Below are 245,614 nucleotides of genomic sequence, written 5' to 3'. Positions count from 1 at the left end.
CTGTAGCATTCCTCCCACAAACATGAGCCCAGTAGTGATAATATTCCATGTTAAAAACCACACATAAAATAATCTTTTAAATTAGTGTCTCTGAAAGATATTTTTTTTTCCTGTGTCTTTTCTCCTAACCTTCAGGCTCTCCCTTTCCCAGCTCATTACAGGAAGTAAATCCGCAGATGAAAACACATGAAATAGAACCAGATACTGCCAGAGCATCAAACATGAAATACGCCAGGACCGCTGCACAGACAGCATAATCAATGCCCTTCCTCCCACAGCAAAACCACCAAAATTCTTTGTTCCTGCATGTACTTGTCCCACATCTCTACAGTTCATCGCTTCATCCTGCACGTGAAATAGCCCCACAGAAACAGTGTAAATGAGCCTAAAATAATTGCTGTCTTAGAAAGTGCCTACTGCCAGCCAGTAAAGGACAGAAAACCGTACTCATCATTAGAGTACCTTTTGTGAGAAAGCAGCAAGTTGAGCCCCTCCATCCTTATCCCAAAGGAGACCTACAAAATGTTCCCAAAAGATAAAGCTTGGCATTAAAACTTATAACCCCTAGACACTAAAGCTCGTGGGTCTAAGGGAGATGTTGCCTTCCTAGCCTGTTACAGTCTGCCTGCTGACCTCTCCCTTTGTCACCAGCACAAACAACCCTTTTCTGCCAGTGGTTCAGCAGAGCAGCAGCAGCCTGTCAGTCACTTCTGCTCACACCCTTTTCCACTTCATAGGTGCTCCTTTTTTTCCTCAAGTGGTTGCATTGATTAATATAATTAGATTAAACTACGAGCAATTGCATCTAACCTGTAGTTAGCTGGAATATTGCTGCCTTCTGTCAGATCTGATAAAGAGACCCTGAGCCCAAAAGCTTGTTTGCTTTTTCCAGCTCTATCAGTTGATCTAATAAAGGATATTACCTTTTGCCACAAATCTTGCTTCCCTAGGATCTTTAGACCATCCGCAGCTACACCACCACTTTCAGCATCTCACCTGCTTTAACCAATTCTTCCAGATTCTCTTATCTGTGAAATAGAGTATGATAAAATGGATTCCCTTCTGTATCAATTCTTACACTGTTTTCATGAACGTAATATCCAAGTACCTTGTAGGACTGCATTAGCTCATCTGACTAACATCTGTCACATGGAGGGCTTTTCTTTTTCTTGTTCTCTTCTTAGGAAGAAGACGCATGGAGCAAAATGGTTTGGTTTGATGAGTGGGTTGTTTTTTTTTTCCCTCTCCACTGTTCATGTTGCTTTGTGTTTATACCAGTGATAATGAGGATGGTGGCAGTTTCCGTGGTAGCTCTTATTTCCCAGAAAAGTTAATTGCAGAGTGTTGAGCCACCCATAGAAAGAAGTCTCATGTACAAAGCAGCATTTTTGTATGTCATTCCTCACCAAAGAAAAGCTAATCCATATTCTCGACATTTGGGACAGAAACTTCTTAAGGAAAGAACAGCGTTTCCTTTTCTCCAGAAAAAGAGTTTCAACCCGTGATCCTCAGTATGTAACATTCAAACAGATTGTTGCAGATTATTAACATACAGGCCAGTGCTCTATACAGTTAGTTATAAATAGGAAAAATCTGGAAACCAAAAAGAGTAGCATGCCTTTTAATTGCACTGAGGCAGATTATCATAGGACAGCTTGGAGGGAAAATGGTGGAGACAGACTATTTCACGCTAAAAAAATAGAGATAATTTACTTATGTGTAAGGAATCACACTGCTGTTCCTCAAAGAGGAACCCTGAATGATCCTACGTGTCTAAAAAGGCAGTAGGTACAACATATGAGCTACTGAAAGATAGAAACTGAGGTGAAGAGAGGAATCATCTGTGCTCAAGCACTGCAAGCAGAAATACCAGAAGACCTCAGGGAGACAGTAGACAGCAGATTTAATATGTTTTTGCAATGTGATATGGCAGCAAAAATCATGCAGTTAATTTAATTTGGGGTTGTAAAGGCAGAGACCTCTTCTCAGAGATATAGGCAATAGTCCCATTTTTTAATATAGCGGTGAGACCGCAGTTTGAAGACATGTTTAGTTCTGGACAACTCAGTGCTAGCTAGATGTCAACAACTTGGAGGGAAATAAAAAGAAAAGCAACATAAAATGATAAAAAAGCTGGAAGGGATTGCAGTGTGTGTAGTTTGCCCAAATAACGACTGTGAAGAGCATCATGGGAATTGCGTACAAGAACTTCAGGGGTGCAGAAGCACCAGGGAATGAGAAAGACTGTTTAGGGTTGTCTGAGGGAGTATAAATGGTTTACATGTAAATTAAATTAAGCAAAGGAAACATTAATATACAAGCCTGGAAGATGGCACCCCAGAGGAGCTTCCTATCACCTGGTTCACACAAGACTGTTTGGAGCAAGGCACATAAGAAACCTGACTGCAGGAAGGGATTAGATGAGGACAATATGCCTTGGAACTGTTTAACTGCCTGCTGACTGGAGTATCTGCAGAGCAATAGGTCTCAGCCCAGTACACAGTGGAAACTTTCCTTTCTCTACACCATTGCTGGAGACACTTGTAAACTGAAATACCCATGCTTAGTTCCAGCAGGTGTCCATGGAATGAGTGCTGTATTCAGAGTGGCTGGAGGGGTGTATTGTCAGAATTTTTCCCTTTTACCACTGGGATTTTCTTGTGAGATCACTGGTTTATCATCTGGTAAGAACAGTTGTGGTGGCACTCCTGTGTTTTAATATTGGCATCATAATGTTCCCTGGATTACACAGACCTTTGGGTAGATGTCCAGAATGGCGCTTACCTCTCCCGAGAAGTCTGTGGCATACAGCTAATTGGAAAGAAAAAAATCAGAGCCCTTATTATTCCTTAGTTAGAGGAGTGATATCAAGATAAGTCCTTTTTCTAACATAGGAAAGGTGACTTAAACTTATACCCGTAACACCTTTATATCACTCTGTACCATCATATGTTCTGGCCTGCCTGTTACACAGAAAAGCAGGACCTGACAGTATAATATGTTCCTCCCAAGCAAGGGCTGGTACAGCATGTTGCTGCTTATCCTGGATGTGCTACACACACACTGGGGGGGGGGAGTCATATGCAGTGATAATTACCTGTCCAAGCACACAAAGGTATAGCCCCCTGTAACTGTTGACCTTAAATGGCCTTTCTGTGCATAGAAATGTCACCCATCTTCATGAAGGAAATCTTTCTGCTTACTTGTTTAAATGAAAAACACAGCCTAACACAGATGAGCATACAGCAAAGTGTACTAACGGTTGGGTTTAAGATAGTCTTGTAATGAATTGCTGAAGCATATGCTAAAATTAATTCATCACACCCCCCTAGTTTATGATGAACCTCTGACTGTTTTATTTGCACTCTGCCTAATGGCCCATCTTTCTCAGGACAACATACATTAAAAGCCTCCCTGTAATTCCATGTTTTTATCTTCCAGGCTATGCTCAAAGAAAAAAAAAAAAGGAAGTGTTTTCTCCTTTCTTTTAAATGTAGCTCTTGTCTAAGTGCTAGGACAGGCACTGTCAGCTCTGAAAATTCAAGATTAATCAAACAATTAACAATTGATGTCAAGTGACTTGCCATGACTGGAAATGAGAGATGCTGCATTCATTTTAGCTCTGCAAGAACCAAAAATAGCTAACCTGATTTTTATGGACAGCAAGATTATTTTAAACCTTTTGGAGAGGAGAAAAGGAAGAGTTACAACTCCTATTAAACTGATTTCTTCAAATCTCCAATTGCATGTTGCATATTCTTTAGCAAAGGGCCAATCTGTAGAGAGGGCCATGCTAGAAGAGCTGCTGTGCTTCAGGTTCACACCCTGCCTTGACCTGAATGAGACTGAAAGTATACAGAAATCCTGAGAGGGCAAAAGCGGAGCTGAAGTTTTACTTTCTCTTCCCCATGTGCCAGCATAGCACTGCACTGCACAGCTTGAATAAACAACCGAACTGGGAATTACATCACCTCAAAACCGTAGTTTCCTTTAAACATTAAAAAGAATGGCAAGTATTTCCATTCACGTAATTATCAGCATTATCACCTCTCTTCACACCTCCTTCTATAGCATCTAACTGTTGGGATGGTAGGGACTTCTCTGCTTCTTCTCATGAGCAGAGAATGCCTTTGAGACTCAGCTGCAGCCATTTGCTCTTCTGTGTCTGAAGCCTCTTGACAAGCTCAGGAACTTCTTCAGCAATCAGGAAGACTTTATGGGGTGGATGAGGAGCAACTCAGCGCATTCACTCCATAAACATTTATTTGGAGAATTACAGCATACATATTTGGGCTTTCCATGGTATTTTATTGCCAAAATGGTGGATACCTCTGTAAAAGAGAGTAGTAACTTCTCCTGCAGCTCTGCTACCTCAGCCAGGCAGACGTAAGCCTGACTGATACTTGCATGGGAAATCAAAAATGAAAAACAAAGCCCTGCAGAAACTGGGGCTGGTGACTCAGGCAGAAACTTTTTTGGTTTTCCTAAACTGTACGGAGTTCAGCAGCTCCCTACTTACCCACCTACTGGCTCTCACCTGGACAACCTGGTACAACTGAGAACATAGGAACCTGAATTCTGTTCCCAACTTCACCTCTGACACCCTACAATTTTGGAAAAGTAGTTAAACCTCCTGAGACTGCATTAACCTCCTGAGTCTCTTTTTTTTTTTTTTTTTCCTATTTATGAAGCTGAAACGTCACACTGAGCCTTGCAAGGACTACTGGAATCTTTGGTTTTAACAGCGTGTGTCAGTGCCAAAAGCAGTGTTAGCGGTATTACAGGGCTAATTTCTTCACAAGGGAGGGAAACTCACTGTGGTACAAGTATTTTGGGTACAATTATTGCCCCTGGAAGTACTCAGATATTATTGCATAAAATTGTAAGCAGACAGATCTTTCAGATGGGATAGAAACCAGAGGCCCTGACTGGTTATTAAAAGACATAACATTTTGAAGAAATCCATATGTTAGCTTTTCCATGTTCAACCTGTTCCAATTTGGGTAATTACATTCTGACTCCTTAAAGCAGGGTGGCTGACCTGCCTGGCCCTACCAGCTGTATATCCAAATCTTCATGTGGCCCAGAGCAATATGACACAACCCACATAATTCAAAGGGCTAAAAGAAAAGAAGATCTCCAGGAGAGTTCATTGAAAGACTCCCTCCCCTGAATGAGAGCAGATCCACAGCTCATAACACAGTTTGGCAGCTTAAAGGCCTGGTTATAAATAGTGAAGTACCTAGTAACATACTAGTTACTAATAGTAACCTGCATTTCTATTTTATCATTAACAAAGAAAACCATTATACCCCTGACAGTATGTGGAGACTGGGCTTGCCCTAGAATCAAGCAAGAGAAGATGCTGAAGCTCACATTCTCCACTTTTCCCTTGGAGATCACCGGTGCTCTCTGACCATCTCCTTTTTTCATTTGTAAACTCAATGATACTTCACTGTGCATAGCAAATCTTGGTGACCACAGAATCCCAAACCACAGAAAGAGCGGTATCTGAGACTTCTTCAGCTTCCTGACACAGCAAAGAAGAGGAGAAGCATATGCTGCAAATGATTTTTTCATCGTGGACACAGAAAATTTTCCCAAACCCAAGATAAGGTGCCATTTCCAGATGGAAAGAAAAGTGAAGGCAGCTCCAAGCAGCCCTGAACATCTGGCCTATTTTGCATTTTAGATGCCAGTCTGACTCATTGATGGTGTCAGCAGCCACTCTCCTGGCCCTCACATGGGCAGCCCTGTGCCAAGACACTGGTATCTGATGAAGCTAATTCTCCAGACTTCATGGATGCAGAGGGGAACCTGTCCTGTTCCCATCTCTTCAGAGGTGCTGGTGGCATCTGGGCCATGATGCAGAGCTGTGAGGGGTGCCAGAGGCACCAACCCCAGGGGTAGAAGACAGTCATGGCTGGGGATGTTCTGCATGGCTGAAGGTGCCCACCCCTGAGACTCTCTGGTCTGGGGACTACTGGGGAGAGCTGGCAGGGGGATGTGGGCAGGCAGGGGACAGGAAAAGGAGCAGAGAGGACCTAGGGCACCATCTGGTGGCTTCACTCACTGCCTACCCCAAATCCCTGTCTCACAGGGTCACAGTATTGCATTAGTCAAGGGCTGAAGGAGCACCAGGTCTTTCCAAGAGGCAGCTCTGCGGGAGGACATCCCTACCCTTATGCAGACTTATGCACCTTTATGGCACTGCTGGATGAGACAGTGGTGCAAACCAGAGCCGTGGTAACCATTTCACTTGGATGCTGTTCAGTCAAGCCCTTGATTAAGAGCCAGCCCTAGCCAGGAATTTAGAGGTGATTTCCACTAGTGACACCTCTGAGAAGGAAAAAGGAGTAGAAGTTGGAATCGGTGAAGAACACCTTTGGCTACACCTTGGACATACATTTCATTGTCATTATCCACCACAGCAAGGTCTTTCTTATTTACAGATAAAGGCAAAATACAGTTGGCATGTTGCATGCATCAGGACAGTACCCATGCAATTCCTTTGTCCTCTGCAGAAAAGGATGAAACCAACAAACCAAAGAACCACTCATGTGCACCCCAGGTTTTGCCTTCTCAAATTAGGATTTGTGGTAAAGCATTGTGAGGGAGTTGTTTGAAAGGGACTAGGTGACCTCAGTATTACCAAGGCCCTTTGCAGCAATACCAGCTAAGACAACAACTGAGGATGATCACGGTGAGATACTGCATTTCTCAAGACCTGGTGGAGATGGCAAAGGACCTTGGTGCTAGCATGGCACCTCCTTTAGAAGGTGTCAGGGCAGCTCATTTCCACCTTGCACCACTGCTTACTTCACTAGCGGGTCTCCACTTCCATGAAATCCTGTCAATACAAAAGGATAATTCAACACTTGGAAATCAAGGTTTATACCACTGTAACCTGCAAGCATGCTCTGTGCACAACAGCACTATGCTGGGGGAAGCAAGTGAAGCTGAGCACATTAGGGGCACAATTTTTAAGAGGAAACTCAATATTTACTTTAAAGGAAAACATGTAGAGTGAACACAACAAGCTAGTCATCACCTCTCACCTTTGGGGAGCTGCGGGAGCCCATCCTTTTTTTTTCTTGTTTAATTGCTCAACACTTAAAAATTAACTCCTTTCCTCCTGTTAGTAATACTCATTTTCTGTGTCTGTTCTCATGGACCATAGAGCCAGGTAAGACAAAGAGACCAAACGGCTGCCTTTTTCCTGAACAAATCTCTGCTACAAAGTAGCTATACCAATATTATATGAATTATATTTCCTAATCTCTCCTGCCTGTGCCTGAAGGCATTTCCTCATACCTCCTTGGAAAACTTCATACTTAAACGCATCCCTCTTTATACTTTTCTCTGTCACACATTCCAATGCAACTGTGGCTGCCAGTGGCACACAGTGCTAAAGAAATGATATTAGCTTGTGGCTACATAGCTTCAGAACTTCCTTTTTCTTGTGCAACAGCCTTTTAACCTCACAGGACCAATCCAGAGCCCATTTGAAATCAACACACCAACTCCCCCCGACCTTGGCAAGCTTTGGAGCACAGCCCAAATCCTCAGTGTCTCTTGGAGATTTTTACTTTTCCACTTAATTGATCAGAACCTGGTGTGATTCTTCCAGTACTTTAGCTCTGACTCTTCCAGAATAGTCTTTTCTGTTCCAAATACCCTTCTTCCTCTCATGTTTCATTTTAAACAGCTTCAGCTACTTAATATATAGAATTTTTCAGGCATAAGTGTAAGAAACACGCTATTTAAAAACAGAAAGACAAGACAAATCAATTCATTGCAAAGTGAGATCCTTGCCAGGAAATTTCCAGTACCACCCAGTATTTTTAGCATTTGTAAAACTGAAAAAGCAAAACACAAAAACCAAGCAGGATTGTTTTGAAAGTTTTCACTTTTTATCTATTTTCCACCAGCTTCTGCTGAATATTTTATTGCCATGCTGCAACATATTTATAATTCATCTCATCATTTCTTCAAATTTGTTAAGGAAAGGAATTGTAATACCTGTACAATCCTCTTGAAGTTCTTCTGTGAATATGGATGTTTTCTGGTCGTATTAGGAAACACTAAAATTCCTTACTTCAAAAATATTTATTTGTAATTGTCATGATCACTTAACAAATGGAAAATGGGTCTAATAAGCCACACTGTCTGTTCATTGCTCTTTCTGAAATGAATTCCTCAACACTGGGAAGAGAAAAAGTGTTTTCCTGTGCTTAAAAAAAGTCCAAATTGCATGTTTGAAATCTCTTCTAATAAAAAGAGCAAAGCAATAAGCGGATTATCTCTTTAAACATAGTATAGGAAGGCTGGAGGCCCCGGAGACATTTTCCATAGCCTCTATCTCTGATGCATAGCAACATTATCTTCAACTAGAGAGGGTCCTATGACCCTGGAGCTCAATTTTAATTTGATCTTCTTTAAAGAGGTTTCTGTGATTCCTCTCAAGTTATGCTGCATATTCTTATTTTGGGTTGGCTTTGTTTGGTTGTTTTTCTGTTGTTGTTTTTTTTTAATCTGAGATGAAACAGCCTCAGCTTTTGATCCACTGGTTTGATCGTGTTATATGGATATTTCATGTAACCTCTTCCCTATCAGAACTAGAATATGCATAAGCACAAATTGTAGGCAAGTTCCAGCTGACCCGAAAGAGAAAAGCTTGGATAGAAGATTCCCCTCTAGGGCCTCCCTCCAGTTGCTCTAAGTTTCAGAACAGGTCTGCCTGTGCAAATAACCTATGGGGTCAGGGTAAAGGAGATTTATACCCTTGGGAAATACTGGCCAGCTGAAACAAGGACAAACCTATTGCCTTTGGTGGGGCAGAGGTACCATGCCTGTTCCCAGAGAGGCTCAAAATCCCAAGTGATAACAACACCCATTGCCAAAAAGAAGGAAACTGGGGAGCTTGACTTGAATATCTCTGGGCTGAAACCTGGCCCCAGACCCGCTTGGCTTATGCAGTGCCAGCAAGGGAGTTTCTGCAGATTCCCACCTCCTTGTTTCTCTTCCTTGTTCTGGAAAGGGCATTGCCACTGAGACAGGGGTATTTTCTGCCAGGCAGGGTTATTTTCTCTATTTTCCCATTCTCCGTCTTTATCTCTGTCTGTGCATCCAGTCCTCATCGTATACTGCTGTTATTGCTGAGGCAAAAGCATTTACTCGGAGGCACTGATTTGAGTCGGCTGAGTATGGTCACAGCAGGCATCTGTGACTACTTCATGGGATTAGCAGATTATGAGAAAGCATGTTTCACTGTGGGGTTCCTGAGAAAGGAAAAATGGGCAGGTGGATGCTTGGATCTTGGTTAAACTATGCATGAAGCCCTGATGACCGTGTCAGGAAAGTCGTAGACACAGGATCAGATGGACTGCTACAGGTCAGGATTGGAAGATCAAGACAGCAAGCAGGGAGGTCTCTGGATTGTCCCATCATTTACAGAGGATCGAGATTTAAGTATTTCAGCAATTCCAGGTGAGAGAAATCTGCACAGATCCCATCTGCACCATTTCTAAGATACATGTTGTGAGTGCTTGACAAAAGCAGCTTTGCTTTTGCATCAAACGGCTTTGCTGCAAAATAGCTCTGCTGCATCAGTGCAGACTGAGCCCAGTGGGATTTGAACAGATGCATTCTCTTGTTAATGAAGGGCAGTTTAGAAGGAGCCAGGGGGTCACAAGTCCCTCACGGTTGTGCCCTGAAGCCATTGTGGATCTCTGCAGAGAACTGGGGATGTAAGAGAGTAGTTCTGCAGTACAGAAAGATGTCTGGTCCACACAGGGTGAGATTTATTCCTGTTAGATATTCTCATATAGTGTATCACAGGATTCTTCTAGAGTTGCTTGCTTCTTAGGTGTCTGCAGAATGATGAAAAGGAGAATAAAGAAATGGAGGAAAATTATTCAAAAGGTGATGAATTAATTTTTAATAAGCAGACCCTGACATTTGTTCTGTTAGAAATGGCTCCAAGTGGTCTGCTGAAATGGAAGCTACTACAGTGAGAAATGTTGCTCTGCCATAGACAAATGTGACTAATCCAGCCCAGGGGATAAAGATGCCTCCTTTACTTGTCACTCTTCCCCCCAAAAGCTGTCAGACAGGAAGGGGAGGGAAAATTGGACTTGGTAAAAAAATAAATCACTTTGGATTCTGTGAAGGAGGAATTCCCTGACCTCCTCAATCCTGTTTCTTCAACAGTTGAGTCTATTCCTCACGACCGTTCCTTGTGTAGACAAGGCGCTGACAGACTGATATTTTAAGCGCTGTGTGGCACAGGCCTGCTGTAAGCAAGGTTACACAGCAAGTAGCTGAAATGCCACCGGGTGAAGGAAGCCCTACCTACACTAGCATTTTCCCTGTTGCCACCTCCAAAAGGAAATGTTTTACAAAATGCTGACTCCAGGCACCTGCAAAGCATGTGGGATTAACCCTCGCTACCCAAACTGGCTGACAGTCCAGCACGACAGCATGCAAATGCTTTTGTTTCAGAGGCTCTCTGCCCTGCTTCCCTTCACAGCTCCCTCTCCACAGACAGCATCCCGCAGCAAGGCCTGGCCTGGACTCTCTGCAGCAGGGTTGGCCACCATTCAGCAATCCCAGCTTCTGTTCACAGGCCAAACACACTGGCCCAGAAGTCTCACTCTTAAGGAAAACACCCTGTTATATTTTGGCACAGCCAGGTGGAGGAGGAGTGTCCCAGGTGGTCACAGCCCAGGATGACTGAGAGGGAAGCTGATGAAGGTGCTTGCACCAGCAGTGGAAAGCACCTACAAATTCTCCTGTGCAGCAATCACAGGGCACTGCCACTCACATTTCCTTCCGATCAGTACACGAATTCAGGACACTTGGTGGTGTCTGCTCTTGGTGTGAGACCTCATTTCATCCCCTCTCTTTGCTTTCTTCTTCGTTTCTCCTATTTCTGCTTCGACCTTTACCCCACCCTGGCTGAGACTATCAGCACCAGACCGACTCACACACAGATGCTTTTTTTATCTTGCTTTGCTCACGCTCTGTTTTACACACCCGCTACTCTCCAAAGCAGCAGTTGAGTGGTGTGGGCCACACACAGATTCAGCACAGCCCAGACAGCTCCACACTAGGGAGAAAAACCCACGCATACTGCATCTCATCATCCAGACTGAATCATTCCAAAGGGGGCAGCTGAGAAAGGTATACAGAAGAATAAATAGGACAGGGAGAATGGATCAGGATCTACTGCTCTCTCTATCCAGCTAGTTCAAAATGCAGCAGGAGCACAAAGCCAGGGACACTGTCTTTTCCAGCATGTATGATGCACTGGGGCATAAGACAGCCTATATAAAACAGACCATCCTTCCCCTCAGTGATCAGATACCTGCCACTGTCTGCTACCGCCAACCACTGTTGTGCCACACCAGTAACTGCAGGAGGCTAGAGCCCTTGGGACCAGACCACATGGCAAGTAGCTCTGACACAGAGGAGGCTGCTGGATTTTAGACCACTGTTTCCTAAAAGGTGGGAGTTGTGAAAATGCCTCACATACCGAAAAATACTGTTTTTCAAGAAACAGAGGGACGATGTCAACTGAAGCTGGCACCATTCTCCACACTGCTTAGGCAACCTGGGGAACTCTCCCCAACAGGACATCAGTGGGAGGAAGCAGGAGGCATTTTCAGGAACACTTTCCAATATTAGAATAATGGAGGTATTTTTTAACAGATAAGAGGTCTGGAGGGAAAAAGAACAACAAAGTTCTGAGGACAGGAAGGAAATGTTCCCTGGGGTGCCCAGTGCAAGTTTTGCCCCTGTGAAACAGCTGATGCCTGCCAAAGGCATGGTAGAGGGCTGTGTGGGCTTCTAATCTGCTTCATGTGGCCCACATAACTGATCTGCACCTGCATATTCCTAGTTGCCGCTATTTTCACTATGCGTGCTTTTAGTTCCTTGTCTCTAACTCGTTACTCCCAGCCCAGCAAGAAGATCCGAGCTCAAAACATGCCCACACTGCCTTTTCCTTAGCCCCAGAGCTGACAGAGACTGTATCAGCCCAGCCTTAGTTCAGACCATCTTATATTCTGCTACCATGAAATGGCGCTCAGGTATTTAACGCCAGTGACAGCAAAGCTGTGTCCAGAGTCTGCCGCCAGTGCACAGATTCCTCTACCCCAGAGGACTTCTCAGCTGCCTAGATAACCAGGAAAGGACAATAGTGGAGACCAGCATCTGGCCAACCCTCTGTGCACATCCATCCTGTTCAGAGCAATGCCAAACCCCTCAATGCCTTTCAGCATACGTCATACAGCAAAGCATCTGCACAAAGCCAGGACTGCCAGAACTGGTAGAGCTGCAGGAGCGAGGGTTCTGCTGGAAGAAGGAAGATGGGCTACATGTGCAGCCCAGCTGGTCAGTGGATGCCATGTCTCATTTTCTCCTTTCAGTGTGCCTGCTAGTGCCATGGTCACTCTGTGGGGTTTCTTTCCCCACGTGCCCAGGGAATAAGGGAGCTCTCCAAGAGCAGGGCCCCAGCCCTTACCTTCCCTGGAGGACTCTTTCTGGGTGACAGGTTGTTTGCATTGTCCTTGAGGATAGAATAGACATCAACTTGCTGCAAATCCAGGCACTGCAGAAGAAGAGAGAAGAGATTAAGGGTCAAATAAATTACTTAGGTTTAAGACAATTAATAGTCTACTGGGTTGTTCCCCATCTCATGCCTGACATTTTTTAGGAACTGCCATCTCCAAAATGTTGACATTCCTGACCTGAACTTGGGCAAACAGAAAATCCTTTTCCCCTGAAAGCTCTACAGTGCAACTGCATCATCTTCCTTTTTCAGGCTCACAGGGGCAGGCTTTGATGTTACCTACCCTGTGTAAGGCAGTGGAGAACAATGCCAATGCTACCACTTTCTTCCACTTCAAATTGTCCCAGAATGCAGGATAAAGACCCCTCTGCCTCATGGAAGGATATTGTGCACCATGTGGACCACAGGTAATGGGCAGTGCTCTGCACCCAGAACTGTTTAGGCACCTGACACCCACAAGCTCTTGCTCATGGTTATTCTGGGCATACAAAGGTGAGAAGAGGGGCAAGGCTGAAGGTCCTGAAGCACAGGGGCTGACAAAAATGGGAAACCCTACCTCAGGCGAGATTCCTGTTTATTACCTGTTTTGGTTTTTTTTCCCAAGCTGAATCTCCCTTTTCTTCTTAGAGTGAGCAAAGAACAATAATAATAAAAATCAATACACTCCCAGGCCCTCAAACATACCCGTGGTCCCACACAGCTACACAAACATACACATGCCCTGCATGAATATGCACCCACTGGTCCCCCAGGTAATCATGTCACAGGAGATGCGTGTCAGTTTGAGTGATGTTCCAGATCTGCCTGAAGGATCAAACATAACAATCAGGAGGACTTCTCCGTGTGTGTTTCAAGGATGACAGCAGGTTGCCAAGGTGGCTGTTTCTCTGGCAACAGGAAGATGGGAGGAGCTCCGGCCGCAAGAGGGGCAGATGGTATTAGTGGAGAGACTGCAAAGGGAGCGAGGCGCCCTGCAACGCAGCAGAGGAAGAGCAAAATATGGAGGCCCGTTTCTGGGGCTGCCCAGTCACCTGAAGCCTCATCATTTTGTCCAGAGCTACAAACACTCAGTATCTTTCGGGATCATGGCCAGCAGGATGGTGGTTTGAACAGGACCAGATGATAGAGGAGCAGCATTTGCAAGTGGAGCTTGGAACAAACAAGCACTCGGACAGGAGGGGAGTGCAGAGAATGGAGCACCACATGGCACTCCCATTCCCACCCCTCCTCTGGGAACAGTCAAATTATTTCACCTGGCTTCTCCCCATTCCCAACAACCCGCTTGCCTACACAGACATTCCCAACTATTCACATGTGCACTCGCGCACATGGAGAATCCCATTTCCCCATTCTCATTTTCAATTCTCTTTGTGATGCTCACAGTGAGGACCCCATCCCACATGCTGCGCTCCCAGCAGCCTGGCACTGTGCCCCCTTGGCAGGACAACAGGCAGCCTCTTTCACTGCTCTAGTCTGACTCCACTCGCAAGCAAGAAGGATCCTTTTGGTGTTTAACCTCCAAAAATCATTCCCTCCCTCCTCAAGCCCTCTTCCCATGGAGGCGATTGACAGTGCTGGTCCTTTGCTGGCTCCTTGGAAAGCTGGTTTCTCCAGTCACCATTTGCAAATTAATTACTTTTCCTTGGTCGCTGACCACCTGCTACTGTCACAGTGGAGGCACACAGGCCTCTCTCCTCCCTGCTGGCAGATGCCTGCCCATCCCCGAGCAAGCAGCCTCCTTGTCTCCCTCGCACCATGAAAAGCTCCTGTGCTCTGGAACCCGCCTGCACTGCAGGGGTTCTGTTTGCTGCTCTAAAAAGCTTATTTGAAGTGTAAAGTGGATGAAGCGAGTCCCTTGGATTGTTATTTCCAAGGCTCATTAACAAGGCAGCTGAGCTGGAAGACAAGAGGGAAATACAGGTTTGGGTCCGGGCAATGCAGTGAGGTAGAGCTGCTCTAGTGATGTAGGAGGGACAAAGAGGTCAAGAAACAACTGGCAATGTAATGGGAACAAAGAGGGTGCCCAGCAGCCCTCTTATTATCAGGGCTTTTTGCTACTTGCTGTTTTTCACTGCATAAACCTACCCCCAGGACCACGAGGTGAACAGTGACACCTGGAAGAGCCAGCGGGGAAGGCATTTGTTCTTAGAGATACTCAGCAGGATGGCTTTGCAGAAGGTGTGCTAGGACCCTTCCCACACCAGGGGTGAGCCTTGCTGCTGTGTAGGATAACATGTCATGAGCTGCACCAGCCTGTTCCAAGCCTTTGCTTTGATGTCCAGTGCTGCCTCCTGTCGCTCCTGCTCTCAGTTCCAGGCCTACAAGGACACTGCGGTTCCTTGATGTGACTTGTTTCCAGAGTCTGACCTCTTGCTTTTCCCCACAGATAGCCCATCTGGCATGTGCTGGCCTCCTGTCCCATTCCCTAATCACCGACCTCCTTCTTTATCTCATCACTTGGAGTTACGTCTCACGTGTCCTTTCCATTTCCTTGCCTTAGCTTACCGCAGCACTGAGGACAGATTTCTACCCTCCCCATGGACTAAGCTCTGCGTTCAACACCCGATTTAACAGCAGCAGGTTTTCACAACACACCTAGTTTCAAGCACAGTGTGCAGAGCTGGGTTTACACCATGCAGAGTCCCAACACAATTTGGCAGCGGATCACCAGTCATCTTTCAAAGGAAATAGGTTTTGTCGACTTCCCACTCCCTTCACGTGTCCTGAGGGCCCATCCAACACAGGATCCCCGCCCCAGGGCTCTGGCCCTCTTTCCTCCATGCTCCCTCCTGCTCTCATCATGTGCCATGCGTGCGGCTGGAGCTGCTGCTTCATGCCTGAACGAGTCACCCCGCAGCAGCTGCTCCACGATAAAGGACCCTCCATTGGGTGGGCTTGTGCCCCCCAGCACGCACAGGCAGGAGGTGGTCCAGGCTGCTTACAGCTCTGCCGAAGAGGGCTGAGTGCCTGCTCTGCACACCATGCTGGCTGCGAGCCCTGCACAGCTGGTGTGTGGTTAACGGGCCTCAGGGAAGGCTGCCTGGGCCAGGTCCATAGGGCTGCGGCAAGCACAGAGGCTCAGCCAGCTCCAGGCACTGCCTGTGCCTAAAGCTGCCTCTGCTGGCTTGCTGGATTAGCCTTCGCGGGGCCTCCTGAACAGAACAACATGATGAAACATGTAATTAAGATGGAGCTAAGGATGCATGACGAGGCCGACTGAGCGAGAAATGGATTTGATTTTTTTTTGTCTCCTTGCAGAAATCATCCACTTCAGCAGGAAACTACCCATTTGGATTTTTATAAGCCTGAATTAAAAATAAATTACTTGATACAAATGAAAAGGTTTATAACCTGCAACCTCCTTTACCCAAAGCATTGCTTTTTGCCCAGAATAAACATATCACGTACAATACATAGTGGTTTCTTTGAAACCTCTGCTCCAAAAATTCAAGGGCCACAAAATGGTGCACCCCCTCCTCCGCCTGTGAAGTGAGAATGAGAACAGGGCAGGCCCATCCTCTTGTTCATATCTGCCCCTGATCAGGTCTCCTACCTCCTTGGCAGAGCTTTGCTCCTCTCTGTAGTACATTCTCCAGGGCTTCGCTTTGTTTAGTTTAAATGATTAATGCAGCAGAGCTCACAGGTTTTCCTTGGAGAGACATTTCCAGCCCTTACAGACCCTGCAGTTAGAATGGTTTCCTAATATTCAGGAAATATCCTTCTCTACTCACTTTCATTTTATGCCTCCTTGTTTGTCCCACAGATCACGGGGGTGGGGAAAAAACAACCCTTCCCTTCGTCATGGAGCAGCCCTCCCATGGGAGTAAAAGGAGAAAAAGGAATCCATTTTAAATGGATCTGGATGGGTTCTAAATGGGATTAGGGGTCGTGGTTACTTGAGGTAGCTGAGGTCTGGGTCTGACATTTCAGGAGAGATACTCCAATCTTATTACCTATGATGCTGAGCCTACTGGCCTTGAGGTGTGGGAGCAGTTGGTGTTCCCCAGTTTGGGGAATGGAAAAGGAAATCCTGCACAATGAAAGTGGGAGATGCTCCAAGAAAGAGACTCCTTTCACTTTCTTCCTGCCCTTTTCTCCCTGAGAGAGAGAACTGCAGGGTCTGTGACACTGACACCAGTTAAGGTGTCACAGCAGGAGCTCTAATCAGCTCAGGTTGTTTTGGGGGAGCACATCTCTCTGCCCCTTTCCCAAGCTGTCATTCTCCAGCTGGGAATGTCATGCCCATGAGACACTCTACAGTACAAAGTGGGGCTAAGATCCTGTCTTTCTTCCTGCCTCCTGGAAGACCTTCCTCTTCTAACACCAGGAACCCCCTCTGGCCCAAAGCTCTGTGCTGCTACACTGCTGACAGGGGAAAGGGTGCTGCCCCACAGGGCACAGTGCAAGGCTTTGGCACTGGGGAGGCCATGAGTGGGACCAGGATGGAGACACACAACATGCATAGTCCTGAGAGGAGCTAAGCAGAGCAGAGCACAGGGTCATCAGTACCAAGCTGGTGCATGGGTATTGCTTATGTTTCGTATAATGATACTGGTGCTGTCTGCACCATGGCAGAGCAGGAAAAGGAAGGGTTGTACCATGATGCGAAGAGAAAGGAGGGAGGGTGATTCTGATACTCACATCATAGACAGGAGATGGTGGTAGTGGGACGGCTGAAGGGGGTTGGGTTTCCACCTTCCATCTCAGGATATTTAGCTGGTTCCTTTTAGGGCACAACACCTGGTCAGGACAAGACACCAAATGATACATTTGGAGCAAACACCATCTTCCCAAAGTGAAATGAACACCAATGTAATGTTGAAGCCAGCTGCTCACGTACTCCCTCCCTGCTTTCACAGGAAAGAGTGCTGGCACTCTGCAACATGTGGCCTAGTCCCTTTCCTCACCACACGGTTAAATGGTCTGGTGACTTACCCTGGAGCGGTGGAAAGGAGAACTGGGCTCTGTGCATTCATAGAAATCACTTCCACCACTGAAACTTAGGTGGATGGAGAGTTCAAGTATTTAACAGCACACAACAATGCTGTAGGCCAGAGAGTAAAGCAGGGCCCTGTTCAAAGTGTGCAGGGGGATTTCAAAGAAACAAGATGACTTCTGTGAGGATTTGGCCAGGAAGCTTTTGCTAATACACAGTCTAAAGAGCACAGATGACCATTAATGATGACATATAGTCAGTGATATGCTAATGTACAAGTCCAGCATGTGGTTGAAGGAAGGTCTCTTCCTCTGAAACGTTTCGTGTATCAGATGAGTTCTCCTTGAGCACATTTCATCCATGCACAGATAAGGGTTAGCCCTGCTCAGCAAGCAAAAGAAGAGGCAGAAAAGGCAGAAGGCTTTGCTGAGTTTCTCTGTTCTAATTCAGAAAGAAGTGGGATGATTATATTCACATCACATGAAAACGATGAACTGCTTTCCAGTCCATTAGTAACTAAGGAGGATGCTAAATAGCTTCTCTTAAAGATAAACATTTTTAAACCAGCAGGTCTGAGCAAGCTGTGGTGAGAAATATGGGCTGTGTTCTGCAGGAGGGCAAACGGAATGTCTGCAAGATCTCTTTGGGCCCCAAGGAGAGCCTGCAGGTCTGAGACTTGCTGGCCCACCTCAAAACCTAGAGATGCCAATTGGCAAGTCGTGACAGTGCCTCCCTCGTCATCCCCATGGAGATGCTGTCTAGGCAAACAGAGATGGGGGCCCATCTCCAGCCTAGTCACTCTACTGCTCACACCCCTTCCCCCTCCATCAGACTGCCTGCAAAGGAAGTCTCACGAGATTAGCAGGTCTGCCAACTGCTGCCATTCTGTTTTCAACCTCCTGATGTCTGACTGTGTGTGCTGAAGCCTGATGCTCCTTGGAGTCATACTGTACCACTAGCACAGCCTCCACATAAAAATGCATGCAGAGTCTGCTGTTGTGTTGGCAGAGGGCAGTTTGAAAAAGTAAATATGGGGCATACTCTATCTAGAAAAAAACAATCCCCAAATTCCATTCTAAAAGACACCAGGGGGTTTTAAGCCAGCCTGGAGATCTCTAGAAGAATGCAGAGGATGTTATTCAAACACCTGAGGGTGGCAGTACTAGGAGCAATAGGTTTCCCCCACACAGGTATTCCAGTATCATAATTCCAGATTTTTTTCCATAGGGCCCCTGTCTCATCCAGATCTTCAGCCCTACTTTTGGCTTTTCTTCTCTTGCTCTCTGCATCATTTCTTCCCCACTCCTGCTTTCCTTTTTGCCCTCAGCTACTCATCCCAGATTCTACTTCCTTACCCAGCTGATCCCAACCTGTGCTACTAGTCTGCTCATCTGAAGGGCCCTGTCAGTTCAGTCCTAACACCCTCCTCCAAGCTCCAGTGCTTCCTCACTCCAGATTCCAGTCCCAGTTTCCCTTCTGAGGCTCCTTCCAGCCTCACAGAATCACTGCTGTTGGAAGGTGCCTCTGGAGATAGCCTTGTTCTATCCCCATCTGCTCAAAACAATGCCAACTAAAGCAAGTTGCTCTTCAGGTCCTTGTTTCCCTTTTTTTTCCAAGTTAATTGGGACTTCCACACAGGCTTCCTTGGCGTCCTTGTCCAGACCTTCCCTCTCACTCTGCCTCTTAATGTTTTCTCTGTCAAACAAAAGCTGGGCTTTGGTCTGGTCTGGCTCTGGTCCCCATCCCCTCCATGCTGCAAATCGCTTTTTTCTATGGTGCCTGAGCCATGGCTCAAGAACGCAGTTGTACAGCCTTCTTGCAATCAGGTTGCGCCCTTGAACCAGAGTAGTTCCCATCATGAAAGAGGATTAGAAATGGGGAAAGTCCTGCCCTCCGCCTGCCACCAGGGCTGCCACAGACTCGCTTGAGTGCACAGGACATTACCTGTCTAAGTGGCACCATGTGGAAAAGCAGCCTCACAGGGGCTCCTTTAGACAACTGAGCAGGCACAAACTGCAATTTTCCAAAAACCCATCACAAGACTACATCTTCTTGAATATTCTCAGGGCCAGCACAACTGCTAGTGTGACTTCTTGCCTTGTGCCAGATCCTTGCTTTAAAGCAGAGTATGCTGGAGTCCAAATGATTACCAGAATTTCTTTAATGGACAAATCAATGACCCATTTTGTCTCTCCTATGATCTTTTTTTTCTCAGAAAGACTCAAAAAAAAAAAAAAAAGGAATCAAACCTAAAGAAGCAGACACCCAACATGGAAAATTTCAGCACAGGGACTTCCAATTCAGCCAAGTTAGAAGCAAATGAAATAAATTCCTAGAATGGGTCGTGTCAGATATTGCTTTTTATTCAGTTATAACTTGCCTTTCTTTTCCACAGAAGCAGGGCTGTTGCAGCTATGCTCAATGCAGCAAGAAGAACTGTAAAGGTAATGAGGACTTCCCACCCATAAGAGGTCTCTACATACCCTGTACCTGTAAGAAAGAAGGCAAAAGATTCACAGTGTGAGTGGAAGTTACAATCCTGCTGTATCTTTAACCCTGGAGAAAGTCTTGAGAGAACTAAAAGAGAGAAACAGTGCGGAATATGGTACTGCAGGTGCTCACACCCTGCAAAACCTTCAGTCTGACTGAACAGAGAGCAGGGTGCAGCCAAGGAATCACACAAAATAGACAGGATATAAGCAGCTGCACTTCATATTGGTTAGAGGGAGGGGACATATGAGAGCCAAGAAGGTGGTAGGTAGAGGCTGGCTACTAGGGTCTTTAGTGGTAGGGGCAGAAAGACAGATGGTGGAAAGCACACAGGCCACACAAACTAGCAGGGTGGGTACTGTAGGCATCCTCTGACCAGAGCAGCAAAGCTATTTCATCACAGCTCTTTGCATTTACACTTTCTAAGAAGTTTTCCATATCTAGCATTGCATTCAGTAGTGCAAATCCAGCCAGTCAGCAGCATGCATGTCTGTGCATTAATGGAACAACTGACCCCTTGTACCACATGGGAAAGGGGGAGGGATTACAGTGAGCCTCTGACGTGTTTGTGAGCCCCCAACAGTGAGTGCCTAGCCTGTAGGTCTGATTATGGCAAGAATCCTAACCATTGACCTTGCAGTCAACCATCTCTGTCATGCTGCTAAAGGCCAAAGCACACTGTCTCCTGAACAATAACACCTAAAAGCACACCCTGACTCCATGCCCAGGCTCCCCATTTAGACCGTGGCTTTATGCCTGCTGTTCCCAGGAGGCTGGAGCAGGGCAGATAAAAATCACTGCAACTTCATGTCCCATCTGCACACTGGGAACAGTAGCACAGGTCACCTGTGCAAAGTGCATTTAACTCTGATGGCATTAAGTATTTGGCATAAAGTATTATTCCCACCTGACTTCATAGCATGTTTGGGCAGAGAAAAAGAAGAGAAAAGATCATCTTTTCATAGCCAGATCCAGCTGATTTATAACCACCTACCCTTTCTTTCTGGTTGTTTGCTTACCTCTAGCAAGGACAAACACTCCCTTTCCCATCTTGTGAATGTTATTCCATTTGACGTCACAGTAGTATGTGCCAGTAGAAGACATGTTTTCAAGGGGCCTGATTATGTGTTTGTAAGATACAGTAGCAGTCTTATTCTCTTCTCCAGGAGGGATGGTTACACTTTCCAACTTACTGTAAATGGATGTTTTCTGGCCCAGTGAATTAACCCAGTAATAGAAGATTGAAAATGTGGTGTATTTCGGCATATAAGGGAAGATGACTGTACAGGGGATGGATATTCCTTCCTCAAGCAGTGCAACTTGGATTGGAGGCTTCTGCTGTACATTGACGCTTGCCCCTGTAAGGGTAATAATGGTTAGTAGTCACCTAACATCACTTTAAGTCAGGAGCAGCCTGCTGCCCCAAAGACAGGGTCACACTGAAAGCAACTGTATGTCAGGAAGTGCAGCCGTAGCACGCAGTGTTGGCCCTTGTCAGAGATGGAGTGATTCAGAGCACGTGCCCTGTGTGATCTGCCACATCTCTTAGGTAATTGCTGTATGATTTGCGATAGCCTATTGCATTCACAGGCTTCCCCTTTTCCCTTGTGAGCTCCTCTGTACAACACCAGTGTGCAGAAAGACAGGAAATGAAGCAGGAAGTGAACTGATTTTGCAGTGGTGTGAGACTGTATTTACAGCAGATGAATAGAAAGCAATTTTCCAAGACAAATGCTAGCTGGGCATCTCTTGAAACTCCCAAGTTACAAACCTCTGTTTGGGCATCTCCATGTGGCCATGCGATGGCTGTGGCAGTGAAGGTGCTGTAGGCAAAGCAGGTGTTGTAAGTGGACTGTGTGTTTCTGAAGCATGAGTGAGGAAGGAAATTACATATTCTGTACAGGGGCCAGCACCAGGGCCATGAGAAATAAGACACCGCTTAATCACTCCAGACTTTTACTGCTGTGAATGAGCAGCAAAGCACAAGACTCAATGCTAGATATGGGAACTATCTGCAGAAGACTGCAGATCTTAAGTATCTGTATGTGACAGTATCTTAGGCAGAGAGATGGGATATCATGCCCTTCATGGCTTCCTCCTTACACAGACAGGGCTGTTGAAAGTGATCTATCACTTCAATTCTTTAGACAATGATGTTGGGAGTTACAAGAGAGGATGAATAAGCACAGATGGAAAATCACACCATAGTTAACTCCCTGTTTTGTTTAATAAAAAATAAAATGCTAAGAGTGAGCCATGGGCTAGTAAGGAGCCCAGGGTGCAGGACCTCTTTTGCTTCTCAGCTGAATCCAGGTTTAACATCAGGCAGTCTCAGAATCTGTTTGTTTAACAGCTGACATGACACCACATATAAAGCAACTTAAGAAAAGGTCCCTGGAAACTACCGTTGTCTTTAAAAAAGGAACTGGAAACTTACACACAAGACTTCTTACAAAATGAAGGATTCTTTCAGAGACATGAAAATAAAAGGCGGGGGGGGGGGGGGGAGGGGGTAGAGAGAGAAAGAAGGGGATAGGCATGCTTTTCCATTCATGCTTTTGATGGGATTCCCTGGAGTTCTGCATTTATAAGCAGGCTCATAACAAGGCATTAAACCTGTCCCTGAGAACAGCCAGGCTTGCTTTCCTGTCATCATGCACTAATGCTGCATCACAACAGCAGCATCACCTCTGCACAGTGGGACTCGTGTTGGACAAGGCAACTCAGCCATAGGACAGCTGAATGCTAAGCACTGAGGAAGGGTCATGGGGGGCAGTAATGGAGGAAGAGTGTGGCCACTGTCCAGAAAGGACTGTTAGGAAGTAACGTCCATAAAGGAAAATCCTCTACAGATGATATATAGCCAGGGACAATGGCTGGAGAGTAAGGAAGAGCTTAGTTTACATCACTAGAAAAAGGTTCTTAGCTGTAAAAGCAACTGAGATACAGTACAGTCCTAAGGGATGTGCTTAATTCATTGTGAGCATGCAGTCCTGTGGACACTAGCTACAGTATTGTGGAAAGACAGTGACAGAAAATCCTGCAGACACTGTAGGAGTGATAACCCGAGTGGTTTCTTCTGGGCCTTATTTTCCAAAATCATTCATCACCCTTCTCCTGATCTCTACCCAGCAGAACACACATGAATATAGTTTCTACACAAGACATGGCTAAGCACTGCTGTAACAAAACAGAAGAGCGATCCATCTTCTTACAGTATCCCAGGGGCCATTAGCTTGAGAAGAACATACTAGGGAAAAAGCCGAACCATTTTATTTAGGTTATCTAACCCTTCTCCCATGTTCCTTCTTTCCTGAGGATTCTCTCTCTCTCTGCTTTGAAATGCTTAAAAGACAGAAATAGCAGCAGCGTGCCAATTCCTAGAGGGAATCTCTGGAAATTAGCAAAAGATAGCAGCTGGAAACACTCTAATATGAACAAACGTGAGAGTAAACAAAAGGAATAAAAACTCACGAGTTTACCTCCACACTGAAGCAACCAAAGAAACAGGAAGGTGACTTTTAGAGTAGAGGCCATGATGAGGGGGTCAAAGGCTGGAAGAGAGCAACCAGACACATAGATCCAAAAGGTGAAAGAGATGGAGGTTGTCAGGTATTTCCAAGCGTGGGCAGCTGGTTGATCCTCTCCTGTTTGTGAATGGATGTCAGGATGTACACACACTGCTTTTGCCAAGTTGTTCCTGGCAGCTGCAGCTCTTCTGCTTTTCAGTAAGACTCCTCCCCACACCAGGTTTCATATCTCTGTACTGTTACAGTGGTGTTACACCTACCAGTGGGTGCCCAAAGATTAGACTACAAACTCTTCAATGCATTGAGCTTTGTCTCCCGATGACTATAAAATATCCTACTCATTCCAAGCAAACTTTGTCACCTTTCACAATGACCGAAGCCCGATGTTGGACTAGGGAAAAAAAATGTGCTTTGACTGATGCTGACTGAGGCCATTTGAGGTGAATGTGGTCAAATTCAGGGAAGGATTCAACTGATTCTGGAGCAATGGGCAAGCTTAAAAGTGGCACAGTGGGGTTTTTAACCATAATTCTGCAAGGATTTGTTTACACAGTTGTTTCGGAACAGCTATTCCTGAATATCTCACTGCATGGACCATCCAGGTTTTGGAATAAGGGCACATTACTTCTACTTATCTTAATCAAGTGCTTTCTTCACATGAGGAAGCTACTGAGCAGTGCCACGGGGTGTGGATTCAGGGCAGAGTAGCAACATTAAACTCCTCTTTTATGTGAACACTCAAGTGTGGGATCCCCTGTTTTGCCTTCAACACAGGAAACAAGTACTAACATCAGCAGTCAGTACAGAGGAACAGCTCCGCTGTATTCTGGACTGTACAAAACTTCCCTCCACAGCCAACTCCTCTACTAGGTCACTTTGGAGAAAGGCACTCTTATTCCAGAAGTGAGAACAACGGGACAGCAAATTCATTCCTAATGGCTGGGATGTTTCAGATCCACACAGCTGGCTCTGAATCAGCTTCGCTATACAGGAAAGCCTTAAGAAATCTATTGTAGGAGAATCTAAGGAGAGCCCTTTGAAGAAGAAAACCCTCTTTTTGTGGGAGGATCCTGCCGCCTATACTCAAGAAGAGTCTTTGATTTTGATGAAAGCCTGTTTTTAGCTAAGAAATCTGCAATGCAACAGCTGAGCAGTGTCTGACTCAAAAAAAACCTAATGCCTGAAAGGTCTTAACTTCTCTCTTGGCAGCTTCCTCCTTTCGTACTTTTTTTGTGAGACATTTGTTCTGTCCACAAGAAAGCACTATGCTGCAATTTCAAGGGTGCCTGCACACATGGGGTGCTTTGCTGTGGAGATTGGTAGGAGACAGCTGTGCAGGAAATACTGAAGAAGGTAGATGAGCCTGTCATCAAAATTGCTCTCTATGAGTTATCCCTCCAGACTTTGTAGGAGCAAGGTTTGCTCCAAAACCACCTTTGGTTTACAGCATTTTTCCTCCTGCTCAGCCTGGACAGGTCCTCCGGAGGAAGGCATCTTGACACAGGGGGTGGCTTGCAGCTGCAGCCTCTACCGCCCCCAGAGACCAGGGATGACTCCAGTACCTTCCTGAGAGAGAGCCCTGACAGATGGAGAGAGGAGCAAGTGGCTTCGTATGGCTCTTGAAGGCTGGTGCAGCAGCTGCACTCCTCCAGGGAAGGTTTAGCCCAGATTAGCCAAAACCAACTCCTCTCCCCAAGACATGCTGACGTGAGCTGCACGAAGCTGGTCTCAGCTGGAAATTACTCCTCGCAGGTCTTAATGCTGAACAGCAAGGACAATCAAGAGCGGTAACAAGACACTTGGGGCTCACTTGGTGTTTCAGATATGTAGGCACAGATCAGGCAGCTGTGGCTCTGAGGGGCTGTTGGAACACAACAGTGCTCAGCAGTGTTTCTCAGGCCTGAACAACACCTCAAGGTACTTGGAGGAAGGAGGGAGAAGGGGGCAGGGTCTTACTACCCTCCTGTGGAAGAGCTCTGCTGAACAGTGAGGGCCTCCTCTGCTCTTCTATCATGCTCATCCCCATGGTAGCACACAGCTTTGCAATTTCCAACACTGATGTATTTCTAGAGGACAGAGCATGCTGCTCCTGTCAGTAATGTGTTTTAACTGTTATCAGCATTTATCTGCTTCAGGAATTCAGAGCGATAAGTGGATTAAGTGCGGTAGCTTTGTGAGGCTGCTGGGTCAACATCATCCTTCCGTCTTTTCCCTTCTCTTCCTAAAAACAACCCTGTTGCCACTCTAAATGCCAACTCCTGGAAATATCACCCTCTGGAATTAAAAAAAAATATATATATAGATCTAGTATTTCAAAAGAGATCACACATAAAACCCAGCTGTGGGATTAGAGGCACCGCACGGCCACAAATACTTTCACTGCTGAGATTTGCTATGGTAGAGCTCGCTGAAAAGAAATGGCTTTGAAATGACTACCCAGCAGCTATTAACTGCAAGACAGGATGACATTCTGTTCCTCAGAGCCTAAAGGGAGCCTGGATCTTTGAATGTTAAATTCTAATTCAATTTGGTCTGGAGATTCTGGACTGGGTTTTAACTCTGGAGACATAAATGGCGGAAGATGAAGATGAGGAAGATTGGGAATTTTGTGTTTCTATTGCCAGCCTGTAGCAGGGCTGAACTGATCCTCCCTAAAACTTAGGTTTTGGAGCCAACCAGAATACCTGTGCCAAAGGAAATAAATTATAAAGCTCCAAAGGAATAGGTAGTTGTATGACCTTCACTCATGCATTATACAGTACACTGCTATATGTGAGCTGCTCCCTGCAGCATGATGAGGAGGGAACTAACTGCCTGTCCAGCTGTAGCCCTGCAACAGCACAGACCGCTCAGGATCTGTATGGCTTGGTTCTTCCTTTGATGCAGGGAATGCTGATCACTTCCTGAGACTAAATACATGATTGGGCTAGGTGCTAGCAACAGTTTCTGCTCCTAGCTGGAAAGTGTCCATTAATTTCACTCAAGCCCTGTTAAAAGCCCGCGACAGTGGCCAGCATTCCCAACTGTGAGGAAAAGCACATTGCTCTGGCGCGCACAGAGGACGGGTTTGGGCAAGCGCTGAACCTACCAGAATTGCCTGTTCACAGCTGTGTCCAATGTACACCCACAAGTAAAGGCACATACACACACGTGCCCACACATGCCCCCCCCAGCCAACTCCAGGCAAAGCATTTATTCAAACAAAAAGGCTGCTGCTAGCCAAGGCAAAAGCACTGCTGCAGAGACCACAACAAAGCCTCTTTATTGCTGAAGCGTTTAACACCACAACCATCCAAAAGAGAAACACCGCTTGGCGCAGAGAAAAGCTGCAGCAACTCAGCGAGCCTGATTGCAGAGAGCGCTTCAGAGCATTCCCCAGCACGGCAGCTCCGGATTTGCTGCCTTGTCAGAGACCAGCTCAATCCCCCATCGCTGGAAAGCCAGCCAGCGGCAACTCACGCACCTCTGAGGATTCACAGTCTCTTTGACTCCTCTAACTCCAGACTCCGAGGCGTACAGTTTCCCTCCGTCTGGCGGCAGGAGCGATAGGAGAGCCAGCGCGAGCGGGGCTGTACCTCTGCCAGCAATTTTACCACTGTTGTGTGTCGAGTGCCTCTCCAGCAGGGCTGGATGATGCCGAGGTAAAAGCTGCCAATGCCCTCGCTATGTTTCTACCCGTTGAACTGCTCTAGGGAAGAGAACAATCAGCAACTCGAGGGGAAACCAGAAAAAAGAAAGGTGTTGACACTACCGTGGGGAAGGGAGGGGGCACTTCTGAGATTCCCTTTCACCAGCAGAACCAGCCTGCCTCAGAAATCACCCCGCTCCTGCTCTTTTTCTGTTCATCTACTGGAAAGATTCCCAGAGACTAAATTACCATCACACGCCTGCTGCGCTCGCAGGGGCTGATGCTGCGTGGCTGAGCCTCAGCGCCGCCGTGTTCCCTGCGGCTCCTCTTCACGGGCTCCTCGTACAGCCCGTGTGGCATGCCGGGCCGAGCCGGACTTATCCTGGAATGACTTTTTGCCTTCTCGGGCTGACACCTTCCCGCAGAACACCTGCCTGGCCGGGCCTGCGGCTGAAGCGGGGCCAGGCAGAGCTGCTCTGCTAACGGCACAGCGGGGCACGCTTCGTCCAGTCGTGCAAGGGAATAAAGCTCCCCCCTCCCCCGAGGCGGCTCACCCGCACCGGGAAGAACAGCAGAGCCGCCTCGGCCGAGGGTGACCCGCCCGCCGTCATCGAGCCCCCGAGTCCCGGCCTGGCTCTGAGGGGCGGCGGCCGTTACCCGCCAAACCCACGCCCTTGCCCACAAGATGGCGCCGTCGCCCCGGCGCGCACCGGCTCCGTCCCTGCTCCCGCCGGCCGGCGGGGCCCCCCTCCGGCCCTGACCCGCGGGCAGCCGGCGGTCAGCAGCGGTAACTGCGGTTGTGCCACCGGCGTTTCGGCTCAGGCCAGCTGCACACGCGGGGCCTGGCTCGGACAGGTCCCGCGTGAAAAGCCGGTGTTGTACCAGGCCCGGCCTCCTGCCCGCACCCACCTACCAAGTCACTGCGGGAGCTGCTGTGTTTCACACCCGGTACTGCTCGGTGGAGAAAACGAGCAAAACCAGCATCTATTTAAGGCAAAATTAATGCTAATTAACCGTAATGGACAACTCGAAGGACAACATTTACTCAGCAAGCTGCAGATACTGCAGCAGCAGGCAGAAGATGGGGTGAGAGAAAGGAAAATAAGCCTTAGGGTAGGCTCTGCCAGATGCACAGCCCCACTGCAATGGGGTTAATCTGTTCCCCTTGTCTGCCGCCCTTCTCAGCCCTCTGCTGCCAGAGGTCCCTGCCCCTGCAGCAGCCCCGACCTGTCGCCCTGCACACATCTGCCCCAGCAGTTCAGAAGCCATCCATCCTATACCAAGGGTGCTGTGTAAACTCCTGACAGCAGTGGTGAGGAGCGCAGTTCTAGTATGAATGGTACTTCTCAGCTTGCAGAGGCCTCCTCACACTATGCGTGGGTGCTTCCCACAGCCAGCAAAGCCCAGGCACCTATTTCACACTGCTAACCAGCGATGCTGCTCTAGTCAAGGCTCCAACGATGATGTTCAGCTTCCCATGGTTGCTTCACCAGGGGCAGCTCAAATCAGTGCCTCCACAAACAGCGGCAGCATCCCAAGGACATGTGTGTGGCTGCTGTGGGGGCCCTCGTGGGAGCAGAGAGCAGGAGTCACAGGCACACAGCCCCCCACCACCATGGGATGTGTCACCACCCCCGGTGTGCCATCACCAAGCCAGCCTGGGCTTTCTCACATTAGCAGCAAAAATGCTGCTGGTGGGATGCTGGGCAGGAGCAGGGCATGATGCTGAAAGCTCCCAGCCATGCTCTCTTCACACAGGAGCCTCTGGCCCCTCTCCTCGCCAGCTGCATGCCTTGAGGTGTGCACATCATGCTCTGAAATCCTCCCGAGTGAAGGGCTGAGCTGCCCTCTCTGTAAGGGGCACAGTGTGGTGCACGCAGGGGCTGGGTCTGCACAGGGCAGGCACAGAGAGGGTCATGTTGGACAAGGTAGCAGTAGCTGGGAGGGAGGTGCAGGACCGGTCCCTGCCAGCAACAGCCTCGCCAGATGGCCCGTATGGCCTCGTCTGCACAGGAAAGCTGCTCTGGCCTCAGCAAGCCTTGCTTTGAGCCAGCCAGCCGTGCCAGCCTCACTCCCTACACCCTGGCAGGGAGCAGCTTCTAACCACCTCCAGGGGCACAGGCCTGCCCCACAGCTGCCTCCAAATCCAAATTTCTTCTCCCTGTGCTCCCCTGCACTCAGACCATGTAATTCCCTCCCCTGTTCTTCCCCTCACCTTTTTATGTGGGTTTGGGGTTTTCTTTTCTTTGCCCTGCAGCATCTTTCCAGCTCAGGGTGTTGGGAGGCACAACCCACAGCACAATGACAGCAACCTTGGGAACCAACATGGACCCCACAACAGACGCATGCAGTCACACCCCACTGTAGATTGGCACAGCTTTTCTTGCACACCAAGCCTCTGCCAGCTCCTGGGATGAAGGCTGGGAAGAGATTAAGTAGCTAAGAATCAAGCTGGCAAATGAGTATGGCTCTTTTCTTTGTCTATCAATTCCTTAACTTTGCTTTTACCATGAAATGTGGAGAATACGCAGACTGATACAGCTGTTTTAGCACGCTCTCCTAGGGTAGGAAAATGTCTTTTTGCCACCAGGGCCTATTCTGGCTATGCAAGCTAAATAAAGAATCCTGGCAAAAGCATTTGCTGGAAGAACCACCTCTCTGCTAGGATTTTTGCCAGTATAGAAATGTATTTCATTCTGTCTTCCCTCCCCACCCCCTATTTCCCACTGCTGTCTACATCCTTGGCTGGCAGGACTACAGGACAAGGATCTGTAGCTCTGGCCTCATGCAGGAAGATTGGATTTTGTTTTTCACACCCTTGCAGACCACTCCTGAGTGCACTGGGAGCAGCCAAGGCTGCCATGGGGCAGTGGGAGACCTTGGAGGGGTTTTCTGAACCCTTCTGTGGGCTTGGAGGTTGGGAACTGAGCCTGAATCCACTCCATTTCTTCCAGTGAAAGGCGTCACTCCTGCCTGGAAAACCACGTGGTGGTAGATGTGCATTCCACAGGGATGGGAAGTGGGAAATGCAAAAGCCCTGGAGTGCAAGAGGAAGTGTGTCCTGTCTGCACAGAGACATAACCTCAGTGAGAACAAGTGCATGGAGGTGGGACTAGGTGGATACCAGAGCAGGCTTCAGACCCCTTCTCCTGTGGCTAAGTATATCTCCACTTCCTCTTCTCATATATATATATATATGTATGTACATATACATTCAGATGTATGCGTATATATGTATGCATGTATATACACATACACACCCGTTTTATACCTAGCCACTAACACTTGTTGAGCTTTCCCTAAGGCTCCCCCCTGCATCCTTCACAGCCCAAGTAGCCATGCTGAGACCCTCTACCACAGCCAGGCCCATGGCTTCTCCCACAGACTGCCCTCTCCCTGCTCTGCACACGCTGGGGACATCCTTCCCCACCCCTATACTGCTTTCTTTAATATCTCTGCCCAGCTGTGGTTTATAAATTGTTTAAATCTTTTCTAGGAACAGATAAAGATCACAGTTACCCAGAATCCAAAAATGCAGACAGCTTGAAATGTGGTTAGGCTCTGCCCTACTTTCATTGAGCTGAGAGCAAGGCTCTGCCAAGGTGCTCAGGGGAGAGGACAAGAGGAGAGAAGGAGAAAAGAGAAAGACCTATCTCAGCACACCACCCCTTCCTCCTGCCCCAAGAAGCAAACCCAACCTGTCCCCCCAACTTTGAACTACACCACTTCTCCTCCTGGTTTGCCCAGGATGTGCAGGTGAGCAGGGCATGGAGATGGGAAGCCTGGGAGAGATGCTCTCCTGCCTTGTAACACTTGACACAGGCACAGGCAACTCTCCAAGCTGAGAGAGGTGTGAGGGTTTTGCTGACTCAGGGCCATGAGGATGGCAATGCAGGGAGTGTTGCAGATTAAGAATGAGATGCGTGGCTAGAGTTTTTATTGTCCACACGCTCACTGACTGCTTTTCCCTATACTAAGTTGCTCCAAGATACAGAAGTGGAAGAGCTGCACAGGACTCCCCTCCCGTGAGAAATCCCCTGCCTGGGAAGCCGGTGCTGGGTTGCAGAGCTGCTGTGAGGCTGTGCCTGCATGGTGAGCACGGCTCCCTTGAACCATCAGGCCCCTCCAACAGCAATACTTACAGGAATATGCACTGACCTGGAAAGGGATACTGCTGAAAAAATCACCAGGAGCCCTTTTTCCTTCTCTCAGTGGGGCCAGCCCACACGACCAACCTGCAGACAAGGAAAGTGTTCCCCACACCTGTTTTACCTGGGGTCTGATTCCCATAACCCTGGGCTTTTCTCACAAGCACCAATCGTGTGCAGAGGAGATGGGACTCAGGTGGGGGAGAACAACTTGCAGATACGTACCTCTGGCTCTGTGACTTTCCCCAAAGTAGAGAATATTTGCTAAGCAATTCCACCTGTATTCTTCCAGATTTGGAACAGTTATATAGACAGACAAGCCACTTGCTGCCACTGATATTTTAAGGGCATTCATCAACTCTGCTTGGAAGGGTATGTATCAAAGCAAGGATCAGAGCAGCTGTGGGGTATTTTTGCTGGTGCTTTCACTAGTGGTAGCAACAGTGAGGCATTTCGGGAGACTGGTTTGATGTAGTCAGGACCATTGAGAGATGCTAAAGAAGGTATCGTCTGGAAGATGATATAGTCCAAGATCATTACAGTATTTATTAACACCACTTACAAGGACTGACTTGAACAGCCTTGGAAGGAAGAATGAAAAAGTGCCAGCAAACACATTACGCTTTCCTGCAAGAGGTTTTTTCACCCTATCGAAAAGCTTTGTTAGAAAGAATGATGAGAATGGTAATAATAAGGCACTATAATACCTGATCCTTCTATAATCTCTCTCTCTGCAGAGTTCGGGAGCACTTTACTGCTATTACTGGATTTGAACAGTCCCATCTGGATAACATATGACTGATTTGTTTGCATGGCTTATTTTAGGTATCTTGCCATGTACATTAGAGTTGCCTTTGTGTCTGACCAATTCCCTGCACAGTCCATAAGAGAGGGAAAAGACCTTCAGCTCCTGCTCTCCACCACCCCGTTCTCTCATCTCAATGACTTAGAGGGTTCTTCACAGAAGTCCAAGGATGAAAGGTGCCATCAGTCCCTCCCAACCCAGTACCACAGACTGAGGTTTACAACAAGGAGGCTGGATAATACCTAGAACATCTGGATTTGCACCTGTATTATTTTAGGCTTGAGATTCAATGAATCCCAACAAGCCCAGGTGCACCTAAAAGTCTAGTGGCAAAGGCCTGGCGCATATCTTGTTCTAATGTACATGCTCTATGGTCAGAATAGTTGCTACCGTTTAGGCTGAAGCCTTTAAACAAGGGTGTCTGCTATGTGCACACATTCCAGGCATGCACAGAACCAGGGAAGGCATGACGGATGCTCGCGTCTTTCTGGACTCAGCATTCCTTGCAATGCCATCTCAGTTACAGTGATGCTGGCAAGCTCCCACCACAGCTCTCCTTCCCTGTGGTGGCTAAATGAGTGAGCAACTCCAGCAACATCAAGAACTTTGCTGGCCTCTTGCAGGAGTTCTTGGGTGTGTGAAAGGGGGCACTATTTCACTCTGTGAAGGCCAGAAGAAGAGAGACATAACTGAAAAGAATTCAACTCATGCTTAAGAATGTTATTATAAAAAAATAGATTTAAAAAATGAATATAAGCAGGACACAAAAACTATGGCTTACATTACCTGTTTTCAGCCTGAAATTCACACAATTGTCCCTAGCTTACTGTGCAGGGAGTAAAACTGAACTTTCAGGCTGAATTCCCATAAAACTTAACAAACACAAGTTGCTCAATTATTTTGTCATTCCCACTGCTTTTTAAGGACCTTCTTTTCCTCTTGCATCCTTTCTATATCCCATCTGGCCTCATCAGCACACAGGTGGGGTTTCCAGTGCCTACCCATTCCCAAGGGTGTCAGCACATTTTGTTGAGGAGTTTAAAAGGACACATTAGTCCTGCCTTAAGTTTTCCTCCAACTTTGTTTATGGAGTACCACATCCAGTCTCCTCACTTTCATTCTCTTAGATTCTTTAGAGCCAGTCTTTGTCAATTTGTTTACTTCTGGTTTATTTTTGAAAGACAAACCCCCAATGGACATAAGCTCTCAAGTCCCTTTTGAAAATGCTGTCTTGTCTGTAAGTGCTTTGTTTGTGATCCTCTCCAATCCTTTAGGCTATTGTTTGTGAGCTGGAAGGCATCTGTGCTTGGGCTAATCACGTCAAATGCCAGCAATTCCCCCAGCATGATTTGTTGCACAAGCCAGTGGGAGCAGGGTTTGTTTTGATTACATTTAGTGTGGAAAACCCACATTTGCTCACATTGGCCTGACAAAAAAAGAGGGAGTGGAGGGGCTAATCCAAAATCATACAAAGGAAACAACAATCGGGTTATTGACTTCAATAGCATCTGGGACCAGCCCAAAAACTGACAGCTCTGATGGCAAGGGTGGTGTCTTGGGAAAGTAGGTAGCCGCGGGAACTAAAAAACTCTTGCTTTAAAAGTGTGTGCACATCATTTACTCTGGGTTGGATGAATCAGACACAGATATAGGAGGCTGCCACTGCTGTATGGTGTTTTGCACAGCTTCTTTTCAAAGCTGTGCAGCTCCTTTCTAAGATGAGGTTAGTCAGGCTGGGACCACCTAGCCCTGTCCCCTGCTAGCATGGCTGAGCAGACCAGTCCCAGCCATCACCCGAGGCCCTCAGCTGACAAATCAGACTCTCATTCATTCTGGATGATGGCAACGTTTTTCTCCCCAGCCAGTACCGGTTCTTGCCTCCAGGCATCAGATGGGTGTCCCAATTTCTCTGCTTCTGGAAGCCAGGAGGAAGCATCCAAGGGCTGCTCCCACTGGGGCTGCTGTCAAACTGCTGTGAGGGCACACAGCTGCAGACTGTGAGGTGGGGGTACAGGTCTGCCATGTGCAGACACCCCTTCTGCCTCGAGAGGCCCCAGCATGGGTACCAGGAGCTCCACACACCCCAGGGCTCAGATATCCCCTGCTGAGCCACTGCCCTTGCTGGCCTCAGCTGCATCCCTGCAGTTGAGCCTAAGTCTGAGCTTAGGCTGGCTTGTTCCCACACTCCTCCTGTAGCAGAGAGGTGCCCAATAAGGCACAGAGCTGAAAGCTGCACCTGGATCCCAGCTCTCCCCTACTTCCTAACCGAGCTTTTCCTCCTCCATCGGCGCTCCATTAGTCACCATTAATCCCTTTTTGTATTCACAAACAGGTTAACCTTGCCAGTGGTCTGTGGCAGGGATTTCCATAGCTTAAACTGTATGTTACATGAAGAAATGTCTCCTGCTTCCTCTGAGTCTTGCACTTGAGTATTTCGTCAGATGCCTCTTTGTTTAACAGAACACACTTACGTGGTCACCCATTCCATGGCACTTAGCTTTACAGATCTCTGAAGCAGACCTCAGCCAGCTCTTTTCCAGCTGAATACATCTGGTTTGTCAAGCCAGCCCTTACACAGGAATCATTTGGAAGTACTCTGCTTTGCCTGACTCAAAACCTCAGCTCCACCAGCTCTAGCTGAGATCACAAGGCAGCAGGAGCACACAGAGACCAGGCGGCTCTGCAGGGAGGCATCGGGAGTCACAGAGCAGCTCTGCCACATCTCCCTCTCCCTTTGACACCTGCTTTCCCTTTGAACACTGCCCTCAGTAGCCCTGCGCTCGCCGCAGGGCAGGCAGAAAGCTCCAGCACATGCAGTTACTGATGCCAAACATCTAAGGAGCTGGTGCAAAATGAGCTCAGTGAGACAGAGCCATCATACTCCCCTAACCAACGTATCCTTGTAAATTAAGGGGTTTAGCACATTTAAAGACTAATTATGCAACTACATATTTTTGGAGGGACATCAGGGTAAGGGTCCAAAACCGAGACCCAGCTATGTGCACACAGAAGGTTTTATTTTGAAGCTTAACTGTCTAGGAGGTGCTCATTTCCAAACACAGAGGATGCCCAAATATTAATAAATTTTTTGGAAAGGCTTTTGCACAAACTTGTGCTCTTAAAGTGAATCCTGAACCATCGAGGCAGATCCCTAATGGCATACAGACCCTGATGTCAGAGGTAATCAAGTACTATTACAAGAGCTGCTGGCTGTGGGGCCCCTCCTGCACACACACATGGGTACATATGGAAGTTATTAACAAGTTTTAGTGAGGGATTTTGGGAAATTAACCCCTGAGGCCCCGGAGCACTGCTAACAGACAGCTAGTTGAGAGCAGATGAAGAGCAGTTTCCAGCTGGATGCCTGCAGCGTGTTGGGACTGAAATCGAGGCCCTTCAGAACCGGCTGGTAGAGGAAGCCCCTCTCTCAAGGACTAAACTCTGCAACTTCTGCTGTTAGGAAGAACGGTTGAAAAAAAACATCTGCGAGGCTGTATAAGTTTCCTCAACAAACTGAAATGAGTCAGCTGGAGAAATGATATAACATAACATATAAAAGTGCAAACAATTTCATTCTATTCCCCAAATGGCGTTCAAGAGCTTGTGAGGAAGTTTGTAATTTCTTTGCGAGTCCCTTTAGGAGCCACCAAAAGAAACATTTGGACATGGGCCACCAGGAGCTGCTCCTACAAGGCAGAGGGACTGGTTTAGAGGCAGGGTGATTAAAGTGAACACCTCCCACTCAGGTACCCCTAGGATGTACATTCTTACGGCTTTGCTTCGTACATCTTCTCAAGAGTTGAAAGAAAAAGGCTTTTCTTCCAACATCCAAGCAGAAAATGAAGGAGGGCTCTGTAACGCCTGCCCACAGCCCATGCACTTTTCATGTTCCTGTTCTTCCCAGATTGGTTTCCTTTCTTGCACCAATCCTGATCTGCAAAGTGACCTCTCCTTGGGAATAATGAAGATACTCACCCATAATGTGCTTTAAATTTCCGTAATATAACAATGCTTGGCAGTTATTCACTGCTTTTCATCCACAAATCCCAAATCAATTCGCTGCAGCCCTGCATGGAAGTGACTGACTTGTGAGATGGAGATGAGCACTTGCTGTGCAATTAAAAAAAAAATAAATAAAAAAAAAGAACAAAATAAAGTAAATTTCATTAAAATCCAAACCATTTCCTCCCCCCCTTGGAGAGATTTTCCTAAAGCACAATACTGGCTGCAAATGGGGCTCTTCTGCAACCCCCAGCCATACAACCCAAGATGCTCGTTTTCAGCCAAATGAGAACAGTTCACAGCCAGGTCAGAGCAATACAGTCAGAAAGCTCTTCCCTCAGTGAGGTACAAGCACGGCCATAAACCAGACGCATTCCTGTGCTCAGTTATAAACATGGAAGAAATGAGCCCGCTCCTTCTCCCCTCCCCAGTTTCCAAAAGGAAGGTGGTAAGGCAGACAAGGCAGCTTGTTATTCACACCGCCAAGGAAGAAAAGGATCAAGGGGACAGGCAGGGTGCCTGGGGTGGCAGACCCAGTCCCATTCCTCCCACAGCAGACAGAGAGGGAGGGCAGCTGTGTTGCTTACCCCACCAAGGCAGGGCCTTCACCCAAAAGCCAGGGAACAGTCTCAAAACGCAAGTGTCCAGAGCCACCTGAAATGCCCACAGGGGATGGCAGGGCAGGCATAGGAGCTATAGGAGACTTGTGTTCTGCTGGAGCTCTACACGCAAAGCACTGAGGGTGAGCAAAGGGATAGTGTCCAAGACCAGGGCAAATCCATGGCAGCCAGCAGCAGCTGGAGCACGTGTGTGGCCCAGGAATGCTCCCAGCAGCACGGGCAGTTTCCCTCCACCAGCACGCCATGCCGCCATCCCGGTCTGCACACCAGCAGCACACTCCCTGTGTAGCATCCACCCTTCCCTCCACAGGGGGCTTTGCAACCACAGCCCCTGCAGTGACAGCACCGCCACCACTCTGCCCCATCACCTCCGCCACGGCCCATCCCACCTCTCTGCCCTATGCAAACACAGGACTGCAGAGCTGTTCAGGGGAAGGGACCCCTGAGAGTCCCCTCCAGCCCAACCTGAGGCTCACACCAGGGCCAGTTCTGAGGTCACGAGAGGTTGCTCCAGGCTTGACCTGTTGGGCTCTGAAACCTTCCAAGTGTGGAGACCACACAAAATCTCCAGGCAACCCACTTCCCATCTGGACTACCTTCATAGAAAAAGGGCTTCCTTGTAGCCAGCCTGGGCTTGTTCTCCCACTGCACACCACTGTGGTGAGCCTGGCTCCTTGCTGACCTCCTAGTAGGTGCAGGCAAGCTGCTGTTAGGTCCCTCTGAAGCCATGTCCTCTCTGGGCTGAACAAGCCCAGCTCCCTCAGCCGCTATTTGCAGGGCAAATGCTCCAGCCCCCTGAGGTTCTTGAGGTCACCCTCCCTCCTAACTTCACTCCAACTTACTACATTTTTTGTTGCACCAGGGAGTCCAAAACTGGATGCAATATTCTGACTGGGGTCTAAGGAACGAAGACTGCTGGGAGGTGATCACTCCCCTCATCTGCTGGTGGTGCTCCTGTTAATGCAGCCCAGGATGCTGCTGGCCTTTGCTGCCAGGCAACCTGCATGAGGATCCAGCTTTGCTGTCTGCCAGCACGTCCTGGTCCTTGCATATGTTAACAGTATCTGGACAGTGCTGCTTCAGGAGCTGCAGATACCAGTAACCCTGAGTGACAGGATGTGTGTTTGAGCAGGGAATGCACAGGACTATTCTCTCACAGCAGGTTGAAACCCAGCCCTATGTGACACTGGTTGGGGTAATGCAGGGCACACAACCCTCATCCAGGGCATCACAGCCTGTCTGAGGGCTCCAGTTCACCACATCTAATGAACCCAGTGACAACGAGTGATAAATTATGTGCTTAGCTTTCTGCCCTGGCCCTGCACCAGACTACAGCTCTGGAAGAGGCAACACCATAGCCACACACCAGCCATCACTCTGCACATGGACCCTGTGATAGTGAACAATCCCAGCTTATGCTTTTGCACTGGCCCAAGAGCCACAGCAGCCATAGAGCCACTGAGCTGCTCCTAGCCTCCCTGGGACCAAGAGGAGACAGTGGCAAGAAGACGGCCACTCCTCTGGCACTTATTTAACTACCTTGGTTCATAAGCCAATGCCCCGAGGTAAGAGGGCAGGCACCTTGCTGTCAGCAAAGCAACACAGCTCTCCAGAGAATGATTCAATGTCTAAGTTAGGCTCCTGTGATGAATCACACCCGTCTCTCTGTGTCTCTGCTGACTCCATGCTTTGGTTCCTCAGACAAGATACCTGAAGCCAAAAGAGCAAATTCAGAATAATCTCCCCCTCATGTTTGGCTTTCCCCCCTGTACAGGTCTGAAGGGGAAAGTCAGCGTGAGCTCAGCAGGCTGCCTGCCTGGCTATGGATGCCTCGGGATGTGCTGAATGATTCGGCTCTGATTTTACAGTACCTCAATTTCTCCTTTCACATAGCTGCTTTTAGTCACTTATTTCAATGACCTCATACATGCCTGCAACCCTGAAATGAACCATAACCTTATTTAAGCTGACCCTCTCATTTGTACTCGAGCTCACCAGTTTGAGTTCACTGATGCTGTGCCCTGTTCTAGGATCTTGAATTCTCATGCTTCTTTCAAACACCGTACAAGTTTTAAGGTACTAAAAATACTTCTGGAAATCTCAACCCTGTATTAATAGGAAGTATCTTCCGTTTAGAAAATTCTTTACTTGAATACAGTATGAGTTAAGCTTATTGTTCCCAACTAGGACTGTTCACTTACGTTCTGTTTTTGGTCTTTAAAAGAAATTCACTTGTTTGGTTTCAGTTTGATTGCCATGTCTTGGCACTAAGCTGAGTTTCCAACACGGCAATGGAATGAAAATATCACCATGTATTCATTGACTTTTTAAAATTAGTGTAAAAACATGTTTATTAAAATTTTGTAAAGCCTTATATAAAAAATTCTTTTGCCTTTTTGGAGGCAAAACCAAAATGTCCTTTTATGCTCCCTAGGTGGCAGCAGCATACCATCAGATGAGCATAAGAAAAGGTGCTGGATCCCATCTCTGCACATCCTCCCAGGGCAGACCTGGCTCTTCAAACCAGGATTACCTATGCAGAAATACCATGCCCTTAGTATAAGGTAACTCATCTGCACTCCCCAAAATCTGTTCAAATAAAGCAATGCAAAAGCCAGTGAAGCTGCATGTATTGTACATGGCTGCAATGGTTTCTCTTTAGTGCAAACGTCGGCCTCTGAAGTGGCAGGCACCACATTCATGCTGCAAGGAACGAAATGGGTCTCACTCCACCATGGCTACATGAGTCTGCAGATGCCTGAGCTGCACTGCTGTGGCACTGGACTCAGCCACACCACTTCACAAGGGCAGATTTGTAACAAGCTTAGGCACTTGGGGACGGACGGAAATGCAGGGCTGGCCTGGGAGGACAGGCAACTCACCTTCTTCTCAAGCTTATAAGTTATAAATGGAGCAAAGAGCAGAACTTGGAGGGGATGGGAGGGGGAAGTCGCTGCTCTTCAGGTTTGGTTTTACCCCAGGCATCTCTGGGGAAGGCCACACATGCTGTGCATGTACAAGGACACAGCTGTCACAGCCAGTGGTTTCAAGCCCTGCTCCCCCTGCTCTCCCAGCAGCCAGTCCAACCCCATCGGTGTGGTGTGTGTCCCACCAGCACAGCCACCTAACAGGCATCTCCCTTTGTCTCCCATGTGCACAGCATCATCTCCCAGCCCAGGGCAGAGAGGGGCTAGGGACGATGCTCCTGTCTGACCCTCCCCTTCCACCCTGGGGTGAGACAACCTCCTCCCTCGGACGCATCCCCGAGGAGCCCCCCAGCCCTGCTCCATCCCCTGTTGCAGCACTAGCAGGCAGGCTCTGGCAGCACAGTTCTCGCAGCATAGGCACTGCCTGGCGGCTCCGGCACAGGGGCTCAGAGAAGACGAGGGGTGTTCCCCCCATCTCATCAAAGTGCAAGGGGTTGTTCCGGGTCCCCGCGACCACCAGCTCCAGCAGCCGGACCACGCAGTCTGAAAACCAGTTCTTCAGGCGAAAATAGCCCTCCTGGAAAGAGATTCGGAGGCTGACGGGCCCTGTTGGCATCCGCACGCTCAGGCTGAACAAGCAGTTCCCCTGCGAGCTGTCACGCACCAAGTAGGTGCCGACAGGCTCCTGCTGGAGCTTGGCGTGAGCTTCTCCCACAGACAAGGGGCCCCAGTAGAAGTCGCTGGCCTGGAGGATACTGAGGGATCGCTCCAGGATTTCCCATTCGCAGCTGCGAAACATCCGGAACCGATCAGGCAAGCCAGGTGGCACGGGGCTGGGGAGAACACTCCGATGCTGCCTTTGCGGATGAGAAGCAGTGTTGTGCGTGTTGTGCAGATCATCTGGCCTCCCTCTGATCATCTCTCAAAGAGCCCATGGATCCTGGAAAGATGCTGCCTTTATCATGCTTTCTCCTTCGCATGCAGCCTGTGGGACAGAAGAAGAATGAGGCAAACCAGATACCGTCTTCTAACTTGGCAAGTGAATGCACTTCACAAGGAAGAAAGACCAGCAAGAGTACCAAAGAGGTTACTAAGGAGTTACTGTATGTTACTACCCCCCATCTGTAGGAATAACCAGGGATATACATGCAGGAAAAATCACAGAATGGAGTCATAGAATGGTTTGGGTTGGAAGGGACCTTCAAAGGTCATCTATTTCAAACACTTTGCAATGAGCAAGGACATCTTCTACTACATCAGATTGCCCAGAACCACATATAGCCTGGCCTTAAATGTCTCCAGGGATGGCACATCCACCCCCTCTCTGGGCAACCTGTGCCAGTATTTTACCACCCTCATCGTAAAAGATCTATTTAAAACCATCACCCCTCGTCCTGTCACAACAGGCTCTGCTAAAAAGTCTCTCTCCGTCTTTCTTATAGGCCCCTTTTAAGTACTGAAGGGCTCCAGCTGGGTCCCCACCAGGGCATGGTGGCACCTTATAGAGCTCTGCATCCACTGGGTCTCAGAGATTCACAGCTAGGGCTCCCCAGCACACCCTTCAGCAGGCTGGTTTGAACCAAGCAGATCGTGGTTATTTGAGCATTTCCCTCTGTTGGATGCTTAGGAGCTTTTGAGAGTGGCCTTGAAACTGAGAAGGGGAAATGACACCGCAAATCAGAAGGGAACAATTCACCAGAGCAAGAAAGTCTCGCTTACGTTGTAATTCAGTGAAGGGTGGAAAGGTTTCCTCACACCTCTCCAACCCCTTCTCTGACAAAAGGAGAGAGAACAAGACTCAAAAAGAAGATGGGAATGAGCCTTTCCCACCAAGCCTTATGAGCCACTCCCCCATCCCAGGAGATTCCTGTTTCACTGTGTCAGGAGAAAGCAAAGCTCTCTGTTCAAGACCCCTTTGAGAAATGTTCATCATCAACTTCAAGGCTGAGGCTGTCCACTTAATGCTGGTACCAGACACTGCTGATGTCCAAGGAACAGTTCTGCACCTGCCCTTCCAGCCCCTTAACTGCTGTTTCTGCTGGAAAGACATCTTCCCCTGCCAGCAGACAGTGCTGCCCTCCTCCTCTGCTTGTGTACTGCGTTCAAAGGGCTGTGCCTCACTGTCCCTGCCCTGCTCATCTCCTGCCCCTTGTGTCATCACCAGGATGTCTGTTTTCAGAAATGCAAATTCCTGAATGCAGTGATGCCATCAGCCAAGTCATTTCAATTATATGAAAAAATACATATTTGGCATGTGTGTGTACATATATATGCATAAACATAAAAACCACAGCCCCAAGCCAGAGAGGCTCATTCTGTGTGAGAGGCTGAGCTGTTACATACCACTTCCCAAGGCCTGACAAGTCAGTAGCTCACCGCCATGGCCTGCTCTTGGTCCCTTGACATACTCCATTAACCCAGTCACACTCGCTGACAGTGCAGCCGTGCTTGGAGCAGAACAGCCTGCCGACATGCAGCCTGCAGTGGAGGAAGACACACGCTCCTCCATCTCTGTGGGCAGTCCTCCCACTGCAGACTCACAGGAACATCAGGGCTCATGGCGGGCAGGCAGGCAGGGACCTGCGGAGGGCTTGCTCTGGAGGGAGAGCTTCAGGTCAGGCTTAGCTCCTTGCAGGGTTCCCCTTATCTAGCCCCCTTTGCCAGCTATTCAAAAGCCTAGTGCTCCTTTTGGTGCTCATGACAGCTGGTTGGCCACATGGACCCCACTCTACACCTGGGAAGAGGACATGGAGTGGCAGGGCCAGGTGTCTTTCCCTCACATGGGCACAGTAGTTTTGGAAAGGAGACATCTGTCCCCCCCAGCATCTCTCTCAAAACTTAACAGTAATGCCAATAATGTAGTTGTCAGGCAGGTCTCCATACCTAAAGCTATAAACACCCTTTCCAAGAGCAGCCTGAGAAGCTTCTCCAGTTTCTAGCCTTGTGATTTGAAGTCCCTGGTACTGCTCTGAATGCTGACAATCCTGCCTTTTAGATCCTGCCTTTTCGCTGCATGTCACAGCAGGAGAGAAATTCCACACTTAAGGAAAGTTAGGAGGGGTAGGAAGGAGTTAATCAAGCCAGGGTTTTCTTTTCCTTTAAAAAGATAAAACAAAGCAGGAGTTGAAAGCTGCTCGGATGGTTCAGCAAGTCAGAATAAATCTTAGGGGAAGCTGATTTAGTGAACAGAGCACACGTAAACACAGTCACCACGTGCAGTGACTAGGGCCATCTATCACCACTGAAAACTCAACACTGTAGGTACCACAAGAAGTTGCAGCATCTCTGTCCCTTTCCATCTCCTCTCTACTGGGCAAGGAAGGTATAGAGCCCTCTTACATTGGCTACTATGGAAAAAGAAGGTCGTACTCCTGACAGATGCCTTCAGGGCTGCAGCTATAGCCTCGAGGGGAGTGAGAAGGAGCCCTGCTCCCACCAACAGCCATTCTTCCCAAACAGCAACTTCTCTTGGGTTCAAACAGAAATTTTGCCAGTCTCGTGGGTCTAGGCTGGAAAATGAATTGGAGCAGGAAAAGCAAAGCAGGCAACTGTCTTCATTTCCAGGCTACTTTTAAAAATAGTAACATAGGTAATATGTTTAGGGCTGCTTGTCTGTCCTAGTTTTCAACCTTGAGTCATTCACTCAAGTCCTTTAAGAAAAATCCACTGCTACTAGAAGTCCGCCTGACTAAGAACTGAGACTGTCATCATTCTGAATTCAAAGTAAATGCAGAAATAGCACCCTCACAATTTGTTCACTCAGTTTGAAATCTACGTATGGGTCACAGCCTCGGAAAGTGTGAATTTGTTTAGCTTCAGTGACCCATTTCCAACAGATGACTGCCTGGCCTGCAGCACAGCATTAGTTAATTATTAATATTAGCCCTGGAAGTGCTCTTGATATTACATTTAAGGTTCACTTTTAATGAATCAACAGGTCCTGTGTGTACATGGCCTCCCATGTCAAGGAGAATAGGCAGGCTCTCAGGATTAGGAACAAACCAACCCAGGGTTGTAATGGAATACACATGTATAATTAGTCATATGTAATTAGTTCTGTTTCTGATTTGCCACACCACGATTTGCTCCCCCCACCCACACACACACAAAAAAGCCCCAAAACCCCAACACTCAAACATGTTTCTACCTCCCTACTGCAAGACAAAACAGAGCTTGCAGCCAAAGCAACATACCCTAAAAAGCAGCATCCTGCTAATTAAAAGACTGGGTAAGTTTCCCCAGACCTTCTGATTTACTGCAAGTTCAAGAGCTTTTCAAAATAAGTGCTCTTGACACAGGGCATTCTGCTTTCCTCCTCGCTCACTACTCAGGCAAAGCAGTGTATTTCATACAAGGAGACAATTCTACTAAAGGAGGGGACTGCACACAGCCTCTGGTGTCAGCCACAGCTTGACAAATCTGGCATGTTCAACAGAAGCGTCAAGTACTCAACTATCATGTGTTCTTGCACTCTTCCTCCAGGATACTTGAAAGAGCTTACCTCTTGATATTTACCACCCATAGGGATGAGTTTCTGGATGTCGGGCTTGGAAGTGGTCCAAATTCAAGAGCTCTGACGCAGTACTTCCCAGTTTTTGCAAAGCTTCACTTAAAAGCACATCCATCCTTTGAAAAGAGACATATAGGTGACTAAGCCCATTAGTTTGCCATAATGTGGATCTAACATACAACAAATCCAGGGACAGGTTGTCTGTCTAAACTTCTTTGACCTGTATTACTGTAGAAGGATGCATATAGCACTTCAGTTAACAACAGAGATGACAGATTATTGTTGTTGTTATTATTATTGCGACTTACAAAGCTGCAAGTTGATTAGGTCCAGACAACTCGCAGATGGCCTAAGGACAAATGCAAAGACCATAAAGTGGCCATCATCTTCTGGAAGTGGAAGCCATAAACCCCATATGTTACGAGATGACAGCAATAGGAATAAGCTTAAGGATTTGCAACAGCAAACTCAAACTTGTGCTCATTGCAACAACATTTAGAATACCTTATCTGAAACTGTGTAGATAGCCATTCACTGCTGAGTTATCCAAATAGCAATCCAGTCCATTCTGGCCTGCTCCCCCAGCTCTCAAGGCTCTCCTTTCTCACGGATGGAAAACTAAACCCACTGACCTGGTGGAGCAGCAGGCCACCACATGTGCAATTGTGCATCTGTCAGTGGATCCATCAGGACGCTGAAAAAGCAAACCCAGCCTTCATCATGCCTTTCAGAGGCAATCCCTGTAAGGCTTCCATTACTATGGTAACAGAAGTACCATTACTATGGTACTTCCATCCCTATGCTCCATTACTTAACATCACTTCTTTTAATCCACACCCCCCCCCCCCCCAAAGCCCAGACTGGGCACACACACCACAAGCTATGTTGCCTTGCACATAGCAGAACTGTGGGTCTATCCCACTCACTACCCACTCCATTCAGCTTCATCGTGCCCCAGTTATCAATCCCAACATTCTCAGGGCAGTTAGATGGAGGCTGGGATAATTTGGAAAAGCTCTCCCTGAGATACCCTGCAAGCCCTTGCAGCAGCGTCTTCATTCCAAGCAGCAGAGCCTGAGCAGACATTTCTTGCTTGCACGTCTGCATGCCGCAGAAATGCACTGCCTACTTATTTGTGGCTGGAGAGGATGTTCCAAAGCAAAGCTCCAGAAAACGGCTGGAAGAAACCTCCCTGGTAAGAGCCAAGCACGCAGCACTGTGTTTTAATGGTGGGCCAGCCTGGTTCCCACAGCCACCATCTGCCACACAGTGGCAACCGTTTAAACCATGCTGCCACCGCCGTGGTGCGTGACCACACCAATACCCCTTGTAGCAAGCACCCTACCACAACCAAGGTGACCAGGGCAGATCCAGAAAGGGTTTTGTGGAGTGGGAAGGGAAAGGCAGGAGACACACAGACAGCCATGCGCCAAAGAGCACAGAGGGAGCTGTGGTTAGGTGAGGAATGTGGTGCAGCTCAGCTAAGAGGACCAATGTTAATAACAGCCGATTTCTCCAGCACAAAGCTGGCCTAGGAGACATTGCAGTTCCCTCTATCTCTTATGCCATGGCTATAAATAGAGATTGATGTGAGGCTGCCATTACGTGTGATACATGAGGGAATATGTGGAAAAAAGAAAAAAACCCGCACCCCACACACACCACCCCAAACCAAACCTGTGTTTGTTTCCCTATGAAACCGGCATTCCAGGATGCAACATTTAATAAAATAAAACAAGCTGAGGCAGCACACGCACGGTGACAGTTCCTGCTTCTATGCAAGTAGAGTCATAGAGCAGGAGGATTCTGCATGCAGGCTCTGGGAACTAGCCACTGGACACCTTGCAAGGACTGGGTCTTATCAAAGCCCTCCCAAAGTTTTGGGGTTGGAGAACATACTTCAAAACCCACAAAAAACTTCCTGATATTTAGGCTTTATACTTCTCATCGTAGGAAAACATGACATGTGTTTTCTGCATTCATGTGACACTTTGCTGATACAAGCTGAAAGGTTTTTACCCCAAGAAAACCCACAAGACAGTGTGAAGTGCACCAAATATTCTTCAAGGCAGGGAAACCTTCAAGCAGGTTTGGTTTCAGCATTACATGCTTCAAAGTGGAAAAACATAAAGGAAGGTGGCAATTTACAGGGAAAGCTAATTGCTTTTGCTGGACTAACTGGAAGAGCTGGAAGAAAGACCCTGTTTTCAGGGTCCCCTCCTCACACCCTGGAAATACTGTGCACATTCAGAACAACTACTTACAAATGAAACAGCGATTCCTCCTAGAAACAGCCCAGTGTGAAACTGTAATCCTGCCGTTTCAGGGTAACAGACAAGCCGCATCACTTCCCTGAACTTGAAGGCTGCTGTGCAGTAGCCACAAGCAACTAGAGCATGTTCCACAGTAAGTAAAGCTATCAAAGCTATCAACTGACTTCAGGCAAAGACAGCGTCTATTAGAGACTGAATTATCCCCCGTCCTCTGTAACGGGGCAAAAAAGAATGAAAAATTAAAAGACAGAAAATCAGTAGGGGTTACTGCTAAGTTTCAAAGCTGCAGCTGTGCCTACCCTGCCATGATTTAAGGAAAGAGAGTTGTTGTTGCTTACCTCTGGCCAACACAACAGCATTTTTGGTAAGTGAGGGAAGCCTAGTGGCATCACTCCTGGCCTTTCCAGTTTCACAGCAAGCAACCATCCCTGCAAATGCCAGTGCAGTAAAGCTACATGAAGCCTCAGCTCTGTGCTCAGCTGGAGAACACAGCTCCTGCAGGGCTGCCTTTCCCTTCCTCTACCTCACTGCCCGATGGCTGGGGAAGCAGCCCACCAGGAAGGTAACTGGGGTTCTCCCCAGGTTGGGTGCAGAAAGAAGGAGATGGGAGAAGGCACGATGAGGAAGAAGAAAGAGGCTAAGATAACACCAGTCCTTTATGGCTCCCTACTGGAAATGCTCTGTCTCATCTTCCCACCAATCAGTGCAAAGGGGGTAGTGATGCCCAGAGCTGGATCCTCACCCTCCACTGGAGCAAAGCTCTGCATCCCCCAGTCATGGCTACTCAGCCTCACCAGCTCCCCTCATCTCCAGCACAGCAGCACACGTGTGTTTCCTCCGTTCCAGCCTCTTGCAGCTAAATTGACTTTTCCCAGCTGCTCCAGGAGCCTGTTTGAGGAAACAAGCAAATCTTGAGAAGCAAAGGCCAGCAGTGGTCCCTGCAATGGCCATGACCTCTTATCAAAACCATCACATTTAGCAGGAAAGGAATTCAAAGCAGCAGCTAACTTGAAGAAATGAGTAGCGTCTGCAGCTCAAACTGGTTCAGTATCATGATCAGAACTAGGATTTTAGAGAAGTCCCAACTACTTAACCAACGTGAGCCAAAGCACAGAGGCACAGGGGAGAGGTATCCTCCCTTCGCTCTTCAGGAGGAGCAGCTTCAGGAGGTGTGAGAGGCCATGAAGCAATACCAGTTACCGTGCCTTCAGAGGAAGGGGTGAGGGTCAGAAAGCACAAAGTGCACCACAATACTAAGTTTTATAACGGGGATTTCCAACACACAGAATAAAGAAACTCATCCCGAGAGTCAAAAGTCAAAAGAAAAAAAGTTAAGTCATGAGAGGTTATTTAGGAAATCTTAAAGTGACAGAGCGCGCAGAGCTCCCACAGACAACAGAGCAGCGATGCTGCCTGGCTCAGAGGACAGGTTCAGAGGACAACCCAGGTCACATCACAGGTATCAGCTGTAGGTACGACAGCTTGCAAGGGCTCTGACACGGATCAGAGGCACCAAACACACACACTACAAAACCGCTGTCCCTGCCCAAGTCTCTCAACAACCTCAGTTGTTGAGAAGCTGAAAAGTTGAAAAGACAAAAAGCTAACCCTGGTGGAGCTGACAGAAAGAAATATAAATCACTGACAGCAGGGAGCAAATTTACATGAGGATGTCTGCCACGAAACTGGGACAGTAGGTGGCCAACATGAAACGACAAACAGAAAGCAAATGTCATTTTTAGTTTATCAAAACCAGAAAACCTCTGGGGGAATCTTTTAGTTGGCAGGGAGAGTGCAGTGGGGATGAGGACACCGCTGAAAACTCACAAGCAAGCAGATAACTGTTCTTGCACAGGATGCTGAGGAGAGTCTTCAGTATTCAATGTTGTTTAGTCGAAAGTGGGGGAAGGAGGTCTTCTATCAGAAGAGATGGGGAAAAGTGGCATTAGAGCAGAAAGCCAGGTGGACACAGTGGACTATACCCAGGAATTCTGACGGAATTTGGAACTGGCTTGTTGAGATGCAGAGAGGTGCTTTCTCAATCAAACCAGCTGCCACTTCCAATCACCAGAGGCCTGCAAGTGTTGTGAAGAACATTTTTTGACATGTTATGCTAAAGCAGGAGCAGCACACGGCTACCTGACTGTTGGGAAAGGTAATTCTGAGACAGAGCTCCCCATCAGGAATATGGTATATGAAGAAGCAACAGCTGCTGGGACGTGCCTTGCATTTCCCCAAGGCACCCATGCCAGAAGCAAGTCAAACATGAGACACGGTGCACGAGGTAAAGAGCCAGCAGCAACCGGGTACCCATAAAGCAGATGGACAGAGACAAAGAGCAGTCACACCCCAGGGTGATGGGAGGTGGAAAAGGGGCATCCTGATGAAACCAAGGCATCTCAGCCCTTGTACAACTGATCACCTCTCTGCCACCCTCCCAGCTGCTGCATCTTCCCCCTGGATTGACTCAGCCCACTTTGCAGAGCATCCCTCTTGGCTGCTTGACAGGTTGGTAGGTATAAGTGGTCCAAAGCCTCCCCCAGCTCAGGCACAAGCAGCTCTCCTCCCCCTGCCCATGCAAACACATCAGCTGACCTAGGTCCCTTTCCAGAAATCATCTCCCCCTATCTTCAAGCTGCCATTGCCCACAACATCTCATACACTGGAGGTCTAACCCTGTCCCCCAGCAGGCAGCTTCCACCCTCATGCTACTGAAATCTTGGCAGCCAGCTGGAAAAGCAGCAAGGCCCGGGCAAACAGTGGCAAAATCACTTTACCCTGCAGGCCAAAGAAGTAAGAGGTTGCTCAGAATTCAGCAGGCTGGCAAGCACCAGGAGGTCAGGTAAGACTCTGTCCTGGCAAGTGCATACAGACCTTAGAGAAACAAATGGGGCCTATATTTTTAAGAGCGATAAATTAAGCATCCCAGCTGACCAATGAGCAAAGTAACTGTGCTGAGGGTTCATTAAGGGAAGCTCTAGCTCCAAATGCAAAAGCAATCATTAAAAAACCAAGAGGCAAACACAAGTGCGAGGTTGCAAAATGGATGGGTGGGAACGTAACAGTAACATCACCACCTGAGAGAATACGTTGAGTTCCAGTCACCTTAAATAAAAACAAATAAAGCTGAAACAACTGGGATGGGCCTAAAGATGAGTGATAAGAAGTCAGATGTAAGTGTCCAGACTGGAGAAACTTCATGCTCAGTTTAGACAGCAGACAAATACAAGGGGATGCAAGAGAAAGACACAGTACAATCGAGCCGTTCCTTTTATGCTCTTTCATAAAACTAGAAGAGAGGAAGTTCAAAGGTGACTGAGATTGAAAAGCAACTAATTTAAAAACTCATAAAAGGAAAAACTCCAATCACATAGACTTTAAAATGATGCTGCTGGGGAAAGGGGGAGAGCTGATCTGAGGAGTCTCTTTCTCTCTGCTTTGTTTCTGTGAAGCACCCACCACACTATGCTTTAGCGACCCTAGGCAGAGAAATCCAGCAGCAAAATGCTGTTTTTTTTAGTGTCACCTTTTAAAGCTACCTCTTAACATTTAGACTTTACATCAGACTAAGGAGAGCTCCGCACAAGGCATAAACGTCCTTTAGTCATGCAAAACTGAAGTACTAAACAAGGGTATATAAAGTCACTGTGAGGAATCAACTGTGGACTTGCTACAGAGTAGTTAAAGAAGCTTAGCTCGTTTTTCCCTTACTTCTTTAAGGACTAAAAAGAACTGCACCTCTCACTTGGATGTGCTGACTTCAATGCTGGTGCACATCCTACACACATGGGAGATTTCAGCTGATTACTGCTAAAGCAGCTCAGAATCAGAAATGGCCGTGGTAAGGAAGTTAGACACTCCCTCTGTCCCAGATTCCCCTTCAGTGGGGCTCTTGGTCCACTGTGTCACTTAGTTGGGCCTCGGAGGACAAACATAACTTCTAGCAGGCCAGATTGAAGATGCTTCTGCAGCCCTGGCTTCCCTCCACACCCCCAAAACCTCACCAGAAGACAAGGAAGAACTCAAATGTGGATGAAGAACAATGTTGCTGGTCTGTTGAAAAGCATGTTCAAATCATTCCTAAGGGCATCTGCACATCATCACTAGCATGCCAACTTAGGCAAACCTATGCTGGACCCTCCTTAGCTTTAGCAAGGCACCTTCAGTAAGCTGTGGAGAAGCCCAGAAGCCCAGCTATGAAGTTCAGATGGGAAGAACACTAATGGAGATCTTTGACATTTTCCAACTGCTAATAGTCACACTTATTTTCTTCCCTGACAGCCTTAGCCTAAGTTTCCAAATAAACTTTGCTACTGAGGAAGTACGAAAGTGCATCCAAAAACTGTTTCTGAACTGCAGGATCACACACACATATACACACACACAAAAAACCCTGTTGCACAAGTCACAGTCTGAAGTTAAAACTTGTATTCAGCATTTGCAGGGAGCAAGGGGGAGGACAAAAACTCTCTGCAATAAAGCATACTGAGCGCTGCCAGCTTAACCCAGTTTTGCCAGCCACAACGTAAAGCTGAAGCAACCTATTTGCAAATTTAATATTAGCACCCTTTGATTCTTTGCATGTGTTTGTGGACAAGAAGGACAGAAAGCGCATGGGGTGCAGGAAGGGAGAAGGCAGAGAATGTGCATTATCAAAATACCTTGCGAGCAGTTCTTGGAACTGTGCAGCCTGCAAGCCTGTATCAGACACTCACTTCCTGTGAAGTGCACACAGGCCTTTTCATTTCTCCACTGAAGAGGACAAAAATAAGGGGGCAGCTCTATGGTCTCCAAAGGCAACACAAACACAGCATTTAGCGATTTTACTAAAACTGAATTAACATTTTTATATTATTAAACACCTATCGAACACAAGCAGATTCCCAGAAGCTTAAAAAGTAGGACTTTCTATACCTCTTGCTTCTAAATCTTAACTTGCAATCTTGCACTTGGTTGGGGGGGGGGGGGGGGTGGGATGAATTTTGCTCAAGTCATTTTGACCACTCACTAACACAAACCACCAAATCCTGCTATATCAAACACCACTGCACTTTTTAGGGTTTTCTTTAAGGGTCTGAAACTGATTTCAGCAAACGGATGAGATAATAAATACCTCACTGAGGCAGAAGGCTACAGGATATGCACAAATGCAAACCAGAAGAGCAGGAGAGCAGGCAGTAGTGTAGACTGACAGTACAGAAGGGAGTAAGTTGATATCACTCCTGCCTTCTGCCTCTACTTACATGTAATCAAGGATCTAATTCATGCAGCATTTAGCTGCATTATTTTAAATAAATATATGATGTATGATGCCTCCTAATGACACACACACTTAATACCTTTATTTTGTATAAAGATATCACCCCTGTATGACACACTCAGCTTTTGTCTGGAGCATCCACATTTTCATTTACAGAAAGAGATGCAACTCTCCTGGCTTGGGAGCTTCTGGCAAGCATCAATAGCCGAGGTCTGCAGCAACCTGGAATAACGGCTCATGAACATCCCACCTCCCCACAGCTTTATTAATCTAACCACAGTGTCAACCCGACCCAAATCGTGTCATATTTAAGTATTAGCATTATCTGTTTATTGCTGACCAAACTAAGGTAGGAGAAACCACGGGAGAGAAGCCTGTGGGTGGTAGGGGAAGATGGGGGTGGGTGGTGAGGAGTTATAGGGGAAGACTCAGAGGAAAGAACAAAACATCCCCAGCGGGGATGGAGAGAAAGAGAAGCAAGGGAAGAAACACAGCTCCAAAGGCACATTTTCTCCTTTGTTTCTCAGCAATGCAACCACAGCATTAGTGGCAGCAACTAAGAATTTACACCACCCAACTCCAGCTCTATCCTTGCGCAAACCGACCACCAACTTCACAGAAATCCCAGTTGGACTGAGGGTAAGAAGCACTGGCTGCATGTCTGAAGCTGTCATCTGGAAATTGAATTTGGCCTTCTCTGAGCAGGTGGGGCAGGGACAGGGACACCCACCTGGAAGGATGTGCAGAAGCTCAGCCTTTCCCTGGTGCTCCTCTATGCCTGCTTTTCAGCACCCCGCACAGTTTACTTGTGCCTTCCAACGTGTCGCCTCTCAACCCCACTACACTTAAGTAAGTGATAAGCCAGGTTATTCAAGGACATGTAACATACCGAACCGTACCAAGGAGCACAGAAAAAGTAAAGGCCCAGATTTCCATCTAGCTCAGGAAAAGATGGGAACCTGTGTGGGAAGTTGGCATCCCAATAATCCCATGGGTTTGTGCCCAAGAGCCTTCCACTCTGGAGGGGACAAGAATCCCTACTTCAACAACTACATTTTAAATCACATACCCAGCAGAATCGCTCATGAACACAGAAACAAAGCTTGGCTTCATCTGCAGCAACTGGCCACATCTCGTTGTAATTTGATTCAATCAAGACCAACGTTATGTGATAATAGAGCCTCAGTCCCACAAACTTCTGTGGATGTGCATAATTTTTAAGCACATGACCGTAGCCCTGCTGTGACTGAATGAGTTATTTGATGTTCACACAGCATCTGAACTGCAGTCCCAACTGTTTGGAGAAACAAGATATGCCTGCATACCCTCTTAAGGGTACAGTCAGCAGAGAATGAAGCATCAGAAAACTAGTTATTTCTGATTCCACCCCATTTTACAGAGCTGAGCATGGTCAACATGTGACTGGGGTTTTCATTTAAGTTCTCTGAGAGCTGCAAGGACTAGGTCTAGCAAACAGCACTGTCTGGACCACACAGTCCTAAATAGCAGTTTGCTAACAATACTCTTTGCCCTCAACTTTACAGAACAATGGTCAAGCCACATCCCCCTCCTTCACCCATGCAGGCAAGTAAAAAGCCAGGGACATAAATTTAACATTCTTGAGTTCCTTTCAGTTACCTCCAGGGTTCATACAGAACCTGTTGCCAAGCTTCTACCGAACAGGAAGGAATACACAAACTAAAAAAAGCAGGGGGGAAGATCACAAGAGTAGCACAAGTTGAGGTTTTAGGTGGTAACTATTCCAAAATTCTCAGTAAGAGCATGTGTGTTTGTGGGAAGAAGTGAGTAGCGGATCCTACATGGCTGCGAGCACCATGACTCAGATTGCATCAAGGAGGTTTCAAGTGATAACCTTTGCCTGCAAGGCTCTTCATGGGCGCAGCAGTGATCTTCTGAGAAAAGGCAGGTGTGAGGCTGCGTTTTGACTGTGCCACGTCTGGAGGCTGGCAAGTTCCTCTGCCTTTCAAGGGCAACCCCAACGGGCACGTACGCTCCGGGTTCACAGTTACCCCGTTTCCCTGTAACGCCTTTGGTTCTGGCAGACAGCTCGCTTTTCCAGCTAAGACTAAGTTTAACACCCTGCACACCACTTCTCCAGTGGTTTACGTGAAGAGTAGAAAGTGGCATGGAGACCAGGTTCCCCCCTCCCTGGTCTTGTGCGGCTGCTTCCCTACAGACCCACCCGAGACATTACATAATTAAGCGGGTTTCACTATAAAACAAGCATCTCTCTTGCTCTGATGCTGTGGAGAACACCTTGACGGCAGCACAAGCCCCAAGCCCGTCGGAGCCTCCCAGGCTGCTCCCAGCACCCCACAGCCACCCCAGCAAGCCACATGGCTCCCTTCAGGGCCGGCAGTGAATTGCCAGCACCACGAATCCTCTCCTGACACCCCCCACCACCGGGGAAAGCACCCCAAACCCCAGCACGCTCCGTCTTCCCCCGCCAGCAACAGCCCCAACACCCCCGGTGCCAAATAGCAGCTCCCGCCGCTCTAAGACGCCAAGGGGGGTCCGGAGAAGAGAGGCAGACAGGCAGACGACACCTCTACACCCCCCGCTCCAAAAGGCCGTTTTCGGTTAACGCCGCACAACTTACTCTCGGCACCTCCGGGACTGCCGGTGCGAGCGAGCGCTCAGCGCCGGGGCGACAGCGGCGCTGCCCGGCCCTGCCCCCGCCGCTGCTCTCCCACCCCGAAGCGAAACCGAGGCGGCCCCGATCCCCGCCGCCCGGCGCCGCCGCGGTCCGCATCCCCCCCCGGCCCCTCAACTCACAAAGGGGCCGGTGCGCGGCTTACCGGGAGGAGGGGTGGCGGCGCGGCTGCCCCCGGGCCCTCCTCAGCAGCGGGGCGGGCGGGCGCCGCGGTGGCGGCGGCTTGCGGCTCCGGGGAGCGGAGCGGAGCGGAGGGGAGGGGAGCAGAGAGAAGAGGAGGGGAGGAAACCCCCCAAGTGTGTCTTTTCCGAGGAAGGAGCCACGGGGGAGGGGAAGGGGAGGGGTTTCTCCCTCCTCCACCACCACCACCCCGGCTTTCCACAGAGTGGCTCTCGCGCGGGGGGGAAGTAAAGAAGAAAAAAGTTTTCTTTTTTTTTTCCTTTTTAAAGAAAAGTTGGATTGATTTAGGGAAAGAAAAAAAAAATAAATAATTAAAACAAAGAGGCTGCGAAAGCCTCCTCGCTGCAGACGGGCAGAGGAGCTCCACCGGGACGGTATCACAGCATCCTGCGGGACCCGCCGGGAAGGCGGCAGAGGGCCCCGACGGCGGCAGCGGGAACCCGGGCTCGACCCCTCCTCCCAGTGCCCCTCTGCCGCCCTCCGACACTGCACCGGAGGTGGGAAGCGGAGGGGAGGGGGTGCAGTGCCCAGGGCTCGGAAGCACCGTGTGTGGGAGGGGTGCTCTGCGCAGGGCCGGGGGCAGTGCACGGCCCGGGGCAGCAAAGCCGAAGAACGAGGGCCCTTCACAGCAGCGGAAAACGGGGAGGCTGTCCCGGCCTTCACTGCTGCTGTTCTCCCAGCTCCTCTCGGACACTGCAGGAGTCCCCAGAAGGGCAGCGGGTACCCTCGCAGCACAGGGTGTGCAGCAGTGTAAGGCACGCTTGGTGGATCGAATGAAAATGCTGGAAATCGCAGGAAAAAAAAAGGAAAACACACAAAAATGTTATGATGTGAAATACAAATAGTGCACCACACGGTGCATACAGAGTGAGCAGATGTAATAGGAGAAAATATAAACTTTGTAATTCAGAGCAAAATGCACAGTTGTTAAAGACCAAGCCTGCATTTAGGCTTGTTTGCACCATTGGAGCTCTCATTCACCTACGTACTTTCTCCAGACCTCGCTGAGGCTGCTGCATGCTTTCCCTGGTGCGTGCATGCCAGGTGAATTGCCCTATTGGAAAGCTGTATGTAAACCCCAAACACAGATATGCTCTGCCTGCTGTGTACCAGCCTAGTGATGCAAAGCAGCTGTAACTCCGGGTAGAGCAGCTGACTAAAAGAGCTTTACAGCTGCTTTGCATTGCTAGGGAGCACGAAGCAGTCAGAAACACACCACTGAATCTGATCTGCAGCCTTGCCAGAAGTTCCACTGAGTATTGAGACGTTCAACCAAGCATGAGGATGCTGCTGACCACAGAAGAATTTCTGAACTTCCATAAGAGTCTGGGCAAAGCACTTTGTGTTTGGGATTTTTTTTTTTTCAGGGAGGCTTCAGTGGGAGGACCTGCTGCTGGAGCCCTAAATCACAGCAGAGATGAAGTGCTTATCTGTTCCATTTTTGGCTTTTAAGTAGGCTTGTCACACTTTTCTTTGTAATTTTGGATGGCAGCTTCAAAAATATCCTGTGGTTTGCTTTACAGTTGCCTAGTAGGGAGCCCATTTTCCTCTGTGGGTATTTATAGCATTTATTGGGTGACTTCATAGACTCTACCAGCCACCTTGCCTTAACATTATTAAATGGATTAGTTTCATTCTGTCTTTTAATCTTCATCTTTGCCTACAAAAAAGTAATAGCCAGCCTTATTGCTTGGAGATTGTGGGTCTTATTCCTCTCTCTTTTAATCATAGAATCATAGAATGGTTTGGGTTGGAAAGGACCTTAAGAACATCCAGTTTCAGCCCCCTGCCATGGGCAGGGACACCTTCCACTAGACCATGTTGCCCAAGGCTCTGGCCAGCCTGGCCTTAAACACTGCCAGGGATGGAGCATTTACCACATCTTTGGGCAACCTGTTCCAGTGCCTCACCACCCTCACAGTAAAGAACTTCTTCCTTATATCTAAATTGAACTTCCCCTGTTTAAGTTTAAACCCAGTCCCTTTTGTTCTATTGCTACAGTCCCTGACGAAGAGTCCCTCTCCAGCATCCCTGTAGGTCCCCCTCAGATATTGGAAGGCTGCTATTCACTTGAGACCGTGACCTCGCAGCACTTAGAGCTGAAGTGCATTGCACCAATCCCCTTCAGCAATAAAAGCTGGTCAGACAAATCACGATGGCACCATTGACCACAGTTTCCCAAAGCTCAGACTTGACTCACAGGGCCCAAAATGTGTTCAGGATCAAGGTACATCTGAGGTGGCTTCCTTATAGGTTTAAAACACAAGGATGCTGAAGTAGCTTTGTGGCTTGTGACACAAAGCAGGAGATGGCAACTAAACCATGCTCAGCTGCCTTTCTTCCCTGCTAGCCTGAAACCAAGCCTGGATGTGTTCTAGGTGAAAAACAAACCCTGCCTTTAAGTGAGTTCTCTTAAGAAAAAAAGAATGCAAGTAAATTCCCTAGAACCAAAAGACTCCCCACACTCTCCCCATTGGACAGATGTTGTTTTTTCTCCCAACTGTTTTCAGCATACAGATACCCACCTGGAAGGCTCTGTGTAATGACAGTGGGGTTGCAGGCAGGCTAATGGCCCTGGCATGAGCAACTCGCTTTGAACACTGCACACTGGTACATCTCTGGAGAAAGCTGGATCCCTCTTAAAGACAGGGTTTCTTTGATGCCCAGGATGCTGCAGACAGCGTGGAGAGGAGTAGCTTCCAGGAAGAGGCCAGGATTTGTCCTTACAAGTTTTATCCTACCCCTGATTTTTAACTCTGCTTAAGGATACATAGACCCTCACTATCCCTGATACTAAAACTTTGAAAAACATTAAATATGAAAGCATGAATTGATAGAGCTGTTGATGGAATGAACCATTTCCAAATAGGTTTGTCTGAATTCCAGCTGCTGAGGGCAGTAGGTCTGATGTTATCCTACCTTTGTATCATAGTTCTGCTGTATGGAATTTCTCTGCTTGTTCTTCAGCCAACCCCAAGTCTTTGGTAAGTTCAAAGATGTGGATATCCAACAGTCCAAGAGGCAGTAACACCCAAACAGCTTTTTTCCTTCTCAGCATGTGAATTCCTTATGGTCTGTGCAAGGTAGAAAGAGCCATGAGCTGCCTATCTGCTCCTGTCAGTTTGGGAGGTGTGGGAAGAAGAAGGGTATTTGGGGGCAGGTCATTGCAAACTGCTAAATAAAGATGATTTTCTGGGAAAGCAAAAGGTATGCATTGACCCAGAGGAGGGGAGAAGGTAATGCAGTGAGGGAAAGAATTGAGGTGGAGAGAATGAAGCACTGAAAATCTGCAAAAGAAAGGAAGAGAGGTACAGAAAAGCAAAGGAGATCATAGAGGGCATGGTGGAGAGAAGATGGGTGATCACCTTAGCTGTGTCAGTACTGCTTTGCCCTTCAGCCAGCAAGCCTGTGAGTGGAAGTTCATCTGTGGCTGGAGCATCACCTGCAGATGATGAATGACTCCAGGTGATTATTAGGGGCTCAGTGCCTTATTGACCCCCCAGCCAGACCCAAACATGTTGTCACCCACTGGCGCGCACACTGGCTTTGGAATGGGATTTGAGTGGGAGATCAAACTGCCCTGGACATGGAGTGATCAGAGTGGCTCAGACATAAGTTGAGGGATTCCCAACAGGTGAACAAATGGGAAGGAAAGGGAGAAAAAAAAGCATGGGGCAGGCCTGGGTACCTGGCGTGAGAGGTGATGCAGGCAGTGCAGGAGATCTGGTACAGAGAGAAGGCTGGAAGGATGCTTGGGGGGTGGGTAAGGAATGACTGCCATGATCTTCTTGTGTGCTACGAGTCCAGCCTGCAAACAGTACAAAATGTACAATCTTTGACTGCATACAGTCTTAGGTGGTTTTTCCCTTTTGACCCTTCCTCCCCTTTCTGGATGGTTCCTCTCATAACTTCTTAGAAGTCTCTTTTTAGGAGATGCTAACAGCAAAATGTTAAGAATTAAAAAAAAAACACAAAAACAAACCAACAACCAAATCACCAACAACACAAAAGGAGAAAGCCAGGAGGGCAAAACCAACACATAAAAATCCCCCAGCCCCCTTCCTTTGCTCCCCCCCATGAAAAACAGCCCAAAACAACAAACAAAACCACCTTTCAGTGGTTTAGAGAGAGCAGAGGTTGTATTAGATCAACTCTCCTGAGAAAAGTTAGCACAAGTAGTGGCCCCACTGTGTGATGTGGTGGCCAGGCCCCTCCTTCCCCTCCAAGAGCAGGGCTTTTCTCAGTATCGAAGAAAAACTGCTTTCCAGGAAATTGAAGGTACAGGGGCTGCCCGGAGCAGAGTGACTTAGTGCGGCTGTGGGAGCTGTGCACCGCTGCTTGCAGGTTGCCAACCTCTGCCACAGAGCTGCTGCACCCCTGTACTGAGCGATGCTGCATGTGGTGGAGGGTGGGGAGCCACAGCCATGACTGTGCCATGGGCCGTGGGCACCCCACACACGGCTGCCGATGCATCTTCATTCCAGTCTGCAACAACCCTCTGCTGTTGCAGCTTCCCTCTGCAACTGTGGTGGACACCACCGTGCTCATGTGCTTCAGCCTGTGCCACCAGCCCAGCACCAGGCTCCTGCATCCTCCTTGGCTGGGCCTGAGCTTCATGGAGCAGTGAGGAACATTGGCCCATTCTCCTGGTGCCAATGGGCAATGTGCAACCCGATGTGCCTGCAGGCAGCAGGGCTGGAGGCGAAGCTGAGAAGCTGGCACACTGCTGAGTGTGGCACACTGCTGAGCCTGGGCACAGCAGTTGCCATCAGGAGGTTGGGCTTCACAGAGTGCAGTGGCCCAGAGCTGAGCTGCAGTGAGCAGCAGTTGCAGTGCTGCGCAGAGACGGCCCAGTGGGATAGTGGGATGCTTTGCTGGTGGCTGTTCAGGCTGCTGTTTCAAGAATGGAGCTTTCCTGTGCCAAGCAGGGCAGGTGGGCACAACCGTCTCCTTTCCCTACAATCACATACATGGGCCCCAAAAGCCCAATTTCTGCTTCAGGTTTTTATAACATGCACAGTTACTTCTGTGAGAACACAAGTCCAGCAATTCCTTGTATGTTTATTATTGTCAAACTCCAAAAAACAGAGGAGGGGAAAAAAGGGAGGGCAGTTCTCACTTGTCAGTGCCATTAGGGCTCTGTACATCCCCCTGGTTCATTAGAGGGAGGAAGACCCAGCAGTCAGTGACCTTCTAGGTTTTCAAAGAAAGCACCAGGCTGGGCTGCATAGCCTGGAAGGTATTTAGGTCAGATGTAAGCAGCTGCAGAGAAAACAAACAGCCTTTTATAACTCTATTGCAAACTGTTTCCTCGCCTCTGAATCTGGCCTATATGTCAAACATCCCAGAACAGTAACAGAGGAAATGAGGGAGGCACCAACCCTCTGCAGCAGTGGACTCAGGTGTGAGCTCCCTGGGGCTCTGTGGCCCCATAAATCATAGAATAGTTAGGGTTGGAAAGGACCTTAAGATCATCAAGTTCCAACCCCCCTGCCATGGGCAGGGACACCTCACGATAAACCATATCACCCAAGGCCTCGTCCAACCTGGTCTTGAACACTGCCACGGACGGGAGCATTCACAACCTCCCTGGGCAACCTATTTCAGTGCCTCACCACCCTAACAGGAAAGAATTTCCTCCTTAGATCCAATCTAAATTTCCCCTGTTTAAGTTTTAACCCGTTACCCCTTGTCCTGTCACTACAGTCCCTAATGAAGAGTCCCTGCCCAGCATCCCTAGAGGCCCCCTTCAGATACTGGAAGGCTGCTATGAGGTCTCCACGCAGCCTTCTCTTCTCCAGGCTGAACAGCCCCAACTCTCTCAGCCTGTCTTCATACGGGAGGTGCTCCAGTCCCCTGATCATCCTCATGGCCCTTCTCTGGACTTGTTCCAACAGTTCCATGTCCTTTTTATGTTGAGGACACCAGAACTGCACACAATACTCCAGGTGAGGTCTCACGAGAGCAGAGCAGAGGGGCAGGATCACTTCCTTCGACCTGCTGGTCACACTCCTTTTGATGCAGCCCAGGATACGGTTGGATTTCTGGGCTTCAAGCGCACACTGCCTGCTCATGTTCGTTTTCTCATCGACCAACACCCCCAAGTCCTTCTCCACAGGGCTGCTCTGAATCTCTTCTCTGCCCAACCTGTAGCTGTGCCTGGGATTGCTCCGACCCAGGTGTAGGCCCTTGCACTTGGCATGGTTAAACTTCATAAGGTTGGCATCAGCCCACCTCACAAGCGTGTCGAGGTCCCTCTGGATGGCATTCCTTCCCTCCAGCGTATCAACTGAACCACACAGCTTGGTGTCATCGGCAAACTTGCTGAGGGCGCACTCAATCCCACTGTCCATGTCAGCGACGAAGACGTTAAACAAGACCGGTCCCAACACCGATCCCTGAGGGACGCCACTCGTTACTGGTCTCCAGCCGGACATTGAGACATTGACCTCAGATAACTCCTCCCAACGTTGCTGCCCACCAAACACAGAGGGAGGTACTCAGTTAAGATTTCATTGTGAGCCAGAAGCCTACTGTTTCCCCCTGTTATTCCACATTTTCAGGACAAGTTCCTGGAGTGCTGTCCAAAAGTTATGGACCTTACCTAGAGCCCTCTGCTCAGAATCCTTTGCCTGGAACATGCAGCCTCAGCCCTGCCCATGCTTTCCTGCATTTGTTGCCCCACACTGAGATGGGAAGTGATGGTGAACCTCAGTTACAGGACACAGGCACTGAATTCTGACCTGTGCCCACCTGCTTCAGGGTTAATAAACAAAAACAGCACAGAGGAGTGCAGGGAGTGATCCAAGACACTGACCCCGTAGCAGAAAGGTCCTGAGTCACTGCTGGACCTAGCAGCAGGAGCTACCTCAGCTGAGGAAGCTGAGCCTCTAAATGAAGAAAAGCAACATAGAAGGCAGGAAGGGAGTATAAATATGGGCTGTAATTTTCAGAGCAGTTGTAGCAGAAGTACTGCAGGCTGGTACCATCTGACAGCAGTGTCTGTTGCAGCAGACTAATTTCCAGACCGGCCTGCTTTCCAGATGATCACAGGACAAAGGACTCTGTCACATTAATCACTGTTGTTTTGTTAAAGGTCCCATCTTAATTCAAAAACTGCCAATGGCTGGGAAGCTGCCACCACCCTAAGTAAACTGCTCAAGTGTTTAACTACTTCTTCCATTATAAAAGGTATAACTCATCTCTAGACTGTTTTTTCCTTCTACCATTGTTAGGCAGCACAGCAATTAGAGGAGCAAAACTTTAATCCTCCATAGGCATACTTAGGCTTTGATTGTATCAGTCCTAAGCGCTCCTCCCCCGTAAGATGTCTTCCAATCCCCCATCAGGCCTGGGAGCTCTTGCAGGAAGCCTCTCCAACTTGTTAACTTCCTCCTCGAATCACAGATGGCAAAACTGGGAATTCTTTTACACCAGTAATCACATCCATGGAATTAGCAGACACAATATAATCTCCTGCAATGTAATCTCATTACACCTGCTCTGTATTCCCTGCTTATACATCTGAGGATGGAATTAGCCTTTCTGACTGCGGTGTTGCACTGGGAGCTCACATTCAGCTGCTCCTGCACCACGAATCAAGCCTTTGCCAGAGTCACTTCTTCCACAGACAGAGCTGCCAGACATGAAGAGTGGCCCGCCCTGAGTAACTCAACCATTGGGCTGTTTTAAAAACACACATCATGTGCTTTTACCAACTTTAACATTTTGACACTTGCTAACTAGTCAATTTTCAGTCCAATTACCACAAAATGTGTTAATTTGGTATAATTCCAGTTACTTAAAAATCAAAACACAGTGTAAGACTGTATCAATTTCCTTGCTGGAGCCCTATTATATCAACAGCTTTTACATTTATCAGCCAAATCCATAAACCAAACCTATAACTTACATCTCTAAAAGTTCCCAAGCAGCTTTCTGGATTATTTTGCATAAGATCATGAGATTTAACATTAACTAGAACTCTTCCCTTGTTTTTAAATGATCCTTGCATGTTCTATTTTCTTATTCCGAGGTCAATAGAGAGCTCATAGGCCTGTAATTACAAATATCAGATTACTCCTGTTTTTTTGCTATTATTTTCTCCCACCCTCTGGGGAATCTGCCAGATTTTCCAAATGAAGGAAGGTTAAGTCTAGAAAAAAAAACTGGAGAGAAACTCCTCTTTCCATGCTGCTTCACACATTAAAATTGGTGTTACTCTCAAGGTGTGTGGGGGTTTTGTAGAGACCTGGAGAGTAGCTCGCCTCACTAGTTAACCAAAACAGGCCCAGGGGATGGGGACCAGCAGAGACTCCTCAATCTCTCCCAAATATAAAAGACTTTCTGATGAAGAAGGAAATGGAAAGCTAAGACAGGAAAGAGTTTATTTGTATGATGGGTGCTCATATATAATTTATATGCAATAAATGTTTCTAGCTATTTCATTAGTTGCAAATAAAGTGATACAAATGTGCACCACTTGGAGCTGATGCATGGTGTGTGCCTGGGGCTGCTTCCAGCTGAACAGTGGTGGTTCACGTGGGGATGATTTAACACCCCAGCAGCCCTCTGCCAGCTATGTTACAGCTGAAACCAGGACACCCTACTACCCAGATTCTGCTGCATGTTAATCACTGGAGCAGATGCACGCCACTTTTTCAACCACTCACAGCTTGGCTTATTAACTTAAACAAAGATTTCCATTTAAACTATCACATTGGCCCCAGCATCTATTTGTCTCTCACAGATTCTGCAGGGCTGGAGAGCTCTGGGGCAAGGAGCACAATAGGCACGTACCTGGAGCAAGGGGAGAGAAACCAACTTAAGCCATCACAGCAATTTTTTATCTTAGTATGTCAGCTCCTTTTTCAGTCACCAGAAACTCATTCACATCAATGAAATTCAACACAAAATTAGGGAAAACCCAAGGAAAAGCACACCACACAAGGTACCTTAATGGGTCTGCCTCTGTCAAGCAGAGCCCAGTGGTGGCAGGACTTTCGTGTCCTACCTCAACTCTTCCCACATGGGCAGCTCATTTAAACCCTGGGATCATCTCCAAAGCAAGCAAAGTTTGTGGAGAGCTCAAGGGAGGGGGATCCCCACTGGGAAATGTCCAGTGGTGCAGATCTGTGGTTCAGCCCCTCATTGAGGCCTCTCATTTCCTAAGTTCTGTTCTCCTTTCAGAACAAGTCACATTAGCAGATAAGGTCTTCTCCTCCACAACCTTGTGCAGCTTTCCTCAGACAGGGGCACATCAAGCAGTGTACATGACAAAGTGCAGAAGACTCATTAGGGAACCATGCACTGGGGAGGTAGGGGCTTACCTGTAGTCATTAAGTGTTTCTCTGTTCCCCCTGACCCTGCTGTGTGCCCAAGCAGTGCATGCACCCAACACCAACAGCTTTGCACTTACTAGATTTTGCCCCTCTCCTCGCAGGGATCCTTGCCCTGCTCTGGGCTGCTGAAGCAGAGAAGCATCTGGTCCTTGTCGCAGAGGAAAAACTGCTATGTGGGCCCTGGCAGCACCCCAGTCTTGCTTGCTGCCCACAAACCCACAGCCTGGGAGCCAGCATGCCGGGGCCGGTTACACAATAAATGTTGTCCTGTGATCACTTTTATGTTCCTGTCCACTATGACTGCAGCATATGCTCACAATGTGGGCCTTTATACAGAGGTATATCCCCTATATGTCCTCTGAAAGAAAGCAGTTAAGCTAGCTATAGCATGCTTTTTTACTTGTATAACTACAGAAGAGAGTTTGGGATACAGGGGTATTACTAATAAATCACCATATGATCAATATGTCAGTACTTCAGTGCTTGAATCCAACCAGCTATGGGGAATTTGTCCCTTGGTAGCAATCAATCTGCTGTACTTAAAGTTTCCTCACCAGATCTGCAGCTAGCACAAACTGATCAATGCTGTTCCAAGTCAGCGGAGCGTAACAGCTCTGCATGTCCCAGTGTTCACCCTTACAGGTCTCTTTCTCCTTGGCAAGGACAAAGAGGTTAAATTATCCTTTGCTAAGCACACAGGATATCTCAGACTAACTCCCGCCCAGTTCTTTGTGCATACCAGCCTTTCTTACCACCAGCCCAGCCAACACCCCAGCACCCTTCCAGGTGGAGTCTACTTTGGTCCTCCACAGGCAGCAACTCCACTGCAGTAGCCTGTGACACTTCTCAAAAGCAGATGCAGCAGAATGAATTCTGTGAGACATCCAAGTTTCGCCATGCATCATGCAGAGGGCTCTCCCCCTGAGGGGTAGTTTGCCAAGCAGTACCAGGGGAGATATGCAGTCTTGTGAGATGCTGGGCTGCTGTTTCAGAGGATTAAGTAACATTGCACTGGAGAAAAAAGGAAGGACCTGGAGAAGATCTCAACAATCCGGCTTTGGCTAATAAGATGGCAATCCTGCTGCTGAGGGAGGGGCCAGGGCTACATCTTAGTGCAACAGTCCCCACTTGCCGCTCTATCCCATGTCACCAATGGCTAGGATTTCTGTGAGGAATTTTTCCTTTCCCATGAGGTGCCTGCTGATGCAGCCTCCTACCAGAAGTGACTTGGGATGCAGCTCACAGAAGTCCAGATTTCCTAAAGAATGTACCATTCCCACATCAGCCCCAGAGGTCATCTCTGTGACTCAAAGCAGAGAACTCAGATACTACTGACTGCTGGAGTGGGGCAGAGGGCCCAAGATGGTGCAGGAGAGAGTCCAAGACCTGTGAGTGGTGATGCGCATACCAGCATTTACAGCAGGATCCCAGGATTACCTCAAACAGGCTTGTGCCCAAAACCTGGTACTGAGTAGAGTTTGGGGCTGCCAGATAAACAACTCTGGTGACCAGCACCAACCTACAAGCTCTGTTGAGAGCTCTCAGCTGTTAATGAGCTTTCTGAGACTACCTGTCAGCGTGTAAACTCAGAGGATGTTGCCTGTGGGTACAAATTCTCTGAGGTGAAGTTCCCTGTGCCACAGGGACATGGAGCAGCCAAAGCCTGGGACTGTGAAGGGGATACCCTGTGCTGTGATGTGCTTGCATGGCTGGCTGGACAATGCCACCACCTTTGATAGGCTCATTCCACTGATCCCCAGAAGTGGGTCTGGCTCAGGAGGATGGGCTGTGAGTCATGTGTCGGGTCTGCACATTGACTCTCTCTCCTTTTCAGATTGCAGTTAAGTGGCAATGGATTTTCCAGGCCATTGCCTGTTGTCTCACCAACGACAGAGGTTTCCTCAAAGGGTCCACATCCCCCCTGCTCCTGACATAGGGTCCTCTTCCTCAAGAGCTATGTCACAGACAGAAGAATCACAAGCCTAGCAGCCACTGCTAACAATTACACTGCTTTCTGGTGACTTGTGAAAAAATCCCAGCAATTCACAGGAAGGCCCTGGCCTACATTAGCAGCAGTGATTGATTATTGAGTGCATTTTACAAATCTGTTCTGCCAAGCTGTCCCTTGCTTTTCACCTTTTGTAATCAGACACACATCTCTGACAGCTCTAGGAAAGATGCTTAGGCAGCACTGAGGCCTCTCTCCCTCTGCATGCCTTCCCACCACTTACGGTCTGCTTTCCTGTTCCTCCTCCAAGGAGGCTAAGAAAAAGCAATCCACTGGATTTTCCAAGCCTATAAGATTCTGATTTCCGTCTAATGGCTCACTTGTAGGGTAGGCTGAGCTCCAGAGCTCTCATTGATTCTCGGTGATGGGTCCTCAAGGTTACCTTTCAACTTCTGGGGTGCAGAGCTATTTTGCCAGGGTAAGATTGAGGCAGGCAGGAGAGGCAGGGCTGTAAGCTTCTACACTGGTTTCTTTCAAGCTTTGCAAGCTGTTCTGAAAATGTATGGTGTAATTTAGAAGACTGATGTGCTGAACTGAGCAGAGAGTTTTCAATTACCAATATAAAAATGACTCCCTAAGAACAGACATTCATTTTGTCTCTCCAACTGCTCCAGCAAGATATCCCACTACTCACAGCATGGTTTGACTTTGCTTCATTTGACAGCAGAGTCCTTGACTGAAGGGGAACAGTTGTGGTCTGTGTTAGGCCTTGCTGACTGACTGCTGGAGGGACTGCATGGCACCAGCAAGCAGTATTCCCAGCCATACTCAGGTATTGACTTTCTTGAACCCTGGTCTAATGAAGAAAATTGTGGAAACCTCCTCAGCTGAGAGGGGTCTGTTTGTGAAGAAGAGGAATACAGCAGCTAAGGAAGGCAGTGCTGTCTGCTGTGTATCTGCCGCAGCTTGGCCCCGCAGTAGTCAGTTCACTGTGATGGGTCACAGCACGGGAGAGTGACTCTTATCCCTGGAGCAACACGATTCCAGCAGGCATTAAGAGTTCAGAAGAGTTTCTCTATCAGAGAGCAATGGAAGTTCAGCACAGGTGTCAAGCACTGAGCCTGTTTGATGTTGCTACAATGCTCCTGGGTCACAGTTAAAACATCTCACACTGCGTTGCTGCAGTACAGGCAGTTTCCATAGTCAGTAACACATCTGCTGGAGGTAGCCAAGGATGCAGCCATACTGCCATGACTGCGACTTCTCATAGGTCCCTGTCGTGCTCAGTAAGTAGGTTGATGGCAACTGCAGACCCCACAGGCATCATTAACTCCTTGTTGTGCTTACTAAGCCTCAACCAAACACAGGGCTTTGGCTACCTCTCACAGCATCTCCCTGCCCTGGGCACCCAAGAGGAGAGCTGGCAGCAGCTGGGTCAGGCCAGAGGCTCCAGGACCAGCTGGAGACTGCCCTGCGTTCACCTGTTCAGTCAGGTAAGAGGTTTCTGGGCCTGGAGGAGGGGGCAGGCTGGGTTGCTGTGACTGGAGCAATAGCTGGGTCAGGAGGAAAACAGCGAGTGATGCTGTGGAGGGTTGAGGGTGTGCCAGGATGTCCCCATGCTGCAGGGCCAAGGGTGGCGAGCGGTGGGGAACCGGGAACCGCTCCCCGCGCAGGGGAGACCGCGCTGTTAGGCCCTCACCCACTGCCCCGTTTCCTCGCAAGACCCCCGGAGCCAGGAGGCTGACGGGGGACAAAGATATCCGCACTCCCACCCGCCTGCCTCCCTCCCTCGGCCCGCGGCGGCCCCGGGCCGGCAGAGCGGCAGGAGGCGGAGGCCTGGGGCGGCCCGGGGAGGCGGGGAGCAGGGCGGTGCAGCCGGGCTGCCCGCCCTGCCGCCGGGCTGTCTCCTCCAGCCACGGCCTTGCTCTGCCGTCCCTGCCGGACAGAGCGGTAGGAGGGGGCCGGGGAGCAGCGTGCGGGTGCGGGGAGCGGGGCCGGGGCGGCCGCCAGCAGCCGCAGCGCTCCGGGGGCTGCTCCGCCCCGAGGCCGGGGCCAGGACCAGGACCAGGACCAGGATCAGGACCAGCTGCCCCAGGGCGCCCTGAGGCGAAGGAGCGGGTGTAGCGGCTCTTCCTGCCCGCCGGAGGGACCCTAGGGCCGCAGCCCCGCTGGGGTCAGGCAGGGCGGGCCTGGGGAGGGCAGTCGGGCTCTGGCAGGAGCCCAGGTTCTCAGGCACGTCTGTGAGGAAGGGGCAGGTCCATGGTCACACCAGGAAGTCAGCCCATGGTTGTCAGGATCAGGCCGGCCAAGGGTGAGACAGCCCCGTGATCGGCAGGCGGGGCCGTGGTCCTGGGAGCTGCACCTTTGCCCCTGGAGACCAGTGCTACTGGGCTGCTCCTGGGCTGAGCTTGAACAGGCTCATGGGCACGAGGGAAGGATGTGGGGGAGTCCCCATGTGTAGCTGACTGAGGCCGTTGGGGACTGTAAGTGGTCTCAGAGTCCTGACAGCAGCTTTATCTCTCAGCCCATCCCCTTTGTCTTCACTGTACAGAGATACGGGCTCAGGAGGGCCTTGCAGTAGAGTGATTTAATTGCTGTCAGGTCTCAGAGGCTATTTAAGGGAATAGAGACCCGAGACAAGTCACTGGGAAGGCAGTATGGCATGAGAGACCTAGGGGTAAGGAGAGTCAGGCTGCTTATGAGGCACCCTGAGGTCAGATGGGCTTGGGGGTGAAGGGGAGATACTCAGACCACCCCTGGCAGATCCCCAGAGGCTGGGTAGTACTGAGGGGTTCACTTAGGAGCCTGGGGTTGGGTAAAGGTCAGATGTTAGCGCTGTAATTGCCAGGCAGATCGGGAGGGATGAGACAAGTTTGAGGTCGAGCAGGTGTCTAGCAGGTTGTGGATTTGTAATCCCATGCCGGGGTGCAGGAGTGTGGCAGCAGTGACCACGGCAGCGCTCTCGGAGGTGCCGACTGGTGGTATGAAAGAGGAGAAGCACAAGGTAAAAGAGGAGTGTAGTACTGGAAGCAGAATCCTTATTCCTGAAATTGTCTTTTTAGTCCAGGACAGGTGCCTGGCTGACTGCAGCTAGCTGGGGGAATTGTGCGTGGTTCCCTCTTGCCAGATCTCCTGTGTCTTCTGTTCAGCTTGCAGCTGCTGCAGAGACAGAGAGGAGGCTTTTTTCCTCCTGTGTAGGGAAAGCTTGTTTCTTCCTAGGAGCATCACTAGTACGTGCTGGGGAGAGGATTCCCCAAACAGACAGGCAGGGATGGCATCTTGGGATGTTGAATGGAGAGCTATAAATCAGCAAGCTGCTAATTAAGACCACAGGAGGCTGGTGAGTTACTAAAGACCTGTATTACTCTTTTCAGAGCTCTGGGCCATTAACAAGATCCCTGGCACCTACTCGGAGCAAGTGGCTCTCTCCAGGGACATACCTTGTGAGCACTCTATTTTGGGCATGTTTTCAGAGGTGAAGTTCCCTGTGCCCTGGGGCCATGTGGCAGCCAAGGCCTGGGGATCTGCAGAGGGACACCCTGTGCTGTGCTTGCATGGCTGGCTGGACAATGCCAACACCTTTGACAAGCTCATTCCACTGCTCCCCAGAGGTAGGTCTGGCTCAGCAGGATGGTTTTTATTGTGTTGCAGGGCTGCATATCTGATACATTCTCCCTTTCAGATTGCTATTATGTGGCAATGGACTTTTCTGGCCACGGCTTGTCATCCCACCGACCTGCAGGCTGTCCCTACCATTTTCTGGATTACGTGAGTGATGTGCGCCGGGTGGCAGCAGGTGGGCAGCTGAAGGGCTCCTTGAGAGGCTGTTTGTGCAGAGGGTGCTACATTGCTCCTTAAGTCAAGCAAGCAGCATTTGCTGCCAGGAGAGGGGTTGGTTGGTTCCCTCTGCTTCTCCCCAGCCTCATATAAGCCTGTGCTTTGTGACCACAGGCTGAATAAGCAGTCCCTTTCTCACTATTTTGTGAGAGGAAGAAACAGTAAGAAGCAAGTGTTTCTATACTAAAAAGCAGTAATAGCAAAGTGGTGAATGCAACTAAATAGTTTTGCCAGACTTGCTTTTTGTAATCAGTCAGTGACCTCTAACCAGTGTTAGGTGTAAGCTGGAGACTCTTCTGGTTCTCCCTGACGGCAGCTGGCTGCTTGCTTTAGTATCATACAAAGAAATCTGTCAGCCAAAGTGTACTGGGCTCCTAATAACTCCTGATTTAACTGTCCACCTCTATGCTGATCTTGTGGGAGGTTGTGGCATGTGCAGTTTTGCATCCCTCTTTCAGTATACAAAGAGCCTCTGGAAATTCTTCAATGATGCCAGAGGGTAAGATATCTTTCACTGAGGTGCATTTCAGATGATGCAGCACTGATGAAGCAGTATTTTCCCATAAGCCCCTTGGGGTTCTCTAAAAATGGACTGGAGCCTGGTGTGCTAAATGATGCAGAGAGCTTTCACTTGGGATAATCATACTTCCCTCAAGACAGCAGATCTGGCTCTGTGTCCTCATGGCTTTTGTGGAATGCCCTGCAGCAGGATGCTCTGTCAAGGTCTCTTTGGCAGATGCTGCCAGTTAGATTCCTTTCCTTCCTGCCAGTCCTGTGTCTGGCAATGAATCGGAATTTGCTGTAGTCTGTTTGCCATATAGAGAGAGATTGAGACCTGCGTGACTTAACTACTAAGGAAATGAGGTGGTGGAAACTCTCTTTCTTTAAAACTGGCCTACTTATCCACCTCATTTCTGGATTAGGAAGCAAATTAAGCAGTGAAAAAGCCCTCCTGTGAGAAGGGGCCTATGTTGGTGGAGAAGCTTCAAGATGCTGCTGCTTTAGTTTCTAATGCAGCTCTGTCTGTTTTTGTCTGTTGCCACTTAGCCTTGCAGTGGAGACGGTTCACCCTGATGGGTCACAGTATGGGTAAGTGGCTCTTGTCCTTGTAAGCTGTGAGATTCGTGGAAATAGGAGTAGGTAATTAACTTACAAGACATACTGCTAGGAGCTGGGTTGGAATATTTATTGTGTCAAATACCAGGTTGCTGCTTGAGGATTCAGAAATCTGTGTCCTTGTTTGAAATGCCTCTGCTTTCAGGACCCTGTAGTACAAACAGTGGTCAGTCTTGCTGTGGGCTTATCTCCTGCCCCAGGAGGGAACAGCAGTGTGCAAAGAGGGGTGATCCGTAGCAGGAGAATTCACAGCAGGCCTTCCTGCCTGGTTCCCCCAAGGCCACAAAGCCTGAGGAGAGCAGGGCCCTTCTTGGTGGTTCATGGAGCTTGCTGAAGGGAACCAGACTCCAGGCTCTACCCCTTTATGCTTGGGTTTTGCCACAATTTGGGTTTTGCTCCACAGGGCTGTGCTGGCTGCAGCTCACAGAGCTTGCACACCATAGTGTGTAACTAGTAACTGCTTCTTGGCCTTTGCTGCCTGAGAGGAAGATGGGTATGGCACAGGACAAGAGTCCAGTTGGCCAATAGCCCTGCTCTTTGCCTGCTACTCTAGCTGGGGCTTTGTTCATTGGTACTACATGCATTCTGCTTCTAAGGCAGCTTCTGCTGTGCGTGAAGGGAGTTTCTGTTACCAGGGGTCGGGTGTGTGTGTGTGTGTCCTGGGTGTAACAGAGGACTTTTCTCTCCTTTGCAGGTGGAGCTGTGGCAGGAATGGTGAGTAAAGCATCCTTTCTTCATGGGATTTGTGATTTCTGCAGCTGGAACAACAAATAGGAGGGAATTGAAGGGACGAACTATGTGGGACTTGGATTACAGGGGAGGAGAGGCCCTTCCCTGACTCTCTCTCCAGTGTAGCAGGAAGAAGACGTCCCTCAACACTCAGCTTTTCCCTCATATTGTTTCATGTCTCCTCAGTTCTGTTTCCTTTATCCTGAGATGGTGGACAAGCTGATCCTGCTGGAAAACCTTGGCTTTCTGCTAGCACCAGAGGTTAGATTTCACATGTACTTCCCCTCACTTTTTAAAATAAAAAATAGATGTTTGGATTTTTTTTTCTTTCTTTCATTTGCTCAGAGAAAGCACTGATGTGACCAGTTCCTGACAGATCACACAAGTCTTGGTGCTCTTCCTTTTGGCAGGCACAGATCTGCTTCTTGTTGCATAGACTGAGGTCCCTGTGGAGGGTGGCCCTTGGGGGACACTTGGTAGTGCTCCACATCCTACAGTCCCTTAGCACTGAAATTCATTTGTCTGTGCCATACCCTTGTACAAAGGGAGCTGGAACCTCTGTCCAAGCAACTGCCAGCTGGCCTTTTGCCAACAGCTTGTTGGTGATCTGGGTAGATCTCTTTTACTGTTCCTGGCAGGATGTAAAGCTACATTCCCAACCTGACCTCATCGCTACCAGATGCTGGGCTTTGGTTGGCAGAAGTGGGACAGAGGCCCAGGATCAAAGAGACAAAAGATAACAGATTTCCCTTGTTCTTTTAGACAGTTGTCCTCAGCTCGAAAGTGAGGCAGGAAGGGGTAGAAAAGATTGCAAGGGTAAAAAGTTAGTTCTTCACAGCAGTGCTTAGCTTTCTGTTCCTGCCTTGCCTTTTAAGTATTGCTGTTCCCTTTCCCCCAGAAACGGACATTTTTAATGTCCGTAACTGGTAGGAATTCTGAGGGATGTTGAAGGGTGAAATTCCCGTTTCTACCCTTTGATAAGGGGTAAAATGATTCAGAAATGGGGGGTTATTTCTGTGCCCTATGTCTCTTTGTTTCAGGACACTGAGGCGTGGCTAGAATCAAAGCGATTGGTGATTGACAGATTACTGAGTCTAGAGGCAAAGCAGCAAACTCCCAGAGCACGGAGCCCTGAAGCAGCATTGCAGAGGTCGGTTCCCATTTGTCCTCTTCATTTGCTGCCTGCCCTCACCTTGGACAGAGTTACAGCTGCGTGAATGTGAAAGGGAAACTGCTTCTGCACTTCCTCTTTCAAGTCCTCCTGGAATCTCACCAAGACCTTTTGCTTCTGCCGCTTCTTCTGCTCTTTTCTGAAGCAGCCTGAGAGCTCGCTGTCACCTTGTCATGCCATTTTCGCTTCGCTTCCTCCCTTTCCCAGCAGCACATGTCTCTCCCTCAGGCTCTTAGAAGCGAACAGACATCTGACAGCAGAGGGTGGGGCAATCCTACTGCAGCGAGGAGCAACTGAGACACCCGCTGGTAAGGGGCTGCGTGGAGGCAGGGCTCATCCCAGTGCTGGGCCAGACCTGGGTGTGGGATGGGAGCAGTGCCAACAGCCATTGTCTTCCACAGGGTACAGGGTGCCCTAACTACAATTCCATGCAGCCTGAATGGGAGCAATTAAGTCTGGAGGCAGAGCTCTCCATTCCCAGCAGCTGGGTTTGGTGCTTGAGTCCTGGAACACCAAAAGAAAAGAAATTAAGAAAGGAGAAATCTGAATTAATCCTCTTGTCTCAAAGAATCTTGGGCAGACCCCAAAGGGGAGGAGAAACAGAGCAGCTCCTGCTCCTGTGAGACATGAAAACCTTCTGTTGTTTTTTCATTCCAGGGCTGGTTTTTAACAGAGACATGAGAGTCCGTACGGTGAGCATTGCTCTTCTGATGTGCCCCCTGCTGCTTCTGAGTTCTGAGCTTATAGAAAACTCAGCTGTAGTGGAGGTCCACTCCCTGCTTCCACTCAGCTGGTGACTTTCTGCATCTCTAATTCCTGCCTCTCTTTTAAATGCTGCTGTTAAAAGAGCCTCAAACATTGACTCAGCTTACAGAGTCACTGGAAAATGTTACTGACTTTTTTTTTCCTAGCAGTTCCTCTGCCCCAGGGCCTCATGGCCACATTTTCCTGCCGTTATAACTCTTCAGGCAGCAGCTGGATGGATGCTTTCTGTCAGCTTGTCAGGTCACCCATGGAAGAGGGGAGAGTGTGGAGCAAAGTCGGCATGTTTGATGTTTTGATAGCTTTGTGCCGCTTTTGAGCAAGCAGGGCCTCCTCTACCTGTGCCATTGCCAGGGTATGAAAGCCAGAGTAGTGTACTGTCTCCTTTTTAGTAAAGGGATTTTTAAAGCTTTTCTCTGGTATGAGATCATTCCCATATGTGCTGCATCCCAGCAGGCAGTGTTGCTGGCAGCCCTGAAATGCAGCTGGACAGAAGGAACCTTTGCAGAGCCAGCTACTCTTGTGCACGGCCTAGCTGCCTGTCATGTCCCAGCATGGAAGCTTTGGGGCCATAGCCACTTCTGCCTTGAGGGCCACTAGTGCAGCAGGGGTCAGGCACACTCCCTGTTCCCAGCTGCTGTCCCTGACCTTTGCTGCTCTCCCTGTGTTTGCACCTGCAGCAGAGTCGAGAGTCCTTCACAGTGGAGCAGTGTGTAAAGCTCCTGCAGAAGATCCAGGACCGTGTGCTCATCATTGTGTGAGTGAGGCACAAGCCAAACCAACCCTTGCTGCCTCCCTGCAGCCCTGGGTGGAGGGAGTAAAGGTTAGAAAGGAGCCCTCAGGTAACCCCTCCTCTGCAGCAGCCACCCAGACCTTTGGGCCAGTTGGCACAACAGCACAGCCTCACATGTGAAGCATTTCAGAGTTCCTTACCACTGCCCCAGGCTGGGCAGGCTCCTGGAGCAGGCAGAGAGCAGCTAGAACATCTTCCTTCTGGCCTAGGCTGTGCTTTCAGGCTGGGTCTCCCTGGTGCAAGGCTGACTGAGGAAATGCCACTCCTGTCATGTCCTCCTGCCTTCACGCTCCCAATCCCATAACTTTCCATCCCTTGGCCCTACAGGAAGGGGCTATCCTGGCAAACCTGTGACACTCCACACTGTTCCTACTTGCTTTCCTCCTGGCCCACCCAGCTCTTCCCCAGGTCACAGCACCCCAGCCTGCCCCCTTCTCCAGACCCAGAAACCTCTTGCCCAAGCAAACAGGTAAAATCAGTCAGCTTCTACCTCCTCCAGCTGGTCCTAGAGCCCCTGGCCAGACCCAGCTCCTGCAAGCTTTCCTCTTGGGTGTCCAGGGCTGGGAGAAAAGCTGTAGGAAGGTAGCCACTGGTTTGCACAGAACCCCACAGCCTTGGTCTGTGTTGTGCCATTAAAAGACTCTTCTCTAGGAAATAAGAGGGAGTGCTAGAAGTTGGGAAATGAAGAGCAGTTTTGGCATCCCTGGTCTGCTGAAATCATAAACTCTTAAGGATATTCCAGCTTATCCAGAAATACAACATCATAGTGAGGACAAGTCCTCTAGGCCATAAAGAGTACATGCCTTTGTGCCTGGGATGTCATCTTGTCCCATCACCTCCAGTGGAGGAGGAGATAGTATGATCGTAACTCTGCAGGAGGTCTAATGCTGGCTTTTCCAGGAGGACTGCCCTGGTACTTCCCTCTCCAAGTGGGGCACACCCAGTTTAAAACAGTAGTGTGGAGGTGAGAAAGGGACAGAGGTGAGATGTAGAGGCTGTATGGAGGGGAAAAGGCAGAAGACATGGTGGGGGTAAGGAATGACGTATTACGAGACAGCACTTGGAGGGGAGCAATATCTAACCAGTCTCCACTCTGATACCACCAGGCAATCACCTAAGGTTTTGAACAGATAGTTTGACAGAAAATAGCTGCCCCTCCGACTGCCATGTATGACCCTCTATCCCTATTTTTTAAAAGCAGCTTAGAAAGAGCAGTTGTCTCTGTCACCTCCCTGTCCTGGGGACAAAAGCTTCTGCCCAAGACAGTAGCAAAGACAAATGGAGACACACTATGTGCTGTACTGAGCCTTGCTGTGGCTTTTCAGAGCACAAGATGGACTCTTGGTACCGTACAAGCTGGACACCAGAAATCACTTTGTGAAAGACCTACGGAAGGCATTTGAGTCTACCCTGAAAGAGGTGGGAGCAAACTTCATCCTTGCATCTCTACTGTATAGGTCCCCAACCTGGGAGCAGCAGCTCACCTTGATGGCCAGCCCCAGTGGGCACCCCCCACTAGGTAATTTGTCCCAAATAGCACAGCCCTCACACTGTGGGGAAGCCAACTTGACCTTTGCTGCCGGAGTCCCAAGTTATTACTGCACTCTAGACCCAGCTTTTCCCTAGTCCAGTCATCCCAGCCCTGTTCTGCCTTCCTCCTGCCCCACAGCTTGTATGAGGGAATGCTTTTCTGGTTCACATCTTGCATCCTTTCTTTCCAGCACATTCAGCTAATAGAGGTACCTGGGAGTCATTTTGTGCACCTGAACAAGCCTGAGGTGGTGTCTGGGATCATCAGCAACTTCCTGACAGCGCAGAACACCAGAGCCAGGCTCTAGGAAGCCCTCACTGCTGCAGCAGGCAAGGAGAACGTGGAGCTAAAAAGCAGGCTCTGGAGGAATTGTCACCATTCTTACCTCACATCCAGCATCAGTTTCATGATACTCTTTCCTAACCTTGGCTCACTGCAGAGTGGAAGCAGGTCTGCCAGGGGCTCCCTGAAGGAAAGCTGAGCAAAGTACCTCAGTTTATCAAAGGCAAAATGAATCCTTCCAGCTCTGAAAGTACAGGAACAGAGGCTCAGAGTGGCCTTTCCCTTGCTTCCTCCCAGCTTGCACCCTGAAATAAAACAAGAATACAGGCAGAGGCATCTTCTGTAGGAGCAGCAGCACCAGCTGTAGCTCAGCAGGAGATGGGTGCCTCATCTTACTTCCTCCCTTAGGATGGTACAACCAGTCTTATCCTAGAATTAGAGCTACTGGGAAAACAGGAAAGTATTCTGCTTTTCTGCTTACTTCTGTGGATGCCTTAGCTCAAAGGACCTTCATGTCTCCCTTTTACTGTGAGACTTGTCAATTTTAAAAAACAGCTTAAATAAGAGCTCACCTGAGCACAGAAGGCCATTTTAATGAACTCCTAGGGAATGAGTCACTAATCCTTTATCTGAAGCAGCAGGGAGAATTACCAATAATGGAAAAGTTGGCAGAGATTATTTCTGTCCTTCTAAATAAAGATTAATTTCCTAATGTTAACCCTGTCTTCTTGACTCTAGAGGAGAATCCTTTCTTCTGGGATGTTTGCCCAAGCAGCTAAAACACTGATCTCGGAAGCAGTGATTTTTACATGCAGTCTGCTTTAGTTGAGGCACAATTGGGATCCATCTGCCTTCTAGTTAAATTGATGCAAAAAGCCAACTGAAGCAAGCAGGCCTGGCAGTCTCCCCATGTAATGGAAACTGCATTGGCAGTGGGTTTTCCAGGGGAGGGTAAATGCATTTTAACCCACCTCAGTGGAAATTCCCAGTATTTCCACCTTACATTCATGGCTACACCCATATGGAGGCTGCAGGGCAATAACGGGCCCTTTCTGATCAAAGTGCACAGGGGTAGGCCATCATTTAAGTCCAAAGCTGCACAAAGGCTCTGCGGGCAGTGCAAAAGCACTGCCCCACGGCTAGATGTGCCTGTTGACATCCTTACCTCCCTCCTGTTGGCTGATGACAGGTTAAGAGAAAACAGGCCATGAAGAGTCTGATTGCCCCCTCCAAAGGCAGGCTGCCAGCTCACCTTGTTCTAGTGACAGTGCTGAACACCAGGAGCTCCCAGAGCCCAGGCTAGACAGGGCTGTAGGGGTCCACTCACAGCCATAAGACTGAGCACCTCAGCACCTGGCTGCAAGGAAAACACTGAGGGAAGGGGGAGGACTCTGTACCAAACCACCTTCCTTGTGACGACAGGTCTGGGAACTTCCCAGATGGGCTTTTCCAAAGGTCACTTCCCTTCATTTCTAACTCGCCCCCAGATAAAATGTGCAAAGGAGCATACAAGCCATGACTTTTATTGCCACCCCAGCATACCAGAAGCTCCAGGTCTCCCCACGCAGACCAAAGGGGAGAGAGGCATCCCCACATTCTGAGAACATAGCAGCAGTTTATTTACAGTTCTTCAGCCATTCTTGCCCCTAAAGAGGCTGTGCTGGGTCAATCCCACCTCTCACCAAGCTAGAAGAGGGCCTTGGGCAGCAGGGAAATACAAGTTGTCACAGGAAAGGCCTCAGCCCCTTGGCCTGAGCACCCTGGGAAGTGATGCCACAGGGCCAAATGATGGCCAGGAGAGCAGAATTCCATTGCAAGAAACTTCTCCTTCAGTGACAGTTGCTGGGATCTCCCATTTCAGATCTAAGGGCAGGGACAATCTGAAGATGCCTCAGTTCCTTGAAATCCTTTGGGATACGGAGTCCATAGGAACCTCTCCAGCCTGGGCACCCAAGGAATAGCTCAGCACAGCTTAGTATGGCCGAAACTTGCGCTGGGCTCGCATCAACGCGATCCTCTGCTTGTCCTCCTCAAATTTCTTCCTCAACTGGGCAATGTCTAAATGAGACAGAAAAAGAACAGGTCACATGGGAGCAGCAGATCTCCCTCCCCAGGGAGCTTCACTTCCACACGCCAGGCAGGGCTCAGTCCTGACACACACTTCCCAGAGCAGGTACTTCTGCGCCTAGGCCAAGTGCCAAGCTGGAAATCCGGAGCTCCTCTCTGGCAGTGCTGTAGCTCCCTCTTGGGGAAGAAAATGCCTAGTGCTCCCTCTGAATTGCTGCTTTTGTGCAGGCTGAAGAGACATCTATTGGAAAGCCAGGATCTGTGCACTCTCCCACGAAATATTGCAGCAGCCCTTTCTAGAAGGGATGGTGGCAAGAGGCCCCAAGAGCTGGCGAGGCTATCTGCACAACCACCCAGCACTGTTCACCTGCAGCTGGATACAAGTGACGGACTCTCCACTGACAGACAAATGACCATGATGCAAGGGACAAGAGCCACAGGGAGGGGGCAGAGGAGGCTCGGACACTCACGTTCTCTCTTGGTCTCACGATGCTGCCAGGCATAGAAGTTGAGCAGCTCTTTGCGGGCCCTTTTCTGTTTCTCCCTCTCCAGCAGGCGCAGGTTGGCCGCCTCTGTCCGGGGCAGACCAGGCTTCCGGCCCCGCCGTGTTACCTTCACCCAGCCCTCCTCATCCGGAACACCCTCCTCCTTGGCTGCTTTGGCTTCTTCCTGTAAAGACAGGAGGGTGGGACAGCTTAGTGCAGATGTACTGACAGCCAGCCTGACGCATGGCTCCCCAACAAAGCTACAGCTCCTGCTTCTGCACAAGATTTGAATGCAGGCATGGAACCAAGAGCAGGCATTCAACTATCAGTCAGAACACTGTACACAAGCCAGGACCCAGTTTATTTGTGGATATGTATTGTAAGACCTGGATGGAAAGGTCAGGTGTTGTGGACCAAACCAGGACCTAACTGCCCACCAGCAACTGGGAGTAAAAAAACCCTGCCGACCAGCATGTTTCCCACCACCCTTTTCACTGAGACCAGGCCACTGAGAGATCTTTCCTCTTCCTTTCCTCTCCCCAAATAAACTGCTTAGCTGGGTCTCCTCCCCAGCCTGGCCTCACCTCTTCTATCTTTTTGTCATAGTCTTGCATGTAGGCATCCACCTCAGCCTTCAGCTCCTCCTGATCCACAATTGAAGCTGCATAGCTGGCGATCCACTCTGAGGAAGAGGGCAGAAGTCAGCTATAGCCTCTGCTAGAATCAAGCCCTGGTCTGATGCCTTTGGGCAGCTCTAGAGAGAATTGCTGTGGAGAAGGAGACGCTCTTCCCATTCTGTTCAGCCTCCCCACACCACAGCTCAACCAACTTGTGGCCCAGGCCACAACCAGAAAGTGATAGGAAGAGCTTGCAACCTTCCTGAGCAGGAGCAGGCTAGCATTAAGTCCAAGAGGTGCAACACTGAGGGCTGCATTCCTGTCAAGTGATCACACCTGAACTGCTGTCACCCTGACACACATCAGGGTGTCAGCACTCAATAACAGGTGCCCATTATTGAGTCAGATTCTGTTTTGAGTGTAAGACACGGAGAGTTTGTATGGATTTATGCAGTATTGAAAAGATGTTGGAAAAAACTGCCCTTCCGTTATACCAAGCAACTCCCTTCTGGTCACAGGACCAGGCTACAACATCCTATACGAGACTGTGAATAATAAAAGCAGGGCAGTGAATCACTCGACACCTTCCAGTTCACTACAAAATGGTGAGAATTAATCTGGGACATGCAGGGTAGGATTCAGGAAGGAATAAGCATAGTTCTTCCCCAGCACTAGCTAGCAGGAAGATAGCCAGGGCTGACTTACTCCTAATGCCGGTTTTCACAGGGTGACTCTCTGCTGAGATCAGCAAGGGACCTTCCTTCGACAGAGCCTTGGCTGCCTGGACGCCAGCTGGTTTCTTGAACACCACATACGCCACTCGAAATCCCTGAAAGCAGAAGATATCTATGCCAGTCAAGATACACCACAGAAACTGGTGACGCTGCAAAGAGCTGCACTACAAACATAATAAAAATCAAACCTCGAGTTGCAGCGGGACAGCAAAAAGAGATAACGCAAACTTCAATAAGTAATCACATCACCCAGCGCCCCCAAATGGTTTCCCGTCTCACGTTTCAAATCGTACCCTCCAGTGCTTGTGATCTTTCCCCATTCTAACCATCAGGATTCCCCTCCCCACCGAGCTTTACCGTTACAGTTTTGCAGTTGAAGAACCTGGAGTTCAGTTTCTCTTTTTTCTCCCCGGGCCCTGGCTTGTCACACATGTCCACAGACTGGACATGCCCGCAGCGGTTGAACAGCCTGGACAGAGAGCCCTTGATAAGGAGAACGAGAGAAAAGAAGCGCTACAGAAAAGCAGAGGCAATTTCTCTCCCCACTCCCTCAAGGCTGCTCGGCATGGCCCGAGCCCCTCAGCCCACCGCCACCCCGACGCACCCCGGGCTCATGAGGCGATGCCCGCAGCCTTCAGTCCCCCCCCACCGGTAAGGCGCCCCCCGCCCCTCCCGAGGCCAGCCCCACTCACCGGGGTGCAGTACGGGGGCACGTTGAGGACGAAGAGGGTGCGATGAGGGGGGTGCGTGGTGCCGGCGCCTTCCCGCAGCTGGTGCTCCTTCACCAACAAATAGTGGGGAGAGCGCTGCCGCTCCCCGAACTTCACCGCCAGAGCTGCGAGCCACGCACCGGTTAAAGACCCCGCTGCCGCCCGGACCCCGCTCCCGCTCCCTCCCTGCTACCCCGGGCCCTCTCACCCGTGTAGCCTGCCGGCGCCTCTCCCACCACACGTTCCACGGCGGCCGCCATCTTAGCTCGGCGGGAAGCGGCGTGGCGCGGGGGCCGCCGGGAGTTGTAGTTCCCCGCGCCGGCGCGGGGCTGCTAATGGCTGCGGAGGGACCCGACCTCGGCGCCGAGGTGGAGTTCAACCAGCAAGTTTCCCCATCCAGAGCATCACCCTCTGCAAGAAAAGCTTGTTACACCCAGCATTTACTGTAACGGTTCTGAAAACGAGGACCTGAACTGCATAAAACAGGCACTGCGCTTAATCATACAGAGGCAAATAAAGGAAACTTAAACACACATAAAAACATTCAAAGATAATTGTAAAAACAACTGTTTTTAAAGACTTGTTAATCAGAAAAAAAGATTAAAAAATTACATTTACAGAGAAACTTGTATTTATGACTGAATGGAAGACAAGACCACTCCAAAAATAAAGATACTGAAGGAAGACAATGTACAATAAAGCAAGCAATTATTCGGACAGTTGGCTCAACCAAATAGCTAAGTTAATGAGAATTATCAGTAAAAACAGTACATGCAAAACCCATGAAAATATACCAAACTTGCAAATTGTGGCATCACTTCACAAGTCATCATGTTTTTGAAAAGGAAAACAGAAAGAAATTCTATTGTCAATTACCTACCACACGTCCTGGCCAAGCATACCAAATTAGTGCCAGCAATCAGTGTTTCGTCTATGAGCTTGTAATCTCCAAGAGGCCAGAAAGGAAGTGAACAAAAATATATCAAGGGGAGATTTAGATTAGACATTAAGAAAAAATTATTTACCATGAGGGTGCTGAGCCGCTGGCACAGGTTGCCCAGAGAAGCTGTGGCTGCCCCATCCCTGGCAGTGCTCAAGGCCAGGCTGGACAGGGCTTGGAGCAACCTGCTCTAGTGGAAGGTGTCCCTGCCCATGGCAGGAGGTTGGAACTGGATGAGCTTTGAGGTCCCTTCCAACCCATACTGTTGGGTTTGATTCTATAATAACCATGCTGCATGAGGGCAAATGTGCCCAGAGGCGAGGTCAGAAGGTGGTAGGTGAGCTCAGTGGAATGCAGCCAGCCAGGAGAAACTGCGGAGCTGCGAGGTCAGCTCCTTGAAGTAGGAATGGCTGGCTACTCTTTATTTCAATGCCTAGCAAAAGAAGGCACACCATGAAGAATTAGAAAACTAAGATAACTTTAGAGAGGACTCGGAACAGAACAGCAATGCACACCAAGACATTGCTGCAAGACAAATTGTGGAGTACTGTTTAAACAATCACTTTGTTCACCAATTATAAAATAAAAACACTCCCATAAGTCACAGAGTTAGAGAACAGAGCAGTTCTTCAAAAGGAGTATGTTAATGTAATAATTTCTGACAGATAATCCAACACAATGCATCATTTTAACAGCAAGTTAGAGAGGAGATCTTGCTATTTGACTTTTGAAATTGATTATGAATCTATTAATAAAGAAAAAAAACAACCTTGAATGCCTCTTTCAGAACAGACAAGGTATAGAATCATAGAAAGGTTTGGGTTGGAAGGGACCTCAAAGACCATCTAGTTCCAACCCCTTGCCATGGGCAGGGACAACTTCTACTACACCAGGTTGCTTAAAGCCCCATCCAACCTGACCTTTTTCTTCTAATCAAGTGGCCCTTTGCACTGAGGAAGTCAGTTAATCCCTCCCTTGAGGTGAGGTCTGCAGTCACAATATGTATCTCCACACCTTTTTATCCAGCCAATAAGGAAAGTACCCTATTTCATTTAGAACAGGTACCCTGGATTTCACAGCTGTATTGTTTTTTACTAAAATAATTTTCTAAATTACTAGGCTGTCAATAACAAAGGCCATTTTCTTTTCTGTGATAACAGAATTTAAACTAGGTGGGGACACAAATTTCTCCCACTTAGCAAGAATCAGGAACTAATTTCAATAATCCAGATTAAAAAGCATATAAGGATCAATTCTCTCATCCATATACTCCTCTTGCTCTTCATTACATTATCAGTTTTAAAGTTTCTATATTGATATAAAAGCACACTTGATTGGAACTCCACCTATTTTCAGTTGCTTCACAGCATCTAAAAAGGCTTAGAATCCACTCTCTGTATAACAAACGTTTATTCAGAAACAGGTAACACATTATTTTCTCCAACCCCTAATGTTTCCTCCCCCTCCCCCCATTTTATTTGAATTTTCTTAATTAAAACACAAGTGTTTGATGGGCAACCTAAAAAAAGGAGAACCATGGCTGTCTGAGGTCCCCTCCCCTACAAACATCTGTTGTTCACATGAAGCACCACAGCAATAATGGTGTTGGTGGCTTCCAAACCAAAGAGAGTACTCTTTGGGGAAAAAAAAAGACAAGTTCTGCCAAGTCCTCAGTTATTTCAATGGTTAAAAGCGATACAGTGAGATAGAGGAATCATTTGCATGAGCTAGATAAGGGCAAAGAGTTAATACAGAACTAGAAAGCAAAAGAAACATATGATTGATTGCAAGAAATTAAATCCGGACCTACAATGGTTACAGAGGTCACTGAAATTCAGCAGAGCTGAACAGAATGGATTAGATTAATCTCCCAGCTAGAAGGATCAAGTTCAAACCCCAACTACATTCTGGAAGTGGCTCTCAGCATTCCTCTCTTACAATACAATTTGAACAAATACAAACGAATGGAGCTACTGGGACTTCAAACATCCACGGCAATTACTCTGTAATAACAAAGGGAAGTGTTGGAAGTGCCACCTAGTGGCCTGCGGCTCCCCACAGATGACACTGGCCCAGGGTACACCCTTGCTGCTCTGCATGGGACTTGCTTAAGGCTCCTCTCCCTTGTGTTTCTTAAGAGTGCTACCTGCTTTTCTCTTCAAAAACGCTCTCTGAAGTCAGGAAGTGCTGCAAACATCCTCCAAATTCAGGCATGTGAGCCCACATAGCTGCCAAACATTGCTCAAATGACATCTCCCAAAGCGAGTTCTCGGGTGCAAGAAAAGACTGCTTCCTACATTTTAGCATCTGAAAATGGCCCCAGCTCCTTTTTTATAGGAGATTGGGTAAGTTAGAAAGCAAGGGAAGGGGGGGAAAAAAAAAAAAAAAAAAGAAAAATCACATCCCTGCATCAGCAGGAAGATGTAATAGAGTCTAATGGGAATGAAACACTTGGATTTCTTCTAGCTCTGAACACAGGATTGATTCTTCTTTTTCAGTCCGGAAAAGAGTAACTGACCCTGACCCTACAGGACTAATATGTTCATTGTACAAATGCCAGAGCCTTTCCCCACTCCTCCACCTTGCTGTAGAGTTAAGCCCCGCCTCCAGTAGGGGCAACAGGTAGAGAGCACTTGTGCATATATCCTTTCTGCCTTATGCCTCTGTTGGCTGCTATACACAGCAGGAGGCTCAGTTTTTCACACTTCGCAGTTACAGCTGCTGAGCAGAAAAATGTCCAACAGTCAGAATGAAGTAGTATGTCACCAAATGCAAGTCAAAGATGCAAAACAGTGCTTCCTGTAGAGCCACACCTGACTTTGTACCCAGTGCAGCAATTTCAGACATAATGTGGTACTCTTGCTTGTTGATAACCGAGGGGAAGCACCTTCTAGTTAAAGGTCAGTCAGAAGAAAAGAGAAGGAGATCACCACTCCTTCCCTTAAAGTCTGTGTGCACTTTTAATGGCCACTAGGGGCTTTGGAGTAAAGGATGGAGTTACATGGTATATGCTTGGTAATACATTATTGGCAGAAAGGGGAGGTTATTTTTTGGGGAAAAAAAAAAAATCATGGAAGAAAACTCCAACTATGAAAACAGAAAGCACACACACAAGAGGGAACACTATTGTACAGTAAGGTAGTGATCATAGAAAACAAAAAATTTCAAGGCAGGCAAATGCAAGTAACATCTGCACTCCTGCACTTTTCTTTCCCCAACTTAAATGGGTTTCCAGTCCACTTCTTGCTCCCCCTTCTCAGAGTTTGATTTTGAATTCTGTGGGCTGCACAGAGGCAGAGACCCCTGAAGATTTGAAGAGTGCCTTCAAGATCGTGTCAGGGTCCACTTCAGCTGGGGGATTTGAGGAGGCGCTTGCACTTGACCGGCGTGGTTCCCCTTCCTTCTTTACTGAAGGGGTATCACTCAATCGGCTGGAGGATAAAAACAAAAAAACAATAATTAAAAAACCCCAAAACAATATCCAATATCAGAGATAAAGGTTTTAAAGGGCTGGGAACACTATGGAGTCAAGCTGTATTTCCCTTAGCTCTAACACAGAGTAGCACAGAGAGGAGAAGGAAAATATTAATGCGACGATAACTTGCCAATGGTTTTCCTCCCCTCAGGTTCCTCTTAAAACAGAGCCTGTAAATGCATTTGGTTCTTCCCCCACCCACAGGACACTTACAGAAGTATAGGCTGGTCTGAGGTGATCACATTCCCATTCATATGAAGATTGCATTTCATTGGTTGACCTAAACAAAAAATATAATCAAAACCAGTCATTTTATCAGAATTGTGGTAAGGCAATATCACACAATATCACAGTCAGAAATATCACACAACAGGGAAAGCAAGAGTTTCACATGCTGGGAAAATGTGAGAAAGAAAAGCTAATACATCTCTAATTGCAAAATCACAGTAACAGAAAAGCCACCGAAATATTCACTACAATGTGAACAATCACACTAATTAAGAAGTCACGTATAGGTACAAACCCCTTAGTACAAGGGTTTTGTACCTAATATGTGGGAGACATAAAAGGATTTCCCATTCTCAGCTGCCTAGTCCTCATCTGATGATCACAACATATCACTCGTCTAGAGAAAGAAGCAGCACCTATTTCCAGCTAAAAATTAAAAGCTAATTTCAGTCTATATTTAGATTGGAGGTGAATCCAGATTAAAAATCCCATTGTTCAAAGTTTATGGAGAAGCCAGTACTAATTGTTTTACAATCAAATTCAATATGGTTCTGGTGACACCTTGAGACTTCTGAAAATACTAGTTTTACTTGTACTTTGCAAACAGCTATCTGTAAGCAGGTAAAGCCTTTGTAAGGACTATCTAACTCTAGGAAGTGAATTAGAAGCAAAAGGAATTTCATTTGGAAATTAGACTAGGGGACTCCAGGAACCTGCCTCTACCTTTGAGCATTCTCTTTCTAGGAAAATCTTTTTGTTTCACTTAAACTGTGCATATATTTAGCTGGTTGCACAAGTGTATTACATTATTTACCTCAAACTGATTTACTGGCATTTCCTCTCTCTTGATAGCATCTGAGATGCTTTTAAACTCTCCGCTGAGGTGGCAAAAGTTGTTGATTTATCTATCTTAAATACAACACTAGCCTTGAACTTACCGTCTAAGCACCTGTTGTTGTATTTCTTATATGCTGTGATAGCATCTTCTTTCTTCACAAATACTACCTCAGCCACTCCAGGGTGTACCAGACGGGCTCGTTTCAGGGCACCACACACACAGAATAACTCCTGAGGGCAGAGAGTTAGTCACGACCACAGGTCACATCAAAGGTACCACTCTGACCAAAGACACCGAATAAGAAAGGCTTAGTTTCCCAATTGCACCACCCATCATGCTTAGTAAACACATGGCAGAATCTTGATGCTTGTCTGTGTTTGCTATAGTATGAGTACTTCACATTAGTAATACAGGTTGCACAAGCAGAAAAGTTCAAGGCCAGTACTCTATACTGTTTATCACACATGAAGATCAGGCTTATTCTCAGCCTGCTGAGAATGGAAGATAGATAATTTGGATGAGGGCAAGGAGAACACCAAGCATCATCTGGGGGAATTCTTCTAGCGATATCAGAATTTTGTCCCATCTTAAGCACTGACTTAAGAACAAAACCCAAACTGATCAGGTCCCTTCAAAGTTTTTGCAAGGAAAGCAAACCCACATCATACCCCTCTTCACTACATTCACCACAGACCAACCAACTTATCAAAAGAAGTAGGATAAGGGAAGAAGCGTCGCTCATCCACAGTTTGGCAGTAAGCAACACTCACAACAATGTCTTCCTCTGTGACTCGAGGATGCAGATTGTTAACTGTCATCTTGGTACCTTCCAAAGGACTGAAGGCCAGCTGTCAACACAAACAAATGCATCCCATAAAAAGGGCAGCAGGCAGGACAGCAGAGAAAGCATTACCAAAAAAGTCACTAAAGGGATGTCCGTGAAAGTTTGTACACACACAAAGGGGAGAGGTACAGCTAGTAATGGGAAGTACCAATGGTCACAAAAGCCCAGCTCACCTGATGGCAATAGAGAAGCCCCGTTTCCATGTTAATTTCTCTCTGAAGTAACTTTTCTCTTTCATTCCCAAGTATAACACTTAACTTAATCCACATACACATGCCCACACTTTTAAGCCCATGTCTGTTTCACTCTGCATCAGCCAGCAATCCCCCAAATACAGTACGCTGAACTCAAGATGCCTGGGAACACCTGGTGGGTTACCTGTACCCAATATCTGGCAGTTTTGCAAAGCAGTTCCAGCCAAGTTGTCTACAAATTGCCTGAGAAGTCTCATGAGTACAGAAAGAAGCTGTATTTGAAAGAATTCTCTTTCTTCTTGCTAACAGGAGTGGACAGAAGACAATATACCTAGCAGTGTTAAAACACTACTCCTAGGGACATGGAAGCCACCAAGGAGTGTCCAAACAACTGGCCCCTCCCTGTAACATGGTTTCCTCCAGGACCATGAGCTCTCTCATGCTAGAGAGAAAAGCTGAGAGAAACAAGATGTGCTGAGAATTCCCAGTTTCCCAATAAACTTTGAAAAAAAGAATAGTTAGATAAATTTCAAATTCTTGGGACACGGGTTGCAGTTATCAAAATAAGCTTGATGGAGTCCTAGGAATACTAGTGGAAGGCAGGCAGAAATAAGCTGCTCACATGATGAATAAACAGCAAGTGTCATATCACAGAATCATAGATTCATATGTTTCAAAGACTTCTCTAAAGAGCATCTCACACTTCCCTAAGCTCACCTCAATGGGTGCTGGCTCTTTTGGAGGCTCTTCTTTTGTCACCAAGGTCCGGGACATGTTTGCCAAGGCCTTCGTTCGCATAGGAGAAGGAGGTGCAGGCGGAGCTGTATATGTATCATTCTGGACCACTTTAGTCAGGGGAACAGTCTTGGACAGAGAGAATTTATTGCCACTCAGCCCAGTCTGAGGAAGAAAGAAAGTATCTCTGAGAGCTGCAGGCTACAAAAGTTATCCCTCTCTTTGAAGCACCAACAGCAGGAGAATATTATTAGCATGCACTAAGAACTGCGAGTCCTTTCCAGTGTCAAAACCACTACAGCGCTTGGGAGTTTCAGCTTTGAAACAGAAATCAACTCAAGTTTCTGGACACGAGCATATAAAAGTATGTTTATTCCCAAAAAGCACTTCCCTCACTTGACAAGCACTTTTTACTTTCATATTCTTTTTAAATGAACTTTACCACTGCGATCTGAATTTGAAAAGCTCCTTTTATGCAAAGATTTTCAACTACTTTACAAAGTAGTCACAAAAATTGCTCATTAAGACTGAGCTATACGAAGACCTAGTACAAACAGCAATATTTCAGAAGCATGGAGTGTAACCTTTCTAGTTGAAACTACCAGAGTTTAAAAAGCCAGACTAAAAGTTGTGTTTGGCAGCTGCTACAAACACTGAAGAGAACACATTTACTCCCGCAAAACCATAAAAAAGCAGACAACCCATAAGGCTGTTTTTTAAGGATTGCAAATGCCAGGAGGTGTATTCTGAGTACCCACATGAGAAAAAAGAAAATGACATGATCACTTCACTAGATTGCCTGTGTGATGGTAAAGCCACATGAATTTACTTTTTTTCAGAACCACAGAGTAATTTAGGGTAAACTTATGTCCAATCCTCATGTTTGAAGCAGGGCTAACTTCAAAGACATCAGGTTAGCTCAGTACACCCTACTTTGTCCAGTTAAACGCTGAATATCTGGGAATGGCAATTTCACAATCTCTTTGGGTCCCGTGCCAGATGCTGATCAATATTCTGAGAATTGCACGACTTTCTGTCTCCCCTCTCCACCTTATTTTTCCTGCTGCAACACATTTGTTGCTTTGTCTTCTCCCTGTTCACTCCTGAAAAGGACCCGGCTTTTGTCCGTTCTATGACATATTACGCATCAAGAGTGGACAGATCTCACTACAGCCTTCTCTTCTCAGTCTTAAGAGACACTGCTCTCACCCTCTCACACATTACATACTGCAGCCCTCTGATGATTCTGTCATACTGTTTTCAGTTTGCCAGTGTCTGTTTTGTATCACAGAGCCCCAGAATAGACACAGAACTCCAGGTGCATTCCCAAAACACCAAACACATGGGAACAATTATCTTCCTTGACTTGCTGGCTATGATCATACTAACATACAATCTACAGCTAGCCTTTGATGCTGGAAGGATGCACTGCTAACCCGTTCTTCATATACCACTCAGCAGGACCCCCAGGCTCTTTCCTACAAAAGCTGCTTTCTAGCCAGTCAGTTCTCAGCTTAAGCTGCAGAGCATTATGCCATCTCAAGAGCAGGACCTTGCATTTATCTGTGTTGAAATTCCACCTTCTCCAGAGCATTGGTACTCCCCAGCAAACTGCCAACTAAGATTTTGCATGGCAATAGATTTCCTGCCTTGATGTCCAGTCTCTAGAAGCAGCAGAAAGCTTTCCTTTCTTGCTTGCTTAAACAATAACAAGATAGGCTCAAAACACTTCAACAGGAAGAAAGTCAAGAACTAACATGCAGCAACCTGCCAGCAAGTAAGAAAGCACATTCTGGCTGCAAAAGGCCTATAAAACCACAGTTAGCCTAAAAGGAATCGGTCCTAAAAAAAACAGCACTTAGAAGCATTGGCACAAAGAGAAGGGTGGGGCAAAGAGCAAATATTTCAGGAGAAAGCATCATTTACGTACTTTAAAAGAACATAAGCCCTGTAAAGCTGCAGCATGTGTGTCTACCCAATGTAAGCACGGCACGGTGGGGACTGTTCAGATAATCTCTTACCGTGTTGTGCAGGAAACTGTTTGTTGTGGTGATTTTCATCTGTTTGCTAGCAAGGGGAGAGACAGTTTCATCATCTTCTTCCATGTCATAGAGACCCTGAAAAGAAGCAAGGTAATAATTTATGAGCAGGTAGATTTATAAGCAAGTTTATAAGCAGTTTGCTCCTGTCTTCAGCCTTCATCAGGTAATGAACATGACTACACTGGACTTCTGCCCTTGCAGGCCAGGGGCACAAAAGCTGAAGGTATTCAAGCCCATTTCAAAACATCAGTGTAAAAACTATCCAACTTCTTTTCCAAAAATGCCGTAGTAAAGCTGTACTGAAACATGTATGTTTTTTTCAAATCGCTAGACCTCATTAGGACTGGTGAAGACACATTCATGGAATAAAACCTGTGTCTCACTTTCTAGCACCCTGCTACCTTTAAAGCTGAAGCCTGTACATCTGATTGGTTTTTTGTTTGTTTGTTTTTAAATTAAGCAGATGCCTTCCAAATACATCTGAACCAAATGTTCCTTTTGAGTAGTCTGCTTTCCACAACACAGCACATATGCATTTGGCACTAGAAAACACCACACTAGGAGCTTTACTGAATGAATAATGAATTTCCCAGTTCAACTTAATGCTCACAGCCCTGCCTTATAATCTTGACATAAGCTCCTACACAAATATTTTTTTCATGGACTTTAAGTAATGCTAAGAAAAAAATTACAAACACATGGCACTGCCCAGAAAAGAAGAAGTCACAATTCAAAACAGCTTCCCACTAATACAGTAGAAAGGTAAAGAAAAATGAAGAGATTAGCAATGAAAGCTTGCAAAATACGTGGGTTTTCATAGTCAGCAAGATTCTGGTTTACAATCGGGAAAGTTGTTCCAGTCACGGAAATGCTATGAAGGAAAAAAACCCCAAAAGTGATGGCAGAACAGAGGAGAATTGCACAGAAAACACCTGAAAAATACTAGCTGTCAGGACAACAGACTTGAGTTTGAAACGGATTCAAAGCTTATAGTGATAAGGTCAGAATTATGAAGGCACTTCCTTAAGTGACAGCACCTGGGACAGGTGAGGGAAGCAGGTCAGAGGTAACATACACAAACAGCTGAAGTTATCATAAATGAGGCAAAAAAAACCCAACCCAGGACACAATGTTGGAATACTGACATTCACAGTATTTCATGTAATACTTCATGTATGCACGCACACAAAACAAGTAATAAAACTCTGTATTTCCTCCCTGAAAGCACCCAAGGTGGTCAGGTGGTTGAACAGCTGGGGGCTGTGACAAAGACCTTTACAATTGATCCCAGAAGAGACAACACAAATTCTAGGGTCTTCCTCAGAGTCTGCTTGGCAAGGGATATGGCAACTTCGAAATTTCATCAGAATACCAGTTAACATCATTCACTGTCAGGTTCCCAGCAGGGACCCGCAGTGGGGATTGCAGAAAGGTTATACCCTCTCCCACCTCACTGTAGAACATTTGACCATGTACAATCATATCCATTCTCTGAAGAGACTGGCAGGATGCTGAATCAAAACAACCAACAACTGGATCTGAAGTAGTGTCACTGCGAAATTTACAGAAAGACATCAGAGATAAAGGTCACACTCTCTAGAGAAAAACATTAGCACAGAGATAAAAACTGGGAATACCTACTTCATATTCATATAACATAGAAGGATTCAAGATTAATTAGACTAAATGAAAAAATCAATTACCATAGCAGTGTCTTAAACATGCAAGAATAGGGAGCTAAGCTGTTTGAGATCTTCCACTTTTCTATTTAAAGTTTTCTTTGCATGTTCCAATGTTCATGAACACCTTCCTCCCCCCTCAGAAGGTAATGAAGAGCACTGAGCAAGGGCACACACCTGTTTGTGTGTATGGCTGTTCACCACATTGATCCTCATTCCTGCTGGATGAGAGTGTCCAGGAACTGGAGCCTTCTGCTACAGTTAGAGAGAAAGAACCAAAGCATTAAACACTAGAGTCCACCAGATCCTCATTTCAGATCAAAGCTGTTAGCCGATACCCTGAGACCACTTAAATGAAACTCGCTCTCCTGCTCTTGAAACATATTAACCACAAAATGCTATAATATCTGTTTGCTGTAGTGTGTTAGATATGAGACAGCTTTGCTTAATTGAAGAAATTAAGACCTAAGGCCACACAGAGAAACTGATTCAAATTACTTGAGTTTTAGTCCAAGATTAGTGGGAAAGGGCCAGTACCCTGCCAGCACTGACTAGATTTACGTTTCTGCCAACATGAAAACAGGAATGGGGCAAATCTTTCATGCTAGAAGGAACCAGATACCTATTTCCATCAAACTCAACAAGCTGGGACACAACACAATTTAGTTAGCTCTATCGCAAGGGAGTAGTATATATTGCCTCTTCACACTAGAGCTGGAATAAGCTCTATTGCTTGTAGTGGAATAAAGTGATGCACAGGGTAGTGTAGCTGACCTTTCTGTGGCCTGCTGTCCCAAGAAACAGAGAAACCACAACAGAAGTAGTCAGGGAATGTAGCTGTACTATTCAACAACTGTAATTAAGCAACACCTCTCCCCAGAAAAGCCCTTTTAATTTTTGAAACAGCTGGAAGCTTTCCATTACAGACAATAATGGATCTTCTTCCAAAAACACTCCATACAGGCAGTAAAATCTTCAGATCTGCATTTTCTCTAGACTGTAACTTACACCACAGCACCCTCATGTTTCAATTTGCTAATCAATTCAGAAACAAGGGTACCTGTCCTACAAAACCAGAAGCAGAGTTATGGAAATTCTTTAGCTTTCTAAGGCTTTTTTCCTTCCTTTACAAGAAACAAGACCACAATACCATCAGAGCTGTGTGCTGCATGTCAGATGAAAATACTTTTGTTTGATTCTGCTCCAACATTCGGGAAGAGAGAAAGGCCATGAGAAATTCGGAATTTTAGTATAGATCCTAAAACCAAAAATAGTTAATTTCTCATGTGCATGGTTTTGTCTACAGTCTTAATCACCATTATATTCTGCAATATTTTTTCTTGCATGATGTTGTCTAACAAACAGAAAGTACCACAGGTCAAATCAAATAATATATAAAAAAAAAAAACAAAAAAAACAAGCAGGTTAGAGGAAATTGCTACTGTACCAAGTCTCTGGAAACTATTTTAACTCCCAGAAACTTTGTAGAAAATGTTCAGCTCCTAATGGCTGATGGTGGTGATTTGGCTTAGAAGGACAACACGCACATTAATTACCCTCCTAATTAAAATACTACTGAACAGACTGCTCTATTGCTCTATGATTAGCCCTTCTTATTGCCACAAGAGTCCTTTCTCTTTCTTAGGTCATCCTGGCAGTAATTTTAGCCTGAAATTCCACCTACAAATTTCCTAGGCTAATTTACAGAAGAAATATGTTTGATACTTTTGAGCAAAACTCACAGCTGAACAGAAGGTGGACTCATCTAGGCTTCAAATCAATGAGAATAGGAGATTTTCTAGGTATGTGTAAGCAGACTGTTGATCTTTGGGAACAGGAACATGAAATAGGTAGGCTAGGAACCTCAGTTACATGCTTGTAGAGGTGAGGAACAAAACCACTCCTCAAACCACAATCCTGACAGTCTGGAAACTTCTCTTTTGACTCTACCCACAGTACTTAATACACACACATAGCTCAACAGCAACTGTTTCTCAGAGACATTTGCCAAGAATCCTGCACACACAGCAAACTGAAATTAGAAAACTGTCAAAGGAAATCAGCAGGTTAGGGTGAGCAAGTGATTATACTGCAATTGAAATAAAACTGGAGCCTCAGCAGGAACGCATCATGTAATCAGGCAAGTCTCTGGAAGCAAGTGCCTTCCTGAAAACCAGACAAGTAGAAACAAGAGATATTGTGGAAGGACTCATTGAATTTTACATCTTCTTAGATACAAACACAGCTCTGTATTCTAAATTGTTATCCCACCGCTAGGATAAGCTAGTTATCTGGACAGGACAATCTACCACATCAAACTTGCAAAAAGGGGTGGTGTACAAATGACCAAAAAATGCATGCATTCTCTTTGATTTTAGGTGGGAAAGAGACTATTCAACCATTCAGGACAGCTACTTTAATGCTTCAGTGTTCAGGAGTGTTGCTTTAATCTTTACTGGGCCCAAAATTCACATTAAATCTTAAATGAAAGCTGGGATCCTACAAAAAACTCCAAGCAACAGCAAGGAGACCCAGAAGGCTCTGAAAACTGCCCTACAGGCTGGACTGAACTGTATCACCATCGCTTCTATTGTAAACATGTGAACACATTCATGCATTATCATTTCTACTGGACAGCTGTAGAATAACTGAGGGGCTCAGAGGTGACGTGCTTGACCTACTTGGATAGTTTTGGTGATTTTCACGGCTGGATTCGCTGTTCCCATAGTTGGGCTGATAGCAGCTGGAGTGCTCCGTTTTAAGGTGATCTTCTCTCTGGCATCCACCACTTTGGTCACCTTTTCAGTAGCAACATTTTGCTGTTTTCGGGAATTCAACATCTCTCGAGCATCCTGCACCTTCCCTTTGATTTTAAACCGAGCATCCTTTTGAACCAGTTTTTCACGGGCATCTTTAACCCCCAGTTTGTGTCGAGCATCTGTGAGGCCTATCTTCTGTCGGGCATCAAATGTCCGCTGGAAGCTGACAGCTGGGGATGATCTGTTTAAAAGGTTTTGTTGGATCCCAATGCGAGATCTTACACCTCCATAGACTGGCCTTGTGTTAAGCCTGAAGAGGGAAAGAGTTTCAGACATTGTAAGATGTGATACAGTATCAATAAAAGTATTTGTGTTACTGCAAACAAAAGGTCATTATTACTGCACAGAAATCCACTCAGGTTAGATGTCCAAATACAACAGTAGAGCTCCTAAGATGGTTTATGCTGGATTTTACATTCTACATAAACAGCTAAGGAACTGATTTTCAAAATCCATGCTTAAGCTCACATTTACAATCTTCAGTAAAGGGTCTGATTTCAGCTGTGCTAACTACATACTATATTTAAACAAAATTCATCAGCAGCTTAGGCACTTTAGGGAAACCTTTGAAGACAAAGGAGAACAGAAACACATTTTCTAGCTTCAGGACTGAGCAGGTCTAATAAAGCATCTTTTGTAATACATTACTACATCCTGATACAAAGAAAACATGGAACTACATGTGATTTCAAGAATTCTTGGCAGCAAATTCAGATATGTGGGAGCATAGAAGTTTGGATTTTAAGATGTACAAGTACCAGTACCAATCTCAGTTCAAAGCCACCAGTTTCAAAGTTGATTAACTACCAGCAAAAATACTTATCAGTCAAATCACTTTTAAACATCAGTGCCTTTTCTTTAATCTACTAACAAAACTACCGCACTCAATGGACTTTACTTTTAAGTACATCATCATCACAATGCAGAGGATAGAAAGGTAACAGGCCACAGAAAGGACAGCAGTTGTACATATGTATTACTAAGCAGCAACCCATTGCGTAGTGAAAGCTGAAACTAGCTTCCTGTTACAGGTTTGATTTGCTTTTTTCAAAATCTCCCCTTAAAAGGAAACAGCTCGCCTAATGTTTTAACACAGCTCCTCCTTTAAGTATTTTTTAATGTTTTCTTTTTTCCATTGGGTTTCTTTATGAGAAAACAGGGTGAAAAAATCACAAAATAGTAAGAGAAATTTTAAAGATAAGGTACTGAAAGAATATTCTTGCTGTTATTTTTTTAAAATTCAGATGAGCTACAGAGGGCTACAGTGTTCATCAGCCTATTTAAACACACTACCCAGTATCATGAAGTCTAAAAGTAGCTATCTAGAATTTATCGAAACACTCAAAAGGCTAACACCAAAAATTCAAATGATGCAATCTGAATTCGTTATACACCTTTGTATCAGTATTTATTTCCAGATCTAACCCTACAATCTTAACGTTATGTACGGATATGTATTTTCAGTGGAGGGATCTGTAAAAAAAAAACAACAATCAAACAAACGAGATGAAAGACTAAACCTTTCCATCCATCACTTTCATTCTTGTGTCCAGAGAACTGGAGAGCTAGGACTGGAATCCCATTTTGTTACATAGCTAAGAATCCTATGGCTGCACTCCCCTACAGCCAGAGCAAACTAGCTAGAAGAAACAGGAGTGTTACTGAGACCATTTATTAAAATATATCCAGAAAAATACAGAAGACTAACAATACCTACAAAGTAATAGCCACAGAGAACAAGACTTCCCTTGCAAGTCTAGCTATGCCTTCAGAGTGGTGCAGAAGGGCTGGATGAGCGGGTCTTTTTAATAAGCCTAAAAGAGGTCAAAGTAAACCAGAAATATATGTATCAGGAGTTAAGCCAGAATTAACTAAAACCGTTACAGACACAAACTAATGAATTTGGTTAGGAAACTAATACTGCCTTTGATGACTACTGCTCATACACATAAACAGCCCTCTTCTGTAAAGAACTGCTTACCCTATAACAGCATTAACTGCTTAGGCATTTTGTGCCACAGCACCTGAAATAAAAGGAAATCTCAAACGTTTAATTTTCCAGAACTCCACATTCTGTCTTGAATATTTTGTGAATTAGCACATTTTACAGGCAAAGATTCTTCTGCTATTTCATCCAGACTACTGAGCAGCAGGTCGAAGGAGGTGATCCTGCCCCTCTACTCTGCTCTTGTGAGACCTCACCTGGAGTACTGTGTGCAGTTCTGGTGTCCTCAACATAAAAAGGACATGGAACTGTTGGAACAAGTCCAGAAGAGGGCCACAAAGATGATCAGGGGACTGGAGCACCTCCCGTATGAAGACAGGCTGAGGAAGTTGGGGCTGTTCAGCCTGGAGAAGAGAAGGCTGCGTGGAGACCTCATAGCAGCCTTCCAGTATCTGAAGGGGGCCTATAGGGATGCTGGAGAGGGACTCTTCATTAGTGACTGTAGTGACAGGACAAGGGGTAACGGGTTAAAACTTAAACAGGGGAAGTTTAGGTTGGATCTAAGGAGGAAATTATTTCCTGTTAGGGTGGTGAGGCTGTGAATGCTCCATCCCTGGCAGTGTTCAAGGCCAGGTTGGACGAGGCCTTGAGTGACATGATTTAGCGTAAGGTGTCCCTGCCCATGGCAGGGGGGTTGGAACTAGATGATCTTAAGGTCCTTTCCAACCCTAACGATTCTATGATTCTATAATATGGTGATTTTAGTTTATTCAGTTTATCCAACCTTCACAAAGTCAAGTTAGCTACCTCAGAAATGCTTTAAAGTGTTGTTGTGGGTTTAAACGCAGCTGTTAACTCAGCGCCACAAAGACACTCACTCACCTCTTCCTTCCCTCCCCTCCAGGTGGGAGGGGGAAGAGAACTGGGGAAGAATGAGTTCAGCTGAAATAAGAACAGTCCAATAACTACAGTATAATATAAAACTACTACTACTACTACTACTAATAATAATAATGATAAAGGGAATAACAATGGGAGAGAATATAAAAAGTGAAAGGGAAAGAAAAACAGTAAGTACAAGTGCTGCACAATACAATTCCTAACCACCCACTGATCAACACCCAGTCTGACCCGACCGGTGATTTGGGCCTTCTAGGTCACTCCTCCCAGTTTTTATACTGGGCATGACATGCTGCAATATGGAATACCCCCTCTGGCTAGTTTGGGTGAGGTGTCCTATCTCTGCTCCTTCCCAGCTTCTTGTGCCCCTTTTCACTAGCAGAGCATGGGAAACTGCGAAGTCCTTGGTCAGGGCAAGTGCTACTGGGCAACAGTAAAACACTTAACATAAACCAGTAAAACACTGGTGTGTTATCAGCATTGTTCTCAGACTGAAGCCAAAACAGCAGTGGATCAGTTACTAGGAAGGAGAAAAATAACAGTTACAGCTGAACCTAGGACAAGTGAACTGAATATGACAAACAGCACAGAAATTATTACAGTGCTGCAGAGGGACTATTGTTCAGCAAATAAAAGCAAGAAGAATTCCTGGAAGAAATGAGAATTAAGGAGGGATTTGAGAAAGGATCTAGTGGGTGCCTCGCATATTAAGCAACATAAGACTGTTCCAAATATGCAGGATAACATGAATGAAAGTGCAAAGCCAAGGCCTTGTGTAGACTAGGATTTAAAAGTGTTTGAACATTTTGCTAGCATATGTCAGCAAATAACTTTTAAAAGACGTGTTAAGTGGAGACATTCAGAGTTAAAAATCTAGTATTTCCCAATGACCCCTAAATAAAACAAATTTTAACACCCCACTCCTCCAACAACAAACTAAGAAAAAAAGGAGCATGCCATGCTAACACAGGTAGAAATCCACGGACAAGATCTTCAGAACCATCAAGAGACTACAGCAAAATGGAAGATGAAAAGGTATTGAAGGAGAAGCCAGATAAGAACTGCCACCAGCTGCACTAGAATAAATGGCCCAGCCTACACCGGAGACATCTGCTGTACAAGTGAAGAATGCAATCTCGTAGCTAACATGTAACACACTCGACATCTACCCAAGCATTTGAAACAATCGGCGAGAGCACCATTAACTCTGCTACAAAGACTAGTTTCCAAGGGCCAGGCAGCAATCCTCACGGAGCCCCTGCAGCCGGAAGCCTCGCCTATGAGGACCTGGATCAGCTTTGCTACAGTTACGGCTCCCCGTGGCACAACTCCACCTCCCACGGCCATCCCACAATGCACCGTGCCGCTGCTCAACGAGCCGCGCAGGGAGCTGCGAGGGGATCGGGCACCCCCAAGGCACTGCATGGCGGAGAGTTCCCGCTGCAGATATAGGGCGGCTCGACGCCGAGAGGGATGGGGGACTGCTGATCCCGTCTTGGGGGACACCACTGGGGGAGAAGCAGGAGGCAGCTGGGAAGGTGCAGGTCTGAGGTACCAGTGAAGCAATGGGCTGTGCCAGAAATCTAAAGCGCAACCAGAAGAACCCGAGAAGGGAGCGGAGAGGCGGCGGCTGGGCCTGCCCTGCCGGGGCCGAAGCCCACGGGGCAGAGCCAAGCACAGGGGGTAAGGTGTGGGCATAGACCCCAGCCCCAGCGCTGAGCGACGGCGGCCACCGCCAATCTGCACCGGAGGCACGGTCCCGCAGAACAACGCCTAAGCCAATGGGAAGGGGAGAGCGGGGAATATGGCTGGGCCGCGCTGAGGCAGGCTGAGACCCATAGCCTCTAGAACGGAATAACAGAAGGAAAAGCAAAGGAACCACCGGAAGCCTCCGGTCCCGGGTCGCTGCCTTCCCAGCCACTTACCTCCCTTTCACGGTTACACCGCGCTTCCGTATGAGCTCGTCCAGAGACAAGTCCGCCATCTTGTCGCGGGACCCAACGATAAGACGCAGCGATCCAGACCCGGAGGTGACATCACACCGCTTCCGCTCCTCGCCCCGCCTCCAGACGTAAGGCGGATCCTGTCCAAGCGGGGCGTGTGTCCCAGAACACCCCGCGGCGCCCGGGCCGTTCATTTGCATACGGTGCGGTATGTCCTGACCCGGTTCTCACCGCGGCAGCGGCTATGCGACTTAACAGGGAAACAGAACCGGGGAGAATAGTCGAGATAACAGAAACTCAGCATGTACACGGTAGAATGTTGTGCAGACTTCCTCGCCCTGACCACCAGAGATAACACGTAGAGTTCTGCTGTCGGGGCGGGGACCGAGCTTTTATGCCTTAAACTTATGAGTAAGGAAAATAACGACTCGGGGTGACGCCCGGGTCCTCACTACCAATGTGAGAGGAATTTTTGCGCGGGTACAGGTCGCCCCCGGGTGCCCCGCTTACTTCGCGGGATGCCCGGGTGCCGTGATCTGCCCGTTCCTTTTTTGAAACCTGCGTTACAATGACAGACCCCCGCGACGGCTGCGGCCTGACATCGACGCGCCCTTCTCTGTTCGAGTCCAGACTCTGACGGGTGGCCCAGGGTGGGGTGTGTGCTGCAACGCCCTCCTGCCGCGCTTCACGCCTCCGCGGGAGGGGATGCGTTTTGTACGGGGCGTACGTGGGAGCACCGGCGCTCGTTAACGCCAGGCTGATCAAAACCAAACTGCAGCGGGAAGGAGGAGCCGCCTTCTCGCGCAGGCGTGGCCGGGGCCGAGCCTCTCCACGCATTGCAGCGTCACCTCCCGCCCCCTCCTGCCCTGGCTCCCCGGGCGCGGCCGCTGCGCCTGTGGGATGGTGCCTCTGGGTTTCATCTGGGCTCCCGGTGCTTTTGGGCCTCCCTCTGTGCGCCCTTTGCAGCACAGCATATCCAGGGGGTCTGCCGCGCTGGCTTTCTTCCCTTCGGTAGAAAACGTGATGAGATACTAAGAAGTTCTTCCCTGTGAGGGTGCTGAGGCACTGGCACAGGTTGCCCAGAGAAGCTGTGGCTGCCCCATCCCTGGCAGTGTTCAAGGCCAGGTTGGATGGGGCTTGGAGCAACCTGGTCTTGTGGAAGGTGTCCCTGCCTATGGCAGGAGGTTGGAACTGGATGAGCTTTGAGGTCCCTTCCAACACAAGCCGTTCTGGGATTCTGTGATGATTGGAAGTCACATTGCCAAAGGTTTGCTTCTGCCCACTGTGATAAACACATAAATGTATTGGCTTTCGCAAATCATAGGTGTTGCTATGTGGATATAACTGTATGAGTTTGCAAAGCTCGCTAAAGACACAAGATTAGACAATAAGTTGAAAATGGCCAGAACTCTTGAGCAAAATGGAGTCACACAGCAAAAGAATTCGTAAAGGTAAAGGAAAAAGGGGGGGGGGGCTTGATATAACAAAAGCTAGTGCCTGGAAAACATAGGGTTAGGTACTTTTAGCCTAACTTAGATCGAAGATTAAAGAATAATGTTTGTGTTGTAAGTCTGTGGAATTTAGTGGCCCCACTAAACATGAATAAATTACTTCACACCATCCTTCTACTTATCAGTTAGTTTAGAGACAGTGCCTCCCAAGCATCTGCTAGCTTTGGGTACTCCTTGTCTGCCCACCCTGCAATAAATTTTGCAGGAAGGTCACACTCTTCTAAATCTTTGCCAGCTATCAGAATAATTACAGATATGGCTGGTTTAAGGTAGTTGTGTGATTACTGGGGCATCCAACTGTGCCAAAGGTGAAAAGTGCACCGAGAGGAAGACTGCTTACTTCATCTTGAAGACCCCTACTCACATGAGGAAGACTGCTTACTTCATCCTCAGGACCCCTGCCGACAATCACCGGAGAGCAGTGTGCAGATGCCAAGAGGAGGAGACTTATGATGATAAGTTCCTGGAGCTAGTTATAATATTCCCCGCCTATACGCGGAAATTATGAATATGTATGTGACTAATGCAATAGTGAAAGTATATAAACCTGTAACAAATACTAATAGGTGTAACCTCTGGCTATGGTCACACACCCAGCGCTGTTGCTTTTGCATTATTGACTGTCCCTCAATAAAACCCTGTTATCTCTATTAGAGGAGTGAGCTCGTATTTCACACCACAGCTCCCTCTCTCCCCCAGCAGCTCTCAGGAGAATCACTTGTATGGTTCCCCTTCCGTGCACTCACCATTGGCTTCCTGCTGTCTTCCTGCCACAAAGCCCTGAGCTGCAGTGACCCCAAGGAATCACAGCATCCACAGCAGCATCCACTGCATCTCTGTGGAGCTGTTGGTCCACACAGATTCCGTGTGAGAGCCACAGGGAAGATCCTGGAAGGAAGCTTTTGGACTCCAGCAGAGTGGAAACTGCCAGCCAGGGCTGGGGACAAATGCAGAGGAGATGGGTGCAGCTTATATGGTGGCTTGCAGCCACACTCTGTCCAGTTCCCACCCTGACCATCCTCCATTCTCTGTCCAGTTCCTGCCTCTGCAGGGAGGGCCAAAGCACAGATTTTCTCTCAGGAATATTTCAAGCCTTTGTGGGCCTGCAGTAGTGATGCCAGGTCACTGCCTACTTGTCTCCCTGGGACTTGATCCAGATGAAAGTTGGCATATGACTGCATTGTTGTCAAATTAGGATACACTGTAATAAGTTTGCGTCCCTTCTGCAGCTGTCAAGATACTTGATCAAACTGAAGTGGTGGGGATAGGTGATGTGTGACAATTGTAAAGCCTGCTTGGTGCAAAACTAACAGGCAACATTTCTTTCGGGAAATTTTTATGACTATAAGAGCATCCCAAGTGGTTCCAGACTAGAGGGCCATCTACTCACTATCCCATTTCAACCTGCAAGGACCCCCAATGGAGGTCTCTTCCAGACACCCATCCAGATACACATTGACCTTGGGGATATTTGTGCAGCCACAACACCCTTTGGCAAGCACCTTCACTCTGCTGTGTGGTGAACTACCTCCTTCTGTTCATTTTGCTTCCATCACCCTAGTTCCTGCAGTTGAAGAGGAAGAGCACATGTGTGGCTCCTACCCACCCTCTCGTCCTCCTATGATCACCTAAGTCAGCTTCTCTCCAGGTGAAGAATCCAGGCCCGCCCACCCATTCCTTCAGGGAAGCTCCCTTCCCAGGGCAGGCACCTTCCTTCCCACACTGAAGTCTCACTGGAAAGCTGGTTAGAGGCCATCATCCAAGCATGCTGTTGTGGGAAGGAAGGGTTTAAACCTCAGGATCTCTGTTTTTACAACTGTTGGAGTCTTTCTGTGAGAAACCAGAAGCTGCAGCTCAGTTTTCATGGGTGTCTCCCTGGTTCTTTCTGAAAGCTGTGAATGAGAAGTCAAATATTTGCTGAGGGATGGGCCCAGACCTCTGCTTCCCTTCCTGTGGCTGTGAGATGGTGGAAGGTGCAAGCAGCAGCAAAGAGACCTCCCTCAGTTCAGGAGTCCCCACAAAGGGGTCCTTCTCCAAATGTGATGGGAAACTTTTAGGCCTGCCCTTGCTTTTCCAGTGGTGAATTCCTTGAGTGTGTCTCCTTTGTTGGCTGAGACCCAGGGCATGGAAGTCATAACAGAGGAGAATCCTGTCTCACACCAATTTCCTTTTTAAAACATTAATTAGGAGGTTACGCAAAGGACATCATATTAACCTTGGGGTAGTACATGGCTCAGCGTCCGACTTTAAGTGTTGCCTTTTCTGATTCCTATAGAGGCACACAAAGCAGCTAAAAGCAGAGTGACATGGCCAGAGAAAGCATCAGATAAGTTGCCATGGAACAAGGTCACATCATTGCCCAGTCCAGATAAAGTCCATCCATCACAATGACTGACCGCAGTTTTAGATGTGTATCCTTGCTCTTCAAAAGACAGAAACCAGTGTGCCCAGTGTGTCAGAAGCCAAATAACTTTTCTAGCTGACTTCAGTTAGGAAAGTTCCTAACCATCTAAGCCATTAGAAACCTTCTTAACTCTTTTCTATTAATTATAACAAAACTATTAAAAATGTAATATGTTGGCAGAACACACTCCCCTTTGGTTGCATTAATACCATCACCATAATCATTACTTTGACACAGAAACATTTTGTATGAAAATGGTTAAACGATTTTGCAATTAAAAACTCAAGAGGGAATTAGCTGCCATAAAGGTAATTTTTCTATGTCAGGTTTTGTATGCTGAAGTAGAATACTAATAATTACAATAACAATCTCCTGACTTATATATTCAGACTGAAGACACAAACATCAATATTTTTGAAGGTTATACTAGAAATGTTGGTTAATGTAAGTTCTGTTTGAGTTCTAGTTCTTGTTTATGCCTATAATCTGAGATTTTTGTTTCCTAGCAGGGACAAATTTCATGAAAAAAATATAAAAAGGACCAAGTTTGGGATTTAGCTTGGACTAAAACATTTTCAGAAATAACAAGATATTGTGGTAAAAGTTTAAACCATTAGCAAATATGCAGGACTGGCCATCTCCTCTTCTTCTAATTTCTTTGCTGGAGAAGTTCAGTTGTTTTCATTGCACATAACCTAAAACAGACAGGATTTGTGCAGCTGCTGCTTTTTGTCTGGGTTAGACATGGGTGTTTCAGCAGGTAAGGCAAATTCTTGGAGCCTGGGTGTTGGCTGCTGGGGCATTTGCTTGTCCTGCCCATGTGCCAGAGGAGGCATGTGCTTGCTTCTTCCTTAGCCTTTCTTATCATAGGAGTGATATTTTTAAATTCCACTGGGAACAGGGTCTTTTCCCCTCCAGACAGTAGGAATGTTGTAGGCATATAGTTAAAAAATAAGGACTTATGTTATGTAGAATATAGTTAAAAATTGGATCTTGTGTTACTATGGAAAACCCTAAACCAGGGCCTCCTAAAAGGTCAGGATGACCTAGGAACAACACTGACTTATGAAGAGAATTAATAGCTGGGAAGAAGGTTTTGGCCTTGTGTAGGTGGATTAAGAAACAGGGCTAATGAATCTCTAATCAGGAAAAATTAACCTTGAAGACTGGTACATCCTGAAAACACAAGGACGTCATCAAGATGTGACTTCAACATGTCAGCACAACATGATTAGGGTATCCTTTAGGTGAACTATCCTCATTATACCTTCATCATAATATTAAAAGGTGGTATAATACTAACAATTATGCCTACAGGTTGAAAGACTCCTGCCCAGGTTAAAAGGCCCTTCCCTGAACATGTGTAATGAGGAATCAATGAAGTAGTTTTATGTAAGTTTCTTGACCAATTGTTAAGTGTTGGGAGAGTTATGGTGAGAAAGTATCCTGAACTGAATTGTATAATATGTGCATTTTGTATGGGGTGTGTGCTAGCTTTGTGGGATACCACCTAGCACCCCTTTTTGCCCAAACTTGGAATAAACAAATACCTTGGTTCTGTGTGGGAGAATTGGCTGTTGCCCACTTGGTCAACAGGGAGAGCAGAAGCTGGGTCTTTGGTGAGAACAGACAGAAAGTCTGGTGAGAACAGACCTGGGCTGGGTCTTTGGTGAGAACAGACAGAAAGATCTCCCACAAAAGTCTGAAGGACTGAGGTAGCAACTAGTTGCATCCTACAGACCTGAAGAAAAGCCATTGTGCCTCAGCTCCAGGTATAATCCTGCATCACTGGTAGGATGATAATAAATCACAGAGAAATCCTTTCCAGATGCCAGGAGGAGGATCTAACCCACTTGGCTATCTGAATTTATTTGTACACAGCTCTTATCTTGCCATAGATGTTTTCTCTGTCTGGGATGAGCAAACTTAGACTCCCAAAATTTTCTGTCCATCTGTGAGATATGGGTAGACTTGCCCCCCTTCTTCTGGATGAAGAATCTATGAGCAGGGAAAACGTCTGAGGATCTACACTGAGATTTGGAGAAAATCTAGGTCAGAACTGTCTTAGCTTGGCTTAGATAGCAAATGAGACTGAGTGAGGGGGAGTTTCTTGCATAGTTGTGTTGACTGATGAAAAGGGAGAGGAGGAGGGAGAGGAGGTGATGGGAAATGCAATACACTTCTCAAGCTCTGGAAGAGTTGCCTTGTCCGCAAGAGACAGAGGGTGGAAGAAGTTGTGGGAGAACATTTCAGGACTATCAGCAGCATTTCTCCAAGAAGTCTCTCAATGATGGTATAGAGCCAAAGAACAAAGGGAAGACAGCTCTGGATTATTTCATGATTGTATCCTGTACAACATGGAGGAAGGCAGGGTGTATGTATGTGACTCCACCTGTTCTTCAGGGACATTCTTGTTTGGAGGTTTCAGGCTATCTCAGGACAACCAGCAGCAGCAGCCACAACCGTTATGCTTGCACGCAGTGACCTGTCTAAAGCAACAGTGTTTTGTTGATTGCTCCAAAGTGCTAACAAAATTTCTAAGCAGGTAACAAATAGAGCATGGCAGCTTGCATAGACGTACTATTAAACCTATATAATCACATGGCATTTGGCTCAGGGTCATGCTGAAGCTCCTACTTGCTGGTACTGGACAACTTCCCTGTCATTTACCTGGCAAGATGAAGTGTCCAGCTTAGTCTGCCCACTTAGTCTGCAACACCTTAGTCTGCAACACCTTACAAGGTATGAAAAACTAACTGTTGTGGTTCTTTCTTTTTGAGGAAGTTGTAGGAAATACGGGGCATATGTAATTTTAATTCATTTGCTCTATTCCCTAATAAATATTTCCAGTAAAGGTCTTCTGCAGCCAGTTTCTCAGAATACTCTGGTTTTGTAAAAGCCAATTTATTTGCACATAGCTGGATCCCAGCTGGCGCTTCCTTCTTTGGAGACATTCAAAACCCACCTGGACACATTCCTGTGTAACCTGCTCTGGGTGGCCCTGCCTTGGCAGGGGGGTTGGACTGGATGATCTCCAGAGGTCCCTTCCAGCCTTAACAGGTCTGTGATTCTGTTGTCAGTGACCTGAAACACACTCACAGAACAGTGGATTCCTGAGAGAAGCAAAGCAATTTGCTTGCAGAGAGCTGCACAGCAATTTGCCTTTCTTTCTAGGGTCCCTTGAGAAAATGCCAGGAGGGTTGTGTAGCCAAGGAAACTGATGGACTAGAAAGCAGAACTGCAGGAAAGGACTCATCAGGCACAGAGCAGGATTTCCAGTCTATTATATTTGGCAGATCTCAAGTTTCTCACTGAATATTTTGTTACATGAGCACGTAAGCATACTTTTGCCCCATTGCAACCCCCTTATGCTGTGAAATAAACCTTTCAGAGCACTTTGATCAAGAGCTGTGGCAGGTATGAGCTGAAGGGTAAATTGTACGGACATGGGAAAGCAGCTGAGTACTAACAGGCAGGAGGCATTTGTGTTAAGACAAGTGGCCTTTTGGCATGTTAATAGTGGGCCTCAGTGTCTGTGCCTGGGTACACATACCTATGCACACCTGCCTTCTGAAAGCCCATTGTAGCCTTTGTGAACCTTGTCTTTTAGTGCCTTCATCTATTTTCTCAGGTAAGGACATTTTTACTCAAGAAGGATGCCTGCTTCCCAACAGGCCATCTTCAGCCTCGCTGCTGAAGCGGAAAACATGAGCCTACAGTTTGTGCACCTGCTATAGGAAGCAGGGGAGGGCAGAGATAGCACTGCTGTTAGGGGTCCCGCAAAGTGTTGGTCCTACTACTGGCTGTTGGTAAGGAGGCAAGTGAGGTGGCTGAGATCCAACCTGTTACCTGACAGTGTCATAAGCATTTGTGAAGAGCAGGTAGGGTAGGCTAGAAATACAGATTCTCTTTCCACACAAATGCTGCTTAAGAGGCAGCAAAAAAGAAATGTTACATGAAATACATGTATGCTACTGAGGCAAGCATTTTCAATTTGAAATAAGTTTGCAAATAATGATTTATCCTAGGAGCCCCAAGCCCTGAGCGTCTAACTTACTAACTCTGAAAAGCAGGCAGTTCATGGGAGAAAGAAAAGCAGCATATTGTGCAGCAGCTGTTTCATCTTGTGGTCATGTAAATGAGTAGCTTGACTGAAGTCATGCTACTTTTAATCCCAGACTACACCTTTCACAACGACTTCTTCCCCAAGTTTCATTATGGGCCACAGTAACGCTGGGTTTCTCCAGTTTTTTGCTTCTTTCCAGTTGATGTGCTCTAAATGTTTTATTGTGCTTCCCTGTGTTTTCCACTCAGCTTTAACTGGTGGGCTCTGAAGAAACAGCAAACAATAAACTTGGCAGCACTTCAGTGTGAACACCCTTTCAGTTTCGGTTCTTGGGGCAATGCCAGCTTGCTGAAAAATCAAGTGAGAACAGTTTACAAAGCTTTGTAATGTTATGTTGATGTAATGTTACATTGCCTCCCTGTTCTTGTGTGTAGCTGCTCCCCATAAACTTAGCACTGAAGAACTTGCTTTGTCAAAGATGATGGTACCATTTGAGTGGACAAGCAGAGGTCCAAGGGTTACTTAAAAGACTGTTCTGGCATCCAGCAACTGTCTCTGTTTCCTCAGAGAGAGATCTGCAAAGAGCTAAACTGGCAGAGAGGGTACTGTGAAAAGGAGCTATGAAAAGTCTCATCTCCAACCACAGATGCTCCACCACTTGTCCCAGGAGCTGATTTAAACTCAGTGGTAGCTGGGTGTTTGCCCAAGCTGTGGTGTTAGGATGCTTGTGCCCAGCTTGGCTGACACTGACCCCGACCCCGACCCCACAGACTGACTTCCCAGCTTGGACTTGACCTCTATGGTCACTGTGGGTTTGCCCAGTCGTCACTGGGCTGTGGCTGATCCTGATCACCACCACCGGTCCTGCTCTTTGCACCTTGCTTGGGTTCAGCAGGACTGTGCCATGTTGGTAAGGGTGCTGTCCTGCCTGTCCTGCTGTTCCCCACTGCTTCCAGTGTAGCTCTGTATCTTCCGTACAAGGTTACATGTATGCATGGCTCTGAAAATATTTTGGAAGTACATGGGCTGGAAGACCCTCATCAAGTTGTTTACAAATGGTAAACAACCTCAAGCAGAAGGGACACCTCCATTGTCTTTTTTTTTTTTAAATACCAAGCTGCAGAGACATCCCATAAAATTTAACCACTGCCATTATTCCCGGTCTGTACCTTTACTCACCATGACAATTTTGCTGTAAAACTCTAGTTGCTTTTTGTAGTGGGAATGCCTGAGGGTATTTCTTGTATCATGCATCACCCCCTACAAAGCAAGCACAGCACAAAGCAGACTGTTAGCATGTGGCATAGCCAGCAGTGCAGTCCTTGAGCACCGGGAATCTTTGTTTCTCAGGTTGTGTCAATCAGCAATGAAGAAGTCATTCATTTCAAGCTTTGGAGGAAGGTCCCATTAAAGCAACACATGGCTGGAAAATGCTCTCCACACTCCTATATGTGCCTTGGCCGGCTGGAAAATTCAGACATGTAGCTTGTGTATGTCTGTTGGGGGACACAGAATCATAAAATCTCAAGCCAGAAGAGACCCACAAGGATCGAGTCCAACTCCCTGCTCCTCGCAGGAATAGCTTACCTCTTAAAGAGAAATACCTGTTTTATCCATTGCTGACCTCATACTTAGGGTTGCTGGAGCTCAGCTTTGCATACCCTCAACCTCTCAGCTGTCATTGCTGATATATTTTGAGCAGTGTCCCTAGCAGAGGCTAAGTTCTAAATGAATGGTGTATGCAGATGACCCTTTTATCCCACTGCCTAGGTGCAGTTATACAGAAACATGAAATACCCGGTTGCTGTCGATCATAACATCATCCAAAGGTGTAATGCCAAGAACTTCATTTACTTTAGCTATAGTGTCCTGGATATGTGTCTCACAGGCAACAAACAGCTTCTGCAGTGCAAAGACAACAGCTGATCACAGCAGCAGTCACAGTGAAAAGAGAAGTGTAGTGTGGAAAGCATGTGCTGAAAACACATCTGCAGTAGAGTAAATTGTAGGGCCACTAACTGGTTGAAATACATCTTCAATACCTGGTAAATAAACTGTTTCATCAAACTGTTAGCCTGTTGAAGCCCATTCTTCAGCATCTGTGGGGCCTTATCACTGCAAACAGTGCTAATAATACCTCATCTCAGTCTCATCCTTTAAGGTATACCATTTTGGTATTTTCCTTCAGATACTCCCACCATCAGACCAAGTGGGTCAGACATCAGAATGAGGTCTCCCATCTAGTACTTAATGCATTATCCATAAGGAAACTGAACTGCGTTTTCTCATTTGTGCTTAACATGGGAGAGATCTGTGACTGGGATTTGAATATGCCCTTCTGAAAGTCAGGCAGAAGCAGGTCACTGTCAGTTTGCTCTCTGCAGCATTACACAGGCCCTGCCGGACTGGGAAATCAGAGACACAAACTTAGTCCTCAACCCTGTCTGACACAAAAATACTAATACTCAGAGTCTGCTATACTGCTACACCATATTGATCTGATAAGAGTCAGATTGAGAAAATGGACATAATCATACCTTAATCATGATGCTGCCATCTTTATTTGTCAAACTGGTCATGTTTTGCCTTAATTTTTCCCAGTCACGTAGCTTGAGTATATTATACGTGCCCAGCACAGCAGACAAACGTGAATCATCATTCACGTTCTTAGACTCCTTGTGTCTGCCCATCGCTTTAGACAAGAGCTCTTTGTTTCTAGGGCAAGAAGGATATTAAAAAACTTAGCTACAACAAGAGTAACAATGAGTAAGTGTAATTATTTTACAGCATGTTATGAATTTATTTCATGAGTCCCGTGTTTTCTACAGTGTGCTTCACAACTATATTATGTAGCTAGCAATCACCTTTTGTGTGGGAAACAGTACTTTCTTAGATCAGTTTTACATGATCACAGTGGAATGTGATCAAAAAGCAGCATTTTGACTCTGTCATTGTAGGCTGATATCTTTTATTAAGAATTCACCCTGGGAATGTCTCCTTCCCTTTCCAGAACAACCCAAGCTGTCTTCCAGTTGGAAAGAGGTGACAGCAGGTTGAAAATCTGGGGAGATGGAGTTTAGGGCATCTGGTCAGAAACAAAGGATCCCTAAGGACTGGATGAAGCAAGAAGTATGTGTTTTTTCAGCGTAGAAGCACATTGCATCAGAAATCTGAATAAATACCTTACCTTTTCTCTAGCTCTGTGACCTCCTTTTTCAGCTTCTCATTCTCTTTCACCAGGTCTTTTTGGGTGACCTCTACAGAAATTGCTCTGAAACAGATTTATTTTGTGAGATCTTTTTATTTGTACTTGGACTGGATTATATTCAGTGGAAAGTAAGGACCTCGAGTACTTTAAAGAAAGCAGCTAAGGTCATTTGTGTTTGTGTGTGTGTGTAGGTGGCACAATAGACATCACGGTGCATGAGAGCCAAGAAAACCATTACCTGAAGGAATTACACAAGGCATCTGGAGGTGGATGGAGAGGCAACAGAGTGGATCAAAACTTCATTGATTTCCTCAGGGAAATATTTGACGATGGTGTATGGAATGAATATGAAGAGAAATGCCCTACTGAATTACAACATATGATGTACAACTTTGATCTACAGAAATGTTCTGCTAGCAGAGAGGATGTCTACATACGTTGCTACTACAACTTGACCAAACTGGCAGAGTGCGAGAAGAACATCTCCCACTTCTTCAAAAAGCACAATGGAGTTGTGTGGTCTGATAGGGTATTCATGGTTACGTATGAGAAAATGAAGACCTTTTTTAATTACAGGATCAGAAATATCATTCATACTTTGAGGGTAATTCTTGACAAGCCTGAGATGGCCAAGGTCCAGTACATTTTGCTTGTAGGAGGCTTTTCATCTAGCATCATCTTGAGAGATGAGATCAGTGAGGCCTTTAGTGAGGGGTATCATATCCTTTGTCCTTTGGATGCCCAAGCAGGCATTGTAAAAAGGGCTGTTTTATTTGGAGTCAATCCATGCATAGTTGCCTCAAGAGTCAGTGCTCAGACATACGGCATAGCAGTAGCTCAGGAATTCAATGCTGCTATCCATGACCTCAGCAAAAAAAGGATCTCAGAAAAGGATGGCTATATTTATTGTACAGATCTCTTCAAGAAATTGGTTGGAATTGATGAGTCAGTGAATATAAATAAAGAAGCCCAGTATTATTTCCATCCAGTAGAAGCAGATCAAACACAAGCAAAGTTTTCTTTCTATTGTACAGAAAAGCAGGATGCTCAGTATGTAGATGAGGAAGGGATGGAATTCCTTGGCTCCTGTACAGTGCCAATGCCAGACACAAAGCTTCGGAGGAAGCGCCAGCTGAAGCTGGATATTAAATTTGGGCTTACTGAATTTAAAGCCACATGTACTGACATTACTTCCAAACAAAGATGGACAATTACAGTTGATTTTTTATCTGTGTAAATTCTCAGTACCTTGAGCAGAAAGGACAATAACTCAAGGGAGAACAAGGCTTCAGTGAGAGACAATAACCCAGCAACAGACAATTCAAATGGACCATGAAGTTCATCATCCAGGCTTCTGCTTGCACAGATTAACAATTTGCTAGTCTGATTCTCTGTGATTCTATGATTCTATGGCTCCTTCCGTTATTCACCAACCACCCTTTCAGGCTAACACATCTCCTTCTGTTGTGTCTGACAGCAGGATTATCTGCTGCTTTATCTCTTGCCCTTCTAGCTTAGCCCTGTTGCATCACTGAATAGTCCATATCACCAATATAATCTTCTGTACTCGTGTTTGATACAAAGCTTCTGGACAGATGTCTTAACTTCCAGCTATACCAGACTATAAGTATTTCTTTTAGCCTGATACCTTCTACATTCTTTCTTCCTCTGATATCAGGTCTCTTCATCTGGAGTCCAGGTTTAACTCTGCCAATGGTGACACTGAATGGATTTCAGTTCTCCTCAGGACATCACTTACATAGATTGTGTGTAATTCACATGCTCATGTCTCAGTCAAGACAGTGGTGCAGTAACTCAATGTAGTCTGGGAGCTTGTATCCAAAACCTGTCGGAGTGTTGTTTCCATTAAACCATTGGGTAGTTTGATCGTACTAACTGACTGAGTAGATACAAATGACAGGTGGTAACATTACAGATATGAGCAGTGCTTATGTTGCTGCCTGAGCTCCTCTATCGGGCTCTAGGTACCCTCTACATCTCAGACTTGGGCTTGGTAATTTCCATGTTCATAAAAGCTCGTTTCTTTGCCTCCTGCCTACAGCACCTGTGCCCAAGTTCAGCATAGCATGAACTGCGTGAGCCCAAATTTATCCAAGAAAACGATGTGATCTTGTGTTGTACTGGCTCTGGCTGGGGTGGAGTTAGCTTTCGTCACAGCCACCCGTATGTTGCTGTGTGGTTTATGATAAAAACGGTGTTGATGGCACACCGATGTTTTAGCAATAGCTGAACAGTGCTTGCACAGTGGCAAGGCCGTCTCCGTTTCTTGCTCTACTCCTGCAGCAAGGAGGTTGGAGGAGGGAGGGGGTGTTGGGAAGCGAAGGGCTGGGAGAGGAACACAGCCAGCACAGCTGACCCCAGCTGACCCAGGCCGTGTTCTGTACCCTGTAACTCCGTGCTCAGCAATAAAACCAGCCAGAGTTTCTCCAAAGTAGCTATTGGTTGGAGACCTGCTGGGCATCAGCCTGATGATGGGATGTGGTGACTACTGTTGCCTCACCTGGGGTCTTGTTGTATTTTTCCCCCTTCACTAAGGGTGTAGCTCAGCACCAGCCTGTCCCAGTGAAAATACTTGGTTAGCTGGGTACACTACATGAAAACTCAGTGCTGCCATCTTTATTAGCTGTAATGACTGTGCTGGAATCACTGCTAGCTATGTTATTTAATGCTGTCAATCATTAAAGCAGCATTCAGAGAATTACTCCATATATATATACTATGCTCCATGATGTACAAAAGCTGGACTATTTTGAATACATCACCTTTGTTTTCACATTTAAAATCCTATGTGCAAAATAAAAGTATTCTCAACAGAAATCTGTGTAAATTTCTATCATGTCAGATCGTGCTGCTCTTAAACTGTGTGAGGGCTATTCTGGGTGACTCGGTCCTAAGAAGGTGGGAACGCCTGCTCTTTCCTTGATCTTTGGACTTGGTAGTTTCAGCAGTGCAGATTGCAACACAGCTCCGCCAGAGCCTGCCACTGCTTTCCAACAGGAGGGGGAAGTATGGTCTGGCGGCAGCTGGGAAAGCTGCTTGAGTCAGCCCCAGGTCTTTCCCACCCATGTGCTCTGTGGGCTTTGGCATTCAGACATTGACAGAAACAGCTGTGATTACAGCTCCTAATTTTGCTTGTTTTGATGATCTTGTAATGTTGATAACCTCAGATAGTGAGCATGGAGCAGATGCTGGTGTTTGTCATGTCTGAAAAAGCAGCGCTGAGTGTCAGCATCTCAAGCTAAGTATCCAATAAAGCTGGCAATACCTGCTCTGGGGGGCTCTAACCTCTGCCTGATGGCACAGGGGGTGCTGGGAAAATAAGAATTATAGTTGCCAACCCCCTTCCAGCCATCCTCTACAACAGGCGTGTCTGCTGAGCTGGGAATTAAGCCCTGTTGCCGAACAAATAGGCAACAGGTTTATTTATATTAAATGTTAAACTTCATGAACTGTCACAGGGAAGAAACCACGGGCAGCTTTGCAGTGCCTGTGACTGGGGCATCAACAAGCTCTGCAGTCAGTCAGCACTGCTGGATCCTGAATGGCTGGGTGGGGAGAGGATGCCATCGCCTCCTTCTGTCGCTGGAACCTAAAGCACATGGTTTCTCAGAAATCAAAACGAAACAAGCCCCACTTCCCAGAACCACTGCCATTTCCCTGCACTGCTCTGAAGGCACATCCACTGCTTTCCTGGCTGGGTGCCGAGCCAGGAAAAGCTTGGCTGCCGCACACAACCCAGAATACTGTGGCTGTGCTCCCTGCTTGGGATTTTGCAGCATACTCTGCATCACCCCTCCACACCCCAGCCTGACCCTGCCTGCTGAGGAGCATCCCATCCATCCATGGCCAAAACTGTGCTTGCAGCGCTGCCCAGCGCTCCCTTAGAAAATATTTCTCCCTGTTCAGCAGAAACCACACTTAAGAGAATTCGCTTCCTTTGGGATATTGAACAAAAGAAACCATGGGAGAAGAAAAAGAAATAAACCAGGCAGACACCCTCTTCCCCTGGGGTGCAGCGGTATTGGCAGCAACGTTAGACTTTATGATTAAACAGCACATTTTTCACAGCTATTCCATTCCAAGGCTAGAAGAAAAAGGCTTCTGGAGCATTTTTTTTCAATCTCTAGAGACCCCTAAGGTGTCGTATAGATGTGTATAACCCTGTTATTGATACCAAAGCTTTATGAGGTATTACTGTGTTCATCTCACAAAGGCTCAGCAAATCACGCAGCAGGAAAATAGAAGATAATTTTCCAAAACAGTGAAAGTAACACCAGCAGGTGAAAGAAAGAATAGAAAAGCATGTCACAGAGAGCATGGTGACATGCTTGAGCACATCATTGTTGGTTTTGTTTGTGCAGGAGGAGGTCAGGGACTGCTCTGTGCTGCTCACAGCTGGCTTGGCACTGGACAAAATTGACCCATTGCACCCCACAACTGGACCAACAATGATGAGTCTGGTGTCTCTGTGGAAACATGTTTAAGAAAGGGCAGTGAATGCTGGAAAAGAAGAGACAAGACCAGGACAGGTGCAGTACCCAAAGGAACAGTGACTGGTGGAAGAGTCCATGCTGGAGCAGTTGAATACAACACAAGGAGCAGTGAAAGCACAAGGATCCTGGTGCACCAGCCCCCAGTTCCTGCACTGCCCATGGTCTTGCCAAAGGGCCTGCGTGTAACCTGTGCCACAGGGACTAGGACAGGGTGAAGAGAGGTGTTTGTGTGTGGGTTGGTTTCTTATTTGTCAATACTTTACTTTGCTTGAAATTTCCCAACTCAAACTGGGTATTTTTTGACCCACAACAGGATGTCTGATGCTCTATGGAGTGAATGAGCACCTTTGTAGTGCAATGTCTCAGACAAGGTTGGGAGAGCAGAGAAGTCCCATAGGGAAGCTGAAGTTTGCTTGTGAACTGCTGCAAACAGAAAACACAGGAGAAAGAAATGAAGGGTGAACAAGAGAGATGCAAAGGAAAAGACTGAAAAGGCTAAGAGGGAAGACTCATCCTTGAGCAATGTGCATTGCTGCCACAGCTCAGGTCAGAGAGTTGAGCTCACCACAGCGCTCCAGCTTCTCCCACTGAGAACTGTTCACAACAAGTCAGGGTGCACCAGGGTCTGCACCTACAGAGAGAGGAAAAGTTGCAAGCGCAGTCATACACATTTACATTCAAAGAACAGCCAGCTCTGCTTCCATACTCTGGACCTGCTTGAGCCCCTTTCCCTTTGCGTAAAGTGAGTGCTCGTTTTTCAGGGGCTTGCTCTCTCTCAGGCCACTCATGACAAGCACCTGATGTGCACTCTGCTCTTGGCCAAAAACTTGGTGCTTTCCCCACTGAGTTTGTCCCAGGCGGTTTTGGCTTCCAAGGTCTGGGAGCCTGCAGTGCCATCCTTGCTCCTTCCTCTGCATCCTTGTGCTGGTGGCTGGGCTCAGCCTATAGCACTTCCTCAGTTTGTGTTTGCCTTCAAAGAGGGAGCCCCCATTCCCCCACGAGTTTTCCTGGAATCTGGGACATTTTTCTGAGGATTTGGGGATGAGAAAGCAGAAGGTTGTGCAGCTTTCTATCAGATCACTTTTTGTTTGCTGTGGTGGAAAGGGAAAGTGCGGGAAGGGAAGGGAATTTTAGTTAAGTCCTTTTAGGCGCTCCTTGGCAGTGGTGGAACACAACCCCTCCAAGCAACCACCACTTTCCTTCTGCCCCAGGTATTGGGTTGGTTTTGCTCCCTGTGCTGCACATTTCACTGTTGTGTGGGCTCTTTCCCTCCACCAAACCATCCCAAACAATACAAGGTTTTGTCTGCGCTCAGCGCCCAGCAGCAGCAGCAGTTCCTCAAGCCCCTTAGCCCTTCTTTCATGTGCGTGGCCTGGACTTAATGAGAACATTCCTGCCAGAGGTTAAGCCCGGGTGCTGTGTGGATAATCCAAGATTTTATTTTCCTCCAGTTCTAAGTGACTGTGAGGATAACGGGCCCACAGGCACCATCTGCAGCTCCACACTGGCCTTTCTCCTGCCCCTCATCTCTTTCTCACTGCTGGGCAGGCAGGGCTTAGGGATAGGACAGTGATCTCAGCTGCAAGCTGAGAGGATGAGAGTAGTGATGCCTGTGCTTTTGGCCTGGCTGTCCTTCATTACTTACCTCCTGTGTTAAAATGAGGTGGCTTTCCAGGGCACTGCAGCCATGAATGCTGTGCCCATGCTGCCATCACCATCCCTGCAGCACTGCTGGTTTGGGCTGGTGATGCCTCTCAGTTGCACAGTACTGAGGTCAGGAGCAGCTTCAGGGCGAGCCCCTGCTAAACCAGAGGGCTATGGGGAAGGTAGTGAGTGTAGCATGACAGCAGGACTTGAGAGAGTTGCTAGACCTAGAAGTGGTATCTTTGGAGTGAAGGGCCAAGAAGAGATGGGAAGAGGGTACAGCAGGGCACCATGGTGCCCGCAGCACAGCAGCCCTCTTGGGAGCAAACTTGGAAAACCAGTGCTTGGGCAAGGATTGCCCTCAAGAAAAAGAAGGGAAGCACTGGCTTTGGCAGGGTGAGAGGGGAGGGGAGCTTCTTCCCCACTGAAAACTCCCTTTTTCCCCTTTTCTCATCAGACAACAGAAACTTTGCTCTGGCACCTGACACCATAGTGAGAGTGCTTGTCCTCCTTCCTCATGTGGCTGGTTTCTTTCCTGATTAAAAGTGATTAGGCAGCCCTAAAGCCTGCAGAAATGTGACCAAGGGGAACCAATACAAAGAATTCATTCAAGATCTCTTAAATCCCTGGGCCAGTATTTAGAGAGCCCTGAGGAAAGAACTGGAGCAGAACCGCCCTGCCAGGACCTCCCTGCCCTTCTCCCTCCTGCTGTGCCCTGTGTTGCCAACGTCTCCTCCACAATGTCGTTCTCTGAAGCAGAGGTGCAAAGTGCCCGTGGTGCCTGGGAGAAGATGTATGTGGATGCCGAGGACAATGCGACAACTGTGCTGGTCAGGTAAGGAAAGAGCCATCTTGCTGCTACCCCAGAGAGTTGAAAAAGGAATGGCAAGAAGGATGGAGTTACCACCTAGGAGCGTTTCCTGATGGTTTTTGTGCAGCCCTTGCTGGGAACGTTTTGATTTGCTGTGGTTTATTGCACCTCAAGTAGGAAATGGGGAAGAGGAGAGATCCATGCAAAGTAAAAGGAAAGGGAGAAGGAGGTGGGAAAGAAAGAAGAGACAAGAAGAAATTATTTACCCCACCCATTTAAGGTAAAGAAGAGAAAGTGTGGTATGAAAGAGAACGGGAACAAAACATGGGCCCTATTTCCCTCTTCCTCTTTACCTCTAAACTGTTATAATAACTTTTTTTTTCTTTTTAACTTGCATGTCCCAAGTATTTCTATTCTGATTTTCCTTCACCCTTTCCAGTCCAAAGCCCAGCTGTTCCAGTGTATTGTGCACTTCCCGTGGGCTTTCCTCTCTGTTTTCACTCTGATTTCCTCTCTTCTTCTATAAGACACAAGTTTCTTCCATTCACCTTCCTCATATTCCTCTCCCAGCTGGGACTTGCATCACTTCCATATGCACTGAGCAACCCAGTACTTTTCTGGTTATCATACCTTTACCTCTGCCTTTCTTGTATATCACACCCTGTGGCTGGATCAGCCTCAGAAACTGTCACGTAGATTCTGCAGTCTACACAACCTAAGGACAGTTAGGGTCAGAAATGCAGCTATAAAATGCTAGTAAGCATACAGTGGCTTGGCTCCCCAGGGTAATTTACTCTAGAAGGTTTTGCCTTAGTGTCCTATAGCTCCAGCCTTGCCTATTGAAAAGTTCTGTGCTCCCCAGCACAAGAGATGTACTGGACATACAATGAAGGGCCATGGAGATGATGAAGGGACTGGAGTCTGTCTCCTGTGAGGAGAGGTTGCGCAACCTGGAACTGTTCAGCCTGGAGAAGAGAAGGCTGAGGGGGATCTTGTCAATGTATGTATGAACCTGAAGGGAGGTACAAAGAAGGATCCTCTCAGTGGCACTCAGTGACAACACCAGAGGCAATGGGAACAAACTGGAACATGGGAGATTCTTTCCAAACTTCAGGAAACACCTTTTCACTGTGACGGCAACTGAGCAGTAGCACAGGTTGCCCAGAGAGGTTGTAGAGTCTCCATCCATGGAGATATTCAAAAGCTGTCTGGACATGGTCCTGGGCAACTGGCTTGAGCAGTAAGGTTGTGCTAGATGACCTACATAGGTCCCTTCAAGCCCAACCATTCTGCGACTCTGTGAAATGTAATCTAGAATTTGCTATTCCTGTGTCAGGTGGATAACTGGTTTACCCAGGTGAGTAAACTGCTTTTTTAAGAGCTTGACCAAGATGACTGTAATTGATGTATTAAAAAAGACAATTCCTTTACAAGTGGCATTGAATTGTGTTACTTTTGAACAAACCAAATGAGCAGTACTTGGTACTCAAACAACAGTCCATCACAGGCAGTAAGAAAGCTTTGGGATGGGCTCTTGGAAGGGGATAATTAACAAAACCAGTAGTAGGATTTCTCCATGAAAACACCCACCGAGAGCACAGTGGAGGTATCTGCTGTCCAGCACATCTTCGGGAATACTGCCCTGTCACACTCACCTGATGTGAATATTGTCATCTTAGTTCTCTGTGGTTTTTATCTCAGCCTAACACTGAGTCAACACTGAAGAAATGTTTACTTCAGAAGCAGCAAACAAACTCAGGATAGGTAAGTTTTAAGGTGGAGTGAGCAAAGAGAAGTGCCCTGGGGAGAAGTGAGACAGGCTGCAGTGGGCATAGGGGCTATGCACAGATGGGAGGATAAAGAGGAGCCAAGAAATGCAGGGGAAAGAGGTGCCCCTTCTAATAAAGAGAAGGCAAAAGGACAATAAATGCATAAGACAAGGCCTGTAATGTGAAGCCATATCTATGTTGATGCCTTGGTCCACAAATTAGGATGTCTCTCATTTCTCAACAGGATGTTTACCGAGCATCCAGACACCAAGTCCTACTTCTCACACTTCAAAGGCATGGACTCTGCTGAAGAGATGAAACAGTCAGATCAGATCAGAGGGCACGGCAAGAGGGTTTTCACTGCCATCAATGACATGGTGCAACACCTGGACAACTCTGAGGCTTTTCTTGGGATAGTGAACCCACTCGGCAAGAAACACGCCACCCAGCTGAAGATTGACCCCAAAAACTTTAGGGTGAGCCAGCAGCCCTCTTCCCAGGGACTGTAATTGTGACTGGGAGGACGTCTTTCGCTTTGAGGGGTAGAACTGAGGAAAACAGGCTTTGTATATAAGAATATGTATATGCTTCAGAGACTGGAGAGGTGGAAAGTGAGATGATTGATGGTGGACAATAGCAGGAGTGAGTGATCTGGCATCTGTTGGGAAGGAGGCTATGCAGCAGATACGATGCAGGCAGGTTTGCTCAGGTGGGAGCTGCAGAGGCTGCCCACGAGTTGTAGTGGGTTTTCTCAGTGCAACAGGAATCACACACTTATTTAATAACAAGACATTTAATAACAAGACATAGAAAAGGAGCTTAACACTGGACTTGAATCCTTGATGTCTATTTCTTTCTAGCAGCAGGAACTGAGCTTTGCTAGAACAACCTAAACTATTATTGAGCAGCAACACCAACAGAATTGCCACCACTAAACAAACACAGATAATAAACACAGGATCAAATTAGTTTCCCAAGTCCACCTGATGCCACTAGCAGAGTGCATTTATAGCTGTTTTGTCTGCCTCACACAGCACAAAATGCAGAAAAGAGGCACCTTCTGGCAAAGGTCACTCAGGCACCAGGAAGGTGGTTTCCAATGCAGTGGGCTCAGTTTTCAGGAAGTGTGAGAATAAGTGAGGATTTCTGCCAGCAGAGATCCCGAAAATACTTTTTGAGGGTAAAGGTGCATACAAAACAATAAACGCTGCATGGAAAAGCAGTTGACATTTCAAAGTATGTCATCTACCTAGTGACTGTGAAAGCAAACCCTCATTACTAGAGTGCTAGATTCCTATTCGAGGAAAGATTAGGAAGGAATTTACCCCCCAAGCAATGTATTCCATAGGTGTGCAACACGGGGCTCCCTGTGGCCTGTAAACTTCTGGGACAATCCACTGTCAGAAGGACTGCAGTGGCTGTACCAAGTAAACTGGCCTTGTCCTGTACAGTCCTGCTGTCTTTAAGTGATGGGTGCAGTCAACAGTAACTAAACACAGGACAGTTAAAAGAAGAGCAGTAGTAACTGCATTGTTTGGTGAGTTCTGTACGTATTTTTCCATGACCTATTACAATCTTTGTATGCAATATACTGCTGAATTGTTCTTGTACCTCTTTTCACTCTCCAAGAATCACAACTAAGAATATGTATTTTGTTCTTATGCCCCTAATGTGGAGGAAAGTTGACACTGGTTGTTTCTTCCTTCCTCCTTGTTTAGCTTATCTGTGACATTATCTTGCAACTGATGGAGGAGAAATTTGGCGGAGACTGCAAAGCTTCCTTTGAGAAGGTGACCAACGAAATCTGCACTCACCTCAACAACGCCTACAAAGAGGCAGGTTGGTGAGGACATGCAACCTCCAGGCTCTTCAAACGTCTTGCCAGCACCGATTTGCCGCTTTTGGGCCTCCAGCCACAGTTGGAAAATGAAAAAGTAAAAGAAAAAAAAAGGCAAGAAAATGGCTTATGTAATGTAGCTATCAGTGTCAGTAATTGCCTTAGCAAACTGAGTTTCTACAGCTAAATCAAACCTGCAGATACATCAAAGCCAAACAACAAATCCTGGTGTACTTTGCAACCTCACTGCTTCAGGTGGGTTCCTCTGGCCACTGTGTTTGAAGACTACATTTTACACTGATGACTTTAAGCTTGATATTCATAAGACTTGCTCCTTCCAGCAGCACCAGCCCAGAGATGCATCAGCAGCTCTTTATCTCAGCTACCACTTCTCCATCCTCATGAACAATGAGCAGGAAACCATTTTCAAGCATCTCCAGGGACTTCTTAGAGGTCACTATTTAAGAGGCATGAGCGTTGTTTTGTGTGTAAACCACAGCAGTGGAGGGTTTGGTGCATTGGAAAGACTATGGCCTGAGAAAGACACAAGGAAAGTCCCATCCTGAGTGAGCCAGAGGAGTTTCACAACCTTGGAGAGGTTCCTCTGTGCAGCTTGCAGCACAAAGGGTGACAACACCGAATGTGGCCACCACTGGGTCACTTGGGGCAGGGATGAACATCTCCTGCACATGGATTTTACCATGCTACTCCCAGCAAATTGCTCTGGCCACATGCCCAGGAAAGGGCGATAATATCAGGCCTGCTGGCTGCCCTCATCCTTTCCTGTCACAAGGCCTAAGCCTCCCTTCTGCAGTAACTGGGTCCCAAACTATTTAATTGCTTCTCCTTGTATTCCTTAGACATGGGGAAATAATCAGCTAGTAACCGCAAATAACCACATGTCGTTTTGCTTCAGTGTAATGCAATAAACACAGAGAAAGCAGATGCATCCTCTTATTTATAGCACAGAAAAGGCACTGTGATGTACAGCAGTGGTTACATTGTGTGGTTACTAGTGGTGCGGGGGTGGTTGGTTACCAAAACCAACTCAAGCTCCCATCCAGGCACCATCACACTTGCAGTAATCCAGCTCCTTGGGTGGTGGGAAGTTTTTCATTGACCACAAAACAATTTTGTCAACAGCTAAAAATGCAGAATTTTCCTTTTGACGTGTAGTTTTCCTCACCCATCCCATTTGTTTGGCAAAGAATGCTGAAATCCCGAAGTCCAGAAGATGAACTCTTACTGGAATGAGAGGATAGGGCAGGCTGCTTTATTTGATTTACTATTGTAGTCAGCTTAGGAGAAAGGGAAGCATATTGTGTGCATTGCCAAGTATTGTCAGAAAAGAACAAAACTTGTAAAAAAATATTTCTAACCTCAAATCCCTTCAAGGGAGTACAGGTAGTCAACACTCTGTAAAGCTTAAAATGATTTTCCCTTTTAATTTACTTGCTTTAATGCACACTAAGAGCACTATTTGCTGTAACGATGGTTAGCTGCAATGATGTGCTTGTCACTGCAGCCATAGGCACCCTGGGCTGACAGGGGCCTGACAACACCATCTGATGCTTTAAGGCTCTTGCGTTGCCTGCTCCTGTGATGAAGAGAGGTGTAGTAAAAGTAAAGCATGTGACACAAACCAAACTCAGGCTTAAGTAGGGAGAGAGTTATTTTTTAAAGCCACATACAAAGCCTTTTTAAACATGACAAAACTGTGTGATGTGAGTGGTTTAGGAGTACATAGCCCTTTTTGTTCCTGTTGTTGCTTATCTGAGATCTCAAAGGACAGCAGGAAGCTTTCCCAACAGAGCATAGGTTAGATGACATATTTAGTGTGAGGATACCTGAGCCAAGTTCCCACTTTTCCAGTAGCCTCACTGTCCAATCCTGTCTGACTTTCCTCGTACTTCAATGTGCCTCTGGAAAACAGCAACATTCATGTACTAGGGAGGCAAACCAAACACACTACTTACTGAACTGGTAAATACATGGTGCCATACACACTGTATGTGTTCTTAGGGATAACTGATCCTGTAAAGAGAAACCTAAGGGAAACATCATACCTAAAGGGAGAAGGAAGAGATTTCCTGTGGCTCACCACCACTGAGTGGGACCAAAGCCCTCACACCAAGCTTCATGGTTTTCTTTTTTCTTACAGCCTGTGGGACATGAGGAAGGTCTGAGTGAGACAACAGATCTGTGACATAGCACGGGTAGTATGACAAGTGCCTGTGATAGGTTAAGTCAGGTAAGTTTTGTGGAGTCTTTGTGTCTGACCTAAACCAGAGCAATGCAGACACATGGGAAACACTGAGAAAAGGGAAGAGGAGTGAGAGAAAATTCATGCTCTCATATAGGAAGTTTATCTGCTCAGCTATTAAAAAGAAAGTGCCTTGTCAGTAATGTTGCTAAAGAAAAAAAGCATTCCCACAAGCAAAACTTGACATTGCAGAGGTCAAACACTTTCCCGGTGCAAAATATTACCTAAACACTGCAAAAACACATATGTGCCTAAATCCAGTTCACTGACTTCATTGAGTGAACTCAGACCTTCCAGTGGGGTCTGGAAGCTTTGGGAAAGAGTAAGGAATAGAGAATAAATAAAGGATCACAGACAAAGAGATTAGACAAATTTAACTTGACAAAGTTCAGTCGCTGTGGTGACAAAGCAGAAGCGTAAGGAAGCTGCATTTGCAAGGCATCTCTATGCAGATTCAAATCGATGTTGGGATAAAATCCAAAAGTCCAGTGGTATGCAACAGCATCCCTAAATCACTCTGAGACAAGGACTTATGAACATCTCAAGGTAATTTGAAATGACAGGGAGTGTTTTACCGAAGTAGTTAACCTAGCTGTCAGGGCATTGAAGTGTAGTCATCTTCTTGCTACAGTCTGCGCCAAGTGGCCTTCCTGCCTCTCCCTGGAGCATGGGCAATAGAGAGGCTTAGGGGTGAGCAAGGGGGAAGGGGTTGTCTCAGATATCCCAGAGCTGCCCGAAGAGGGTACTAGAGACCTTGCAGAAGATTTGGGGAAGCATGTAGGAAATCCTTCTAGCAGGGCCCAGAGGAAAACCCTGCCTTGCAACCACTTTTCCTCCTGGAAGGTCATTTGTGCTATTGGTGGTTGAAGTGAAGGGCTGCTTGAGCTCCTTTGCTGTAAAGCTGTGGGTGTAGGTATAGATACATCCCTCAGAGGTGTTGCTTTACACTGAAAGAGTAGGAGCTTTCAGATGCTGTCTAAAACGCCTAGTGACAGGTAGAAGGTGGTGAGGTTACAGCCCAGATGGGAACATGCAGGAGCAGTGATGTTCCTAGCACCCGCTCAGTGCCAGGGTGGTCACTTCTGTTAGAGCTGGAGAGGAGCAAGGGATCCCCGTTAGACTTTCAGTTCACCTTCCTGGTTAAACAGAAGGTACCACAAGGCTTGTAATGGTACAGTGAGTGATGAGAAAGGATTGCTGCCTGCGGGTGACCATTCTGAGATACGACAAATGAATTGTGACATCTGAATCAGCACTAGGAGCCAGTGGTCCCTCAAAGAACAGGACAGCCTCTGAACTCAAATGCTCATCCATCAGACGTGGTTCTCAGGAGTCTCATAAAAGCACAGGTATGACACATTGTGCAAAACAAACCAAAAAAGCCTCCAGACCTACTCTAACCTTCGCAGTTTTCAACACTGCAAAATAATCTTTTTTCTCTCATTACAACATCCTGTTTTAGGGAAAGGGGATGTTAAAGAAGAGGCCTTTTTTTTTTTCCTTTAGCTTTCCTAAAGCTAATACTGAGATGATAAATATCTGTAATACCATTGAGGCTCAGTTAACCTTATATGCCATATCAGAGAACTGCTGGCTTATGCAGTCAGGTGGGTTTGAGCCAGTTCAGGGCATGGTTATACTGGTCAGATCGCACACGGTCAGTATCAAACAAGCCTAAGACACACAGGAGTCATTTTTTCTCCTAGTGTGAGCCAGCAGCACCCCAGACTGACTTGTTTGCTTACTCAGTGGACAGTAGAAATGGCAGTCCTGTTGTACTGCAAGAATACTTTGTATGCTCTGGAGAGCCTTCTGGAAGCACTTCCCCAGCAGGAAGCACTGATGCGGTGCCCCTCTCGCAAGCAGCAACATGGTGGTTTATCTTCCCCCTGCACAACCACATGGGAGGAGACAAATCGGGGACATGCTGCTGGTGGCAGTGGTGCTGATCTCCATCCAGCCTCTCCAGACTGTCCACCAAGGACACCTGGCAACCACTGACCATTGCCGCCAGGCAGAGCAGGCTGATCACCATGCTTTAGCACGGGCCACCAGAAAAGCTTTGCACAGGTTTACAACCAGGGGCAGAATTTCAGCTGACATCTGAATTATGGTCCCCATCCTCCACCAAAGCAGCACTTGCCCTACCCTGCTGGAAAACAGCAGTTTTTTACTCCTGTTGCTTTGCTGGAAACCTGTTAAAGCTCAGGAAAATGGCAGCAATTTGTAAGTTACAGCCATTTGATGCACCACCTTCTAGTGATGGATACACAGAGGCTCGAGCACGTCTTCGGTGCTGGCGCCGCCTGATGGCCAGTGCTGTGAAAGTTGACACCTCCGTAGCTCTCGGCCAGCACCGGGAATGTTTTCCTAAGCTTTGTGCCCTTAACTGAGCACCGCCATTAATAACTTTACTACAGCCAGCGTTTGTCTGATCATTTCACCAGGGAAAGGGCTGTACAGCCATGGTGGTTCCTGCTGTCTGCCAGGCTCTTTTTGACCTTCTCTGTGCTGCTTGCTAATCCTGACTCTCCATTGTGCATTTCCCAGAACACTGCTGTCCTGCACTACTCTGCACCACCAAGAGCCTAGGGAAGTGATGTGGGACTGCGGTTTCCTGAGCAACAGGAGGTGAAAAGCCAGAGCCAGGAGAGATAGGTCATGAGAGAATTTTCTAATTGCCTGCTGACTGTCCATCATGTGCCCACGGAAGGGAAAGCAGGGAGAAAGAGGAGAGCCTGGGCTAGAAAAAAACACTGGTTGCTCTCTTCCCTTGTATTTCCAGCTGCTGATACAACTCCTGCCTAGCAGTCCACCCAGTTTTGCTGGCTGCAGTGAACAATGGGCCTCAGGTCTTACTGAAAATACTCATTAAGGAATTGCATCAGCAGTAATGGTGCAAGAATTTATTAAGAAGCCAATAGGGAAAAAAAACGTGATCAAAGAAGAAAAAACAAAACAAAGAGCAAGAACCAGACAGGACTGAATGAAGACCATGTCGATACTTTTTATAAGCCACTGACTGCATCGGGAGAAACTAACCTCTACTGTTTATTGAACAAGGGACAACTATACCAAGGAAGGTGGCACATGAAATACGGGATATGGAGAATAATAAACTGGGAATGGTGTTAAATGAACAAATCTTCTCTTTTTGCTCAATCTGCGCACCTGCAGTCTAATGAAGATTGCTATGGAGCTACAGCTGTGACAGCAAAATTTCAAAGAGGTACTCGGCTATGGCATCCTTAGGTTCCCTTAGGAGCTCCAACCCCTTCCCAGGCTGCAATAAGCCTCCTTGCAGGAGAGATAAGGTATTTTCCTTGAACAGGAATGGCCTTGAGCACTGTCTGATCTCAGGACCTCTCAAGGACCTGCTGTGAAATCTCTTACTGAAGAACAAGCAGCAATGCGGATCAACACAGAGATTACAGAACAGCAGCACTCCCACAGATTTCACGTGGGTCTAGCAGGCCGCCTCTGGCTCTCTCAATCTCCTAAGAATCAATGGCTGAACAGGCACCTAAAAGGAGAAAAGCTGGTCAAACAAGCTCAGGGTGGGAAGTGGTAGCTAGTGTGGTCAGATGACACATAGCATGACATGAAGCTAGTACATCTGTGCCTGTAAAGATGTATTCAATGTGGGTTAGTGGGTTGAGCGGCTTCATCTTCTGAATGATCTCACCACTGTATTTCTGATTCTAGACCAGAAATCAGGCTGAACCGCTTACTGAAGAATGAGAAATTAAAAACTACAAGTGAAGAAGCCTGAACTATTTGATTAGTGTCAAAGCTCTTACATGATGCAGCACAGATGGATAGAGATTTCTTCCAGATCCCTTCCACAATAATTTTGATCATGCAAACTAATGTCAGTCAATACCATCCTTCAGTTCTCCAGCAGGAAATACACAGGTGATGAATACCCCAGTTTTCACCTCCTGGAAATTAAGGTTCTGCTGGGTGGGTGGAAGATCCTTACTTACTTAGGCACAATCAATAAAGCAGTCTCCCTTTCAAATGTAAGTTCCATATGTCTTGTATCGGAAGTGTGTTTCATCACTTGCTTTAATTCAGTTCTCTCCCTAACTGCACCCCAGTCCTGTATTTCCACATGTAATTCAGATTATTTTATCAGGAAACCAGAGGTAAGATGTACCTTCTCACTGCTTAACATGAGTGTGGTACTTGGAAACTGTGAAGCTCCCACAAAAACCTATAAATAACGGAAAGCCCAAATCAAATCATCCTTTTATAATTAAATTTAAAAGCCATTTGTAAAAATCAATGGCATATTATCTAGAATTTGCTAGTAAGTGTTTTGCCACAGTATACAAATTCTGTCATCATCCCCCCTCCATCTTTTACAATACAAAAATTTCCAGTTGCTGGCTGCAGGGGGAGACAGGCCCTTAGTATTTCTGCAATAGAAGTCATCTTACTCCAGAAAAGAATTACAATGGAGTTAGCAAACCACTCACTCATCAGCAAGTCTGCTGTGCAAGACGTATCTAGAAATGACTGTTGACCTTTTGCCACACACTAGAATTCTATTAACAAAGGTGTGACAATAGATGTTATCAAGCACTTAAACAGAGTGGTCATACCAAGGGGATGAACACATAACTTACATTCATCACACAGCTGGGCCTCACAGGAGATTGCAAAATATTTCCTTCATTATGGCATTTCTTTAGAAGCTTAAAATTACCTGAATTCAAAGTGGAGTGTATGCGCTATGCTGGATACAAGTCCTCGCAGAGTACAATGGTCCTCTTCTACATTTTCCTGCCAGCCAAAATACTGAAGTATCTACTATTGTGTTAGAATTAGCACCCATGTGCTCTGGTCACACTGAAGGTGCTACAGAAGAGACACCAAATTAAAATGCACATAGTGTATTTACAGTGGTATTATACATCTATCATTAGCAGGCCTAGAGGCACTTGGACTAGGGATATAGAAGAGTACACGTCAGTGGTACTATCTCAAGGAGAATTTACAAATTTCTAAATTCTGTGTGCGAATAGAACATATCTGACTAATTTGCTGGCCCCAAAGCATGTTCAAGCCAACAGAATCAAAAGCAACCCCTTTATCAGCAACATGGACAGTGGTATTAAGTGCACTCTCAGCAAATTTGCTGATGGAACCAAGCTGCGTTGTACACTGGAGGGAAGGGATGCCATTCAGAGGGGCCTCAACAGGCTTGAGAGGTGGGTCCATGCAAACCTCATGGTTCAACAAGGCCAACTGCAAAGTACTGCACGTGGGTCAGGACAATCCCAATCACAAATAGGGGCTGGGCAGAGACTAGACTGCGAACAGCCCTGAGGAGGACTTGGGGGTGGTGGCTGATGAGAAGCTCAACATGATCCATCAGTGTGTGCCTGCAGCCCAGAAAGCCAACCCTGTCCTGGGCTGACGAGGAGGTTAAGGGAGGGGATTCTATGCCACTACTCCACCCTCCTGAGACCCCACCTGAAATATTGCGTTCAGCTCCCCAACACAAGAGGGAGAAAAGGCCTTCTTGAGCAAATCCTAAGGAGGGCCACGAAGATGCTTATAGAGCTGGAGCACCTATGAAGACAGGCCGAGAGAGATGGGCTGGTTCAGCCTGAAGAAAAGCTCATGAGGGACCTTGTAAGAGTCTTCCTGTACCTAAAGGGGTCCTCCCAAGAAATCTGGAGAGTCTTTTTACAAGGGTATGTAGTGACAGGACAACAGGGTGTTGGCTTTAAACTGACAGAGGGGAGATTCAGATTAGATGTAAGGAAGAAATTCTTCCCTGTGAGGGTGGTGAGGCAATGGCACAGGTTGCCCAAAGAAGCCATGGCTGCCCCATCCCTGGTGGTGTTCAAGGCCAGATTGGACACGGCTTGGAACAATCTGCTCTAGTGAAAGGTGTCCCTGTCTGTGGCAGGGGACTGGAACTGGACAATCTTTACAGTCCCTTCCAACGCAAACCATTCTGTGATTCTACATATAGGCAGCTTGCACCTAAATGAAATAGAACTTTTTGAAACTAAAGTAATTAAGGAGTTAATGGTTGTACCATGATAATTACGAACCCACACACATGTTTTTGCCTGATTACAATATCTGATTACAATCCTAACCATCCTAAGAAAGACTGCTTCTCCTAGAGCACATCTGTATGTTAAAAATTATGTTAGTTTCATAGAATCATAGAATTGTTTGGGTTGGAAAGGATCTTAAAGATCATCTTGTTCCAACAACCCCTTGCTGAACTGCAGAGTAACCACCTTAAGAGACCTGTATATTCTTGTTAAGTTATTGGACAATACTGTTCCCTTTTTTTTTTGTTCTTAGATTTTGTTTGTTGTTGCTGGGGTTTTTGTGTGTTTAATACAATTAAGGATGTAGCCCACAAGAAAAAGCAGAAAGAGTCCTTATGGAAAAAAACAAATATATTGAACACATACCAATCAAATGGTACACATATGGGACTGGCTTTGATTTCAAAATTTAAGTAGAAATAAAAAAAAAAGATGTAATGCAACAGCTGTTCAATTTCCAAATCTAAATAGGCACTGTAAAAAGACATTTCCGCTTTCTCCAGCACACATTCCTGTCTAAACGCTCCCACTGTAATCAACTCCTAGGTTCCCAAACAAAACAAAATCACTGGGAACATAACCTTAGAGTAAAAGTTCATATCCATCCACCCACCCACTTACAAAAAAAGCAAACAAACAAACAAAAAAATCCCCCAAAATACAACTTTTCAATGCTGCTGTTTTGACTGGAGCAGAACTGGAGAATTTATAAAGGTTCAAAAGCACCCAAGGCAAGTAGTACAACATAATTTGTTCACTAACTTGTATTGGAAAGGAGATTAAAAACATTGAGATCTGCATCTTGGTACATAAAACTGTTGTCCTGAATAAAGAGAAATCTTTCAGAAAAGTTTTACAACTTGGTGGAAGTCCAGGACCCAGCTTTAGGCATCATTAATTGATAGGGTTTAATTCTGACTTGGTTATAACCACTTTTATATACTGTACATCTACCCTAGTTGGATCAGTGTCTGGAACTGCTCACTGGTGTCCCTTTGAACAACTGTAAACTAAACCATAGTATGCAACTCCATAGGAAGCTAGATCAGGTGAATATACAGCCAGTTATATCTCCCCTGCTTCACGCTCCTCAGAGCTCCTTGGGTCTTCCGATCGGCCGTTAGCACTTTCGTAGGAACGTTTCTTGTCCTTGAAATCGCGCGGTGACCTCTCTCTTGAGCTTCTATCTTTATCACGTGATGTTCTATCACGGTCTCTTGAACGTTCTTTGTCTCTGGAAGATCTGTCCTTTGAGGATCTGAAAGGTGCAGTAAATTTGAGAGTTTAAGCGAGTCACAAGTCATAAGCTATTAAACAGCATTTTGAGTTTCTATTTTTCTTCTTTTTCCAACCCAACTTCAGGTTTATGTGAAGAGAAATGTATGAGAAGACATGAGAAATCATTCTACTCTTTTTCCCTTCCTACTTCCAATTTCAAAAGGCAAATATTGTTAGAGGCAGAATTTAATCTACATTTATTAGAGTGCCCAGATTAACGTCGACGTGCTTCACTAAATCTCTTATTTTCGACTTCCACCCTCAAGTTTGCATTAAGAGAAGCTGAACTGCAATTTCTCATCTGTAGTCTCCAGATTTAGAGGAATTCAGCTTATTTCAGATATCTAAATTACAAACTTAAATGTGTTTAAAAATGGGAGTTCAATTAAAACCAGGAGAATTTAACTCGCATAATTCTGGAATGAGGCTATTACATGGCAAATATAACATAAATCTGGAATCTGTGCTACAATTAAGTTTTGTTTGAGGAATTACCCGTTGTGTGATTTTGCAATGAGGGGTGGTGCTGGTTTTAGATATTTTACTCTGATAATTGCCATTTACAAAACCTTTACAATGGAGCCAGAAACGGGCTGTTAAGCAATCCACGTGGTTTTGAATTAAATTGGCTACCTGTACTGGAAAAAAAAAAAATGGATTACACTTCCTCCTCTATATTCCCTCAGAGAGTGCATTTAAGCCTCTTGCGCAAAAACAATGTTTTCATTTTAAGATGTACAGCAATCATATAAGATTCTAATACATACTTCTACGGAAAAATCTTAACAACATGCCATAAAGCAGCCACTAATTTCTTACTCAAAAAAGCCAGAGTACTGTGCAGTAAGACTGTACTCTCTCCACTTACAAGAAGTTACTGTCATCACCTCAAAGCTTCAAAACTAAAGTCTGCAAAAGACTCTTGCACTAATTCCCTTTTATAAGCTTACAAAGAAGCTACATTTTAATTCCTCAGCTGGAAAGATTACTTTCCCTACAATACAGTATTCTGCAAAACTTAGTATTTGCAACACTCAGATCCCTGGGTATTACTCCTATTCCACAAACTGGACAACAAGTAAGACGGGGAGCTACATAAGAAGTTAATACTGGAGTTAGCACAGCTGTTTCGCAAGTATTTGGTGCTGCAAGTCCCCTGCGGAAGTAACAATGCTTCCAAACTGGTCAACTCAAGCTAACTCTAGTAATTAATCCTGGAATACGCAGATAGATAGGACATGATGCCATGCACAGCTTTAGCTTCTTATTCAACACATTTCTGAAGGAATACAAGATGTATTCAACCAGCCATCCCATCTCTATACAGGCAAGTCTCTAATTAGCTGACAAGAAGGAAGACTGGCTTTAATGAACCACACCACTGTGATATGTAATTTTATACAATTGCTTTTAGCAAGCAGTATTATTGCCAGGAGACTTAGAATTAAAATACCATTCCTTTCTTTCTCAAGGGCAAGGCATAGCCTTTAGAATGAGAACTTCTACTAGACTTATATTACCTAGAATGCTTGGAAAGCATTACTTCCCAACTGATCAAGTGGATTCCTTCAGCAGAAACCAAACTCTTCACCAGATATGTGGGCAGCATCCACGCCATCACATTCAGCAACTATGAACTGTGTTACATTATACTGGTTCCAAGACATTATCTGTGGATGCCTGCATTGTGTCTGAGGACAAAAGGCTGTAAGCAGCTTTGGACAAAAATCCCAGGGCAGCCTGAGAAAGTCCTAGAGCAGGCAGTCAGATCTAGGAAAGCAGAGAAAGATGTAGCTACAGTTTCAAGCCCTTCAAGGAGTAAAATGTTTGTCTGCTCCTCAAAACATGACAAAAATATATTAAAAAGCCACAATCAACAACAACAACAAAAAAAAAACCACACCCCCCCCAAAAAAAAACAAAAAGAAAAAAAAAGCAAAAAACCCAACAACCCACAAACCAAAAGCAAAACCAACCAAACACATGAAAACCAAGAAAGCAGAGCCTGTACTTCTCTGCCACAGCAAAGAAATAGGAAAGGGCTAGAATATTCTGCTGTCAACTGGGATCTGAAATATATTTAAAGAATCGTCTAAATGCTGGGTGGGATCTATCTCATCAGCTTTAAATGGTTGCAATGAAGACATCTTAAGCTGAACAGCCAGATTTCCTTAATAGTATGCAGAAGAAATAGACACTTCAGGGCATGATTTGTCTCATTTTAAAATAGACATAAAATTATGTCAGATGAGTCTGTAATGAGACCCACAAGATTTACATCTGACCCAGTCATCAAAAGCCAGGTGAAATGAAACCCCATCCTATGACTTCAGGTACTCTTCATGCATACAATGTCTGTCTGGGAGTGTATTAGCCCTCATCACATGAGTTAAGTGGGCTCAAACACATGGACACAACCATCTCTCAATTAACCGACATTCAGGTCTGCTGCCATGATTCATTACTGATCTTATCCTTGAGTATACATCTCAACATCTAACTTCAAATATGATGATTCATTTTAGTTATTTGGAACTTACAGTTAACAGCAAGGAAAAGCAAAACTTTACTTCAACCTGCTCTTGATAGGCCAGCAATCCAAGCACAGGTAGACCTAGGATTCCTATAAACTTAGGCACGTTTCTGTTATTACCAGATGGGTACCCATTATCTCAGACAAACTGCTATTATTGCTAGATGGTTTATGCACATTCAGTTGTGCCACAGAGTGTGAGGTCCACTCCTTATATTGATAATTTTGAAATGATGCCCCAGACATTAAAAGATTTAAACCCATCCACCTGTTTATAAGGCAAATGATGATACAGATTAAAGAAAATGTGTCTGTTACACAAATTTATGTATTTATAGTATCTCCTCAGATGCAGCACACAATAAACATCCCTTTACTTTCAGAACGAAGTCGTGTCTGAGAGGTGGCAGCTTTTCATTTTATGTGAAACTCTAAAAAATACTTTCTGAAGAAGGGTGGACAAGAAAAACAGAAGAAACTGCATGGTTTGCTGCAAAGAGTAATAGTCAGCTAATGTTTGCCTGTGATAATGTTATACAGAACAAAATGGGAAAATGACTTCCACATCAAGAGTTTCTCCAGTAAGGAGTCTAACCGCCTAGTATGCTTACATGTTAAAGCCAGAATGGATGCAATCAAAATGGGGAAAAAAATCCCAGACATATAATAGCTTTTACAGCAGGATTCAGCAGCCTACAATAACTGTATTTTACGGTACTTTAACCAAGTCCCAGAATCACACTGAAGACTTTACATTAACATAAAATGATGCAACACTTCCCACATAGCAACCAAAATGCCACATTTCTCTTCAGGCCCTACAATTAGTGGCACCATGGGCTGCCACTGCTGTGGCTTTCAGCTGTCTTTCTGCTGCTTCTGGTGCCACACTCAGCTCTTCTGCAAGAGCTTGGCAAAAGCACCATGTTCCCCAGATCTCAGTCTGGTTATTCAAAACAAAAAGACTATGACTCGTTCCTGAAGAAGTTAACTTGATGGAGTATTTTTTTTATTTTCCAGAGTATGCTTAGCCAGAATTCCTTGGACAACTCAATGTTTTGAGCTTAAAGAGACAGGCTTGAATAAAAGAAGTATTTCAAATCAGTATTTTAAGAAATTCCTCAAAACAAACAAACACACACCCCACCACCACCAGCAAAAACACCACAAAAAAAATCCAGACTTGGCAACAAGTGCTTCCCAGGACTAGAAAAAGAGTTCTTAGGAGGCGAGGAAGTATAATACATTTGAGCCTGCTAGTTCAGGTTTGTTTTGGATTCTGGCATCAACAGTATTCAAAAGAAGGACTTCTCCCACATTCATGTGAAAAGCAGCTCTAATGGCTAGAAGGGCATTTCTCAAAAAAAAAAAAAAAAAAAAAAGAGAGGTATCCAGCCTTGCTGCAAGTTCAATAGCTATCCTGGCCTCAGTGCATCAAGATCATAGCTCTACAAATTCTTCAGACACTTGAAAATACAGTATCTATACTCTAATGGCAAAAATGTTGTTTGACCTCAGAGAAATAAACCCTGTCCAAAGATTTTCACATTTTATTCATTCGAGCTACTATAGGTTTCATTTTTTTTGCAAAAAAAAAAAAACAAAAAAAACAACCCAGCTCTATTCATTATTTCAACTGTCAAAAAAAAAAAATGTTTACATGAGAACTTCTTACTGAAGTAATATAACAGAGGGTCATGCTGCCACTCAGAGGGACCTCAACATGCTGAAGAAATGTTCTGACAGGAACCTCATGAAGTTCAAGAGGGAGAGTTAAGCCTTGTCTTATGGAAGGTGTCTCTGCCCATGGCAGGGGGACTGGAACTAGATGATCCTTCTAGTTCCAGGGGGACTGGAACTAGATGTCCCTTCCAACTGAAACCATTCTAATATTCTGTGAGCTGCTAATGATGGCATCATTATTTTTTTCCCTCAAGTTAACAGTAACACAATGACTGGTACCAAGGATTCTTCCAACACAGGTGTGTCTCATTCTTTCAGGGCAGGAACTGACATTAGGAGAAGTATTTCCAGTACTGAGTATTATAAGGTTGAAATCTTGTGCCCTAAGGTACACTGTATTTTTTTAATACTCATTCATACAAAACAAGACTCGAAGGGCTTATCCTTTGATATTACCTTGCAAAAAGACACTGACTTTATCTTCATATCACCCTGTGCTTTTTCAATTCAACTTTGGTAGCTGAGACTGACAGGTTTACTGTTATGTGGATAGCGCCAATGGTCCACACCATTTCCTGGTTCTCACATACTTCTCTGCTAACATACAGAAGACAATGCATCACTTGTATTATGCACATCATATTGGAGAGTTTGAACAACTACAATGAAAATCCTGGAACAATCAATCACTATAGTTTTCTTCAAAGGACTGAAATTGAGTCTTGCAAGGCTGGACTTCAGAGTTGAAGAATTAAAGGCAATTTCAGCATACGCTCTATACTTTGGTTCATCCAAGTTAACAAGTGTGTTGATTCAAATGAAAGTGTTTATTTTAAGACTGAAAAACTACACGTTTGAAGATTTGCTTATCTGCCATTGTGAATGCCTTGAAGAGGCAGGTTCTTTAGGATAACTATGACAGGCTACAATCAAGATGGAAAATGCCGCGTCTAAAATGCTGACGAGACTAAAAAATACCCTGAAGAATTTTAAATACCAGACACTACTGATTACATCCAGTAGAATACTGGACATCTAAGTTTTATCCATCTGCAACAAAGTGAAGGAAATAAAAGACTTGCATCAACCCTGTTTTCTATGCTCTCTTAGAGAGCACAATGGGACTACAGCCACCTACATACTCCAGGAAGACAAAAGCAGGTCATTTTTAGGGAAAAGAGCCCATGAGATACTTGAATATATTCAACACATATTTCTTCATCCTTGGTGATTTGACTCCTAAGATAATTTCAATTGCAAACTCTGCATGTGCATTCATTTCAAAACGACATCTTTTCTCTTCCTGCAAGTTGAGAGACTGCTGGGGTTTTAACACTGGGCACTACATCCGCTGTATTGCTCTCAGACCTATGCCATAGTGGCTGACCTACAGAAGAAAGGAACCCTGGTTACGAGCAGGCCTCCCTACCAGATGTGACGTTGCGCAACTCCAACATTCTCCTAAATTATGCTTATCTCACTTATCTAAAATAAGCCAGCAAATCCTCAGGAGCAAATCGCAACTGACTCATTCAAAAGCAACAGCTCCAGACTGCTCTCTGCAGTAATCCTTCCGTGAGGGGTTGAGCCACTTTCTTTGCAAAGCAGCGTCTTCAGATAAATACAACAAGTTTATTTTCAGGCATATCTAAACTTATCTGGCACAGTACACACAGATGGGCTCCACTGCTGGGAACAAGAGCCCAGGGGAAAAACCAAATGCAAGAGGACTGCTGATATCCCTGGGTTCAAATGGAGATCAGTTGTTTCACTTTCTATGCTGTAGTAAGCTGGTAGTATTGACACCAATACCTAATGTCACTTGTCCGAAACAGAAATAATACCTAACCCTATTATTCTAATGAAAACCCAAAACACTATGGTATGTAAAATCATAAATATGCTAAATGCGCAAGTGAGGGACTTACAGTGAAACACATTCAAGACAATACAATCTGAGACAGTCTTAAAATGTGTTTAAATTACCAAGTGGGAAACGTAAACTTAATTTAGTGTTAAAATTCACATCACGCATCTAGCAAAAGCCATTTCTTTCTAGGCAAATATTTACCTCTTTTTGGAGCTGCGTTCTCGGCTTCTCTCCCTAGAACTATGCCTGCTCCTATGATGGCTGCGACTCCGGCTGCGGCTGGTAGAGCGAGACCTGTGGCGGTGGCGTTTCTCACGGGATTTGGAGCGAGTTCTTCGCTTTCGTTCTCGGGAGGCTGAGCGAGAGCGATGTCTGCGGCGATCTCGGGACCTAGATCTAGAAACAGAAAGGACTTAGACCAGACACACATTCACGTCGCTACTCCATCAGTGTACTATGGATATTATGCACTGTATGCATAAGGAAATTTGCACAGAGAATGGTCTGTGGTGGTCAGAGCTATTGCATTGTCCTAACACAGGCAGAAAGGGGAAAGCAATCCTCCACTGTGACTAATGCAGGCAATTTTACAATTAAGTCGTGACTGTATGTATGGTTACAGCATAGCCAATTAAGGCTTCTGAAATAGATTAAAAATATGGAAAAAGCACTTTTTAAAAATCTTAAAATCTTGTCTTTATCATGTGAAGTTGTAGAACTTTGTAATGCACTGACAGCGATCATCTGCCAGAACCTATGTATTATGATGTTCTGAGAAAGCAGGACTATATCATTCCCCATAGCTACTGCAATAAAACTATTCTAGAAGGCTCTAAGCACCATTACCTATCCCTTCCTCCTACCCCCCCCCCCTTTTTGTTTTATTACTTTGCAGTAATACCTCATGGGTGACCTTCATCTGTGTAGGTTAAGAAGAAAACTCGTACTATTGATGGGTCAGATGCTGAGAATTAGCCTGGTGCTTAGGATATGGGTTTTCACCAAAAGGTATTAACTAGAAGCTTCTGTTTTGCAGAAACAGCAACTCTGTGTTCTAAATGTCATTTTGGGCAGTAAGTTGCATTGTAGTAGCCACAGAATAGAAGTAGCATGGTGATAAATACTGTATAAACACACAACAGAATATTTTGTCTGCAAAGGTGGACATCTTTATCAGTGCTAGACAAAATGTTCCAGCTTCTAAAAGGCTGGCTTCACTGGTGGTATTTCTTGTCTGCATATTTGTTTACCTTTTGGCATGCTTGCTGTGGGATCTGGACCTGAAATAAATAGAAAATAGTATATAACTTTTCCTTACAGAATCTTATTAAACTACAATTTAGTAATAATAAACCACGCTATTGACCTGTATTTCTTATTTTACTAGCAAAACTTCTTATATTACTGTATTTCTTATTTTACTAGCAATTAAAGACTTTTTATTTGATGTTAATACCTATGCAACATGTTTACCAGGAAACATATTTTTCTGACAACTGTTTTGTGTTTGTTGGTTTTTATTTATTTTGAGACCACCATACTGCAAACCCAAAAGAATATCTCATCTGCTTTTTATTCCCATCCCTCCCAGGAAAAGTTCAAGTCAATACTCCCTTATTTCTCATCAGACACGTATTATCAGTCTGCCACAGATCTCAAAAGTTTACATTGTTAGCCTCTGAAGCTAACATGTCAGGAGAACTGCAGTTCAAATTCCATTCCACTTTAGCCTGAAGGCAACCATTTCATGGAAGAACAGGGAATTACTTTCCTCATTCATACATTCAACTATTTCCAGTAAGGAAAATCTTTTAACATCTATAAAGAAAATACCTAACATCTACCAGATGTTTGAAACTCACATGCGTGTAAGCTCACATCTGTCAGGTCTCAAAATAAGCTACACACCTGAAAATTACCTCAGTTAAAGGCTATTTGTTCAAATACGTAGACACTTCTATCTGCAGTTTTTTAAAAAAGGTTTCTATGAAAACAATTCATGTTTTAAGAGTCTGACATGAAATTCACTCTTGACTCTTTTGAGTTTCCAAGGAATGCAGATTATTGTGGTTCTGCAGATTCAGAGATGTGTATGAACTACATCTTATTTTTTCCCACTGAAGTTAAATCAGTCATTATGTATACACAATTAAAATAGATGCCTACCTCCTCAGCTTCTCCCTTTCTTCTCTTTCCCTCTCCTCTCTACGTTTCAGGCGTTCCTGATTTCGCTTCTCCTGTTTATCAGCCACAATCCTCTAAAAGCAAAAGAATATATTCATTAAGTTGAGATTCAAAATTTTTCACATGAATGTGCTATAAAAATAATCCAGACAGTTAATATTCAGTTCTTTTCCTCATGTATATTCCCTTTCCCTTGTGTAATTATTCCCTCTCTTCCTCAGCTTTTTTTTTTCTCCAAAAACCAGAAGTTATTGCAGAAGGGCTTCATTAGATGGGTGTGACACAAAGACCTGAAATACGTAGTTATATTAAGTTTTCCACAAAGGGGAATTCAGAGCAGTAATTCATGCCTTTAACAGGATTAGCATGGAAACTCTCACATCGTATTTTGGCCACTGGGGAAAGGTAGAAAGGAATTAAAACTGGGAGAGTTAGCGGTTTTAACTCCTTCAGCTATGCTGTGACAAAGAAATCCCTAGTCTCTAAGAACTTGGCTGGACCAATACATCATTTTGAGGCTATTTGTTTCTATACTGTGACCGTGAGACATATAATTAGAGAGGATGCTTCCGCTGGTAGACCCCAGGTTGAACTCACTACTACTGGGGGACAAGGCACGCTCAGTAGAGGGCCCTCAGATGTGAAACTCACAACTGGAGATCTGGCCAAACCCAAGTCTTGCCACCTTCTGGATATGATGCAAGAAATTCAACTCTTTGTAAAGACCTTCTTCTGAGATGTGGAACTGCCCCAGCAGCATCTTGATTAGATCTCTGAGGAGAGCTCTGAGGAAGGAGGGAATAGTTATTGTTTTCTTTTTTGTTAGTTAAGTACTTAAAAAGATTGTTTTATTGATGTTTTGGGAATGTGAAATAATTATACATGCATTTTTTCCTTCCCAAATGATGTAAATAGTCAGTTGTATCAAACCTTTATGTCAAATTCTATCTATTTTCCCTTGTGCATCAGTAATATAACTACAAGCAAGGTTTCTTGTTTAAGTGACTGTGTAACTTCATGGACAGATGAAAGGAAGCACACATGATCTACTCCAGGCATCTAAGGTTTAAGTTACAGCAGCTATTTTTAGGAGCCTAAATTGCCAATGCAGTCAGCAGAAAGAGCTGGGCTTTCCAAAGGATAAGCCACACAGTATTCATGCAAGACAGCTGGAATATTATGAAATATAAACCAAGCCAATTTACTCAAACTCAGTAGCATAATTTTCTTTTAGGACTTCAATTCATGTAGCTACTGTCTTTAGTGATTTCTACAGTTAAATGCTTAATTGAGCCTTGAACTCAACTTTCACAGTAAAATTATAAATGACATCTGTGTCCAAATCCATCTCCTTGAATACCAAAAAGTCCAGAATATAATTCCGGTAAATCTTTCTTCCAGCACACAATTTCTGGTCAAGATCAAGATTAGGATAATATTACAACTGGATTTCAAATCATCAAGCTATAGAGAACATGCAACATCCCTATAAAAATGATTTTAATTGCCTGACTTCAAGATATACATATTTTGTATTCTGACTGTGGATAGCTACTGCCTTGAGTTGTTGGAGCTTATTTATTTCACCTATGGTCAGTTAAACTTAAAAGCCTTCAAAAATTACTTTTAAAAACGAGAAATCTTCTTTTTTTTTCTTTAGGTTTTTTGAGTACCTTCTGACATGTCATTTTAAAAGAATGAGCCACAGCAATAAAACCGTAATGGACAATCAATGGTCAATTACTCAGTTACTGCTATCAGTGATAAAGGTAAAATATCTTATTGCCCTAATCCTCCCTCTCCCTTATGGTTCAGTGGTAAAGAAAGATCACTGCTTGGGTCAGGCTGGGATCAGTTGGCAAGTGGTGAGCGGCTGTATTCTCTTCCCTTGCTATTTCCCTTATTATTGTTATTGGTGGTAGCAGTAGTGGTTTGTGTTATATCTCAGTTACTGGACTGTTCTTATCTCAACCTGTGGGAATCACATTCCTTCGATTCTCCTCCCATCCCTCCGGGAGTGGGGAGAGGAGGTATTCTATAGGGTTGGTACCTCTGGAATAAAAGTAACCTCCTAATCTTTGTCTGAGTAACAAACAAATTGAGTTTTAGTCTTTCACCATACAGCACACTGCTTGAGCTCCAAGCATTTCTGTAGATCTTATTTTAGGAACTTCCCCATGTGTTATCATCCTCCTTATGTAGTAGCACCAAAAACGAGGATTTCAACACCAGGCCTATTAATATTCAATCCTAATTATAAAATACCATCCAGGCCCACTACATGCTCTTGAAGTTTCAGAAGCCTCTGTATTACTTTTAAGCAACCAACGGGCTAAAAGTAAAATCCATCTGGCTATCTCCTATGACTGCTAAATACGTTTCAGCAACACTGTAATTCAAAATACTGCTACCCATTTTACAAGTACAATTGCACATTCTGTTCCAAAGATGCATTCCTTTGAACATGTGTTTTAATATAGCTCAGTACAAAACAGGTTATCATCCCAAACTAACCAGGTAAGTGATATTTAATTAGAATGTTTAGTGTCTTGTAGACAAATGAAATCCAAACTTTTAAAGTAATATAGGAAAAAATTAAAACACCCAGAAAGAAATACTCCATTAAGGTTGCCTGGCAAGTAATTAAGTAGCAGCACACACATATACACACAAAAATGGAAGAATGATTTACCCTCAGTTCCTCAAGCTTCTCTCTTATTTCAATAAATCCTAAATGAAGTTTTCCTCCAAAGTGGTCAGCAAGTCGACGATCATTGTCATGAAGACCAAGATAAGCTGAACACACTTCACAAACGCGTAGCTTCTGCTGCTGAAAGCTAGAGGCAGGCATAGAATTCCTGTATACTTCCTGGAGAAAAAAAAAACACAACAACAAAAAACAAACAAAAACCCAACCACAAAATAATTTGCTAACAGTTAATTCTCAATGCACAGATATACAAAGATAACACTTTACCAAAGATATACTACAAATTGATAACCAAATTCTGTGTTCACCAGCATACCCTTCAGTTAATTCACACTATTCATAAATCACCTGTCTCATTAAGATCTGAAGGGGGCCTACAAGGGTGCTGGAGAGGGACTCTTCATCAGGGACTGCAATAACAGGACAAGGGGTGATGGGTTTAAACAGGGAAGTTCAGGTTAGATGTAAGGAAGAAGTTCTTTACTGTGATGGTGGTGAGGCACTGGAACAGGCTGCCCAAAGAAGCGGTAAATGCTCTATCCCTGGCAGTGTTCAAGGCCAGACTGGACCGAGCCTTGGGTGACATGGTCTAATGTGCGGTGCTCCTGCCCATGACAAGGGGTTGGAACTAGATTCTTCAGGCTCTCTCCAACTCAAACCATTCTATGATTCTATGATACAAGGCAGGCTCCTTATTTTGAAGACTGGACATACTTAAAAGCAGGACATCAGCAACTGGTTTTGCAAATTAAATAAAGTGAGGCGATTGTCATCTTTATTTAAGACCATATTACTTAGAAGAATTAACAACTTTTTCATACGCAACAATGAATACACATTAACAGTAGAATTACTGTGTTAACATATTATGAAAATATTAGTTTTAATTTCAAACCCAGTTTAAAACAGTAGCTGTTTCCCTGAGAAATCTAAGTGTTTAGACACTAAACAAGTTATCTGAGCAGAATTTATCTACAGATACTCAGGTAACAAACAAACAAGACTGCTTGCAATCCATCTGATATCACTAAAACAGCTGCAGGAGTTTGTTTCTACAGACTTAAATATCTTGGTGAAATACCATATGCAAAGCTCTGGATGAGTTCTGCCACCTGAACATTACAACAAGGACTGTTCTGACTTGCCTGATACACAAGCCATTTATTAACTATGTTTTAATAAAGACAATAGTTTACTTCATTGAAGCTTTCCAGTATGAGCTACATCAGCGTACCAGAGGTACAACAGGGGTGCCACAGCAACAGCTGTGAGACTGAATGAGGTAAGTCAGTCCAACAAACACAGACACAATTCTAGTGTCCATAGATAAAACTGGCCAATACAGCTAAACTAAGATAAATGCATCAGTCATCAAAGAGGGTATAATTTTAATAGTATAGGACTGGCTTTTAAAATAGAAACTTTACAGGATTCCAACAAAGCAAATTCTTTAGTTTTACATGAAGCAATTAAGTGAAAGCAGATAAGACATCTTGCATTACACAGATGCCAACCATTTTAATCTTGACCCTGTCCTTTCCATCCCCCAGGCCTTACACAATCAACTTACTTCTGCTTCTCTCTTCTTTACTCGAGCCTTCTCCACTTCATCCATTACTTTTTGAGATTCTTCCACATTGCCATCAGCTCCAAGCTGTTCTACTCTGGCCAGCAGTTTCCCAATTTCTTCATTCAATTCATGAACTCTTTCAGCCTTGAAAGAGAAACAAAGGCTTAACACAGGAAATACTTTTCATTATGGAAAACAAACTATTATGAGTCATTATATGCAAAAATTACAGAATTAAAAGAAGCAGGCAGAGATATCTTCTCCAGGTAAAAGTGAAACAGAAGTTGCCTCATGTAAAACCACACTGAGAAAGGCTGAGTTAAAGTTTATGTACCAACTCAAGAGCAGAATTTTGTTCAGACTTCCAAGTAATTCACATCTTGTCTGTGTGAGTCTTGCAAACTAGGATTTGCACTACCATTCATCTCTAGCATGTGCATATGTGCAGAACACATATAAAAGTTATTTTTTCCCCCAGCAGATCTAGAGAAAAGCCCATCTAATTGTTTACTTCACGTTTTGATCAAAAAATGTTAAGAACTACTAACATTTATATTGCATGGTATAATGGAGAGTCAAGTTTCCCAAGCACAAAAATATCAGAGAGGTCTCTTCCCTGTGTTACCCTCTCTGTGCTTTAAAGGCAGTTTTGAGAAGGATAAAGAAAACTTATTTTTACCCCCTCCTCAGTATGAATTCTCAGGTTTGATAGCTTGACAAAGCCTTAAGTCGGCTCCTCAGAAAAACAGACCTTCAAAGAGACTTCAGTGAGTAGTTTTACATTCTTACTTTCGCTGCAACTTCAGCGCTGATCTCTTCCTGTGTTTCTGCTAGTCTTTTCTTAGCCACTTCTGTTCTCCTGTCACAGTCTGCAATAAATGACTGCAGGTGGTCCATTGCCTGAAACATCAACAAGAACACTGGTCAATGCTGTCAAGAACATGAGTATTTCATTAGCCGTAACACTTCAGATTTATTAAGACTTAACTTTAATAAGCTTTTATTAGTGAAACTTTGTAAAACCATCTTATCAGTTTATGGTGACTAACTGCATATAGAAATATGCAACATTTTAAAGATTCTAGTCTACACTATAATCATAGTTGTAAGTATTTGCAGAAATTCGGACGTGAATCTGTCTCAAACCTTCTCTAAAAAGAAAAGACCATTTCTAACATACATTAAAATCCTTCAAAGGGGATTCATGTTCATCTCACCCAATCAATACATGCAATGTAACTTTTCTTCAGTAGGGTTTTAAGCTATTAAGTATATTAACACCATCCCTTCGAACAAAAATCCCAAACCCTTTTGTCCAAATGAAGACTAACTTCCTCTTTGGGAGTCCAAAACTACATTACTCAAACTACTGTGCACTGAGACACAGAATATGATTTGTTAACCCCAATACAAAATTACTTTCTTCAGTAAGCCTATAATTTAAGGCTCTCTTCAAAGCATGCGCAGCCGTAGCATTTACTTGCTACTTGATAACACTAAATCAGTATCCAGGTCTATGATTATTTGCTCTGTGGAAGACTTTAACAGTTCTACCTAGAAATGACTACCAATATTAATTAAATCCTGGCACACAATCATGAAGAAACATGTATCTTTTATGTAATTGAGCCAAGGGCTTTTCTGCCTATTAATTAATTTTGTATGTACCAAAAACTTAATTTTTGTGGCTCAGTTTATCTACCTAGATACATAAGTTATACTGTCTCTCCACCATTATGACAAAATACATACATCAAGCTCAAAGAAGAAATCTTGATCTTTGGAAGCTATTTCATAGTCTGCCCTTAATGCCAGGTCGTGCACCTTCAGACATTCTCCAAGGTCCATTCTCTGAAAAGAGACAGAGGGAAAGCTGCAACACTTCTGAAAAGTTATACAAGGAAACATTATTTTCTTTAACAGTCAAATACTCTAAAGCAAATCATCTCCCCAGCAGGAATGAAAGGACAGGCTAATGAAGCTTTAAGACAATACCAGATCTTGAAACAACATACATGAATCAGGAAATAATAAAAGCAGACATAATCAACAGCATATCAAGATGGCTGTCTGCATTAAAAGTATCATTAATGTCCTGCAAAAAACACTGGTTTACTGGAAGTTCAAAACAGTGACTGAAGTACAGTGACTGACATCCTGTATTGAATTAAAACAGCCTAGGAGAACCAAGTTCCCTGCAAGTCATTGGCAATCAAATGGTGAAATGCTTGATCTGAATCGTCTGCACACTCTCTAATATGTGTTCCAATTATAGCTATCACCTGAAATAGCTATAACCACAGCCCCACTGTTAAGTGCTGCTTAAAAACCATTCCTGAAGCATTTCAAACAAGACAGCCAAAAATCAAATCCCAGCAAAACATTCTGCAGATGACTGAAGTTGAGCTGAGTGCTGGACTATACTGAAGAATGAGGGAAGTATAGATATATAGGCAGTTTATTTGTAATCTAAAACCGATCTAGGAAGGGCAGAAAGGAAGCATGAACTTGAAGTAAGCAGACTACATCACTAATCTTGCATATAATGCCACTGAGAAGATTGCCCAGAATCTCATTAGGTAAGAAATACTATTTGAAATTGAAATTTGTATATCACTCAGCATAAGTAATTCTAATGAAATCTGTTCCCTGAAAGTTTGTTTGGTGATAAAGACAGAGCACTGTTCACACGATAAAAATACCTAAACAAACCCAAAACCAAAATGAACACACACACATACAAAACCCCAACCAACAAAGCCCAAACATAGAAAAAACTGAACAAAACCAATGCATCCTCCCTGCAAAAGCACCAGCTGATGGATAATCACTGGAAGTAATAATTAGTTGAATCACTTAAAACCAGCACAGTTTCAGTTAAGTCTGCTCTTGTCACTGCTCACTTAATATTAAGAAAAATTAATCCTTTCTTAACATTGAAAGCACGCAATGAAAGCTGAACTCTGATGGAAAAAGCTGTTACTGCTGTAGTTTAATAACTGTTTTAGAACCAACTGAAATAATTAATAACTTGTTTTGTGAGTTCTGTAAATAAAAAAAGGGTTAAACTGTTGCAAGAAATTTGGATTTGAGCCAATAAGGCACTTATTTGTGCATTAAAAAAGAAAAAATGCATTTAAATAGAAATTCAAGCCTCATGAGTACAGTAAAAAAAATCTGATCAACTGCTTTCAAATTCTCAAATCATCAGTTAGATGTTCCAACAAATCCATTAAAGTAACTTTCACAGAAGCTGTTGATTTATTTCAAATGTTAGACAAAATAAAAATAAAAATTAAAATACAGAGTTTTGAACTTGAAAGCTTTTGATAAACTGCAGTTATTTAAATACTCTTCAGCCACCATAAATCTGTTTTCCGGAAAAACATCTGATTGCAATAGATAACATCTGACTGTAATGCTAAAGAAAAAAAATAGCTTTTCCTCTTGCAACTACACAGGACTTCAGCAATTTTGTTAACTGATGCGAATCCACAAAACCCTTGAAGCTGAGCAATGTATTACACACGTCTATTTCCAAGTCATTAGATGCTGACATTATCTGAACAGCACCATTCTTTCAGGAAAGTACTTCAAGCTAGGATAGCAATGTGAAAGAACATTTTTAAATTACCTGAAAATTAGACACTTAAAAATCCTCTTAAAATGTGAAAAGTTTGTTTTTATTCTGGCTTATCACTTGCAATGATTAGATATTTAAGGTTAAACCATAAAACTCAAGGTTAATCCCGCTTTATGTGAGGCACTCCAGTTCTAAATGCATAGGTAAGGCTAGCAACATACTTTATAGATCTAAATACAATGCCAAAAAGCCTGAAACACATCCACTGTAGCATCAGAAAAAATCTAGTTTAGTATGCAATCTACATATACTTTGAATAAATGCATGAAATAATCTTCCATCATACTTTAAAAAGAACAGAACTCACATGACACTACCACGACACACCATCCACTTCACATACATATTATGCTGCTTTTCCCTCTGCTCGGGTTGGATTTGCCCTCAAGACAGCGCATTTTCTGATTTCTTTTCTTTTTACTGGGACTTGTAGCTCCATAGCCGGAAAGGATGGTAATTACTCTGAGCCAGCATTACAACTGAAAACTTTTCTGCCTTCCCTTTCTCACTGCACTGTGCTACCCCGGGCAGGCACATCTGCCTGTGCAGTTGAACAGAGTCTGGGTACTGACCAAGTAAAATGTTATTTTAGCAAACCAAAACCAGGGGCAATTTCTCAGCAGTGTACCTTTGTCCAACTTGTTAGACAGCCATACAAACAATGTGCTGACAATGTGTAAAGAGAAATGTAGCAAGTGGACTTCAGCAGCTAGGATCTCTCACAGTATCAAGATGCTACTTCAGAAACTCTTGAATAAGTTCAGTAATATCAGTAGCAATTTGTGGGAATGAAAGGGGTGTTATAGAGGATTTCTTTTGTCAGATGACCCAAAAAAGAACAAGGGGAACAAACAAGAGGAATTAGAGATGTGTGCATGTCTACGGGGGTATGATATAACAGGCATCACAGAAACGTGGGATGGCTCCTGTAACTGGAGTGTTGGAATGGAAGGTTACAGGCTCTTTAGAAAAGACAGGCCTGGCAGGCAGGGAGGGGGAGTTGCCCTTTATGTTAGGGATAGGCTGGAGAGTATGGAACTCTGTCTGGGGACAGGTGAGCAGTCCACAGAGAGTTTGTGGGTCAGGGTTAAAGGGAATATAGCTATGGGAGACATTACTGTGGGGATCTGTTACAGACCGCCTGATCAAGGAGAACCTGCGGACGAAGCACTCCATAGACAGATAGGAAAAGCCTCACGCTCACAGGCCCTTGTTCTCATGGGTGACTTCAACCACCCTGACATCTATTGGAAGGACGGTACGGCCCAGCACAAGGAATCCAGGAGGTTCCTCGATTGTGTGGAAGACAACTTCCTTCTGCAAGTAATAGAGGAGCCGACAAGGAGAGGTGCCATGCTTGACCTCATGCTCACCAACAGGGAAGGACTTGTTGGAAATGTGATGCTCCAGGGCAGCCTTGGATGCAGCGATCACGAGACGTTTGAATTTGAGATCCTCAGGACAGTGAGAAGAGCATGCAGCAAGCTCACTGCTTCGGGGGGGCCCAAGACTCTTGGTTGATATTCAAGGATCACCTGCTACAAGCTCAGGAGTGTTGCATCCCAACTAGAAGGAAGTGCAGCAGGAGGGCCAGGAGACCTCCTTGGATGGATAAGGAGCTCCTGAGGAAAATTCAAATGAAAAAAGAGGCTTATAAAAGGGGGAAGCAAGGACAGGTGGCATGGGAAGAGTACAGGGATGTTGTCTGGGAAGCTAGGGATCAGGTTAGGAAAGCTAAGGCCCAGTTAGAATTAAACTTAGCTAGAGGTATTAAAGATAACAGGAAGGGATTCTACAAGTACATAGCAAATAAAAAACAGACTAGGGAGAATGCAGGCCCCCTCAGGAAGTTCTCGGGAGAACTGGCTACACAGAATTTGGAGAAGGCTGAGGTTCTGAATGACTTCTTTGCTTCGGTCTTCACTGGCAAAGGCTCTGACCAAACCACCCAAGTCTTGGAAGGCAGACTCAGGCACTGTCAGAACGAAGACCTTGGGCCCACTGTAGGAGAGGATCTGGTTCGAGACCATCTTAAAAAACTGAACATGCACAAGTCCATGGGTCCTGATGAGATCCATCCACGGGTCCTGAAGGAGCTGGCAAATGAACTTGTGAAGCCGCTGGCCATCATATTTGAAAATCATGGCAGTCAGGTGAAGTTCCCGATGACTGGAAAAAGGGAAATATAAGCCCCATTTTCAAGAAGGGGAAAATGGATGACCCAGGGAACTACAGACCAGTCAGTCTCACCTCCGTGCCTGGCAAAATCTTGGAGCAGATTCTCCTGGAAGGCATGCTAAGGCACATGAAAATCAACAAGGTGCTTGGTGACAGCCAGCATGGCTTCACTAAGGGGAAATCCTGCCTGACCAATTTGGTGGCCTTCTATGATGGGGCTACAGAACTGATGGACAGGGGTAGAGCAGTTGATGTCATCTACCTGGACTTGTGCAAAGTGTTTGACACTGTCCCACACAACATCCTTGTCTCTAAATTGGAGAGACATCAATTTGATGGATGGACCACTTGGTGGATAAAGAACTGGCTGGATGGCCGCACACAAAGAGTTGTGGTCAATGGCTCAATGTCCGGCTGGAGACCAGTAACAAGTGGCGTCCCTCAGGGATCGGTGTTGGGACTGGTCCTGTTCAACATCTTTATCGGGGACATGGACAGTGGGATTGAGCGCGCCCTCAGCAAGTTTGCCGATGACACCAAGCTGTGTGGTTCGGTTGATACACTGGAGGGAAGGGATGCCATCCAGAGGGACCCTGACATGCTTGTGAGGTGGGCTGATGCCAACCTCATGAAGTTTAACCATGCCAAGTGCAAGGGCCTACACCTGGGTCGGAGCAATCCCAGGCACAGCTACAGGTTGGGCAGAAAAGAGATTCAAAGCAGCCCTGCGGAGAAGGACTTGGGGGTGTTGGTTGATGAGAAAATGAACATGAGCTGGCAGCGTGCGCTCGCAGCCCAGAAAGCCAACTGTATCCTGGGCTGCATCAAAAAGAGCGTGACCAGCAGGTCGAAGGAGGTGATCCTGCCCCTTTACTCTGCTCTCGTGAGACCTCACCTGGAGTATTGTGTGCAGTTCTGGTGTCCTCAACATAAAAAGGACATAGAACTGTTGGAAGAAGTTCAGAGGAGGGCCATGAGGATGATCAGGGGACTGGAGCACCTCCCGTATGAAGACAGGCTGAGGAAGTTGGGGCTGTTCAGCCTGGAGAAGAGAAGGCTGCGTGGAGACCTCATAGCAGCCTTCCAGTATCTGAAGGGGGCCTACAGGGATGCTGGGGAGGGACTCTTCATTAGTGACTGTAGTGACAGGACAAGGGGTAACGGGTTAAAACTTGAACAGGGGAAGTTTAGATTGGATATAAGGAGGAAATTCTTTCCTGTTAGGGTGGTGAGGCACTGGAATGGGTTGCCCAGGGAGGTTGTGAATGCTCCATCCCTGGCAGTGCTCAAGGCCAAGCTGGACGAGGCCTTGGGTGATATGATTTTGCATAAGGTGTCCCTGCCCATGGCAGGGGGGGTTGGAACTTGATGATCTTAAGGTTTTTTCCAACCCTAATTATTCTATGATTCTATGGATCAGAAGACAGGAAATGTTGACTCTCCTTCCACTCTTTGATCCAAAAGAGCATTACAAATACGTGACATATCAGACAGGGAGCAAGCACAAACAAGCACAAGAGAAAAGGATTCTTTCTCATTAGCTTTGCTGATAAAGAAATTATATTGTTGTTGGAACTGCTCCTTAACAAGCCTGTACTAGTCTGATATTATTACTGTCTTTAAGACTTAAAGTTCTATTAGCAAACCCCAATGTAGAGAGACATTTAAAAAACAAACAGATGTAAAACTCTCAGAACAGTTTGCATGCAATATGCAACACCAGGGTAAAAAGCACATCTGCTGGTATAAGTTATGCAGTATCAGGCAGACAATTCATGCTGGGGATGATTCATTACTGTCGAAAGTATATGCTAGATCAGGACTGCTAATGACCTTAACCACAGAGCAGTTAGCGTTATAATTTGGCTCATATGGCTAGCTGCAAAGCAGAGGGAGAGTGGATGGAAAGGGACAGAAAAGGGGGATTGGACCTAGATGATCTTACGGTCCTTTCCAACCCTACCTATTCTATGATTATTTTAATTTTCCATGTTCACCTTGCAATTTGGTCCCAAGACACACCCTCCCACAGAAGGAAAGAACAAACATGTAGTCTGGCATTTAAAGATCTATCAGATTTGAAACAGAAGATGGTTATGAGGGAGGCTAATGTTCAGACACTGAGCTACTAATGAAGACGAATGCACATAAATTGGCTTTCACTGTTGATACACTGACTTTCAGACAGACTTACACTGAAGTGATTTACAGAGGAGTCCTGATGAGTAAAGCAAATAAAGAAAGATGAGAACACCCAAGTCTTCAGGCTACTAAAGTTTACTGCATATGTGAAGCCATGCTTTGGGCTTTTTGTAGTTACTGCACTTTTACTGAATATTAAAACCAGGAAAAAAGCCTACGTATTTAGAGAATCCTTCTTACAAGTGAAAGCTGCTGCAGAAGATTAGTCTAGAAAATTGCCTAGGTACCACATACAAAGCACAGTATCAGGAGTCCTTTTGATGTTGTTCAGCTCTATGTATTAACAGCTTGCAAACCATTTTCTGTAATGCTTTTTTTTTTTCTTCAGTGTTATATGGGCAATTAAAGTGACTTGATTTCCTAGAGATGAAGTTTAGACAACTGGTCTTCCATGCCAAACAACCTCATATTGAAATGATTTAGTGATGGTTTTTCTCATTCCATCCACAAAATGGATAAAATGCCTTTGGTATTAATACAGAACTATTGATTACATACATTTAGTTTAAAAACAATGCATAGCTCTGCTTCAATCAAATCAGGTACCATAAAGAAAGAAAGAAAGAAGAAAAAAGAAAAAAAAAAAAGAAAAGAAAAGAGAGAGAAATCACATGAGTTAAATATGACCAGATAAGGAAGAGCTGGCCAAGGACTTGGGCAACAGAGAATCTGAAGAGTTTTCTGAAAAACAGATGCACATTTAGAGTAGCTGACACTAATAACTGCATCAGAGACTAAACTCTGATGTGATGCTGTTTCTGGAACGTCAAATTAATAAAGCTTTCTTTTCGGATCTTCAGCTACCTACAGCAGAAGTCCCATTCTGGCACTTCTGCAACAACTACGCATTGCTTTGACATCAGAGATCAGATTAGTGAATGTACTCTATATGGAGTGCAAAAAAGAGCACAGAAAAGCCAAAGCTACTTAAGTTAAAACACTGAGGACTGACATTGAGCCAAGCGTGACATAGTAACACGTACTACCAACACTTCTAAAACCAGCATGCATTTTTGACAGGTCTTGGAAGAAGATACTCTGGGCAGTGTTTACACAGAAAATTCTTTCTAGCTGTAATGACACCCATACCAAAGCAGTTCATATTCAGCAAGAGAAGGATTTTGCTTGTTTGTGAAAATCTGACACGACTGAAAAATTTGTATTGAAGGAACTGGATCTCTCTCCCTTTATCCAATTGTCAAGGCAACTATTGGGGTCTGTATGTGAACACCCCTGCTACTGATAAAAAGAAGCTGCAGACTGACTCCTTGCTGAGATCTTCCTTATTATGGAATTGAATTTTCATCTGCACTAACCATTTTCTTAAACAGATTTCTAGACTTGTGATAAAGCTTGTCCTTGTAGGCAGCACATGTTCAGAAGGGAGCCTTCAGGATGATGTAATAGTGCATGATTTAAGTCCTCTGGCTCCACTAACAGGGTTAACTTTTCTTAAGTTTGACTTCACCAGCAGGAAATAAATACTGAGCTAAAAAGAGGCAGAAACTATTACGTTACTGAAGTCCTTAGCAACCACTGAAAATTCCAGGTATCTTCAGAAATATAATACTTTAAATACATTTTTCCCTTTAACCATACTTACTTTGAAATACTTAATTCCTTAAACTAGATCTTTACTAAAAGACAAAGCTAGCAGCACTCATTTTAAAATGTTTCGGTATTTACACAGTACTTGGACTTATAGCCTGATTATATAAACCATCATCATTGATAAATCTAGATAAATTAAACCCATTAGATGGAACATGGCACAATCAGTTTACTTTCCTGGCACTAATCAAAGAAATTAAGATTATATTTTCGAAAGGCAGACATGAGCACTTTACAATTCATCACCACTGGGCTACAAATTTAGGTAGTTTATGCAAGACTAATTTAATTTGATTTGCAAAGCTAAGAGAGTTCTTGCAAACAAAGCAGTCCTGAACTGAAAAGCTGGTGACTTCCAGAAGAATGCTTTTTTACAACACTATAGCAAATGATCACACTGGCACACCTAAGTTTTAAGCATGCAAATAGTTTCAGAGTCAATGGGACTACTGCAAAAAAATCGAATCCAGATTAAAACACCTTGCTAACACCTATCTGCAGATGTGTGAACTGAACTTCTCTTTCACAGTAGAAGATTTCAACAATACAGTCAGTGAGCCTAAACAGATTCAGCCCACCTTGAGAGGGATACCCAGTAGCAAGTGAACTGTATCCTTCTCTAGGCTCCACTGCCTACATCCCTTCTAACTTCAACAATTAGCGGCTTCAGATGAAACCTAAATTTAGATGTCCATCTGGAGCTGAATTCCACCCTTAATAAGCTTAAAGTTAATCACGTATTAAAGTATATTGCTAAACCAAGGTGTCAATCAATATGGTTTTAGTCAGCAAGAGTCCTGATGAATTGAGTGCAATGAGTTCCTGAGTTCCTAAAGATACTCTTTACTGCAGGACTGAGCATACCATACTCTGAGGTCTGTATAAACAAAACGCAAGAAGCAATGCTCCTCAACAAATACACATAAATACAAACCTAAAGTTAATCCACTGAGCTGAAGGGAGTTTCTCAACCATGGTTTGCAAGACCACAAACAGTATTCATTTTTTTTTCAACAGGGAAGCAAAATCAAGCTTATAAGAAAGCCAGATTGCTGCAGAACTGCTTGGGCTCTTCAAAGATACTATAAATATTCAAGACATTACTACTTTTAACCTTATTAAGTGTATTTGCTTTAAATCTTCTCAACTTCTCATTTTCTTTAGTAACCAAATATTAATTCAGAAAGGTACAATGATACAGAAAACGCATTCTTATGCATCTTGTAAACCCTGCTGAAGACAGCACAGAGCCTACATCCAAAGAATGCTGCTGAAGAGATTCACACCATTACAGAGGAGTCACCTGACTCCTATGCATGCTGCTTCAGTCATAATCTCATAACATAAATAAAGATAAGCGAACGTTTTTGTAATGCTGATAAAAAAATAACTCAAGAACCATGGTTTGGGGAAGGACAAAAAAACCCCAAAGTAAACCAACAACAAAAACCCCACAAGCTTGATCATTAGCAACTATTAGGGATTAAAAAAAAATACCCTAAAGTGAGTGTTAACCCTTTGAGACAGAAAAAAAGAAAAAAGAATTGCTAACTTTAAGTGGTAAATTACTGTGTTCCAGTAGCCAGGGTTTACAAAGTCTTATTAATCTCCCATTATAAAATTCAGAACTTAAAATGAATGAGCAAACTCTTAAAACCACTGACTTATACATCTGAACCACTGCCCAAACAGTATATGCCAAATGCACAGTAACTTCAAGACATCTGATTTTTGTGGTATGAAAGAACTTTGTGATAAAATATAAAAAGGGAGCCTTTAAGGATAGGAAAAAAAAGCTTAGGAAGCCACAAGACTTATGCAGAAGCTCAGCAAGTAGACCTTTTCTATTCTATTGCCTTTTTTAATGTGGCAAATGCTAACTTCCCTAGTTTGGTTCTACTATTTTGCCGCCTCTTCCTGTACTTCTTAGCAATTACAGTTGCGCCTACTTTTGCAGGGACTCATAAGAAGAAGGAAGAATGGACTGTAACTATTGATCTGTCAGTACAAGTACCAAAATTACTAAAGCAAACAAAATTAATGTGTGCATGCATGTCTGAAGCCCTTTGATCAACCAAAAATGCTAGGGCAATTTAAAACCACAGCTACTTGGAAAACATATTAAGAGGCCAGTTGACAAGTAAATCAGTTATGTCTACGTATTTCAGTTTTCCATTTTGCAAATGAATTTAATTTTGTACTTTGTTAAAGGTTCCAGTCCACTTAGCCATTTGGAATGGTAACAGCACAGAGAACCAGTAATGCTTCAAATAATTCTTAATACAGGTTTTCCAGTACTGCCACAGGGTAAGAAAACATGCCAACACGAGGAAGAAAAGCTGCCAAAGCTCAGCATTAAGACTGCCAGGCACCCGAGACTCTGCAAATAATCATACTCACCTCCCTACAGTTAGATATTCTAGTATCACAGAACACCAGGTTACATAATCAATGCACTGTTAACTCACCTCCCTTTCACAAAGAATAAGCAAGGTAAAGCACAGGCATACTGACAACGCTAGTGGCATGTGTCGAAGTCCCTTGTTTGCTATGCTCAGGCATGGGAACCTCTACTACAGAGTACACAAAACTGCAAGTCAAACAAGTTACTAATATGGCATAAATGGAGATTTTTAAATTGCCTTAGATTTTGTGAAAATGGCACAGTAGCTGGATATTGTACATAAGTGTCACTGTCATGTTAAATATATCTCAGCTTCTAGAAATTCAATTATCTGAACTTTCAACTGTTTTCACTAAAATATTTCTGAAGAAAGAAATATCACCTCTCTTCCCTATACAAGTATTTGTGTAGAATACCATCTCACTACAACATCAAGTTTTAAGAAAGTAAATTCAGAATTTATGCATAAATTATACTGCCTTTCTTCTACTAGTTGCAGCTCTACCAGCTTAAAATCATTTAGTTATGGCAAAATTCATGTAGGTAACATTATTTTATTTAGATTTTTTTTTTTAGTTATAGCAAATAACATTGAATTTGTAAATAACTGACATGTAGAACAGGAAACTTCCAAAAAATCAACTTCATAACCTATAAATTAGTTGTTTGTAAAAGTTCCTCTGAACCACCAGAGAGCACTACATACTTGCTGAAAATGATGAAATTAAAATAGGTATTACAAAGAACAAATATAAATCAATTTCTCCATTCTTGTCTAAAAAACCCACAAGATTTAGCTACATACAGTTCCAGACAGCACATCATGAGGGCAGCAGTTGAGGAGGTGGCTCTTGCACACTCTGTCATCATTGAATTTAATTCGCTGACGGGTTGTGTCACCTGCAATATAGAAATCAACATGTTCCAGGTTAGAAATCTGGGGGAGCCAGACACGTTCTGCAGATTACATGCAAAGCGTTAACACTGCCCTGTCACATATGGAAGGTCTACGGAAACTGAACTTAAAACACTGTATGCTTCTTTGCCAAATAACACCAAAACCACGAATGTGCATTTAAATGCTCTATAATTCTGTTTTAAAGTCCTCTCACACTTCCCCTTCAAAAATGGAGTGTGAAAAGTGCTTGAAACCAGACAGACAGTATTAGCTTAAAAACACTTTGCTATAACGGCATTTGTTAAATGAGCCATATAACATTCCACTCAGATTCTGCATGAAATAGTGGTGTATATTTATGCAACAGTTAGCATATAAAAGAAACCTCATAAACACAAAATGATACACACTGAGTCTTCATCGAATCCCACCTGATACTCATTTTATGATTTTGCTCTTGGATGCAATGCACCCTCTTACTTCAGATGGGAGTAGCATAAAGAGCTGGCAGAAGAATTATTTTACATGCTTACAAACCTGAAAAAAACCATCAAACATATGAGCATAACCTATATGCAAAATTATTTTACATGTTTGCATATCTCCATATCATAAGCCTTTTTCTTTTTTTCCTTTCTTTTTTACATGGTGTTTGTTGGGCTGGGAACTTCAGTTGTATCTTCATAATGGCAGGTTGTAGCTCCTGCATCAGCAGAAGCATCAACCTGCCCACAGACTTGAGGTCCAAGTGCAAGTTTAAATAATCCCATCTTGGAGCAAGACCTGAAGTCTTCAGAACAAAATAACTAGCTGGTATTCTGGGGATGAGGGCAGGAATATGTTTTCCTTCAAGTCATAGCATAATTGTCACTATTTGAGATTTAAAAAAGGTCACTGCTATAGCTCTCTTGCTGTTAAGACACAGGCATGATAGAACACCTTAATCTCTCCCAGGATGTATCTCTATTATTTTTAAAAACATAACAACTTGTTAAGATCTCTAATCACTGAAAACCTACTGGTGAATTACTGAAGCAAGAAGGGCTGCTGGGGAAAAAAAAAAAAAAAAGACAGTTCAGATAGCAGCCTTTTCCATTTCATCAAGTATTTTAAAGACTGTAGATAGATTTTGCACTTAAAGTTGGGTTTTCTTTATGGCTTCATGACCTCAAACACTGAGAATTTTGAATCCATTAATTCAAGAAGCCAAATTCATTACTGAGGTAACTACAACAGAGGGAAATTAAAAAAAAACAACCTATCTTATTAGTCAAGCCTTTCTTCTTTTGTAATCAGATTTTTAAATATCAGTTCTATGCATAGGATGCTAATACATACCATTTTCAGATTGAACAAGTTTCATATTATTAAGCAAAGTAAAGTTTCCAAGGACACCACATACATAATTTGTCTGCGGGATACAACAGTTAAAACCTGTAATCCACACACTAAAGACAGCTTCAAAGCAGTTCAACAATAGGTTTTCTAGAGGGAAACCTTGTGGCTTAGTTATACTTAGTTATACCAAAATATTTAGACCAATCCCTTTATAATCATGCCTGCTACTGCAGTAAAGAGTTTTGCCTTTTGTCTCGTTGGTTTTTAGGAGGTGGATCCATATTTTTTTAAAACACATAACTGCGTTTGTTCCACATTCATTAACACATCTGAAAAGTTATTGATAACTCACGGCTCGGCGAATGCGGGGCCTTTCTGACACTCCCTTGCAGATTGATGTAGGCAGGCAAAGATACATTGAACCTTTATAAATAAAACAAGGGGCCAGATTGTTCAGTTTGTATAGAATAATAGACTCTGCCAGCAATTTTAACACAGCATCTAGAAATACATGTTGACTGTAAAGATTCTTCCATATAAAGACACATGAACAAAATGAAGAAAAGTATTTGAAAGAATACAGCCAATGGCCTAACACCACTAAGCTCTCAGGAGCCAAGGAGTTACCAAGACCAGACAATTGCTGAAAGACTCATTGTTCTTGAGGTAAAGTTGGCAAGTAGTATTTTCCCAGATGTTACCTCAACACTTAGACTTAGCTTTTCCCACACCCCTACCACAACTAGGAACTGACACTACTGCTGCAATACAGTCTTTATAAATCTAAGTGGCTAACATGATAATCACAATTACTAAACTGAGAGAAGGCAACATGGAGGCAGGAAGTAGCAGCAAACCATCAATGCCAGCCTCAAGACCACATTCCACATTTACATTTGAAACATATTTTTTCTGCACTATGCCTTTAGTGAGATATTCATCTTTTCCTTCCTATGAAAAGCAGTTTCACACATTTGCATTTCTTTCTAATCTTTGCTGTCTCAGTAGAAAAGGTTTATTAAAAAGAAAAAGTGTCATATATTATGACTGAATTTTGTGTGCCTCTGGCAGCTCATTCCTGAGTCTGAAAATGCTTTTATTTCTTCATGAGTTTTGTGAGCTTCAATACCCCTGAACAGCACAAACCTGCTGGCAAAGACAGAAGATGCATTCTGCTACTGACCTGGAAATGAATCATCTTGAATAGATGACGACCTGGGGTATGCATGGGTTGCTGAAGAGGGAGGGCAGATGAAAATCTATGGATCACTATACAACTGACATTCAGCCTATAGCAAAAGAAGCTTTTGCAGATACCTTCTAGGAATTAAAACAATGTGAACAGAAGTGTTTTTAAGCCAAGGACTTCAGCTGTATGTCAGATAACCAAGACAGTACTTCTCTTTGTCAAACTGTACGTAGGTTGATGTACTCTTTGTATGGTCAAGTGAATGCTGAACAGTGTTAAAAAAATAAATAAATCATTATATATTACGTAAGAAGAAAATAATACATAGGTACCAAGTAGCTGCAGTCATCTAAATTTTAGAAGTATCCTGAAATGTTTAAAAAGGGGACACTATCACCGATATTTCAGACCTTATTACAAGTCCTATTTTTACAGGTAAATAATTAAATTAGCTCAGAATAGCAACTATTTAACTCTGCCTCTGAAGAATAGCAGAGGATTCAACTACTAGGTCTTTAGGACTCAGGCTCATTAAATAAATCAAAATAATTTACCAGGGCATTACAGGAGTCAACATCTACTGCTGCAGCCATCCCTGTGTTTCCAACTACATTTTTCTCCATTTAAAAAAAAAAAAAAAATAAAATCATATAATTGATAAAATTTATGATACAGAAAAAATTAATTCAATTTTCTTCAAGAAACAGCAGCTTTAGTTTTGCTTTATGTACCTGGCCCAAACCACATTTCTGTGAGAGACTGCTTTCCAGATGAATGGAAAACTTTGAAACAGAATTGAAACAATGCCAGAAAATAAGCCAAACATCAAGGAAATTTCTACACTTGCACATCTCATATACTTTGTAAGAATAAGGAAACTGCAAACTAGAAACACAAATATTAAAGAGATGATGGCAGTAACGTAAACTTTCTAAAGGACATTTGTATTAAATATGTTGACTACAAAAGCAACATCAATATTCCAGATGAATGCAGACTGCTGATTAAGGAACACCCAAGAGGTTAAGATCACAATGTGCACTTGTACTATCCAATTCACTTTGAACTCTGAAGTCTAACCTATTAACAGCCTCCACAATGTCATTCTTGTTCTGTATTATTTTAATCACAAATGAGAGGAACAAACACTTATGTATCAACAATGCCTGGCATTATAACATGCTTATAACAATGATTTACTTTATCCACCATCTCTTACTATTCTGATTTATTCTAATAATACACTACCAACAACAATACCAACGTGTTGGTGAAAGTTACCCTTTTTAATCCAACAATAACCTCTAATCGCAAACTAGTGGTACAATCCATACAAAGACAATGATGTGCATTTTCATGCTTCTGACCTCCTGCATTATGCTACATCAACCAAAACAGGGTAGCTTTCCACTCAGGTGTTTGAGGCATGAGTCCCAACACACTGGCAAGGGATTCTGAAAGCTTCACTCACAGAGAGCTACTTACTGGGTGGAACATCAGGTTAAAGACTGTATATCAAATTTCATCCGCAAAACAAGCCCTGTATAGCAAGTATTTAGCATCATTATTTAACTGAGGTTTACATGGTCACAGAAGATCCTGCTCCTGCTACACACTGAACAGGCAAGCAGTTGCAATATTCTTGTCACTAACGCTGGACACATCTTCATCGTAACACCTTTAGAACAATTTATTACTAAGCAAATTGCTTCTGGTTTACTCGATGACTAAATTAATACTTGTGAATTCAAAATATAATGAAACCATTTTTAGCTAATACCTTACAAGTGGAACCAACATGGGAAACTTTTTCTATGAGGTATGAAAGTGAAGAAGTCCATTTGCTTCTTCACAAATACCATTTCATATGGTGTCCCATATCCACAGCAGAAAAATTCGAGTCCCTAATTTTTAAAGGATAAAGTTCCAGAACTTCATAATGAAGCCAGCAAATACACACAATTCACTAAACACATCTGTTGCTCTTAAAGACTTCTGGTCACTCTTGATGGGCAAATAAATCTGTTAACGAAGTTCATGTGTTGCTACTACTTTCAGACTTCTGAGTTGGTATCAATTCAACATTTTAGATAGGTTTTGCAAATATCTGCAGATATAAAAGATACTTTTTTCTGCTTTTCCTTTGCTCCTGACCCTTACTTTAAAGGGGAGCAATCAGAGAAGGCTCCTGGCTCCCTAACCTGGCTCTCAGCCTGAAGCTACCCAAACGGCTATCAGTCCTCCAGTAACTGACAACAAGATACTGAAACTTCAAAAGCACATACTACCTTCCACCTTTATGAAGTATAAAGCAAAGTGGAAAACAAAATCTATGTACCCTGATAATACCAACATCAACACACCAGCCATCCTTATGTACATACTGCCCATATGGAAATGATTAAAAAATGGGTTACAAGTCATAGATTGCACCTCTGTTACCATAAGAAGTATGTCACCAAATGCCGGATGACTAAGATAAGCACAGGGGTGCCACTTCAACTCCTCCCAAACAAACAGGACAGAAAAGTCACGCATTAGTAACCATTACTAAGGGTAACTGAAGTGGCCAGTGTAAAACAGAAAAAACTGATTAAGATGTGAATAGATGCAAAAAGGATATTTTAAGTTTCAATGCCAGAAGAAAGTGATCTAGAACGGAGTTAAAGACTCCAAGCACAGTGAGCAGTTCAGTCAAAAACCTAGGAGATGAAGCAGAAGAGTTGCTAATTGGCACTTCATACATATAGGTTCTACACATCTAAAAATTTTTCTGATAATTATATAAAATAGAATTTGCTAGGATGCTTGGGAGAAAATTTTCATGACCACCTGTAAGCCTCAGAAGGATGCACAAATTTACCTGTCTCTTAAGAATAATTTAAGTAACTTGTTTTGTGTTTCTAGACTACAACCTAATTTTGATGTAGTGGCAATTACTAGAACCAAAAACCAAAACCACCACCACATTTCTTTGCAACAGTGAAGTCCAGCAGTCCAGAAATCCAGAAGGCCATTCAGATTTGCTCTGTGCCTGCACAACAGTCAGAAGTAATGATGCTGCTTCACCCTCTGCTTCTAAACGATTCCTCACACCAACTCTAGCACTTTGCAAGGTGAGCAGGTAACTGACCTGGCAGAAAAAAAAAACAGTTGAGCAATGTAAGCTGATTTAAGATAAAATGGGTTTTCTACAATCAGGCCTTTTAAGGAAAACTGGGCAATCTTTGCTCAATTCAGTTATGTTCTGGAAGAAAAAAAAAAAAGAAATAAAATCCCAGGGGTACTAATATAAACAGTTACCATTTCACTCCATTTGTAAATTAATCAATTTATTTAAAACAATTATCCCATTCATAAGGGTCACTTTTGTTTTCTAGATGACATGGACTGCAAAAAAAGGGTTTGCCTAAATATTATTTAAAAAAATGTTCAATCAATTTTACAGTTGAAAAATAGTACTAAAAAAAAAAAGTCAACAGAAAAAAAAAAAAAAATCCACACTTTTCTATCAGCTTATTTCTAATACTTCCGAGTGACAAGTTCCCACAGCTCTGGCCATCAAGAATAAATTCAACTTGAACTAACCTTTTAACTATTGACATATGTAATAAAAAGTCCTTTAGTTTAACTGCCAGCAGTAAAAGAAATAATATAACAAACACATTCCTATGTAACTTCGTAAGATTAGCACCTGGTCTTCAGCACTCTATTTCTCAGTATTTGGGAAACCCACGCTATGTATTTAGTAGTTTATATGTAAGCCTCTCTAGTTAAGTATGCCAGGTTCTCAGTACATCAGTAGGGAAGGACATACTTCAGAGAAGATTTTGTTTTAACTTGCAGTCATGACAATATTAAATTAGCCCAGCTTTTTACTAACATCAAAATCTAAGACACTTTAAAAACAAAACAAAAAAAAACCACAAACAACAAGAAACTTTTGGCATGGTCCACATCCAATCCTCCAATCCAGTTTTCCACTTCTTGTCAGAAACGTATGCAAGAGAAATTGAAGTTAGGTATATAAGGAATTTTAAAACACACTTGTTTTTAAATAATGTGCTTTTCCAGGTGTGTAAGAGAACCATACATGCCATTTACAGAATGATTTCATTGTATTAAGAATACAATTGTTTCTAGATATCACAGATGAAGTATCACAGAAGTGGTAAATGCTCCATCCTGGCAGTATTCAAGGCCAGGTTGGAGAGAGCCTTGGGCAACATGGTCTCGTGTGAGGTGTCCCTGCCCATGGCAGAGGGTTGGAATTAGATTATTTTAAAGTCCTTTCCAACCCAAACCATTCTGTAATTCTGTGTAGCCTAACAACTACAACTCACTGGAAACTCCTGAAGAGCATCTGTCAAATCCCTTCTGTTTCACTTGCCTGTCAGGTGTCTGTCACATGAGCAAAGGCAAGCATGGAGCAGCACAGCACTGCCTGAACCTCACATCCTGGCAGGTACCAGGCAGCAGCTCATCACACATTGAGCGATGCTGTGTGAGGACAAGAGCATGATCCCACTGCCAAAATTCAGACAAGAGAGGAAGCGGGTTGCCAAAGCTCTCTGATCTCCCTGCCTGCAACAACAAGGGAAGGGCAAGGGGCAGGCCTGGAACAATATACCTAGTTCTAGACGGCCACATATTGGACAACTCTATTTGAAATGAGAGGGCCCCTTAGTAACACCGTTTATTTCTCAGAAATATTCTTACAGCTTACAGTGGGTATTTTCTGAATCAATTTGACCAATACATAACTGTGCTTTCTAGGTGTTCTCAGAGGTTAACAGCAAATCCATAAAAACATCTAATAACTACATCCTCCAAGCTTCTCCATTCTGGCCCCAGGGACACCAGTTACAGTAAGTGTGCAAACTTCCACAAATTACAGCCTACAGCTCACCTCTTAAAACCACGTTTGAGCATCCAATTGTGGAACATTCTCCAAAGATCACGTTCCCTTTTTCTACAAATGATACTATAAGCTAAAAAGTAATATAGACTATGTATCAAGCCACTACCATTGGCTTTGAATTGAGTTCATTCTATACCCACTGAACAGATTAAATATTTGATCTGTCTCTTCTCGTGTAAGGAAGAATTTTAAACTTGCACTTTACTCTCTTCAACAAAACAGAACAACCAACCAACAAAAAGAAAAATAAAAAACAACCCCCAAAACTCACAACAGCCAAAACAAAAAAACCTGAATTGTAAAGCATAAAATTCTGTTAATCAAGAAATTAAAAAGCGCTTTGTTAATTCTGTACAACATAAGCCACAAACATCAACCAAAGGCAATGGGGACAAGTAGTGAAGTGAAGCCTACCCTCTACAAAGAAGTGAAAAAACTGCACGGTCTAATAAAAATCTGCAATTTGCATATTACTAGAAACACAGTATTTGTCAAAGGTGATAGGAACATAAAACCCCATATGATTCCAAACCTCTCAAGGTTAGCAATATTTCAATGACCTTGAGCCTGGCCTTGAATTTAGTAAGTAGCAGCTCTGCAGGAAAAGGATGACTTTCAATCCCTGTGCATACTTTGGTTTAAATAACACTCCACAGAATTTAAACCAAAACCAAAACCTAGAATTGTGTTACACTGAGATCTTCAGTTCCCCACTTAATCCAGTAACGGAAGCCTGTTTTGCAAACAGTCTTGCCTCCTTATCCTTCCCCATTCTGCCCATTTCATTTAAATGCTGCTTCTCTAACTAGTTAGATTTTAAACAGTTCAGCAGATGCGGTTTGGGAATTACAGGGCAAATGAGGTGGGGGAATACAATTCTCAATAAAATAACTGCTTTTTCACAAAGCTAAAGGAAATACAGCCTGAAATGGCTTTTCTTGGTTTAGCTCTTAAGTCACTCAGCATTTTTAAGCAGCTATCACAGGTAAATCATGCCAATGAACAGAAAACACATTCATAAATGGAAAGTCACACAGCACCCCCCCCTTAAGCTTTTAGTGTTGTCTTAGGTAGCTCCAAGACAGCAATCTAAGTGCCAGCACTGGGAAGACTTCAGTTTCATGTGTATGGTTACTCTGCCAAGCACTTGGACACACGCAGCCACAACAGGAAGCACTCAAAAATCTTTTGGGCAAGTCTAAAACACCCTAAATCAGGTCCTGCAGGATGACTACTCACTAACCAGCCTTGCTTGGGAAAGCAGTCTTGGAAGAACAATAGTTTTCCAATGAGATTATCATGCCCTTGTTTAAAAACAACTATAGGCACCCAGCAGAAGGCATTAATGATACATCGGGTAAGTGAAAACTAGATACATTTATTTAAAATACTAGATTATACGGAAAAAAAAAAACAAACTGTCAGATGACTACCCCAGTACCAACAGATGACTGGCACCATACAAGATACAGCCATACAATACGTAGCTCATACATTCTATTTGGTGCATGGGAAAACAGGTAACCATTAATTCAACACAAAGCCTCAACAAACATGCAACACATCTGCAAGAGCGAGTACAACATGCAGAGCATTTGAATAATTTCCAAGTGCTGTCTATCCTCAGGTGCAGTATTCCCTTGTTTATACATAAAATACTACACAGCATAACGGGAACTGCTTTTTTTTTAACAGCCTCCAAGCTATTTGGATTTATGGGCGACTGCCAGTTCAAACTTTCATGTCAATCGCCACACACCCTGACAAAACTTCTGAGAAGCTTTACACAGTGATAATCTTCAGCTCACTATGTGACCCCAGCAATCGCAAACCTGACCGTATATGTAATATGTCCCTCTTCGGATTACTACCTCTAAACGTAATGCTTTTAATTAGCTATTTGGGGCTCGTTTGTTTTTAAAAGACCTAGTTCACTTGGGTTAACTACACTCTTTCTTTCAGAAAGCAACAACCATACCCACCTGCTAACCGAAATGATGGTTTGGGTCAGACTTTACACAAAATTGTAACACCACCAAAAAAAAAACATCCCCAAATCCTGCTCTGCTGAAGCGGGTGTTGGTTCGAAGGGGGGGTTCTGGTTTGTTCCCTCATAACCTCAATATAGCAAACTGCTGTCTCCCTCAGCGGAAGCTGCGCGGGAAAGCTCACCGCGCGCACCTTTAGCGGCGCGCTTTCTCCGCGAGCCCTGGCCACCGAGGAGATCCGAGCTTAAACCGCATCCGAAACGGCAGCGGGGTCTCCCACTGCCTGCACAGCGGCTGGCGCTAGCAGCTCCGCGGAGGGAGGCGACGCCTGACGCCCCCAGACCCCGGAGGCGGCAGCGACGAAAACACCCACTCCGCGCTAACCTACGGCCTTCACCAGGCCCCGCCCCGCCGGGGAAGGCGGGCGGGGAGCGGGCCCCGGGCCTACCAATCACGGTGAACGGCCCGCCGGCCGACCTGCCCGGTACCACCGTGACCTCAGGGGCTTCGGCGGCTTCACCCCGTCTCCCTCTCCCCCGCCCCATCCCCGGCCGGGGGGTCACTTACCGTCCCGGGACGTGCCCATAAGCTGATCCAGCATGGCGCGCATCTGGGCCTGCGCCGACATCTTGAGCGCGCGGGGGGCCGGCCCGGCCCGGCCGAGTCACGCCGACAGCGGCCTACAAGGCCCGAGGCCCGGCGCGGCGCTCAGCCCTCCCACCCGCGTCACTGGCGGGCCCGGGCGGAGCCGCTCCCCCGGCACCGCGGGCGGGGGAAGGGGGGAAGCGACAGCTGCCTTTGCCTCTCGCTGCCGGTGGGAGACGAAGCGGGAAACCGATCCCGCGCGCCTCAGCGGTGCCGTCGCCTCCCCTCTCCCCTCCGTTCCTCCCTCTTCCCCTCACGCCTGCCACGCGCGCGCGGCAGCGGTAACGGAAACGCGCGCACGCGCCCTCGAGCCCAACCCCCCCCTCAGCCGCTCCGTGACGTCAGCGCGGACGGGTCTTGGCGCCCGCTGATTGGCCACGGCCTACGGTGATCGGCTTGTGACGCAAGGCGCGGCGAGGCCCCTGATTGGGCCGCCGGGCTGGACTCTTGAGGCGGGTGGATTGTCAGGGCGGCCCTGGGTAACCACTGTGACGTCCCCGGGGTCAGCGGCGGTGGGGGGTTTCCTCCCGCTCCCGGGGAGCGAGAGCTGGGCACTGCCCAGCACCGGTAGGCTCGACCCGAGTTCTCATCCTGTGTGAGGGGAGACAGGACCGGACGTTTGCCGAGGGCCGGTTCTGACGTGCCAGAGCAGGTGGCTGGGCTCAAATTAACGCAAAGCTGGAGCGGGGACTGGCCGCGTAACGGGCATCGCTCGCGGCCCGGTCCCGCTCGCTCATCCCCGTTTATCGATAGGACGCTCACCGGGTGACGGGAGCGAGTTTAGACCCGCGGCTGCTCGGACGGGTACGTACGCCGGAGCTAGCGCTGACGGAGCAGGCTGCCGAAGGACAGTTCCCTTCTTCAGCTGACGCTCAGCTCCATTTTAACGGCTTCGTCCTTCTGTCGGTGCAGCGATGGTGGGACTGCTGAGAAAAGCTGCTGTAACACTCGGTTTTTAGAGAACCTGCCTCATCGCTGACGTTACTGATGGTTGCTGCAGCTAATTCGGCTTACAGAGCACCGAGATCCAGTCTCAAAATGACTATTTCTGTATTTTTTTATCTATCCCAACACCTGCGTTTGCAGCTCTCCCTTTCTTAACCATCGTGTTGCCATCTAGCGCCCACAAGCTCTCAATGACCGTCACAAGGATCAGTTGTCCACGGCCGCGACTAGAGTCGCCCTCAACTTTGACGATATATTTGAGAAAACAACATATAAAGCCATGAAAACTCACGCCACACTTAATCTGGTTTTCACGAGGGCTTGCAGAGAAGATGAAATGCTCAGACAGGAATCTTCTGTAACACGTTCAGGAAAAGGTTTCCTACCCAGTGCTCCTCGGCTCTTCAGAGCATGGCCCGGCTCTGGGTTTTCCTTTAACATGTAAATTTACTTCTGTTAGTCATTACATTACTCTGGATTGAAGGGGATGTAACTGGAAGAGATACCAATACTAGTGAAAATTTTCATTATTTAGCACCTTAGCATGTTTGAAGAAAATTGAAAAAATTTATCTATTATTTGTAATCACGCTGTACAACCTTAGCTTTAGGTACTCCTTAAAGATCATCTGTTTCTGGCCAAATTTCAGCTTTTCTTCCAGAGCTGGTTTCAATGAGCCAATTTATTTTACTTCCAGAACAGTACACCACAGCCTTTGGATGCAGCAAACCTTCAGTCCACCTGGAAAGTAAACTGCAGAATGAAACAGCGGCATTAAATAACTGGGAACAACAAATACTTTGCAGCCATTCTCAGGGTATAGTGACCCCTGATTTTCATCTGTCACTGCAAATCAGTTGGTACTTTCCCACCTAGGATATCAACACTTGTCAAAAGGACACCCGTCAGTTTTAACCAGTGAGACATGGCAAGAACTGCAAACCTGGTCTACAGAACCTTAAAGTTCACAACTCTGTACTTTATTTAAGTACCCTGAATCTCCCCAGTTTTAAGTATCTGTTGTTCCTAATACTAATAGCTAATACTTTGGTATTAAACTGTCTCTGAGTTCTAAATACAGAGTAAGGAAAATACATAGATTTAGATGAAGTCATCCTATTTGCAGTGCTTTTCTGCCAGAATAGCTTGTTTTCCTTGATAATAAAAAACAACAAAACAAGCACTTGCTTATAGCTCCTGCCCCACAATAAAGCAGCCTCACATTTTTAGGCATTATAAGTTGCCCAACATAATAAAGACGTGGGCCTGCTCAGGTGAGTCCAGATGATGGCTACAGAAATGGTCTGAGGCTGAGAGTTGTGGTTGTTCTGCTCAGAGAACTGAAGGCTCCAGGGAGACCTTACAGCAGCTTCCAGTACCTAAAATGGCCTACAAGAAATCTGGGGAGGGACTTCTTACAAGGGTAGGTAGGGACAGGACAAGGGGGAATTGCTTTAAACTGGCAGAGGGAGTTCTACACTAGACATTAGGAAGAGGTTCCTTACTGGTGAGACACTGGCAGAGGCTGCTCAGAGAAGCTATGGCTGCCTCATCCGTGGCAGTGTTCAAGGCCAGGCTGGATGGGGCTTTGAGCAACCTGGTCTAGTGGAAGGTGCTCCTGCCCATGGCAGGGGGTTGGAACTAAATGATCTTTAAGGTCCCTTCCAACCAAAACCATTCTGTGCTTCTACGTATTTTGCATATAATCCAACCCTTTTCTTAGAGGAAAGCAGCAACAATGCAAGCCAGTATTTGTTTTTAAAAGAAACTTGCTGTTCCGGATTGCAAGACAAGAAAATGGCAGTTTGGTGTATCTAGTGTCATTGGCAGTCATCAGCTCACTTTAGTGAGATTCAGTGTGTGAGAACAGCATAGGAAGCCTACAGTCTCAGAGCCAACCGCTCAGAGACACTGGGAAACCCCTAACACATGAAGTAGTATTTGGCTTTTTGAATTGTTGCCACTAGCTCACCACCATGGAAAAAATAATCTTCAAGATGAAAAAAGAGGTTTGTGCTGCTGCTGCATTCACCAGGATCCAGTGATGTTCCCAAGAAGGTACCTTCAGTCTTGGGAGAGTAGAAAATTCCCCATGTACAGAATGTGGCTGGCAGATCTACAGTAAATACGCCAGTTCTCTTACCTACAGGTTTTGAGGGGGGAACCAACAACCCTTGCACCTCCTTAAGCAGTTTAGCAGCAAAGGCTGTTACCTTTTCTCACTACAAACAGTCCTTCTCTCATTCTCTGACAGCTGCCTCTCACATCACCCCACACCTGCAACCCAGAACTGACAGAAAGCACGAGCCAGAAAACCCCAGCCAGTTTCGATGACGATAGGACCTTTATTCGAGAATAAACAGGTAAGTCAGCAGAGTCACCTCAGCCTTTCCCTCCCGGCTGCTGAGGCAACCTGAAGCCCACCAGGCCGGCGACCTCCTCAGGCGAGCGCTCGCCCCGGCCGTGGTACTCCCGGTGGAGGGCCTCGTGCTCCCGGACGCTGCGGAGCAGACAGAGGTAGGTGGCAGCCTGGAAGTGCAGCTCCTGCTGGGCCCGGCACAGCTTCTCGCTGGTCACCTGCAGAGAGCACCCATCAAGCCCCGGGGACTTCACACCCCGCCCCGACGCCACAAGCGGGGCCAATTCCGCCCCGCCTCATCCCCCCAGGAGAGAGAGGCAGGAGCGGGTGGGTGAGTGAGGGGAGCCGCACCCCGCGAGTACCCGGTTGGCGCGGAAGGCCGCGACGATATGCTGATAGGCGGGCGTGTCGCGATAGGGGCGGCCCGCCCTGCCGCTGGCGTGGCGGAGCTCGCGCAGGAGCCCGCGCAAAGTCCGCAGCGGCGAGCCCAGCCCCGCCATCTTGCGCACCTCTCCCCCCGACGGCCAATCGAGCGCCGCCGCCTCCCTGCGGCGGCCAATAAGGAAAGCGGCCGATTCCACGCTCGCGCCTTCGGCCAGGGTGGGCTGTGGAGCGCCGAGTCGGGCGATCGCCTCCTCCAGCCCTCCGTGCTCCGCGGAGGTCAAGGGCCGAAGGTCGAGTATCGAGGAGAGGCCGCGCCGAGGCCCTTGCGCTCGTTTCTTCTCTCTCGCCCCGGGCCGTTGGTTTGGGGGCGGCGCCTTCGGGCCGCTTGCCGGTCCCGAACGGGGTCAGTGGGACCAGCGGAGGGGCCCGTCCCGCTGCGGGGGGGTGAGTTGGACCTGGCCTCCTCCCTCCCGCGCAGCTCACGTGTGCCTGAGGTCTCTCGGTACAGCTCGATAGAGCCCAAGGGGGGGCGCTCGGTGATCCCAGAAGACGCAGACCATCGGCAATCCCGGGCCAACGCTCTAGACAGTGAACGCGGCTGTAACGCTCCAGCGCTGCCGCGGGGCGCTGCTGTCCCCTGGGCACAGAAAAAAACAGTCCACCCCAGATGGGACTCGAACCCACAATCCCTGGCTTAGGAGGCCAATGCCTTATCCATTAGGCCACTGGGGCTGCCGCGAAAAACTCTCTTCTCTGCAGGCACTTCTCCTCTATCCCCGCCCCTCTTGCCTTTTATGGAAAGGGTGGCACGCTTCTGACTGGGCGGCGCCTTCCCGTGCGCGGCGCTCGGGCCGGAAGCCGTGTGGCCCGCTGGGGGCACGGGGCGGGGTTACGCGTGGTTCCTTGAGCCGCTGCGGTGGGCTGGGCCGCGGGGGCTCCCGGCACCAAGGGGAGCGATCCTTTTCTTACTGCCCGTCTGGTAGCTTTCAGCCGCTGCTGCCTCGTCGCAGCATGGCCCTTGCCTTTGTGGCTGCCCAGGCTGAATAAAGCTGGCACCTACCCCCAAGGACAACCGTCCAAGTGAAACCTTCTTACGTCACTTCTGTTAGGATAAATCACAGAGACAGGGCTAATATGTACATTCCTCTTTATTTAATACAGCACAGACACATGACATTTAAAAAAGGAAAATAAAAAGTACACTCATGAAAAAAGCCTGTCGCAGTCAGGGACAGGGCACAGCAACGCCGAATTGGGTAAGGCTCTTCCTGCAGAACAGGCGTCTGCCGGCAAGGTTGGATCCCAGAGCTAAGTCTGCTGCCGAAAAATAAAAATACTAATAAACCTTTGCACTCCCTTCAGGAAAGCACAAAATACACGGGCAAGTCCCTTCTAGAACAGGTGGAGGTGGCATCGCAGATATAGAAACCCTATTTCTCTGTCTGGACCAAAGCACTGCTAAAATGAGAAATGCTCTCCAGCTATTTTTGCAGAGGTCCTATAGTCCTGACTTCCAAAAACACCAGACTTCTCAGGGATAGCGGACCTGAGATCTGGAAGGAGTGAAAACATGTAGTCACACAGAAGAGAGTTAAAATTAGTCTCTCTGATAGGGTTCCACTAGCCATGACTGGGAACGTGCAGGGAAACAAACCATCTTCCCAAGTAACGAAAAGACTTAACAGCCATTAAACTGACCAGAACAATATACATATTTGGAACTGATGCGGGCTTTCTGTGGCAGCAGCTTCTTCCTTTTCCTGCTTCAGTTCAGGATGGAAATTAAGCAGGCACCAGTTCCTCTGGCAAAGAGCCTTACACATACTTCTAAAAATCAAAATACAAAAAAGGGAGACAGGTGTATTTACAAAATCCATGGCTGGTACAGTACATCATTTTTAAGACACACTAAATGCTACAATCTTTCAGGTCCTGAGATTATTACAAAAAAAAAAACCAAAAAAAACAAAAACCAAACCAAACCAAAACCAAACAACAAACAACCCAACAACTCAAAACTTGCGTCCAGGTCCAGTTTTATGAGGAGAGAGGAAAGAAATCACACATTTTAAACACAGCATCCTGTGAAGTTACTGGAACACACCTCCCTAAAAATCCAAATGAAGTGGATTTCAACCCAAATGTAGCTGCATTTGGTTGTTCAGGCTTGTTGTCACAAGAGGGGAGCATTTCACAGGAGAGTTGCCCTGGAGAGCTCATCAGGTAAGCAGCACACGGCTGTTCGGATTCTTTAAGCCCCATGATCCAAAATATGTGAACACTAAGAGGAGGAAGATGACCTTGTACAAATCTATGCTGGACTGAATAAAGCATCACAGGAATCACCAACTCAAACAGGTTTGCCATCTCGTAGTAACTGTGCATTCCTTTGCTTGAAGCTGAGGAATGCAAAGAATTCTAGCTGTGATTTTAACATTAGTTTAGGACAGAACACTTGGCCAGCTACGCTCCCCAGTGAAAGACAGGACAACACTTTGTCCATCTGTTTCCCAGCCTTTCATTGTATTGGGGACCACAGCAAGTCAGGTAGTTAAGCTAGCAGTGACCAAACTTGCTAGAACATATACATATATACACACACACTAAAATGACACCAAACAAAGGATACTGAGGCCAAACCTCTGTCGAGGAGATGATCCCCACTACCATTAGTTGTGTAGGCAGGTATTTGGACGCACTGTTCTTCACAGGGCCTCTATCAGGCAGAACTGGAGGGACTTGCACCCACACCTGGTTGGTCTTTTTTTTTTTCCCCAATGAAATATTCTGAACATAGTGCTTTTGTATCATCAGAAGTTATCATCACAGATGCCCTTTTATTATAAGCACCTGACTTCAAGCTAGAGAACGCCAACATTTTAAGGATTACTCATGAAATGCTTCTAACTCTCAGTAAAAGAAGACTACAAGAGACAAATCACGTAACAAGGGTACTAGTTTAACTGCTAAAATATAATGCTGCTCAGTAGACTTTTCAGGGCAAAAAGTAGTAATTTTGAATTTTTTTTTTTTTTTTTAACAGTAGTCCAAAAATAAAATTTCTCCATCTATTTCCAGTATGGATCTTGAGAACTATGCAAGAACATGGAACTAATTGCTACATGATGGGATCACCGGCAATAAAACACACACTACAGTTCTCACCTCTGAGCTAAACTGTTATTTGTAACTACATACAAGACTAAAAGATCAGTGAGAAATACCAGGGGATCACGATTTAACTTTTCTTCAAGGATCCAGCTACTGTGTAGCCAGTAACTCCCCTTATTTAGAAGCAACTTCATTTAAGTGAGAAATTAATTTAATTCACTTCTGATACTGGAAGGAAACCTGGGATGTCTCATTAGTTTCTCCCCAAATCCAATCTGTACGTTTAACAGTGCTGTAGCTTCTTACACCAATTTTGAGAGCTGAATATCCTAAAAAACTCTCAGAATAAAAACCTGTCACAAGAGGTGATTTTAGCTTCCCTCTTAAAGCAACTTCATGACACATGACACTAGGTGTTGCACCAGTGAAAGGGTTTCTTTTTGAAAATACAACTTACTTTCTTCATGTTAGCAAAAAAAGTTCTGCAGTATAGACATTAAAAAAAATACTCAATTTTCTTTGGGTAGAACTTCAACATGTGTTAAGAGGGGTAGCTGGGGGAAGGAATGCATGTAACACTGAAACACATAAATACTTATCTGCATAGTTGATATTAGTGACTACTAATCAAACTAAGGCCTTATCTGGAAAAAGCTGAGAACACAAGAAAGTTTCCTCCCCCACTTCTCTGGTGAAATCTGGTAAGTCTCAAGCTCTGTCTGCCTCAGCAGCTACTCATTTTGGCCTGTGATGATGGTATCTCTTGACTGGTTTTGGTTGATTCTCTATCTGTTCTTCTCTTAGTACTAGACAGTAATAAATGTAACTATCTATTGATAAAATACATCTGCACACACTGCTGGGCAAAAAGAAAAAAAACACGACCAAACCAAAACCCCTCAGTATTGTGCATGACAGGAGTCAACATGTACACCACTTGCTTTGGGTTACTTCACCATAAAGGAAAAACTTACTGGTTAATGGTTATTACCTAAGCAGGAGATGACAGCAAGGGAAGAGACTGAAATCCTCTTTTAGATACAAAACATAGGTTTGTTTTTTCTAGAGTTGCTCTGTAGAATTATAGCTGTCAAAATGGCTACAAAATACAGACCTATATTCTTGACTACTGACAAGATCAGCAGAGTTTTATGTGTGAGGAGTGTGCAAAAACAGCTGTAGGGAATCTGTACTTCCCCAGTTTTGGGCCAGTTGCAGGCCATGCTGATCTCTCAGCATAACTCATAGCAGCAGCAGGGCTTTCTATGGCCCCAAAAGGCTATTACAGCAGCAAGGGATCACCGGGTCATAGAAAAAGGATGATGAAGCCACACCAGAAGTTTCCACAAACAAAGCATTCCCCTATGCAACAGTTATCTTTCCAGTGGCCCAGTAAAGCGTACTTCTGGCTGCTTATTTTGGCAGTGATTTCTTAAGCAGTAGACAGACACAGATTTTTCACAGCAGCTGCGTTTGTTAAAAAGGACTGTAACAGTCAAGCATCACCAGCTGTAGATTCCCCTTCTCACAGATCAGCCTAGGATAAAGAGCACACGTGCCCAAAGCAAATTAAACAGCAACACAAGAGCCATGTTAGCTCAGTTTACTGCCACCGGTGGATGTGGCAAACTCCACTGATGCACTGAGGCACATTAAGCACTATCACTGCAACTAGCTGACCTACCAGCAACAGTCCTATCTTTGACTGGTACCATTAGATTGATAGAAGTAATCTGCCTATGGCCTAGTTTACATAAACAGGCTCACTCAAACACGTGAAGACAAGCTAAGGACTGAAACAGCAGATAGGCTACTCTCTGCCACAGGATAGTCAGTATCTAATTTTCTGCTCTCTAGGTAGATTCTCCACTTACAAAGGACTCTTTGTTCCATTCCCATTCTGGAAAGCAAATGCTTCCTTTTCATATTGCAACTCAAAATCAGATCTTACCAGGAAAACACATCACAGAACTAGCTCAGTCTAGTGATGTGTACATATGTTACCTTAATTTTAGCACTTGGTCAACAAGTGAACTGATAATTTCAGGTACACATTTATAATAATCATAAATTAAGATAGATTATTGGCACAGAATTGTTAATAAATCACTAGATGATCTATTGCAGATTTGCTAATTCTGTCAGAGAACAAGGAAACAAGCACAGACACTATTACAAGGGTTCACCTGCAACTAACAACACAGGAACTTAACTGTTCATTATATTAAAAGAACAAACCATTGATGAAATCTCAACAAACAGAAAGTACAACATGAAACATACTTCATGGTGAATGTTTTAGGCAGCGTGAGCAGCATAGCCAGGTCTAACTTCAATTAGCAGCTGGACTCTTACAGGTTTTATCAAATTCCTTCTTACATACGATGCACAGTAGAAAGCAACAACTTTGGTAAATGTGTGAATCCTTGCAGTAACTCATGTCAAACAGATGCAACACATAAGATTCCTTGCGATTCATCTCAACTCAAACTTGTTGCAAGCTGCTATTTTAACCTTCTTTCTTTCCCCCCTCCTTGGGCTTACTAGCCACACATCGCCGCCTCAGCAATTGTATTTAATAACATTGCCAGACAGGGCCCATAATATTTTACTTGCCACCTAATTAAGATCCAAATTTAAAACCTTCAGAAAACAATGCAAGAAGTTTCATTCCCATTAGCCACTTTTCTCTCATGCACATATATGCACTCAACACACACTCTTTTATTGTACTGCCATCTTTGCACAAACATTCACCTTTCAAGTGTCTAATAAAGCCAGCAGGATGCAGAAAGATAAAGAGGTTTCTCAGGAATATTGCTGTATATGTGTGTGTGTGTGCATATGTGTGAGCGTGAGAGAGAAAAAATGCACAAGCACAAAGAACCAACGCCATGGTACAGCAGCTATGAAGTGACACACATTACACACTTTTTTTGTTTTCTTTACAAAAGGGAAAAATAGTTTAACAGCATAAAGCCATTTTGGCAAGCTTAAGATTTTCCTCCAAAATGCCCTCCAGCACTTCAGGATCTCTGAGAACAGTTTAAAGAGGGTAGGGAAATAAAATTAAAAAATAAAAAAAATAAAAAAAAAGGCACTTAAACAAAGGACAAAGGCCTGAATCAAGTAAGTCATGGAGGGTAACAGCCATTACACCAGAGCTAGGACCAATCAAAATCTACCAACCTTTTTAATGTCTATAAAATTAAAATTGCATAAAGTGTTAATTAATAACTCATTTACCTACTGCTTTCACCTTCCGGTTCATTTTATAGTAAAAAAATAAAAAATTACAAGCCCAAACAAAAAACAAGTGTCCCTTTAATGATCCCCCCTCCCTGATTGAGCAAAAGATGAAAGTGTGGGAGGAAGCCTTCCACAGCTTGGCTATGGATTTTCCCTGCAACGCCATCTTCAAACATATCCAAAACACAAGCAGAAGAGGGACCACTGCGCCTTCACCAAGTCACTCCAAAAAAAAAACAAAAAACCCAACAAAAACCAAAACCAAACCCCAAACCAAAACCAACCCAAACACCCCAACACTTCTAATCCATCTGTGGGCAAAAACTAATCAAAACAAAAACCTGTAAACTAGATTAAAATTTGCTAATAAATACACCCAAAAGTTCATTTTACGAATGTAGCAGCAAATGTGATAAAGTTAGTTGGAGTCCAAGATGACTCCCAGAGGGTTAATGGTTCACACAACTGATGACAGCTTGGGAGAGTTGCAGGATTTCTCTGTTTTCATGTCCTCAGGGGTCTTGCACCAAGTGGAGAAGGAGTGTGGAGGAAGGGTCAGGTGATGGGACTGCAGGAAGGAAACAGGCTCTTGGCACCTGTCCAACCCCCAAATCTGTGCATCAAGACAACTTTGATCGGATTCAAACAAGAAGCAGAACCCAGGTAATTAGAAGTTACTTCTGATTAGCAGAAAACAGATGTGAAACCCACAGCATCCACACTTGTGACTTAACTGATCAATATTAGTCATGTTTCTCGTATCAACAGAGAAGGCCAGACAAAATGATTTAGGCTATTTGCATCTTGGAGTGGGAGAACATTGCAGTTACAGTCCAAGATACCAGGAAGCTTTGCAGCTTGTTTTTCATCTAGCCTGCCTTCTTTCTCTGCAAGTGTCTTGAAAGGATTTAAAATAGCTACTATGACTTTTGGGACTTTGGATCATGTAGCAGAGAGTATTACCCAGACGGTTTTAACATCTAAAACCTGTGTTTGAAATTATTGCTTGCATTTGTTTGGAGCTTTCAGTGAGCTTCGTGTGTTAGCTCATATACAGTCCCCAAACCAAGTTCAGCCTTGCTGCCTGGAAAAGACAGCTCTACGTGGCTTTCTTATTGCTTGTGAATACTGAGGGTTATTTAGTATGTACAACTACAGTTTATTTATTAACAAAGGCCCTTAAAAAGTAGTAAAAACTTTGGGGAAAATGTCTTTAGAAGAGCTGCTGTGCAGAAAACAGTGAAACATTAACCCAATTTTGCATTTGGACGTTGCAGAGATCTTTCACTTCCCCACCCTGTTTATGCTACCCACAAAGGTCTCTAGGAGCCACTCTGTTATTTCCTTTAACTTGGCCTTGCTAGGTCTAACCAGGGAAAACAGCGAACAGGGGATGTAGACCCTTTCAGAGCTATGTTGCCGATTCCAAAGCAGCTCAGGAGCGTAATGACTGAACACACCCCCTGGGGGGCTGTTTGAACTAGCTTCACAAATAACATGTGGTCATCTTTAGTCTCATCATCCTACTGCTTACTTCCATGGTAAGCATTAGTTTACTTGTTCCCCAAGACTGAGAAGCTCAGTAGGCTGCACAGACAGGACTACTCTTACTCTTCTTAAAATTTAGAGAGGAAATTCCCTAACTGAAGATGAGGCATACTTCCAGGAAGGGAGGGATGCTGAAAGGAAATCTGTGCTGTATAAAGGGCTCCAAGTCTCCCGGTCTAAAATTTCTTAAAATATGAAGACAAAAGACAGCAATTTGAATGAGATGCCTTCATGAAGAAAACATAGAAGAGGTAGAACTCTCTTAGGACAGGGTCTTTAAATATATTGCTGTCTGATGCTCATTGCTGCAACTCCCTCAGCTACATACATTGTTAAGAAGTATGCAGTTTGACACAGTTCTGAAAATCAGCATTTTGCCAGAACTGTTAGGTCTCAAAACCTGAAAGTTATCTTCCTTCAACTCTTCCTGGACAAAAGGTGGTGGTGGTGGAGGAGGAAAATCAGATAAAGCTTGCTTTCTGAATATATGATACTCTGACAGAATTTGCACAGTATTAAGAATATCAGGGTCTACATAGCTGTATGTTTCAACTCAAAATTAACCTTGATGATGGAGATGCAAGCTTATCTAATTAACATGTCACATACAAAACATTAGCACTAGCTAAAAAGCATTTAATTGGCAGATGCTGTGGAGTGAAATCAATGAACTAATGCATCTTATTTTAATTCAATCTGTCTTTCACAGAAGTGTTGTGCAAAAACATTTATTGCTGAGCTCAACCCAACATTTTATACTAAATACACAATATATATTATTTTAAATTCATGTATATATATTTATATAAAATTAAAATGAGCTCTAAATAGAAAAGGAATTGTTGTCTGGTCTAAGAAAAATAAATCACATGTAAAAGAAACCTGAAAGCTATAAGTTAATCTAGAAAAAAACATTGAAGATTTGTTATCCAAGGGTCAGAGTCTCTCTGGAAGGTGTGAGATAACGACTAGTCACTGGTTCATTCTCAAATTGAACTACTGGAAAGACTAGTTACTAGAATTTCAGCATCTCTGATCAAGGGAATGTTTCGGAGTTCAAGGAGAAGGGCATCATACAACTTTATTTGCTCCTTTCCCCTATGACTTATTTCACTTTCTGCTATTCTCGCCTTTCACCTGACAGCGCAAGGGACTCAACAGTGAAGTTCTGTCCTAGTGTCGAAAGTGCAACATATGCTGGATACCTCCTAACCTTACAAATAAACCAGTCAATGCATTGCTGTTAAAAAAAATAAGAAACCCAAACAAAAAAGCCAGCTTTGCAGTCTTGTGCTACCATGCAAGAAAGAATTCAGGTCAGGAACTCCCCAGGCCAGCAGGGGCTGGACATGCTGGAGACAACCCATTCAGCCCCCAGAAGAGAAGGCACCTCTGGTCGCTTTTGAACGACTCCTCTTTGGCTAATGCCTGAAGCAGTATTAACCTGGCTCTGGAACAGGTCACAAACAGCTTTCTTTATCTACCAAATCAGTATAATGCATGGCTTTTGGGAGGAATTAGATGAAAGATGAGGAAGATCTAGAATAAGTAAAGAACTGGTTGTTTTATAAAAAAATAAATGAGTAGAACATTACTTAATTTCAGTAGCAGATAAGCACAAGGCAAAGGAAAACAAAGCTTAACAAATGGAAGGACTGAAAAATCTGTGTGTCTTTGAAAAAAAATGATGTGCGCTAGAAATGCTAGTCTGACCAATAAAATGTAGGCTTCCTTTTCATGTAAATGGAAAAATTTCCAACCCTTTCCTCCCTTAAATATTCATATTTAAACAAAACCAATCAAATAAGGAGCAAGAAATTTTCCCACATCTTGATATGCCAAGAGATCTGTTTTTGAAGACAATTCTCTAATTAGACTGCACCCATCTGTAGGCTCCCTAAAGCCAAAACAGCCTTGTAATGCTGGAAAACATGCCTGTATGGGAAATCGCATTTGTGTAAGGGTTTTATTATAATGCAAAGTGTCCCAGCACCACCTCTATTCTAGATAACTTTTGGTCCACAACCGTATAGTACACTCAGGACCTACACATTGTACATTGGGCACTAATGAAGGGGATGATTCCACCTTACACAATGGATGGAGAAACCAATTCCAGCTCCTCTCAACGCTTTCAACTCTTCATTGGACATCACCCAGAAAGAAAGACCAAAACAAAACACGTTTGTGCTGCTGTGGGTTTGACGATCAATTTCTTTTAAAAGCCAATCAGAACAGGTAAAAAAGCTTGTTTCTTTAGGCAAGATCAGACTATGACCAGTCTGCATGACCTCCTTTTCCTTCTCTCTTTGATCAAGTATTGGTTTCTTTTTTCTTCTTCCTCTCACCACAGTGCTTGGGATCAAAATATGTAAACATCGACAGAAACAGCAGCCCTGTGACAATAAGCACTTTCCCAACTGGGCAGATTCTGTCAGCCAACCAGAACTGCTTCAGCTCCCTTGCTTGTCCAGAAGTCACTGGTTTTTTCGCTGTAACTTAGTGTCCCCTTTACTTTGGCCTCCATCTGTAGTTTAGAGATAGGAAAAGGGAAGAAAAAAAGCATGAGTGACCTTTTATTTTTATAACTTACAGCAAAAGAGACAGGAATTTAGCACGTTCAGCTTTAGCATTACCAAAATGTACATTACAGGGTGGAAGACTGCATCTTCTCTATAGTTCATTTATTAGAAATAGCACTGTTGAAACCTGAGATATCAGGCTTCATATGAAAAGATAGCATCTTTCTAAAGATTAAGTTGCAACTTGGGATACCAAAATTTAAAAAAATAAAAAAAAATAAATCAAGCCTTTCTTTGGAAGCCTTTACATTTTAATAAAGCAGTTCTGGTATTTTAGTATTCAACCCATGGCACTTACTGTGACAACAAAATTATGATTGTACCCAATAAAGCCAGCTGGTTTCCACAGCCTCTTAGAGCAACACTGCTCAGTTTTTTGGTGCTGAGAACAAGATGAAGAACTCCCACCCTTCCTGTTCCTTCTGGAAAAAAAAGCCAAAACCCAACAAACCCACCAAAACAAAACACCTACAGATGGCAAAGAAAAGAGTCTAAATAAACTGCACTTTCTAAAGCTTTTTGATAGTTTTCAGTATCAAGCCTTACAAACAGAAAAAAAGATACTCTACTTCAAGCTTCTCTACCAAAATATGCAACTCTTATCAAGGATAAAATTATCAGGGAAGGCAAATATTCCATTAGGGAATCATTACACTGTACACAAGGTATACACTCTTATAAGAAGCATGAAGAAGCTTCCATCTGGAAGGTCAGTTTCTCCTCCAATGGAGAAATTATAACCAAGTGGAAAAAAATAATCTCACCAATACAGACTTTCCGCAGCCTGTAAATAATCATGTTAGGGTCCAGTAAGTAGTATTCCTTCCCCCCCCCCCCCCCCCCCCAACTGAATTTATACACTTTGGTTTCTAGAAGTGCTATGATAATTGATGGTTTTGAGCTTTTTTTTTGCTCCTGACATTGAAGACAAGAAAGAAGAAAAAAGAAAGTTCAGGTTCCTTAAATACTGCTGTGATAGAATGTGTACTGTCAGCTGCTACTAAAGCTTATCCCTCTGCTGTGTCTCTTTTAAACCGATTTCAGTTCTGGTGTACCATCAGTCTAGGTCAGAAATCTAACTTCTAAGTTAAAAATAAGTAATAAGAAAAACACAGTGTCTTTACCTGTGTAAGCTTGCTGCAAGTGAGCAGGCAGAGGTGAGTGAGACAGTGTTGCTGCGTGCTGAGCACCTGGCTGTAAACCCTTCAGTAAGTCTGGGGGAAAAAGGAGAGCAACAAAGATAAACCTTAAAAACAAGAGGTAGCCTTCATGAAATAGGAAGTTTTTATTTTTAGGGTATAGTATATTTATTTTTAGGGTTTATAATAGCTATAGTAGCATGCTAACTTGCACTGATTTCTGAAGATGTATCTCAACAACAAAGAATAAGTACCTGATAACATTCCGATGGCTGGAGGAAGTCAACAGAAACAGACCTATTCAGATATAGTTAATCAAAAGTCAGAGAAAGAACCATGCCTTGCTATTGGGATGCAACTCTGCATTCATTTCCTTCAGCAGAAAGGCCAAGAACTAATACAGCTTAAAACCCCAAAGAATTTCTTTTCAAGCAGTAGGGAAAAAAAAAAATTATTAAGTGCCGTCTGGGTTGATACTTCCTCTTAAGAGAACTGTTTGATATCCAAGATTACTAAGCTAAGGATATTTTAAGGACTCACCATATTAAGTCTTATTTGTGTTGTGGCATTTGGAGATGTTTAAGCTCTATTCTTTTCTAAAGATAGAGGATTAAAAGTTCACCCAAAAGAGCATGTTCAAAACTAAACATATACTGTAAATGTAGCAATGAAGCTTGTATCAAAGATGGTTCATAATTATCTTAATTTGGATAATAAAGTTTTACCAGTGAAGAAATCACATTTACTCTCCTGTAGGGATTTTCATAAACCAAATGGGAGTCTCCCAGAACTTTTTTGCTTCTCTTCTTAAATTCCATTTTCAGGATCCATCTTTCCTTATAGCACAGTGTGGTAACTGATTCCACTCACTCTGAGTTAGGCTGTGGTGGAAAGCCGCTGAGGTAGATCCCGAGGTGGTTGTCGCTCCAGCTGTGTCCGTCCCAAAGCCAAGCAGCTCCAAGGGAAACTGGAAGGGCACGGTCACAGGTACAAGGCCGCCCAGCATCCCAAAAGGAGTTAATGGTGCAGATGTCACGTTCTGACTGGTTACAGACAGGGGTGATGCCATAAGAGTCAGAGGTGAGGCGTTAGCCAGTAATGATGCTCCTGCTGTTGACTGTACAAAGAAAAGGAGTACTTCAAGATTTTAAAGCTTTGAGTTGCATTCTTTAAGGAGATAATAATCAACGATCTTCTGTTAACTGTGGCACTATTAAGAAGAGTATTAAACTATTAATAAATATCCACTTATCTACCCAGGAGGTCTTCCCACTGTTCATCTATTAAAATAGTACAATTATGTCTCAAATTCAGACATGACGGTATGGTTCATCTCTCATGTTTTTCTCAGGTCATTTCCTCTATCTCCTTTCTAATTATGCACTGGGTCTACAATCAGAATCTAATGCAGCATCTTCTATAGATTAATAATATGAAATCGTCAGATGTAGATCTGAAGTTCTTTAGAAGCACAGTATTACTCTCCCCTCTCCAAATCTGGGTCTCAACAGAACACTAACTATTTCTAAAGTGGCTGCGTAGAAGCAATGATTTTTGAAAATTAAGATTCAAATATATAAGAACCCCACACTTAAAGAGAAGTCAGGTTACCAAAATACACACATATGTAGGTATACATGTGTATACACATGTCAAAGCAAAAGGCAAAGGAAAATAATCTCTGCACTCTACACAGGCCCCAGTGAAGTTAAATTCACTGTAGTTTATAAATGAAAATGTGGAGATTAGCCAGAATATTTTAGCTACAACAACTCCCAGATTGCATTAATTCCTCTAACATTAGATCAACTTATTCTTGTTTGTTTTTCACTATGCAATAGTAATTTTATAGGCTGATATATGATTAATTATATATTAATATTGTCTCATCATCTACTACAAAACAGTACAGAAAGCATTCTAAATCAGACTCAAGCTCAGATATTTCAGATATCTGAGTTAAAAAGACTGATACTGAATAAGACTTCAAACTTGTGTATTTATACATGTAAGCCCTAACTAAACCCAAAACTTAGAATTATTTTAATGATTCACATTGAAATGAAATGGAAGTCTCTGTGACTTCTGTAATATCAACTTACAGAAGCAGCAAAGTGATTATAACTCCTAGAAGCAATAGGGTTTCTATTACCAGGTTTTGGTCTTAAGGTGTTCAGATGAAAGCAGCTAAAAAAAGTTGCTGCTTATGAGAAAACATCCTCTAAGTGTAAACAACTACAGATGTGATCTTGGTAGCAAGTGTTTGTATTGGTCATCTTAGGAGTGACAGCTTCTAAGACTTACTCCATCCCACAAGTAGGGTATTAAAGTATGTTGAAGGTTTTCATCCCTGATTATTCTCTTTTGCCTTCAAAAGTACTAATTGCACAATAAGCCTATGTACAAAAAAATGCAACCATTCACTGTCTATGTGATCTTTACTGTGCAGCAAAATAAAAAGCCATACAACAGTAATCCTCTCGTAATTGTGGTTTGGTAAAATGCCTGAAAACAGAAAGCAGCTTTGTAGTATGCTCAGCCAAGACATAGCTTACTCCATCAAAAAGGGGAGAGAAGTTCAGTGATGGAAAGGGCTATGGAGAATGCCCTAAGAGAGACACAGCTCAGATGTTTCTATTTATTTCACCTGTATTAGCACTTCATAAAAGGGTTCATCCTGGTCATATAAATCTGAGTCACTAAGATCTTTAAGCCAGATTCTGCTAAGGAGTACTAGTGGTAGGTAGAAGTTTTTTAAGGAAATCACACTATAATCACTGAATTTTAGATTACTTTGGCTTTGTATTCTTAAGATGTAACTTAACAGAGTATTCCAGAGTAAAATTTCTGTGGAGCTGCAGCACGCGTATGCTTATATTCTGGTAAATATATGTGTCAATCAAAAGGGGAAAGGAGGGAAACTCTTCTTGGAAATTCTTCCAGTTAGGAACATCTTTATTATCACATGAAATCATCTAGTCTGATCTTCAATGTAGGAAGACGCTGAAGATGTCAACACAACATTCTAATGAGCGACTCAAGTACCATTCTCATCATCTGACTGATTAACAGTATCTCAGATAGGAATTAAATCCCTAAAGCTTTATGGAAAGGAGATTCACTTTCAGCCTTATGCAGAGTTTTAAGAGGTCCACTGCAGTTTGCAGTACTTTGTATCTTAATACATTGCACCTAAAAACTACTCTGGAATTAAGTTCAGCAGCCATTGGATCTTTAAGGCTAAATAAATATAAAGCCCTCTTATCACCAATCTCTTCCCCTTCATTGTACTTGGACTGGGAGGTAATTTGATTCTAATCTTCTCTTGAACATACTCCACTGACTACGCTTCAGTCTGCACAGCAGCAACAACCCTATTCCATGGTTTATCTGCCTTGCACCATTCTTCTGAACCATTCTGAGATTACCAAAGTAACTTCTGAAGTGTCAAAACCACCCACATAGAAAGTCATTAATTTTAGTGATACTATGTGCTGCTCAGTACCTCTAGCTGATTTCCCCCTCCTATATATCAACACATCTTATTTTGCTGTATTACAGTATGCATGTTACTGGATTCTCCACCACACACCCCCCCCCCCCCCCCCCCCCCAAGTGCTCAACATCAGCGTTTGCCAAAATACATTTAATTTCCCAGATCAAAAGTAAAAAAAAAAAAAAAAAAAAATCACTTGCCTTTAACCACAGGAAGATTTGCCAGAATTCATCTCACCATCCAACACAATACTATTTATTTCCCTCATCCTTCATCTTTAAGCACTACCACACCCATTTCACATTTTCTTCTACATCATAGAAATGGTATCCACTGGATTCTGTTGATTGCACCAGGAAGAAACAACTCCATTCCCAGTCCATTCACTGTTGCTTTTTCTGTCTCCACTAGGCACCTTCCAGACTACCCAAACCGGACTGTATCTGGCTCACCTTTTCTCTAGACTCTAAATGATACCACAGTGGCCCTTGCACAGCATGTGGGTTAGTTGGGTTGTTGTTTTTTTTTTATTCAAAGTACCCAAAATAATGAGAGGGCTCTGTCAGAGCCTGCCAGACATTTCTTGCTTACTGTAACAGACTTACAGTACAGTAGGATGAAAGACCATAAAAACGTCCTATAAAAAAAAAAAACCTACAAAAAACTTCCTCCTGTAATTCAGCTACATTAAGAAAAATTTGCTAACAAGCTAAAAAATTACAAGCAATTGCTAAAAGCTGAGCATACATCACTTCCATACAACAGCTATGTCCACTGTTCAGAAAAACACAAAGCTTTCGATTTGCTGTACACCAAGACCCTGATTTACAGTGATATTGCCTAAGTTTACTTCAGTAGTGAAGACCTCAGAATAGAGAGAGTAATAAAGAGAGAGCAAAACCTCAAATCAGCTCAGTAATTAAATAGTTCCCAGTAAGAACACCACACAATTTGGGAAAGCAAGTTGTCTTCTGAGTAAATCATAGGTTTGCATGGGGTTTAGGACAACAGTATTTTCAAAGTATTTGTTTTGTACGACTGTTTTATCTCCAGTGCTAAAGTTCTGCATAGCTCTCAGACAATTTCTAGGATATTTATATATTAGAGATGTCTCATGCAGTTTGACTAGACCCTAAGATATAAAATACATGTTTAATCACAAATACTAAATAAAAGCCCTGCATGTGTTAACTTTAAATATGTCTTGCTTTATACTCAAACCACAAGCAACTGAACTCTAGTTTCGCAAATTATTCATGGAGCTTGGGAAAAAATGTACCAATACACCTTTTCATGTGACCAGCACCATTACAAATAGGCAAATATGCAAGAATACACAAACCCAATAATGCAAGAAAATACCACATCCCCTGGAAATACGGCCACAGAAGGCTTACCTTTTCTAGTGTTCTTAACACAAACAAACGAAAGTATATTCTGTTTTGCAGAATAGACCAACCAACATTTTACAGTGAGGATTCATTCCACACTATCCCTGAATTGCACATTAGCTGGAAATACCTATCCACTAGTGAGAATCAGTTTCATCAGTATTAACATTTATGCTTAGTAAAGTATAAACATTAAATTTATGACACATTTGCAAATCAAGATACTGTAAGAAAGAATGTTTACAAAATAAGTGTGATAAATATTAATGCAAGGTTTAAATGTAAACTTGTTAGATGCGTACCTGCACACTGGCTGCTACAACTGGAGACCCTGAGGCAGAAGATGGTCTGTGTGGAGTTGACAATTGTTTAGTAGCACCCTGTGTTCCACTTCCTGCTCCCCCAGACAGACTAGTCCTACTAGCTCCACTTGAGTTAAGGTTACTGCCTCTGCTGGCAGGTACATTCATTCCAACTCCACCCAGATTATTTTTACCAACAGTTCCAGAAGGAGAAGAGTTGGGCAATTTTGAAGAAGCCTGAGGGTTCTTTGCAGGCTGAAGGCCTGAGGTGCGATTAGAGGGCAGCAAATTCACTGTGGGGGACTGCCTGCTGATATTTACACCACTGGACTGTTTATGAAGGGGGTTGCTGCTGGAGTGACTACTCTGAGAAACTAGTGCACTTGAGCTGGAAGAACTGGGTGTTGTTGCAGGCCTGGGGGATGAGGTGGACTTGGATGAAAATTTAGGTGATGCACTGGGCTTGGGTGTGACAGAGGGTTTAGATGCAGTGGGCTTGGGAGAGGCAGCAGGTTTAGGAGAGGCAGCCATGGAGAAGGGAGGCTTGAAACCCTGGGAAGAAACTTGTGACACCATAGCCTTGGCTAAATAGTTACTAGAGGTAGAGGTGCTGGATGTTGTCCGAGAAACCAGTGGGTGAGACACTTGAGAGCCACTTCCAGACGAGGGATTAGACAAAGGCAGGCGATATACTACGGACTTATCTTGAGCCTTGATGACTGGTGATGAACAAGACAGTTTGGGATTACTACTCAATTTCACCACTGGATTGGTCTGTGATTTACTAATAGTTGCTTGTAAAGGAGATACATATTTCTGCTGTACAGCTGAATGCTGGTGCACCTTTGTCACTTGCGATGTTGAGGAAGAACCACCTTGAGCCTCAGAAGATGATACCAAGATATTAGCATCCTTGGTTCTCTGAGAGGCGGAAATAGCTGCTTGGGCCTTAGAGGAAGAAACATGAGTCTGTGAAGAGGAAGAAGCGGCTTGGATCTGGCTTGACCTCTGTAGTCCTTGCTGAAGTAGTTTGGCTGGCAAAGGCTCTAAGGAAACCTTAGGATTTTGAATTGAAGATCCAGCAATAAGGCCTGAAGAAATACCAGTGTGAATTAGGTCCTGGGGTTTCTTTGGTACTGGCCCTGTGTGACCAGCAATAAGACTTGATGAATGGGATGTCTGAGTGGGCTCTACTTTCTTTGAAGTTGCCAGGGGCAACTTACTCATAATGCTTGCTAGTTTCTCTTCCCTCAGTCCAGGACGAGGTCTGGGTGTTGGTGTGTCTATGGTGGATCCAAGAGGTGATCCCTTGGCACCATTATTGATAACTGCCAGAGCATCAGATATAGAGTCCAGTGAAGGTGGGTGGAACGAGAGGTCTTCATCCAGTGAGTCATCCAAACAGATGGTCTCTGGAGCTGGTGTGCAGCTAGAGCTGGCTGGGGTGCAGACAGGCGTGCTGGAACTCAGTACAGTAGCGCAACTTGAACTGACTGAAGACATACAGGTTTTCTGTTCTTTCTTTGGACTGGAGTCCTGAGAATGAAGAGATTACACAGGTTTGAATAGCCTTTCTGGAGTAGATCTAAAGTCTTCTTTAGTGAAATTCTGTTATTCTGTATATTCAGATGAACTGAAGAAGGTCTATTATTGAAACTTTTGTATTACCTATGATATCTAGGACTTTTAGTCCTCCATGCTAATTCAATATTTGTGTTTTTAAACCTATTTGTGTTTAAAACCTGTTGCTCCACTTAGTTACTGTTGTAACTAAGAGCGCCCCACACAGTTAAGAATAATCTGTGAAGAACAGGGTAGCTAACCTGACTGCTAGGTAAAATAGCTACTGAACTAAGACAACACCTAGTCATGTCTAACAAGAACCTCTATCAACTTGCGCTGTTCTCCCAACCACATATTTTTCCAGTCTTACCAAATCTAATACAGCTGACAAAGAACACAAAAAACACTAAAAAAAAAAAGTGCAATTTTATTGGAACTAGTACTTCTTAATAGTCATTTTCAAAGAGCTAATATAGCCTAAAGTTACAAAGCTATACAGAAGTCTTTTGAACTAGTAGTACTACAGCACCAAGTCAATAACCTCTTACAGCATTTCCTGATGGAATCCTTCTGCCAGAATCTTTCTGGATCAGAGGCAGGAAACAGCTTGTATCAAGTGGTCATATAAAATTCAGATATCTAAACAGGCATATTTACCTTCACTTTGGGTTTAGGGGCCAGAATCACCTTCTTCTTTGCCCTAAAACAGAGGATACACATGTACATCAGAAGACAACAGAAAGGCAAGTCACTTTGGTTTTAACTGTTACCCCATCCCGATATGACAGATGACTACTGTAATCCAGCTTTAATAATAAAACATCCAGAAAATGAGTTAAAATCCAGAGGGGGAGAGAACAAGCACACCTTTAATCCATTTTTGGGTCATGTATCTCTAGTCATTTAGATGCAAAATTCACTAAATTGCTGATATCATCTGATATGTATCAAGAGAGCCATTTTTTACTTGTCCAATTTAGAGACATTCCAAAAAAAAAAAAAAAAATCAAGTAATTTCACTTTACATTGATGGCTTTGTCACTGAGGAGTATACTTTGTGTTCTCATTTATATTTCAAACCACATAAAATCAGTTGCTTTCTCCCCCCCCCCCCCCCCCCCCCCCCCCAAAGAAAAGAAGGGTTCTGTTGCTTAAAAACTGTTCCACTGTTGTATCTAACTTCTGTTTGTTGCAAGAAGTCATTTAACAAGCTTCCAGGGTCTTCTGCAGTGTAAGCGAACATCTTAGCACCAACTGCAGTTATGCAGTCAAGGACAGCATTAAGGATTATTAGTCATCAGCTTCAATTTTTCAGTTAGGCATTTCACACATTTCTATTTCTTCAAAAGGATTTACATTTTATAGGTCATTTTCTCTCCTTTCCCACACAACTAGGAATATGCCTGGTTAAAAGACAACCTTACTGTAGGTGGACCGTGACTCAGTTTTGTTATGTATAAAAATATCCTGTATCAATCATTTCTCACAGAGATTGCAATTTGTGTGCTATTCAAAGTCATAACTGTTTATCTGAATTCTGGCTGAATGCGGACAGGTCCCCAGAGGTACACAGTGTCATTGAAAACAGAGGTAAAATTCCACTAAGATACACAGACTTATGTTGTTACAGAGATATTTATGAAGAAAAGAGGAGGAAGTACTGCAGCCTCTAAGTTCAATTTAATATGCTGTACAGCAAAATTCAGACAGCATACAGCACTTTGAAATACTCTGAGTTAAAGGCATTAATCCAAGAATGAATATCCTCTTGATTTCTCTAGCCACTTCATAAATGAATTAAAATATCATGCCACAAGAACATTACTTATCATTAACATCATAAGTTTCTTCAAACAAATCCCAAAATCTCTCCGTTTTCTCCTCCGTCCAAAAAAAAAAAAAAATGTAGCAAGAAGATGGCTAAAGACACTACAAAGAACCTAAAGATAGCAGTTATAAATGTTATACTCACGGAGCAGAAGTGAGGTGATTGTGAACACTTCGGCTTTCTTTAAAAAGCATCCTAAAAGAGTGACAAGTAAAGAAACATAAGGTGATTCTACAGGGACAATCAGCATATGACCACCAAATATGCAAATATCCTTGAATTTTCAGAAGAACACTTTGATCATCTGTCCCCAAAGCAGACAGTAGGTAGCTTGTCTGTACTGCTAACATGATGTAGCTCCAGGTACCCATAAATAGAAGAATGCCAAAAAAACCCAAAACAAAACAAAAAACAAACAACAATGAAAAACAACAACAACAAAAAAAAAAAACACCAAACCCCTAAATTCAAGTTTACATTCAAAACACTTCAGTGAATGGCCAAGCACAAGTCAATGTAATAGAATTTTGAATACCAATGAGACATTTCAAATATTAAATTAAGGATTATGATAAACTCTTCACACTATGTAGTCACACACTGATCACAGTTTGAGTTTTGAGGTTAGTCTGTTGTGCTTTGGTGCTATTTTTGTGTCTGTTTTTTTCATCTTTGTTTTTTAAAACAGAGGAAAAAAAGTCAGAATACAGTAGCCATGCCAGCTTTTGATTTTCTTCAATATTTTACACAGGCCATTGCGTACCATTTCTGTGACTTGCGCTACACTGGACTTAAACAGACATTTTACTACAGAGCCAATGAATGGCAAGAGTTGGTATGACAAATCTCAACAGTTCACATGCTTTTATTTCCTTGTTATCAACCCATAAGCTGACAAGTGAGAAGTGAAAATGATTCTCGACCTGTACCTATCTTGCAGCTTTACTACCCAAATGCAGCTATACGTAGACAACTAATGAAAACTTGGCCCTCTTCCCTGTTTCCAGGGTAGGCAAACAAGAACAGACAAGATCATCCTACACCACTACTATCACACTAACAGTGATCACATCATAAACCGCTATCTAAACAAGAGCTTTTCACCAGTAACACATCCTTAGAGCTGCAATAGTTAACGGAAAATCCATGTATGCAAAATCTCATAATCTGGCAAGAAAACATTGACATCCTCTTGCTACATTTCAGTGCCTTAATTCTCAGATTCCACTTTGTCCCATTTTCTTTACGATACTAAACTCCAAATCTGTATTACATTGCTCCCCATCAGGAACTAATGAATGCCCATGAAGAACATAAGGTAATGAGATGTTCCTTTTACTACAAGTTCCATGTGCCACTTTCTGTCCTACCCAGAAATTTCTCCAGAATTTTTCTCTCACACCTCCTTCCTGGTGCTTTGTCTGTTCCTTAAACTTTTTAATTTCGGAATGAAAATCCAAAATTAATCCAGGCCCCAGTAACTTGTAGTATCATCCTTATGGGTTCAAGACAAAAGTGTACTACTACAGGAACAGAAGCTACAGTACAAAGAAAGGACAGTGCAGTGTATGCTCCAAAGGAAGAACACACTTGGAAGATAACCCCACCACTGCATAAATATATTCAGATTTAAAAACTGAGGAGAGATCAGTATGAGATTGTTTCTCTCTGATCATGATTTCAAGTCAAGCATGCTGCCTGACCTGCACAAAATAAATGTTCTCCAAGCCTACATGCATGATGACCTCCAATGATTATTAAACTCTTGGAATTAAAGGAAACAGACTTCCTGTTCCTTACACTTTGTTTTTGAACATACACATATTTACGTTGCAGGCTTTTTTCTAACACACATGAAATTAATATGCAACCCAGTTACATAAAAAAATGGGTTACATTATTTGAAAGGCTTTGGGATCCTTTAAGACAAAAATATTTCTCTAAGTCCATGGATATTAATAAAATAATCTGGGGCTGAGTATGGAAGTTATATACATTGAAAATTCATATGACAAAGGTAGTTGTGATACCCATGGACAAATGAAGTTTTAAATTATGGTTGATACATATTCTCATGCTTCTATACTGACCTATGACGAACAGTAAATGCAGTTAACTTTGACAGAGCAAAAACTTTTCCTGTAGGCTGATCCTACAAAGTTCTGGTACCACAGACCTACTCCAATTAGGACGTCTTTCTTGTGAAATGCAGTCAGCAGCCCATTTTTAACATTAAAAGCCTTCATTTTTCCAGCTTACATAGCTCCTTCTGAGACCATGCATAAAAGTAAATCCTTCAGCATGATAATCCTTACTCTAACTTATTAACAGCACTGAGCATCCAGCCAGCATATGAATAAATGTACTGTATTAGGAGCTACCACTATCAGACTCCCTGAAATTCTTGCTTTTTCTCTTTCCATATGTAACTGTTTCTCTACAAATTACAATATACCACTTCCTAAAGAGAACTCAGTGAAGTGCCTCCCTATAAATACAGGACAATTTCTATGGCACCAAAACTGCCTAGCTGGTAAAAGAAGTCTTGCTGGTCTACAGAAAGTTATGCTGAGGCAGCTTCTGGTGTTTATTTGGTTTGTTGGTGGGTACAGGTTTTTTTGTTTGCTTGGGGTTTTTTGTTTTGTGTAAGGGGAGAAGTCATTTGGGGGGTTTTAGGTTTGTTTGATTTTTGTCCTTTTGTGTTGAAATCCCTTTTATAGGTAGTTTCAAAGCTTACAGAAAGTTTTCAGCATGCTTACCATATGGAAGGGAAAGAACCATATGTTATATCGCTTTCAAATGCAAACTTTTAACATGCTTTCCTTGTGTATTCTTGGATGACCTCACATTATCACTTGACTGTTGTGCCAATATCAGTGATCTCTGTTTAGTGTTTTTAAACTAAACTGGGATTCTACATCTTGTTTACTTCAATAGAATCTTCATATGAGATAACCTCTCACTCATCAGCATACTTATGATACAAAGCTAGATCCTTGAACAGAAATAAGTCAGCTGTATGCCAAGAAGTGTAAAGGTTCATTTGTTCCTTTCATTACTGTTTCACAAACAGCTTATTACAACCTAATTTTCTACACTGACTATTCTAGGAAACAATCAGTACAGTTATCTTTACAGCTTAGAATCACAGAATAGTTAGGGTTGGAAAGGACCTTAAGATCATCTAGTTCCAACCCCCCTGCCATGGGCAGGGACACCTCACACTAAACCGTAGCACCCAAGGCCTTGCCCAACCTGGTCGTGAACACTGCCACGGACGGGAGCATTCACAACCTCCCTGGGCAACCCATTCCAGTGCCCACCACCCTAACAGGAAAGAATTTCCTCCTTATATCCAATCTAAACTTCCCCTGTTTAAGTTTTAACCCGTTACCCCTTGTCCTGTCACTACAGTCCCTAATGAAGAGTCCCTCCCCAGCATCCCTATAGGCCCCCTTCAGATACTGGAAGGCTGCTATGAGGTCTCCACACAGCCTTCTCTTCTCCAGGCTGAACAGCCCCAACTTAATCAGCCTGTCTTCATAGAGGAGATGCTCCAGTCCCCTGATCATCCTTGTGGCCCTCCTCTGGACTTGTTCCAACAGTTCCATGTCCTTTTTATGTTGAGGACACCAGAACCGCACACAATACTCTAGGTGACATCTCACGAGAGCAGAGTAAAGGGGCAGGATCACCTCCTTCGACCGGCTGGTCACGCTCCTTTTGATGCAGCCCAGGATATGGTTGGATTTCCGGGCTGTGAGCGCACGCTGCCAGCTCATGTTCATTTTCTCATCAACCAACACCCCCAAGTCCTTCTCGGCAGGGCTGCTCTGAATCTCTTCTCTGCCCAACCTGTAGCTGTGCCTGGGATTGCTCCGACCCAGGTGTAAGACCTTGCACTTGGCATGGTTAAACTTCATAAGGTTGGCATCAGCCCACCTCACAAGAGTGTCAAGGTCCCTCTGGATGGCATTCCTTCCCTCCAAAGTATCAACCGAACCACACAGCTTGGTGTCATCAGCAAACTTGCTGAGGGCACACTCAATCCCACTGTCCATGTCAGCGACGAAGATGTTAAACAAGACCGGTCCCAACACCGATCCCTGAGGGATGCCACTCGTTACTGGTCTCCAGCCGGACACTGAGCCATCGACCACAACTCTTTGTGTGCAGCCATCCAGCCAGTTCTTTATCCACCGAGTGGTCCATCCATCAAATTGATGTCTCTCCAATTTAGAGACAAGGATGTTGTGTGGGACAGTGTCAAACACTTTGCACAAGTCCAGGTAGATGACGTCAACTGCTCTACCCCTGTCCATCAGTTCTGTAGCCCCATCATAGAAGGCCACCAAATTGGTCAGGCAGGATTTCCCCTTAGTGAAGCCATGCTGGCTGTCACCAAGCACCTTGTTGATTTTCATGTGCCTTAGCATGCCTTCCAGGAGAATCTGCTCCCAGATTTTGCCAGGCACAGAGGTGAGACTGACTGGTCTGTAACTCCCAGGGTCATCCATTTTCCCCTTCCTGAAAATGGGGCTTATATTTCCCTTTTTCCAGTCGTTGGGAACTTCACCTGACTGCCATGATTTTCAAATATGATGGCCAGCGGCTTCGCAAGTTCATTTGCCAGCTCCTTCAGGACCCGTGGATGGATCTCATCAGGACCCATGGACTTGTGCACGTTCAGATTTTCAAGATGGTCTCAAACCAGATCCTCTCCTACAGTGGGCCCAAGGTCTTCATTCTCACAGTGCCTGAGTCTGCCTTCCAAGACTTGGGTGGTGTGGTCAGAGCCTTTGCCAGTGAAGACCGAAGCAAAGAAGTCATTCAGAACCTCAGCCTTCTCCAAATTCTGTGTAGTCAGTTCTCCCGAGAACTTCCTGAGGGGCCCACGTTCTCCCTAGTCTGTTTTTTATTTGCTATGTACCTGTAGAATCCCTTCCTGTTATCTTTAATACCTCTAGCTAAGTTTAATTCTAACTGGGCCTTAGCTTTCCTAACCTGGTCCCTAGCTTCCCAGACAACATCCCTGTACTCTTCCCATGCCACCTGTCCTTGCTTCCCCCTTTTATAAGCCTCTTTTTTCATTTGAATTTTCCTCAGGAGCTCCTTATCCATCCAAGGAGGTCTCCTGCCCCTCCTGCTGCACTTCCTTCTAGTTGGGATGCAACACTCCTGAGCTTGTAGCAGGTGATCCTTGAATATCAACCAAGAGTCTTGGGTCCCCCTGCCCTCTAGGGCTGTATCCCATGGAACCTTACTAAGCAGGTTCCTGAAGAGGCCAAAGTCTGCTCTTTTTAAGTCCAGGGCAGTGAGCTTGCTGCATGCTCTTCTCACTGTCCTGAGGATCTCAAATTCAAACGTCTCGTGATCGCTGCATCCAAGGCTGCCCTGGAGCATCACATTTCCAACAAGTCCTTCCCTGTTGGTGAGCACGAGGTCAAGCATGGCACCTCTCCTTGTCGGCTCCTCTATTACTTGCAGAAGGAAGTTGTCTTCCACACAATCGAGGAACCTCCTGGATTCCTTGTGCTGGGCCGTACCGTCCTTCCAACAGATGTCAGGGTGGTTGAAGTCACCCATGAGAACAAGGGCCTGTGAGCGTGACGCTTTTCCTATCTGTCTATGGAGTGTTTCGTCCGCAGGTTCTCCTTGATCAGGCGGTCTGTAACAGATCCCCACAGTAATGTCTCCCATAGCTATACTCCCTTTAACCCTGACCCACAAACTCTCTGTGGACTGCTCACCTGTCCCCAGACAGAGTTCCATACTCTCCAGCCTATCCCTAACATAAAGGGCAACTCCCCCTCCCTGCCTGCCAGGCCTGTCTTTTCTAAAAAGCCTGTAACCTTCCATTCCAACACTCCAGTCATAGGAGCCACCCCACCATGTTTCTGCAATGCCTATTATATCATACCCCCGCAGACGTGCACACATCTCTAATTCCTCTTGTCTGCTCCCCATGCCACGGGTGTTTGTATAGAGGCATCTGAGCCGAGCTCCAAATGAAGCCGGCTCATTGGCTGGAACGGCTGGGATATCTCTACATTGCTCTGAGCATTTATTACAGGTGCTGGCAACTGACTGGGTGTGTTGGGATGGAATGATGCCCCCCTCCCCCAACACATCTAGTTTAAAGCCTCTTTGACCAGTCTGGCAAGCCTCCTACCAAAACTGCTCTTTCCCTTCTTAGACCAGCTCCACCAGCCCCCAGTAGACCTGGCCTACAAACTTGGGTCCCGTGTTCAAGGAACCCAAACCCCTGACTATGACACCACCCTTTTAACCATTATATTAACCTGACTAATCCTCCTAGCTTTTTTTAAGTCCTCCCCTGTATCCTGGAGAATTAACGAAAGGACTATCTGAGCTCCAGAGCCCCTAACCACCTCCCCCAGGGCTCTGTAGTCCTTCTTTATGTTCCCCAGGCTGCTGTCTATATCCCTAGCACCCACATGTATCACCAGGAGTGGGTAATAGCCCATGGGACTCACTAGAGCAGCAGCTTCTCTGCCACATCCCTGATCCATGCCTCCGGTAGGCAACACACCTCCCTTGAGACGGGGTCTGGCCGGCAGACAAGTGCTTCTGTCCCTTTCAGTGTAGAGTCCCCTACTACTATGATCCGCCACTTTTTCCTAGCAGCACCAGTAGAGATCTTCTTTACCAGGGCATCAGCCAGCTGTTTCTGGCTCTAGTGTGTTCCCTCGTTAGCCCCCTGCAGGACAGCAAAGCGGTTCTGCGTGGGGACAACAGATTTAGGGAGAAGCCCCTCGCTTTTGGTTGTCCTTTTCCTCCTTTTTTTTTGTTGTTTTTTTTTCTGTCACTAATTCCCAGCTTCCCAGGTTAAAGGCCTCCCTCTTTCCTTCGTGAGCTAGAGGTGAAGCTTGAGGCCCCTGCACAGTTTGGGCCAGGAACAAGCATTCCTGCTTACTCTCAGCTTCCCTGACACCTCGCAGCCTATTAACAGCATCCCGCAGCTCAGCCACCTGCTGCAGGAGGACCTCCACCAGGGAGCACCGAGTGCAGCCCTGCCCGTTGTGCACCCTCCCCTCACCAGACCAGTGCAGGCACTCTCTACACCCCGAGCTCTGCACTGCAGCCTCCCCTCTCATCGGCTCTGTCTGGGTGCCTACGCTGGCGACCGCCGAGGCAGCCAGACCAGAGCTCCCGGACCGGGCCCTGCTCATACGACGAGTGCTCACCATCCCGCTCGCCTACCCGAGCGAACTGCCTCGACCTGCTCTGTTCACAGCGATCCTGGTCGCTCATGCTCCCTGGGGCAGGTAATCTACAATCAAGGCAATCTCATTGATTAGTATTAATGTATCATATAGTTAGGGTTGGAAAGGACCTTAAGATCACCTAGTTCCAACTCCCTGCCATGGGCAGGGACACCTCACACTAGACCATGTCACCCAAGACTCTGTCCAGCCTGGCCTTGAACACTGCCAGGGATGGAACATTTACCACTTCTTTGGACAGCCTGTTCTGGTGCCTCGCCACCCATGTAACCCAAGACTCCGTCCAACCTGGCCTTGAACACTGCCAGGAATGGAGCATTTATAATATATCATTAAGCTTTTACAGTAAATATTTGCTGGGAAATTGTCTTTTGCAGCAGATGTACAGAAGGAAAGAACACCTATATTTGCTTCTCTTCTTCCACTTCAAAGTGTTTGAAAACTGTCAAATTTGTATTTCACAATGATTACTATTGCTCTCATTTTCCCTCCTTTGTGTGGTTGTTTCCACCTAAGTCAGTAGGACGCAAGTATAAGTCTTCGTCAAGAAACAAGTGAATTTTTAACCACAGCATCACAGAGCATCCCCGTTGCATACAGGAAATAAAGAGTACAAACCTTAGTGTTTTGTGAACTCTGGTGTTGAAATTCCAGTTTATAATCTTATAGTCTATGTTACACTGTGTTATCAGACTGCCTGCAAGTTATATAGGCATGGCTGCTTTCTATATTACTATCACTTTCTATACCACAGAAAGAACTTCCTCAGCAGTTACCCCCCCCTCCTCATAGCTCTCTCTCAAATGAAGCATCACACACTGTGTTACAAACTGTCACAAATTCAGTCTCCAGCAGATGACAACAGCAGACAGTTCTCCAAAGACAACACTGGGCTTTTAGCTCTCAGGCTTGCACACAAGCCTGAATGTTCTTCAGAAGTTAATTTTCTATCTTCTAAATTATTTCAGTTCCACTGACATATTTTGAAGTTTTAACCAAAATTAACAGGATGTAATTCAGTCAAATGTATGACAATAAAGAAGATCCAAGAAATATTTTGTACCAAGATTAATAGATACACAAAGCAGGTACCTTACCTTGCTTGCATCCAGCCTTTAGGCCAAAGTGGCTTCACTTCTGTTTCCATAAAGGTTTTGAGGTAATCTTCAGCAGACTGACTTCTATTTGGCTCTAGCTCATAGCATCCCAGCTTGATCTTGACAAGATTACACAACAGAGACCTGCAAAAAGACACAATAGGTGTACTGAAAGAAACAATACTTTCAAAAGCTCAACAGAAAAAGGCTGAGAAATGGAAAGACTGATACCATTATACAGCTGCTGCCCATCACCATCTGTAGGAAGAGCTCAGCTCCAATTGGAATTTTTGGAAGCTTGCTACTACAACTGGTATGATTTGTCACTACCACTTTTCCTCCATTTCCAGCAGACCATATGGCTCGCTTCTTGCCATCTTTACTATAATGTTGTACTTGGTTTTACTTTCTTTTTTTTTTCTAGCTTCCTCATAGCTGAAACATCTCATGTTGCTCACAGTGACCTCTATTTCGTTTAAGATGGAGAATGTCTAAAAGCAAGTGAAATCCATTTTACACTCTTTACACTCTTCCTGACAATGATGTTGTCTTTTACTGTCCTCAAATATAAAAAAAGTGCACAAAGTAACACTGGCCTTTCAGAGCCTCTTCAATGAAGAGCAGATTTAAATATCTCTCGTTAAGTATGGCTCCCTCCAGGTCAGTCTAAGCTATACTAGTTTTATATATTCTGTGAAGCTTGCTTCCCTGTCATCTTAACATACTAAAAAAGACTCACTGTGAGAAGTCCGTCAGCCCTTTTAAATAATACATATATTTTTATTAAAATTAGCTTATATCTTGCATGGGAAATATCTGATTTAGAAGGATTTGCTCGCTTAGAAACCTACCTAGATTATTTAAATAACAGTAATCTCAGTTTTCAGTTAAAATCTATTTGAGGAAAAAGAAAAGTGAGACTTCATAATTTCAGATAAGAATCTGTGTTGCTCTTGAGAGATAACACAGAATTTGTTTTCAGAGGGGATGGGAGGGGTTAAGATTCATGCATTCTGGATGCTGGCTTGCCCAAAGACTGAGAGGCTTGCCAAAACAGCATCACCAACTTTGAAAATCTACCCTGTTGTGGCAGAAATCTTTACTGCTCATTGGTTGACAGCATTTTGTGACCTATTCCTAGAATGGTGGGAAGCAGGTGTAACTCTGCTTACATGCATTCTTTGCTTAAAGAAGCTTAAAGTCCTAGGACCAGGAAAATATTAATTTGGGTAACACAGATAAAAAAGCAGCGAAAAATCCCATCAGACATAGGATGGTATTGCCCTTCATGTTAAAGGAGGGCAACATTCTAGCTTGCCTGCTTAGCCCCAGCACTCTCCAAAAATTTCTCAGAGGTGTATTTCTGAAAAGCATTGCATAACATCCCCTCAGAGATCCCTTTAAGAAGTCAGTGATAATTCTTGGTGGAAAAGGTGATTTTGTCTCACCTCACTGTGTCATCCCAATGAAACTTCTTTCTGGGTCCCACAACCCTCTTTCCAGGTTTCTCATCATCATCTTCCTCTGATCCATTTTTCTCTCGTTCATCTTCCGCTTGTAACCTGCAGACAGAACAATTATTTTCTTTATAGGTATACAACAGAGACAAAATGTTTCCTTGAGTAAGGAGTGTGGGTTTAGGTGCTAGGAAAAAAAACAAAAAACAACAACAACAAAAAAAGAGACTCGTCTTCAGATTCTCATTACACCCCTCCTGAAAGTTCATCTCCCCACCTCTTCATGGTCCTCAGAGACAAGTGAAAAGGACACATTTTAGGGATCCTATCAAGGCTACTAGCTATAAACTTTACACAGTGTCTCTATTGAGAAATGGCAGGAAGCTTATCAGTTTATTAACGCTTCTCCAAGTCTAAAAATTAGTGAACGACGAGTGAAACTATTATAAAGAACAAGGGCAAAATATATCAAGGCCCTGAACACACCATCCTCCTCCATTAATCTGGCATTTTGAGAATCTCCAGCATACTTGTCAGTTTACAATTTCTTTCTCTTAAGACCTCAGTTAATGGAATTTCTTTCTAGAGCCAGGTGTGATAACATCACCTACCCAAAACTAAGTATTTTTGTACAGTTCAAAATTTACAGACACCTGTAAACTGAAGCCAAGTACTCTGCTGAGCTCAGGGAATGAACAATGTGGAGACAGACTTTCAGCTGGACTCTAGAACGGGCATGCACAGACTCCAAAAATACTTACTTGGCATTCTTGGCTTGATTGCGGGCCTGGCAGTCCTCTTGATACTTGCATAACTGTTCAGGCATGACATTACTGACAGCCAGTTTCAGCTTTTGCAGTGGTTCTCTCAAGCGGTCATCCTGTAAAAAGAAAAACACCAGATCAGTCTTATTAGATGCAATGTAAAAAGTGCTTTGGATAGTTTCACAAAAATTACTTCCCACTCACTCCTAACGCAGTATTCCCAGCACTAACTACTGACCGCAACAGCCATTTCCTACATGGCACTTGAATCCTGTTAGGTGCAACAGGATTATAGAAATGCATATACTTAAAAAAAAATTGTATGAAAAAATTCAAGTCTTGAGACTAGAAACAATGAAAGTTAGCCACAAGGAAAATTATCATGAATATCCCAAAACATTATGGCATGATCTCATTAGACAGTTATTAAAACCAAACTAAGCAAGAAAACCTGAGGGGAAGAACAAGATGACACTTGCAAATAAGCACACAATTAATACAAGTTTCCAAAAAAAATGCTGTGGTATAAAAACATCCTAGCTAATGAACAATATACATGTATCAGATTATCTGAATATTAATTATTATATGTAATCCATGTACTTCAAAGGTAAAAAATATGTATTTAGAATTACCTCCAAATTAAGAACTTCAAGCATTAAAGTAATATAGTATATACTTCCCCACGTTTTAAATTCTCTTCCTACATCTCCTGACTTCACAGTGTTAATCATAACTGCTTACTGAGAAGAACTAGAAAACTATGTGCTATTATGTCTTACTGCTTAAAAATAGCACATGAATCTGTTTGTCTTCTTAGCAAGTTTGAGACTCTGCATTCATGATCCTCAGATTGTCTACAAGATTTAGTCCTAGATTTCATCTGAAGAATCAGGTCAGGATACTTCAGATGACAGATAACTTTTTTTCAATACGAAAACACACTCTAAGAGAAAAGTAACTGCAAATGACACACAAAGTATTTGTAAGACCTAGCCACAAAGGCTATTTTGCACAAACAGCACAGGCTGGGTCATCTATTATCCTTTCTTTTTTCTTGACACAAAAGTGCATGTAATAGTTACGGGTATTTTTTTTAGCCTATCATAACCACGATTATTGTAGCTTTCTAGTTCTGCTACTTTGATATGTACCTTGTACCTAGCTTTCAAGATGAAAGCACTTCATTCTCAAATAAAGGGCCTGAAATACTTAAAACTACTTGTATTTAAAGTAGTGACAACAGCAATTACACATACATACACACACACACAAAAAAAAAAAAAAGCACTTTTAAGCTCATCTTAACAACTGATCCAAAATCTTTTGCTTTACTGGAGACAGTGTGGCTGCTGCACTACTCTCCTGTGTTCTGTCCTCATCACCATTACATAACTGATCCATGCTGGAGCTAATCTCCCTATCCTTACCTGGACATTGAGGTGTAACTTTTTCAGACGCTTTATTAGTGTGTCCTTATTGCATGGCACAAAAGCCTCAAGGTGAGAGTACACTCCATTGCGGACGGCAGGATTTATCTCCTGTAACTGTAGCTCAATACTGTCAAACAAACAAGAGACAGTCAACCACTGAGGCACCCCAAGATGAAAATGACAGCTAAAAAAAATAACCTAAGGAAGCTTTTATGCATAATATATTCTAGCTATGTGCACCAAAAATATCAGCTTGGAACATTTTCAGATAAACTTTTTTTACAAAAAGAGGATGTCTTCATCAATGGCAAGAAACCATTCAAATGCATACTTTTCCAGCAACATTGAACATTATTCAAATTTCATTTACTCCCACCACTGCACATCAATCTTGATACAATTTTGACTACTACAATCTCCTAGAGATTATTTTTGTTTCTTAGAATATGAACATAGAACTTTCTACTTAATTGAAGCATTACAGAGTAAAAAGAGCTGGAATTTTCCTTCATGAAAGCTGAAGGTATTTTGAGTTATGAAAGTGGGGTACAGGAAGAAATAATGGCAGTTTTGTTGAATTTAACACATGAAGTGAAGGACACAGGGCACTACAAAACGCTTTACACTGGATAAAGACAGACAGTCATGACAGGAATCATATTCATATATAAATCTCTTTAGCTAGTAACTAGCTTAGACTGATCTACCTTCATTGACTTCTAAGGGCTTTGTTGGAACAACCTCAATAATATTTCCTCTTCTGCACTTTTCCTTTCACCCCCTTTCCAAAAAGGGAAGGTTGTACAGATAAGCACTTACTCCAGCAGAATATTATTCATGTCTTGCGTGAAAAACTTCTTCCTGCCTTCTTCATCAAACATCTTGGCGGCCTGGTAACACAGCAATAAAGAATATCCAAAAGTTCATAGAGCAGTTAATCCCAACAACCTTTGTATCTTTACTTTTACAGCTGTATTATATTCTTATTTCCCAGAAAACAGCATTACTTTGGAAAAAAAAAACAAAACCAAAACCAAACTATACTGAACTGTTTAGAAAAAAGGTGACGGTTGTTGTTACTATACTCAAATAAAACCATCCTGCTCTAGGGCAAATAATCATTACATTTATAATTTGCGTGGATCACTGATGTTAACACATTCATCTTTCCAATAGCTACAAAGAAAGAAATTGGTAGACATGTTTTATTACCTCACAACCAGCTACATTCCACTACCACTGTTTGCTTTAAAAAGAGGACAAGTCAAGCAGGCAACAGCACCAACACATTTCTACTTTCAGTCTGTGAAAGGCTCCTTTCCTACCTCCATTATTTGCCTCAGCCAGTTACAACTTTCCAGCCTTCTTAGATATGCCTTAATCCTTCACTGGTGTTTCTACAAAGGGATTATGTATGTAGAGGAATACCTCGTCCCTCTTTTCTGGTGCTGTGCAGCATTCTCAGCATCTTTAAAATATACCTCTAATATTTTTGGTCTCTTCCTAAGTTTGTCTGGGGGTAGGAAAAAAATCTCAGTCTTATTCCTATACATACTTCCTTTTATTAGAAGGTTTTACTGATCTCAAAAGGATTTTACATGGGAATTACTGTATCTTTATTCCTATCACCTAGATTCTTCTTTTCACAAACAGTAACACCTTATTAGAGAAATCCAGTTCCCTGCACCACTCTACAAAAATCAGTAAGGTCTTCTCTCTAGTGCCCATCCACTCTGCAGATTTATAGGAATCAAGATAAAAAAAAGCCCTACTTTTACAGGCTTATTGTCATCTTCTATTTTGGCACTGGGACCAGACAGCAAGCTAGGAAAGAATATGCATGCAGAAATGTAAGCATGTATGGTATCATCGTACTGACTGACAAATACTAGAGGCAGCCAATATGCTACAAGGCTGAATATTCAAATAATCAAAAATCTCCAATACTGCGACAAATTAGGTAAAAACTATAAATAAATGCAAGTGTTAGCTTGACAAAATTCCTCTGTTACTATGAAATACTTCCTGTTCTTGCTATCTGTAAACTGACACATTTAAGTTGAGAAGAAAAATATTTACTGGAATTGTAAACTCTACACTGCACAGGAAAACAGAAGTCTGATACTCTATCAAAAAACATAAGGTAGTCCATTGTCTGAATGCTTTACCAGTTCAGTCATGAACACTGATAGCAGAGTTTAAGTTCCTATAATGACTGTGTTCTGCTCACTATTTTCTAGTGTAAATTCAGCTGCTGAAGGGATGGTACTATCAAAGCATTTGTCCTGCTAAAAAAAAAATTTAGAAAGGTGTTTGCTAGTGATTGTTTTACTACAGGTGTTTGAAGGTAATAGGATACCAGAAAGACAAGTTTGAAAGTCTTAAATGCAGTATCTTTAAGCATAATTAATACAAGGATTATCATCATCTTCTGGTTTATATGAAGTGGAGGAAAGATATGTTTTGACATTTTGGTCCCATGCAGACAGTTTCAGCATTATACTGTCACACTGGACAGTGTTTCTGGCTGAATTTCCAGATTCAAAAACTGCATCACTATCACTGAACTGTGCTTGGGTTTAGTTTTGTTGGGGTTTGTTGTTTGCTTGGTTTTTGTGGATTTTGTTTTTTTTCTTTTCCCCACAGATTATCTTGATAGTTACCTTCACAATAGAGAAAAAGCCATTTTACTAATTTTCCTGCAGGTGTACAATATTGTCTTCTGTCATGGTAGCTCAGAATTGCCCACTTAGGGAACGAGAATGCATTCATCTACAAAAGGAGGTCAGGAAATTTTTGTTGTATTTAGTCAGTGGGTTTTTTATTACTGTTCTTAGTCTAGAAACATCATATTCCTGCAACACAGCCTTCTTCTTACAGCTCTATAAACTTCTTAGCTTTCTTTGCACTCAAGAGCACTAAAGCTGTGAGCATGTGAAGTATTTGACAAGAACCATTTCTTTTTTCCTGCCTTTTAGAAGACGTTTTCCCCCCACTGACGATGTGTCAGTTGATTTGCGTTTACAGAAGAAGGTGAGAAAGTTGGAGTCTTTACGTCAACAGTCTAGTTTTACCCCAAGTGTATGGATAAACTTGTTCTGCCAGCATCAAACTTCCAGAAGACATTATCAAAAGCACAGAATGGAAAAGTTAGGTTTTTCCAAGATCCACTGAATTAAGGCTTTCTTCCAGCTGTGTGGAGCTTGTTATACTGTGAAGCAGCATGAATTTGGGGTTAGGCCACTGACTTTTGGCCTACTACAGTTCTTCTTCAGTTTGGCTAAAAGCTTATTATTACTTCATAGCAAAATTAATCTGAGTATTCAAGGATAGGCAAAACAATCTCTCTCACTTTAACTGATATTAACGTCTTGGCTGTAGTTAGCTTGGTACATTTAAAAATGACTAAGAACATTATAAGCCATTTACATACAGGTGAGAAACATTATGTTTCATCGTTATCTGTAGCAAAGCAAGCTCTGCTACTGTTCAAATTATATTTTTCTGAAAAGGTAGTAACTTGAGCTGCTTTTCAAAATTTGCGCTGAATAAGGAAAAGCTGCACTTTGTAATGAATAAGGAAAAATTTTAATATCAGAATCTGGATAATCAAACAACAAATTTATTCTCAACTTATCCACAACTGAAACAAGGAACCCATCATACCTTAACAGCTCTGATCCCTTTCAATAAGCTACTGAGATATTTTTAAGTTGTAGATTTAATACTTTTCATTAACATTTTAAACAAGTTTGGACTGCGTGCTAACTTTCCAGAAGAAAATACTCAGTTTTGTGGTTGTTTTGGAATTTGTTCTTCTTGTAGCTGGGTGGAGGGTTGTGGTGGGTTTTTTTGGGTTGTGGTGTGGGGTTTGTTGTGTTATTTTAAACTGGCAAGTTAACAGTTATGTTACAAAGCCAAAAATCCAAGACATTTGTAAGCTGCTGTCATATTTCAGATTTCTTCCTCCAAAGAAAGAAAGCATCTATCAATTTCACCAACATTCAAATTAAAGTAACACCGATATTTCCATTATGGAAAAAACCTCAAACGAACAATAAAAGTTATTATACACAGAAGCTTTAGAAAACCTTGTCTCCACCGTGAAACAAACATTGCTTTAACAATTGACCTTCATTGTCTCTGTGTCTGTTTCATTTGAGTATAATACAGATTCTTGAATGTAATCCTTTACCAGTGAATTCATACTTACTGTTCGAAGGTCTCCAATGCGCTTCTCAAGTAGCATAGGCAGACCTTCTGGGAGGGCAGGCACCTGCTTGGGTGTCATGACCTGAGAGGTGTAGGTTGCCTGAGTGACATTTCCATTTTCTCCTGACAGCTCAGATACTGGGCTGCCATCAGAAGTGCCATCAAGCAACTTGTCAAAGTCAATGTCTCCCAACATCTCCAGGGCACTTTCAGCTTCTTGCATGAGTTCACGTTCATTTGTGCTACCAAAAATGGAGAGGACAGGATCATTGATCCTAAGATTCAAGTCAGAAATATCGTTTCCTGCATTGAGAGAGGAAGAAGGAATTTTACTAGGGGTAGAGGCTGCAACAGTCACTGGCGGTTTTGGACTAGATTCCTTCTTCCTCATGGCTTCCTTCTCCTTTTGAAATTTACGGATCATGGCAGCCAGAGAGAGAGAGTCTTTATACAGTTTCTTTTTCTTCTTTTCAGACTTGTGTGAATTTAAGGCCATTACTCTGCAGAGGAAAGAAATCTTTCATTAGAATGCATGTGACTTTTGAGGCCTTTTTACAAAAGCCTGGGAGTTTAGTACAATCAAAAAATGAGTGGGGTAATGAAGCAAATGCTTTGTGCTTCCATCTTCAGACTATTCTATCAACTACCATAAAACTTTGCTGGTCATGTGATTTCATACTCTCCAACTGATTTGTTTTGTTAGGTTATGTACACACTGAGGCAAAGGTTATTTACTTTTGACTTCTCAATTTAATTATGGAGAAGTTGGCACAGTTGTTAAACTGATCTACCCTACTAAAATACTTAAACTTGCCTCTCAAGGCTTGTGAATGGTGACAGGTTGCTTTGAGACTAGGCACACCATGTACATTAAAAAAAATTTCTCTTTGCTACGAATTTTGACATTCAGGCTCAACATCTATACGCTACTTAAACAGAGCGCTTTTTGCCAATTCATCACCTTGATAAATAAAGAACAACTATCAATAAATTTACAATACCAACTTGAATATGCATAACAAAATAACTTTTACTCAACAACAATTTTCTAGAAGCCAATTAAAAACACAGCCTTGATCTTTCCATGCTAGCCTCAGATCTCAGGAAAGCACATAAAGTTGCTAAGAAATATGTAGGATGAAGCTACGTTTGTAAATTTTCAGATTAGAAACCGAGGGATATGGAGGAAATTATTTTTCATTAGAAGATGTAATTCTTAGTACTATATAAGACTTTGAGTAGAACAATGATGGATAATACTATTCACAAACTTAACACCTCTTTTCCATAATGCTTTTTGCCCCTGTTTTGTTACTGGCTGTTCAAAATATGGGGGGGAATAAAAAAAAAAACAGTTTGTAGGAATTATGAAAAAACCCCACATGAATTCCAAACCCAAAATCTACTTGCTATTAATTATAGTTTAAAAATATTCTGAACAGCTGTGATAATCTTGCTATGGTACACAAGCTTAAAACCAAACCTCACATACAATTCAAAGGTTATCTAATGAAAGAAACCTACCCCAACGATTTAGGAGGTTTCATTTTCCGAGGCTTCTTCTCCTTTTCTGTCACTTCATCTTTCCGCTTGCGCTTCTTCATTCCACGATCTTCACTTTCTTTTAACTTTGCTATCTAGAATGAGATCAAATAAAGGACAATGATTCTTACACCTAAAGGACTTCCACAGCAAGAAACATTTGGTTTTCCTTACACTTTCCAATTCAGAGCCAGGAAAAATACCTCAATGTGTGTAAAAGCAAATAGTACCACTGGATTCCTAGCAGCAGTGCAGTTGCTGACAAATCTCACTAATTACTGATGTTTAAACAGTTACTGAATTCAGAGAGCTTTCAACAAGAAAAATACTGAAAGGCACACACAGACTGATACTCCTAAGCAATGGCCAAATAGCCTTGGAAGACTGAATCACCCCACCTTCTTCTGCTACCACAGCTTCATTGCTGAGTATGAAGTTACACAGTATGGAACACCTTTTTGGCCAGTTCAGTTCTTGCTGATCCCCAGTTTACCTGCTGGTGCAGAGTGGGGAAAAAGAAAGCCTTCACATTATGCAAACATTATTCAACACATCAGAGTTTTGTCTGTTGCCATCAATGCTATTTTAGTCATAAATCCAAATCATAGCACCGTAAGGGCTGCTATGAAAAAAAAAAAGTTAACTCCATCCCAATTAGATCCAATATAAAAACCTTAAAATTATGTTAAGGAATTATAGAGCAGTAAAGGACATCACAAAACATGAAGCTCTTAGAATGGCATGGAACTTGTGAATGTACTATGCAAACAATTATGTTCACATTGATTATAACTTTGTCAATGTACGCAGAGCAGCACATTGTTTGGGAAAAACTTTATATGTGCTTTTTAGTATAGGTGTTCTTATACACCAGGTTTACTTTAACAGACATGTTAAGTGTTATTTTGAATATTGGGAAAACTTTCAAATCATGCAAGAGTTGTGCAAAGTCATAAAAGCAGTACTGGAAAATTTCTCATCTCATAACAAAATCCCAATAAAATTACAGAATCATCTGTCACTTGAGGATGGATGGACACTTCTTAGCTTGCCTAATTGTTACTCTTACAAGACTGGACATCCCGAGTTATTTCCTGAAGGCTAGCACCTGAGCCACAAACCAGAAAATCCAATAAAACAGTGCTGTGCAGCATTCTGGTTTCAACCTCTTCATCTGAGCCATTCTATGCATATCAAATATTTCTCAGTGTCCACCTAGCATAAGCTGTGTATAAAAAGCATTCGTAAGATCACTCACTTTAGGTGGCCTATGCTTTTTGTCTTCTGCAAAGTCTTCATCCTCTGAGTCAGATGCCTGGCGGAACTGCAGTGTACCAGTGTTGATATAAAATCCTCCATATTTGGTTGTGAGGGATGCAGGAACTAATTCATCATACTGGGCAGGAGGAAAAATGAGTTTATCAGCATTTCTCAATAAAATAAATATATAGTTAATTTACCAGTCCCTATGCATTAAAAAAAAAAAAAAAATCTATACAAGTACACATCACAGATTGTTGAAATAGAAACAGGATAGTAATGTTATTGAAAAATTACTGGCCAAGGCACAGGAAGCTGACATCACAGAATAACTTTTCTACTTTCAAATAATGCCCTTTTTTGGAAAAAGACAGGTTTATGGCATTAAAAGTACTGCTTTCTGAAGGAAATTAGGATGGGCACAGAGGCCTTCCCCCAAATCCCCCCCCCCCCCCAAAAAATACAAAAAAAAATGAAACAAACAAACAAACAAAAACCCCAAACTTTCAACCTTTTTCCCCCCTATATTGTGTCTCTTGTCTCTGAAGGCATGTTACATTATGTTAGATGTTAAATCTCAAGATATGTAAATCATATGAACAAATATATACCCCCTACCTACAAGCAAGTTTACTTGATTGTTCACAGGTTGATTTTGTCCAGGAAATAGGCAGGCACATAGTGAATTATTAGTTTTCATCTAGGACAGCCTTACAGGCATACCAGCAACATCACTGGCTGAAACAAAATTTTGTAAAAAAACCAAAACCAAACAAAACCCCACCCCACAACCCTGCCTCTACCGATTTTAAATTTGACGTTTAATACTTCTACTGAATGCCCTTCAATTTTATGAGACAATGTGTGGTTCAAATTACTTTGTTAGTCATACTCTTTTATCACAGGCCCTTTAAGTTATCTGTGATAGCTACAGTTATTTCCAGAACCTAATTCTTCCATATTTTCAGAAAAGATGACAGTCTGAACACTGCACTGGAAGAAAACTAATCTGTATCAGAATTTTACAGAATTGGATGTTATATCCAGGAACAGACTGTAGAGATGCTTCTGTAAATTAAGCATAAGAACTTGTCAAGATTATATGCCGCTTCATTAAGACTGCCAGAATTTTCATTAATACCAGTCTCTGCAATGCATGTCATGTTCAGACATCTCAACACATGCTACATTTAGTACCAACTCTAACTACAGTGCTCTGCTCAAAATTCTACTTCTCTTACAAAAGTACCCTGAAATTTTCTTTTATTAAAAATGCTATCCCAGCCATGAGAAATTTCAGTGCAGTATCTGTTAGGCTTATTTCTAATTTTGTGTCGAATATTACATTGCCTCTTACACAAATACCACAGTGCCAGAACTTGTTACATTGGAAGTCATATAAACTCTCACTCTGTTTAGAGAGTTTTAAAACCATAAAGTTTCAAACTCTTATACACGCTTTATTTTGAAAAGTACTTAGTATTTATGAAGGAATTTCCCATTCAGAAGTACGAAGCTGTATCTCAAAAACACTGAAATCCAAAGACACAGGAAAAGTGGTCAATACTGAAGTACAGGGTAGGACATGAATTCTATTATTTCATGACTAGCAGCCTCCTCAGAATGACATTCTTCTCCCAAGCATTACCAGGAAACTCTAGGAAGTATCTTGTTAATAGCAAATTCTTAGAAAGGCTGGGAGGATGAGTAGATTGATTCCAGCTCTATGCGTAAGTAGCAAAGCCAGTCATGGAAGTGTTTGCAAGAGAACTTAGGGAGAGTTGCCTTGACAATGCTGTTACTGCTGCTCAGAAAGAAAACGTTGTCCTGAATGACTCCAAATTCAAACTGCCAGTTTTAGTTTTCAAATTTGGAAAATTTTAGGATGGTGCATGCAAGCAACAAATATTAATTCTGGAGGCTACAGTCTGCCTGGAAGCATTAAACCAGAATGCCTGAGACACACACCTGCCAACAAAGATAAGGAGGAAGCGTTTCCAAGGCCTAGAAAGTGTTACAGAAGTACCAGTTACCAGTAAGTACCAGAAAGTGTTACAAAAAACCTCAGTGTCTAATAGACTAAGAATCAATTTCTGCCTACCTGAAACGGTAGTAGTATGTTGGCACACCTCAGAGGTGTGCACTGTGGCAAAGGCAAAAGACGATTTTGAGTTACACCTGCAAGCAATAAATGTTTGGTAGCTCAGCCAAATGATTAAGATACTTGAGAAGGAAACAATGTGCTTGTTATTTTGAAGTCTGAATCAGCAGGCCTTCCATTGCATGTCTGAAGACAGAAATCAACAGGCTGAATAAATTAGTAAGCCATTTTAACTGCCACAACATTAACTAAAGACTTGAGATCACCTCCATGAAGAGAACACACAGAGTGCAAAGCAGAGTGTCAGCTACCTACTTATTTCATTTCCCCCTCCATATGATGAAAGTAAAATGGTTTATGAACTAAGAAGTCTGGGCTACCAGAAGCACTGAGACAGGAAGAACTAACCAGAAGAGGAAAACACAAAATGTATACTTTGACAAGAAAGCTGGTGAAAGAGCCTGAACTGGAGACCTATGTGGATTTAATCTGAGTAAGTAGTCAGAAATTTCAGTGAGTCATCACCTTTTATCTTCCTGAAATGGAAGGCTTAACAAGCAGTACAGAAAGGCAGAAATGGAAATAAAAAGCAGTGACAAGACCTATGAAATACCCTAAGATTATATGAAAGACTAGCGCAAGAAAGCACGAGAATCTATTAATTGGACAAAAATAAGGCAAACTGGGCTTGTCATTCATCTTAAGAGACCAGGACGACCATGCAAAGTAGGAGGTGCAAAGTAAACTTGAGTGGAGGCTGGGTAAGAACTTCAGAGAAATCTGATGTTTTTCCACAGCTCTCAGAACCAGCTTTATTATGCACAAGGAAGATAAAAGGAAAAGAAAATAAATTACTATCCACAGTGCTTAACAGAGGAGGCATTTCCTTTTTGAGCTGACAGGGTGTGAACTGTATTGGTGAAGTGGGGGCAGAACAGGATCAAAACAGAAGAATACAGTAATTGCCAACTTTGAAGGAGAAAGTACACAGTTAAAGCTGGGACCATTAACATAATAAGTGAATAACAAGTAAAGGAAAATGCAATAAAGACTCAGCTGCAGAGCAGTAAGGAAGCTCTGGAGAACACACAAGTAAGGAATAGACATTCCACAACCAAGGAAGCCATGAATCACAGCAGATTAACAGAATGATCAACATGCTATGTGACACAGATCCATAAGAATAAGGCAACCAGAGAGGCAGAAATCATTCAATACACAGATGAACAAACTACCTATCCCATAACAGCCAGCAGGGAAATAAGGTCAGCAACACTTGGAAGTATAACTTATCAACTGAGGTTTCAACAGCTTCTGCTGAGGACTATGAATTCAGTCAAAACTTTTGAAGAGCCTTTTGAAATTCAGTTCTCCTAACCCTTGAGTTTACTTTTCCCTACCAAAATTAGTTTTTTCCTCAGCCTACCAAATTAGGTATAACTTACAACTCAATGTTTAATTTTATTTTCAACTTAGCTAAAACTGGGGCATGCAGACCACAATCTACTTAGTATCCTCCCCTTTGAGGTAAACTTACTCTCTTGTAGCACCTGAATTGAACAGAGAATTTGAATACAGCCGTACAAGATACTGGCAATAGCTGGATTAAACTTCATTTTAAAGTTTCTTCAGGAGTCTCAGTTAAAGGGAACATGGCTCTTGAAACTTCTAAATCTTCTGATTAATTGGTTTCAAGACTTTTGCTTTGCACTAGCTTTTCTGCATATGAAATCACAGAACTGATCCTATTAAGCAGAACAGGTAAAAGCCCTTTAGCATTCTGCTCTTCCTTACACATTCCAAGATAGAGGATAAATATTCTCAGACCTCCAAATACATAGGATTTCATCTATAAGACTCCTGAGAACAGAGATTTGTCCAACAGAAGATTATGGAATCATTCTGCAGAAAACAAAGGAAGACTGACGTATCATCTGAGCATCTAAAAGCAGATCAGCATGTAAGTTATTTTCAGCTACTGTCCTTGAGCTACATTGCTGTTTCTAGGGCCATTAATCTAATGAAATGTTTAGGTGTGAAAGAAATTTAGTTGGGTTTATGGATTATATCAATTTAGTTCTGAAATCCAAACCCACAGTATATAGCGGTATCATATTAATACTGTCAGCTCCTGTGTGCAGATATTTTGACCGTGATCACCAGATATTTTGACTGTGAGCTCATTCAGCTCTCTTCCAGGCAATAACGTACATTATAAAAATACATGTGAAAAGTCTTTATAACACTTCTATATTAAATTCTGGAAATGAGTTTTGCTGCAAACACATCCAAGTATTTTTGAAGACACGCACCCTTGTGCATTATTTGTTGTGAAACTGGCATTATTCAGATAAAAGATAAGCAGGGATCACTTTTATTCCTTTTCAGTTTATTTTTGAGATTACTTCAACCAGCTGGGTGGGTTGTTTAGTTTTCATCATTAGCCTACTAAATAAAGTCAAACTACTGAAGTTACTTTGAATATGGCTGCTTCAGTCAAATGGATTTAATACCCATACACTGTGTTCAGTACACACTTGAGGGCACTTCAAACATACATAGTTGATAGATCTTTATGCTTCTTACAGACACAAATAACTGAAATGAAGTCTTTGGCTTTGCTGTCCTTTAAGGAGAAGTGTTCAAACAAACAAACAGAACTTTCTGAAAAATAGCATAATCAAATATACAATGAAATCCTGGACAAGGCTAAGGGGGAACAATATATTGCTTTTGTAATTCAAGGTTACATTAAAAAGCAAGCAGAAAGGGCTTTCCCATGGGTAAAGAAGGTTCCTCTTCCAAATTTCATAGGCATGTTGTTTTGTGGTGTGCTGTGTTTTTTGACCCTGGGGCAGAGGACAGCTAACAAAGCACAACAGAAAGAAGTGTAACAGACTGTTAAATAAAGATATAATACCTGACTCATGGTAATCTAGACTAGGATAGGATAGTCTCCTTGGAGAACCCTAGTTTAGTAGTCAGTATATTGTAATCAGTCAGCCTACAAGAGCACCTTGAGAGAAGTACCAGTACATGTATGTTGTCCTGTTTTGTTCTCACCATGACTACCATCTTTCATACCCCTCCAGCAGCCACAGAGTCAGACTATTAGCTTAAGCGACCTTCAGTGCAACAGGATGACGTTCTTACAGCCTTGAAAATATTTCAGTCTAGGATGTAACATGTATGACCACTCATGTGACCACCTTTATCTGTTCAACTCAATTCGTTCAAAGACTGAGCTCTGACCTACACTGAAAATAGATTTCAGGGGTTTTATGACAAATAAATATGCCATGTATTACTTAACCTCTCCAGGCTACCTGTTACATTGCTACTAGAAGATTCTGTAGAAAATAAAAAAGTTACACTTTCCTTTTCAATTCATTTAATGTGAAGAACAGACTTAACATATGATACTTAAGACAAATGCTCTTATCAAAGATCTCTTATTTTGGCATGCTATAACCCCCCTTTGTATTATATTAATAATCATAGTGTTTCAAAAAAAAAAAAAATCACAAGCAAGTTCCTTGTGTTGCTTAAATAAGTTCATCTAGTTGTGAAGAATAGTTGATCCTAGACCACGATCTCACCCTCTACTAGCTCAGATGACTCTGAGAAGTGATTTAGTGCTCTTCAAAATTTAAATTTAGCAAAAACCAAGAAGTTGCTACACATGATTACTTCTTACTCCTACATTCTTGATGTACACAAAAGCCAGATGTCTCAGTCTTTTTCAAGTTCCTATGCAGAAGTCGAGTTTTCAGCTTTCCTAGTTGCCCCACTGATGTTATTAAATACATGAGCAGTCCTAAACTACCTGGTTGAAACCCAACACCAGAAGATGGAACTAAGAAAAAAAAAAAAAAACAACCCCCAAAACACCACCCTCCCCCCCCCCAGGGAAAAAATTTAAGAAATTATTTATTCCTTCCTAACAAAAAAATTATTTTACAGAAGGAGCAAGAGAACATTACTGTTGCAGACTTGTTCTGCTAATTCAACTACTTCTGTCCCTCTAGCCATAATGGCTCTTGATTAGGGGACTGCTGGGTATATAAACATACTATTCTGCTTAATGCAGAACAGATACCTGGTTTATTTGTTTGGTACTCCATTTCACACATTTATCTTGGGGTGAGGATGGATAAAAAGCAATGGAATAATCTCCTAATTGAAATTTGCCCTGGTATTCACACAAACACATATGACATGTCAGGTGCCAGCTGGCAGATCTACCCTGAAGACACCTAGGAAGCACGCAAGACTTCTTTTGTTAAAGGTGACATGGTGCACTCAGCTGAGTAAGCACTATTCTCCAACCACAGAATTTCCAAGACTGGGCAAAGTGACAATGAACAAGACAGACCACTAATATAAACAGAGAAATCCAGAGCCAACAAAACAGCTAATAAGCCAAATCTCAAGAAAGCTTTAATGTACCCTCATGTATTCAGAATGGATGAAGCTTTGCAATAGAGTTCTATAAAGTAAGCTCTTTCCATATAAAAAATGCAGCAATGTTAAATTTATCTCTCAAACATAAAAGTATGTTTAATGCAGCCCATGCAGCATTTTCCTGTATATGCTTCTAACATTGGTGGGGTTCTTCATTTTGTTTGACATTTGATCTCCCTCAAGCAACAACACTGCCCTCCACAGCTTTGGATAAAACAAGCTCCTTTGAGTAGAAAGGATGAGAGAACAACACCTGGCCCAGAATCTCACAAAACAAACAATGAAACAAAAACACCACCAAAAAAAAACCCAAAACCCAAACCAAGGTAAAAATTACCATCAGCTGAGCTCTGCCATTCTCCAGGTAGATATCATTCATGGCCACTGGCACACTAAGCTCTGATATTCCTCAAATGGATAACACTCTCATTGGGAAAAAACATCTCAGATATTCACAAGTCTTAGGCAAGATGCTCTTACTGGCAGCCCATCAGCTTAAACTTTTAGATCCCACCACTAGGAATACTTAAGGGGAAGCCAGGATGGGAGAGAAGAGGATGTTAAAATTAATCACACCTTTAATAAGCCTGGGGATAACAAGATGAAGCAAACCAAATTTATCCTGAAAAACATGAAAACTGTGTATTGTGACACAGAATTTTTGCGAAGACTAAGCCCGTATATTATGGAAAGTATTCTAGGCAACCCAGATAGAAAAACAGCAACTCTATTACCAGTGTGTTCAGAATTACTAAAAAATCAACATACAATCCTTGAAAGACTGTCTTTTAGAAGGTCTGACCTCTTGAGGCAAGATGCAGCTGAAGAAAGTGTTTTCCTATTAAGTACCTATTTTGGAGAAAACTTCCGTGTATGAGAAATGAGTGGTAGGCTAGTTTTCTCTACCCAGCATCACAGGATTCTTACGCTAGCATTTAGAAGGCTGCTGTGGAACCATGAATATAGTTCACTGGGTTAAATATTGTCATATTGCCCTGAGTATCCAAAGTACTGAAGTGTATATGCTTCCCATTGCTCTTGTTGTTCATATATTGCTTCAGGTCCTATCAGTGTTGCTACCTGGTACTGCTGCTTCAAAAGACAGCTTTCACTGGTTACAGATTTCTAGGTAGATGATTCCTCCTCTGCATGGGAAGAAGTTCAGCTATAGCATACATGGGTGAAGGTGCTAGCTGGTCTTTGTTTTGGACGTGCAAGTCTCACTACCTCTGATTAAGAGAAAATTGCATACTTTTACACCTTTTTTTTAAGATTACTTCAGATCTTTGTTCTGTATTACACAGCAGAAGGCTCACAGAGCACTGTATTCCCCTGGAATTTCTTATCTATGTGAAGCTTACATTGTCCAGAAGGTATTCAAGTAAGTGAATATTCGGAGGTCATCACATCACCGAGGAGTCCAGCCAAATCAGGCTGATATGCATGTGTGCATGCAGGTAGAATAAAGCGGAAGCAGAAATCTACAGGAATATCATTCCACAAAGAACACAGTTCCTGTCAGTTTACACTATAGTAAAACCTACTTTCAACATCAAAGCAGTGGAAAGACTGAGGAGGGACAGCTTGCTCTGCCAGTTATGAACATTTTCTATATTAACAAGGGTCCTTTAAGATAAGCAAAGATTAGAACTTGCCATCACACTAACAGCACACGTTAGCAACAGTAAGATGGTCCTGATTTACATTTTTTTCAAATGGAGAGTTCACAACCCACTGGCTACAAACACTCAACCCAAAAATATCCACTGATATAGACCGAAGCATGGATTTCCTATTTGCCTGCAATTGCAGCCAGAGAGGAAAAGAAACTTCTTCCAAAAAGGACCAGCTAAAAGTTTTCCAAGGAGGAGAGCAAGGTAAAAAACCTGAGCAGCATATATATCAGATTCATCCAAAGCAAGCAGCAACCTGCAACTATGCACTTACTCCTGTAAGAGGAGACACACCTGAAGGAAGATGGAAGGCAGAAACTGACTGCATCACTTAGAGTGATTATGTACCCATTATGTCTGTGCCCACTGAAGGGCGCCCTTCCAGAGCCCTTACTTTTCTGTGTTTAGTTTCCACCAGGACATTGAGGGTCTTAATGCAGCCATGCTGCTAATGTCTTTACTGCACTGTAGGTAAGTACTTATTCTTTGCAGAGTAAACAATGAAAGCAAATCTTTAAGAAGCTTGTGCACAGTTTGCATTTACACAGAAGGCAATGTAAACAATGGCAATCTAGCCTACTAAGCACACCAAAATTTACCCTACTTCATCAGGGCAGGTACCAGTGACCTTCGAGGAGCTTGACAGGAAAAGTCTCCTCACTTAGGAAAAGCTCCCTTTTGTCAGCACTTTCCAAAAACTTTATTCCAGACAGGCATGTCCTGCACCTCTCTGCATTCCAGCCCCATTAAAATCTGTTACCTGAGAACCATGCCATTAGCAAATTCCCTGCACTTGACCCCAATCCCTGCCCTCAGGAAAACAAGCAAAACAATTGCCTTCCTGGATCCTCGGAGGACCCAAATGCTGTTTGTTACATACGCTATTTGTTATATATACATCCATGTTACATGTACAAAATAGCTTAATTGGAAATGGATCCAAAGCAAGCAGAATTTCTTAAATACAATGCCTGCTAAAAACACGCTTACAATTTTATTGATTTCTTGAATAATACTTCATGGCATTACTTCAAAATCTGGTTCTAGAAGGAAACTATCTCTAAAGCTACGGAATATATCTCTTTCAGTGCCAAAGAGCTCAGTATTCCTTTAACACCTGTGACAAGAAAAAAGGTCTAAAATTCTAAAGAAGCTTTCTATTATTTTTTTCTGGGGTACAGAGGGAGACAACAGGACACCAATCCTGTAGCAATTCAAGAGGCACTCGTACTCATTTTTCAAGTGTTTGTACCCAGGATATTATAGCTTTTTATGTGTAAGAAAGTTCATCTTCCAAAATGAAGCAAGTCCAGGCTGGGCCTGGCTCTTCCATTTCTCAGGGTACACTGTGATTTAATAGCTGGCCACACAGAAGATGAGCAAGCCAGACACGTAGATCTTTCTGAACACTTCCTATTTGCATCTGAGATGGAATGAGAGGTTTTGTTGAACTTAACTCCTACATTACAGGATCCTTAAGCTTTGCACCATAAACTGCAGCTGGCACACAGTGCGTTTTATTTTTTTTTTTCTTTTCTATATAGAAATGGGGGTGAAAGCAAAATAAGAGATGGCCTCTCTCTAGTCTGTATTTGTAATGCAGACACAAGGCATAATGATTTGTTCAGGAGAGCAATCTTTAGAGAATACACCATTCTCCCCAGTAGCTTCCACAGCTACCACATGATGCAACCATCTGGTCCCCTAACAACTGCCTTTTGTATGTTCCTGCAAGGAGTCTGGCAAAAGATATCAGAAATAAATGCTCCCATAAATCTAATGGATCTGCTGCTAGTAACAGCAGCAGCACTGTAAGGAGACACAACATGAGAAATACTAATACACTTGTGAGTGTTCCACCCTGCTAGACTCCCACACTGATAGACACCTGTACTGTTGAGTACTGAAAGTTATCCAAATCACGTATCAGATCTGTGATAGGTCACAATAAATCCAGAAAAACCAAGCTATAACTTGGGTTCTGTATGATAAAATTTCAAAACCAAGGATGGTTAACTTAAGCAACAGTGACACCCAGTAAGCCTATAGGCTCAAGTTGTTTCTCAGCAGGAGTGAAGAACCTTCGTTCATACTGAGCTGAAGATCAGAATCTGACCTTTGGAAAGGACATACAAAGGCTTATGCCCCAATACTGTTCCAGCAGCACAAAAGAATTTGAGGGATAACAATAGGACACTTTTAATATTGGCAAGCTCAACTAAAATTTTAATGTAGACCAAGAAAAAGGACAAATTAATACAAGCTACAATAAGCACATACAGCAAACTCACTTTTCATGAAACTTGTTCATATGCCTTTGAGACCTACTTCAAAAACTAACAGAGATAAGCTCAGCCTGCTATCCACTGTGTAACTTCTTTTGCTAAGAAGGTGTGAGTTCTGCAGCATGCCTTCTGTGCACCACCCACAGTTCTGAAAAGCAGTATTTGCTACATCTATATGCTAGATACCTCACAGATCAGTGTTCAATGAAGCTCTTTAAAGTTGTATGATTTCCTAAGTCTACTATTACATCCAAGTGGAGGTGCAACACAATGCATGCTAAGCAATGCACTTTACTTCTACTGTTTTTCTTCCTGTTTCCTCACAACTCCTTTTCATCGTCTTTCCATTCGCATTCAGACTTTCAGCCTCCTCCTTTTCAGAGCAGCAGATCACTGCTGTTTTGTCCAGTGTAACTCGTATCTGCAAGCAGTGGAGGAAACTGAAAGCTGGGTAAGTAGCAGATGTTTTTTTTCTAGGGGATGATGTTTGTTTTTACTTGACTAAACAGCATACCTTCTTCCTGGTATCCAATAAAGGAGAATTATAGGAGGTCTCCAAGATTTTAAATCATCCATTCTCTCTCCCAAGCTTCTTCCTCATTCTCACAAGTTCATATACTATCCCTAACACATCTTCAAATGCCTCTTCTAAACCTCCTGATATGCCTGATATTGCCTGAACCCATTATCTTTTTCTTTTACCTCGAGATGTACTTTCGTTTCTGCAAATATTCAGACAAAATAAGCTGTAGTGTTGTGCTGTTTAACCAAGCTGTTTTATCTCAAATTTTTCAGACACTCGGTGAATGTTTAGAATAACCATCCTGTTCTTAGTTGGTTTTAAGAGCAGAATACCCTCCTGATCTAATGCAGGAAATCTAACACCAGTAATCTACTAACAATCCAGATAGCTGGTACAAGAAACTAAACAGAGCCAGTGTAATTTCAGACCAGGGTAAATGAAGGGCACAAATAATTTCTAAAGCTGGAAAATTATGCAGCCTACCAATGGCCTTCTTTATTATTGCAGTGCATAATGATATTTGAATGAGACTACAAATACAATCACTCGTTGGATTCCCAAACAGGGTGCCTTTTGGATCTATTAGTTATACACTGGCACAATTTTTCCCATACCTTTCTTTATTAAAAAGAGTAAAGCACTCTCTTATTTCTTCTTGCTGCTTTGATGAGGCTTACTTACCGCTTCAGAATTATCAATGAAAGGGTCTGTTTCATCGTAACCATAACCTATATCAATTAGATCCTGCAGGCGATCCTTCCGATGTCTGTGGGGCTTTCCACCCTGAAAACAAAACAAGAGTTAGATAATTTAGGAAACATGGAAACAACATACAAAAGACTACAGAACATAAAATATTTGAGGGATGGTCATTCAGGGAATTATTAGTTTTGCTTTCTTGAAGATGGTCTATATGACTTAATAAAAACTTTCACACAGGAATGAGTTCTGGTAAACGTGCCTCACCAGAATCATCCCTAAAAGGTATTCAACTAGCCACCTGATTTCTGCATTACTGAAATTTTCCTAACATTTCCTATTTAGAGATGTTTCACTGTTTTATGTTTTTAAAGCACAGTGATAGAACTGTTAGTGATAGAAGGGCTGGGATAATTTAGAAAGTGTTAAGTTTTTCAGGATATTACAGAGTTGTTACAAAGGAAAATACTAATAGCCGTGCATTCAGTAAAGTCTTTCCCCACACAAAATAAACTGCTTCTCTACAGGAGAGTGAAGCCCAAGTCACAAATAAAACAATATTGATCTGGTACTTGCAGATATGGTGTCTATGAGTTTTCAAGAAATTACAGCAATCATATGACATAACTGAAGGAAAATGTGTTAAGATAAAATCCTGAAATGCAAGATCCATCACCTCAGTTGATAGGACTGGACATGACATGGTTACTTGAGTAACTCAAAGCCAGAAGGTGCATCACAGACTGCAGGCTCACTCGCCTCCAGGACACAATAAACTTCAATTTAACATGTAAGTACTTTTCTCATGTGAAAGTTTTATTGTTAAATCAAGTAAAAACTCACACCCAGCTCAAATATTCAGGGAATCTAAACTCAGTTATACAAATGGCAATCTACTTAGGATATAAGACCTACATTTCTGACTCCCACATAATGTTACAACTGTCAAAGTCTTAAAAGATAAAATTCCACAAAAGGCACCACATTTACTAAAATGCTAACTAGTTATCTTCAATGAATTCAAAAAGACTGCTCCTGAAGCTTCTCTGCCTGTACTCTACAGTTAAGCACATTTAAAATCTGAGTCTTTTCAGTTGTGACATCCAAATATCATAACTTGCTTGTTACTATGTATATGTAGACACTGTTCAAAGAAGGTTTCATCCTTGGTCTCATGAAAAGCCTAAGCATCTGAACACCTCCACTTTAACAATATTTTGCAAGAATTCAAGTTTGTAACTAAGTAAAGCATGTGCTCTTGCAAAGAAGAATCTCTCAGGTATAATTACACAAATAAACACAACAGCCCTGGGAGGAGTGGGAGGGGAGAATCAAAACTAAGTGCCATTTTTAATTCAGGTTTCCAAGCTATATTTCAAGCCTCAGATTTCCAAGCTAAGTATTCCTAACTTCCTATCATCCCCCTACAGTCACTCATGTCACAGGTGAATGTCTGCATATTCCCAAAACATGCCATAGAAAAGAGTTTGAATGAGAGAAGAAAAAAAAAAAATCTTAGGAAAAATAAAGGTAGCACTTAAGAGTTCTGTTTAACCCATGCAAAAGCTTACGTAATTCTCATGATCCTAACCAAGGCACTAGCAGGTTGTCTGAAGAATGCTACGTAAACTGTACTTTACTGATATCACCAGTGTGTAATGCAGTCCACCTCAATACCACATCTCTTGTTAAGACCAAGTAGCCACCAATATCCTTGTTTGCCAGTCCAAAATCCTGTTGCAGAAACAGCTATCCAATTATTTCAGTGTATGGGCATTACAAAAAATATTAAAAAACTCTCAATACATTCTGACTGCCTGTTATTCATAAAAACATAGTGTGGATATGGAACAAAGTTAATGAAAAAGAAGTTCATAATACCAGAATGAAGAAAAGCAGGATTAAAATAGTAACCTATATTCAGACATATGAAAATATCTGAACCGCTTCATGTATAGGCAGAGAATTTTCTTCAGGCCTGGTCCGCTTATTTTTAAGGAAGAATTTTGAAAGTCCATGTGATCAAGATGTTAAGGATGCACGACAACAGCAGAACTATATCATCAACTGCATCAGTGTTTACTATGCACCAGTTCAGGGATATTTTACCACTGAAGCTTTTCACGTTTCTCAAAACAGTTCCTCCAACCTGGTCCCACAACATAAGCAGTCATGATATTAGAGCGAATCAAGATGCCTAGCTCCTGAGGCTGCAAACAGTACTCATGCAAGTTTTCAAAAAACTCAATATGACTGCAATAAATTAACAGGACTAGATGGTGGTAAATACAACGCCAACTTCTGTGAAATCTCCCAAGGACAAAAAACAGTCTATAAACCAGTAAACCTGATTTCTACATTGGGCAAGTCAACAGAAGTTATAAACAACAAAACCAGCAAGCACAAGAAATATACATTCCAGAGCAGGGAAGAATTTTGGTAGAAGCAAGCAGTACTTCAGATACTTGAAAAAGGGTCCAAATATCTATAAAGTCAAAAAACTATCAAGTGATAAGAGGGAAGGTCCACTCAAATTAACTTCCAGTTTAAGGCTGAATAAGTATTTCATTTTGGCAACGAAAGTAATCAGTCAAGTCACCTAGGGATGTATATTCATTCATCTTTAGAAGCAACAGAGAGGGCTAAGAGTTGGAGAAATTACAGAATGGTTTGGGCATGAGATGTCAAAATTGCTGATGACAGTAAATATACGAAGACAACTAAATAATCACAGACAGACCACGCGGTTGTTCTTAATATGATAAATCATCAACTGAATTCATTATCAATAAAAGTCGTTGACACAAAAGAAGTACAACCCAAACAAGAATAAATATGGTGTGCTCACAATTTCTTATTCTGCTCAGGAAGCACTGGAGTTGTTACACACAGTTCTGTGACATTTGCTCAACAATCAACAGTGGTCAAAAAAAAAAAAAAATACAAAAAAAAAACACAAAACCTGGGACTTATAAAAAAAAGGACAGAGGAAAAAAAATCAGAAGTCATCATTATATCATCAGTAAATCAGGGCATCCTACCATTAATATGCTTTAATTTAGAAACAGAAATTGGAACAAAAAAGGGAACAGTAAGCCAACAAGGATGTTTAAAAGTAGAAAACAGTGCTTCTGTACAATAACAATGTTAAAGACACTTCAGCTGGGGAATGAAAGGACTGAATTTAGATGACAGCAGCAGAACCATATGCAGCATGTGGAAGAACAGGAAATATTTCACTGTTTCTTACAATACAGAAACTATGGAGCACCAAGCAAACTCACCATGTTTAGATACAAAGTATGTTTTCACACAACAATCATGTAATCAGTGCTACAGAACACAGATTCAGTGAACTCAAAATGATCTGGCAAATTTATGGCAGAAAGCTGTAAGAAAGGTAGTTAAACATGCAACCTTTGACTTTGGGAGAAATTAAGCCACAGATTGCCAGACGGGCACAGTGAAGTAACATCAAATTACTCTGGTAAGTGTAATAACACTTACTCTTTTACACTTCGAAGTATGGGATGCCACTAGTGTCTGATGATTGTTCTACCATCCATTACATGGACCTTTGTTTTGACCCAATAAAAATTCTTACATTAGGTACAATATTGTCCGAGATTCAACATACTGTTTTTACAACAGTGTTTGATTTAGTCTAGAAAGCAACAGTCATCAAAAGAACAAAAACTGGAACCATTCCAAACAGAGTTTTATGCTGATGTGTAAAACACACAGCAATTGGAGAAAAGTTCTGATCAAGTAAACAAACAGTACATTAACTTTATTGCATCTTACTTTATGAAAATATATTTATTCACAGGCTTTCTTAGTACCTGCAAGACATATCAAATACTGTACCGATTTGATTATGAGTACAGGAATTTGTCTGAAAAGAAAGAAAAAGTTTTCAAAGAATACTGTTCTTCATGCATCAAATTTTTCATAAGTATTGCCACATGTGCTGAGATTCTTTTACTTCATTTTAATACAGATATAGATAGCAATACCTAATTAGTTTAAGTAGGATATGGTAATTCTTGCAAAGCTGATAAAACCAACAAAAAAAAACCCAACCCAACAACAACAAAACAAAACAGAAAAAAAAATCCAAAACAAAACCAAAAAACCTCTACTTCTCTTTCATACAACTAGTGGTTATTTTTACACTAAAACACTATTAAAGAGAGAGAAAGGGTATTTAATTTGTTCTAGTTTAAGCTAAGGTGTGAACGGCTCACCACAAGAACGAGAAGATGGCTGGATGCTGTCAGAACATGAGCAATTGTACTGGGTCAGCGTACAAAGATGCAATTTCTCTGAGCATGGATGGTAAATAGATTGATGGTTCTCTTATTCGAAGAGAAACAGCGCAGGGAATATCTAACACAAGAACTATTAATCACTCACCACCCTCAACGCTTATTGGCCCTAACAGAAGTAGTTCTTTCTGCAGAAGACATTCCTCTTCCAGGAATTTTGTGGGGCTGAGGGGGGCATAGCAGAGGATGAGAGAAAGTATGGCAGAGAATGAGAGAAATGCAAGAAATCAGAAGTGCAAATAGTAATCAAGATACAAGAGCACTGTGAACTTTAATCTTACAAGTTTGTTACCTACTGCTTTCTAATAGTTAAAAGTATCTATTTGCCCCTTTTTATGACTATTGGGCATTTAACTCTGTTTTTTCTAAGCGTAACAACATGTTTTGTCCATAAATGTACATGTTTAGCTTTGATGTATGCATAAATGCATATGTAAAATTAAATTGCTTCCACTACCACTCCCTCCTACTTACATTGCTTTACGTGCTCTACACTAACTTTAATCTGCTGTAGTTAAGCAACTTGTTTTTGGGCATTATAAAATCTCTAACTTGTATTATGGAAATGAGTCTCCTAGAAAAAAACAGTTGAAACAATTTTTTTCTCACATTCAAAAAACTAATTTATCTTTCAAATTAAAAAAAAAAAAAAAGAGGATTCTGGAACTGCCTTCTCAATTCACTGGGTATACTGGGTTCCACTAATCCCTCTAGAAGACCAAAATGATTCCTTTCAGTTTAAGGGTTTCTTTTGTTATGTATCACAGTAATTACTTCTACAGAATGCATAGGCTTGGCACTCAGAGAAATGTGACTTTGCTAGAAAGAAAAAAAAAAAAAATCCACGAACCACCAAAAAAAACCTTGAATAAACCAGACAAGAAAGATTTTAGTATGTATATTAACAGCAAAAGATACAAATGACTGCTCGTTTCCCTTCTTTATTACTGAAGTACTCTATTAGTAATCCAGAATATCAACATGCCTAAGCATGATGATGAGTTTTGATTGCCAGCTCAGAATTAATCACCCAACCCTACCCATATGAATTCTTAAAGACCTGTTTGGGTGCGGTTTCAGTCAACATTTTCTGATTTCTACCTTCATTTATTACTGAAAGCCTCTTTATGTTACTACCTAGTGTTGTTCAAGTCATTCATGCTACACTTTCAGGAGTCAGCAGAGTATCTTTAGGCAGCTGGAAGCTACAAGATAAACTCATCAAGCAATGACTTATTATTCAACAATAACTTCCTATGGAAACATTCCAAACTAGTCAGAAATTCACCAAGGTCCATCAGTATTCTGCCCAAACAGAAGAGCTGTTCAAGAGTGCACAACAGTATTACATAAAATTTCTTTCCTTCAGCACAGTATTTATCATTAATAATCAACCTGCGTCTATTACTCAGTTGTGTTTACATAGGAAGTTCTTCGAAGAAGAGCTTCTCAAGCTATAACGTTCTATAGACAAATCTATTTAGCAGACTTGTCTAATAAGCTTGTAGCAGGTTCAAGCTGCTTAAATGAAATATCATGAGACTGTCGGCTCTGAAGTATAGAGAAGTTATTTGACACTACATTAGCAGCCTTACTCAGGAAAAAAGAAAAAAAAGGTGTTAACATCTCTACAGCATCGTAAGTTATCACTATTAAGTATTTGCACATTTTAATTCAGGTACATAACTCACATATTTTGCCTCAAACTTCTTGGCTAGCATTTCTACTTCATGCCGCTCACGCTGTTCATCATTAAATGGATCTTCCAAGTGAACAGATTTCTTCTGAAAAAAAGCAGAAGTCAAATATCATTCCATAAGAAACACTTTTAGTAGGGTTTTTATTAGAGGCATTCTATGTCAATAAACAATGCCCTGATAACTAAATAGTTGGATTTTATACTGAGTCCAAATACTTATTTTATTCTCTAAAAATTAGCTTGACCTATTCAGTTACAATTCAGTTACTTTGCTTCTAATGAGAACACAAACAGAAAAGTTAAGTGAAAGACAAGACTACATTTTCCCAAGCATTCCACTACAACCTCAATTTTAAGTGTAAGCATAAGAGAACTATTGCCATTTGATGTTTAAGAGAAAGAACCCTCTCTAAATAGAACTACCTTTTGCTTCTGCTTTCACTGGTGCCTCTTATTGGTGCTGTGATCCTTCCAGACACAATATGCAGGAGGTACCTGGTACACTAATTAGCAGGGAAGCAGCCAAAAGGCTATAAAGCTCAGTAAGTTGCAACCATAAATTAATTCCTTTAATTCTTGTATTGCTATCTTTTCTTCAGATAATTTCACTAATCATAGCACAAATTCTACTGGCGCTATGGCAGCTATGACAAGAGAGATTTAATATTCCAGCTGTACAAAAAAGCAGGAAGTACATCCCCCCTCCCTTTTTTTTCTTTGAGAATGAGGTTTTCATTAACATGAAGTCAATATACAGTAATCAAGCATATACATAGTGTTTTGGGTATTTTTTAATAAATAAGGTATAGCAGAAAAACAGGCTGCTATCTTCAATTTAAGAATTCAAATAACATCGAGCAATTGTTGGAAGGGGAGCTGAAGGAGGCACTAAGATGCTAAAAGACAATGGACTGGAGTTCCATTTTACAGAACTTTATGGATAGCAACTATAAGGCACATGGACCACTCATAAGTGAATAAATGAAGCTTTATGGCAGACTAAGAATAAAAAAGCAGCACCAAGTTCAGAAAAGCAAGATCCTTCTTCCACACTATCAAAAGCCAGTACATTGACTAAATGGTGACCAAATAACGGCAAATTAGCCCACCAGTATTGAGACAAATGTAATGAGGAAGGTAAGCTAAGCAAAACTGAAAACACCACATAATTATCTTACATTTTCTAAATTAATAACTTAAAGAAAAATCAGTAGGTTAATCCTGAAACATAAGTTGAAGTTACATACATATTTCCTGCAGGCATACTTAAATATAAAATACCACTCAATACATGCAGCACTGCTTTCTCTACCTTTATTTGGGAATACTACTAGGCAAATGTTTGATTTTGTTTAATTGTGAAATAGGACAAAATCTGGTAATTTAAGCCTCTCCACCACACTCAAAGTTGTAGCTGACTACCAGTTGGATTAAGTAAGCACTACTGAAATCTCAAATTCAAGGAAGTTTTAGTTTTGACAGTTTCTGCAGGATGAATGACTCTGACTTTGCAGTAACTTTATGACATTACTTCAGTGCCTTCATACCCTAACTTGACTGAAGCCGTCTTGGGTTTCTGGCTCACTTGCTTTAAGTTTTACACACCAAGCTTCTATTGCACCAACAGAAAAGGCAGCACACTTTCACTTCTGCCAGTTTTTAAAGAGACAAACTCTTCATCCACACCAACTTATTACTCGCATGCAAAAGCTCTACACGCATAATTCCAACCAAAAGATGAACTCTGCCAACACCCCTATCAAAGGACAGTCTCTTGATCAAGGCAAAAAAGCAGGACAAAGACAGCATGAGATTCTAACAAACATTTCCGCTTGCTTCTGATTCAGGCTATGAACCCAAATTTGTAATTAAACAAATAAGAAAAAAAAAAACAAACAACAACAACAAAAAAAAAACACAAAACAAAAAAACCTGCACTCCTCCTGTCAAGTAAGTTTTGGGATTCTTTACCATTTATTAAAAGACCTATTAAAGCCATGTTTGAAGTTACTCCTGTGCATCAGCCTTTGCCTTCCCAGAACTGCCTGCCTATAGAAAAACTTTCTTGGTTGTTCCAGTTCCAAGCAACACAAGATAGAAAGACAAGTTCCCAATTTTGTAACATTGAACTTTAATGGGAATAGATATAAGCAAGTCAAGCAACTTCTTCAAGGGATTAAGAAGCCTGCAAAAGCTCTCTGAAAAGCCAGTCAATCTTCACCCTACAAAACCAGTCTGCATAGCTAAGTTTGTATGAACTGCTCATTTTAAACTGAATCATTACTAAAAACAAAACAAAAAACAAAAAAAAGGAAATCTAACACTCCACTGAAAACCACAGCATTAACTGCCCATTAGTTACTGCATACTTAGAAAGAGCAAATCTTACAGATTCTACAGAAAAGTGTAAAGGGCTGGCACTTCTTGGTCAAGCTTCATTTTAAAAAAGTAGTTTTCTCTGCGGCATTAACTGGTATAAATTACCGTAGCTATCCTACTCCACAAGCAGGATCAGTTTTCCTTTCACAATTTTTTTTCTATTTTAGGACTTTGAACAATTAACATACATGGGTAGAAGACACACTTCTGTCATGCTAAGCCTCCTGCACTGTGCAGAGCAAATTCTCCTCTTGTATTTGCTCTAACTGGGAAGGAATCAGCATGCAATAATTTTACTTCTGGATAAAATGTGCTTGCCCTCACTTTTCATGCTGATTAAGACAAGATTTTAAGCCCTCCCTACCATATCAGAGTAGGTTTTCCAGCTCCTACCATATAGCAAACAAGAATGTAAACTGACAGGCCAAATACATATCAGTTTTTCTACAAGAACACAAGTCCAGAATCTCTGTAAGAGGATCACAATTTATAACACTGTTTTACATAATCAACTGATTGTTCCACGTAGCTCAGCAAGACAGACCATTATGATCTATTCATTTAAATTTGGACTCTAGAGAGAGATGAAAAAAACCCACAACTTCTTATAAAGCATTTCTACGACTGTTTCTACCTTACAAGAAGTCTCCAATCCTATATATCCTCTGGTCCCAACTGTACCAAAAATCCCATAAATAAGTCCTTGTCCCCAGAAGACACGGAATTTACATCCAAAACAACATTCAAAAGCCATTTTTTCCATGACTATGTGTGATTAACAGGAAAAAGAAAAAAAGGCAGTCACAGAACTGCCAAAAGGAAAAGTCAACCTCCACACACTGAACCACTTCTAAACACTAACACAAGTTTTCATAAGCAAACTGCTTTGAAAGATGGCACTTGACAAGGCAGCATGCTTATGCCACACCAATTCAGAGGAGTCGTAAGTGGCACCGTTTGCCCGCAATAGCTGTAGGACAGGATGAACAGAAGGAACCTTCTAACTCGCATTAGATCTCAGAGGAATTAAAATCACAATCATCGACTTTTCTGTTTTCCACATCTGAACACAATCCAGTGCATACACCCCTCCAACTAACAAACCAAAAGCAAGCAGGCTGCTACGTAGAGTTATACAGCATCACCACCTAGAAACACTTTGGTTCAGTAAATTAGAAGTTTCAGCCATTCTCAAGTTTGTGCTGGATGCAAAAATAGTGGCAATATCAGTACTCATATTTGAGGTTTGCTTTTATCACCAGAGCTATCAAAGCCTTCATAATAGTAGTTACTTCCTTGTCCCCTGAAACCTCCTCTGAACTCATGTACTGGAATTAAGAGGGACTACAACTATCTGAGTCAAGTGCAACTTCACTGGTACTCGTAACTCACTAAGGATGAGTGATTTAAGTGTGACCAGCTTAAGGACACACATTTCTCCTTCCTACTTGAACAGGGGGTCCTGCTGACTGGCTAATGCTGCTTACTTCTTGAAGTTATCTAGACAAGATCTTCTGAAAAACCGAAGTAGTTCGAGTACCAAATATTTTCTGGTTGGGAGAAAGAGTAAAAGTGAAAGTACTTTTTTCTTGAACGAAGTTCTTAAGAGTTACAGGCGAAGTTATTTCAACATTAACCCTCATTCACCACCATCACCCCTCCCAAAAAAACACCCTGCAGAAACTCATCTCCAAGTCTGCTAATGCTCAGTTCATTGCTTCCCAGCCTTATAGCAGAGCCGGGCTTATAACTCTCCATTTACCTGCACACAGCCTATAGACAACCCGGAAAACAGACCGGCATGCTAAAAAGTTTCGCCCAGCTGCCGGAAAAGGCTCCCAGAAAGGGAGGATGCAACACTACCGCTCCCCGGGCGGGCAAGGGGAGGGAACGAGAGCTGGGGAAAGCTGGGCACAAGGTACTGGCACTCCCCCGCCCATGCTCACAGCCAAAGCCAGGAGCCCTCAGCCAACTCAGGGACGACAAGTGCGAAGCCTCCCTTTCCGCCCATGGGCACGAGCTCAGAACGACTGCGAGGCCGCCGGACTTCCCCCCAGGACACCGCCCCGCCGGGTCGGGACCACCCCCGGGCAGCAAGGGGCGGCAGACAGATAGTGTTATCGGCGAGGCCGGGGACGTGGGCAGCCACCCGCCGGGAGGAGGAGGAAGCGCAATGGGAAGGGAGGGGGAAAGGGAGGGAAATGGGAGGTCCCGTACCCGCGAGTCTCCGCACAGCAGCAGCTCCGGGTAGCTGAACTCCACGCAGCCCTCCTCGGTGGGGTCCTTCAGCACCACCTCCAGGCGGACCGTCTGGCGGAGCGGGAGCGCCTCCTGCGGCGGCGGCGGCTCCTGCCGGCTGCTCTGCCGCGGCGGCGGCAGCGGTAGCTGCGGCGGCGGCAGCGGCGGCGGCTCGGGCCGGGGGGGCTCCCGCTGCGGCTGCTGCTCGGCCCGGCCGGTCTCGCGGGGTGGCTCCAGGCGCGCGGCGCTCTCGCGGGGCGGCGGCAGCGGCTCCGGCCGGGAGAGCTCGTGCGGCGGCTCCAACAGCGGCGCCTCGCGGCCCGCCGGCGGCGGCTCCGGCTCGCGGCCTGCCGGCTCCCGCTCCAGCGCCGGGCTCTCGCCCTCGCGGCGCCTCACCGGTGACAGACTAATGAACGGCACCCGGCGCGGCTCCGCCATCCTCCGCCACCCCCCCCCGCCCCCCGCCTGCCGTTCGCCGGCCCCCGCCTCACGCGTTCGGTGACACCGCTCTCCGCGCTCCCTCCCACCGGCCCCGGCTCCTCCTCCCTCCGCCCTCCCCCCTCCGCCGCCCGGTCGGAGCTGCCCCCTACGTTCTCCTCGCCGCCTCCGACCCCGCCATCTTGGCGCCCCCCCACATAAATAGAAGCAGGCCCGCAGGCCGCGCAGGCGCACTGGGACCGCCGACGCTGACGCGCCGCCCCGCGTCGCTGTTGTTATTGCTCAGCTTCCCCCCGACGTCAGCGCGGCCGCCGGCGCCCGCCCCCAGTTGCCTTGGCGATGTGCACGCTGCCTGCCGGCCGCGTCTTAAAGGGCCCGCGGCGCCGACTGCCACCAGCCCGCCCCGAGCCGAGCCGGGCAGCCCTGCCCGCCGGCACGCCGTGGCGGGGCAGTGGCGGACGCGCCGCCGCCTTCCCGCCTGCCCCCCCCCAACCGCGCCTCGCGGCTGGCCGAGGGTGACCGTTGGCGCCAGGGGAGCGGCCTCGGCGGGGATCCCTCCTCCCCTGAGGCGCCGCGCGGCCCCGTTGGGGCGGGAGGGGAGGAAGGGGCAGCCGCGGGCCCGGCCGCTTCGTTCCGACGGGGCGGCGGGGAGTGCGCTGCGGGTATTGACAGGGCTGTGCAAAGCTCGTGTTCTCGGGGCACAGTGGGACCGCCGTGGGGGCCGCGGGCCTGGTCAGGGGAGGGTGCTCTGAGGCCTCTGGAATTGAGCAGCTATAGGTCAGTCACGAGAGAAAAGCAGCCCTAAATCCTGAACAGGATCGAGAGTGAAGCTGGGGGGGGGGGGGACCAACTGTTTCCTGGCTGTGAGGGTGATGGTGTGAACGCATCTCGTCCCAGGGGTGTCAAGACACACTCTGTGAAGCCCTGCTGGATCGGTTGGGAAGACGCAGGTTTGACAAAATGGCCCCTCTGTAAAGTGTTGAGCCCAGCTAGCTCCTGCAGAGCAGCACAGGCTGCTCTGGCCACCAGACCATCTTCAGAGGTTGCGTGTTCTGCAGCTATGCCTGTTCTGCAGGACACCAGCTCTGCTTGCAAAGAGAAGCTGTGGATTGGTGAGGGGAAGAGTTGGCCTCTAGGCTGGGCACAACGCAAGGAAGGCAGGGTATGAGCAGCAGGAGCTGCCTACAAACAGTACAAGTGTTGCAGTCTGTCACCACCTACTTTGACAGCCTGATGGCTGGTACTTCCAGATGGAGGTATTCCACCAATGCACTGCCAAGTTTCAGGAAGCTATGAACATCTTCATGTGCATTGCGTTCTCCAGCTTTGTTGGAGCAGAGAGAAAGATGTTATTTCTTGTTCTTTTTTAGCCTCAGAAATACTACATAGGAGAGTTGTTCTTGTTTTCAAAATGTACTCATGCAGCACAAATGTAATTTACATATGTATATTATTTGGGATAATTCTAGCAGGCCATTCTGTACAGCACATTACTGCACTTCCCAAACTGCATTCATTACAGAGCTTGATGTTCTCATTGCATGTGAAGTCTTTTAACTTGACTCCTTACTTTCATGTAGACTCCAGAGAGGATCCATGACACTAAAACTGTGTTATTGAAAGTTACGATTTTGCTAACAGGGAATGGAGGACATTCCAGAATACTGCTTACAGCAGGAAGTCAGTGGAATGATTGGCTGATCTGACAGTCATGGGCTGTCTCTTTCTGAAGCTTGAAAGGCTTTGTTGAGCTTTATAGTCAAAGGGACTTGTTTTATCTTAAAACCCTGCATGTTCTAGTATGACTAGCAAGCTTGGAAGAGGTATTCCTCAAATGTATTTTTACTTTCAGCATCATAATAAAATTATTTAGAAATCCCACTTGTTCTCCTGGTGAGAATATCATAAAGCTTTCTGATGATGCACTTAACAGGCAATGTATTTCTGGATTCAAACCGAGTATCGCTAAGCTCCAGACCTGCAGATCCTGCTAGGAAGATACCAGTTCTCATCAAAGTTTCTATACAGTCTATATCATTAAACCCTGTGATAGTAGAAAGAGGCTTTTCCTCAGCAAAAGAACAGTTTATTGCTCAGCGGTCAAAAGTCTTGTGTAGAAGTCACGGGCTCTTCTGCAGCTCTGCTAAATGCTTGTTTTCAATTATCAAGTGGGAGACTAGACATTGAAATAAGTACAACAGTTTTTGTTTCTGCAGATAATGCTTGGACATATGCATGGAAAGGGATGAAAATAAGCTGTGCATTTTAAGTATACAACTTCAAACTCCTGTCTTTCAGTCCCCTAAGACATGTATTCAGAAGTAATGAATATATAACAGGTTACTGAAAATTAAGGAAATTAAGATTGCAAGTATCTGAATTCAGTATTTTAAATTATCTTGGTTGTAGTGTAGATACATCTGGAAGCACATCCAGGTCAGATTTCTAACACACTTTTTAAGTAGGAAAAAAATAAGCTGGATAGCAATAACTCAGCAGACCTGTGATAGGACTACAGAGAAAACCAGTTCTTGGAAACAGTTTCAGGTGGCCATTTGCTCTAAATTATGAGATTGCAGACTTTGATAGTAGAAGCAGCCGTTCATATCTAAGGTTTTGTAGATATTTACTGGTTTGTTTATATACCCCCTCTACCTCTCTTCTGGCAGCTTAGTTAGACAAATAAGCCCTCACATTTATGTTATCTAACCTCTGAGCATTTTGGAGCACACTTTTTTTTATGAGACTCCATGTTTGTTTTTGCAACTAGAACAGTAGTTGTGGATCTTTGAATCTGAAGTGAAGTTACCAAAGATGGTTTGCTCTGGATCTGAGTAGCTGAACAAATTCAGAAAGAAACTTGGCAGCAGACCCAAGCACAGCAGTTACTAGGATATGTTGTCATTACATTTGGTCCAACATACTAGAAGCACTCAGGAAAGACTTCCAAGACACAAGCCAAATCCGCTAGATCTTCATTTCTCCAGGAATTTAGTTTTGAATATGCCAGATGAGTTTCAGGCTTGTGCTGTATCAAACAGTTTCAAGAGGAGCTAGGTTTGTATTTTTTTTTGTTTTTTTCCTGTTCTGCTATCTTTTACATTGTTTGGTGTTAAGCTTTGTCTCAGATGTTGTGTGTAATATCATGTGCTGCACTTGTCAGTGGAGCATAAAGTAATAACAATAATAAAAAAAGTAGATGTTTTGCCAAATATTTTGCTTTTTCTCAGGATACAACAGTGCTAAAATACTCCAACTAAAGTACAGATTCCTTCCTTCTGTATGTTACCTTGAAGGACACTTAATACCAAAACTGTCCTTGAAAGAGGCGCATTGAGAGTTTAAAAACTGCAAAAAGAGAGTAATTTTGAGGTGAATTTGAAGTTGCTTTTTATTTAATTGGTGAAAGCCAGTATGAGCAGATCATACAAAGGGGATGCTCGGAACTACAGATGCTGCAGCCACACCAGTGAGTGGCAGTTTCTTGACCTGACTTGGTTTCAAATTGTGAAAGTGACAGAGACAGTCCAGTAAGCCAGCAGGTTAGGTGCTGGTGGGATCCTCCTGCTCTGCTTTGGGATGGCTTCTCTGTCTGGGAGACAAACTTCTAGCACTCTTCCTTTTGGGCTCTTAGTATTCAATGTGTTAGATTAAGAGCTGCGCCCAGTTGTGTTACAGACCAGTACCAGCTGCTCTCCTGGCCCCAGTGGAAGCCGTTCTGACTGTATGGCCTCCTTTGAGCTGGACATCCCAAAGCAGCAGGCCCAAGGTCCCACCAGAAGGCAGAGCTGTCCTTATGAGTTGTGTCCATCTCCAGAGAGCTTGCTCTCTATTTCAAAGCCTGAATACTTCCATGACCTGTGAGGCTCTTGCCCTTGGATGGGAATGTGGGGCAAAACGTTCTGTTTATGTCAACAGCTAATTTTACCACTCAGGCTTAGGTGGCCTGGGATTGCAGTTTGTCTTCTGCTTTGCTTAAGGTGAACACTGGGACCTACTCTGGGATAGCAGCTATGTTGGTAGCCAGCTCATGCCTGTGCCAGTCAGCCAGTGGGATCTCAAAAGCCTCTCAGAGATACTTCTAGCAGGTTTGGGTTATTTGGATTTGTTTTTGTTTTGTTAGAGTGTGCTCATTTTCCATGGGTTGGTTCTTCACTATATCATAGAATCATAGAATGGTTCTGATTGGAAGGAACTTTAAAGATTGTCTAGTTCCAACCCCCTGCCATGGGGAGGGACACCTCACAGTAGACCAGGTTGCTCAAAGCTCCATCCTGCCTGGCCTTGAATACTTCGGAGATGGAGCATCTACAGCTTGGGGAAACCTGTTCCAGTGTTTCACCATCCTCACAGTGAAGAGCTTCTTCCTAATATCTCATGTAAATCTTCCCTCTTTCAGTTTAAAGCCATTCCCCCTTCTCCTATTACTACATTGCCTCAACCCAGGTGCAGGACCTTGCACCTTGCCTTGTTTAACTTCATGAGGTTCGCACTGGCCCACCTCTCAAGTCTATCCAGGTCCCTCTGGATGGCATCCCTTCCCTCCAGCATGTCAACTGCACCACACAGCATTGTGTGGTGAGGACTTGCTGAGGGTTCACTCAACCTCACTGTCAATGTCGCTGACAAAGATGTTAAGCAGTGCTGGTCCCAGTGCCAACCCCTGAGGATCACCGCTTGTCACTATCTCCACCCCCTTGAGCCACTGACTGCAATTCTTTGAGTGCAACTATCCAGACAATTCCTTATCTAGTGAGCAGTCCATCCATCAAATCCATGCCTTTAGAGTTCCGAGACAAGGATGTTGTGGGGGACAGTGTCAAATGCTTTGCACAAGTCCAGGTAGATGATGTCAGTCACTCTCATCCACCAACGCTATAACCCTGTCATAGAAGGCCACCAAATTTAACAGGCATAATTTGCCCTTAGTGAAACCATGTTGGCTGTTACCAATTGCCTCCTTATTTTCCATGGGCCTTAGCATTGTTTTCAGGAGGATTTGCTCCATGATCTTGCTGGTACTGACTGGCCTGTAGTTCCCCGGGTATTAGTTTTTTCCTTTTGTTATAAACTGGGCTTATATTTCCCCTCTTCCAGTCAGTGGGAACTGACTGGTGTATCCCTCTGGTATCTTGGTTTCTTATGGTCCAACCAGGAATCATGTTGATCCTCTTGGTCCTTTCACGGAAGCTGCTGCCACAGCAACTGCGACTTTCACTGCTGTGTCAGGAGATGATACAGCTGCAGGTAGGGTGGTGGTTGTGTATCTTTTCTAGAACTGCTGCTGTATCATAAGAATCCACTGCACTGACAGCATGGATGGCATTGCTGGTTTTCTATTTTCTGTTTCAGGCTCACTGAATCCAAGTGTGCTTTTTTTTGAACTTGTCTTCCCTCCTAGAGTTTTACTAAGTTTCTTCTTGCTAGATCAAGAATCAAAGAATAACACCCCCCACCTCTTTCCAAAGCCAAACACCAATGCCCTGCAAACCTCCTCAGGCACATGTACTTAGAGCTATTACCAGCTGTTCTGCCACAGCTTTAAAAAGTGCAAAGTACTCTATTCAGTGACGTAAACAGTGGTTTAGAAGGACTGTAGGCAGGTAGAGAAATGCCAGATGTTGGGACTAGAAAGTGCATTAGCTTCAAGTAATTAGGATATGCTTTACCAGGGAAGTGATGATATTCATTTATCCCAATTTCAAGGCAGAGGAAATATGACTGTTAACTTTATTCCATGTGTTTGGATGTTGCTCCCTGTGAACTGATCAAACCTTACTTCTTGGAGAATGAAAACTTGAGCCTATAAGACACTAGATTCCTTTCAAGAAGGTCAAGAAAGGCTCTGAACAAGCCTGTTCAAAAGCTCAAAGTTTCAATGACAATAGGAAGCTTTAAGAGTAACAACAATTTTTATGCCAAAGTTTGTTACTGCTGCTGCAACTGGAAACACTTTTTACCCTTACAAGTGGATTTAGATGCATCTTTTTTTTGCTTTTGGAAATGAGCAGTAGCTTCCCAATACTGTGTTGTGTGACAGGACAGCATAAATGGCACTACTAGGTATGTGGTAAATAGCTGATAAAATGTTGGCTTTTATCTCACATTAAAAATAAGCTAGAAACCAGAGCAAGCCTTCATGCTAGAAAAGTAAAGGGATTTACAGGCGTGTATGTCTCATGGCAGTGTGAGATCCTTAATCAAAGGTGGGGGTCTTATCTATCATCTGTGTTGTTCATGTGCAATTTCTCAATGAGAAATTCAAACCTGACACAACTCCTGTGTGATGGTGATATTTATTCTCTGCAGAACATCATAACATTCTTTAAACTAATTGGTAGAGTTAGATTGTTAAAGAAACTTCAGAGGAGATTCTAAGCCTCAAGTACTCTAATTTGCATGGAATAGCAGGTTAGGAAGAAATAGGGGTGAGAGAAAATGGAAAGAACTACGTCTTGGCCAAGGAATAGGAACCTGCTCGAAGAAGCTGCTGTTGGGAACAACTGTTGATCCTGGAGAGGTGAGATACTAAAACATTAAACATCAGCTCTTAAGCGGGTGCATTTACCAAGCAGAACTGGGCTAATTTGTTCCCTCAGATATCCATACTAAAGTCACTTGTAACTAACAAGGTAAGAACACTTTTATAGTTACATCTTATCTTTTATTTAATCGGTAGTAATTGTTTCTGCTTCTGGTGTCAAGATTTCTTACTGGAGCAAGCACTCAACTTTCATCTTTAAGGTTTCCTAATGTTAGGGGTAAACTCAGTTGAGGCTGACAAGTAACTTGTAAACTTCTCCAGGAGTAATAATTTTAGACGAAGCAGGGTGGACTCTCTGCCTTGACTGAAATTAATTTGGGGATGTCAGCATCTGAGAGGTTTTCTCTGTCAAGCACTGAAGATTAGTTTCAGGTCTAAAATCACTAAGGAATTCCTCCTTGCAGGTTTACCCTTCACTTTTCTAAGAAGGAAGGAGAAATAGAGGAAAACAAAAAATCGGCACCTTCTAAGTAGTCACGAAAATTCAAACCACTTAATTAGCAAAGATAAAATAACCCTTTAGCCAAAATCCTGGAATTTTGCTGTAGATACAAAGAATAGCAAGAAGGGTTACAGCAGAAATAAACACAGAAGAGATTTTGTAGAGGAGTGGTGGTAATAAGAAACCAAACCATTCAAACAAAACTTCTTTTTATTAAAAATACAAATGTACGTAAAGGGACCAGAATTCATCAACTGCTGAAGAAATTTAAACGGAGGCGCATCTGCCTGTCACTTACTGCTTGTGACTAACAATGTCACTTAAACCGTACTTAAGCTGCATTTAAAATTGAAGAGGATCTGCTTCAAGAAAGAATGGGTTTCCTTAATGGTAGCTCTTTTATGATTCACACCTGCTCATTTGACAGTGCAGAAAATCATAGATATTTACAGAGACTGCGAGGGATTATGTGCTCTGGGGAGCTGTCCCTCACTATTTCCCTCATTTGCACCATTTCTTTAAAGATGCTTGCAGCATGGGATGCTTATCTCCACTGAAAAAGCCTGTTCCATCAGGCTAGCACCCCTGGAGGCAGCCGAAGATTACCAGCCTGTCTGAAACTTTGGAGTCAGGTTATTATCTTATCTCTGTACAGTTGTCTGCTGGATTTATTCTTCCAATAGTAATTAAAAGCACACACGGATATGAGTCACAATTTCGAGTAGGTACCCCACCCACCTGTAGCACGAATGAGAAGGACTGGCCTTGTAGGGAAGTCTCAGCTTGAATGGCAGTTTCTACCCTAAAAGCAGTAGTAATGCTGTTTAATGAGGTAAAAGGGTCTGCAAGTAATTTTCTGCAATACAAAAGCTGATGTGCCATAGATTTGCTTTTGCTGTGGGTTTCTCTTGCGAGTGCTGACCTAGGACAAGACAAAACACTTTCTCAGTGCCCATGAAAACAGAGCCAGTCAGGCTGCAGGCCAGACAGGCCAGACTGGTTTTGGTCACTCACCAGTGCAACACACTTGGGAATTACATGTGACACATGTAGATTGCAAAGCAACCTCCTAGGAATCATGAAGATTTACATCGTAGTATTTGCCAGCGATATTGGAGACATTTTCTTGTTTTAATTTTTCTCTAGTTTCCCCTTTTGACTTCCAGACTGATTTTACAAAAAATCCAATTTCCTAACCATTCCCCAGCCCCCCACCCCCCCTACCCCAATGCTTCTCAGCACTTTGGAAACTGCTTTTACATATGCATTTTACACAGGTAGTTCCACATCTAAATAAGTGCACATTATCACAGACAGCTGAGGGTGATTGCATAAACAAATTACCACATTTTTAACATGTATACAAGCTTATGACCAGAATAGTCAGAAGCATACTTTGTATGTACACTTCAGCATTTTCATACTTCCATGATTTTATTTCCAAGCCAAATTGCCTTCAAAAAGCAAAGCACATATTCATCACCAAGAATTAAGTACATAGAGCTTGCAGATTCAACACAAAGCTGCTTTTGAGTTGTCACAGCATTAAAAATAGCATCTGAAAAATTACTTATGAAAAATTATTTTCCATACATGAATAATTTAGATGGACAAATGGAATTTTATTAAACTCTGTTTTCTTACCATCTCAAGTTGTATTTTGAGAAGACTTATGAAATCTGAAGATTTTTGAGCATATTAAAGTGAGTGTATAATAGCAGCAATAGCAGTGGTGATTTTAAGAATAGAGGGGATGCTACATACCAGAAATGCTTGTGTGAAAACAAGCTACATTTTCTGTACATTTTCTGTGCATTTCATATGTAGTTTTTCTGGCCTTAAAAGAATTAATTCCTCCTTACATTGGTAAGTAATAGTACAGTCAGATTTAACTGAGTACTTATCCAATAACTTCCTTGCCATTTTAAGAGATTGAGTTCTTACCGTCATGCTGATTTCCAGTCCTCCATAGGACTTTGCATATTTTACAGATCTGAGCGAATCTTGCCTTAAATGCCTGTGAAATGAAGCGAGGCAAAAGTAATGCTCAGAGGTGGGGTGAGGGGAGGAAGAGATATGTGGAAAGCAGCAGTACTTTGGCAGTACTTTGTGGTAGTCCTGCAAGGCCAGTCACCTTAGCAAGTAGGTGGGAAGGGAAAACACTTGGTAAGGAAGGGGAACACACAGACATGGAAAGCAGACGCGGGAATAAAACCTGTTTGGGAATAACTAGCTAAATTAAGTGGAAAGTCTTGTAAAGCTTGCCTCAGAAATTACTTTGCTATGACCTGAAAATAGCTTTTCTGCCTTTAAATGATGGGAAAAGCACTGTTGTTTTATATAAACAAATAACTTCCCAGTTTGCTCAGTGATGATTAAGTTCAGCACACGTGTCATCATGAAGAAGTTAGGCAAAAGTAAGGCTGAACTTGCAGAATACCAATATTATGATCATCATTATTATTGGGAATATACCAGGCACTCTAAGACCTGGTTTATTATTTATATATATATATTTATTTTTTTTTAAAGTCTTCTTAGATACAGCTATCACACATGGACTGATACTCCAGAGATACATTTACTTCATGTGAATTAATTCACCAGCTCTGCAAAGTTAGACACTGTGTTTTGTCACATAATGGCTGCCCATATAATGGCCTCACCCACTGATGTGAGGGAAGAAAAAAATTACTGGTAGCTTCAGAGAAGACAGGCATAATGATCCCATCATGCTTACGAAGGGCAAAATCATCAAAGAAAATTACAATTGTTACAATGGAACTGTTAGAATGGAAGCACGGTTCTTTTCTATGTGACATAAACCTCAACATTATTATATGTATTATTAAAATATGTTATTGTATATTATTTAATTTTGCATTGTTGTATGTGTTTTTTCTGACCGCATGGAAGCTGCATACAGTGATCAAGGAACAGATGGCAGAATCTCAGGCTCATCACTCATCTAAGAGCCAGCTTAAAGTGCGGTTTGAGGACTCCAAAAAAAGCAACGCAGTTCTTAGGTCCATGAAAGTGCAACTCAGAGACAACAGCATAGGTAGCATCCCACTTTTCAGTTAGATTTTGGGTGTATCTGGGAAGTGCTATAAACTATCTCATAGCCTATTTTCTGTCAAAATAACTTAAATCCCAGGCTCTTGAAGATCTCCTTGTAGAAACATTTTAAAGACCATTACTCATTATACTGCATTAATTATATTAAATTCTCTCAATTACTAAGAATATGTGGAGCCATTAAGCACAATAAAATATGTAAGTATGAACTGAAGTTTCTTCTTTATTTGAAGAATACACAGTGTCTTCTCAAAAGTCACAGCTCTTACTAAATATAGATTTTTATCTTAAAATCTATACATAGATGCTAGTGTAATTCATCAATTAAACAAGACTTATAAGGAATTTAGGAATTATCCCTTACCTAGAGATGTGGAATTCCTGCTTTATTTGCTCCAAATGAAAGTTTAAACTCTACAAAGTTGAAAGTAAGCTTTTGGTTTGTGGCTTCTAAATGTGATTACAGGGTAAAAAAGGGCTGTTTCAAATTCTGCAAGCAGCCTCAAACAACTGGACTCCATCAATCTTTCTGTGATGCTGTAAGGTTTATCTAATAAAGAATGAATGGGAAGTATTAGCTCCCGTGACATGGGTCTTCTGTTAAGTTCAGCTCAATACAATACTGTAGTCATACAAATGTAATTACAGACATTTCTGATGTCATATAACTAATTTAAAAAAATAGGATAATACAGTATCCGTAAAGTACATGTGAATCAAGAGGAGAGTGACAAATGATGAGAAGTAGCCATTAGTCATCATTATTAGAATGTTCTGGGGGTTTACTTTAGTAGGGTCCTGGAAGAATGGAGGATCCAACATATCCCTTGATGATCCAGATATAGATGTAAACCAGCTATATAAATAAAAGACTGCAGAGAAACAGACTAGTGTAGTGACAATAAGACAGTCACTAAGAGTGCTTTGCATAAGGTGAAAAAATGACCCCATTCAAACAAAATCTGTATTTTAGAGCTGAAGTTAGGCTGTGTCTTCTGAAGGGAAGACTGTATCCTAGAAAATACCAGCTCTGGAAAAAAACTAGATGTCATGTCACAGTCAAGAAGCAATTTAATGCAAGCTCCCCCTGTGATAATATGACAAAAAGGATGACTGCAGTCTTTGAGTACACATGTAGGAGAACAGCAAGCAGCAGTATGGAAGAGCATATTCCAACATCACACGTGGTGATAAATATGCCTAATGCTACACGGCCATGTTTTTCTGTTGACAAACTGGTTGCCAGTTTTCCACCCTGGAAAATATCCTACAGGGGATGTTGTCTTCCATACAGATTGAGGTGACTTGCTTGTTTATGTGTACCAAAAGATAAAAAAAAAAAACAAACAAACCCAAACCACCAAAACCCCAAATCAAACCAGACAATGCTGGGCTTTAATGACTAACAGCAAAGATGGATGTTGGAAGAATCAAATATTATAAGACAAGGCCAAACAAGCTGAATTTAGAATGAAGAGCAAAGGCAATTTAATAATTTGAACAAATTGCAAAGTAATTTGATTTTTTTAACAAGTTTTCTCACTAGCCACCTTCAGGTTTTCTGGCAAGTATTTTTATGGAAAGCCAAGATAGTTATTGGACTCAACACAAAGATTAGCCAATGAAATCTACCATCTTGCACTACATAGGGTCAGGCCAGATTATCCAGTAGTTGATTAGTAACCTGATTTTAGTGGTTACTGGTGACACTTTCATGCAATTATGTACTTAACTAGTGATCATATAAATAGATTAAATGGGGAGAGGGAACTCTGGAAATGAAACTCAAGAATGATTGGAAATTACTTCTGGAGATAACACAGGGAAAATTTAGTGAAAGAGTAAACCAATTGGAAAACCCCTGATGCGTTCCTCAGTGTTTGTATACCTCTCATGTGGTGAAGCTACATGTAGCAACAGCTATATATGTAATTGTCTAATCTGTGTCTTGCTAGCTAATGGCCAAGTTCCTTATTCAACCTTAGACAATTTTCATATGAAGATCAATGAACAATCTTCCAGCTGAGAGAGCTACATAAATATAAATGCCTGCTGCAGTCCACAGAGCTGAAAAGTAACACGACTTTTCCTTCACAATGAACTTGCCACCTCCAGTTTGAGTACATTACTTGGCTCCGCCTATTACTGGGCTTAGAATTTATATGCTGGATTCCAGAATTAATCCAAGATGCTATATTGGATCAGTTCAGATGCTGGCCAAAGCAGATGTCATCCTGGAACTCACTTGCAGCAACAGACAGGATAAATGCCCTCCCCTGCAGAGTAATTGACTTAGATGTTATTGGCATAAATGTTCTTCAGATATTACTGAGTTTAATTAAAGGTCATCTTCCTTATCTGTCAGGAATGGGTTAGCACCCAGCTAAAAGCAGTTACACACTGTTTGGGCTTCAGCTTTCTCTGCCAGTCACTATCAATGATTCAACTGCTAGCACAGTACCTCAGATGCTTACTGGGAGTATAAGAAATAACTGTATTTCCCATACTCTGCCTTGCAATTCTAATGATGCAGCAATTTCTTTCTGCCCTAGTCTCTCTTCTCCTACATTATGTGAAATGCTGTTTCAATTTTTTATTCACTTATTCCTGACCCAATAAACTCATCTGTTTCCCTGACTTTGCACATGCATTCCTCATTGCCTACTTGTTCTGTATAGCTCACTTTTGCAGTTGTTTTTCCTCCACATCTACCTTCACTCCTAGCTGCTCTAGTTAGAGTACCTTGACTCCTTAAATTTCCACAATTCAGGGAAATATGTGAAAGGACAGTGATAACATTTTCTTAACTCTGCCTCAGAAACAGCTTTAGAAATTCTTGATTAACTTCCCTTTCTGTATCAGCTAAGGCAACTCCGATTCACATCCCTGTTCTTTGAATGTGATCTCAGATTAAACAATGGAAGATGTTCTTAGAATGCATTTCTAAGGTAAAATAAACACCAATATTTCAGGATTTTCCTTGTGCATTTTAATAGTACCTACATATCTGTTACATTACCACAATCCTAAATATGTAATATATCTTTCATTTCATCACTGCTGAAGGCAAAGCCCTGCAATCCCCTGTCTTACATGACAAAAACTTTATTACCAGTCAATAAAAGGTACTGTGCTAAACCCCACATTATTTAGCATATCAAATAGGATTTTGTGACTCTAGTGAATAAAGGTGAGGTTTTTAAAAACTTTTTCATTGGTCAGGGGCAGAGAATTTAAAATTAGTCCCCAGGCCCTTATGCTGCAATGCCACCACACTTATTTCAGAAGATTCAACCAACATGTAAAATGGTCTGCAATAGACTTGGATGCTCTTCAGCTCTTCTGCAGGTTAAGCTTCAATAAAGGGAGTAATTACATGCATTTAACATCTGCTACAAAGCCACCAACATGATTTTTCGAAGCTTTGTACCAAGACTTGTAATTGTATTCCTGATCAGTTTCCAAGTTAATTAAACTGGGAGGGAAAACAAAAATGCCTTTTACAAATGAAACATGTTTTATAACTGCTTTTGTTTTATAACTGCTTTCAGTGAAAATACTGCTGCTTTCACACCGCTTTTGAATGAGTGCAACGTGTCC

At 43.8% G+C, this 245,614-nt stretch overlaps 10 protein-coding genes, 1 long non-coding RNA gene and 2 other non-coding genes across 27 annotated transcripts; 5 read left to right on the top strand and 8 right to left on the bottom strand.

Moving 5' to 3' along the window:
* Positions 1 to 7,891: 7,891 nt before the first annotated feature.
* Positions 7,892 to 27,669, bottom strand: NFAM1 (NFAT activating protein with ITAM motif 1). Of its 3 annotated transcripts, none has more exons than XM_062624230.1 (7): positions 27,408 to 27,669; positions 26,994 to 27,218; positions 21,020 to 21,358; positions 19,891 to 20,000; positions 17,216 to 17,314; positions 12,527 to 12,613; positions 7,892 to 9,872 (listed from the first exon to the last, which is right to left on the bottom strand). In XM_062624230.1, the coding sequence occupies exons 3-7, from the start codon at positions 21,264 to 21,266 to the stop codon at positions 9,813 to 9,815; spliced, it is 603 nt and encodes a 200-aa protein (XP_062480214.1). In that variant the 5' UTR covers positions 21,267 to 21,358; positions 26,994 to 27,218; positions 27,408 to 27,669; the 3' UTR covers positions 7,892 to 9,812. The 3 variants fall into 3 exon arrangements, with proteins under 3 accessions (XP_062480214.1, XP_062480215.1, XP_062480213.1); XM_062624231.1 differs by having other exon boundaries at positions 26,994 to 27,213; XM_062624229.1 differs by lacking the exons at positions 26,994 to 27,218; positions 27,408 to 27,669 and adding an exon at positions 23,483 to 23,740.
* Positions 27,670 to 39,066: 11,397 nt separating this feature from the next.
* Positions 39,067 to 54,505, bottom strand: LOC134166498 (suppressor of cytokine signaling 1-like). Its single transcript, XM_062624179.1, has 3 exons — positions 54,324 to 54,505; positions 44,162 to 44,286; positions 39,067 to 40,645 (listed from the first exon to the last, which is right to left on the bottom strand). Exon 3 carries the CDS (start codon positions 40,577 to 40,579, stop codon positions 39,896 to 39,898), a length of 684 nt encoding a protein of 227 aa, XP_062480163.1. The 5' UTR covers positions 40,580 to 40,645; positions 44,162 to 44,286; positions 54,324 to 54,505; the 3' UTR covers positions 39,067 to 39,895.
* Positions 54,506 to 67,690: 13,185 nt separating this feature from the next.
* Positions 67,691 to 76,785, top strand: SERHL2 (serine hydrolase like 2). 5 transcript variants are annotated; one of them, XM_062624223.1, is made up of 12 exons: positions 67,691 to 67,796; positions 69,221 to 69,457; positions 69,529 to 69,642; positions 70,731 to 70,772; positions 71,494 to 71,513; positions 71,715 to 71,789; positions 72,569 to 72,678; positions 72,928 to 73,007; positions 73,357 to 73,391; positions 74,142 to 74,218; positions 75,580 to 75,673; positions 75,976 to 76,785. In XM_062624223.1, the coding sequence occupies exons 2-12, from the start codon at positions 69,310 to 69,312 to the stop codon at positions 76,090 to 76,092; spliced, it is 912 nt and encodes a 303-aa protein (XP_062480207.1). In that variant the 5' UTR covers positions 67,691 to 67,796; positions 69,221 to 69,309; the 3' UTR covers positions 76,093 to 76,785. The 5 variants fall into 5 exon arrangements, with proteins under 5 accessions (XP_062480207.1, XP_062480209.1, XP_062480208.1 ...); XM_062624221.1 differs by lacking the exon at positions 67,691 to 67,796 and adding an exon at positions 68,016 to 68,157; XM_062624225.1 differs by lacking the exons at positions 67,691 to 67,796; positions 74,142 to 74,218 and adding an exon at positions 68,012 to 68,157 and having other exon boundaries at positions 75,976 to 76,106.
* Positions 76,786 to 77,574: 789 nt separating this feature from the next.
* RRP7A (ribosomal RNA processing 7 homolog A) lies at positions 77,575 to 81,027 on the bottom strand. The gene is made up of 7 exons (XM_062624228.1): positions 80,889 to 81,027; positions 80,663 to 80,805; positions 80,328 to 80,453; positions 79,942 to 80,065; positions 79,204 to 79,301; positions 78,605 to 78,803; positions 77,575 to 78,125 (listed from the first exon to the last, which is right to left on the bottom strand). Exons 1-7 carry the CDS (start codon positions 80,938 to 80,940, stop codon positions 78,040 to 78,042), a joined length of 828 nt encoding a protein of 275 aa, XP_062480212.1. The 5' UTR covers positions 80,941 to 81,027; the 3' UTR covers positions 77,575 to 78,039.
* Positions 81,028 to 82,777: 1,750 nt separating this feature from the next.
* POLDIP3 (DNA polymerase delta interacting protein 3) lies at positions 82,778 to 99,400 on the bottom strand. Of its 4 annotated transcripts, none has more exons than XM_062624208.1 (9): positions 99,245 to 99,400; positions 94,337 to 94,724; positions 91,833 to 91,910; positions 89,956 to 90,051; positions 87,917 to 88,099; positions 86,932 to 87,009; positions 86,262 to 86,391; positions 85,309 to 85,375; positions 82,778 to 85,051 (listed from the first exon to the last, which is right to left on the bottom strand). In XM_062624208.1, exons 1-9 carry the CDS (start codon positions 99,301 to 99,303, stop codon positions 84,877 to 84,879), a joined length of 1,254 nt encoding a protein of 417 aa, XP_062480192.1. In that variant the 5' UTR covers positions 99,304 to 99,400; the 3' UTR covers positions 82,778 to 84,876. The 4 variants fall into 4 exon arrangements, with proteins under 4 accessions (XP_062480192.1, XP_062480193.1, XP_062480195.1 ...); XM_062624209.1 differs by having other exon boundaries at positions 91,833 to 91,907; XM_062624211.1 differs by lacking the exon at positions 87,917 to 88,099.
* Positions 99,401 to 99,656: 256 nt separating this feature from the next.
* Positions 99,657 to 99,805, top strand: LOC134166537 (U12 minor spliceosomal RNA). Its single transcript, XR_009965909.1, has one exon. It is a non-coding gene; the product is annotated as a U12 minor spliceosomal RNA (small nuclear RNA).
* Positions 99,806 to 110,005: 10,200 nt separating this feature from the next.
* On the top strand, positions 110,006 to 113,289 carry LOC134166534 (heat shock 70 kDa protein 12A-like). Its single transcript, XM_062624245.1, has 2 exons — positions 110,006 to 110,009; positions 110,616 to 113,289. Exons 1-2 carry the CDS (start codon positions 110,006 to 110,008, stop codon positions 111,686 to 111,688), a joined length of 1,077 nt encoding a protein of 358 aa, XP_062480229.1. The 3' UTR covers positions 111,689 to 113,289.
* Positions 113,290 to 117,022: 3,733 nt separating this feature from the next.
* On the top strand, positions 117,023 to 121,067 carry LOC134166526 (cytoglobin-1-like). The gene is made up of 3 exons (XM_062624235.1): positions 117,023 to 117,444; positions 119,434 to 119,665; positions 120,908 to 121,067. Exons 1-3 carry the CDS (start codon positions 117,350 to 117,352, stop codon positions 121,034 to 121,036), a joined length of 456 nt encoding a protein of 151 aa, XP_062480219.1. The 5' UTR covers positions 117,023 to 117,349; the 3' UTR covers positions 121,037 to 121,067.
* An 8,635-nt stretch (positions 121,068 to 129,702) lies between these two features.
* Positions 129,703 to 166,508, bottom strand: LUC7L2 (LUC7 like 2, pre-mRNA splicing factor). 3 transcript variants are annotated; one of them, XM_062624217.1, is made up of 10 exons: positions 166,137 to 166,508; positions 156,041 to 156,135; positions 144,950 to 145,048; positions 143,987 to 144,097; positions 143,198 to 143,341; positions 141,610 to 141,786; positions 138,900 to 138,991; positions 137,984 to 138,013; positions 136,935 to 137,129; positions 129,703 to 130,627 (listed from the first exon to the last, which is right to left on the bottom strand). In XM_062624217.1, exons 1-10 carry the CDS (start codon positions 166,195 to 166,197, stop codon positions 130,435 to 130,437), a joined length of 1,197 nt encoding a protein of 398 aa, XP_062480201.1. In that variant the 5' UTR covers positions 166,198 to 166,508; the 3' UTR covers positions 129,703 to 130,434. The 3 variants fall into 3 exon arrangements, with proteins under 3 accessions (XP_062480201.1, XP_062480203.1, XP_062480202.1); XM_062624219.1 differs by lacking the exon at positions 166,137 to 166,508 and adding an exon at positions 157,824 to 157,894; XM_062624218.1 differs by lacking the exon at positions 166,137 to 166,508 and adding an exon at positions 156,565 to 157,133.
* Positions 166,509 to 169,484: 2,976 nt separating this feature from the next.
* Positions 169,485 to 170,114, bottom strand: FMC1 (formation of mitochondrial complex V assembly factor 1 homolog). Its single transcript, XM_062624237.1, has 2 exons — positions 169,881 to 170,114; positions 169,485 to 169,736 (listed from the first exon to the last, which is right to left on the bottom strand). Exons 1-2 carry the CDS (start codon positions 170,016 to 170,018, stop codon positions 169,542 to 169,544), a joined length of 333 nt encoding a protein of 110 aa, XP_062480221.1. The 5' UTR covers positions 170,019 to 170,114; the 3' UTR covers positions 169,485 to 169,541.
* Positions 170,115 to 170,561: 447 nt separating this feature from the next.
* Positions 170,562 to 170,634, bottom strand: TRNAR-CCU (transfer RNA arginine (anticodon CCU)). Its single transcript has one exon. It is a non-coding gene; the product is annotated as a tRNA-Arg (tRNA).
* A 398-nt stretch (positions 170,635 to 171,032) lies between these two features.
* Positions 171,033 to 231,950, bottom strand: UBN2 (ubinuclein 2). Of its 3 annotated transcripts, XM_062624162.1 has the most exons (17): positions 231,492 to 231,950; positions 226,888 to 226,980; positions 220,851 to 220,952; positions 209,122 to 209,259; positions 207,846 to 207,958; positions 206,323 to 206,821; positions 202,929 to 202,999; positions 202,107 to 202,236; positions 200,674 to 200,792; positions 199,904 to 200,017; positions 198,456 to 198,599; positions 190,256 to 190,306; positions 188,941 to 188,983; positions 186,721 to 188,256; positions 182,402 to 182,648; positions 181,517 to 181,606; positions 171,033 to 180,337 (listed from the first exon to the last, which is right to left on the bottom strand). In XM_062624162.1, the coding sequence occupies exons 1-17, from the start codon at positions 231,948 to 231,950 to the stop codon at positions 180,288 to 180,290; spliced, it is 3,999 nt and encodes a 1,332-aa protein (XP_062480146.1). In that variant the 3' UTR covers positions 171,033 to 180,287. The 3 variants fall into 3 exon arrangements, with proteins under 3 accessions (XP_062480146.1, XP_062480149.1, XP_062480148.1); XM_062624165.1 differs by lacking the exon at positions 181,517 to 181,606; XM_062624164.1 differs by lacking the exon at positions 190,256 to 190,306.
* Positions 231,951 to 234,699: 2,749 nt separating this feature from the next.
* LOC134166493 (uncharacterized) lies at positions 234,700 to 244,651 on the top strand. Of its 2 annotated transcripts, XR_009965899.1 has the most exons (4): positions 234,700 to 235,007; positions 239,461 to 239,568; positions 241,853 to 241,997; positions 243,970 to 244,651. It is a non-coding gene; the product is annotated as an uncharacterized LOC134166493 (long non-coding RNA). The 2 variants fall into 2 exon arrangements; XR_009965898.1 differs by lacking the exon at positions 243,970 to 244,651 and having other exon boundaries at positions 234,701 to 235,007; positions 241,853 to 242,591.
* Positions 244,652 to 245,614: the final 963 nt, after the last annotated feature.

The sequence above is a fragment of the Pezoporus occidentalis genome, unplaced genomic scaffold (assembly GCF_034315485.1).
Source record: "Pezoporus occidentalis ecotype Australia unplaced genomic scaffold, CSIRO_AGI_Poc_V1 ctg263, whole genome shotgun sequence".
NCBI classification, from domain to species: Eukaryota; Metazoa; Chordata; class Aves; order Psittaciformes; family Psittacidae; genus Pezoporus; species Pezoporus occidentalis.
Note: the sequence above shows the minus strand (reverse complement) of the source record. Positions and strands in the feature narration are given on the sequence as shown.

What these genes read in the sequence shown, in the direction of transcription:
- LOC134166526 (XM_062624235.1), top strand. Translation starts at nt 117,350, where the DNA reads ATGTCGTTCTCTGAAGCAGAGGTGCAAAGTGCCCGTGGTGCCTGGGAG. An exon ending in GCGACAACTGTGCTGGTCAG is followed by an intron (nt 117,445 to 119,433) that starts GTAAGGAAAGAG and finishes ATTTCTCAACAG; the next exon opens with GATGTTTACCGAGCATCCAG. An exon ending in TTGACCCCAAAAACTTTAGG is followed by an intron (nt 119,666 to 120,907) that starts GTGAGCCAGCAG and finishes CTCCTTGTTTAG; the next exon opens with CTTATCTGTGACATTATCTT.
- POLDIP3 (XM_062624208.1), bottom strand. Translation starts at nt 99,303, where the DNA reads ATGGCGGACTTGTCTCTGGACGAGCTCATACGGAAGCGCGGTGTAACC. An exon ending in AAATCACCAAAACTATCCAA is followed by an intron (nt 91,911 to 94,336) that starts GTAGGTCAAGCA and finishes CTCTAACTGTAG; the next exon opens with CAGAAGGCTCCAGTTCCTGG. An exon ending in TCAGACCAGCCTATACTTCT is followed by an intron (nt 85,052 to 85,308) that starts GTAAGTGTCCTG and finishes TTTATCCTCCAG; the next exon opens with CCGATTGAGTGATACCCCTT.
- SERHL2 (XM_062624221.1), top strand. Translation starts at nt 68,106, where the DNA reads ATGGTCACACCAGGAAGTCAGCCCATGGTTGTCAGGATCAGGCCGGCC. An exon ending in CCTGAAGCAGCATTGCAGAG is followed by an intron (nt 72,679 to 72,927) that starts GTCGGTTCCCAT and finishes TCTCTCCCTCAG; the next exon opens with GCTCTTAGAAGCGAACAGAC. An exon ending in GACCGTGTGCTCATCATTGT is followed by an intron (nt 74,219 to 75,579) that starts GTGAGTGAGGCA and finishes GTGGCTTTTCAG; the next exon opens with AGCACAAGATGGACTCTTGG.
- LUC7L2 (XM_062624217.1), bottom strand. Translation starts at nt 166,197, where the DNA reads ATGTCGGCGCAGGCCCAGATGCGCGCCATGCTGGATCAGCTTATGGGC. An exon ending in GAAAGGGAGAAGCTGAGGAG is followed by an intron (nt 138,014 to 138,899) that starts GTAGGCATCTAT and finishes TATTTATTTCAG; the next exon opens with GTCCAGATCCCACAGCAAGC. An exon ending in CACAGCAAGCATGCCAAAAG is followed by an intron (nt 137,130 to 137,983) that starts GTAAACAAATAT and finishes TTCTGTTTCTAG; the next exon opens with ATCTAGGTCCCGAGATCGCC.
- FMC1 (XM_062624237.1), bottom strand. Translation starts at nt 170,018, where the DNA reads ATGGCGGGGCTGGGCTCGCCGCTGCGGACTTTGCGCGGGCTCCTGCGC. An exon ending in CGGCCTTCCGCGCCAACCGG is followed by an intron (nt 169,737 to 169,880) that starts GTACTCGCGGGG and finishes TGCTCTCTGCAG; the next exon opens with GTGACCAGCGAGAAGCTGTG.
- RRP7A (XM_062624228.1), bottom strand. Translation starts at nt 80,940, where the DNA reads ATGGCGGCCGCCGTGGAACGTGTGGTGGGAGAGGCGCCGGCAGGCTAC. An exon ending in GGCGCCGGCAGGCTACACGG is followed by an intron (nt 80,806 to 80,888) that starts GTGAGAGGGCCC and finishes CGTGGCTCGCAG; the next exon opens with CTCTGGCGGTGAAGTTCGGG. An exon ending in TCAACTGCAAAACTGTAACG is followed by an intron (nt 80,066 to 80,327) that starts GTAAAGCTCGGT and finishes TTCTGCTTTCAG; the next exon opens with GGATTTCGAGTGGCGTATGT.
- LOC134166498 (XM_062624179.1), bottom strand. Translation starts at nt 40,579, where the DNA reads ATGATCAGAGGGAGGCCAGATGATCTGCACAACACGCACAACACTGCT.
- NFAM1 (XM_062624229.1), bottom strand. Translation starts at nt 23,537, where the DNA reads ATGGCCTCTACTCTAAAAGTCACCTTCCTGTTTCTTTGGTTGCTTCAG. An exon ending in AGTGTTTGTCCTTGCTAGAG is followed by an intron (nt 20,001 to 21,019) that starts GTAAGCAAACAA and finishes TCTTTCTTACAG; the next exon opens with GTACAGGGTATGTAGAGACC. An exon ending in TGCTTCTGTGGAAAAGAAAG is followed by an intron (nt 17,315 to 19,890) that starts GCAAGTTATAAC and finishes TGTCCTGACCAG; the next exon opens with GTGTTGTGCCCTAAAAGGAA.
- UBN2 (XM_062624162.1), bottom strand. Translation starts at nt 231,950, where the DNA reads ATGGCGGAGCCGCGCCGGGTGCCGTTCATTAGTCTGTCACCGGTGAGG. An exon ending in TGCTGTGCGGAGACTCGCGG is followed by an intron (nt 226,981 to 231,491) that starts GTACGGGACCTC and finishes GCTTTTTTTCAG; the next exon opens with AAGAAATCTGTTCACTTGGA. An exon ending in TTGTAGCAGCCAGTGTGCAG is followed by an intron (nt 182,649 to 186,720) that starts GTACGCATCTAA and finishes TTCTTTGTACAG; the next exon opens with TCAACAGCAGGAGCATCATT.